Here is a 237,609-nt window from a genome sequence, read left to right on the forward strand (position 1 = left end):
ACAGCAGGCAGCAGGGTTTTCTGCAGTGGTCCAGGACTGGGCAATCAGGGTGGGTAGAAGGGAAATAGCAGGGAAGGGAAAGCAGGTCAGGGGCAACCATAATCCGGGAGGGGAAGCGAAAGCCTGAAGGGGAGAAAGGTGGGATGGAAGTGGGTGGGTGGGTGGAAGGAAGGAGCAGAGTGCCTGGAGGGGGCGGGTGGGGGGATGGCAGGCCAAGGGGAGGTGGGAGGGGGGCAGTCTTTGGGGCAGAGCCTGGTGGGCTCTGGGAGGGTCCAGTGGCGGCCTCAGGAGCAGGAATCTGAGGCTGGGAATATCTGCACAGCCCTCCCCGGGGAGGGGAGTGAGCAGCAGGGCTCCCCGGCGCCAGCAGCCGCACGCGTCAGGACCGGTCGTGTAAAACTGTTTGTAAACGAGGCGCGCTCAGCTGGCCATGTCTGCAGAGGGTCTCCAGTGGCACCGGACGGCCAAGCCCCGAGCAAAGAGCTCGGAAGGGCTGACAGGATGTTCTCCAGAAGGGGAAAACGGTTTCCTGCGGTACTGAACCTCCCGTGCTACTTTTATTTCTAACATTTATGCTGTTAGGAGAGAGGTCAAAGTTACTAAAAGTTTGAACCAATGGAAAAACGAATTGCTTATTCACTCCCTGACTTTTGGTAGGGGTGGGAAAAAGTCTGTGGGTAAACTAAAATATATTTAATCCTAGTCACACCTGCAGTAGTGTTATTGCTTTAACTAGAAACAAAGCCCGTTGTGGAAAAAATACAAAGGGCTCTAGAAAGCAGTTGTTGTGGTCCATGGACAATCCCAAACCCTGCCCTTCCCAGTGTCAGTTCTCAAAATCTCCAAGAATCTCACAACCTGGAGCTGGCAACTCCCCACAGAGGGTGTAGTGGTTAGGCTGCTGAAAGACTCTGCAGCCCTCTCCCACCAGGCTCCAGCCACCCGCAGGATTTCCCAACCTCTGGCACCTGATGGATGGTTCTCTGGAGCTCCTGGGGCCTGTCTGGATTTTTCCCAGAGCCCTTCCTGTGACACAGAAGACAGCAATGGAGTGTGGAGAACTGTAAGATAAGCCCCCTGGAGTTTCTGCCTTCCCCTCAGGGACCTTCAGGTTAGGCACAGGGATGGGGTTGCCAGACTCCAGGTGGTGGCTGGTGATCTTCTGAAATTAGAACTGAGCTCCAGCTGACAATTCCCCTGGAGAAAACGGCCCCTTTAAAAGGGTGCACTCTATGGAACCACATCCTACTGAGTTTCCTCCCCTCCTAACCCCCGCTCCCAGATTCAGCACTCAAAATCTCCAGGAATTTTACAACCTGGAGCTGGCAACCCCACACAGGGAGTACAGGTTAGGCTGTTGAAAGACTCTGAACCGCCCCCCAAGGTTCTAGTCACCCACAGGATATCCCAGCCTCTTGCCTAATGGATGGTTCTTTAGAGCTACTGGATTTCACCAGAGCTTGAAGGAGACAGCTTGAAGGAAAACAATTTTTGATCAGCAATAGGGAGAGGGAACAAAAGCCCCCAAGTGACAGTTATTTCCCCTCTTCCCAGCCCAAATGGTGGCATTTTTGTGCCAGGGAGGCTGTCTTCATTTGTACAGGGCTTGCAAACTGGTGGGGAAAAGGCCAGAGAGCCCCATTTTATAGAGGAGCAAATTATTTCCCAAGGGAAATTTGTGGTTCAGTATTGTCCAATAGTTCTGTTTTGGCCTTCTCAGCACATAATCAGCCCTGTGACCTTTTTCACATCTTCCTAGTGAGCAGCCTCTGCATCTTGCAGCACCAGTACAAAGAAGGAGCCTAATCGGCTGAGCCTGGCAACAAAGAAGGAACCATTCCTGCCCTGTGCTGCTCACCTCCCCAGTTATACCTTCCCCTTGCCTGAGCTGACTGCATGGCTGCTCCTTCCAGTTTTCTACATGAAGGAGACAGTGAGGAAATCATCCATGGTTTTCTTTGGCTGTCTGAGAGGGCGAGAAAAAAGATGGAGGGAATCACTTTTTGCTGCATGCAAATTTCTCTGCCAGCCCCTTGGAACACAATTCAGCATCCCGTGTTTGATCAAGGAAGGGTTCTGAGTCTTTGGCCCAACATCTCTCTGTTCACATAGCTATTCCCTACAGGGGAGGGCCCATCTTCCTTATCATCCATCTATCTCCCTCCCCTCCTGGCCATGTTTCCTCCCAGCCTTGTGGCCAAATCCATTCCTAAGCACTGAGAAGTCCCTGGCCCACCAAAGGCTCCCTTCTGAGGGGAGCTGAGACCCTCTGGCCTGCCCCACCGCTTGAGGAGAAGCCAGGAGGTGGGAAGGCCCTGAGGGGCTGCAATGAGACTGCCTGGCTCAAGACAGCAGGGGCGGGGGGGTGGGGAGAGACTTCAGCCTTGAACTGGGCAATTGCACCATGTTTGTTTGCCTCATGGGAAAACCCCTCCCCTCACACAGAAAACTAGCCCTGCAATGAGAGAGCTTCTAGCCTCTGTCTCTGCTTGTGTGAATCTGGCCAGAGGTTGACTCCAGGTGTGTTGGAGGAGGCTTTGTATCTTTCCTTCCCTGCAGCCCCTGGCCTTGCTGCTGACACTGAGGAGATCCTGCCACTCTGGCTCCTAATCTCTTGCGAGGCCTGCAAGTGACTTCCATCCCCTCCCCACACACCCAAGAGGGTCAGAAAAGCACCCCCAAACTGAGGGGACCAGGATCTTCACACGGAGGACGGGACTTTGAGGCTCCTGCTTCTTGATTGGCTGACTGCTCTCAGCATCCTCCCATTGGCTCTCGACAATGCCTGTCTGAGGCTTATATAGGGATTGTGCACCTCCTCTCAGGAGTTTCCCTCCAAAATCTTGGAAGGCTGGACTTACAGGATCATGCTTCTGATTGGCCTTTTCTGCTCTCACCATCTTTCCATTGGTTCTCTTCAATGCTTGTCTGATGCCCAGATGAGTGGACGAGGATCTCCACATGGAGGACAGGACTTGAAGGCTCCCGATTCTTGCTTCAACTGTCACCACCTTCCCATTGGCTCTCTTCAGTGCTTCTCTGAGGTAGATATTGGGGACTGCCCACCTCCTTTCAGGATTTTTCCTCCAAAATCTCAGAAGGTGGGACTTAAAGGTGCTTCCTGATTGGCTTTCTCTCTTCTCAGCATCCTCCTATTGGCTCTCCTCAGTGCCAGTCTTATGGGAGTGAAAGGGGACATTTTACACCATCTTACCTTCTAAATGTTGATTGGGGGAAGTTCAGCCCTTTGGAAGAGGCCATTTCCCTTTTTAAAGCTTTATTTCTTTGAAACATTCACTCCTACGGAAAGGTTAGTAGCCAGGTAGTCCTATGCCAAGTTACTCCAAGCAAAGCCCACAGAGATCAATCAGATTAGTATAAATATGGGTAACTGAAAATCTCCCCTCGTCCTCAAATTCTAGAGGGCCTGTCAGCCTTGGCTCACCATCTACAACGGGGAGATAACAATATTGGCCTGCCTGGAGGTTGTGGGCGTTGTTCTGACAACACATATGAAGTTCACTGAATGCCCCAAACATGTGGTGAGGGTATTTTTTGCTGGGATGCCAATAGGCCTGGAGAACCATGTCCTGTTCCTTGCATGGAATGTGTGGAAAGGATCTGTTGAACCTTTTCAGGGCACCTGCCCAATAACCTCCCATTCAGCCTCTATTAAAAGGAGAGGAGTTTTATTTCTCCAAGTAGCTGGCATCTTTTACGTGGAGAGAGCCAGTGGTCCGGCCATTCAGGGTACTAAGGGCAGAAGTGGGTGCCTGGCAGGAGCCCTGTCTGGGCCACTGGGTGGTCATAAGGTGGCCATCCTCTAGGTGGGGCCTGGAGTTCGCCCTAGGCAGCCCCCAAGCAGCCCCAACAGCATGGTTGGAAGGGTAGTCCAGTTTTCCAATCTGGGCAGGAGTCCACTCTGCCTTTCCCTGCTGGCTACCTTTCTTGAAACCTTCCCCCCCCCCCCGCCCCCCAAGAAGTTTTTCTCCAGGATGGGGCCAAGAAGTGCCTGGGATCTCCTGAGGGACAGGTGAAGCTTCAGGGATCACAAGGAGCAGGGAAATTTTTCAGCCCTCCTCCCCCACCCCATTCCCTCCCAGAGTTCCACTTTGCAGATATTTACGACCACATACCAATTTGGGGGTGGTGGCTGGGGAATCTCTTCTCTCATCAGCCAGAAACAAATTATGTAGCCCCCACCCCCATTTCCAATACAGGGAAGAGGAGGAGGATTCTGGTTTTCCTTCAGGGCCTTTGTACAGAGATTTATTTTATTGATTGATTTATAGTCTTCCTTTCTCACTGAGATCCAATGCTGGTTACACAGTGCAAGTGAATACAATATAATCAACAGCTAGGACATTCACTGAGCAAAATACAATATGATCAATAGTTAGGACAATGAACAGTTTCAATAGGGTATGGTAGCAGAAAATTTGAAAACAAGCCTAAAGCCGAACACAGAAATGAAACATTTCTGAAACGAAGCATAACTAATTAATATGACAGTTTTAGCAATGTGGAACTACCCAGTTAGGAGCATATCAGCTAAGCAGGTAGTAACCAATGTAATAGTCTGTAGTCCATGTTCCTTACTAAGATATCGCTTTGAGTAATTTCTTGTGACAGCCCTATAATCTGAGCAGAAAGCCCTCCTGAATAATTCAACTGCATAGCAGACACTCAAAATCTTTTGGTGGCAGTTGTGGCATTTGAACCTGGGTTTCCTAGATACTAGTCCGACATTCTAACCACTACATCACACTAACTCTGATAGCTCAGGAAGGCTCTCCCCCCACCATCCACACACACACACACACACCACTTTTGCTTTGTAAAGCCAGAGATATGTTCCACCCTCCCTCTCTCTGCTGCCTTTCTCCAAAATGGAGACAAGAGGTGCACATTGCTCGCCTATCCTCCATTTTATCCTTGCAACAACTACCTTGTGAGGTATGCTAGGCTGAGAGTTTGTGGATGGCTCAAAGTCAACCAGCAACCTTCAGTGGAAGATTGGAAATTTGAACTGGCTCTGTAAGATCCCACTCAGACCCTCTAACTATTATACCACTCAGAATATGAAGGTCAGGGAAGTCCTTAAACCTGTGTTTTTTAAAAGAGGGAATATCTTCCGCTCTTCCTGTTTATGCTGCCTCCACCTTTCTGGCTTATTCTAAGTAAAGCTTTGCTTCCACTGCAAATATCACAAGGCTGATGTTCTGAAACCAATCTGAGACACGATGTTCCAGTTCTCTTCATCTTTGGGACATATAGCTCCCATTATCACTCTGAAGCTGCAGGCCGGTTCTGAGGCTCCCAACTTTATTTTCTAATGATAGGCCTGCCATAGATAGACAAATAAATACATCCTTTCATTTTTATATTAGAAGATGATTAGCTTACATTTGACATTAATTACAACCTTGTTCCCTTCATATAAGTGCCCCCCCATAGCTCCATTTCATATATCATGGGAAACAACAGGTGTGTGTGTGTGGGGGGGGGGGGCTTCATGGCCTGAGAAGCCATTCCTCCTTGCAGGCAGAACTACAGAGAACACTCTGGTATGAGCAGCTGCTGAACTTGCGTGTTGGCAATTTCAGAAGGTTTTGTTCTGATGAGGGGAGCTCCCTGCAGATATGCAAGCACTAGGTCATGGAAGGGCTTTGTCTGTGATAACCAGCACCCTGTACTGTCCATGGAAAATAATCAATGGGATTTCAGAATAGGGGCCATATGGACAATCTGCCTCACAGTGAACCCGTGGCCTTCAGTACCAGCTAGAGTTTCAGAGCAGTCTTTGATTTCAACTTGTTTGCTTCCACCGCAGCAGTCAGACACTAGATCATGACTGCAACAGCAGCAACAGATGGTCTCCATAAAGAAATTAAATGGCCTGCTATAAGAAAGCTAAATAGATGCCTAGGGCTTCTAAAATGTATGCCTATATCTGAACCAGGCCTGACCAGAATCAGCCAGAACACTCTGACAATATAGGCTTTGTTTTCTACACTTCTGTATCTACTTTGAGGTCTCATAAACTTTGATGTCTAAGAAAAGATATTTCCAATTTTTTTCATCAAGCTGGAATCGCAATGGGGAGTAAAGTACATATACTAATTGAAGAATACTCCTCATGAGTTCTAAGATGGGAAATAAGGTTTTCACCCACAAAAAATGCTACTTACAGTCTAAGCAATTATATGGTTTCTCCCCCGTTTATGTGGATTCTTCTAGGGGAAACGAGGCTTAAGCTGCGATGGAAGCTCAAGCCTCCATCTAAACATCTATATGGTTTCTCTCTTGTGGGGATTCTTTGATAGGAAGTAAGGTGTGCACTATGAAACTCTGTCCACACTGTGAACATTGATATGGTTTGTCCCCTGTGTGAATTCTTTAATGGGAAGTCAGGTGTGCACTCTGACTGAAACACTTTCCACACACTGAGCACTGATATGGTTTTCCCCCGTGTGGCTTCTTTGATGCTGAATAAGCTTGTTCTTTCTTCTGAAGTTCATTCCACACTCTGAGCACTGATATGGTTCTTCCCCTGTGTGGCTTCTTTGATGCTGAATAAGCGTGTCCTTTCTTCTGAAGTTCTTTCCACACTCTGAGCAATGATATGGTTTGTCCCCTGTGTGGATTCTGTAATGGGAAGCAAGACTTGAAGTTCGTCTGAAGGTTTTTCCACACTCTGAGCACTGATATGGTTCTTCCCCCGTGTGGCTTCTTTGATGCCGAATAAGCATGTCCTTTCTTCTGAAGTTCTTTCCACACTCTGAGCAATGATATGGTTTTTCCCGTGTGGATTCTGCGATGTGAAGCAAGGCTTGAACAGTCACTAAAGTTCTTTTCACACTCTGAGCATTTGTATGGTTTGTTCCCTGTGTGGATTCTTTGATGGAAAGTAAGGCTTGAACGGTCACTAAAACTCTTCCCACACTCTGAGCATTTGTACGGTTTGTCACCTGTGTGGATTCTGTGATGAGAAACAAGATGTGAGCTCTGCCTGAAGCTTTTTCCACACTCTGCGCACTGATATGGTTTTTCCCCTGTGTGGATTCTTCTATGTCGTATAAGGTTGTCCTTCCTTTTGAAACCCTTTCCACACTGTGAACATAAATGTGGTTTCTCCTGTGTGTCTAATATTTCCTGTAAGAGAAGGTTTTTGCTCGCCTTAAACCTTGTGATCCACTCTAACTCTTCAGATGGTTTGTTTCCTTTATTAATTTGTTCTGGGATTGGAATTTCCTGAAAATCAGCACCTTCAGAAACAATGGATTTCTTGCTCCACTTTGATTTTCCTTCATTTCCCTTTCTCTGCTCTTCTCCCCTTCTCTGGTATTCCCACCCTGTACAAACGAACAAAGAAAACAAGGTGAGGGAGAAGTAGAGCCTCTTTGGTAAAAGGAAAACAGCAATCTAATGCCAGAATGTGGCCTCTCCCTGTGCAGCATCTGTCCAAATTGCTGATGAAATTCAGTAGCAGAATAAAGCCAGATTCCTTTTTGGCCACAGAATGGGAAACAAAAAGTTGCCGTCATGTATGCCTGGCTGTATATCGACCATTTGTGTGTGTTTGGGACTATGTGTTGTCCTATACTGTACATTACACTGATCTTCTGAGAGTGTGTATATGCTGAACTGAAATGTACTCAGCAAGGGAGGGTTATCTCTTATCTGTTGAAGGTATTTACTTTCACTTCTACAGCAAATGTCCTTGACTGCAAGCCAGTGCCAACTCACAATGGGTCTTTTCTCAGAGACTGAAAACGATTTCATTCTCTACTACGTCTAGTCTAAACTAATCAGTTCCCATGTAACTCTTTGGGGTTTTTGAGCCAGAATGTTAACTGTCCTGAGGGCGGGAAGTGTCCCTATAATTAGCACTGCTCTTTTTTGAATGGGCACTTCTGCCAATGCATTAGCATAGATCACTTGGGTTGTATAGATCTCTAATAAAAGTTACTTCAACCAATGCACCTTAGTGCTTGCGGTGAGGGACTTGGGGATCTACCTGCCAAGGGCAGTTGCCTTCAATCTGTCCAGGTCAGTCTTGTCTCCTCTGACTGGCTGTGGCTCTCCAAGGCCTCGGGCAGAGGTCTTTCACCTCCTACCTGATCCTATTAACTGGAGAAGCCGGGGACTGAACCAAGGACCTTTTGCATGCAAAGCAGAGGCTCCACCCCAGTTCAGCACCAGCCCAGAAGGAACATCTCTCTCAGACCATCTCAATTCCTCCAAAAGCAAGACAGGAGGCAGCCTGTGACAGCCAAATCTGAAAACTCCCAATGCCGCTTCAGTCAAGGGGTACTACAGGGGGCTCTGTGTCTCTGCGAAGAGACCCCCCCACCCCCGGCAAATGTCAGGCTGGAGCTGATGAGTGCGTAAGAGCTGAAGGTCATGTTATTATTCTAAATGCATTACCCTATTAACTCCTGTTGGAATATCAGAAATTCAGCTCAATTAAGAGAGAAAGTCAAAGGAAACGGATCTGCTACTTGTGACCTCCCTGTGCTACATTGAGAGTGACTGTCCAGTGCATCAGTTCCTGCTCTACAAATGCCCCTTTTATGATGATCTTAGACACAAATTTATCTAATCTCTAAAATAATCCCAAGATGCTTGGAAGAATGGTAGACATCCTTCCTGATCTTGAACCTGGAACCACGGACAGAGTAGCTAAATTCTGTGCAGCTGCCAGTGTCTACCAAGGTACAGCACTGATTTAGTGACCCATATTTGTTATTTTTAAAATATTCCCTAGGTCATGATTCTGCATAAATTTTAACAACAATTCTGTTTATGTATGTTTTATTCTGTTGGCCTTTGAGTATAAAATAAAATCTATCTGCCTGCTCCCCATAGCAAGGCACGGCAAAGAGGTAGCCGTACCGAGGGAGGCCAGATTCCTGCAATTCTCCACCAGGACTTCCCCGTGCAGAGCCCTTTGGCCCGGATCCAGCAGAGCCCACTCCTCCTGGGTGAATGAGACAGACACCTCCTCGAGAGTCACCAGCCCCTGAAAGAGAGAAATGTTTTCTCCTCACAGATCAAGTCACAAACCAAAAAGAGAATGAGGTGAACACATGAAGCTGCCTTACGCTGACTCAGACCGTTGGTCCTTCAAAGTCCAATGGAGGATCTACAGCTTCATCTGTGTCATCCCTAGTGAGCCATTTCAACAGAATGGGGAAAGACGGGGTCCTCCTGGATTCAGGAGACTGGCAGAAGATAAAGGCCCCTGGGATGCCCCCCCCCTGCAAATTCCCCAACCTACCTGACCTGGTGGTTCAGAAGATGCTTCCAGGCCCCCACAAAGGCTGGAAGGTCCAGAGCCACCTGTTTGTGTCCTTCCACCACCTATGAAAAAAGCAAGGAAGGTGAGAAGAGACTGATCCTGCTAACTTGCCTGGCTTTGATTCTTACATTTCAAAGGCTAGAGACCAGCATACTTCAGAGAGCCCATTCTTGTGTTAGAAGGTCTTTGTTGTTTAAGGTGATCTGGACAGGTATCTGACAAAGGGAGCTTTGACTCACGAAAGTTCATGCTCTGGAAATCTTGTGGGTTTTTAAGGTGCTACTCAACTTGAATCTTGCTCTTCTACCGGAGACCAACACGGCTAACCACCTGAAACCGGAAGGCCTTTCTGCACATCCATTTATTGGCTATATATAGATCTCAGATGGTGCACATAAAGTCCTTGTGTTACACCACACACGCACAGATATGCCAGGATTGATAAATAGGGTAAAACTAAGAGGCACAAGATGGCTTGCACTTTAAAACAAATAAGTTTGTTTCAGGAAGAGCACATGACTCAGCCAAAGGGTAACTAGGAGTTGGGGAATATCTGCACAGGACATTTATTCTATTTTATTTATTTATTTACATCATTTACATTTTGCCTTTCTTACTGAGACTCAAAGTGGATTGCATAGTGTGAGCCAGTACAGTCAATACCAAAGACACTTCAATAAACAATGTAGTAGGGTACAGTCATGCAAATTTGCAAAGATTTAAAAACCAGCAGAAATCCATTACAGAGTTGAAGAAAAGTTGAAGCAGAGCATAAGCAATGCCATGACTAGCATATTAAACAACATAGAAATACCTAGTAGGATAGCAATAATAGTGTAGCAATAATAGTGAAGTCTATGTTTTCTCAATATTTATAGCATTTCATGCCTCTGGAAAAACCTCTCTCAGGCAGTTCGGTCAAAGATCCATGCAGCTCTCTGCTGCAGCTTTGATACATCCAGGCTGATCTCCAGTCAAACTTGTGTTCCATAGCATGGGACCCTTCTTTTTAACTCGCCGTAACACTAAAAGATTCTGGGATTCCCCAAGGTTCCATTCTATCCCCCATGCAATTGAATCTCTATGTAAAGCCCCAGCTGGTTTTGTTTCCTAGATACTGGTGACACCCAGCTCTATATCCCTTTATCCAAATCTCTATGGAGATCTTGAACAGGTGCCGGACTGCCCTGGTTAAATGGCTCAGGGTGAACCATTTGAGATAAGATGGAGGTAATGCTAAAGGCTGAGGTCTTTATGTTTATGACTCACCCCACTTTTGCTGGGGTCCAGGTGACACTCTGATTCCGTTCAGAGCCAAGGATTTATACTGGACTCAGCATTTCTTCTGGAGAATCTAACGAACACAGTTGCAAATAAAGCTTTCAAGCAACTTCATTTAGCCTAGCAGTTGGCCTATCTTGGCTCGGCTGATCTGGCCCTGTAGATTCATGTCATGGATAGACTACTGTAAAGAACTCTACTTGGGTCTTCCCTTGAAGTCAGCTTGAAAACTCCAGTTCATACAGAAACACAGAATGCTTTCGTCCCTCTTTGCCTGAGATCAAGCAGAAAGGGGAAACAGAAATCTTTACCCGGCAAGTTGGCACCTCCATTCTCCCATGTGGTCATCCAAAAGAACAGCCTGTGTTCTGGATCAGATGGTGCCTTCTCTGCTCCAGGGAAATCATTAACTCCTTTGGACAGCCTCTGAAACTGCAGATAAGGGGAAAGGAATAAGAACAGGAAGTGGGCAGGCAAACACCTGGGAAGGGACAGAGGAGGGGATATTTCTAGACTGATTTCTTGAAAAGTTTGGGTGCTTGAAGAGGAAGGATTTTTCGAATAGTCTTTTGAGTATTCTGCTCTTTGGAAGTCTCAGGATCAAAGACCCTCACCTGTCCTCTTTGCTTCACATCCTCTGCCTGGCTCAGGAGGAAGCCTTCTGCCAGGGCCACCGCCTGGGAGCTGCTCTCCAGCTCGCATTCCCTGACCCAGCTCTCCATCTCTGGGGGCAGGACAGCCAGGAACTGCTCCAGGATCACCAGGTCCAGGATCTTATTCTTGGTGTGCCTTTCTGGCTTCAGCCACTGGCAGCAAAGCTGGTGGAGTTGGCTACAAACTTGTCGGGGGCCTTCAGCGTCCTGGTAGCGGAAGTGCCTGAGGCACTGGCACTCTAAATCCCAGCTGGTCATGTCTTTGGCCAGAATCTTTCCCAGGGATCTTTCCTAGAATTCCTCTCTGCTCCCAGCCTGGATGGTCACAGGGCCACTTTCTGCTTCTGGCCCAGCTGAGCTTTGCTTTCCCATCTGAGCCCTGAATCCAATAAGGTCAGAGGATTTCCTTGCTTTGCTGCTATGTCCTTTTCAGAAGGTCACAGCGGGAAAAACAGGTGGGGCTCCTAACCCTGCAAAGCCAAGAAAATGCTTTGTTAGCAAAGGCAGGAGAACAATGAGGTATCATGCTCTCTCCACTGTGACTTTTCTCTCTCTTCCTTTTAAGACACCTTACAGAAAAGGCTATCACCATGTCCTGAGACACTTGGGTGGATACGGCCATCTTCCAAGCAGACGTCCTCCAGTATGAGCAGCTCTTCCTCCAATGGAAGAGCTGCTTCAATCAGGGGAAGGTTCCTCAGAGGCCAAAAGTAAAGGTGGTGGGTATTTTCTTTAATAAACGAATGAATATACATACTTTGCTCAGTGGAGTGGAAGCATATGGGTAGAATCCACTCCACTGAATTCTGTAAATTTGTTTATTGAGTGAAGACGACAGAGGTCCTCGGATTTAATTCACCATGATTGAATGAGGCAAAAGTTCATAATCTGGGCACAGATTACAACAGAAATTTCAAATTTCTCAGATGAGTCATGAGCGTCGGAGATTAAGACTCCCGTAGGAACAAAGTACACAGTAAACCACAGATTACTGCGCATTTGGGAATAGCCCCAGCTGCTGTTGGTCGAAGGAATGATCAGGGGCTGTGATATTGGCTGCTCTTTCTGAAATGAAGGAGCAAAGAAGTGTCTTTTGTTTTCCCCTCTCAAATCAGTTGCATCGGGAGCCTTAGGAATATGGGAAAGGGAAAGAAAGGTGCTCCACTTCTAGGCCCAGTTCTCGCCTTCACAGCCCTTTATGGTCGGGCTGCTCCACGGATCGGCTCCCATACCTCCCCTGCGGATCAATTTGCCTGGTGACAAGCTTTTCATGTTTTTGGGCAACTGTCTCGAAACAAGGATCGAGATTCATTTAAAGCGGTCAGTGTTTTAATAGTGTAATATCTCACCTTCTTTGTACCACTCAAGTATACTTACAGCAGCTTTGTTTACTTTGTCATTGTTGTGGATGCTGGAATTATTGTTATTATTGGATGCTGGTTTCTCTGTTAGTATTTATGCTGCTGTTCATGATTTTTTTTATTTCAGTGTTACAAGATTTCCGCAATGCCCTTATATAAGTTCTATTAAGATTGCATGGCTGTTTCTGTCACAAATAATATTCTCTTTTCTTTTTTGTTTATTACAAAATCTTGTTCTCTTTTCCCAACTTTGCTCTCCCAGAACGCTAAAAGTAAGATACCAGCATTATGTGTGTCCCCAATACTCTTGGTAGAAAACTAAGGAACTCTTCTGACTTCCTGCGGCGGTGGAAAGTGCCATCAAGTCACAGCTGACTTACAGCAGCCCCTGCTGGGGTTTTCAAGGCACGAGAGGCGGTTGCCATTGCCTGCCTCTGCACAGCAACCCTAGACTTCTGAGGGTTCCCATCCAACTACTAAGCAAAGCTGCCCCTCCTTAGCTTCCAAGATCTGAGGAGATCAGGCTTGCCTGAGCGACCCAGGTCAGGGCTCTTAATTCCGAAAATATGCCAAATAATGCAGTTTAATATGCAAAATTAGAAACTGTACACTGCATGCTGTCCAAGCAATAACACAACTGGGGATGTGATTAGAACTGGTGAGGTGTGCGTTTCCCCACAAAAGCCGGGGGATTAAAAACAAGCAACTCATTCCCCCTCCCCTTGGTTCAGACTTCCAATAACTTTGACATCTCTCCTGCTATCATAACTGTGTTTGGGCCCTGGGCCATGACTTCCGACGAACCTCATATTGTTCTCTTGGGAGCTCTTTGCTGGGGGCTTTGCCCTCCTGAATGACTGGTGATCCTCTGCAGGCTCGGTCATCTGGATCGGCGTCATTTAGGAACAGAATCAAAAAGAGTCCAGTAGCACCTTTAAGACTAACCAGTTTTATTGTAGCATAAACTTTCGAGAATCAAGTTCTCTTCGTGGTACTGTACCATGCATCTGACGAAGAGAACTTGATTCTCGAAAGCTTATGCCACAATAAAATTGGTTAGTCTTAAAGGTGCTACTGGACTCTTTTTGATTTTGCTACCACAGACTAACACGGCTAACTCCTCTGCATCTATTTACGAACAGAGTAAAGGCTGCTGTTCCTAAGGCAGGACCTGGGCCTGGGGGGAACGCTAAAGAGGAGGCTACGCGTATCTTCCTGCCCTCAGATTCCTGCTCCCGAGCCAGCCACTCGCCCCTGCGGGAACCCACCAGGGTCTGGCCCTAAAAGCTCCCTCACTCCATCTAGCCCCCTTTCCCGCTTGCCTTGCCCCACAATCCTGCCTCTCCATCCCACCCCGGATCTGAGCTCCTTCCCTCTTCCCACCCCACATCTCCCAGCCTTGCACCCCCCTTAACTGCCCTGGGATCTACCCGTGACTCGCCTGGGATGGAGGAGGCGATGCTGCAGCAGGCAGGCAGGCAGGGGGTGGGAGGAGACCACTTTTCCGCAGGGGTGAAGGGAACGGAGTGGGGAGCGACAGGCAGGAAGTGACCTCGCCATTCCTGCTCTTTCCTCACTGCTGCTGTTCTAGGATTTCGGGCTCAGTCCCCTTAACCATTCCACGCCTGTTGATCAGCAAGAAGCTGTTCGCAGCCGTGCAAATCAACAACCCCCAACACAACCCACACGGCACCTTATTAACTAGGACCCACCTGAGGACAGCCAGCAGGGCACAGGCTGCTGGGAACCCGGCTGACTTCGCATCTGCGTGCCTGCCCAGCGTGTAACACGCAACGTTGTTTTTAACAGGGCTTAGCGTTATGTCCTGAGCAATCCCCCCTCCAGCCCCTAGTTTGCCTAGTCTCCTTCTAAAGCCTCACTAGCATTCTGTCGGACTCCTCCAATCATGTGGCAACGAGTTCCGTAAGCAATGCTGCCCATCAACTTGATCTCAACCCTGCAGTAAAGGGAGGAGATTTTCTTTCTGTCCACTTTCTCCTCTCTCTCTGGCCAGCTCCACATGATATATAAATGTTATAGAGATGTAACCCCACTCAACCCAGATTAGAAGTGACTTGTTTTTTATATGGCTATGAAAAAGGAGCTATGCAGTCTCAGCACCATCCTGAAAGGTGCTGAACTAGAAGGAAAAGGGAGTACATAAAACAAACACACCCATTTTACATCTACAATCGAAGGGGTTTGGAAATGTTCAGCTTCTTGTACTGTAAAGAGAACACCAAAATAAAGTTTTGGACCGTACTGTGTAGGTGTGTGTATGTGTATGCGCACACCTGGTGAGTGGGAGAGAAATCCTGGTTTTTAAGGAGCGCATTGTTGGGCCAACATACAGCGCATTACGTAGACATATCAGTGCATACATATGAAGTGTGGAATTATGTTTGGAGAGATGTCTAAATTTGAATGATGCATCACTAACCGAGTTCCTAAAAACTTTTAGCTGCAATGCCTGAGAGCAATTCCCACATATTTCTTTTTGCGCATTACAGTCTGAATGTAGATTCTCATTCTTCAGACTGCATCTGAAGAAGGGAGTTCTGAGTCATGAAAGCTTATAATAAATGTGACGTGTTTGCTGGCCATCAGATTGTGATTCTATTTCTGCCCTATGGATAGCAACAGAGAGTAAAGCCTATTTCTGAAAGGGAATGTGGTGACGGAGGTGAGAGAGGTCAACTCCTCCTTGTGGTCTAGAAGCCTGAGACATTTCCTCCTTTCCTCACTGCCAGACGATTTCAGGATCCATGTGGGCACCTCCCTTTCTTTCCACCCTTCTCATTCAATTCTGGCTGCTGAGAGAGAAGTACAGCCCTTTCCCCCTCCAGACAAAACTCTAGCTTGGATACTCTTGTACCATTGTGGTTAATTGGATCCTGCCCACTTTGATCCCTGTTCAAATTTGTTGTTTCCTCAATTTCCTTGCTCTAACTTGCCCTCTTGCTCTAGAGGGCTCTAACTGAATTTGGGGAGGGGGTTTACAATATCCCTCAGGTTGGACATCTCCTCGCCTGGTGATAGGGGCTCAATTGCTTCAGGTTCTTTCTGAATACTTCCCAGAGAAATAATGCCTAGGGGTTATAGTCGTGTCTAATATTGACAACTTTGCAGGGAAGCAAAACATACAGAGAGCCAGAGGGTCAGCCTGCTTTCCCCCCACTGCAGCCTCCTCTCCCTTCCTCTCACGGCCTGATCCAGCAGTAGTGAGTGACAAGGATGCCTGGCTGTTAGTGAAGTCAGCCACTGAAAAGAGGAATCTTCCAGTTATCTTCCTCCCATAGTTGGCCCTTGTGCTAAAATGTCTGGAAAGCATCAGGCTCTTTTCCTTGGATTCTTCTTCTATGCTTTTGCTGCCTCCTCTGAAAAGTTTTGAGGATTACCTGCTTTGGTTTGGCCTTCTTGACTAGGCTGAATGCAGATTTTGTGGCTCAGATCAGGCCACGGACAAGAGCGGCCATTTTGTTCTCAGGGGGCCTCTGACTTTAATCCAGGGTGGGAGCATCTCTGATCCCAAAGGGTCTTAGAGGAAATGTCAAAGAGGACCCGTTTTGTGCTGCAGCCTCCTCTGGGAGAACCTGAGCTACAGGGCAGGAAGAAGCCATTCCCTGGAGGTCCTTTCCAAGCCGTGGTTTCCTGCAGTGCCCCCTGACATGCACAGAGGAGCCAGGCAGAAAACTGAGGCAGGCATCTCTTGACATGGATCTAGGGATGCCCTCTTGTATTCTCTGTAGCATAGTGGTTAAGTGATTGGGCTGCGTGTCAGCACTCTGCTGGTTTGACTCCCACCTCTGCCATGAACTCTGCAGTGGCCTTGGGTAAGCCACTCTGCTCAGCCCCAGCGGCATTGCAGGGATAATGATAACAGACTTGGTTCACTGCTCACGGAAACTGGCATATAAGCAGACAGTTGCTATAATCAGCCAGGGTGAGATTTTGGGCGAGATATTTGGAGAGCTGGCATAGAAAGTTCTTAACCTGCTGCATCATATACTCATGCCTAATTCAAAACCTGAAAAAGACTTGTTCTGCCTTGTTTCTTGTGAAAGGCCAAGGATCTTCCTGTATCATGTAATCATGCCTGGGAAGATGTATGGAATCATCAGTCATGCAAATAACTCCTCCCCTCCCAGCCTTTCTTGGATTCTTAAAGTATATGGGGTGGTGAAAGGTGGGGTTGAAGGCTGGCCTGCCTTTGTGCATGCATGGAAGATAATTTGTCCCCCCTCCCCGCATTTTTAAATCTAAGCTTACGGTCACGCTCAAGGTTTGGCTGCCTGTCCTTGGCGCTGGGCTGCCAGCCCCACAGGGAGACAGTTAGGCAAGAGTCCAGGTGCCCAGTGAATCAGTCTCGGCCCAACACCTTACCTTCTGCCATGGGGTCCTCCTCGGAGGATGAGGAACTGGCAAAGCCGGCACCACATTATATAAGTATTTTAACACCAACACCTGGTTTTTAATTCATTTCCAATTTAATTTTAATTATTATTGGAATAATTAATTCCTGGATGTGTGTGGTTTTACATAGGATTTTAATGACCGCTGAGGAAGGCCGGTACAGGCTGAAACGCGTCTGGTCAGTTTATTTTTAGATAATTTTAGATGATATAGTATTTATTTTGATGTATGTACATGATCATTGGATTCTCCATCAATTTGTATGGCATTTTTAACCTTGCGTATATTTATTAGGAGTTCTGATGTTTAAACTTTTATCCTTTTAGATTTTTAATGGTGTTTGTGTGCACAACTTATAATAAATAATTGAAATTTTAAAACACTTTTATATGTTAGCTTAACCCTCTTAGTTTATTCACCAGGCTGGATTTCAGGAGGTGGCCATCAATGGCAAAGGGTGGCACTTTGCTTGACTCAGGTGGGGACTTGGTTCTGCTGGGCAAAATCCAAGTCCCTGCAGCACTGGGAGGCGCCTGAGTCAATCATGGCACAGGTTTCCAGGTGTCGTCTGTCAGGTAGCAGGAGGACTATGGGCAAGAGGAGGAGTCCATCGCGGGCATCCAAAGCCCTGTTGGTACAGCACCCTGTTACTATTGGCCCTGGATGCCGCTTCTTGGAGCAGGAACTTGCAAAGTGCCCAGAACCCTCACAATACAAGCAGAGGCCTTGGGTGAGCCTCCTGGCTTTCTCAGCCAGCGTCACGCGTGGTCCACCCCCCGCCCCAACTGCATAGGTTCCTCTTCACCGAGGGCTACCATCATGTGTCGTGCGGGGCTGGCTGAGGAGGGAATAATAATAATAATAAATAATAATAATAACAACATTTGATTTATATACTGCCCTTCAGGATGACTTAGCAACCACTCAGAGTTGCAGTGCTGGTAACATTCACCCCCATCTCTTTGCTGAACTTTTGACTGACAAGTCTCTCAAGTGGCCACTGAGAGCCGAAACAGACGTGATGAGTTACTGGAGTTCAACTTGTGTTTCCTTACCTCAAGGTTTGTTGGGAAGTGTAGGCGTCCTTGCAGCTTAAAGGTTAACATTTACAGAGTGGCAGGGAGGGAAGTGCAGGCATGGGGTGCCTTTCCTCCTGCTCACCAGGTGCATTGCTGCATTTCCCCTTCCCCCGCTCGTGCAGCCCGGAGCTACATAGCCTGCTCACACAGAGCATCGCTTCATCTCCCCCCCCTCGCTTGGCCTGGCCCCTGCAGAGTGATGCCAGGCTGTACTGGGAGAGCGGAAGGAAAGGTGCGCAGAACATTGCTGCATCTCCCCCCCTCGCTCGCCTGTCCCCTGCCCGAAGCTGCACAGCCCGGAGCTGCATAACCCGGCATCACTCTGTGGGGGTGGGAGAGGGGGGTGCAGCGACGCTCCATGCGAGCGGGTTATGTAGCTCTGGGCTGCGCGAGTGGGGGAAGGAAATGCAGTGATGCACCTGGAGAGCGGGAAGAAAGGTGCCCCACGCCTGCACTTCCCTCCCTGCCACTCTGTAAATGTTAAACTTTAAGCTGCAAGGACACCTACACTTCCCAACAAACCTTGAGGTAAGGAAACACGAGTTGAACTCTAGTAATTCGTCACGTCTGTTTCAGCTCTGAGGGACATTTCAACTTACGTTTTATCAGCTAAATGATCACAGCAAGCCAATAAGATCTGGCGCACCTCTTTGCACCAGAGCCTAGAAGCCCTTGGTAGTGTGAAAAGTGCCTTCAAGTCGCAGCCAATTGTGTGGCCAAGGACAATGGTTCTTTTGGATTTAAGGGCGGACAATAAAAACAAAAGCATTCAAGGAAAATGGATTTATTAAATCCCTCTGATAATTTACAGAAATGAACAAGTACCGAACAGAGAACATGCTTACACACCTATACTGCTGTCGGGAGCCCCAAAAAAGGGCTACAGGCAGACCCCAGTTTCTAGTCAGTTCCACGGCTCAGCTTCTGCAGTTCAGCCTGCTCTGAGGTTCTCTGAAGCTTATAGCATTAACTCACAGAGCTTTTAAAAGTTTCCAACCTGCTTGGGACAACGCTCTAGCAGGTTGTTAATCAGCCCTTCAACTGGCCGTGGAGGTGGCAACTCAGTTTTAAAAGCATAAATCAAATCTTTAAAACCACGACAAACTTTAAAAAAACTATAGTTTAAAAGCTTAAGAGGGAAAGGTTAAACTCTTAGCTTAGAGGGGAGAAATACAAGGAGTACCAGGAGAAGTTTTTCTCATGCAAAACCTCTTCAGGCTTGCAGCCAATTCTCAGGCAAGAGACGGGCATTTGGGTCAGCGTCTGCTCTACTCGAGCCCACCTGAAAAACGGAATTTAGGGAGCCAAAACATCAAATGCCATCAAATACCAGCAACCGGCTTCCTTCTCAACAATGTGGCCACAAGCCAGCAAGTCTGGCAATTTAAAAGCTAAAACTGAAAATAAGATAAATAAGAGACAACAGCAGCAGTGTAACTGTGTAACTACATAGCTACTTAAAAATAACAGAAATACTAAACAAAGACAGAAAGACTAAGCAGAGGATAAGGGAGAAAGAAGGGAGGGAAGAAGAAACTAAAAACAAATGTTTAAAAGCCTCTCAGCAGAGGACGAAATACAAGCGTCCCACGCTATCAGGCTGGAAACCGGAAGTGTTTGGCATCTCCACTGAGGCTTATATAGAAGCTATATGGCTGGACCTGTGCACTTGTTTCCCACTTCTTGGCCTTGGAGAGGACTGACATATTCAAGGCCAACTGTGGCAAGCATCCTAAAAGACCCTCATATTAGTTCATGGTTTAACTCGTAAACATCCTGCTTCCCAATACAATGGCGGGACATTGTGATCAGATAAGGCAGATAGTAAGATGAAAGCATATTTTAAGAGATAAAAGCTTTTTACATTGCCAAAACAGAATGTTCAGGCCTGAGCTGCAAAGCACTCTGGGCACAAGATGGAAGAACTGTTGCACATCAGACCGAACGACTTGAGTACACAACAGTCTTCTGCATTTGCCACTACAATCCCTCCCTTGGTGTGCACAATTTCTCCACTGTGCCCTATTACTTCTCCGCTTGCCAGACCAGAGTCTGAACTTTAATATATAAACACTTAACACTTACATACAAAATACATATTAATATAAGCATATTACAATTATCATAGGAAATATCAGTACAGAGAACCATGCTAAATGTAGAATATTTTTCATGGTGGAGCTCCACCTGAAGCAAATATCCCACCAATGACATGTAATAAGGTCTTCTATGCATTGTATAACTATCACCAACTCAGTGTTTTCATGTTGGATGTTTAACATCATTCCTTGGCCATTTCTCGATTTATGAACCTTACTACTATGCCCATTTTTAATATCTTTCTCTAGCAATTATTTATTTCATTAAAATTATTTATTGTAATATAACACACCGGGTCATTATTGTAAGATTTCTCATCCCTTGCATAGGAAAACTGTACAGGTATCTAGTCAAGTTACTATAATTGGTTCCTTGCATACAATCCCCCATCAATCTTCCCATACGAGGATGGGAGCTAACGTTGCGCTTAGTGCTTTCTATAACCCATTGGTCACCTGATAAATATTGGAATGTCCCACTGTCTAACCATGTGAGGATAAAATTCTCTGTTTCCAAGAAACAGGCAAATACAATCTTTGACTGAACGTTATCCAAGTACCTGCTTATGTAACATCTATACATTTCCCCGTTACCCCAGGAAACCATCATTCTTGTGATAGCACAAGTCTTTCACAGAGAGTGTTGTCATGTTGTTTGATCTGGATGCCAATCATGTGAGATCTTGGGGTGTAGCCACTTGCTAAGAGGGTATGCTTACCTTACAGTAGGCTTCCCTGGGCACAAGGAGCAATAGCCACCTGTAAAGTGTGTAAAGTGCCACCAAGCCACAACTGACTTACGGCTACCTCTGCTGGGGCTTTCAAGGCAAGTGAGAAGCAGAGGTGGTTTGCCATTGCCTTCCTCTGCAGAGTCTTCCCTAGTGGACTCCCATTCAAGAACTACTACACAGTTTAAAAGAAACAATAAGAAAACATTAGCAACATTTACAAAGTACTCAATTTGTAGGGGTACCCCATATCTCTGAACCAAATGGCAACCTTAGACTTCCTTGGAGGTTTCCCATCCAATTACTAACCAAGGCTAACCCCGCTTAGCTTCTGAGCTCTGACAAAATCAGGTTTCCTTGGGCAATCTAGGTCAGGGCTACTAAATATTTAAAAACAGTGATTAATTCTGGCTTGCGTGACAATAGATCTTCCAGGATTTCAAGTAAGATGATCTATACAGCCTTATTTCCATCTCAAGACGGGAAAAGAATGAAAGACAAGATCTATTCATTCCTGGATGCTACATAGGCATCAGGCAAAACTTCTCAGGAAAGTCAGTGATGCAACAGAACAAAGTTCCTTTTTAGACACTGCATAGGGAAAGAAATGCTCATCTGAAGTTGCCTTCCATTTATTTATTTATTTAAAAACATTTCTATGCCACTTTTCTACCCAAATAGGGTCCCCAAGACACCAAGCATCAAAACATTAAAACTTTCCAATATTAAAACAACACTTAATATAAAGTATACATACAATGACTCAACACACATAAAACAGCAACATTAAAACAACACAATATAAAGTATGCATAAAATGACTCAACACACACAAAACAGCAAAATCAATTAGGATGGACAATAACAGTTACTGGGGGTATGCCAAATAAAATAAAAACACCTTCACCGCTGGTGTTTATAGGGCTTTAAAGATAAATACCAGCACTTTGAATTGGGCCTGGAAGCAAATTGGGAGCCAGACTAGATGGAACAAGAATGGAATGACATGGTCCCTATGACCCACTCCGCTCAACATTCTGGCTGCAGTATTCTGTACCAACTGTAGCTTCGGGACAGTCTTCAAGGCCAGCCCCACAAATAGCCCATTGCAGTAATCCAATCCAGATGTTACCAGGGCATGCACCAGAGTGGTAAGATTTTTCCAGCCCAGGAAGGGCCATAACTAGCTTACCAGCCAAAGCTAATGAAAGGTACCCCTGGTTGCCACTGCAACCTGCTTATCCAATAGAAGGCCCATGCTCAGTAGGATCCCCAAGCTATGAACCTGCTCCTTTAGAGGGAGTGAAACCCCATCCACCCATTCTGCTGAGTCAGATGCTTGGTCTAGCAAGGTTAGCCTTGCCTCTTGTTTTCCCAAACTGTAGCCAAAATTTACTTTATAACAAATGTTATACCCTGCCTTTCTCCCCAATAGGGACTCCAAGCACCTTACATTGTTCTCCTGCCATCCTCACAACACCCATCCTGGGAGGAAGATAAAGGTGAGTCTGAGTTGCCCAGGTCATACAGATGGCAGAAGTGGGATTCAAACCTGGGGCTGCTAGATGATAGTCTGACATTCTAACTACTACATCCTACTAGCTTCAATAGCTCAGCGAGATTCTTAACTCCGCCGTTGTCCCTCCTTCTCTGTCTCTGCTGCCCTTTCTTTGCAATGGAGACCAAAAGTGGCTCACATTGTAGCTTGGAAGGAAAGAGTCAAGCAATCAGTGTCCATGTTTGAAAGGAGAGAGTTATTCTCTGAATGAATTGCTGAGGGAAGAAGTATGTGTGACTTTGTGGATAGAATCAGTCTAAGTCACAACTGGGAAAAAATAAGTCTCCTTTTATGAACATTTGAAGATCTGTACCTCTCTTGAAACTATCATGCATATGAACTATTCTGAAACCAATACACTTATAAATTACTCTGCAGCCATTACACGGGTACATATAATAAAACAACAACATTTGATTTATATACCACCCTTCAGGACAACTTAACACCCACTCACAATGGTTTACAAAGTATGTTATTATTATCTCCACAACAGTCACCTTGTGAGGTGGGTGGGGCTGAGAGCGCTCTGGAAGAGCTGTGACTGACCCAAGGTCACCCAGCTGGCTTCGAGTGGAGGAATGGGGAATCAAACCCAGTTCTCCAGATTAGAGTCCCGCCGCTGTGGAACCAGGTGGCCAGATCAGCCATGTCAAGGTAGGGGGCCATTTTCGGTGCTAGACTTTGTACAAGTCACTTTTTGCACCTGCTTTAACTTGCTTTTCTAGCAGCAGTGCTGGATGTAGTATAATTCTTACACTCTTAACTGAGTTTGCAAGGATCCGCTGAACTCCATCAAAAGTGGGGAGCACAAAGTCCTTCAATATCTTCGACATCCCAACATCTGTCTTGTCTGGGTTCAATTTCAATTTGTTCGCTTTCAGCTAATAATAGCTGAAAGCGAACAATAGCTGTCAGACAATGACTGAGGGCCTCTGCTGAATCACAAAAGGATTTGGATAGAGAGATATAGAGCTGGGTGTCATCAGTATATTGATAACATCCAGTTCCATAGCTATGAATAATTTCTTCTAGATGCCTTACATAGAGGTTGAATAACACGAGGGATAAGATTGTGTTGGTGGAACCCCACAAGGTAATTCCTACACTGAGGATGGTCTCCAACAGCAACTCTTTGAGTCCATTCCATGAGGAACTATTTAAACCAGTCCAAGGCACATCCCTTGATACCCACTTCTGCTTCCAAACACCTTAAACAGCATGGCATGATCTACTGTATCAAAAGCTGCAGACAGATCCAAGAAGAGCAACAAAGAATGTCGACCTTTGACTACATTCAGATAGAGATCATCCACTAAAACCATTAGAGCATCTCTGTCCCATAGCACAGCCTGAAATCAGACTGAAAAGGGTCCAGGGCACCAGGGTTATCCAGGAAGGCCTGGAGTTGATCTGATAGTGCTCTCTCAATCACTTTACCCAGAAAGGGTAGATTAGAAACTGGGCAATAATTGGCCACATCATTTTTGTCTAGGGTTGGGGATCTAAGTAGTAGGCAGATAATCATTTGAGTGGAAGACATTTTGGGTTATTGACTGATTTATGATAGACATCAAGGCTCATTTATGTGGTTTACATGGTTTTAGCAGCCAAGACGGGCAAGGACCCAGAGCATTAGCGGCCTTTGCAGATGCCAGGATCCTGTCAATATTCTTTCCTTTATCCCCTAGAAGCTCCCTGATAAATAGATCTTGTGCAGTGGAATTATTTAAACCTATCGCTTAAGGGACAGAAAGACTGTGATAAATTTCACACCTGTTAGTGTAGAATCCCTGTTATTTAGTAAGAAGGGTATTACCTCGGACACAGATAATCCAGAACAGTCTATTAAAAGAGGAGTAATATAATGCAATCTTAGATCTTCATAAAAGGGACATTCCAATAGCATATGCGCTAGAGAGTCAATTGAAACATAGGAGCACAAACAAATCTTTTCTGAACAAGGTAGCTTATTATCAGTGCAATCCTAAAAAGAGTTATTCCAGACTAAGCCCATTGAAATCAATGGGCACAGACTGGCGTAACTTTGTTTAAGATTACCCTGCATATCTGCCTTTCATAAACTAAAAGGGTTGGCATTTAATCTAGCAAGAAAGATAGCTCTTAAGAAACATGGGATTGTTAGGAAATGATGACAAATGTCTTGGAGAAAGAATACCAAATGCCTGACATCAGCAAGAACAAGCTTGAATCGCTGTGCTAGCATAATCAGTCTCTTTAATATATATTTTTATTATAGTAAAAACCTCCAATTTTCCAAGTTCAGTAATCATATCTAAAGATAAACAAATCAATGACAATTTCTCACCTAGAGCCTTTTGACAAGAGGACCTAAAAGAATCTTGCTTTAAAAGAACTAAATAACCCTATGCGCTAAAGAAAAAAATTGAGCCATAGCTTAAAGCAAACAACCGTGCCCTAGTTCTAAGAGACATTTGATCAAATTTAGCATGGAGAATAGCATTTGCAAAAACACTCTGGAACATTTAGCAACTTTCACAAAAATTGAAGAAGACAGTCTATAGTACTCATTGATTGAATTCTTCCAAATGGCAGAACCAAAAACAACAATTGGAATAACTTTTAGATTAAAAAGCTGAATAGCTTCCAGAATATATTTTCTGCCTTTAGTATTTAAAAAAAGTTTATAATAGATTCAATACTGAGTTTAAGTTTATTACATACTGGCTTTTGGTGTGAATTCCAGTTCAGGTTACATGAAAAAAGAATGCCAAGCTAAACTAGTCTATTCAACTTCAACACCATATAACAGCTAACGAAAAGAGGTCAGTTTGTCTTAGAGATCCAGAGGAGTTAGCCATGTTAGTCTGCAGTAGCAAAATAGCTAAGAGTCCAGTAGCACCTTTTAAGACTAACCAACTTTATTGTAGCATAAGCTTTCGAGAGCCACAGTGCGCTTTGTCAGCTCTCTTGTCTTAGCTGTCTTGTCTTAGAGAAGATCATAATCTTTGAATTACGATAATTTATCAGCAGACTTTCCCTAGAGCAGTACTCAGAGAAGATTTTTAATGGTCTGTGCAATGCCACCCTTGTGTGGGACAAAAGAACCACATCATCCGCATAAACAAGATGGAAATAGTATAGTTTGCTAACTTTGGGGAGTGACAAATCTCCTGAAAATTTTCTGATAAATCGTTTAAATATAAATTTAACAAAAACGGGGACAAAAGACATCCTTTCTTACCCCCTTATCCAAATAGAAAGGCTCAGTGAATTCCTCATCACTGCAACAGACTTGAGATGTAAGATTTTTATTTATTTATTTATTTATTCAATTTATATACCGCCCATCCCAGGGGCTCTGGGCGGTGATCAATATGAAATTGTGATCAATATGAAATTGTTGTATGAGCCAAAGCAATCTCTTTCCTATTGTGGAAGTAGATAATTTTATTGAGCATCTTGCTCTAGGAATAGCATCAAAAGCTCCTTTAAACCCATAAAGTCAACAAAGAGATTATCATCAGGGAGAGAAGAATATTTCTCATCTAACTGGAATAGAAACAAACTACGGTCCAAAACAGACCAACTCCTTCAAAAGCCAATCTGCTCCCAATCGAGAACACATTGCTCCATTCAGTCAAGTAATTTCCTTTACAAATAAGAAGAGCATAACTTCACCCTTTTTAAAGATCTGGACTGTTATAGTATAGTATGCCTCCATGGCTTTGAAATAAATCCTGAGAAGTTTATCTGGGTAAACAACGGAGTCAAGAACATCAGCCCACCTACTAGGATGTGCCCTAAACAACTCATTTTGGATTAAATCAGATTTACTTTCCCCAGGGCTCACAGCCAGCCTGTGGGGCAGAAGATCTCGAATGACTAAAGAACCCCAAATCCTGTGAGTTTAAAAGTGCATGGAAAAACGGCCCTTGAAATAAGTTTCCCAGACATAAGGAAAATACAAGCAGGGATTTTTACTGGACCATTTATGGCCGAGTTGACAATAGACCAAAATGCTGAGTTATCATCATTAGAGAGCTTCAGTTCTTATGTAATACCTTTCTTTTTCTCACTTTAATCAAGTGCTTATAACTTAAGAGCTAGCAACTTGTTCAACACATGACTTTGTTATTACTTGTAAACTATATTTCTGAAGAATCCTTCTTTTAAGGAGTCTGCGCTCCTTATTAAAGCATAAATTACGTTTGGAAGGAGCTAGTGATTTTTAGTAATTTAGTAATTTTAGCAAATTTAGTAATTTTAGGAAATAATGGTTCAAATAAGTTAATTAAATTTTAAAAGATAGATAAATCAGCAGGAGCCCCTTGAGGCCTAGGCAGTGCCCTCTTATGCGTAATCACTGCTGGAGACTCCATTCCGGCACACACTTAAAATAGCTGGTGTAGGGCTCCAAGAGACACGAGTCAGACCCTTATGATTTTGATATACCAATACCAACTGATGGTAAGCTGGCCTTAAGCAATGAATACACGATAGTTGAACTAAAAGGCAGATGGGTAGATGATCACTGCCCAATGCCCACATAACCACATTCATATGTATAATTAAAGGTAAAAATGCTATGAAATGAGGAGGTTATCAATTACACTACCACCCCTCAAAGCTAAAATCTCCATTTCGATCAATCTCTGAAGGACCATTTACTATGATTAAGTTTCTCTGAATACCTAATTGATCCAAAAGCAAATGGGCAGTGTTTATTGCAGAGTACATGGAAATTCTATCATATCACACAGAGATAAGAAAGACTTCATTCTAAGGTTCTATCAATTTTTTTTAAAAAAAGAGCATTATCACCATGCTTTATCCTTGCATTGAAATTATGTGCCATAAGGATTAAACTGGCTGGGTCATAATTTTATGTATCACTAAATATTTCCCCCAGAAGAATCCAATTTTATGCACTGCTGTTTGTCTTGGCTGGTGGAACATAGATGGAAAATAAAAAGAAGGAGAAGGAATTCAGTTGTAAGTTAAGTACAAGGGACAACTTTTCTGCAACAAGGTGCTCAAGAGATTCTGTATACAGGGAGGACCTGTCAATATCTGTCACTGGCAGTGGATCAAAATGGTCCATCAGCAGACCAGATGGTATATTAAAGATTTCTTCCGCCTCACCTAAATTACAGCCAGCATCCAGATTGCAGCATATTCCTGCTATTTTGTCACCAAAAAACATTGCAAAGGTGTTAAAGCTAATTGTCTTTTTTTGAGACAACACAGGTTCAGGAGTCAGAAGGGGTTAAGACACCTTAAAACAGCTGGGATAGTTGTTAAGCAGCCAGTGCAACGGGTACAAAGTCATAACCTTTCTCTGCTACTATGACCACTGCTTAATAGGTTTTCTTCTAATGGGATCTATAGCATGCTTTATCGGATTCAGTGTGAATTTTAGTGGCTGTGTCTTTCTAGAAATCTTTCAGCTCTCTTTAGGTCACTGAGCTCCATGGTAAACCCTGGGATCAGCTTCTGCCCCGAGAGGGAGAGGTTGATGAGAAGCATCTTGTCAATATATTTCATGAGCCTCATATTCCACACTCCCACCGCTGCCTCAACAGAGACTCTGTTACGAATTCTGAAATCCCCCAGAGCATTTTGGAATCCCAAAGGACCCATAAGCCTCCGTGAGTGAACCTTGTTAACAGCCTCTCCTTTTGCAGGCCATATTCATCTTTGTTTTCAGTATATAATGGTCAGACCGTGCTTCAGGCTGAATCTCCAATCCAGAAAGAAATACTTCCCTCAAAGTTTCAGTACAAAAGATTAATTTCAAGTTGTGACCTCTTTTATTTGTGGAACCAGTCACTATTTGAGAGAGGCCCAAGGCAGCCAAATAAAACTGTACAGTCCTGGGCCAGCCCCGACATACAGTTGTGTGACTGAATTGAAGTCTCTTAAGCTTTGATGTCTAAGAAAAGATATTTCTGTGATTATATAAGCAAGCAGGAATTTGAATGGAGTGCAGAGTGTGTACCCTGATGGAAGAAAATTCCTCATGAGTTCTCAGATGGGAAATAAGGTTTCCACACACAGATGGGAAGCAAGGTTTCCACACACAGAGGGGAAGTAAGGTTTGTTTCCTCTGTAAATTCTTCAATGGGCTGTAAGTGTTCCGCTTCACTGGAAAGGTTTTCCACGCTTTGAGCACTGATATGGTTTCTCTCCTGTGTGGACTCTGTGAAGGAAAACATGATTTGTACTGGGCCTGAAGCTTTTCCCATATTCTGAGTATTTACAGAGTTTCTCCCTTCTGTTGGTTCTTTGACGGGAATCAAGTTTTCCACTCTTGGTGAAGTTCCTTCCTTCTCTAAGCATATATATGGTTTCTCCCCAGTGTGCATTCTTTGATGTTGTATAAGGTTAGTTTTCCTTCTGAAGCTCTTTCCACACTCTGAACATAGATATGGTTTCTCCCCTGTGTGGATTCTTTGATGGGAACTAAGGTCTGCACTCTGCCTGAAGCTCTTTCCACAGTCTGTGCATGTATATGGTTTCTCCCCTGTGTGGATCCTTTGATGTCGTCTCAGATTGTCCTTCCTTCCAAAGCTCTTTCCGCACTCTGAGCATTGATATGGTTTCTCCCCAGTATGGATTCTTTGATGGGAAGTAAGTTCTGCACTCCACCTGAAGCTCTTCCCACACTGTGAGCAGGTATGTGGTTTCTCTTGTGTGTCCACAGTTTCCTGTAAAATATCGTTTTCACTCCCCTTGGAACTAGTTGAAGATTCTGATTTCTCCGCTGTGTGAGTTCTTTGATGAGAAATAAAGCTTGACCTCATACTGAAGTTCTTTCCACAATCTAAACATTTGTATGGTTTATCCCCTGTGTGGATTCTTTGGTGGGCTGCAAGTTTTCCACTCCACCTGAAGCTCTCTCCACACACTGAGCACGTATACGGTTTCTCCCCTGTGTGGATTCTGTAATGGGAAGCAAGGGTCTCCTTGCGACCAAAGCTCTTTCCACACATAGAGCATTTATATGGTTTCTCCCCTGTGTGGATTCTTTGATGGGAAATAAGTTCTGCACTCCACCTGAAGCACTTTCCACATTGTGAGCAGGTGTGTGGTTTCTCTTGGGTGTTCGCACTTTTCTTTGAAATATGTTTTTTGCTCCCTCTAGAAGTTGTACGTTCTGGTTTCTCCCCTGAGTGGATTCTTTGATGGGAAATAAAGCTTGACCTCATACTGAAGCTCATTCCACACTCTGAACATCTGTATGGTTTAACCCCTGTATGGATTCTTCGATGGGCTGCAAGTTTCCCACTCCACCTGAAGTTCTCTCCACACACTGAGCATTGATATGGTTTCTCCCCTGTGTGGATTCTGTCATGGTAAGCAAGGGTTTCCTTGCGCCTAAAGCTCTTTCCACACATAGAGCATTTATACGGTTTCTCCCCTGTGTGCATTCTTTGATGGGAAATAAGTTCTGCACGCCACCTGAAGCTCCTTCCACACTGTGAGCAGTTGTGTGGTTTCTCTTCCGTGCCCACATTTTCCTGTAAAATATGGGTTTTGGTGCTGCTGAAACTTGTCATGCGCTCTGGTTTTGACCCTGTGTGGATCCTCTGATGGGAAATAAAGCTCGACTTCTCACTGTAGCTTTCCCCACAGTGTGAACATATGTATAGTTTATCCCCTACGTGGATTCTTCGATGCGATGCGAGTTTTCCACGCCACCTGAAAGTTTCTCCACACACTGAGCATGTGTATGGTTTCTCTCCAGTATGGATTCTTTGATGTTGCATAAGATTGTCCTTCCTTCGGAATCTCTTTCCACAGTGTGAGCATGCGTGTGGTTTCTCATGTGTGTCCAGAATTTCCTGTAAAATATGTTTTTCGGTTCCCAGGGAAATCATTGTCCACTCCAGCTTTTCCCTTCTATGGATTCTTTGATGGGAATTAAAGCTTGATCTCACACTGAAGCTCTTTCCACAATCTGAACATTTGTATGGTTTATCTCCTGTGTGGAGTCTTTGATGGGCAGCAAATTTTCCACTCCACCTGAAACTCTCTCCGCACACTGAGCACGTATATGGCTTCTCTCCTGTGTGGATTCTTCGATGGGAAGTAAGTGTCTCCTTACGACCAAAGCTCTTTCCACAGTCTGTGCATTTATATGGTTTCTCCCCTGTGTGGATTCTTTGATGGGAAGTAAGCTCTGCGCCCCACCTGAAATACTTCCCACACTCTGAGCAATGATACGGTTTTCCTCTTCTGTGGTGAACCTTTTGATGTTGAATAAGGCTGCCCTTCCTTCTGAAGCTCTTTCCACAATGTGGATACGTGTGTGGTTTCTCCTCTGTATGCAGTGTTTCCTCTAAGAGAAGGGTTTTTATACTCATGGCATTTATCATACACTCTGATTCTTCTAATGGCTTTTCTTTATTTTGCATTCTCTGATGTGACGTATGGTTTGATTTCCCAGCTAAGAGTTTTGCACATTGAGTGAAGTTATTTCTTTTGTTTTCTTTATTAATTTCTTCTTGGACTGAATTTTCCTGGAAATCCACGCCTTCAGAAGCAATGGATTCCTTGCTCCAGTTTGATTTTGATTCAGTTCCTCCTCTCCACTCTTCTCCCCTTCTGTGGCATTCTTGCCCTGTAGAAACAAAGAAGGAAACCAGGTAGAGAAATAGAGACTCTTAAGTAAAACGAAAGCAGCAGCCTTAGCCAGATTGCAGCCTCTCCCTCAGCAGCATCTCTTAACATTTCCCCAGGAAAGTCAGGAATGGAACAGAAGCAGATAACTTTTTGGACACAGAACAGGGAAGGAAACTCATTGATGAAACTATCTTCTACTGAGACTAAGCAGCAGTCTATCAAGGTCACTCTTGTCTCCCCTGGCTGGCAGTGGCTCTCCAAGGCCTCAAGTGGAGGGCTTTCCCATCACCTCCTTCCTGACCCTATTAACTGGAGATGCCAGGAACCAAACCAGGGACCTTCTGCATGCAAAGCAGATGCTCCACACCTTGCCCACCACTAGGCCAGAGGAAGATCTCTTTAGACCTCCCCAGTTCCTCCAAGGGCAAGCCAAAAGGCAGCCTGCCACAGCCACATAGGAAGCCTCCCAATGTAGCTTCAATAAAGGGGTCCGAGAAGGGGCTCCATTTCTCTGTGAAGAGACCCTCCCAACTCCTTCGCAGTGAAGGATAGGAAGGGTTGGAACACAGCAAGGCTGTGGAGGAGCTGAAAGTCGTCTTCTAAGGAATCAAGTGTTCTTATTAGAACACTGAATGCATTGCCCAACGAGCTCCTGTTGGAATACTGGCAATTTGGCTCAATTAAGAGAGAAGATCAAAGGAAACGGAGCTGCTACTTGTGATTGGGGGTTGGACTAGATGACCGTGGAGGCCCCTTCCAACCCTATGATTCTATGATTCCCCTGTGGCGCACAGGGGAAGACCGACAAGATCATCAATTCTTGCTCTCACTATTGGACAACAAAGGGTAGCAACATACCGAGAGTGACCAGATTCCTGTAATTCTCCTCCATGACTTCCCAGTGCAGAGCCCTTTGGCCCGGATCCAGCAAAGCCCACTCCTCCTGGGTGAAACAGACAGACACCTCCTCGAGAGTCACCAGCCCCTGAAAGACAGAAAAACTTACAGATGATATCACCATCCAAAACCAGAATAAAGCAGAGGTGAGCAGGATTTCTCCTGAACATGTGCAGCGGACTTCTAGTGACTCAGACTGCTGGGCTGCCAAGGTCAGTATTGCCCACTCGTATGGGCAGCAGCTCTCCAGGGAGTCAAGTGGAAGATATAAAGCTTGAGCCAGGCCATTCCTAGTGAGCCATTTCGACAGAAAGGGAAAAGATGGGGTCTTCCTGGGCCCAGGGGACTAGCAGAAGATACAGGCCCCTGGGATGCCCCCAAGGAGTCCTTCCCTACCTGGTATGGTTGCTCAGGAGATGCTTCCAGTCCCCCACATCGGCTTGAAGGTCCACCCATCAGCATCCTCCCACTGCCTGTGAAAAGCAAAGGAGGTGAGAAGAGACTGATCCTGCTGCTTCTCCCAGTTCCATGTTTTGATTCTTTGATAGGGGAGATCAGAGGCCTGCATGCTTCAGAGAGCCCTTTCTTCAGTACGCTGCTCTTTGTTCCTTTAGGGCACCTGGAGAAATGTGTTTCACATCTCTCCATGGACTATTCTAACATCTCAGAAAGTGCATATGACGTCGTCGTCGTCGTCGTCCCCCCCCCCCCGCCAATCTCTTGCCCTCCTGAGTATTCGGCTGACTCTCTCACCATGTAGCTCCCACCCCAAGATGAATGTTTGACGTTTGGAATCTGAAGGTGTGTTTTTCAACTCTAAAAGACTTTTAAATGACCAAACATGTTATGAAGGTAGAAAGGGGAGTGGGAGGTATTCCGTGTTTGGCAGGGGGTGCCAGACATATGATTATCTGCCCACTGGGTACAAATTGTGGCTGTGTGCCCGATGCATGGACCTCTTGGCTCTCAAGGGTCAGGTTCGTTCCCTTGAGGCTAGGGTTGCCAGCCTGGAGAAGCTGAGGGAGGGAGAGAAGTTGGTGGAGAAGACCTTCAGGGACCTACCAGAACCTCCCATTCCTTCACTGACAGGTCTTCTGCTGTCAGGGAGAGTGAAAGTCTCGAGGTTGGAGGGCATCATGCTGAGGAGGACGGGCATGTTCTGTTCCTCAGATGACGGATTATTACACTCTCTTGTACAGACTATACCCCTCTGGGACTGGAGGGAGGTGGGCTTTTGGTAGTGGGAGACCCAATTATTAGGTATATAGAGAGCAGGAGATGTGAAGGGGATTTTGATTGCACAGTGACCTGCCTGCCTGGTGCAAAGCTTGTGGACATCATGCACTATCTAGACAGGTTGATAGTCATGGTGCAATGTATTGTCGAAGGCTTTCATGGCCGGAGAACGATGGTTGTTGTGGGTTTTCCGGGTTCTGTCACAAAGCGTAGCATCCAGACAAGAATAAAAGAACATGAAAGACACTGCAGACTTGGACAACCTGAAAAATCAGCAGTGGCTGAACATAGCCTAACTCAAACAGGACACAGTATCTTATTCCAGGACACCAAAATACTGGACAACACTTCCAACTACTTTGTCAGACTGCACAGGGAAGCCATTGAAATTCACAAGCATAAGCAAAACTTCAACAGGAAAGAAGAAACCTTAAGAATGAACACAGCATGGTTTCCAGTTCTGAAAAACACCAGGCTAACAAAACACTCTATACCCGACAATAGCCCTGCAGAGAAGATTAGCACATCAAGCACCAATCCATATGCAAAAGAACCTCCTCAGGATACAGTGAAGCCTCCCGCCATTAGCATTCCACACCCTGGGAAACTCTTACAGGATGACTCAGCTCAACCCCACCCCTTCTGAGTAGATATAAATGACCTGCCAACATCTTTTCCACACTGTGACAATGAGAGATCTCTGTCTTTTGGTGCTACACCGCTGAAGATGCCAGCCACAGCTGCTGGCGAAACGTCAGGAACTACAATGCCAAGACCACGGCAATACAGCCCGGAAAACCTACAACAACCATTAGTCATGGTTCACATTGGCACCAATGACACTTAGGAATGTAGAAAAGAGCAGTTGTCCAGTAGCACCTAGAAGACTAATGAAATTTGTAGTAGCTTTCGTGAGTCACAGCTCACTTTTTCAGATACCTGGTAAAGGTTTCTGAAGAAGTGAGCTCTGACTCACAAAATCACCTACCCTACCACAAATCCTGTTAGTCTTATAGCTACTACTGGACTCTTGCTCTTTTCTGCGGCTACAGACAGACTAACACGGCTACCCCTCTTGATCTATCTCTACTGTGTCATCCTGGAGGAAAAATGTAGATTACTAGGCAGGAAGTTAAAGGCTGCCCTGCCAGACGTGGTCTTGGTTCCCTGTGCAGGGCCAACTAGACAGGCACAGAATAGGGGTCCCTGTGTGTGGTTGAGAAAGTGGTGCCAGGAGGAAGTGTTTAGATTTCTTAGGCAGTGGGGAACTTCCTGGAGCATGCGGAAGCTGTGTGCAAAAAAGAGAAGCCTCACTTGAGCCGGCACTTCATATCCCAAAAGGTGGCAGGACAAGTTTTAAAAACTAATCTCAGGGGGAAAGCGGACAGGAGCTGGGGAGCCTTCTGTTTGGGACAAGGCAGTCCAAAAGGGATGATAGTGTAAACAGGGTACTAGGAGCACAATGAAACTTGGGAATGAGAATAACATGGCAAAGGAAGGCCATGGGTGGAGGCAAAGGGGCCAAGAGCTGTCGGGGAGGGACACACCGGGGAGGTGTCCGTAGGCCAATGCTAGAAAGCTCTGAGCCGAGATGGAGAGCTGGAATGCTTGGTGCTAAATAATGATGTAAATATAATGGGTGCCTTTAAAACATGGGAGGACTGGGGAAATCAATGGGATACGCTCATCCCTGGGAATACGCTCTTTAGACAGAACAGGGAGGGAGAGGCTGAGGGAGGGGTTGTACTGTATAGCAAAGAGGGCACAGAATCAAATAAGGTAGAAAATATTAGGAGAGTTTTCCCAGAGAAAGCGATATTGCTAGAAAGACTGGGCTAGAAAGACTGGAAACATTCAGTCTACATTTGAATTGTAAAAAAAGAGATGTCAAAGAGTGCAGCGACTATCAGACTATAATGTGGAGGGGGGGTGGTCATTGCCTCCTGCTCCGCGCCTAACTCTGGCCCGGTGAAGGTGGAGGGATGGGTATTGCCACCTGCTCCACATCTGATCTTGGCTAGGTGAAGGGGGAGTGGGCATTGCCACCTGCTCCACACCTGATCTTGGCTAGGTGAAGGGGGAGTGGGCATTGCCACCTGCTCCACATCTGATCTTGGCTGGGTGATGGGGGGAAAGCATGGCCTTCTGCTCTGCTCATAATCCTGGCTGGGTGAAGGGGTGGCAGGCATTGCCTCTGCTTTGTGCCTGATCTTGGCAGAGACATGAGTGGGGAAAGCATTGCCTCCTGCTCAGCACCTGATTCTGCCCGGATGATGGGGGGAGGGGGGAGAGCACAATGGTTGTTGTGGATTTTCCGGGCTGTATAGCCGTGCTCTTGGCACTGTAGTTCCTGACATTTCACCAGCTGACGAAACGTCAGAAACTACAATGCCAAGACCACGGCTATACAGCCTGGAAAATCCACAACAACCAAACACACGACTTGGTGAGAAACAATCCCCCCGCATTGGGTGGGGGTGGGTGGGAATCGAGAACAGAAACTAGCAAGCAGCAAGTCAGGTCTTTAAAACAGAAAAGGAAGGCAAACCAACAGCAAGAGGAAAAACTATTGTCCCCCCACACACACACACACAAAAATATCAATTCTCTCAAAAATGGCAAGCAGGAGGAGCTATTCTCTCTTGCTTTTAAACTACCATGCGAGGCGATGACAACAGGAGAAAAATGACCCTCCCACCCCCGAAATCAGTCAGTAAAAATGAACAGCAACTGTCTGGAACACTAACACTGAAATTCAAACAAACCATTTGGCAAAAGTCAAAGCACTCCCCCACAACAGTAAAAGCAATTTTTAAAAGGTTAACTGTAGGACAAACCTTGTCCCTTTCCCCCCTACCTCCCCTGCCCTCAAAGACAGGAAAAAACAGTGAGTCTACTACTCCAGCAAGCAGGCAGGCCTTTTCCTCTGGGTAGTATGCAACAGCAGTAGGCAGGCAGCAAAAGCACCGATGAATCCCAAAGGCAAAGAGAAGAGAGCAGGCCAGGCAAGAGAGCCAGCAGCACTCAGCAGAAGTTGCTGTCCAAGAAGTTGCTCTGACCCAAGCCTGCTTTTTAAATTCCTTGCAGGCAGTTTTAAAAAGTCTCTCTTCTTCTCCGAGAATCCCATTGGCCAGACAAGGAGAGCTCCTGCACGGATTGGCCACTTATTCCTCTCTCCCTGCCTCTCTCCTCCCCCTTCCCCCTTGGGGAAAAAACATGGAAGAAGTCCCGGAAGGAGGCAGCCAGAGGTTGATGCCGTGTTTCCCGGATAAACCTGAATTTATCCAGGCTTCTTGATCTGGGTTTCCAGATCAGAGCCAGTATTCTCTAACTGACCTGGGAAAGCCAGATTTAGCACGATTGGCAAAAATCCGTCTTTTGGGGCCAGTTCACAGACTTAAATTGCACACCTCTAAATCCAAGGATATGTAAACTTCCAAAGAGCAACTATGGACTAAAATAACCCCATAAAGGGCACAGAATGAACAAATGAATCAAATGCTCATTAAGGAAGGACCGAAACAAGACAGCGCAGAACGTTGCTACATGAGCATGAAAGGAGCCAAACCAGCAAATATTTATATGGGGGAAAGTACCTGAAACAACAAGGAAACCTCCGATGCACAACAAGCAATACAGAGAAACAACTGTGAAACTGTGGTATGTAAGCACAGTGACACAGCTTGACATCACAGCAGCTACGAGCATACTGTGCGGGAAAACTGAATCACCAAGCAAAAGTGACTGGATCTCAGACAAGAGGCTGGCAAAATACCTCAATGGCACTGAACGTCTGAAACTAAAGTTACTACAAAGTGACAATCCCAGACTAGTGGTATGTCTGGATGCAGACTGGGCAGGAGATGCTACAGACAGAAAGTCCACCCGTGGACACTTGTTCTTCTATGACAGTGGAAAACAAGGAACTATCACCGGGTCCTCTACTGAAGCTGAAAATGTATTGGCATTGGAAATGTGCAGACAATGCAACTGGATGCTGCAAGACTTTGGGACAGATGAACCCAAACTTATAAAATTCTTTGAAGACAATCAAGGCTACATGCATAAACTTTGCAAAGACAAAGAAGATCAACTCCAGAATTAAACACTAAGCACCATGTAGTAAGAAACATGCAAGAAGAGGGGCTTGTTGAGTTACAATGATTGCTAATGTGACACTGAGAGATCTCTGTCTTTTGGTGCTACACCTCTGAAGATGCCAGCCACAGCTGCTGGCGAAACGTCAGGAACTACAATGCCAAGACCACGGCAATACAGCCCGGAAAACCCCCAACAACCATTGCTAATGTACTCAACAAGCCACTTGCATGAGAAAAATGTGGAAGTCAATGTAGAAGATGGATCCTATGGACTTTGTACAGTAAACCTTGAGAATGGGTCTTGGAGAAGCAAAGTCTTGTGTACAAAAATGGGGGGGGGGAGCAAGGCCTAGTTAGATGGGACCGTGAGGGCAGTACCTTCTTCCTTTCCTTGTCTTCGGGCAATATCCTCCTCCTTCTCAGAACTCTCTAGAACACTCTCTTGCCTAGCAAGGCAGCTAGGTTTCTGTCTCTCCTTTTCCCCATCTAGGATGTTAGTTCCTAAATAAACCTTGTCCAGAAACTAGCTTAGTTGTAGCCCATTTCTTGGCTAAACTTTGGTTCAGGATTCTCGGCCTAGTCAGGCGTCAAAAGAGACCTCTGGGAAACGTCATGAAACTTGGAGCTAGAAACCAGGTGTGAGGGAACTCATCAAGGATAACATTAAGGAGAAGGAGTTTTATCCTCTGCGTTCCATCTCATTAGAGCTCTGCTCAAGTGGGGGCTCATCGGCATGGTCACCTGCCTTAGATGGTCTACCTCACAGAGCTGAATTCATGACTAACGTCTGGTACAGCTGGAGATTCTTTCCTCAGACTTATAGGAGAACTGGTGGCAGTGTTTTACTCGGAGGTGCAAGGATGCTTGCCCCCCAGAAGTCTGCCTTGACTTTGAACCTCTCCCCCACCAGCCCAGGGGTCAGTGTCTACACTCTAATCAGGTCAGCGTCCCAACAGCTGCATAGTCACTCTGCCAACACTTTTTTTTTTTTTGAAAAATTTTTATTGGGTTAGAGTCCATTATTTTTACATTTACATTCAATTTTCCCCAATTTTCAATTTCTAACCCCCTCCCTTTCCCCCCCTTTTTTGACTTCCAACAGTTTTCCAACCCTTTGTCCCTTTTCCCTTACTTCTATTAGATTCCTCTATCTAAAACAAATATATATTTTCCATTATTCTAAGCAGTACATCTTAACTATTTTTAATATTATATACCCAAACTGTAAGTCTTTGTTTCCATCTTAAATAAACAATTTGTCCCATTTTCCATTTTTTAAGTATTTCTATATATCATAAACCATATAAATCTTACATTCATTTAAATCAAACAATTTGACTTATTCTCTATATATTACTCATTCTGTCTTTTTATAATAATTCTCTGTAGCTCTCATCACATAGTCAATCAATTTGACTCGTCTATACCTTCAGACATTCAGTTTGGTGCATTGTACAAATCTTGTCAAAGAAAGAAAATATTATTGGTTACTCAATCCTTTACTTTAATCCTTATAGTTAATTATTTTCTATCAATATTCTGTTTATTAACCTATATATATCTATATATATGTCAATCTGTTAATCTAACTGCTTATAAATTCACATTTATCTCTTCTCCCCCCCGGTAAAGTCACCCCCCTCTACATTTTATTATACTTCAGTAGTTCTCAAACTGCCACAGTTTTCCTCCCACCTCCCATTTCTTCTCCAGATATTGTTTCAGCTTCTCCCAGTCTGTGTTAAACTGCCCTGAGTCCAGATTTCTCAGTTTTCTTGTCATCTTGTCCATTTCCGCCATATACAGCAATTTGTAGATCCAATCTTCGATAGTTGGCACTTCTTGTACTTTCCATTTTTGCGCATACAAAAGTCTAGCTGCTGCCGTCATGTAAAATATCAATGTCCTGTGATGAGCTGGAATTCCCTCCATTCCCAAGTTCAGTAGCAGGAGTTCTGGGTTCTTATTGATTTGAAATTGTAGAATTTCACTCATTTCTCTTATTATTACCCCCCAGTACTGCCTAGCTACCTCACACGACCACCACATATGATAGAGGGAGCCCTCATGCTTCCTACATTTCCAGCATTTATTAGAAGTGTTCAAATTCCCTAGCGCAATCTTCTTTGGTGTCATGTACCAACGATAGATCATTTTGTAGATGTTCTCTTTGATATTTGTACATGTCGTTGTCTTCATTGTAGTCTTCCACAAGTATTCCCATGCCTCCATTGTTATTTCTTTATTAAAATTTATAGCCCATTTCACCATTTGTGTTTTAACTGTCTCATCCTCGGTATACCATTTCAACAGTACCTGGTATACCTTGGATATTCTTTTCTTGTCCTCTTTAAGAAGGGTCTGCTCTAGTTCCGAATTCTCTGTTCGTATACCTCCCTTTACAGAGTCCGAGTTATACAAGTCTCTAACCTGTCTATACTGGAACCAATCATAGTTAGGTGATAGTTCCTCTTGCGTCTTTATTTTAAGTTTAGCTGCTTCAGTTTTAGTTATTTCTTTGTAAGTTAAACATTGTCGTTCGTTGTCAACAGCTCTCGGGTCTATCACCTCATATGGAACCACCCACCAAGGAGTTCCTTCTTGTAGATAATTTCTATACTTCTTCCAGATTGTGTATAGACTTCTCCGTAAAAAATGGTGCAGGAACATCGAGTTGACCTTTACTTTGTCGTACCATAGGTATGCATGCCATCCAAATATTTTCTTGTATCCCTCTAGGGCTAGTAATTTCTTGTTCCTTAGTGTCATCCACTCTTTCAACCAAACTAGGCAGATTGCATCGTGGTAAAGTCTCAGATTGGGCAGTTGCATTCCGCCTCTTTCCTTTGCATCTTGTAAAACTTTCATTTTCACTCGAGGCTTCTTGCCTGCCCATACAAAGTCTGAAATTTTCCTCTGCCATTTTTCAAATTGTTTAGAGTCTCTGATGATTGGTATTGTCTGTAGCAAAAACATCACTCTTGGTAACACATTCATTTTAACTGCTGCAATCCTACCCAACCATGACAGATTGAGCCTATTCCATTTAATCAAGTCTCTCTCTATCTGAGTCCATAGTTTTTCATAATTATTCTTGAATAAATCAATATTCTTAGCAGTCAGTTCAATTCCCAAGTATTTCACCTTACTTGTTACTTCACAGTCCGTTGTTTCCATTAACAATTGTTGTTTCTGCTTAGTCATATTTTTACATAATATCTTTGACTTCTTTTTGTTAATGTAGAAACCTGCCAAGTCTCCAAACTCCTTGATCTTGTCTATCACTTTTGGCATGTTCTCCAATGGGTCCTCTACAATTAACATTATATCGTCCGCAAATGCTCTGACCTTGTATGAATAGTCCTTTATTTTTATTCCTCGAATTTCCTCGTCCTGTCGTATTTGTATCATCAGGATCTCCAATACTAAAATGAACAACAGTGGAGACAACGGGCAACCTTGTCTTGTTCCTTTACTTATAATCAGTTTCTTAGTCAGTTCATCGTTCACCACAATTGCTGCAGTCTGGTCTCTGTAAATTTCCTTAATTGCTCTGATGAATCTTTCTCCTAATTGTAGCTTTTCCATAGTGGCAAACATAAAGTCCCAGTTTAAATTGTCAAATGCCTTTTCAGCGTCCACAAAGAAGAAACCAACCTCTTTATCACAACGCTTATCATAATATTCAATAGCATCAATCACTGTCCTTAAATTGTCTCTTATTTGTCTGTCTGGCAGAAAGCCTGCTTGTTCCTCCTCTATAACTTCCGAAAGCCACCCCTTCAGTCTCTCCGCCAGTATCTTCGCAAAAATTTTATAGTCATTGTTAAGTAACGATATAGGTCTGTAATTTTTCACATTTGTCAAATCTTGGCCCTCTTTTGGGATCAATGATATGTTCGCTTCAGACCAAGTGTCTGGGATCCTTTGGTCCCTTAGAACTCCATTGATCACCTCCTTTAGGAATGGTGCCAGCTCATTGGCCATAGTCTTATAAAATTTAGCTGTAAGTCCATCTGGCCCTGGCGCCTTTCCTAGATTTGCAGATTGTATTGCCTTACTTATTTCCTCATCCGTTACCTCACTGTTCAATTTACTTCTCCAAGCGTCCGAAATTTCTGGAAGTGTCATTTTCTCCAAATATGACGCTATTGAGTCTTTATTTACTTCTCTCTTGTTGTACAATTTAGCGTAGAATTTATAAAAGGCTCTACTGATGGTAGTCTGTTCCAGATACGTTTTGTCATCTTCACAAATTCTGTTTATTGTTTTCTTTTCCCTTCTCTTCTTCAGTTGCCATGCCAGGTACTTCCCAGGTTTATTTGCACCCTCAAACGCTTTCTGATTCAGCCTTTTAAGATTCCACTCCAATTCTTTGTTACTCATTGCTGTTAGCTGTTCTTGCAATATTTTAATTTCCTGATATAATTTCTTTTTCCCTGGTCTCTTTTTTAACTGTGTTTCCTTAGCTTTTATTTTCTCCTCAATCTCTTGTCTCTTCTCCTCTTTCTTCTTTCTTGCTCTACCATTTAAGTCCATTAGTATGCCCCTTATAACCGCCTTGTAAGCATCCCAAACTTTATCAGTTGGTACTTCTTTATTCACGTTGTATTGTATGAAAAACTTTGTCTCTCTTCTCAATATTTCCATATTCTCTTTTTCCTGTAGCAAGTCCTCATTTATTCTCCATGCTTTCCTTTTTCTCCTTTTCCCTAATTTCCACATAATTGGGTTGTGATCTGAGCCTACCATCGGCATTATTTCTACATCCTTAGTCCATAACGCCAAATCTTTTGAGGCCCAGATCATGTCAATTCTTGATAGTGTGGAGTGCCTTGCAGAATAAAAAGTAAACTGTCTACTTTTAGGATATTCTCTCCTCCATACATCTTCAAGAGTCTCTTGTTGAATCAACTCAAAAAAGAGCTTTGGTAATAGTCCTCTTTTCTTTTGTGCCATTGTAGTCTTTTTATCCAGTTCCAAGTCTGTCACTCCATTGAAGTCTCCAGCAAGAATTATCTGATCATATGAAAGATCGTCTAAATGCTTCCTCAAATCTTCAAAGAAGCTCTCTTTTGCACCGTTAGGTGCATAGATTCCGACTACCAACACTCTCTTTAAGTTCCAAGTACATTCCACTGCTACAAATCTGGCTTCCACATCTTTCATTATGAATTTTGGTTGTAGCTCCTCTTTTACATACAACACCACTCCTCTTTTTTTCTTACTTGAGGCCGCTACAAAGTCCTTGCCCAATTTTCCCAGTTTTAAATATTTTACATCCTGTTTTCGAATATGAGTCTCTTGCAAACAAACAATATCACATTTTTGTTTTAATAGCCAGTGAAAAATATTTTTTCTCTTATTCGGTGAGTTTAGTCCATTTACATTCCAAGATAATACTTTACACTCCATATTCATAATCTTGTTGGTAAGTCTTTTTCATTGTCCCTTATAAATCGCTCCATCTCCCGCTCAGATCTAATGCGCTTTTTAGCACCTCCAAATTCAAAGGACAAACCTTCTGGAAGCTCCCATCTGTACCTGATTTTCATGTCCTTCAACATCTGGATTAGCGCTTTATATTTTTTCCGATCTAGTAACACTGATCTGGGTAGTTCCTTCATTATAATGATTGTCTTGCCATCGATCTCCAATGGATCTTGAAATTGTTTAGTCACAATCTTCTCTTTCATGTTTCTTGTTGTAAATTGTACAATCACGTCCCTTGGTACTTTCCTCTGGGTTGCAATTCTCGAATTCACACGATATGCCACATCTAGGATAGCCACAACATCCTCCTCCTCCTTCCCCAGGTATTCAGCTAACACCTCCGTCATCTGTTCTTGCGCTGTCTTTCCTTCCAATTCCGGCAGACCGCGAAATCTCAGCTGCTTCTCCATATGTCTACTTTCCGCAACAGCCATCCTTCCCCTCATCAGCCTCATCTCTGTTTGTTGCGTATCTGCTAGGTTCTCCATCGCTCCTTCTACTGTTTTAACTCTCTGCTGCGTCCCTTGTAATTCACTTTGTATTGTTTCCATACCTTTCTTCACTTCTGACAGCTCCGATTTTACTTCAGACAGCTCCGATTTTACTGTCTGTTTAACCTCTTTGATCAGCTCCAATTTCATGTCTTTAAATTCTTTAATCACCTCCAAAAGTTTTTTATCCAAGTTTTCTATTGCCGATTGCCACTCTTTCTTTGACATCGTGGGGCTTGCTTTGGCTCGCTCCCACGAGTCCGCTCTCTTCCTTAACTCCGTGGCGTTAAATTTGGTACCTTTTTTATTTCAAATGTCCCGGTCTTCTTGCATAAATTAATTTTAAAGGGTCCAAAATGTCGGGCGTCTTTTCTCTATGGTCTCTCTATGATTTTATAATCCAATATGGCCTACTTCCTTTTCCGCTGAGGCCGCGACCCTTCCCCTCTCAAAGATGGCGGTTCCCTTCTTCCTGCCCTCCAGCAAGGGCCGCTTCTCTCCAGCCGCTCTATTGTTGTTACGCACTTCCTGTCTCCCGTCTTCCCACAGCAGATCTCGCGATGGTATCTTTTTCTCACAGCTCCAAAGCCACAGGTATTCAAAACAATAATCCGATTTCTTTAATAACTTCTTTAAACTTAGTCTCTTTTCAAGTAAAACTCCCGCCGGAGCTTCCCCTCCTTCTCGCTAGTCTGTTGCAGTTTAAAAGTCTACTTTTTTTCCTCTCTGTTTTTATCAATCTGTCCCGTATCGGAAGATAGTGATCTTTACCTTCCCTTCGCTTTCCACGGGTTGTAATCGCTGTTTCGATTTCAAATTCTCCTTTCCACTTCTTCCCCCAATCGAAGCTTGGGTATGTAGGTCTTATGCCAGCCGAATTGGCCCCAAAACTGCCGCAGAGATTGTAGCCGACCCGTTGCAAGGTGGGACCTCAAGGATCGGGAGGGGGCCCGTTGCATAGAGCCCCCCCACGTCCGAGATCTAACTCACCCTAGGGTCTTGAGCGTTCTTTGCCTGCTCTCCGCCTGAGAGCAGTCGGCCGCGGGCTATTTTCACCTCGCCGGCCGCTTAAAACGGCAGTCCGGTCAGCTCCGCAAATGGAGCTGCGTTAGACCTCCATGAATCCCAAACCGGAAGTCGTCACTCTGCCAACACTGATTACGCCCTCAGATTTTAAATTCACACTCCTCTTAGACTAACCCTTCTCACCCTAACCCAACTCCCGACTCTCAGTCTTCCAAACCTGACTTCTTTCAACCAGATCTTAACTCACTCCCCGAAAAGAGCTCCTATTGGCTGGTTCATTGCACTGCTCTGATTAGCTCCAATCTCTGGGGTTCATTTCTGTGCTCTGCCTCTCCCAGGTGGGTATACGAATATTTTAAGTCAAATGCTTTCTTTCCTCAGACTGGCTGTTTCCACATTCCTCCTTGCCAGAAGCTGAGACAACCACTTTTCCATGCAGAATTCCTGGGAAAATACAAAAGCATCCCAAAGGAATGCACAAATGGAATCCTTACCTGTCAAGTTGGCACATCTGTCAGTCTCCCACATGGTCCCACAGAAGAATGACTTCTGCCCTGGATTGGATGGTACCTTCTCTGCATCAGGGAAATCAGCAGTCCCTTTGGAGGTTCTCTGAAACTGGAGACAAGAAAAGGGGAGAGGGATTAGAACAGGAAGAGGGCAGAGAAACACCTGGGAAAGGGGCATTTCTAGACTGATTTCTCAAAAAGGTTGGGCACTTGGAGCAAAAGGAGTTCTAGAATAATCTTTTGAGTATTCTGCTTAATTGAGTTCTCAGGATCAAAGCTCCTCACCTGTCCTCCTTGCTTCTCCTCCTCTGCCTGGCTCAGGAGGAAGCCTTCTGCCAGGGCCACTGCCTGGGAACTGCTCTCCGGCCCGCATTCCCTGACCCAGCTCTCCATCTCTGGGGGCAGGACGGCCAGGAACTGCTCCAGGAGCACCAGGTCCAGGATCTGATTTTTCGAGTGCTGTTCTGGCTTCAGCCACTGACGGCAAAGATCATGGAGTTGGCTGCAAACCTCTCGGGGCCCCTTGGCCTCCTGGTAGCGGAACTGCCGGAAGTGCTGGCGCTGTACATCCCCGCTGGTGGTGCTCCCATCCAGGGCCTTCTGCACCATTGTTTCCCCAAAGTCCCCTCTGCCCCCAGCCTGGGTGGCCTCATGGCCTTTGTCTGCTTCAGACCCAGATGATTCTTGCTTTCCCATCTGTCCCCGATCCAAGAAGGGTGAAGGATCTTCTTCCTCCGCTGCCAAGTCCTTTCTGAAGGCTCCCAAGTCCTGGAAAGACAAGAAGATGCTTTGTTAGCAACAGCAAGAGAACACGGAAGTACCACACTCTCTTCTCTGTGAATTTGCCTGTGCCCTGTTGAAGGAAATCTGAAGTAACGTCCATCACCACATTACAGGGCACGGGGCTTAGAAGAGCTGCTTAAGGTCCCTTAGACTGGAAGAAGGTTTCACGCTTGGGCCGGAAGGAAAGATGGGTTATCATTATTTTAATAATCAAATAAACAAACGCGCTTTGTTCAGTGAAGGGATAGGATCAGGGTAAGATCCACTCCACTGAATAAGTTTGTTCTTTGTCAAGTAAAAATGACACAGCTTCTTGGACTAGATTTTTAAAGATTACAGGAGACAAAAGTTCAGTCTCTGCAAAAGAATATCAGAGACATTTGAAAATTTGCCTGACGTGTCAGAAGGGAGTGGGTCAAGACAGAAACTCCTGTGACGAGCATCAGCCCTACGGGCACAGCCTTGTATCCCCACCACAATGAGTGGGACATGAAGGTGCACATGAGAATCACACCAGAGCTCTCCCAGAAGATGCTGCTAGTCAGAGGGACGGAAGACAGGGGATACTCATATGATATGAATGGATCCAATCAGACATTTTATCAATATTAAAACAGGATAAGACATGGGAAAATAAGACATTAATGATAAGGAAGACATGGTGTAGATATATAAGATGGGTAAGGGGAGGAGAGACCAAGCAAATTTTATTAACGAAACTCCAAAGAGTGTGCTCGTGGTTAAAGATATAAAGCAGGTGATTTCCTATCGTCGTTCTTCTTGCGGGGGGGGGGGGGAGCTTGTATCGGATGTATGGATAGCTAAATTTATTCTATATGTACCCACTCCACTGAGTAAGTTTGTTGTTTGTTAAGTGAAAATGCCAAAAAACTACAGGAGGCAAAAGTTCACAGTCTCTGCAAAAGATTATCAGAGACATTTGAAAATTTCCCTGACCTGTCAGAGGGAAGGGGGTCAAGACAGAAACTCCTGTGACGAGCATCATTAACGTCTAAGACATTAATGACAAGGAAGACATGGTCTAGATATACAAGATGGGTAAGGGGAGGAGAGACCAACCAAATTATATTAACGAAACTCCAAAGAGTGTGCTCGTGGTTAAAGATACAAAGCAGATGATTCTTATGGTAATTCTTCCGGGGGGGGGGGAGAAAAGGGGGAAAACAAGCTTGTATCGGATGTATGGATACCTACATTTATTCTAAATGTATACGTACATGAAGTATAGATTGTATGTGGTGGCAATATTAATGCATACATCAGTATAATAAAAAAAGGTTTTTTAAAAAAGGAAGATGGTATATGAAATTGGGCACTAGTTAGTAAATGAAAGAGGGAAGATGGCTTTCGTTCTTACAATCTCCTGAATTTGTTTCCTAGAGATTACACTGAGGGACTAAGTTCAAGAAATATGGGAGAGGAAGAAAAGGGCAGCTCCACTTCCAGGCCCAATTCTTACCTTCACAGCCCTTTATGCTCTACCTTCTTCAAGGACCAGCTCTTCTCTTTGGGTAGAAATCCTCAGAAATCCTGTCCTTTGCAGACATGTTTTCCGTAAGAGGCAGGGCCTTTTCAGCTATGGCACCTTAGCACACAAACTCCATAGTAGTCTGCCTGGTGACAGGCCCTTTTTTGTTTTTGGGCAACCATGTTAAAACCGGATCATAGCTGAGATTCATTTTAACTGGCCAGCCTTTAATACTGTCAGATTTCACCATCTTCTAAGTATTTTAGAATCTTTGATGGCCGCTTTCAAACTTTGTCATTGCTGTGGATGCCTGAATTATCGTTATTACTGAATGCTCTTTGTACTGTGACTATGTTGTGTTCCTGTAGATGATTTTGTATTTCAGTGTTCCAAGATTTACTCAGAAGAGCGACGTTTGGATCTAGTACCGCCTTAAAGTGGGTCTTGAAGGTGCTACTGGACCTGAATCTTGCTCCTCTAGCGGAGACCAACAGGGTGACTCTCCTGAAACGAAGGTTTCTCAATATCCATATATGTTGCAACGATTGTTTCTTTTCCAAGTCATATTTTCTTTTGCTTCTTTGTTTCCTACAATCTCTCTTCCCTTTTCCCAGCTTTTCTCTCACCGATTGCTAAAAGTAAGATTCCAGTATTTGCTTATATTCACAATGCTCTAGGTAGGCAACTAAGGCATACTTCTTAATTCCTAAAATATGCCAAATGGTACAGATACCGATGCAAAACCATGTATTGTGCATTGCTTGATGTTAAGGCAATAATCTTAAATGTTGATGTGATTAGAATTTAACCACTGAATTCTGCCCTCCCTTACAAAAGCACTATTTTTTTAATTGATTCCGACTTTTAAAAACATTGACATCTTTCATGCAGGCGTAACTGCTTGAAATTGAAGGAAAGGAGTTTTGAGGCCCTTGGGGATCATTTCCCACTTCTGGAGAGCCTCATTTGCTCTCGGCTTTGCCGTCCAGAGTAATCAGACACCGCCGCTCCCCCCCCCCCCCCAGACTCGGCCAGCTCCGCGTCCATCATTTACAAACAAGCTACGGGTCCTTACGAAGATGCTGGTACTGGGGGGAGTCCGACTGTTCATTCCCCCTCTTTGATGAGTGTGGGGGGGAGGGGAATATGCGTTCCTGCCCCGAGCCAGCCACTGGACCCTAAGAGAGCCCACCCGAGGTCAGGCCCGAAAAGCTCCCGCAGCCGGCCAGCCCCCCTTCCCCGCCTTTCCTTGGCCCGCAATCCCCCTCCAGCCTCCCCGCTTCTTCTTCCCATCCACCCTGCAAATCTCCCTCCCTCCCTCCCTCCCTCTCGGGGTCTCTAGGGGGGCTCTGGCTCCCTCCCCTGGATCGGGACCTGCCCCTGCCCTTCCGCCCACCCCCGAATGCCCAGCCTTGCACCCCCCCCCCCCCTTTAACGCACCCGGGTTGGCAGAGACGACGCTGCTGCATCCGTGGGAAAAACCAAGGCCACTTTCTCACCGGGGAGAGGGGTGTGGGCCGGAAGTGACCTCACCGCCACCCTTTCCTCCCTTCTACTCTAGGATTTCGAGCTCGCTCCCCTTAACCATATCAGTACCGGTGAGCAGAAAGGAGGGGTTTGCTGCCGTGCAAATCGACAAGCCCGAAAAGAACCCAAATGACACTTTTTATTAATTAAGGCCCACCCGAGGACAGCCAGCAGGGCGCTGGTTGCTGAGGACCCCGGGTTCCCTTCGCATCTGCATACCCGCTCAGTATAGGCGGCCTTCAGCAGGGCTTGGCATCATGTCCTGACTGAGCAATCCCGCCTCTGACCCCTAGTTTGTCTAGGCTCCTTCTCAAGCCTCACCATCACCCTGTCGGCCTCCTCCAGTCTTGTGGCGGTGAGTTCCGTAAGTTAACAGTGCATCGTGCAAAACAGCATTTCCTCTTCTCTCATCAAACAATGCTGCTCATCAACTCGCATCATTCATTCTGAACCCTGCAGTAAAGGGAGGAGAGTCTCTCTGTGTCCACTTTCTCCTCTCTTCCTGACCAGCTGCTAACTCCACATGGCAGATAAATGTTACAGAGATGCAACCCATCCTAGAAGTGGCTTCTTTTATGCTGGGCTCTGGAAAAGTGTGGAGTCTCAGCAACATCCTAAAAGGTGCTGAACTGGAGGGGAAATGTCCCGTAGTTAAGGGAATGCTTGTGTAGGTAAAACCACCAATTATACATGTAAGGGGTTGTCTTAAGGGGTTTTGCGCACCTTGTAGGCTTCTTGTGTTGTAAACAGAATATCAAAATGAAATAAATTTTGGACTTGGTGTGTGTGCACACACGTGTGTGCACGCACACATGGTGCACATGAGATAAAAATGTTTTCAAGGAGTGCATAGTTGGGCCAACATACAGCACATTACAGAGACATATCAGTGCATAGATAAGAGGTGTGGAATTGCATTTGGAGAGGGGTCTACATTTAAATGTTGCATCAGTAACCAAATTCCTAAAAGCTTTTAGCTGCAATGCCACATTTTTTTACACATCACAGAGTCCGAATGCAGAGTCTCGTTCTTCGGACTGCATCTGAAGAAGGGAGCTCTGAGTCAGGAAAACTCCTGCTGGAATAAATGGAATAAACGTGATGTGTTTGCTGGCCATCAGATTGTGAAAGGGAATATGGTGAGGGAGGTGGGAGAGGTCAACTCCTCCCTGTGGTCTAGACACTTGAGACCTGGGCTGGCTGAGTTCATCTCTCCTTCTCCATAAAACACAGGCCTGAGAAATTGCTTCTCCCCCTGCACATACTCATCCCATTTAGGGTATTCCTTTTCCTTTGCAAGGGAGACAAACATTGTGTCTTAAGGCCTGTTGGCAACACTGTGCTCAGAGGCTGACCTGTCTCACACCCCTGTTGCGAGCTTTAGTGAGGACCCAGTTTTCCAAGGAAAAAATAATTCTATTTTGTTTTGGGAGGCACTGTTACTTCGGTACAGTCTTCAAGGCCAGCCCCACAAATATCTCATTGCAGTAATCCAATCCAGATGTTACCAGGGCATGCAGCAAAGTGGTAAGATTTTTCCATCCCAGGAAGGGCCATAGCTAGCTTACCAGCCAAAGCTAATGAAAGGTACCCCTGGTTGCTATTACAACCTGTTTATCCAATAGAAGGTCCATGCCCAGGAGCATCCCCAAGCTATGAACCTGCTCCTTTAGAGGGAGTGAAACCCCATCCACCCATTCTGCTGAGTCAGATGCTTGGTCTAGCAAGGTCAGCCTTGCCTCCTGTTTTCCCAAACTGTAGCCAAAATTTACTTTAAAACAAATGTTATACCCTGCCTTTCTCCCCAATAGGGACTCCAGGCACCTTACATTGTTCTCCTGCCATCCTCACAACACCCACCCTGGGAGGAAGATAAAGGTGAGTCTGAGTGGCCCAAGGTCATACAGATGGCAGAAGTGGGATTCAAACCTGGGGCTGCTAGATGATAGTCTGACATTCTAACTACTACATCCTACTAGCTTCAATAGCTCAGCGAGATTCTTAACTCCGCCGTTGTCCCACCTTCTCTGTCTCTGCTGCCCTTTCTTTGCAATGGAGACAAAAAGCGGCTCACATTGTAGCTTGGAGGGAAAGAGTCAATCAATCGGTGTCTCCTTTTATGAACATTTGAAGATCTGTACCTCTCTTGAAACTATCATGCATATGAACTATTCTGAAACCAATACACTTATAAATTACTCAGCAGCCATTACACATATGTACATATAATAAAACAACAACATTTGATTTATATACCACCCTTTAGGACAACACCCACTCACAATGGTTTACAAAGTATGTTATTATTATCTCCACAACAGTCACCTTGTGAGGTGGGTGGGGCTGAGAGCACTCTGGAAGAGCTGTGACTGACCCAAGGTCACCCAGCTGGCTTCGAGTGGAGGAATGGGGAATCAAACCTGGTTCTCCAGATTAGAGTCCCACCGCTGTGGAACCAGGTGGCCAGATCAGCCATGTCAAGGTAGGGGGCCATTTTCGGTGCTAGACTGAGTTTGTACAAGGCACTTTTTGCACCTGCTTTAACTTGCTTTTCTAGCAGCAGTGCTGGATGTAGTATAATTCTTACACTCTTAACTGAATCAAAAAGAGTCCAGTAGCACCTTTAAGACTAACCAATTTTATTGTAGCATAAGCTTTCGAGAATCAAGTTTTCTTCGTCCATCTGACGAAGAGAACTTGATTCTCGAAAGCTTATGCTACAATAAAATTGGTTAGTCTTAAAGGTGCTACTGGACTCTTTTTGATTTTGCTACTACAGACTAACACGGCTAACTCCTCTGACTCTTAACTGAGTTTGCAAGGATCTGCTGAACTTCATTAAAAGTGGGGAGCACAAAGTCCTTCAATATCTTCGACATCCCAACATCTGTCTTGTCTGGGTTCAGTTTCAATTTGTTCGCTTTCAGCTAATTGACAATAGCTGTCAGACAATGACTGAGGGCCTCTGCTGAATCACCAGAGGATTTGGATAGAGAGATATAGAGCTGGGTGTCATCCGTATATTGATAACATCCAGTTCCATAGCTATGAATAATTTCTTCTAAATGCCTTACATAGAGGTTGAATAACACGAGGGATAAGATTGTGTCGGTGGAACCCCACAAGGTAATTCCTACACTGAGGATGGTCTCCAACAGCAACTCTTTGAGTCCATTCCATGAGGAACTATTTAAACCAGTCCAAGGCACATCCCTTGATACCCACTTTTGCCTCCAAACACCTCGAACAGCATGGCATGATCTACTGTATCAAAAGCTGCAGACAGATCCAAGAAGAGCAACAAAGAATGTCGACCGTTGACTGCATTCAGATAGAGATCATCCACTAAAACCATTAGAGCCATCTCTGTCCCATAGCACAGCCTGAAATCAGATTGAAAAGGGTCCAGGGCAACAGAGTTATCAAGGAAGGCCTGGAGCTGATCTGCTAGTGCTCTCTCAACCACTTTACCCAGAAAGGGTAGAAACTGGGCAATAACTGGCCACATCATTTTTGTCTAGGGTTGGGGATCTAAGTAGTGGGTAGATGATCATTTCTTTGAGTGGAAGACATTTTGGGTTATTGTCTGATTTATGATAGACATCAAGGCTTATTTATGTGCTGTTTACATGGTTTTAGCAGCCAAGACAGGCAAGGACACAGAGCATTAGTGGACTTTGCAGATGCGAGGATCCTGTCAATATTCTTTCCTTTATCCCCTAGAAGCTCCCTGATAAGTAGATCTTGTGCAGTGGAATTATTTAAACCTTAAGGGACAGAAATCCAAATAGAAAGGCTCAGTTGATTCCTCCTCATCACTGCAACAGACCTGAGATGTAAGAGCAAAATGAAATGGTTGTATGAGCCAAAGCAATCTCTTTCCTATTGTGGAAGTAGATAATTTTCTCAAGAATCTTGCTCTAGGAATAGCATCAAAAGCGCCTTTAAAACCCATAAAGTCAACAAAGAGATTATCATCAGGGAGAGAAGAATATTTCTCATCTAACTGGAATAGAAACAAACAACCGTCCAAAACAGACCAACTCCTTCAAAAGTCAATCTGCTCCCAATCGAGAACACATTGCTCCATTCAGTCAAGTAATTTTCTTTACAAATAAGAAGAGCATAACTTCATCCTTTTTAAAGATCTGGACTGTTATAGTATAGTATGCCTCCATGGCTTTGAAATAAATCCTGAGAAGTTTATCTGGGTAAACAACGGAGTCAAGAATATCAGCCCACCAACTAGGATGTGCCCTAAACACCTCATTTCAGATTAAATCAGATTTACTTTCCCCAGGGCTCACAGCCAGCTTGTGGGGCAGAAGATCTCAAATGACTAAAGACCCCAAATCCTGTGGGTTTAAAAGTGCATGGAAAAACGGCCCTTGAAATAAGTTTCCCAGACATAAGGAAAAATACAAGCAGGGATTTTTACTGGACCATTTATGGCCGAGTTGACAATAGACCAAAATGCTAGCATCATTAGAGAGCTTCAGTTCTTATGTAATACCTCTCTTTTTCTCAATTTAATCAAGTGCTTATAACTTAAGAGCTAGCAACTTGTTCAACACATGACTTTGTTATTACTTGTAAACTATATTTCTGAAGAATCCTTCTTTTAAGGAGTCTGCGCTCCTTATTAAAGCATAAATTACGTTTGGAAGGAGCTAGTGATTTTTTAGTAATTAAGTAATTTTAGAAAAATTAGTAATTTTAACAAATAATGGTTCAAATAAGTTAATTAAATTTTAAAAGATAGCTAAATCAGCAGGAGCCCCTTGAGGCAGTGCCCTCTTATGCGTAATCACTGCTGGAGACTCCATTCCGGCACACACTTAAAATAGCTGGTGTAGGGCTCCAAGAGACACGAGTCAGACCCTTATGATTTTGATATACCAATACCAACTGATGGTAAGCTGGCCTTAAGCAATGAATACACGATAGTTGAACTAAAAGGCAGATGGGTAGATGATCACTGCCCAATGCCCACATAACCACATTCATATGTATAATTAAAGGTAAAAATGCTATGAAATGAGGAGGTTATCAATTACACTACCACCCCTCAGAGCTAAAATCTCCATTTGGATCAATCTCTGAAGGACCATTTACTATTATCAAGTTTCTCTGAATACCTAATTGATCCAAAAGTAAACGGGCAGTGTTTATTGCAGAGTACATGGAAATTCTATCAAATCACACAGAGATAAGAAAGACTTCATTCTAAGGTTCTATCCATTTTTTAAAAAAAGACCATTATCACCATGCTTTATCCTTGCATTGAAATTATGTGCCATAAGGATTAAACTGGCTGGGTCATAATTTTATGTATCATTAATATTTCCCCCAGAAGAATCCAATTTTATGCACTGCTGTTTGTCTTGGCTGGTGGAACATAGATGGAAAATAAAAACAAGGAGAAGGAATTCAGTTGTAAGTTAAGTACAAGGGACAACTTTTCTGCAACAAGGTGCTCAAGAGATTCTGTATACAGGGAGGACCTGTCAATATCTGTCACTGGCAGTGGATCAAAATGGTCCATCAGCAGACCAGATGGTGTATTAAGGATTTCTTCCACCTCACCTAAATTACAGCCAGCATCCAGACTGCGAAATAACAAAGGGCAAATACGGGTAAAGTTACCAATAAAGACAAATGCCCCCGTACGGGAAAGTAAACTAATTAAACCACTATTTATTTCAGGTGTGAAAACAAGAACGAAATCAATGTGTTGTAATACATAGACACAAATTAAGCCTGTATTTGGCATGCAATGGAACTGTAAGGATGGATACACTCTCCTCCAATTACAGATTAACCAGTCCATAAACACAAAACACCATAATTAGTCCTGGTGTGACTTCTTTTGTGGTGGAATTGGTCCTGGTGTAATTTCTTTTGTAGTGGAAATTATTGAATGGTGATCCCCACAGAAGCGGGATGAAAATAAACGATGATAAACTCCCAACAGGATACCGGATGTTTTCCTGTTTCACAGCATTCTTGTTCACGGGAATTGCTTCTCTGTAATAAACATCAAAAACATAATGACCCCTACCTGCCACCTTTTTACAACAGGATTCTAAGTATGTGTTTACTCACTTGGTTCCAGCTGACAAATTTCACGACCACATCTCATGCTTGGTCAAAAGCTGGTGCAGAAATGCTCTACAAGCCAAGTATTTAACATAAATCATAAGGTGAAATCTTAAAGCTACAGTTCCCTTTTTCCACGGCTCCAATGACTTACACAGTTACAATTCTCAAGTCATTAACAGCAATAGCTCAAAATGATTTTACTACACAAACCCTGAATAGTCAACGAGGGTATTCAGACCAAAAGGTCCTAAACAGTCTACTCAAAAGTCCAGTACGCCTCCCTTCTCATTAGTTCCTTATTGAACTCCCTGGATCTTTCCTTTTGAATGACCTGTAGAACTGAGAATCTGAACTGTCTTTCTGTGTTGTGATGGTCTACAAAATGATGTGCATCAAATGTTGTGCATCAAAACATTTATTCCTTATCCTGGAAATATGCTCTTGTATGTGCACTTTAATCTGCCTGCTTGTGCTGCCAACATAAATGTGTGGGCAGCTGCATTCAATAATGTACACTACCCCACTGGTACTACAGGTGGAGAAATGATTTAAAGGTATCTCTCGGCCCGATGTGGAGACCCTAAAGGTCGCCCCCACGGCCCCCAGATTACACACATTGCACCTCCCGCACTGGAAGTGCCCTTTAGGGCAGGATTCTGTGGTGCTGATATTTGTAAAGCGGGAACGGACCAACCAATCTTTCAAACTGGCTCTGCGACGAAAACCTACCGATGGTGGGTCCAGGCACCCAGGTAAATGACACACCAGGTGCCAATGTCTCTTGACGATCCTACTGATGTCCCTAGCCAAATGTGTGTAATCCACTGCCCATCTGATGGAAGATGCCGTTTGATTGTATTTCTCCCTAAATAATTCTGGTCGCTGCCTGTGGGCTGCCCTATGCATTGCCGTGTTGATCACTTGTTCCGGATAACCCCTCATTTGTAATTCTCTACGATCTGCGACCTTCTTAAAAGGACGGATACCTATGTGGTCAGAATCAGTCCTGTAAGTGACCACATCCAAAAAATTGATGGAGTTGATACTACTGCTGGATGTGAATTTGATATGAGGGTGAATATTATTCATCCATTCGGTAAATGTATCGATGGACGTGCAATCTAAATATATGCAGTACACATCATCCATGTACCTCTTAAAGAGATGAATCTGAGAGTAGAAGGGGTTGACACGCGGGTTCAAAATGCTGTCCGCTTCTAATTTGGCCATAAATATATTTGCAATGGATGGTGCTGCGACACACCCCATTGCCACCCCTTTGATTTGGTAAAAATATTCTTGCTGGAATTGAAAATAATTCTTTTCAATAAAAATGTCTACAAGAGACAAAAGAAACATTACCAAATCATTTTCAAGATCTCCTTGACGTAATGCTAACTCCACCACGTTTCTAATGTCACCATGTGGAATGGATGTGTATAGGGCTGTCACATCCATGGTTAACATCATGGCACCAGGAGGTAGCCATTTGCCCTCCACTAATTTAATAAACTCTTTTGTGTCCTTGATGTAGGTGTCCATACTAAGGACCGCAGGCTGTAAATAGTGGTCCACAAACTGTGCCAGTGGCTCCAAGACTGAATTGCTTCCAGATATAATAGGCCTGCCTGGGTGGGGGGGAAACCTCCTTTATGAATTTTTGGCAGGATGTAGAAGCAAGGGACACGTGGAGTTGTATTTATCAAAAATTTGCTGACATCTGCGGAAATGATCCCTAATGCAAAAGCCTCCTCTACCGTCATCTTGATAATTTTCATAATGTGACTGGTAGGATCCTGGTGAATGGGGAGATAGCTCGATTCATCACTGAGTTGGCGGGATACCTCCCAGAGGTAATCCTTGGTATCTAAAATAACAATTTATGTTAAATACTTGGCTTGTAGAGCGCTTCTGCACCAGCTTTTGACCAAGCATGAGATGAGGTCGTGAAATTTGTCAGCTGGAACCGAATGAGTAAACACAGAATCCTGTTGTAAAAAGGTGGCAGATAGGGGTCATTATGTTTTTGATGTTTATTACAGAGAAGCAATTCCTGTGAACAAGAATGCTGTGAAACAGGAAAACATCCGGTATCCTGTTGGGAGTTTATCATCGTTTATTTTCATCCCGCTTCTGTGGGGATCACCATTCAATAATTTCCACTACAAAAGAAATTACACCAGGACCAATTCCACCACAAAAGAAGTCACACCAGGACTAATTATGGTGTTTTGTGTTTATGGACTGGTTAATCTGTAATTGGAGGAGAGTGTATCCATCCTTACAGTTCCATTGCATGCCAAATACAGGCTTAATTTGTGTTTATGTATTACAACACTTTGATTTCGTTCGTGTTTTCACACCTGATATAAATAGTGGTTTAATTAGTTTACTTTCCCATATGGGGGCATTTGTCTTTATTAGCATCCAAATTGCAGCATATTCCTGCTATTTTGTCAGCAAAAAACATTGCAAAGGTGTTAAAGCTAATTGTCTTTTTTTGAGACAACACAGGTTCAGGAGTCAGAAGGGGTTAAGACACCTTAAAACAGCTGGGATAGTTGTTAAGCAGCCAGTGCAACGGGTACAAAGTCATAATCTTTCTCTGCTACTATGACCACTGCTTAATAGGTTTTCTTCTAATGGGATCTATAGCATGCTTTATCGGATTCAGTGTGAATTTTAGTGGCAGTGTCTTTCTAGAAATCTTTCAGCTCTCTTTAGGTCACCGAGCTCCATGGTAAACCCTGGGATCGGCTTCTGCCCCAAGAGAGGGAGAGGTTGATGAGGAGCATCTTGTCAATATATTTGAGGAGCCTCATATTCCACACTCCCACAAGGGCGTAGACTTTCCAATTTCCCAGGGGGGGCTGGGGCCGGGCCAGAGGTATTGCTATGCCAGTGACATCACAGGGAGGAGCCAATGACATCACAGGGAGGGGCTTCCTTTGCCACCATCTATGGAGGCGGGGCCATGGGAGATTTAGGGAGGAGCTCCGCACAAATTTAGGGGGACCCAAGCACCCATGGGGACCCCCTTAACAATGCCCCTGAGCTGGGCCAAACCTAGGAAAATGTGGGAGTTGGTCAGAGGTTATAGTGCTATTTCAGCGATCTCTTGCTGTGTCCTGTTTTTGAAATTCACTTTTAGGATAGTCACTTAATGATCTATAATCATACATACCACGTGTATAGGACAAACCAATGGTCACAAATTTGACACTAAGAAAGGCGACACAGAAAAGCCTGTGAGGGAACATTTTTAAAGTTTTCCTAGACATTCATTTACAGGAGTCTTGATTCTGCCTTATTCATAAGGGTGACTTAGTACTGAAATTTACTAAATTATGGCATTGCAGATCCCTTCGTTTGGTAAATGCATGGTTGAAGTCTAAACTAGGGCAGAATACAAAACAGTTGCCGTGCACTCGATTTCTGAGCAGTGTACAGAGTGCAAAGTAGTAGCAGACTCCCATCTTTTCACTTTAAACTCATATCCTATAAGTGAGTACAATGCACATTTTGAGGCAATTCAGAACAGTGCTAGTCATGACCCCAGGAAAACTCGCAGTTATACTACCTAGGATTTTATATACCATGCTTTCTTAGCACACTGCTTAAACTCCACCTTAAAAAACATTATTAACCAAATCACAGCCTGAACACAGGGCAAAAGGAAATTTTTAAAAGGCCTCTGATCTGCACACACCCCCCTTCCAATCTTGTTCATGCAGATAGGGCTGGCTTCTCATTGCGTCAGAGAGACAGCACTCGTTTTTAGGAATTGTCCTTTTCTGCAATAGATACCACCTCTCCATTTAAACATGGAATGGAAATTGAAAGAGTTTAGGAGTGGCTGAAGCAGCCCCCCCCCGCATACATTACCATGAAAAAAACTAACTGTTCTCCCACACCCAGCAAAAAAAAAAAGCCACAAACAGAACAAACAAACAAACAAAGAAGAAGCTATTTCAATAAGGAAACATAATGCCTACCCTTTCCCAGTGTTCCATTTCCAAAATACAATGTAATGATAAGGTTACTGGAAAGTAAAATAGATACTCACTTTTTTCCCTGTTAAAAGGAATAGAAACTGGTCCTTAACAGAGTAGAATTGACTGCAGAGAAAACGTGATGATGGGTGGCTGGAGCATGCTGGCAGGTGTGTGTGTATAAGTTTTAAAAGGGAAGCAGTTGTTGAAAAGTTTTAGTTTTAAAAAAGAAGTCAGAGTTCTTTACTATAGAAACTCCATACTTTGATAGGAAAGCGAAGAGAGCTTCCTACCTACAGATCTGTTCTGAGGAGGAAGTCTTCATGAGTAGACATGGAAATGGAACAAAAAACAACAATGAACAAGCAGGTTCGTGATTCGTGGGTTTCACGAACCACGGTACTGGATCAGTTACGAACCAGTTCGTGGTTCGTGGGGTTTAAATGCCCCTTTCTGGCCTTAACAGCGGCAGGGAAAGGGGCATTTAACAGTTTAAAGGGCCCTTTCCTGCCTTGCAAGCAGCAGGTCCCTTTAAACTATCATCTGGCAGGTGGCAGGGGGGATCCCCCCCCCCGCAGCCTGCCTGGCAGGGCCCTTTAAACTGCCCAAACCTCAGCCCCCCTACTGCTGGGATGCTGCAGTGCAGCATCCTTCCTTTCCTCCCAGGAGGGGCAGGAAAGCCATTTTCGGCCTCTTCCACCTCCCTGGGGGCCTGCAGCAGCCATTTGAAGGGCAGGAAGGCCGTTTTCAGCCTCTTGAAGGGCAGGAAGGCCGCTGGGGTTTGGACAGTTTAAAGGGCCCCGCCAGGCAGATCCCTTTAAACTATCAGCTGGCAGGCGGTGTGGGGGGGGGGGGACCTGCTGCAGCAGGGTCCTTAAAGGGGCAGTTTAAATGGCCATTTAACTGGGGAAATGGCCATTTAAACTGCCCCTGTAAATACGACCCAATAAACCAGCATACAGTTAGTGGAAGTTCCGTGGAAAGGAGCTTCCATGAACACTGGTTTGTGAACCCCGAACCAACCTGGTTCGTGGGTTTTTTGGGGTCGTATTTAGGTTCGTGCCCATCTCTACTCCTGAGTAGTAATCTATATATCAAAGGGCAGTAAAGGAATAAACAGTAAACAGATGCTTTGACCTGTCTATCTTTCTAACTCTCTGGTTTCTCCCGCTCTGAAACCTGAGGAATGGGACAGCATTAGAAGTGGAATCTTCTAACATTCCCTGAATGTAAATTGTAGCCATGCACTTACATTGCACTTATATCCAACAGAGGTCTTGCAATCTGACTGTTGCTACATTGAAAATGGGTGGAGCCAGCCAGGGTTAAGGACTAAGCTAATTAGTGTGCCGTAGTCAAAGGTATTTTAAGGCAGTGTATAAATTCTTTTTTATATAAAAATTATTTTTATAAATATAAGCAGAACAGAAAAAAGAAAATAAAAACAATAGCACAATTATAATTATATCAAAAGAAAAAGAGTAAACATAATATAACAAACTATAAATAACTCATGTTTTTTATATCCAGCACATATCAATCCTTGAATGTGTTTGGTGTCTGTCAGAAAAGAAAGTATAGTCTCCAATATTCAGATTTTTGATCCTACAAGCATCTTCCAATTGTAACATTTCCATACAATTAAACACATTTTGGAGAAGGTGGGGGGAAGTGAAGAGAGGGGAGAGACTTCTGAGGTAAATGCTGTCTGGATTTATGGCTGTCAAAATCTCACAGGCTCTCTGGTCCTTTCTTTTATTTATATAAACCGCTTCAGTCGCCCACAATGTAAAAGAGACAAGCTTGGATGATAGTTTGTAAGCTTTGTGTTCCCTTTGTAGGATCAAAAATCTTTTAGACATTTAACCCACTGAAGCCATCATATACTATTTAAGATATTACTTCAAAAATAGTTTCTTGATAGGAGGGGAGAGAGCACATTTTGGGGAAGGTTGCCTTCTTTGGTTTGTTTTTTCACCTATCTTTTTCTGAGATCCATTACCCCATTCATGTCTCCAAAGATCATTATCTTCTTGAAAACTGAAAATGGAGTGGAAAACATTTTCATGAAAACTTTCTCTTGCATTTTTTGATGCATATATTGTTGCTAGTGTGTAAATCTTGCCTTCCAGGAGCCTGATTTTCAAAATCAAATATCTTCTATCAGAGTCTCTTAATTCTTCTGTAACATTTATTTGTAAATTGTTTATACAAACTGCCAGGGCTTTTTTTCAGCAGGAACGCGGTGGAACGGAGTTCTGGCACCTCTTGAGTTCTTTCGACCCTCGGCGAAAATGGTCACATGGCCAGTGGCCCCGCCCCCTGATCTCCAGACAGAGGGGAGTCTGCATGGAGGGCAATCTAAATTCCCCTCTGTCTGGAAAGCAGGGGGTGGGGCCACCGGCCATGTGACCATTTTCGCCGAGGGCAATTTAAACTTTAAAAAACTCCCCCCTTGTTCCAGCTGACCCAAAGTGACGTCATTGTGTGGTCCTGAGTTCCACCACTGAGTTCCACCACCTCTTTTCCCAGAAAAAAAGCCCTGCGAACCGCAATACCTTTAAAAATGATAAATTCTTAATAAACACACTAATACATACAAGCAAAAAACAAGAACAAAGAGCCAAAGAATCATAGAAATTATAATATGATATAACAGGAAGGGGGGGACAATCCTGTGCTTCATTGGCTATTGTAACTGAGACCCTCATGTGAGATCTGAGGGGGCTTGAGCACCTTAGCCCCCATGTAGTTCACTGGCTGCCCGGGGGAGGCTCAGCCCCCCCTTGCCAAATCCGGGGGGGGCTCGAGCCCCTCAGCCCCCCCGTAGTTTACACCTATGCACTCCCACCACTGCCTTAACAGAGAATCTGTTACAAATTCTAAAAACCCCCAGAGCATTCTGGAATCCTAAAGGACCCATAAGCCTCCATGGGTGGACCTTGTTAACAGCCTCTCCTTTTGCAGGTAGGGAGGTCATATTCATCTTTGTTTTCAGTATATAATGGTCAGACCATGGTTCAGGCTGAATCTCCAGTCCAGAAAGAAATATTTCCCTCAAAGTTTCAGTACAAAAGATTAATTTCAAGTTGGCACCTTGTTTATTTGTTGAGCCAGTCACTATTTGAGAGAGGCCCAAGGCAGCCAAATAAAACTGTACAGTCCTGGGCCAGCCCCGACATACAGTTGTGTGACTGAACTGAAGTCTCTTAAGCTTTCTGTGATTATATCAGCAAGCAGGAATTTGAATGGAGTGCAGAGTGTGTACCCTGATGGAAGAAAATTCCTCATGAGTTCTCAGATGGGAAATAAGGTTTCCACACACAGAGGGGAAGTAAGGTTTGTTCCCTGTGTAAATTCTTCAATGGGCTGTAAGTGTTCCGCTTCACCAGAAAGGTTTTCCACACTCTGAGCACTGATATGGTTTCTCTCCTGTGTGGACTTTGTGAAGGAAAACATGATTTGTACTGGGTTTTTCCCTTCTGTTGGTTCTTTGACGGGAATCAAGTTTTCCACTCTTGGTGAAGTTCCTTCCTTCTCTAAGCATATATATGGTTTCTCCCTTGTGTGCATTCTTTGATGTTGTATAAGGATATTTTTCCTTCTGAAGCTCTTTCCACACTCTGAGCATAGATATGGTTTCTCCCCTGTGTGGATTCTTTGATGGGAACTAAGGGCTGCACTCTGCCTGAAGCTCTTTCCACAGTCTGTGCATGTATATGGTTTCTCCCCTGTGTGGATCATTTGATGTTGTCTCAGATTATCCGTCCTTCTAAAGCTCTTTCCGCACTCTGAGCATTGATACGGTTTCTCCCCGGTATGGATTCTTTGATGAGAAATAAAGTTTGACCTCATACTGAAGTTCTTTCCACAATCTAAACATTTGTATGGTTTATCCCCTGTGTGGATTCTTTGGTGGGCTGCAAATTTTCCACTCCACCTGAAGTTCTCTCCACACACTGAGCACGTATACGGTTTCTCTCCTGTGTGGATTCTGTAATGGGAAGCAAGGGTCCCCTTGCGACCAAAGCTCTTTCCACACATAGAGCATTTATATGGTTTTTCCCCTGTGTGGATTCTTCGGTGGACTGCAAGTTTTGCACGCCACCTGAAGTTCTCTCCACACACTGAGCACGTATATGGTTTCTCCCCTGTGTGGATTCTGTAATGGGAAGCAAGGGTCTGCTTGCCACCAAAGCTCTTTCCACACATAGAGCATATATATGGTTTTTCCCCTGTGTGGATTCTTTGATGGGAAATAAGTTCTGCATTCCACCTGAAGCACTTTCCACATTGTGAGCAGGTGTGCGGTTTCTCTTGGGTGTTCGCATTTTTCTTTGAAACATGTTTTTTGCTTCCCTTAGAAGTCGTATGTTCTGGTTTCTCCCCTGAGTGGATTCTTTGATGGGAACTAAGGGCTGTACTCTGCCTGAAGCTCTTTCCACAGTCTGTGCATGTATATGGTTTCTCCCCTGTGTGGATCATTTGATGTCGTCTCAGATGATCCTTCCTTCCAAAGCTCTTTCCGCACTCTGAGCACTGATATGGTTTCTCCCTGGTATGGATTCTTTGATGAGAAATAAAGTTTGACCTCATACTGAAGTTCTTTCCACAATCTAAACATTTGTATGGTTTATCCCCTGTGTGGATTCTTTGGTGGGCTGCAAGTTTTCCACCCCACCTGAAGTTCTCTCCACACACTGAGCACGTATATGGTTTCTCCCCTGTGTGGATTCTGTAATGGGAAGCAAGGTTCTGCTTGCGACCAAAGCTCTTTTCACACATAGAGCATTTATATGGTTTTTCCCCTGTGTGGATTCTTCGGTGGTTTGCAAATTTTGCATGCCACCTGAAGTTCTCTCCACACACTGAGCACGTATATGGTTTCTCCCCTGTGTGGATTCTGTAATGGGAAGCAAGGGTCTGCTTGCCACCAAAGCTCTTTCCACACACAGAGCATTTATATGGTTTCTCCCCTGTGTGGATTCTTTGATGGGAAGTAAGCTCTGCGCCCCACCTGAAATTCTTCCCACACTCTGAGCAATGATACGGTTTTCCTCTTCTGTGGTGGAGCTTTTGATGTTGAATAAGGCTGCCCTTCCTTCTGAAGCTCTTTCCACAATGTGGATACGTGTGTGGTTTCTCCTCTGTATGCAGTGTTTCCTCTAAGAGAAGGGTTTTTATACTCATGGCATTTATCATACACTCTGATTCTTCTAATGGCTTTTCTTTATTTTGCATTCTCTGATGTGACGTAAGGTTTGATTTCCCAGCTAAGAGTTTTGCACATTGAGTTAAGTTATTTCTTTTGTTTCCTGTATTAATTTCTTCTTGGACTGAATTTTCCTGGAAATCCACGCCTTCAGAAGCAATGGATTCCTTGCTCCAGTTTGATTTTGATTCAGTTCCTCCTCTCCACTCTTCTCCCCTTCTGTGGCATTCTTGCCCTGTAGAAACAAAGAAGGAAACCAGGTAGAGAAATAGAGACTCTTAAGTAAAAGGAAAGCAGCAGCCTTAGCCAGATTGCAGCCTCTCCCTCAGCAGCATCTCTTAACATTTCCCCAGGAAAGTCAGGAATGGAACAGAAGCAGATTACTTTTTGGACACAGAACAGGGAAGGAAACTCATCGATGAAACTACCTTCTACTGGGACCAAGCAGCAGTCTACCAAGGTCACTCTTGTCTCCCCTGGCTGGCAGTGGCTCTCCAAGGCCTCAAGTGGAGGGCTTTCCCATCACCTCCTTCCTGACCCTATTAACTGGAGATGCCAGGAACCAAACCAGGGACCTTCTGCATGCAAAGCAGATGCTCCACACCTTGCCCACCACTAGGCCAGAGGAAGATCTCTTTAGACCTCCCCAGTTCCTCCAAGAGCAAGCCAAAAGGCAGCCTGCCACAGCCACATAGGAAGCCTCCCAATGTAGCTTCAATAAAGGGGTCCGAGAGGGGGCTCCATGTCTCTGTGAAGAGACCAACTCCTTCGCAGTGAAGGATAGGAAGGATTGGAACACAGCAAGGCTGTGGAAGAGCTGAAAGTTATCTTCTAAGGAATCGAGTGTTCTTATCAGAACATTGAATGCATTGCCCAATGAGCTCCTGTTGGAATACTGGCAATTTGGCTCAATTAAGAGAGAAGATCAAAGGAAACGGAGCTGCTACTTGTGACTCGAGGTTGGACTAGATGACCCTGGAGGTCCCTTCCAACCCTATGATTCTATGATTCCCCTGTGGCGCACAGGGGAAGACCGACAATATCATCAATTCTTGCTCTCCCTATTGGACAACAAAGGGTAGCAACATACCGAGAGTGATCAGATTCCTGTAATTCTCCTCCTTGACTTCCCAGTGCAGAGCCCTTTGGCCAGGATCCAGCAAAGCCCACTCCTCCTGGGTGAAACAGACAGACACCTCCTCGAGAGTCACCAGCCCCTGAAAGACAGAAAAACTTACAGATGATATCACCATCCAAAACCAGAATGAAGCAGAGGTGAGCAGGATTTCTCCTGAACATGTGCAGCGGACTTCTAGTGACTCAGACTGCTGGGCTGCCAAGGTCAGTATTGCCCACTCATACGGGCAGCAGCTCTCCAGGGACTCAAGTGGAAGATATAAAGCTTGAGCCAGGCCATTCCTAGTGAGCCATTTCGACAGAAAGGGAAAAGACGGGGTCCACCTGGGCCCAGGGGACTGGCAGAAGATACAGGCCCCTGGGATGCCCCCAAGGAGTCCTTCCCTACCTGGTCTGGTTGCTCAGGAGATGCTTCCCGTCCCCCACATTGGCTTGAAGGTCCACCCATCAGCGTCCTCCCATTGCCTGTGTGAAAAGCAAAGGAGGTGAGAAGAGACTGATCCTGCTAACTGCTTCTCCCAGTTCCGTGTTTTGATTCTTAGATAGGGGAGATCAGAGACCTGCATGCTTCAGAGAGCCCTTTAGGGCACTTGGAGAACTGTGTTTCACATCTCTCTATGGACTATTCTAACATCTCAGAAAGTGCATATGACGCCCCCCCCCCCCCCGCCAATCTCTTGCCGTCATGAGTATTCGGCTGACACTCACCATGTAGCTCCCACCCCGAGACGAATGTTTGACGTTTGGAATCTGAAGGTGTGTTTTTCAACTCTAAAACACTTTTAAATGACCAAACATGTTATGAAGGTAGAAAGGGGAGTGGGAAGTATTCCGTGTTTGGCAGGGGGTGCTAGACATACGATTATCTGCCCACTAGGTAGAAATTCTGGATGTGTGCTCAATGCATGGACCTCTCGGCTCACAAGGGTCAGTTTCGTTCCCTTGAGGCTAGGGTTGCCAGCCTGGAGAAGCTGAGGGAGGGAGAGAAGTTGGTGGAGAAGACCTTCAGGGACCTATCAGAACTTCCCACTCCTTCACTGACAGGTCTTCTGCGGTCAGGGAGAGTGAAAGTCTCGAGGTTGGAGGGCATCACGCTGAGGAGGACGGACATGATCTGTTCCTCAGATGACGGACTTATTACACTCTCTTGTACAGACTATACCCCTCTGGGATTGGAGAGAGGTGGGCTTTTGATAGTGGGAGACCCAGTTATTAGGTATACAGAGAGCAGGAGATGTGAAGGGGATTTTGATTGCACAGGGACCTGCCTGCCTGGTGCAAAGCTTGTGGACATCATGCACTGTCTAGACAGGTTGATAGTCATGGTGCACATTGGCACCAATGACACTGAGGAATGTAGAAAAGAGCAGGCATCCAGTAGCACCTAGAAGACTAATGAAATTTGTAGTAGCTTTCGTGAGTCACAGCTCACTTCTTCAGATACCTGGTAAATGTTTCTGAAGAAGTGAGCTCTGACTCACAAAATCTCCTACTCTACCACAAATCCTGTTAGTCTTATAGCTACTACTGGACTCTTGTTCTTTTCTGCGGCTACAGACAGACTAACACGGCTACCCCTCTTGATCTATCCCTACTGTGTGATCCTGGAGGAAAAATGTAGGTTACTAGGCAGGAAGTTAAAGGCTGCCCTGCCAGACGTGCTCCTGGTTCCCTGTGCAGGGCCAACTAGACAGGCACAGAATAGGGGTCCCTGTGCGTGGTTGAGAAAGTGGTGCCAGGAGGAAGGGTTTAGATTTCTTAGGCAGTGGGGAACTTCCTGGAGCATGCGGAAGCTGTGTGCAAAAAAGAGAAGCCTCACTTGAGCCGGCACTTCATATCCCAAAAGGTGGCAGGACAAGTTTTAAAAACTAATCTCAGGGGGAAAGCGGACAGGAGCTGGGGAGCCTTCTGTTTGGGACAAGGCAGTCCAAAAGGCAGTCCAAACAGGGTACTGGGAGCACAATGAAACTTGGGAATGAGAATAACATGGCAAAGGAAGGCCATGGGTGGAGGCAAAGGGGCCAAGAGCTGGCAGGGAGGGACACACCGGGCAGGTGTCTGTAGGCCAATGCTAGAAAGCTCTGAGCCGAGATGGAGAGCTGGAATGCTTGGTGCTAAATAATGATGTAAATATAATGGGTGCCTTTAAAACATGGGAGGACTGGGGAAATCAATGGGATACGCTCATCCCTGGGAATACGCTCTTTAGACAGAACAGGGAGGGAGAGGCTGAGGGAGGGGTTGTACTGTATAGCAAAGAGGGCACAGAATCAAGTAAGGTAGAAAATATTAGGAGAGTTTTCCCAGAGAAAGCGATATGGCTAGAAAGACTGGGCTATAAAGACTGGAAACATTCAGTCTACATTTGAATTCTAAAAAAAGAGATGTCAAAGAGTGCAGCGACTATCAGACTATAATGTGGAGGGGGGGTGGTCATTGCCTCCTGCTCCGTGCCTAACTCTGGCCCGGTGAAGGTGGAGGGATGGGTATTGCCACCTGCTCCACATCTGATCTTGGCTGGGTGAAGGGGGAGTGGGCATTGCCACCTGCTCCACACCTGATCTTGGCTGGGTGATGGGGGGGAAAGCATGGCCTTCTGCTCTGCTCATAATCCTGGCTGGGTGAAGGGGTGGCAGGCATTGCCTCTGCTTTGTGCCTGATCTTGGCAGAGACATGAGTGGGGAAAGCATGGCCTCCTGCTCAGCGCCTGATTCCGCCCGGATGATGGGGGGAGGGAGAGCACGATGGTGGTTGTGGATTTTCCGGGCTGTATAGCCGTGGTCTTGGCATTGTAGTTCCTGGCATTTTGCCAGCTGACGAAACGTCAGAAACTACAATGCCAAGACCACGGCTATACAGCCTGGAAAATCCACAACAACCAAACACACGACTTGGTGAGAAACAATCCCCCCGCATTGGGTGGGGGTGGGTGGGAATCGAGAACAGAAACTAGCAAGCAGCAAGTCAGGTCTTTAAAACAGAAAAGGAAGGCAAACCAACAGCAAGAGGAAAAAATTTGTCCCCCCCCCCGACACACACAAAAATATCAATTCTCTCAAAAATGGCAAGCAGGAGGAGCTATTCTCTCTTGCTTTTAAACTACTGTGTGAGGCGATGACAACAGGAGAAAAATGACCCTCCCGCCCCCGAAATCAGTCAGTAAAAATGAACAGCAACTGTCTAGAACACTAACACTGAAATTCAAACAAACCATTTGGCAAAAGTCAAAGCACTCCCCCACAACAGTAAAAGCAATCTTTAAAAGGTTAACTGTAGGACAAACCTTGTCCCTTTCCCCCCTACCTCCCCTGCCCTCAAAGACAGGAAAAAACAGTGAGTCTACTACTCCAGCAAGCAGGCAGGCCTTTTCCTCTGGGTAGTATGCAACAGCAGTAGGCAGGCAGCAAAAGCACCGATGAATCCCAAAGGCAAAGAGAAGAGAGCAGGCCAGGCAAGAGAGCCAGCAGCACTCAGCAGAAGTTGCTGTCCAAGAAGTTGCTCTGACCCAAGCCTGCTTTTTAAATTCCTTGCAGGCAGTTTTAAAAAGTCTCTCTTCTTCTCCGAGAATCCCATTGGCCAGACAAGGAGAGATCCTGCATGGATTGGCCACTTATTCCTCTCTCCCTGCCTCTCTCCTCCCCCTTCCCACTTGGGGAAAAAACATGGAAGAAGTCCCGGAAGGAGGCAGCCAGAGGTTGATGCCGTGTTTCCCGGATAAACCTGAATTTATCCAGGCTTCTTGATCTGGGTTTCCAGATCAGAGCCAGTATTCTCTAACTGACCTGGGAAAGCCAGATTTAGCACGATTGGCAAAAATCCGTCTTTTGGGGCCAGTTCACAGACTTAAATTGCACATCTCTAAATCCAAGGATATGTAAACTTCCAAAGAGCAACTATGGACTAAAACAAGCCCATAAAGGGCACAGAGTGAACAAATGAATCAAATGCTCATTAAGGAAGGACTGAAACAAGACAGCGCAGAACGTCGCTACATGAGCATGAAAGGAGCCAAACCGGCAAATATTTATATGGGGGAAAGTACCTGAAACAACAAGGAAACCTCTGATGCACAACAAGCAATACGGAGAAACAACTGGAAAACTGTTGTATGTAAGCACAGTGACACAGCTTGACATCACAGCAGCTACGAGCATACTATGCGGGAAAACTGAATCACCAAGCAAAAGTGACTGGATCTCAGATAAGAGGCTGGCAAAATACCTCAATGGCACTGAACGTCTGAAACTAAAGTTACTACAAAGTGACAATCCCAGACTAGTGGTATGTCTGGATGCAGACTGGGCAGGAGATGCTACAGACAGAAAGTCCACCCGTGGACACTTGTTCTTCTATGACAGTGGAAAACAAGGAACTATCACCGGGTCCTCTACTGAAGCTGAAAATGTATTGGCATTGGAAATGTGCAGACAATGCAACTGGATGCTGCAAGACTTTGGGACAGATGAACCCAAACTTATAAAATTCTTTGAAGACAATCAAGGCTACATGCATAAACTTTGCAAAGACAAAGAAGATCAACTCCAGAATTAAACACTAAGCACCATGTAGTAAGAAACATGCAAGAAGAGGGGCTTGTTGAGTTACAATGATTGCTAATGTACTCAACAAGCCACTTGCCTGAGAAAAATTTGGAAGTCAATGTAGAAGATGGATCCTATGGACTTTGTACAGTAAACCTTGAGAATGGGTCTTGGAGAAGCAAAGTCTTGTGTACAAAAATGGGGGGGGGGAGCAAGGTCTAGTTAGATGGGACCGTGAGGGCAGTACCTTCTTCCTTTCCTTGTCTTCGGGCAATATCCTCCTCCTTCTCAGAACTCTCTAGAACACTCTCTTGCCCAGCAAGGCAGCTAGGTTTCTGTCTCTCCTTTTCCCCATCTAGGATGTTAGTTCCTAAATAAACCTTGTCCAGAAACTAGCTTAGTCGTAGCCCATTTCTTGGCTAAACTTTGGTTCAGGATTCTCGGCCAAGTCAGGCGTCAAAAGAGACCTCTCGGAAACGTCATGAAACTTGAAGCTAGAAACCAGGTGTGAGGGAACTCATCAAGGACAACATTAAGGAGAAGGAGTTTTATCCTCTGCGTTCCATCTCATTAGAGCTCTGCTCAAGTGGGGGCTCATCGGCATGGTCACCTGCCTTAGATGATCTACCTCACAGAGCTGAATTCATGACTAACGTCTGGTACAGCTGGAGATTCTTTCCTCAGACTTATAGGAGAACTGGTGGCAGTGTTTTACTTTGAGGTGCAAGGACGCTTGCCCCCCAGAAGTCTGCCTTGACCTTGAACCCCCCTCCACCAGCCCTGGGAACCTGAGGTCAGCGTCCCAACAGCTGCATAGTCACTCTGCCAACACTGATTACGCCCTCAGATTTTAAATTCACACTCCTCTTAGACTAACCCTTCTCACCCTAGCCCAACTCGCGACTCTCAGTCTTCCAAACCTGCCTTCTTTCAACCAGATCTTAACTCACTCCCAGAAAAGAGCTCCTATTGGCTGGTTCATTGCACTGCTCTGATTAGCTCCAATCTCTGGGGTTCATTTCTGTGCTCTGCCTCTCCCAGGTGGGTATACGAATATTTTAAATCAATGAGCTAGCAAATGCTTTCTTTCCTCAGACTGGCTGTTTCCACTTTCCTCCTTGCCAGAAGCTGAGACAACCACTTTTCCATGGAGAATTCCTGGGAAAATACAAAAGCATCCCAAAGAAATGCACAAATGGAATCCTTACCTGTCAAGTTGGCACATCTGTCAGTCTCCCACATTGTCCCACAGAAGAATGACTTCTGCCCTGGATTGGATGGTACCTTCTCTGCATCAGGGAAATCAGCAGTCCCTTTGGAGGTTCTCTGAAACTGGAGACAAGAAAGGGGAGAGGGATTAGAACAGGAAGAGGGCAGAGAAACACCTGGGAAAGGGACATTTCTAGACTGATTTCTCAAAAAGGTTGGGCACTTGGAGCAAATGGACTTCTAGAATAATCTTTTGAGTATTCTGCTTAACTGAGTTCTCAGGATCAAAGCTCCTCACCTGTCCTCCTTGCTTCTCCTCCTCTGCCTGGCTCAGGAGGAAGCCTTCTGCCAGGGCCACCGCCTGGGAACTGCTCTCCGGCCCGCATTCCCTGACCCAGCTCTCCATCTCTGGGGGCAGGACGGCAAGGAACTGCTCCAGGAGCACCAGGTCCAGGATCTGATTTTTCGAGTGCTGTTCTGGCTTCAGCCACTGACGGCAAAGATCATGGAGTCGGCTGCAAACCTCTCGGGGCCCCTTGGCCTCCTGGTAGCGGAACTGCCTGAAGTGCTGGCGCTGTACATCCCCGCTAGTGGTGCTCCCATCCAGGGCCTTCTGTGCCATTGTTTCCCTGAATTCCCCTCTGCCCCCAGCCTGGGTGGCCTCAGGGCCTTTGTCTGCTTCAGACCCAGATGATTCTTGCTTTCCCATCTGTCCCCGATCCAAGAAGGGTGAAGGATCTTCTTCCTCCACTGCCAAGTCCTTTCTGAAGGCTCCCAAGTCCTGGAAAGACAAGAAGATGCTTTGTTAGCAAAGGCAAGGGAACACGGAAGTACCACACTCTCTTCTCTGTGAATTTGCCTGTGCCCTGTTGAAGGAAATCTGAAGTAACGTCCATCACCACATTACGGGACACTGGGCTTAGAAAAGCTGCTTAAGGTCCCTTAGACTGGAAGAAGGTTTCACGCTTGGGCCGGAAGGAAAGATGGGTTATCATTATTTTAATAATCAAATAAACAAACGCGCTTTGTTCAGTGAAGGGATAGGATCAGGGTAAGATCCACTCCACTGAATAAGTTTGTTCTTTGTTAAGTAAAAATGACACAGCTTCTTGGACTAGATTTTTAAAGACTACAGGAGACAAAAGTTCAGTCTCTGCAAAAGAATATCAGAGACATTTGAAAATTTGCCTGACCTGTCAGAAGGGAGGGGGTCAAGACAGAAACTCCTGTGACGAGCCTCAGCCCCACGGGCACAGCCTTGTATCCCCACCACAATGAGTGGGACATGAAGGTGCACATGAGAATCACACCAGAGCTCTCCCAGAAGATGCTGCTAGTCAGAGGGACGGAAGACGGGGGATATCCATATGATATGAATGGATCCAATCAGACATTTTATCAATAGTAAAACAGGATAAGACATGGGAAAATAAGACATTAATGACAAGGAAGACATGGTGTAAATATATAAGATGGGTAAGGGGAGGAGAGACCAAGCAAATTTTATTAACGAAACTCCAAAGAGTGTGCTCGTGGTTAAAGATATAAGGCAGGTGATTCCTATCGTCGTTCTTCTTGGGGGGGGGAGCTTGTATCGGATGTATGGATAGCTAAATTTATTCTATATGTACCCACTCCACTGAATAAGTTTGTTGTTTGTTAAGAGAAAATGCCAAAAAACTACAGGAGGCAAAAGTTCACAGTCTCTGCAAAAGATTATCAGAGACATTTGAAAATTTCCCTGACCTGTCAGAGGGAAGGGGGTCAAGACAGAAACTCCTGTGACGAGCATCATTAACGTCTAAGACATTAATGACAAGGAAGACATGGTCTAGATATACAAGATGGGTAAGGGGAGGAGAGACCAACCAAATTATATTAAAGAAACTCCAAAGAGTGTGCTTGTGGTTAAAGATACAAAGCAGATGATTCTTATGGTAGTTCTTCGGGGGGGGGGGGGAGAAAAGGGGGAAAACAAGCTTGTATCGGATGTATGGATACCTATATTTATTCTAAATGTATACATACATGAAGTATAGATTGTATGTGGTGGCAATATTAATGCATACATCACTATAATAAAAAAAGGTTTTTAAAAAAAGGAAGATGGGATATGAAATTGGGCACTAGTTACTAAATGAAAGAGGGAAGATGGCTTTCGTTCTTACAATCTCCTGAATTTGTTTCCTAGAGATTACACTGAGGGACTAAGTTCAAGAAATATGGGAGAGGAAGAAAAGGGCAGCTCCACTTCCAGGCCCAATTCTTACCTTCACAGCCCTTTATGCTCTACCTTCTTCAAGGACCAGCTCTTCTCTTTGGGCAGAAATCCTCAGAAATCCTGTCCTTTACAGACATGTTTTCCGTAAGAGGCAGGGCCTTTTCAGCTATGGCACCTTAGCACACAAACTCCATAGTAGCCTGCCTGGTGACAGGCCCTTTTTTGTTTTTGGGCAACCATGTTAAAACCGGATCATAGCTGAGATTCATTTTAACTGGCCAACCTTTAATACTGTCAGATTTCACCATCTTCTAAGTATTTTAGAATCTTTGATGGCCGCTTTCAAACTTTGTCATTGCTGTGGATGCCTGAATTATCGTTATTACTGAATGCTCTTTGTACTGTGACTATGTTGTGTTCCTATTGATGATTTTGTATTTCAGTGTTCCAAGATTTACTCAGAAGAGCGACCTTTGGATCTAGTACCGCCTTAAAGTGGGTCTTGAAGGTGCTACTGGACCTGAATCTTGCTCCTCTAGCGGAGACCAACAGAGTGACTCTCCTGAAACGAAGGTTTCTCAATATCCATATATGTTGCAACGATTGTTTCTTTTCCAAGTCATATTTTCTTTTGCTTCTTTGTTTCCTACAATATCTCTTCCCTTTCCCCAGTTTTCTCTCAGATTGCTAAAAGTAAGATTCCAGTATTTGCTTATATTCACAATGCTCTAGGTAGGCAACTAAGGCATACTTCTTAATTCCTAAAATATGCCAAATGGTACAGATACCGATGCAAAACCATGTATTGTGCATTGCTTGATGTTAAGGCAATAATCTAAATGTTGATGTGATTAGAATTTAACCACTGAATTCTGCCCTCCCTTACAAAAGCAGTATTTTCTTATTGATTCCGCCTTTTAAAAACGTTGACATCTTTCATGCAGGCGTAACTGCTTGAAATTGAAGGAAAGGAGTTTTGAGGCCCTTGGGGATCATTTCCCACTTCTGGAGAACCTCATTTGCTCTCAGCTCGGGGCTTTGCCGTCCAGAGTAATCAGACACCGCCGCCCCCCCCCCCCCGACTCGGCCAGCTCCGCGTCCATCATTTACAAACAAGCTACGGGTCCTTACGAAGATGCTGGTACTGGGGGGAGTCCCACTGTTCATTCCCCCCCTTTGATGAGTGTGTGCGTGTGTGTGTGGAATATGCGTTCCTGCCCCGAGCCAGCCACTGGACCCTAAGAGAGCCCACCCGAGGTCAGGCCCGAAAAGCTCCCGCAGCCGGCCAGCCCCCCTTCCCCGCCTTTCCTTGGCCCGCAATCCCCCTCCAGCCTCCCCGCTTCTTCTTCCCATCCACCCTGCAAATCTCCCTCCCTCCCTCCCTCTCGGGGTCTCTAGGGGGGCTCTGGCTCCCTCCCCTGGATCGGGACCTGCCCCTGCCCTTCCGCCCACCCCCGAATGCCCAGCCTTGCACCCCCCCCCCCCCCTTTAACGCACCCGGGTTGGCAGAGACGACGCTGCTGCATCCGTGGGAAAAACCAAGGCCACTTTCTCACCGGGGAGAGGGGTGTGGGCCGGAAGTGACCTCAACGCCACCCTTTCCTCCCTTCTACTCTAGGATTTCGAGCTCGCTCCCCTTAATCATTTCAGTACCGGTGAGCAGAAAGGAGGGGTTTGCTGCCGTGCAAATCGACAAGCCCGAAAAGAACCCAAATGACACTTTTTATTAATTAAGGCCCACCCGAGGACAGCCAGCAGGGCGCTGGTTGCTGAGGACCCCGGGTTCCCTTCGCATCTGCATACCCGCTCAGCATAGGCGGCCTTCAGCAGGGCTTGGCATCATGTCCTGACTGAGCAATCCCGCCTCTGACCCCTAGTTCGTCTAGGCTCCTTCTCAAGCCTCACCATCACCCTGTCGGCCTCCTCCAGTCTTGTGGCGGTGAGTTCCGTAAGTTAACAGTGCATCGTGCAAAACAGCATTTCCTCTTCTCTCATCAAACAATGCTGCTCATCAACTCGCATCATTCATTCTGAACCCTGCAGTAAAGGGAGGAGAGTCTCTCTGTGTCCACTTTCTCCTCTCTTCCTGACCAGCTGCTAACTCCACATGGCAGATAAATGTTATAGAGATGCAACCCACCCTAGAAGTGGCTTCTTTTATGCCCGGCTCTGGAAAAGTGTGGAGTCTCAGCAACATCCTAAAAGGTGCTGAACTGGAGGGGAACTGTCCCGTAGTTAAGGGAATGCTTGTGTAGGTAAAACCACCAATTATACATGTAAGGGGTTGTCTTAAGGGGTTTTGCGCACCTTGTAGGCTTCTTGTGTTGTAAACAAAATATCAAAATAAAATAAATTTTGGACTTGGTGTGTGTGTGCACACACATGTGTGCGCACACACATGGTGCACATGAGATAAACATGTTTTCAAGGAATGCATAGTTGGGCCAACATACAGCACATTACAGAGACATATCAGTGCATAGATAAGAGGTGTGGAATTGCTTTTGGAGAGGGGTCTAAATTTAAATGTTGCATCAGTAACCAAACCAAGCTTTTAGCTGCAATGCCACATTTTTTTACACATCACAGAGTCCGAATGCAGAGTCTCGTTCTTCGGACTGCATCTGAAGAAGGGAGCTCTGAGTCAGGAAATCTCCCGCTGGAATAAATGGAATAAATGTGATGTGTTTGCTGGCCATCAGATTGTGAAAGGGAATGTGGTGAGGGAGGTGGGAGAGGTCAACTCCTCCCTGTGGTCTAGACGCTTGAGACCCGAGCCGGCTGAGTTCATCTCTCCTTCTCCGTAAAACACAGGCCTGAGAAATTGCTTCTCCCCCTGCACATACTCATCCCATTTAGGGTATTCCTTTTCCTTTGCAAGGGAGACAAACATTGTGTCTTAGGGCCTGTTGGCAACACTGTGCTCAGAGGCTGACCTGTCTCACACCCCTGTTGCGAGCTTTAGTGAGGACCCAGTTTTCCCAGGAAAAAATAATTCTATTTTGTTTTGGGAGGCACTGTAGCTTCGGTACAGTCTTCAAGGCCAGCCCCACAAATAGCTCATTGCAGTAATCCAATCCAGATGTTACCAGGGCATGCACCAGAGTGGTAAGATTTTTCCAGCCCAGGAAGGGCCATAGCTAGCTTACCAGCCAAAGCTAATGAAAGGTACCCCTGGTTGCTATTACAACCTGCTTATCCAATAGAAGGCCCATGCCCAGGAGCATCCCCAAGCTATGAACCTGCTCAGCAGCCATTACACATATGTACATATAATAAAACAACAACATTTGATTTATATACCACCCTTTAGGACAACACCCACTCACAATGGTTTACAAAGTATGTTATTATTATCTCCACAACAGTCACCTTGTGAGGTGGATGGGGCTGAGAGCGCTCTGGAAGAGCTGTGACTGACCCAAGGTCACCCAGCTGGCTTCGAGTGGAGGAATGGGGAATCAAACCTGGTTCTCCAGATTAGAGTCCCACCGCTGTGGAACCAGGTGGCCAGATCAGCCATGTCAAGGTAGGGGGCCATTTTCGGTGCTAGACTGAGTTTGTACAAGGCACTTTTTGCACCTGCTTTAACTTGCTTTTCTAGCAGCAGTGCTGGATGTAGTATAATTCTTACACTCTTAACTGAGTTTGCAAGGATCTGCTGAACTTCATTAAAAGTGGGGAGCACAAAGTCCTTCAATATCTTCAACATCCCAACATCTGTCTTGTCTGGGTTCAGTTTCAATTTGTTCGCTTTCAGCTAATTGACAATAGCTGTCAGACAATGACTGAGGGCCTCTGCTGAATCACCAAAGGATTTGGATAGAGAGATATAGAGCTGGGTGTCATCTGTATATTGATAACATTCAGTTCCATAGCTATAATTTCTTCTAAATGCCTTACATAGAGGTTGAATAACATGAGGGATAAGATTGTGTCTGTGGAACCCCACAAGATAATTCCTACACTTAGGATGATCTCCAAAAGCAACTCTTTGAGTCCATTCCATGAGGAACTATTTAAACCAGTCCAAGGCACATCCCTTGATACCCACTTTTGCCTCCAAACACCTCAAACAGCATGGCATGATCTACTGTATCAAAAGCTGCAGACAGATCCAAGAAGAGCAACAAAGAATGTCGACCTTTGACTACAATCAGATAGAGATCATCCACTAAAACCATTAGAGCCATCTCTGTCCCATAGCACAGCCTGAAATCAGACTGAAAAGGGTCCAGGGCACCAGAGTTATCCAGGAAGGCCTGGAGCTAATCTGCTAGTGTTCTCTCAACCACTTTACCCAGAAAGGGTAGATTAGAAACTGGGCAATAACTGGCCACATCATTTTTGTCTAGGGTTGGGGATCTAATCATTTCTTTGAGTGGAAGACATTTTGGGTTATTGTCTGATTAGATCCCTGATTGTCTGATTGTCTGATTAGAGCCTGATAGACATCAAGGCTCACTTATGTGCTGTTTACATGGTTTTAGCAGCCAAGACGGGCAAGGACCCAGAGCATTAGTGGACTTTGCAGATGCGAGGATCCTGTCAATATTCTTTCCTTTATCCCCTAGAAGCTCCCTGATAAATAGATCTTGTGCAGTGGAATTATTTAAACCTTAAGTGACAGAAAGACTGCAATAAATTTCACACCTGTTAGTGTAGAATCCCTGTTATTTAGTAAGAAGGGCATTACCTTGGACACAGATAATCCAGAACAGTCTATTAAAAGAGGAGTAACTCAATGCAATCTTAGATCTTCATAAAAGGGACATTCCAATAGCATATGTGCTATAGAATCAATCGAAACAGAGGAGCACAAACAAATCCTTTCTGAACAAGGTAGTTTATTATCAGTGCAATCCTAAACAGAGTTGTTCCAGACTAAGCCCATTGAAATCAATGGGCACAGACTGGCGTAACTTTGTTTAGGATTACACTGTGCCCTAGTTCTTAGAGACATTTGAGCATGGAGAACAGCACTTGCAAAAACATTGTGGAACATTTAGCAACTTTCACAAAAATTGAAGAGGACAGTCTATAGACTCATTGATTGAAGTCTTCCAAATGGCAGAACCAAAAATACAATCGGAATAACTTTTAGATTAAAAAGCTGAATAGCTTCCAGAATATATTTTCTGCCTTTATTATTTAAAAAAGTTTATAATAGATCCAAATACTGGGTTTAATTTTATTACATACTGGCTTTTGGTGTGAATTCCAGTTCAGGTTACATGAAAAAATAATGCCAAGCTAAACTAATCTATTCAACTTCAACACCAAATAACAGCTAATGAAAAGAGGTCAGTTTGTCTTAGAGATCCAGAGGAGTTAGCCATGTTAGTCTGCAGTAGCAAAATAGCTAAGAGTCCAGTAGCACCTTTTAAGACTAACCAACTTTATTGTAGCATAAGCTTTCGAGAGCCACAGTGCGCTTTGTCAGCTCTCTTGTCTTAGCTGTTTTGTCTTAGAGAAGATCATAATCTTTGACTTATGATAATTTATCAGCAGACTTTCCCTAGAGCAGTACTAAGAGAAATCTGTGCAATGCCACCCCTGTGTGGGACAAAAGAACCACATCATCCGCATAAACAAGATGGAAATAGTTTGCTAACTTTGGGGAGTGACAAATCTCCTGAAAATTTTCTGATAAATCGTTTAAATATAAATTTAACAAAAACGGGGACAAAAGACATCCTTTCTTACCCCCTTATCCAAATAGAAAGGCTCAGTGAATTGCTCATCACTGCAACAGACTTGAGATGTAAGATCAATATGAAATTGTTGTATGAGCCAAAGCAATCTCTTTCCTATTGTGGAAGTAGATAATTTTCTTGAGAATCTTGCTCTAGGAATAGCATCAAAAGCTCCTTTAAACCCATAAAGTCAACAAAGAGATTATCATCAGGGAGAGAAGAATTTTCTCATCTAACTGGAATAGAAACAAACAACGGTCCAAAACAGACCAACTCCTTCAAAAGCCAATCTGCTCCCAATCGAGAACACATTGCTCCATTCAGTCAAGTAATTTCCTTTACAAATAAGAAGAGCATAACTTCACCCTTTTTAAAGATCTGGACTGTTATAGTATAGTATGCCTCCATGGCTTTGAAATAAATCCCAAGAAGTTTATCTGGGTAAACAACGGAGTCAAGAATATCAGCCCACCAACTAGGATGTGCCCTAAACAACTCATTTGGGATTAAATCAGATCTACTTTCCCCAGGGCTCGCAGCTAGCCTGTGGGGCAGAAGATCTCAAATGACTAAAGACCCCAAATCCTGTGGGTTTAAAAGTGCATGGAAAAATGGCCCTTGAAATAAGTTTCCCAGACATAAGAAAAAATATAAGCAGGGATTTTTACTGGACCATTTATGGCCGAGTTGACAATAGACCAAAATGCTGAGTTATCATCATTAGAGAGCTTCAGTTCTTATGTAATACCTCTCTTTTTCTCAATTTAATCAAGTGCTTATAACTTAAGAGCTAGCAACTTGTTCAACACATGACTTTGTTATTACTTGTAAACTATGTTTCACCTTCGTTCTTCTGTGCCTCCACACATGGGACTGCGCAGGCGCAGGCCAGCCGCCGGTAGATTTTTCATCGCTTTTCTCGGCTCCAAAGGGGCCGTTGGGCGCGTGCCTCAGCGACCGTTTCCCGCCCAAACGGTCACGTGTCTAACGGCAACCAACGGCCCCTTCCCTCAGTTCTCTTCTTGCCGCCGCTAGAAGGGAACGTCTGCCTCGCAGCTCCGTGCTTAATAGTAATTGATTACTTCGTGATTGATTATTTCGGTATTGACTTGGATTTCGGACTTTGGCTTACTCTTCTTCTGACTGATTTGGACAGATTTTGGACTCGGTGTGTATTGACTCGGACTGTTATTTGACGACGCGTATTGCCTGAACCCCTGAAAAATGGCCTCTAAGGCCTTATTCAAGCACTGTGCTCAGTGCCAGATGAAGATGGCCCAAACGGATGGGCATGATCTGTGCCTTTTTTGCCTCGGGGAGGGTCATAATGTCCCAGCATGTAAAATCTGCCAGAAGTTTACCCATAAGGCCAGACAGGAGAGGTCTGCGCACTTGAAGGCATCGCTGTGGCAGAAAGTGTTGGATGGAGAGGAGACTCCCAGACCCCCTTTGGTGGCGGGGAAAACTCCATTGTCCTCCCCAAAGGCTGCCCTTAGCTCCTCGGCCGAACGGCATTCACGAGCGGGCTCTGTGGCATCTGCTAAGTCGGTGTCGACATCTTGACCGGCGAGTGTAGCAGTCTCAAAAGCGGGTTCACAGGTGGCGATGTCCCCAAAATCACCGGGAGAAAAGGCGTCGTCAAAGTCGGATCCGAAGAAGTCGGCTTTGGGATTGGATCCGAAGGGATCGGATCCTACCTCTCTGTCGACACCGACGCCGGATCTGAAGACTACCTCGGTTCTGAGACCACACACAGCCGGCAAGAAGTCTTCCACCAAGAGGGCGTCGGATCCGAGAGCCAGCTCGTAGCCGCCGTCGAAGAAGCCTAAGAAGTCCAAACATCGGCGCTCTCAGTCTCCACAGCGCAAGTCGGCTGATGAAGTGGTGCTAATATCTCCACGCACGCCTTCACCTCATCTGAACTCTCCAGATTGTTCTGCTCCGGAGGAGGAGGTGCCGGATCCGGGTGCGTATGTCGTGGTCTCGAGTGAGCATCGTTCCCCGTCACTGGAACCAAGCCCGGCTGCCCCTCGTCGGATCCGATGCACACCCAGAGAGCATACGTCTGTGTCCCCGGTTTCCTCCACTCGGAGTCGACACCCTTTCTCCGATGTGGAAAGTGTCGGTTCCGAGCATTCCTTGGCGTCACGACACCGGCAGGCCTCCTATATTCCACCTGCATACCATTGCCAATGGAAGGGGGCTCCTGCGGGGTATGGCTCCTCGGATCCGAGGCCATCAACATCCAGGCAGCATGAGTGGCTACCTCCACCGTTTCCAGCTGATGAGGTGTCGGCTCCTGCTTCTGATGAGGAGGAGGCTGTTGTTGACTACGAGTATCGCTCTGATTCCTTGTCGGAACCGTCTCCAGATGACAATGTGGCCCCCAATATGGGTTCCCCTTATGAGGATCTCCGTATCTACGCCAAACAGATGGCCCGTATGGCAAAGGCGTTGGAAATTGATATTTCTTCAGCCACGCCTAAGACGAAGGACAAGCTCCTGTGTCGCATCTATGGTGACAACCCAGCTACGGTGGGTTTCCCTATGTTGGAGGGCTTGGAGGAGATTATGGAGAAAGTGTGGAAGGTGCCTTTGGATCTGCCAGCTACATCAAAGCACATTGAGCAGATGTACAAGATAAAGCAAGGCACATGGCAATCCCTTATCAAACATCCTCCACCATCATCCTTGATAGCTGAGGAAATCCAACACCGACGGTCAGGCTCCTCTTCCATCCCCGCCAGATAAAGAGGGAAAGAAGATGGATGCCCTGGGCAGACGCCAATACTCCATCTCGGCACTCGCCCTCCGTATAGCCAACTACCAAACCATCATGGCTGGCTATCAGTTGTACCTGTGGGAGAAGCTGGCATCTTATGTCGCTGACTTGCCTGCAGATAAGAAGGCAGTGGTGTCCCTGCTGCAGAATGAAGCCATTCGCCTTTCGAAGCAGCAGATGAATGCAGGGAGCCATGCAGCTGATACTGCGGCCCATGTTATATCATCAGCGGTGATCTTGAGACGGCACTCTTGGCTCCGGTCAACAGCTCTCCCACAAGAGGTGAAAACCAAAATTGAGAATCTGCCATTTGAAGGGGATTCCCTCTTCTCAAGCACCACGGATGAGGCGCTGAAGAAGAAGGAGGAGGATAGGCAGACGGCTTGGTCGTTGGGAGTGACCTCGGCAGACAGGGCTGCTTTTAAGCCATGGTACCCTACGGGATACAACCCGTATCAGTACTATGGAAGATACCAGCAACGTCCTTACTTCCAGCTATATCCTGCTTCTCAGCGCCATTACACTCCTGCGCAGCAACCCAAGAGGTGTAGGCCTTTCAAGCCCCGTCCATCTCAGCCTCCTGCTCAGCAAAAAGATCCGCAAGGAGCAGGGAGGCAATTCTGACGGAATGACCCAGTCACAGCCCTGACTTTCTCGGACAGGCTGAAACCTTTCCTATTCGAATGGGAGTCGATAACATCTGACTCATGGGTCTTAACAATTGTGAATAAAGGATATGGGCTGGAATTCACTGAACTGCCTAGGTGTATCTCACCATCAAGGGCTGTGAATAATACCATGGCTGAGCTAGAGGATGAGATCATATCTCTCTTGGCCAAGGGTGCTGTGGAGGAGGTGGCGTACAAGGAGTCTGAGAAAGGCTTCTTTTCTCGTTTCTTTCTGGTCCCCAAAAAGGCTGGGGGTTTACGTCCCATTCTAGATTTGAGGGGTCTTAATGCTTTTCTAAAAGTGATGAAGTTTAAGATGGTCACACTGTCTGCTGTAATTTCCTTACAAAAGAAAGGGAATTGGTTTGCTGTCCTTGACTTGAAGGACGCTTATTTCCATGTTGGAATACTAGAGGAGCACAGAAAGTTTCTGGGCTTCGTTTACAAGCGAAGGGTGTTCCGTTACAGAGTGCTTCCCTTCGGCCTATCCACGGCGCCATGAGTATTTACCAAGTGTGTGGCGCCTGTGGTGTCCTTCCTTCGAGAGGAAGGCTGTACCATCTTTCCTTACCTCGATGATTGGCTCATTGTGGCAGATTCTGAAGCTAGGCTTTTGCAAGATGTGGAATTAGTACCAAGCACTTGCAAACGTTTGGGTCTGCTGGTAAATTTGGATAAGTCAAAACTGGTACCCAGCCATAAGCTCTTTTACATTGGTGCAGTATTAGACTCTGTTGAGGGTAAAGCGCTACTTCCACAGGAAAGGGCTACATCTCTAAAGGGATTGGTTTCCATGTTTAAGAGAAATCGTTTCCAATCTGTGCACATGACACAATGCTTACTGGGTCATATGGCAGCTGCTACGTCAGTAGTACCCTTTGCAAGACTGCGTATGCGTCCGCTTCAAAATTGGTTTGTGCAGAGGTACGATGCTATACGCCACCCTCCATCTCTCAAGTTATCCATACCTAGGGTCATTCTATCCTTCCTTGATTGGTGGTTGTCAGATGACAACTTGTTTAAGGGGACCCTGTTTGGCTATCTGCATCCTGAGGTTACAGTGACCAGTGATGCGTCCCTGCAGGGATGGGGTGCCTATTGTGGTGCTGTGTGCATACAGGATGTATGGTCAGAAAGGGAAAGGAACCTGCATATTAACGTTCTTGAACTAAGAGCTATTCGTTTTGCACTTCTGTCCCTTGCAGCGCTTCTGCAGAACCGTCAAGTGTTGGTGCAGACGGACAACACGACTGCCATGTATTATCTAAACCAGCAAGGGGGCACAGCATCTATGATTCTCTGCAGGGAGGCCACGCTCATTTGGCAATGGGCGATCCAGAATGGTGTGATGCTTTGGGCTATACACGTAGCGGGATCAGACAATGCTCGGGCGGATGCCCTGAGCAGAGTGCACATGTTGGACCACGAGTGGGAACTAAACGTAAAGTACATTGGGCCGATCTTCCAAATGTGGAGCCAACCGAGCATAGATGTGTTTGCGACGTCAGCAAACACCAAGGCCCAGATATTTTGTTCAAGGGCGGGGAGCGACCCCCTCTCTATTGGGGATGCCTCCCAATTTACATGGACCCACAAGTTGCACTATGTGTTTCCACCATTCCCGCTGATACCAAGGGTGTTACGCAGAATAGAGAACGACAATGCAGATTGCATTCTGGTAGCACCCTTCTGGCCAAGGCAGGTGTGGTTCCCCAAACTGTTACAGATGTCCGATTAGACATATGTGAGTCTACCTCCCAGGCAGGATCTTCTGTTGAACGGGAGCTTGTTCCACCACGAGCCCAAGAAGTTGCACCTGTCTGTCTGGCGGATTCTACCCCACCTGTAACTTATTCTGAGCAAGTGGAGAGAGTCATGCTAAATGCAAGGAAACTCTCCACTAGACAGGCTTACAAAGCTAAGTGGCTTAGGTTTGAGACTTGGGCAGTTTCAAGAAATGTAGTGCCTATTAGTAGCCCCTTAGGGTTCATCTTTGACTACTTATGTCATTTGAAAGACCAAGGGCTTAGGGTTACCTCCCTAAAAGTACACCTTGCGGCAATTTCCGTTTTTCACGATCAGGTTGACGGTTGTACGGTGTTCTCACACCATAAATCTCATCAGTTTCTGAAGGGGATGTTTAATCTCTATCCTCCTGTGTCACCACCAGTGCCTCAATGGTCTCTCTCCCTAGTACTATCTAGGTTGATGCTGCCTCCTTTCGAACTGTTAGCTACATGCCCTTTGGACTTCATGTCCTACAAGGTAGCGTTTCTGGTGGCTGTAACGTCTGCCAGAAGGGTTAGCGAGTTAGCAGCTCTCAGGGCTGACCCCCCATTTCTTCTTTTCCATAAAAATAGGGTGGTCCTGTGACCGTGCCTTAAGTTTCTGCCCAAGGTGGTGTCCACCTTCCACCTGTCGCAGGAGATCACGTTACCTGTGTTCTTTCCGAATGCATCCACAAGTGGGGAGAAGGCCCTGCACACTTTAGATCTGAGGAGGGCCTTAGCCTTTTATTTGGACAGGACAAAGGACTTCCGTAGCAGTCCCCATCTTTTTGTCTGCTTTGGAAGTAAGGACAAGGGTCACAAGGCATCATCCCAAACAGTGTCCTGATGGATAGTGTCGGCCATTACTAAGGCCTATGCTCTGGCCAGGGTGGATTGTCCACTGGGGATCAGTGCTCACTCCACACACTCTCAGGCAGCTTCGTCAGCGCTTATCAAGGGTGTGCTGCTGGTTAACATCTGCAAAGCGGCTACATGGTCATCTGCTGACATGTTTGTAAAGCATTATGCTATGGATGTTAATGCTGAGCAAGATGTTGCTGTGGCCAAGGCTGTCCTCCACTCCTTGTTTTCATAACGATACACTTGAATGCCTTGCTCCAATGATGGAGAATGAAACTTTGTATATGTATATACGTATATGGTTTACTGAACAACTCTAATGTTTGTTGAACAAGTTATTTATCTTGTGCTAATGTTTTTGGTACTTAATAAAATTGAGTTGGATTTCACCCCACCTTTCTTATTGTGTGAAGCTTGGTACTCTCCCATGTGTGGAGGCACAGAAGAACAAAAATGAAAACAGGGTTAACATACCTGTAACTTATGTTCATCGAGTTCTTCTGTGCTGACACACATCCCTCCCTCCTGCCCACTCTGTGAACTCCTATTACAAAAAAAAAATTAATTAAGAATTATTACAAGGAGAATTAAATTTGTGTATGGGATAGCGGCGGCAAGGATGAACTGAGGGAAGGGGCCGTTGGTCGCCGTTAGACACGTGACCGTTCGGGCGGGAAACGGTTGCTGAGGCGCGCGCCCAACGGCCCCTTCGGATCTGAGGAAAGCGATGAAAAATCTTCCGGTGGCTGGCCTGCGCAGTCCCATGTGTGTCAGCACAGAAGAACTCGATGAACATAAGTTACAGCTTTGTTAACCGTTTTCTGAAGAATCCTTCTTTTAAGGAGTCTGCGCTCCTTATTAAAGCATAAATTACGTTTGGAAGGAGCTAGTGATTTTTTAGTAATTAAGTAATTTTAGCAAATTTAGTAATTTTAGCAAATAATGGTTCAAATAAGTTAATTAAATTTTAAAAGATACCTAAATCAGCAGGAGCCCCTTGAGGCCTAGGCAGTGCCCTCTTATGCGTAATCACTGCTGGAGACTCCATTCTGGCACACACTAAAATAGCTGGTGTAGGGCTCCAAGAGACACGAGTCAGACCCTTATGATTTTGATATTCCAATACCAACTGATGGTAAGCTGGCCTTAAGCAATGAATACATGATAGTTGAACTAAAAGGGAGATGGGTAGATGATCAATGCCCAATGCCCACATAACCACATTCATATGTATAATTAAAGGTAAAAATGCTATGAAATGAGGAGGTTATCAATTACACTACCACCCCTCAGAGCTAAAATCTCCATTTCGATCAATCTCTGAAGGACCATTTACTATTATCAAGTTTCTATGAATACCTAATTGATCCAAAAGTAAACGGGCAGTGTTTATTGCAGAGTACATGGAAATTCTATCAAATCACACAGAGATAAGAAAGACTCCATTATAAGGTTCTATCCATTTTTTTAAAAAAGAGCATTATCACCATGCTTTATCCTTGCGTTGAAATTATGTGCCATAAGGATTAAACTGGCTGGGTCATAATTTTATGTATCATTAAATATTTCCCCCAGAAGAATCCAATTTTATGCACTGCTGTTTGGCTTGGCTGGTGGAACATAGATTGAAAATAAAAACAAGGAAAAGGAATTCAGTTGTAAGTTAAGTACAAGGGACAACTTTTCTGCAACAAGGTGCTCAAGAGATTCTGTATACAGGGAGGACCTGTCAATATCTGTCACTAGCAGTGGATCAAAATGGTCCATCAGCAGACCAGATGGTATATTAAAGATTTCTTCCACCTCACCTAAATTACAGCCAGCATCCAGATTGCAGCATATTCCTGCTATTTTGTCAGCAAAAAACATTGCAAAGATGTTAAAGCTAATTGTCTTTTTTTGAGACAACATAGGTTCAGGAGTCAGAAGGGGTTAAGACACCTTAAAACAGCTGGGATAGTTGTTAAGCAGCCAGTGCAACCGGTACAAAGTCATATCCTTTCTCTGCTACTATGACCACTGCTTAATAGGTTTTCTTCTAATGGGATCTATAGCATGCTTTATCGGATTCAGTGTGAATTTTAGTGGCAGTGTCTTTCTAGAAATCTTTCAGCTCTCTTTAGGTCACCGAGCTCCATGGTAAACCCTGGGATCAGCTTCTGCCCCAAGAGAGGGAGAGGTTGATGAGGAGCATCTTGTCAATATATTTCAGAAGCCTCATATTCCACACTCCCACCGCTGCCTCAACAGAGACTCTGTTACGAATTCTAAAATCCCCCGGAGTATTTTGGAATCCCAAAGGACCCATAAGCCTCCGTGAGTGAACCTTGTTAACAGCCTCTCCTTTTGCAGGCCATATTCATCTTTGTTTTCAGTATATAATGGTCAGACGGTGCTTCAGGCTGAATCTCCAATCCAGAAAGAAATACTTCCCTCAAAGTTTCAGGACAAAAGATTAATTTCAAGTTGTGACCTCTTTTATTTGTGGAGCCAGTCACTTACTGAGAGAGGCCCAAGGCAACCAAATAAAGCTGTACTATCCTGGGCCAACCCTGACATACAGTTGTGTGACTGAACTGAAGTCTCTTAAGCTTTGATGTCTAAGAAAAGATATTTCTTTGATTATATCAGCAAGCAGGAATTTGAATGGAGTGCAGAGTGTGTACCCTGATGGAAGAAAATTCCTCATGAGTTCTCAGATGGGAAATAAGGTTTCCACACACAGATGGGAAGCAAGGTTTCCACACACAGAGGGGAAGTAAGGTTTGTTCCCTGTGTAAATTCTTCAATGGGCTGTAAGTGTTCTGCTTCACCGGAAAGGTTTTCCACACTCTGAGCACTGCTATGGTTTCTCTCCTGTGTAGACTATGTGAAGGAAAACATGATTTGTACTGGGCCTGAAGCTTTTCCCATATTCTGAGTATTTATAGAGTTTCTCCCTTCTGTTGGTTCTTTGACGGGAATCAAGTTTTCCACTCTTGGTGCAGTTCCTTCCTTCTCTAAGCATATATATGGTTTCTCCCCAGTGTGCATTCTTTGATGTCGTATAAGGTTAGTTTTCCTTCTGAAGCTCTTTCCACACTCTGAACATAGATATGGTTTCTCCCCTGTGTGGATTCTTTGATGGGATCTAAGGTCTGGACTCCGCCTGAAGCTCTTTCCACAGTCTGTGCATGTATATGGTTTCTCCCCTGTGTGGATCCTTTGATGTTGTCTCAGATTGTCCTTCCTTCCAAAGCTCTTTCCGCACTCTGAGCATTGATATGGTTTCTCCCCAGTATGGATTTTTTGATGGGAAGTAAGTTCTGCACTCCACCTGAAGCTCTTCCCACACTGTGAGCAGGTATGTGGTTTCTCTTGTGTGTCCACAGTTTCCTGTAAAATATCGTTTTCACTCCCCTTGGAACTAGTTGAACATTCTGATTTCTCCGCTGTGTGAGTTCTTTGATGAGAAATAAAGCTTGACCTCATACTGAAGTTCTTTCCACAATCAAAACATTTGTATGGTTTCTCCCCTGTGTGGATTCTTTGATGGGAAAAAAGTTCTGTACTCCACCTGAAGCACTTTCCACATTGTGAGCAGGTGTGTGGTTCAACAATGAAATTCGCACTTTTCTTTGAAATATGTTTTTTGCTCCCTCTAGAAGTTGTACGTTCTGGTTTCTCCCCTGAGTGGATTCTGTCATGGTAAGCAAGGGTTTCCTTGCGCCTAAAGCTCTTTCCACACATAGAGCATTTATACGGTTTCTCCCCTGTGTGCATTCTTTGATGGGAAATAAGTTCTGCACGCCACCTGAAGCTCCTTCCACACTGTGAGCAGTTGTGTGGTTTCTCTTCTGTGCCCACATTTCCCTGTAAAATATGGGTTTTGGTGCTGCTGAAACTTGTCATGCGCTCTGGTTTTGACCCTGTGTGGATCCTCTGATGGGAAATAAAGCTTGACTTCTCACTGTAGCTTTCCCCACAGTGTGAACATATGTATAGTTTATCCCCTACGTGGATTCTTCGATGCGATGCGAGTTTTCCACGCCCCCTGAAAGTTTCTCCACACACTGAGCATGTGTATGGTTTCTCTCCAGTATGGATTCTTTGATGTTGCATAAGATTGTTCTTCCTTTGGAATCTCTTTCCACAGTGTGAGCATGCGTGTGGTTTCTCATGTGCGTCCAGAATTTCCTGTAAAATATGTTTTTCGGTTCCCAGGGAAATCATTGTCCACTCCAGCTTTTCCCTTCTATGGATTCTTTGATGGGAATGAAAGCTTGATCTCACACTGAAGCTCTTTCCACAATCTGAACATTTGTATGGTTTATCTCCTGTGTGGAGTCTTTGATGGGCAGCAAATTTTCCACTCCACCTGAAGCTCTCTCCGCACACTGAGCAGGTATATGGCTTTTCTCCTGTGTGGATTCTTTGATGGGCAGTAAGTGTCTCCTTACGACCAAAGCTCTTTCCACAGTCTGTGCATTTATATGGTTTCTCCCGTGTGGATTCTTTGATGGGAAGTAAGCTCTGCGCCCCACCTGAAATACTTCCCACACTCTGAGCAATGATACGGTTTTCCTCTTCTGTGGTGGAGCTTTTGATGTTGAATAAGGCTGCCCTTCCTTCTGAAGCTCTTTCCACAATGTGGATACGTGTGTGGTTTGTCCTCTGTATGCAGTGTTTCCTCTAAGAGAAGGGTTTTTATACTCATGGCATTTATCATACACTCTGATTCTTCTAATGGCTTTTCTTTATTTTGCATTCTCTGATGTGACGTAAGGTTTGATTTCCCAGCTAAGAGTTTTGCACATTGAGTGAAGTTATTTCTTTTGTTTCCTGTATTAATTTCTTCTTGGACTGAATTTTCCTGGAAATCCACGCCTTCAGAAGCAATGGATTCCTTGCTCCAGTTTGATTTTGATTCAGTTCCTCCTCTCCACTCTTCTCCCCTTCTGTGGCATTCTTGCCCTGTAGAAACAAAGAAGGAAACCAGGTAGAGAAATAGAGACTCTTAAGTAAAAGGAAAGCAGCAGCCTTAGCCAGATTGCAGCCTCTCCCTCAGCAGCATCTCTGAACATTTCCCCAGGAAAGTCAGGAATGGAACAGAAGCAGATTACTTTTTGGACACAGAACAGGGAAGGAAACTCATCGATGAAACTACCTTCTACTGGGACCAAGCAGCAGTCTACCAAGGTCACTCTTGTCTCCCCTGGCTGGCAGTGGCTCTCCAAGGCCTCAAGTGGAGGGCTTTCCCATCACCTCCTTCCTGACCCTATTAACTGGAGATGCCAGGAACCAACCAAACCAGGGACCTTCTGCGTGCAAAGCAGATGCTCCACACCTTGCCCACTACTAGGCCAGAGGAAGATCTCTTTAGACCTCCCCAGTTCCTCCAATGGCAAGCCAAAAGGCAGCCTGCCACAGCCACATAGGAAGCCTCCCAATGTAGCTTCAATAAAGGGGTCTGAGAGGGGGCTCCATGTCTCTGTGAAGAGACCCTCCCAACTCCTTCGCAGTGAAGGATAGGAAGGGTTGGAACACAGCAAGGCTGTGGAAGAGCTGAAAGTCATCTTCTAAGGAATCGAGTGTTCTTATCAGAACATTGAATGCATTGCCCAACGAGCTCCTGTTGAAATACTGGCAATTTGGCTCAATTAAGAGAGAAGATCAAAGGAAACGGAGCTGCTACTTGTGATTGGGGGTTGGACTGACCGTGGAGGTCCCTTCCAACCCTATGATTCTATGATTCCCCTGTGGCGCACAGGGGAAGACAGACAAGATCATCAATTCTTGCTCTCCCTATTGGACAACAAAGGGTAGCAACATACCAAGAGTGACCAGATTCCTGTAATTCTCCTCCATGACTTCCCAGTGCAGAGCCCTTTGGCCCGGATCCAGCAAAGCCCACTCCTCCTGGGTGAAACAGACAGACACCTCCTCGAGAGTCACCAGCCCCTGAAAGACAGAAAAACTTACAGATGCTATCACCATCCAAAACCAGAATGAAGCAGAGGTGAGCAGGATTTCTCCTGAACATGTGCAGCGGACTTCTAGTGACTCAGACTGCTGGGCTGCTAAGGTCAGTATTGCCCAATCGTATGGGCAGCAGCTCTCCAGGGAGTCAAGTGGAAGATATAAAGCTTGAGCCAGGCCATTCCTAGTGAGCCATTTCAACAGAAAGGGAAAAGACGGGGTCCACCTGGGCCCAGGGGACTGGCAGAAGATACAGGCCCCTGGTATGCCCCCAAGGAGTCCTTCCCTACCTGGTCTGGTTGCTCAGGAGATGCTTCCAGTCCCCCACATTGGCTTGAAGGTCCACCCATCAGCGTCCTCCCATTGCCTGTGTGAAAAGCAAAGGAGGTGAGAAGAGACTGATCCTGCTAACTGCTTCTCCCAGTTCCGTGTTTTGATTCTTAGATAGGGGAGATCAGAGACCTGCATGCTTCAGAGAGCCCTTTCTTCAGTACGCTGCTCTTTGTTCCTTGTTCCTGGATGTGTCCTTAGAGAGGGAAGATCAGAGACCTGCATGCTTAGGAGAGCCCTTTAGGGCACTTGGAGAACTGTGTTTCACATCTCTCTATGGACTATTCTAACATCTCAGAAAGTGCATATGACGCCCCCCACCCCCGCCAATCTCTTGCCCTCATGAGTATTCAGCTGACACTCTCACCATGTAGCTCCCACCCCGAGACGAATGTTTGACGTTTGGAATCTGAAGGTGTGTTTTTCAACTCTAAAACACTTTTAAATGACCAAATATGTAATGAAGGTAGAAAGGGGAGTGGGAGGTATTCCGTGTTTGGCAGGGGGTGCCAGACATATGATTATCTGCCCACTAGGTAGAAATTCTGGATGTGTGCTCAATGCATGGACCTCTCGGCTCTCAAGGGTCAGGTTCGTTCCCTTGAGGCTAGGGTTGCCAGCCTGGAGAAGCTGAGGGAGGAAGAAAAGTTGGTGGAGAAGACCTTCAGGGACCTACCAGAACTTCCCACTCCTTCACTGACAGGTCTTCTGCTGTCAGGGAGAGTGAAAGTCTCGAGGTTGGAGGGCATCACGCTGAGGAGGACGGACATGATCTGTTCCTCAGATGACGGACTTATTACACTCTCTTGTACAGACTATACCCCTCTGGGATTGGAGGGAGGTGGGCTTTTGGTAGTGGGAGACCCAATTATTAGGTATACAGAGAGCAGGAGATGTGAAGGGGATTTTGATTGCACAGGGACCTGCCTGCCTGGTGCAAAGCTTGTGGACATCATGAACTGTCTAGACAGGTTGATAGTCATGGTGCACATTGGCACCAATGACACTGAGGAATTTAGAAAAGAGCAGGCGTCCAGTAGCACCTAAAAGACTAATGAAATTTGTAGTAGCTTTCGTGAGTCACAGCTCACTTCTTCAGATACCTGGTAAAGGTTTCTGAAGAAGTGAGCTCTGACTCACAAAATCTCCTACCCTACCACAAATTCTGTTAGTCTTATAGCTACTACTGGACTCTTGCTCTTTTCTGCGGCTACAGACAGACTAACACGGCTACCCCTCTTGATCTATCTCTACTGTGTCATCCTGGAGGAAAAATGTAGATTACTAGGCAGGAAGTTAAAGGCTGCCCTGCCAGACGTGCTCTTGGTTCCCTGTGCAGGGCCAACTAGACAGGCACAGAATAGGGGTCCCTGTGTGTGGTTGAGAAAGTGGTGCCAGGAGGAAGGGTTTAGATTTCTTAGGCAGTGGGGAACTTCCTGGAGCATGCGGAAGCTGTGTGCAAAAAAGAGAAGCTTCACTTGAGCCCAAAGGGAACTATTCTGCCGGCACTTCATATCCCAAAAGGTGGCAGGACAAGTTTTAAAAACTAATCTCAGGGGGAAAGCGGACAGGAGCTGGGGAGCCTTCTGTTTGGGACAAGGCAGTCCAAAAGGCAGTCCAAACAGGGTACTAGGAGCACAATGAAACTTGGGAATGAGAATAACATGGCAAAGGAAGGCCGTGGGTGGAGGCAAAGGGGCCAAGAGCTGTCGGGGAGGGACACACCGGGCAGGTGTCCGTAGGCCAATGCTAGAAAGCTCTGAGCCGAGATGGGGAGCTGGAATGCTTGGTGCTAAATAATGATTTAAATATAATGGGTGCCTTTAAAACATGGGAGGACTGGGGAAATCAATGGGATACGCTCATCCCTGGGAATACGCTCTTTAGACAGAACAGGGAGGGAGAGGCTGAGGGAGGGGTTGCACTGTATAGCAAAGAGGGCACAGAATCAAATAAGGTAGAAAATATTAGGAGAGTTTTCCCAGAGAAAGCGATATGGCTATAAAGACTGGGCTATAAAGACTGGAAACATTCAGTCTACATCTGAATTCTAAAAAAAGAGATGTCAAAGAGTGCAGCGACTATCAGACTATAATGTGGAGGGGGGTGGTCATTGCCTCCTGCTCCGCGCCTAATTCTGGCCCGGTGAAGGTGGAGGGATGGGTATTGCCGCCTGCTCCACATCTGATCTTGGCTGGGTGAAGGGGGAGTGGTCATAGCCACCTCCTCCACACCTGATCTTGGCTAGGTGATGGGGGGAAAGCATGGCCTTCTGCTCTGCTCATAATCCTGGCTGGGTGAAGGGGTGGCAGGCATTGCCTCTGCTTTGTGCCTGATCTTGGCAGAGACATGAGTGGGGAAAGCATTGCCTCCTGCTCAGTGCCTGATTCCGCCCGGATGATGGGGGGAGGGAGAGCACGATGGTTGTTGTGGATTTTCCGGGCTGTATAGCCATGCTCTTGACACTGTAGTTCCTGACGTTTCGCCAGCTGACGAAACGTCAGAAACTACAATGCCAAAGACCAAGAGATTCCTGACACTTGGAAGGAGGCCAACATATCATTGATTCCAAAAGAAGGACAAGATTTGACTAATGTTAAAAATTATAGACCAATTTCATTGTTGAATAATGACTATAAAATATTTGCAAAGGTATTGGCGGAAAGAATTAAAGGATGGATGTCGGAATTCATTGCAGAGGAACAAGCGGGATTTCTACCTAATAGACAAATTAAGGACAATCTGAGAACAGTAATAAATGCTATTGAATATTATGATAAGCATTGCGATAGAGAGGTTGGTTTCTTTTTCGTAGACGCAGAAAAAGCATTTGACAGTTTGAACTGGGACTTTATGTTTGCCACTATGGAAAAGCTGCAAATGGGAGAAAAGTTCATACAAGCAGTTAAAGGAATTTATAAAGACCAAAGTGCAGCGATTGTAGTGAATGATGATCTGACAAAAAAACTAAAAATAAACAAAGGTACAAGGCAGGGCTGCCCATTGTCTCCATTGTTGTTTATATTGATCTTGGAAATACTGATGATCCAGATACGAGAGGACGATACAATCCGTGGTATAAAGATAAGAGAGTTTACCTACAAGGTCAGAGCATTTGCAGATGATATAATGTTGATTGTAGAGGATCCAATCGACAATATGCCAAAGGTAATAAAGAAGACAAAGGAATTTGGAGACTTGGCCAGTTTTTTCGTAAACAAAAAGAAGTCGAAGATACTATGTAAAAATATGACTAAACAGAAACAACAAGAATTGATGGAATTAACGGACTGCGAGGTAACAAACAAAGTAAAATATTTGGGAATTGAATTAACTGCAAAAAACATAGACTTATTTAAGAACAACTATGAGAAGTTGTGGATACAAATAGAGAGAGACTTGATAAAATGGAACAAGTTGAATCTATCATGGTTGGGCAGAATTGCGACAATAAAAATGAATGTGTTACCTCGTGTGATGTTTCTGTTAAAAACGATTCCGATTATCCGAGACTCTAAACAATTTGAAAAATGGCAAAGAAAAATTTCGAACTTTGTGTGGGCAGGAAAGAAACCACGTGTTAAAATGAAAATGTTACAGGATGCGAAAGAAAGAGGGGGCATGCAACTGCCCAACCTAAGACTGTATTATGAAGCAATTTGTTTGACATGGATAAAGGATTGGATAACGTTGAAAAATCACAAACTTCTGGCATTGGAAGGCTATAAGAAAATATTTGGATGGCATGCATACCTATGGTACGATAAAATAAAAGCGGACTCTCTGTTTCTGCATCATTATATCAGAAGAAGCCTCTTCACAATCTGGAAGAAATATAAGATGTATCTGGAAGATCAAATCCCCTCTTGGGTGGTCCCGTATGAAGTAATAGACCCGAGAACTGTCGATAACGAACAGCAATGTTTAACTTACAAGGAGATAACACAAATACAACAGTTAACGTTAAAAATAAAATCAGAAGAAGAATTGTCTCCTTGTTATAATTGGTTTCAATATAGACAGATCAGAGATCTTTACAAATCGGACGTTCAAGAGGAGGAATAAGAATGGAAAACTCAGAATTGGAAGAAGTAATGCTACAAGAAGGCAAGAAACATTTCAAAGATTTATAAGATACTTCTAAAATGGTACACTGAAGATGAAACAGTGAAAGTACAGATGGTGAAGTGGGCAATAAACTTTCATAAAGAAATAACGATGGAGTCCTGGGAGCACTTGTGGAAGAATACAATTAAGATTACAACGTGCATGAATATTAAAGAAAATGTGTATAAGATGATATACAGATGGTACCTAACACCAAAAAAAATTGCGCTGGGGAATGCTAATATGTCAGACAAGTGCTGGAAATGTAAAAAGCATGAAGGATCACTATATCATATGTGGTGGACATGTGAAGTAGCTAAACAGTATTGGGGTGAAATAACTGAAGTAATAAATGAGATTTTACAAATACAAATAAATAAGAACCCAGAATTGTTGCTACTGAACTTGGGAATGGAGAACGTTCCAGTGCAGCACAGAACACTGTTATTTTACATGACAGCTGCAGCAAGATTATTGTATGCGCAGAAATGGAAAGTGCAAGAAGTACCTACTGTAGAGGACTGGATTTACAAATTGCTGTACATGGCAGAAATGGACAAAATGACAAGAAAACTTAAAGACCAAGACCCAGAACAATTTATGGCAGACTGGGCGAAAATGAAACAATATTTGGAGAAAAAATGGGATGTGAAAGGAGAACTGTGGCAGTTCGAGAACTTTTAAACTATGATACTACAAACAAACAGAAGAGAGAAGTGACTTTACCAATAGAAGAAATGTGTGTTTATATTAATCTAAGCTAGGATTATAGTTAACTATAGGAGGGGTAGAATTTATAACTGATACTTAGAAGTGGGATTGATATACTAGAAAAAGTAATATAGCATACATATAGTAAGGGAAGAGGAAATTATTTAGAGTAATAAATGTTATTAAGTTAGAATAATAACTTAACTATCATTAAGTTTGAATTATGGTTAAGTATAAGATATGAGAAGTATGCTGTTAATTATGGGAAGAAGTATTAGTAAAATTAATTTGATAAGTATGTTATTAATTTTGGGAAGAAATATCAGTAAAACTAATATAGTATGTATAGATTATAGACTAATTAGGGCTTAGAGTAAGGATCGCTATGTAGGGATGCTTGATTGTCTAATATAGGATATGTTAAGTAATAAAGGGGGTAGAGGGTTGGAAAGCTGTTGGAAGTCAAGAAGGAGGGGGGGAAAGGGTGGGGGTTAGGTTAGATTTAATCAGATAGGGTTTAATTGAAATATTGTTGTTGTTTTTTTAAAGAAACTACAATGCCAAGACCACGGCTATACAGCCTTGAAAATCCACAACAACCAAACACACTACTTGGTGAAAAACAATCCCCCCGCATTGGGTGGGGGTGGGTGGGAATCGAGAACAGAAACTAGCAAGCAGCAAGTCAGGTCTTTAAAACAGAAAAGGAAGGCAAACCAACAGCAAGAGGAAAAACTATTGTCCCCCCCCCCAAACACAAAAATATCAGTTCTCTCAAAAATGGCAAGCAGGAGGAGCTATTCTCTCTTGCTTTTAAACTACTGTGTGAGGCGATGACAACAGGAGAAAAATGACCCTCCCGCCCCCGAAATCAGTCAGTAAAAATGAACAGCAACTGTCTAGAACTCTAACACTGAAATTCAAACAAACCATTTGGCAAAAGTCAAAGCACTCCCCCACAACAGTAAAAGCAATTTTTAAAAGGTTAACTGTAGGACAAACCTTGTCCCTTTCCCCCCTACCTCCCCTGCCCTCAAAGACAGGAAAAAACAGTGAGTCTACTACTCCAGCAAGCAGGCAGGCCTTTTCCTCTGGGTAGCATGCAACAGCAGTAGGCAGGCAGCAAAAGCACCGATGAATCCCAAAGGCAAAGAGAAGAGAGCAGGCCAGGCAAGAGAGCCAGCAGCACTCAGCAGAAGTTGCTGTCCAAGAAGTTGCTCTGACCCAAGCCTGCTTTTTAAATTCCTTGCAGGCAGTTTTAAAAAGTCTCTCTTCTTCTCCGAGAATCCCATTGGCCAGACAAGGAGAGCTCCTGCACGGATTGGCCACTTATTCCTCTCTCCCTGCCTCTCTCCTCCCCCTTCCCCCTTGGGGAAAAAACATGGAAGAAGTCCCGGAAGGAGGCAGCCAGAGGTTGATGCCGTGTTTCCCGGATAAACCTGAATTTATCCAGGCTTCTTGATCTGGGTTTCCAGATCAGAGCCAGTATTCTCTAACTGACCTGGGAAAGCCAGATTTAGCACGATTGGCAAAAATCCGTCTTTTGGGGCCAGTTCACAGAGTTAAATTGCACACCTCTAAATCCAAGGATATGTAAACTTCCAAAGAGCAACTATGGACTAAAACAAGCCCATAAAGGGCACAGAATGAACAAATGAATCAAATGCTCATTAAGGAAGGACTGAAACAAGACAGCGCAGAACGTCGCTACATGAGCATGAAAGGGGCCAAACCGGCAAATATTTATATGGGGGAAAGTACCTGAAACAACAAGGAAACCTCTGATGCACAACAAGCAATACAGAGAAACGACTGGGAAAGTGTGGTATGTAAGCACAGTGACACAGCTTGACATCACAGCAGCTACGAGCATATTATGCGGGAAAACTGAATCACCAAGCAAAAGTGACTGGATCTCAGACAAGAGGCTGGCAAAATACCTCAATGGCACTGAACGTCTGAAACTAAAGTTACTACAAAGTGACAATCCCAGACTAGTGGTATGTCTGGATGCAGACTGGGCAGGAGATGCTACAGACAGAAAGTCCACCCGTGGACACTTGTTCTTCTATGACAGTGGAAAACAAGGAACTATCACCGGGTCCTCTACTGAAGCTGAAAATGTATTGGCATTGGAAATGTTCAGACAATGCAACTGGATGCTGCAAGACTTTGGGACGGATGAACCCAAACTTATAAAATTCTTTGAAGACAATCAAGGCTACATGCATAAACTTTGCAAAGACAAAGAAGATCAACTCCAGAATTAAATACTAAGCACCATGTAGTAAGAAACATGCAAGAAGAGGGGCTTGTTGAGTTACAATGATTGCTAATGTACTCAACAAGCCACTTGCCTGAGAAAAATTTGGAAGTCAGTGTAAGAAGATGGAGCCTATGGACTTTGTACAGTAAACCTTGAGAATGGGTCTTGGAGAAGCAAAGTCTTGTGTACAAAAATGGGGGGGGGAGCAAGGTCTAGTTAGATGGGACCGTGAGGGCAGTACCTTCTTCCTTTTCTTGTCTTAGGGCAATATCCTCCTCCTTCTCAGAACTCTCTAGAACACTCTCTTGCCTAGCAAGGCAGCTAGGTTTCTGTCTCTCCTTTTCCCCATCTAGGATGTTAGTTCCTAAATAAACCTTGTCCAGAAACTAGCTTAGTTGTAGCCCATTTCTTGGCTAAACTTTGGTTCAGGATTCTCGGCCTAGTCAGGCGTCAAAAGAGACATCTGGGAAACGTCATGAAACTTGGAGCTAGAAATCAGGTGTGAGGGAACTCATCAAGGACAACATCAAGGAGAAGGAGTTTTATCCTCTGCGTTCCATCTCATTAGAGCTCTGCTCAAGTGGGGGCTCATCAGCATGGTCACCTGCCTTAGATGGTCTACCTCACAGAGCTGAATTCATGACTAACGTCTGGTACAGCTGGAGATTCTTTCCTCAGACTTATAGGAGAACTGGTGGCAGTGTTTTACTCGGAGTTGCAAGGATGCTTGCCCCCCAGAAGTCTGCCTTGACTTTGAACCTCTCCCCCACCAGCCCAGGGGTCAGTGTCTACACTCTAATCAGGTCAGCATCCCAACAGCTGCATAGTCACTCTGCCAACACTGATTACGCCCTCAGATTTTAAATTCACACTCCTCTTAGACTAACCCTTCTCACCCTAACCAAACTCCCGACTCTCAGTCTTCCAAACCTGACTTCTTTCAACCAGATCTTAACTCACTCCCCGAAAAGAGCTCCTATTGGCTGGTTCATTGCACTGCTCTGATTAGCTCCAATCTCTGGGGTTCATTTCTGTGCTCTGCCTCTCCCAGGTGGGTATACGAATATTTTAAATCAATGAGCAAGGAAATGCTTTCTTTCCTCAGACTGGCTCTTTCCACATTCCTCCTTGCCAGAAGCTGAGACAACCACTTTTCCATGCAGAATTCCTGGGAAAATACAAAAGCATCCCAAAGGAATGCACAAATGGAATCCTTACCTGTCAAGTTGGCACATCTGTCAGTCTCCCACATGGTCCCCCAGAAGAATGACTTCTGCCCTGGATTGGATGGTGCCTGCTCTGCATCAGGGAAATCAGCAGTCCCTTTGGAGGTTCTCTGAAACTGGAGACAAGAAAAGGGGAGAGGGATTAGAACAGGAAGAGGGCAGAGAAACACCTGGGAAAGGGACATTTCTAGACTGATTTCTCAAAATGGTTGGGCACTTGGAGCACCTGTCCTCCTTGCTTCTCCTCCTCTGCCTGGCTCAGGAGGAAGCCTTCTGCCAGGGCCACCGCCTGGGAACTGCTCTCCGGCCTGCATTCCCTGACCCAGCTCTCCATCTCTGGGGGCAGGACGGCCAGGAACTGCTCCTGGAGCACCAGGTCCAGGATCTGATTTTTCGAGTGCTGTTCTGGCTTCAGCCACTGACGGCAAAGATCATGTAGTCGGCTGCAAACCTCTCGGGGCTCCTTGGCCTCCTGGTAGCGGAACTGCCTGAAGTGCTGGCACTGTACATCCCCACTAGTGGTGCTCCCATCCAGGGCCTTCTGCACCATTGTTTCCCCAAAGTCCCCTCTGCCCCCAGCCTGGGTGGCCTCAGGGCCTTTGTCTGCTTCAGACCCAGATGATTCTTGCTTTCCCATCTGTCCCCGATCCAAGAAGGGTGAAGGATCTTCTTCCTCCGCTGCCAAGTCCTTTCTGAAGGCTCCCAAGTCCTGGAAAGACAAGAAGATGCTTTGTTAGCAAAGGCAAGGGAACATGGAAGTACCACAGTCTCTTCTCTGTGAATTTGCCTGTGCCCTGTTGAAGGAAATCTGAAGTAACATCCATCACCACATTACAGGACACTGGGCCTTGAAGAGCTGCTTAAGGTTCCTTAGACTGGAAGAAGGCTTCACGCTTGGACTGGAAGGAAAGATGGGTTATCATTATTTTAATAATCAAATAAACAAACGCGCTTTGTTCAGTGAAGGGATAGGATCAGGGTAAGATCCACTCCACTGAATAAGTTTGTTCTTTGTTAAGTAAAAATGACACAGCTTCTTGGACTAGATTTTTAAAGATTACAGGAGACAAAAGTTCAGTCTCTGCAAAAGAATATCTGAGACCTTTTAAAATTTGCCTGACCTGTCAGAAGGGAGGGGGTCAAGACAGAAACTCCTGTGACGAGCATCAGCCCTACGGGCACAGCCTTGTATCCCCACCACAATGAGTGGGACATGAAGGTGCACATGAGAATCACACCAGAGCTCTCCAAGAAGATGCTGCTAGTCAGAGGGACGGAAGACGGGGGATATTCATGATATGAATGGATCCAATCAGACATTTTATCAATATTAAAACAGGATTAAGACATGGGAAAATAAGACATTAATGATAAGGAAGAAATGGTCTAGATACATAAGATGGGTAAGGGGAGGAGAGACCAACCAAATTATATTAACAAAACTCCAAAGAGTGTGCTCATGGTTAAAGATACAAAGCAGATGATTCTTATGGTAGTTCTTCTGGGTGGGGAGAAAAGGGGGGAAACAAGCTTGTATCGGATGTATGGATACCTAAATTTATTCTATATGTATACGTACATGAAGTATAGATTCTATGTGGTGGCAATATTAATGCATACATCAGTATAATAAAAAAAAGGTTTTAAAAAAAAGGAAGATGGGATATGAAATTGGGCACTAGTTACTAAATGAAGGAGGGAAGATGGCTTTCGTTCTTACAATCTCCTGAATTTGTTTCCTAGAAGATTACACTGAGGGACTAAGTTCAAGAAATATGGGAGAGGAAGAAAAGGGCAGCTCCACTTCCAGGCCATTCTTACCTTCACAGCCCTTTATGCTCTACCTTCTTCAAGGACCAGCTCTTCTCTTTGGGCAGAGCCCTTCCTCAGAGATCCTGTCCTTTACAGACATGTTTTCCGTAAGAGGCAGGGCCTTTTCAGCTATGGCACCTTAGCACACAAACTCCATAGTAGTCTGCCTGGTGACAGGCCCTTTTTTGTTTTGGGGCAACCATGTTAAAACCGGATCATAGCTGAGATTCATTTTAACTGGCCAGCCTTTAATACTGTCAAATTTCACCATCTTCTTAGTATTTTAGAATCTTTGATGGCCGCTTTCAAACTTTGTCATTGCTGTGGATGCCTGAATTATCGTTATTACTGAATGCTCTTTGTACTGTGACTATGTTGTGTTCCTATAGATGATTTTGTATTTCAGTGTTCCAAGATTTACTCAGAAGAGCGTTTGGATCTAGTACCGCCTTAAAGTGGGTCTTGAAGGTGCTACTGGACCTGAATCTTGCTCCTCTAGCGGAGACTAACAGGGCGACTCTCCTGAAACGAAGGTTTCTCAATATCCGTATATGTTGCAACGACTGTTTCTTTTCCAAGTCATATTTTCTTTTGCTTCTTTGTTTCCTACAATCTCTCTTCCCTTTTCCCAGCTTTTCTCTCACCGATTGCTAAAAGTAAGATTCCAGTATTGCATATATTCACAATGCTCTACGTAGGCAACTAAGGCATACTTCTTAATGCCTAAAATATGCCAAATGGTACAGATACCGATGCAAAACTATGCGCTGTGCTTTGCTTGATGATAAAGCAATAATCTAAATGTTGATGTGATTAGAATTTAACCACTGAATTCTGCCCTCCCTTACAAAAGCACTATTTTTTTAATTGATTCTGACTTTTAAAAACGTTGACATCTTTCATGCAGGCGTAACTGCTTGAAATCAAAGCAGAAAGGGAGTTTTGAGGCCCTTGGGGATCATTTCCCACTTCTGGAGAACTTCATTTGCTCTCAGCTCGGGGCTTTGCCATCCAGAGTAATCAGACACCTCCCCACCCCTCAGACTCGGCCAGCTCCGCGTCCATCATTTACAAACAAGCTGCGGATCCTTATGTAGATGCTGGTACTGGGGGGAGTCCGACTGTTCATTCCCCCCCTTTGATGAGTGTGGGGGGGAGGGGAATATGCGTTCCTGCCCCGAGCCAGCCACTGGACCCTAAGAGAGCCCACCCGAGGTCAGGCCCGAAAAGCTCCCCCAGCCGGCCAGCCCCCCTTCCCCGCCTTTCCTTGGCCCGCAATCCCCCTCCAGCCTCCCCGCTTCTTCTTCCCATCCACCCTGCAAATCTCCCTCCCTCCCACTCGGGGTCTCTAGGGGGGCTCTGGCTCCCTCCCCTGGATCGGGACCTGCCCCTGCCCTTCCGCCCACCCCCGAATGCCCAGCCTTGCACCCCCCCCCCCCTTTAACGCACCCGGGTTGGCAGAGACGACGCTGCTGCATCCGTGGGAAAAACCAAGGCCACTTTCTCACCAGGGAGAGGGGTGTGGGCCGGAAGTGACCTCACCGCCACCCTTTCCTCCCTTCTACTCTAGGATTTCGAGCTCGCTCCCCTTAATCATTTCAGTACCGGTGAGCAGAAAGGAGGGGTTTGCTGCCGTGCAAATCGACAAGCCCGAAAAGAACCCAAATGACACTTTTTATTAATTAAGGCCCACCCGAGGACAGCCAGCAGGGCGCTGGTTGCTGAGGACCCCGGGTTCCCTTCGCATCTGCATACCCGCTCAGCATAGGCGGCCTTCAGCAGGGCTTGGCATCATGTCCTGACTGAGCAATCCCGCCTCTGACCCCTAGTTCGTCTAGGCTCCTTCTCAAGCCTCACCATCACCCTGTCGGCCTCCTCCAGTCTTGTGGCGGTGAGTTCCGTAAGTTAACAGTGCATCGTGCAAAACAGCATTTCCTCTTCTCTCATCAAACAATGCTGCTCATCAACTCGCATCATTCATTCTGAACCCTGCAGTAAAGGGAGGAGAGTCTCTCTGTGTCCACTTTCTCCTCTCTTCCTGACCAGCTGCTAACTCCACATGGCAGATAAATGTTATAGAGATGCAACCCACCCTAGAAGTGGCTTCTTTTATGCCCGGCTCTGGAAAAGTGTGGAGTCTCAGCAACATCCTAAAAGGTGCTGAACTGGAGGGGAACTGTCCCGTAGTTAAGGGAATGCTTGTGTAGGTAAAACCACCAATTATACATGTAAGGGGTTGTCTTAAGGGGTTTTGCGCACCTTGTAGGCTTCTTGTGTTGTAAACAAAATATCAAAATAAAATAAATTTTGGACTTGGTGTGTGTGTGCACACACATGTGTGCGCACACACATGGTGCACATGAGATAAACATGTTTTCAAGGAATGCATAGTTGGGCCAACATACAGCACATTACAGAGACATATCAGTGCATAGATAAGAGTTGTGGAATTGCATTTGGAGAGGGGTCTAAATTTAAATGTTGCATCAGTAACCAAATTCCTAAAAGCTTTTAGCTGCAATGCCACATTTTTTTACACATCACAGAGTCCGAATGCAGAGTCTCGTTCTTCGGACTGCATCTGAAGAAGGGAGCTCTGAGTCAGGAAATCTCCCGCTGGAATAAATGGAATAAATGTGACGTGTTTGCTGGCCATCAGATTGTGAAAGGGAATGTGGTGAGGGAGGTGGGAGAGGTCAACTCCTCCCTGTGGTCTAGACACTTGAGACCTGGGCTGGCTGAGTTCATCTCTCCTTCTCCATAAAACACAGGCCTGAGAAATTGCTTCTCCCCCTGCACATACTCATCCCATTTAGGGTATTCCTTTTCCTTTGCAAGGGAGACAAACATTGTGTCTTAGGGCCTGTTGGCAACACTGTGCTCAGAGGCTGACCGGTCTCACACCCTTGTTGTGAGCTTTGGTGAGGACCCAGTTTTCCCAGGAAAAAATAATTCTATTTTGTTTTGGGAGGCACTTCGCCCATGGTTAAAGACATTCTAACAGTAGATTTTATTTTCCAAAAGGAAAAGATAAGTTGTGTGCGTGCATGTGCGTGTGGGAGAGTGCACACAGGGAAACACTGCACATTCTTCAAGGTCACAGATGTCTCCTTCTAGTGGGCAGTTTTAGAGTTGCCAGCAAAGGGCTCCAGCATGTACAGAGGGACCAGGCTGAGCTGTGTCTCCTCTGGAGGAGGAAAGGGCTGCAAATCTTGCCTTGCAACTGGCTTTGCACCCAGGAGGGTGGGATGGAGGAAAGGAAAGGGAAAAGCCCACACTTGCATCCTTGTGATGTTCTTACAACATGCATTGCATTGAAATTGTCTCCCCCCCTTGATATTTCAAGAGGGATAACCGTGTTTGTCTGTAGCAGTGGAAAAGAGCAAGAGTCCGGTAGCACCTATAAGACTAACAAAATTAGTGGTTCTCCTGCAGAGGAATTTCAAAGGGAGATTAGAAAGAGAGACTTCTGAATTGCAACTGATAACAAAGCTCAAGACAATGCATCCGCCTGGACTGAATCGAGACAAAGGCTTCCTGTCTCATTACCAATGCTAATTTCTCTATACCCACTACCCCACCCTATCCAATCACACCTGCTATTATCATTCACCGGTTATTATCATTCAGCTTCTGCAATCACTCCACTCTCCAAGATATAAGGATAGAGGGACTCACATTCTAGCTGTATCTGAGTTGTTACTAATCTTGTTAGTCTTACAGGTGCTACTGAATTCTTGCTCTTTTCAATTCTTTGCATCTGCATTAAGAATTAGGTTACTCTTACCCACGATGCAGCCTAGTAAGCAAAGCAGATAATTATTCCCATGATGGGAACAAAGAGGGAGGGCAGGAGATCCCAACCCCCAGGTTGCATAGAAGTGAGTCTGGTTTTGTAGCGGGGCTTATGGAAATGCTATTCTGATCAACAGATTAATAAAGGGAATGCTAGTCTGATCAGTAAAATGCTGTATATGTGATTATATGCAGTTATGTTAAGAATAGGTGATAAATCCTGCTTTGAGTAAATTCTAGCCACGTCAAGTAGCTAGACAATGTCTGAGAAAGAGGAAGTCTGTTACTGGTATTTCTCAGGAAGCTTGTTACTTGCGTCTCTCAGAATAGTAATTGCTGAGGTTTGACAAATTGCTATTTTGCTGTCTTTTGCAAGAAGAATGCCCCGTCTGGGGCAACAGATAAGCCTGATGAGGAAGTTACAATGCTGTAGAGAAATGTAACCAATAGTAAGTGAATAATCATGCCATGTGACTAACTGAAGTACAACTGTATTTAGTAACTTGGAACAGACTGTTCGAGGCTCAGTCTGTTCAGTGATTTTTAAATCACACTAAGCCTGCTGGCAAATAAAATCTTTTCTTTCCTAAGAATCTGTTTGGTCTCAATCCTTGGACAACCCCTAATCCTGCTACAGTTTAGGGTAATGAATCCTGAGGATATGCACCTAGACACCCTCAAATGCAACAGCCCCATAGGTCCTTTCTGTTTACAACCCTCCACCCTGAATGAGTCCCAGCTATTGCTTGTTTTTTGGGGGTGCTTCAGTTTGTCCCAAGAATAAACCATTTTTCTGCTATTATTTGTGGGTGGGGGGGAATTTGGGCACCAATCCTGCAGAATCGATCCTGGTGTGCAGCATCCAGGAACTACCTGGGGAAAGAGATGCCTTTGAAGGGGTGAGAACAGAGGACCGAAGAAGGGAGCTTCTCAGATAGGAAACAGCTGGGGGCACAGGGGATGGCTGCTGCTTGGGCGGGCTCAGCTGGCCCTCTGCACATCTGGAATGAACCAGCAACCCCAGCCTGCTCCTGCTCAGCTTCCTTTCTTTTCCAGCCTCCAGACCCAGGATCCACAGGGGCTCCTGCCTTTCTTTCCACCATTCAGATGCGAATCTGGTTGCTGAGAGGGGAGTACAACCCTTTCCTTCTCTTGACAAAACCCTAGCTTCCATTCTCCTGTGTGCATCTGGACCCTCTACCAGCTGCTTCAAAGAGTCTCTCAGGTCCAAACACTTGGCACCTCCAAGCATGTGCAGAGTGTTTCTCCCCCAACCAACACACACAAACAAAGGGAAATCAAAAAGAGTCCAGTAGCACCTTTAAGACTAACCAATTTTATTGTAGCATAAGCTTTCGAGAATCAAGTTCTCTTCATCAGATGCATGATACAAACTGGTCAAATACAGAAGAGGAGGGGGGAGAGGGGAGAGCAGGGGACATATATCAGAAGGGGACAGGATGCAATTAGCGGGGAGGCAACCAAAACATTCCTTTGCTAGTAGGCACCTAAGACTGAAAGAATTCTTCAACTACTCTGCTGAACAAAACAACGAACAAAGCACTGAACAGACACCACCACAGCAGCCCCCACCCCAGCAATACACAACCATCGTTACAAAACTCCAGAAAAAAGAATTCCACATGGACACCCCCTGAGGGCCGCAACTCCTCATTGGACTTTTACATTGAATGCTTCCGTAGACGTGCTCAGGCTGAGATAATTGACAAACAACAACACCTAAAGCAGAACCTCAGCCGTGGAGAAAGAGAGGCCATAAACAGCCTCCAAAATAATTCTGGCATCGTAATCAAGGAAGCTGACAAAGGCGGAGCAGTTGTCATCATGGACAAACATAATTATATACAAGAAGCAGAAAGACAACTCTCCAACACAACATTCTATAAAATACTACCTTCTGACCCCATGGAACAATACAAAAGGGAACTCAATAAAATATTAAAAACACTCCCCATGGACATACAAGAATGCATCCATACGGACACACCCCAGGAACCACGACCAGGAAGATTCTACTTACTACCCAAAATCCACAAACCAGGTAACCCAGGACGCCCCATTGTTTCAGGAAAATGCATTATCACAGTAGGAGTCTCGGGATACATGGACTCTATCCTCAGGCCCTATGCCACCAGCACACCCAGCTACTTACGGGACACCACTGACTTCCTCAGGAAAATACAGTCCATAGACAACCTACCAGATGACACCATCCTAGCAACCATGGATGTGGAGGCTCTATACACCAATATTCCACATGCAGATGGACTGCAAGCCATACGGAATATTATCCCGGACAAAACCACAGCACACCTCGCCACTGAACTTTGTCACTTCGTACTCACTCACAATTACTTTGAATTTGGTGACAACTTATATCTACAGGTTAATGGCACAGCCATGGGCACACGCATGGCACCACAATATGCTAACATATTTATGGCGGACTTGGAGCAACGCTTCCTCAGCTCCCATACACTGGAACCACTACTATACTTAAGATTCCTGGATGACATCTTCATCATTTGGACCCATGGGAAGGAAGCCCTTGAGAGATTTCATCAGGACTTCAATAACTTTCACCCTACTATCAACCTAAGCCTGGACCACTCTACACAACAGGTACACTTCCTGGACACCACTGCACAACTACATAATGGACGAATAAATACCACCTTATACCGGAAACCAACAGACCGATACTCATATCTACATGCCTCCAGCTACCACCCTAAACATACCACTCGGTCTATTGTCTACAGCCAAGCCTTACGTTACAACCGTATCTGCTCCAATGCTCTCGACAGAGACTCACACTTAAGAGATTTACAACAAGCATTTTTGAGACTACAGTACCCACCAAATGAAGTGAAGAAACAAATCAACAGGGCCAGACTAGTACCCAGAAACAGTCTGCTCCAGGACAAACCTAAAGGAACTAACAACAGAACACCACTGGTTGTCACCTATAGCTCCCAGCTCAAACCCATCCAACGTATCATCAGTGTGCTACAACCCATCCTGGAAAATGATACCTCTCAGAAAATGATACCTCTCTCAGAAGCCCTGGGTGGAAGACCTTTCCTTGCCTACAGACAGCCCCCAAACCTTAAATGACTTCTCACTTACAATCATGAATCGGCCAGCAGAGTCACCAGCACAGGTACCAGGCCCTGCAACAGACCCAGATGCCAGCTCTGCCCCTATATCTACCCAGGGAATACAATTACAGGACCCAATGGCATCAACTACACTGTCTCTGGCTCTTACAGCTGCTCATCCTCCAATCTGATATATGCCCTCATGTGCCAACAATGTCCTTCTGCTCTGTACATTGGACAAACCAGCCAACCTCTACGCAAAAGAATAAATGGACACAAATCTGACATTAGAAATGGAAACATCCAAAAACCAGTGGGAGAACACTTCAATCTACCAGGACATTCCACCAAAGACTTAAAGGTCACTGTGGTTCAACAGAAACCTTTCAAAAACAAAATCCAACGGGAGGCTGCTGAATTGGAATTCATATGCAAATTTGACTCTGTCAAGTTGGGACTGAATAGAGACTATGAATGGTTATCACATTATCACAGGTAACAGATTTCCTTTACAGCGGCGTGGTCTGGGGAGCCCAGTGGCGCCTGGTGTGGGCTTTCGAGGACCACAGTTCTCTTTGTCAGATGCATCTGGCAGGGAGAGCTGTGGTTATCGAAGGCTTATACTACATAGGAATTGGATGCTTTTACTGCTGCAAACTAACACAGCAAACTGACTCCACACCAAAAGGAGATGTTTACATTTACTAGCAAAGGAATGTTTTGGTTGCCTCCCCGCTAATTGTATCCTGTCCCCTTCTGATATATGTCCCCTGCTCTCCCCTCTCCACCCTCCTCTTCTGTATTTGACCAGTTTGTATCATGCATCTGACGAAGAGAACTTGATTCTCGAAAGCTTATACTACAATAAAATTGGTTAGTCTTAAAGGTGCTACTGGACTCTTTTTGATTTTGCTACTACAGACTAACATGGCTAACTCCTCTGGATCTACAAAGGGAGTTTCATGACAAAAGAAACAATGTTCCCAAATGCCTTCATGCACTTGCCGTACTTTCTCCAATGTCTCACTCAATATGAACACTTTTCCCCCCATTCTGAGACAGAGGACTTGTGGTCACAGTGCCTCTGAACAAGTGCAGAGTGACTTTATACCAAAGGGCAGCAGGATTTGGATCCAGTGGCACCTTAGAGATCAACAAGAGTTTCAGAGTGTCTGAAGAAAGGAAAGCTTACACTCTGAAAATCTAGTTGGTCTTTGAGGTGCCACTGGACCCACAACCTAATGTTCTGCTGCAGAGCAACATGGCTACCTGCCTAATTTAACCCAAAGGGGACTTGCCCCTCCCTGGAAAAAAATGGGTTCTAATTTACACTCACAACAGCCCTGAAGATTTGACGACCAATATCCAGGCTATAAATATCAGTTCTCCTAGAGAAAATGGCTGCTTTGGAGGGTGGGTTATATGGCATTATAGATTGCTGAGGTCTTTCCCCTTCCCAGACCACCCCCTCCCTAAGCGCCATCCTTAAATCTCTTGGAATTTCACAACTTGCGGTTGGAATCCTCAGTAGAGGGAGAAAGGGGAGGGACTGGATAGATACTCCTACACCGATTCCCATCTCCAGTAGAGGAGCCCGAGAGACAGCAGAAGGGCAGCATAGGGCAAAATTCTACATCCGCAGAGGTGATGTGCTAGGGCATAGAGGAAACATCAAACTTGAACAGGGATTGAAGTGGGCAGGATCCAATTAACCACAATGGTGCCATGGGTAGGCAGCCCCCAGGTAAAGGCAGTCCCCTGTGCAAGCACAGAGTCGTTACTGACCCATAGGGGGACTTCGTTTTCTTGGCAGACTTTTGTTACGGGGTGGTTTGCCATTGCCTTCCCTAGTAATCTACACCCCCAGGAAACTGGATACTCATTTTACTTATCTTGAAAGGATGGAAGGCTGACTCAACCTTGAGCCGGCTACCTGAACCCACCTTCCCCCAAGATTGAACTCAGGCCTTGAGTAGAGCTTGAGCTGCAGTACTGCAGTTTACCACTCTGCACCACGAGGCTCTTCTAAGGTAAAGGTGCAAGCACCGAGTCATTATTACTGACCTACGGGGGGGGGGGGGGACGTCACATCACTTTTTCTTGGCAGACTTTTGTTATGAGGTGGTTTGCCGTTGCCTTCCCCATTCATCTACACTTTATCCCCAGGAAACTGGGTAAATAGACAAATGGCTTGAATCAAAATATCTACAGGAGCACTAGCTCCTCTGGAGATCTCATGATGGTTAAGGTCAGAGGCTAGCCAACCAAGATGAGGCAGCATTTTTCTGGCACTGTATTGATTAAGTTTCAGGTGCCAGGTAGAAATATTTTGATTCTATCATTTGTGATCTGATATTGAATGTGGTTGGGGTTTTTTTTGGATTGCTTTCCTTGATCTGAGCCTTTCTCTGTTTATAGCTTTACTCTCTTGGCACTTGAATTTGATGCTTTCTGTGGAATTTGATGCTTGCTAATTTTAACTGTTGAATCTATGTACCCCTTTTCACTGAAAACTTTTGTAGCCTCAGGACCTCTTTGCCTGTCATGTGGGTTAAAAGTGAGGTGCATAAATATTGCCAAGGATGCATGCTTAGGGCCAGCCTTTTAGCCCCTGGGGGCTGCCTACCCATGGCACCATTGTGGTTAATCGGATCCTGCCCACTTCAATCCCTGTTCAAGTTTGACGTTTCCTCTATGCCCTAGCACATCACCTCTGCGGATGTAGAATTTTGCCCTATGCTGCCCTTCTGCTGTCTCTCGGGCTCCTCTACTGGAGACGGGAATCGGTGTAGGAGTCTACGCATCAGTTTTCTCCAATGGTCTTCTTGTAGCCCTGGTGACGGGGTCTGCTGTGCCCCTCCAGACCTCTGGAATGCAAGACACTTAATTGGAACTGGCTGAGTAGCTGCAGAAATTTCATCCCGGAGTTGTGCTGACTCTGCTGTGCCTTAGTACAGAGCACTGTTGATGTAGTGCAGGAGGCCCTCAGAACTGCAGCTCTGCCACCATGAGGGAAGCAGGCACTCCCAAACTCCTATTCTGGGCATTGACCCACAGCCACACCAGACTTCTCAGGCAGCAGGAAGGTACCTGCTCCTTTTATTTGTGAGACTTTTCAGTCTCAGGTTTAGTTCTGAGGTTGTACTTGCATGCAACAAGTGACTCCAGATACAGGCTAAATAAAATATCTTCATTTATTGAATACAGGTTTTAGAGAGCGTTTGCAAAGCATGAAGCACTCTTTAGACAACAGGCAAGGTAAAACAAATAACACTTACTATTGCTAGCTAAAACTATCTGACTAAACACTTGAAAACTTGTTATCATCGCTTCTCTGACATAGCTTCTTGGCTGTGACGTCCTCACCATTAGTCTAGGCATTTTGATGGCAAGAGGCATGGATCTTCTCTCACACATGATAGTAAAAGAATAATACTTTGGAGAGGGGAACTGTGTACAGCAGGGAGCCAGCTTTTCTGCCCTGCTGACGCCATGCTGTCAAACAAACAGCCAATCAGGGCGTACTTTGCAATGTTAGCCATGTGAAATCAGGGAGCACATCTGGGGAGGGTGAGAGCCAGGCTCCTCAAGGTTGCTCCCCTGAGAACCGACAGAGGCCCACAGGTGCTGGAAATGAACAAACCAGCACATTTTTTTCCTCTGGAGCCAAGCCTGTGAGAACTTACAGAGTAACCAAAGTCCAGCGACAATACCCAGGATCTTAGGAGTTGAATAGGCCTGTTCCGTACACTCGGACACATAATCCAGACCGGTTGATTAAAAGAGGAGTAACTCAATGCAGTCTTAGATCCTCATAAAAGGGACATTCCAATAGCATATGTGCTAGAGAGTCAATTGACACAGAGGAGCACAAACAAATCCTTTCTGAACAAGGTAGCTTATTATATTTGCCTTTCATAAATGAAAAGGGATGGCATTTAATATAGCAAGAACGAAAGCCCTTAAAAAACACGGGATTGTCCACAAATAAGTATATGACAGCAAAAGTCTTGGGGAAGGAGTACAAAAAACTGAAATGAGAAAGCATGATGAGCTTGAATCGCCCTGCTAGCATAATCAATATTTTAAATATTTTTTTAATTATGGTAAAAACATCCATTTTTCCAAGTTCACTAATCGTATCTAAAGATAAACAAATCAATGACTATTTCTCACCTAGATCCTTTTGACAAGAGGACGTAAAAGAATCGTTCTTCAAAAGACCTAAATATCCATCTACTCTACAGAAAAAATTGAGCCCCAGTTTAAAAGTAAACAACCATGTTCAGGAGACCTTTGACCAAATTGAGCATGGAGAACAACACTTGCAATGCACTGTGGAACATTTAGCAACCTTCACAAAAATCGAAGAGGACAGTCTATAGACTCATTGATTGAATTCTTCACAAAAATTAAAGCTTTATTGACTGAATTCCCTCAAATGTTAGCACCAAAAAGAACAATCGGAATAAAGTTTAGATTAAAAACTTGACTACCTCCCAGAATATATTTGCCGCCTTTAGTATTAAAAAAAGTTTACAATAGCTCCAATACTGAATTTAATTTTATTACACACTGCCTTTTGGTGGGAATTCCAATTCAGGTTACATGAAAGAAGAATGCCAGGCTAAACAAAGTCTGGTTTAACTTCAACACCATCCAACAGCCAACAAAAAGAGTTTGATTTTCTTCTCTTCATCATGCTTTATCCTTGGATTGAAATCATGTGTCATAAAGATTAACAGGTTTTGTAATAATTTTATGTATCATCAAATATTTTCCCCAGAAGAATCCAATTTTGTGCACCACTATTTGGCTTGCCAGGTGGAACATAGACTGAAAAAAAACTCAAGAAGGAATTCAGTTGTAACTTAAGGGTCAACTTGTCTGGAACAAGGAGCTCAACAGATTTGGTATATAGGAAGGACCTGTCAATGTCTGTTACTGGAAGTGGATCAAAACGGTCCATCAGCAGACTGGACAGTGTATTAAGCATTTCTTCTGCCTCACCTAAATTACAGCTGACATCCAGATCACTGCATATTCCTGTTATTTCATCAGCAAAAAACACTGCAAAGGTATTACAGCTGTCTTTCCTTGAGACAATAAAGGTTCAAAAGTCAGAAGGGGTTGAGACACCTAAAACAGCTGTGGTAGTTGTGAAGCAGACGGTGCTACGGATATAAAGTCATAACCTTTCTCTGCTGCTATGACCACTGCTTCATAGGTCTTTTCATGGGATCTATAGTGAGCTGTATCTGATTCAGTGCAAGTTTTCTGTCAGTGTCCTTCTAGACGTCTTCCAGCTCTCTTTAGGCCAGCCAGCTTCATAGTAAACCCTGAGGTCAGCTTCTGCCCCAAGAGAAGAAGAGGTTGATGAAGAGTATCTTGTCAATAGATAATAGTCAGACCATGGTTCAGGCTGAATCTCCAGGCCAGAAGGAAATCCGCTCCTCAAAGGTTCAGTACAGAAGATGAAGTTCAAGGTGTGGCCTCTTTCATGTGTAGGGGCCAGTGACTATTTGAGAGAGGCCCAAGGCAGCCAAATAAAGCTATACAATCCTGGGCCAGCCCTGACATACTGAACTGAAGTCTCTTAAGCTTTGATGTCTAAGAAAAGATATTTCTGCGATTACATCAGCAAGCAGGAATTTTAATGGAGTGCAGTGTGTGTACCCTGATGGAAGAAAATTCCTCATGAGTTCTCAGATGGGAAATAAGGTTTCCACACACAGATGGGAAGCAAGGTTTCTACACACAGATGGGAGGTAAGGTTTGTTCCCTGTGTGAATTCTTCAATGGGCTGTAAGTGTTCTACTTGACCTGAAAGGTTTTCCACACCCTGAGCACTGATACGATTACTCCTCTGTGTGGATTCTGTGATGGGCTGTAAGTCTTCCACTTCACCTGAAAGGTTTTCCACACTCTGAGAACTGATACCGTTTCTTTCCTGCATGGCTTCTGCGATGGGAAGCAAGATTTGTACAGGGCCTGAAGCTTCTTCCACACTCTGAGCATTTATAGGGTTTCTCCCCCCCTCTGTGGGTTCTTTGATGGGAATCAAGTTTTCCACTCTTGGAGAAGCTCCTTCCACCTCTAAGGATCTATGTTGTTCCCCCACAGTGTGCACTCTTTGATGCTGTATAAGGTTATTCTTCCTTCTGAAGCTCTTTCCACACTCTGAGCATTGATACGGTTTCTCCCCTGTGTGGATTCTTTGATGGGCAATAAGGCCTGCATTCTGCCTGAAGTTCTTTCCACAATCTGTGCACGTATATCGTTTCTCCCCTGTGTGGATCCTTCTATGTCGTCTAAGATTTTCCTTCCTTCCAAAGTGCTTTCCACACTCTGAGCACTGATAGGGTTTCTCCCCTGTGTGGATTCTGTAATGGGCAACAAGATCTGTATTCAGCCTGAAGCTCTTTCCACACACTGAGCATTGATATGGTTTGTCCCCTGTGTGCATTCTTTGATGGGAAGTAAGTTTTCCACTCCACCTGAAGTTCTTTCCACACACAGAGCATGTATATGGTTTCTCCCCTGTGTGCATTCTTTGATGGGAAACAAGGGTCTCCTTGCGACCGAAGCTCTTTCCACACACGGAGCATGTATATGGTTTTTCCCCTGTGTGAATTCTGTAATGGGAAACAAGGGTCTCCTTGCGACCAAAGCTCTTTTCACACACGGAGCATTTATATGGTTTCTCCCCTGTGTGGACTATTTGATGGGAAGAAAGTTCTGCGTGCCACCTGAAGTTCTCTCCACACACTGAGCATGTATACGGTTTCTCTCCTGTATGAATTCTTTGATGTTGCATAAGGCTGTCCTTCCCTCGGAATCTCTTTTCACAGTGTGAGCATGTGAGTAGTTTCTTCTGTGTTTCCCGAATTTCATTCCTTTTGAGTGAAGCTACCCCTTTTGTTTCCTTTATTTGAGTGAAATTACTCCTTTTCTTTCCTTTTTTAATTTCTTCTTGGACTAAATTTTCCTGGAAATCCACGCCTTCAGAAGCAATGGATTCCTTCCTCCACTTTGATTTTGATTCAGTTCCTCCTCTCCACTCTTCTCCCCTTCTGTGGCATTCTTGCCCTGTAGAAACAAAGAAGGAAACCAGGTAGAGAAATAGAGACTCTTAAGTAAAAGGAAAGCAGCAGCCTTAGCCAGATTGCAGCCTCTCCCTCAGCAGCATCTCTGAACATTTCCCCAGGAAAGTCAGGAATGGAACAGAAGCAGATTACTTTTTGGACACAGAACAGGGAAGGAAACTCATCGATGAAACTACCTTCTACTGGGACCAAGCAGCAGTCTACCAAGGTCACTCTTGTCTCCCCTGGCTGGCAGTGGCTCTCCAAGGCCTCAAGTGGAGGGCTTTCCCATCACCTCCTTCCTGACCCTATTAACTGGAGATGCCAGGAACCAAACAAGGGACCTTCTGCGTGCAAAGCAGATGCTCCACACCTTGCGCACCACTAGGCCAGAGGAAGATCTCTTTAGGCCTCCCCAGTTCCTCCAATGGCAAGCCAAAAGGCAGCCTGCCAGAGCCACATAGGAAGCCTCCCAATGTACCTTCAGTAAAGGGGTCCGAGAGGGGGCTCCATGTCTCTCTGAAGAGAGCCTCTTTGAGGTGCAGAATAGGAAGGGCTGGAACACAGCAAGGCTGTGGAGGAGCTGAAAGTCGTCTTCTAAGGAACTGAGTGTTCTTATTAGAACATTGAATGCATTGCCCAACGAGCTCCTGTTGTAATACTGGCAATTTAGCTCAATTAAGAGAGAAGATCAAAGGAAACGGAGCTGCTACTTGTCACTGGGGGTTGGACTAGATGACCCTGGATGTGCTGAACAATGAAAGGTAGCAACATACCGAGAGTGACCAGATTCCTGTAATTCTCCTCCATGACTTCCCAGTGCAGGGCTCTTTGGCCTGGATCCAGCAAAGCCCACTCCTCCTGGGTGAAACAGACAGACACCTCCTCGAGAGTCACCAGCCCCTGAAAGACAGAAAAACTTACAGATAATATCACCATCCAAAACCAGAATGAAGCAGAGGTGAGCAGGATTTCTCCTGAACATGTGCAGCAGACTTCTAGTGACTCACTGCTGGGCTGCCAAGGTCAGTATTGCCCACTCATACGGGCAGCCGCTCTCCAGGGCGTCAAGTGGAAGATATAAAGCTTTAGGCCATTCCTAGTGAGCCATTTCGACAGAAAGGGAAAAGACGGGGTCCACCTGGGCCCAGGGAACTGGCAGAAAATACAGGCCCCTGGGATGCCCCCAAGGAGTCCTTCCCTACCTGGTCTGGTTGCTCAGGAGATGCTTCCAGTCCCCCACAACGGCTCGAAGGTCCACCCATCAGCGTCCTCCCGTTGCCTGTGTGAAAAGCAAAGGAGGTGAGAAGAGACTGATCCTGCTAACTGCTTCTCCCAGTTCCGTGTTTTGATTCTTAGATAGGGAAGATCAGAGACCTGCATGCTTCAGAGAGCCCTTTCTTCAGTACGCTGCTCTTTGTTCCTTTAGGGCACCTGGAGAAATGTGTTTCACATCTCTCCATGGACTATTCTAATGACAGCCTCCCCACACAGCTTCCATCTGAAGATGAGTGTTTGACCTTTGGAGGCAGAAGTAAAGGTGTTTTTTGACCCTAAAACGCCTTTTTAATAATCAAATGTGTTATGAAAGTAGAAAGCCAACATGGGAGTGGGAGCTATTCAGTGCTCTGCAAGGATGGTCTGTCTGGTGCCAGGGCCGGCCTTGGGAACTCCCCGGGAGTCCCACACCTCGGGCACCCCATGCACAGCACCCTTTCTGGGACCTGTCACAAGGAGGACTCACTCAGAATTGGCAACGGCCAAGGACACCAGGGAAACTGTGGTGGTAGGTGGAGAGGCAGGGAGGCTTGGAAGAGCGGAGGGGAGCAGGCACCCAAATCGTCTGACCCCGCCCCCCAGCACATCAGACACACAGTCAAGTGGAGGCATAGGGCTGACAGATAGGGTGGGAATCACCACACCAAGACACTGGCATGGACAAGCCCCAGCCAGGAGCCAAATGCCATCGGCCAGATGTAGAAGGTGGCCGGACACATGCCCCTGAGCGCCAGCATCTCGGTGGTCCAGCTGAAGGGGGAGAGAAACAGGCCAGATGCCTCCCATCAGTCAAGGAGGAAGAGCGGACCAGATGCCATCAGTAAAGTATGCAGGCACCCGCAAGTGTGGCTACCTAGGGCGGCCCAGGCGGCATCCCGCTCACTGCAGGATGGATGCTGGGATTGGTAAAAAGATAAACGGTAAGTCCATCCTCAAGCCGGGGTGGAGAGAAAGGAGTCAGAGGAGAGCGCACAGAGAGTGATGGGAACTTTTCCAAGAGAGCAGTGAGGGACACCTGGGTGTTGCTATCCCCCCCCCCACTCTCTTTCACTAAGGCTTAGGATGCCCATCTGGTGCCTGCCAGGTCAGCAATGGAACAGCGGAACAAGCAGAGGCAGTGACAGGGCAGAGGGCATCACAGTGCAGTGGGCAGAAATTGTGGGTGTGTGCTTGACACATGGAGCTCTTGGCTCTCAGGGGTTAGGGTCGTTCCCTTGAGGCTAGGGTTGTCAGGCTGGAGAAGCTGAGAGAGGAAAGTTGGTGGAGAAGATCTTCAGGGACCTATCAGAACACTTCCATTCCTTCACTGACAGATCACTAGGCAGAAAGGTACAGATCGGGACCTCAAAAGTAGCACTGCCAGATTTGCTCCTGGTTCCATGCTCAGGGCCAAGGGATGAGAAAGTGGGGCCCGAAGGGTTTGGAGTTGTTAGGCACTGGGGAACTTCCTGGAACATGCCAGAGCTGTGCAAAAGAGAGAAGCCTCTCTTGAGCCAAAAGGGAGCCATTCTGCGGGCACTTAATACCCAAAAGGTATAAATACAAGCGTCCCAAGGTCATCAGCAGCTTCCCTCCTCTTTAGGGGTACTGGTTGTAGGGGGGAAAGTGGCCCCGGCTCTGCCCCTCCCTTCCCCTACAGGTAGGAAAAAGAGCAACGAGTTGAGGGTGGTGTTGTATTATATATCAAAGAGGGCACAGAATCAAATAAGGGAGAAAACGTTAGGAGAATGAACTTCCCAGACACAGTGATGGGGCTGGAAATACTGGGCCTTAAGGGTTACTTGAAAGTGGGGTTGTACTATTGCCCACCTGATCAAACCCTTGAGGTTGATCTCGAGATGGCGAAGGAAATAAGGGACTATAAAGCTATTGAGAGGCTCCTCCCTCACTGGCACCCCTATCTGCCATCCTGCCGGCTTCCTAAGACAGATGTTCTCAGGCAGCCACGGAAAGGGGTTACACCACCTTATTCCTAATCCTGCCCAGGAAGGGACAGCATGCTCCAGTTGCTTCCCCCTGTGAAACCCCTTAGCCCTCCCAGGAACCTGCTTTGAAAGAATTCCCTTCTTCCCACCTCCCTGGGTTCCCTCCCAATCCTCATCTGTCCTCTTGTTGAAAGACATCGGCCTCTCCCCAAGAAACCCAGAACAGGAACTAATAACAAACAGCAATCAGTGAGTGTGGCCTTTATACCAAAGGAGGAAGGCAAACCAAAAACAAGAGAAAACACAAGCACAGCAAATCTTTCTAAGACGGCAAGCAAGAGGAGCCACTCTCTCTTGCCTTTAAGCCACCACGCAAGGCCACAGCTCCCCACACCCACCCTAAAGAACAGTCTGCAAAAATAAGCAGAAAGCTGTCTAGAACACTAACATCAAAGTTCAATGGGATGAGAATAGGATTTCAATTTAGCATTTTGCTCTTGGCCGTCGTGCCTTAGCCACCTTGCTCTTGGACTGCCATCAGGCTTGGGTGTTGGTCCTTGGCTGGTTTGGACTAGCAGTTGGCCCTGGAAGGCTGTTCAGACTTTGTGGTTTGACCTGACTAGGTAACATCCTGGATTATTGGGCTGAAGAAATTTTCTTCGGTTCTAGTCGATTTTATTATTTTCTTTGCTGTCTTCCACAATTTCTATATATGTCCTCTTTTGCACAATTATTAAATAAATATATGACTTATATCCCTGTATCGTATTATTGGGTTTCGGGGCTTCAATCTGAATCCAGGGTTTTGCCCTATTTGGTCCAGCTACCAGTGAACTGTTTTTGTAGAACTCAGACTGCAGATGGTCCACCTTGCAGGGCTGAATTCTTAATTAACATCCAGTACAGCTGGAGACTTTATTTCTTCAGGCTCTAAGCTTAGGGTTAGATAGGTGAAACTGGTGGCAGTGTTTTCCTCTGAGGTGCAAGGATACTTGCCCCCCAGAAGTCTGCCTTGACTTTGAACCTCTCCCCCACCGGCCCAGGGGTCGGTGTCTACACTCTAATCAGGTCAGCATCCCAACAGCTGCATAGTCACTCTGCCAACACTGATTACCTCCTTGGATTTTAAATCCACACTCCCCTTAGACTAACCCTTCTCTCCCTATCCCAGCTCCCCACTCTCAGTCTTCCAAATCTGGCTTCTCTGTACTAAAGACCTCCCATAAGGAGTTAAGAGTTAGCTCTTATCTCTCTCCCACTACTGAGCTCCTGTTGGCTGATACATTGCACTGCTCTGGTTGGCTCCTGTCTCTGGAGTACTTTTCTGTGCTCTGCCTGTCCCAGGTGGGTATACGAATATTTTAAATCAATGAGTGAGCAAACGCTTTCTTTCCTCTTTCCACAGCTCAGCATTTTCCACATTCCTCCTTGGCTAACGCTTCAAAGGCTGTAATGGAGATACGAAGTCTGTTACTTCTGGAATGAAAAGCATGCTTAAAGTGCAGCTGAGACTCTACCACTTTTCCATGCAGAATTCCCGGAAAAATATAAAAGCCGCCTAGAAATGACAGCCTTACTGTGGGGCAGGAGACTGAGCAGCAACACACAAGAGGAATCCTTACCTGTCAAGGTGGCACCTCTGTCAGTCTCCCACCTGGTCCCCCAGAAGAACGGCGTCTGCCCTGGATTGGATGGTGCCTTCTCTGCATCAGGGAAATCAGCAGCCCCTTTGGATGGTCTCTGAAACTCAAGACAAGGAAAGAGGAGAGGGGTTGGAACAGAAGAGGGCAGAGAAACACCTGAGAAAGGGATATTTCTTGACCAATTTCTGGAAAAGGTTGGAGCGAAAGGACTTCTAGAATAATCTTTTGAGTATTCTGCTTAATTGAGTTCTCAGGATCAAAGCTCCTCACCTGTCCTCCTTGCTTCTCCTCCTCTGCCTGGCTCAGGAGGAAGCCTTCTGCCAGGGCCACCGCCTGGGAACTGCTCTCCGGCCCGCATTCCCTGACCCAGCTCTCCATCTCTGGGGGCAGGACAGCCAGGAACTGCTCCAGGAGCACCAGGTCCAGGATCTGGTTTTTCGAGTGCTGTTCTGGCTTCAGCCACTGACGGCAAAGATCATGGAGTCGGCTGCAAACCTGTCGAGGCCCCTTGGCCTCCTGGTAGTGGAGCTGCCTGAAGCGCTGGCGCTGTACATCCCCGCTGGTGGTGCTCCCATCCAGGGCCTTCTGCACCATTATTTCCCCAAGTTCCACTCTGCCCCTAGCCTGGGTGGCCTCAGGGCCTTTTCTGTTTCAAAATGAGCTGATTCTGGCTTCCCCAATCTGCCCCAAGAAGGACAAAGGATCTTCTTGCTCCACTGCAAAGTCCTTTCTGAAGGCTCCCAAGTCCTGAAAAGCCAAGAAGATGCTTTGTTAGCAAAGGCAAGAGAACACAGAAGTACCACACTCTCTTCTCTGTGAATTTGACTATCCTCCGTTTAAAGAAATCTGAAGTAACCACATCACTACATCACGGGATACTGAGCTCAGAAGAGAAGTTGGTGGAAGTTTCCTTAGACTGGAAGAAGGCTTCACTCTCGGGCCAAAAAGAAGGAAGTGGGGCTATCACTGTTTTTGCTACCAAATGCCCAAATAGGCTTTGCTCCGTGAAGTGGTAAGGATAGGGGTAAGATCTTGTATACTTTAAGTTTGTTGTTTGTTAAGAGAAGAAGCCAAAGGGCCATGGATTGAATTTTTTAAGACTACCTGAGGCAAAAGTTCAGAGTCTGTGCAAAGATGATAACAGACATTTGAAATTGCCCCGATGAGTTGGGGAGCTTGAGACTGAAACTCCTGTGATGAGCATCAGCCCTACAGGCAAAGCTTGGCATCACCTACCCCACTGAGTGGCTCATGAGAACTGGACCAGAGCTCTCCCAGAAGATGCCGGTCAGAGGAATGGAAGATACGAAATTGGGCAATTTACAGTCTACCTTCTTGTAGGACTAGCTCTTCTCTGTGGGCAGAGCCCTTCCTCAGAGGTCCTGTTCTTTACAGACATGCTTTCCATAAGGGGCAGGGCCTTTTCAGCTATGGCACCTTAGCACACAAACTCCGTAACAGTCTGCCTGGTGACAGGCCTTTTTTGTTTTTGGGCAACCATGTTAAAACAGGATCACAGCTGAGATTGATTTTATCTGGCCAGCCTTTAATACTGTTAGATTACACCACCCTATAAGTATTTTAGAATCTTTTATGGCCACTTTCAAACTTTTTCATTGTTGTGGATGCCTGAATTATTGTTATTATTGAATGCTCTTTGTACTGTGACTATGTTGTGTATTTCAGTGTTCCAAGACATACTCAGAAGAGTGACGTTTGGATCTAGTACTGCCTTAAAGTGGGTCTTGAAGGTGCTACTGGACCTGAGTCTTGCTCCTCTAGCGGATACCAACAGGGTGACTCTCCTGAAACGAAGGTTTCTCAATATCCATATAAGTTGCAAGTCCTATTAAGATTGAATGACTGTCTTTCTCAAATAATATTTTCTTTTGCTTCTTTGTTTCCTATTAAATCCATTCCCTTTTCCCAGCTTTTATCTCTCCAATTGCTAAAAGTAAGATACCAGTATTGCATATATTCACAATATTCTAGGTAGGCAGCTATGGCATACCTCTTAATTTCTTAAAATATGCTAAATAGTACAGATATAGATGCAAAACTATATACTATGCTTTGCTTGATGTTAAAGCAATACTCTAATGGGCGATGTGATTACAATAAAATATATTTCAGTTTAACCACTGAATTCTGTTCAGCTCTTACAAAAGCTTGGGTGGGGGCTTATTATTTTTTCATTGGCAAAAACTGAGAGTAACTTTGGCATCTTTCATGCAGGCATAACTGCTTGAAATCAAAGCAGAATGGGAGTTTTGAGGCCCTTGGGGATCATTTTCCACTTCTGGAGAGCCTCATTTGCTCTCAGCTCGGGGCTTTGCCATCCTGAGTAATCAGACCCTCCCTCTGCAGACTCGGCCAGCTCCACGTCCATCATTCACAAACAAGCTGCTGATCCTTATGCAAATGCTGGGGGGGGGGTCCCCACTGCTTACTCACCGCCTTTGTGTGTGTGTGGGGGGGGGGGGTTGTACGTATATTATATTATCACACCCTCTGATTCCTGCTCCCGAGGCTGCCACTGGACCCGACCAGAGCCCACCAGCTTCTGTCCCTAAAAACTTCCCCCCAGCCAGCCCCCTCCTTGGCCCGCCCGCCCCCTCCAGGCGCTCCGCTCCTTCCACCCTGCCCCTCTCCCTCCCTCGCAGTGGTCTCCAGGGGGGCTCTCGCTTCCCCTCCCGCTTCAGGGGCGCCCCGGCCACTGCCTTTCCACCGTTGCCTTGACTCACCCCGGATGGAGAAGGCGACGCAGGCACAGCCACGGGAAAAAAACAATGGACCTTTTCCTCCCCCCGGGAGTGGGGCCACAGGCCGGAAGTGACCTCACACCCCCTTTCCCTCGCTTCCGCTCTGGGATTTCGGGCTCGTTCCCCTTAACCCTTCCGGGACTGGGGTGCAGGAACAATCGGGTTGCAGCCGTGCAAATCAACAGCCTTGAGTGCAACCCACATGACACCCTTTATTAATTGGGGTCCACCCGAGGACAGCCAGCAGGGCTCAGGCTGTTGAGGACCCCGGGCCCCTTTCGCCTCTGCATGACTGCCCGGCGTGCCTTCAGTAAGGCTGGGCTTCATGTCCTGAGCAACCCCCGCCCCCTCCAACGCCTAGTCTCCTTCTCACTATCATCCCTTCGGCCTCCTCCAATCTTGTAACGGTGAGTTCCGTAAGCTAATGTTGCATTGTGCAAAAGAGCATTTCATCTCTCGTCAAAAGATGCTGTCTCTTAGCTTGATCTGAACCCTGCAGTAAAGAGAGGAGAGTTTCTTTCTGTCTCCTTTCTAACATTTAACTGTAATGCGGAGCTCGCAGCTGGCCAGAGAGAAAGATGCAACCTGACTCAACCCAGCCTAGAAATGGCTGGTTTCAGGCATAGCTCTGGAAAAGGAGTGAAGCAGAGTCTCAGCACCATCCTGAAAGGTGCTGAACTAGATGGGAAAGGGTGTACAGTGCTTAAAGGTATGCCTTTGTAAGTAAAACCCACTCACACCCATTTTACATATACATTCTGAAGGGGTTTTGAAATAGTCACCTTCTATGCTTCTTGCATTGTAAAGAGAACATCAAAATAGAGCTTTGGGCCATGGTCTGCGTGCATGTGCGCGCGCGCATGTCCTCCTCAGAGAAGCCATTTTTCCCGGTGGCAAGCACTACAGAGAACATGGGCAGGAGGGTGTCAGTAGAGGCCGCCCTGCAGATATGCAAGTCCTAGATCGTGAAGGAAGGGCTTTGAAGGGGACAACAAGGACCTTGGATTGTCCCTGGAAACTGAGAGCCGCTATAGTGATCGCCAAATAGGTGTAACAAATGGACTTGTGGAGACACCTCATTTCCCCCTCTCCCGCTATTTCCTCTTTTTGTTCCTTGAAAGCCCTCATAGCCTCTCTCCTTTTCCTGCTCTCCTTCTCAACCACCAGCAAACCTACCTTTGTCTGCCCACACCTCCCACATTCCCTCCTTCTCTCACCTCGGCAGCCTCTCTCTGGGAAAACTTTAGCTGAGTTGCCCAATGCACCCAACTTCACTAGCTTGCCCCTGTCTGACATTCCTACTCACAGTGTACCTCCAAAGGGTGTGCACTACAAACTACCTTCCCTCCCCAATGTAATCTGCCAATATTTGCAGAACTCACCATCTGGAGCCTTCGATGTGAACTAACATCACCTCTCCTTTCTTACAGGCTGCAGCCCTCCGGCTAAAGACAACTCCACATCCAGGGTGCCTCTGGACCTTCAAACGCCAATGTTGCAAAACAGAATTGAAAACCAGACAGTAGAGCAGTGCCTGCCTATGTGCAACGTATCCACCATACAGCGAGTCTACTTTTAAAAACAGTGCTCACGTACAGATTGTCAGCTATTACCGTGCTAAATAAGAACATAAGAATATAAGCAAAGCCATGTTGGATCAGGCCAGTGGCCCATCCAGTCCAACATTCTGTCACACACAGTGGCTAGAAATCCAGTGCCATCTAAAGGACTGTCAGTGAGGCCAGGACACCAGAAGCCCTCCCACTGCCTTCCTTCCAGCACCAAGACAACAGAGCACCACCTCCCCACAAAGAGAATACCATCTATCTCCTGTGGCTAATAGCCACTGATGGACCTCTGCTCCATATATTTGTCCAGTCCCCTCTTGAAGCTGGCAATGCTTGTAGCTGCCACCACCTCCTGTGGCAACGAATTCCATGTGTTTATCACCCTTTGTGTAAAGTAGTATTTTCTTCTATCTGTTCTAACCCGACTGCTCAATAATTTCATAGAGTGCCCACGAGTTCTTGTATTGTGAGAAAGGGAGAAAAACACATCTTTCTCTACCTTCTCTAACCCGTGCATTATCTTGTAAACCTCTATCATGTCTCCCCTCAGTCGTCTTTTCTCCAGGCTAAAGAGCCCCAAGCGCCTCAATCTTTCCTCATAGAGAAAGTGTTCCAACCCTTTAATCATTTTAGTTGCCCTTCTCTGTACTTTTTCCAGTGCTATGATATCTTTTTTAAGGTGTGGCGACCAGAACTGTACACAGTACTCCAAATGAGGCCTCACCATCGATTTATACAGAGGCATTATGATACCGGCTGATTTGTTTTCAATCCCTTTCCTAATAACCCCTAGCATAGCATTAGCTTTTTTTATGGCAGTCGCACACTGTGCTGACGTTTTTAGTGAGTTATCTATCATGACTCCAAGATCTCTCTCTTGGTCAGTCTCCGCCAGTTCAGACCCCATCAACTTGTATTTATATTTTGGATTTTTGGTTCCAATGTGCATTACTTTGCACTTGGCTACATTGAACCTCATTTGCCACCTGGATGCCCACTCTTCTAGCCTCGACAGATCCCTTTGGAGTGCCTCACAATCCTCTCTGGCTTCCACCACCCTGAACAATTTCGTGTCATCTGCAAATTTAGCCACTTCACTGCTTAATCCCAATTCCAAATCATTAATAAACAAGTTAAAAAGCATTGGACCCAATACCGACCCCTGTGGCACCCCACTGCTCACCACCCTCCCCTGTGAGAAGTGCCCGTTTATACTCACTCTCTGTTTCCTATTAATTAGCCAGTTTTCGATCCACAAGAGGACTTGGCCCTTTATCCCATAGCTACTGAGCTTACTTAGGAGCCTTTGATGAGGAACTTTGTCAAAAGCTTTCTGGAAGTCAAGATAAACAATATCTATCGGGTCTCCCTTGTCCACTTGTTTGTTCACTCCCTCAAAGAACTCTAACAGATTGGTGAGACAAGATCTTCCCTTACAGAACCCATGCTGAGTTTTCCTCATCAGCTTTTGGTCATCAATGTGCCCACTAATTTTATTTTTGATAATAGTTTCCACCAACTTACCCAGTATTGACGTCAGGCTGACTGGCCTGTAATTTCCCGGATCTCCCCTGGAACCTTTTTTAAAGATGGGGACAACATTAGCTACCTTCCAGTCCTCAGGAACAGATGCAGAGTTTAATGACAGATTACATATTTTTGTGAGGAGATCTACAAGTTCACACTTGAGTTCTTTCAGAACTCTTGGATGTATGCCATCTGGGCCCGGTGATTTATCAGTTTTTAAATTATCTAGCAGTCGCATAACCTCCTCTCTCGTCACCTCAATGTGACTCAGGTCTTTCAAAACCCCTCCCAAAGTCAATGCTTCCAGAGTGGGCATGCACTTCTTATCTTCCACAGTGAAGACAGAAGCAAAGAACGCATTCAGCTTCTCTGCCATTTCCCTATCACCCTTTAGTAATCCTTTTACGCCTTGGTCATCCAAGGGCCCCACTGCCTCCCTAGCTGGTTTCCTACTTCTAATATATTTAAAGAATTGTTTATTGTTTCTCTTTATGTTCTTTGCAATATGCTCCTCATATTCCCTTTTTGCCTGTCTGATCACAGACTTGCACTTTTTTTGCCACAGCTTATGCTCCTTTTTATCAGCCTCACTCCGACTAGTTTTCCACTGCCTAAAAGAATCCTTTTTACCTTTTACAGCTTCTATTACATTGCTTGTTAACCATGCTGGCCTTTTCCTAAACCTATTTGTGCCTTTCCTAACCAGCGGTATATATTTAATTTGAGCTTCCAGGATTGTAGTTTTAAATAGTCTCCAAGATTCCCCAAGTGTTTTGACCTTTTTTACTTTCCCTTTCAGTTTCTTCTTCACGTACCCCCTCATCTCAGAAAAGTTACCCCTTTTGAAGTTAAACATGGCTGTGTTGGTCTTGTTTGGCAATTTCCTATTTATACATATGTTGTACTCAATAACATTATGGTCACTGTTCCCAAGTGGTGCAATCACATTTACATCTCTCACCAGGTCTTCAGCATTACTGAGGACCAAATCCAGGATCACCTCTCCCCTAGTAGGTTCTGTAACCATCTGTTCCATAGCACAGTCATTGAGACAGTCTAGAAACTCACTTTCTCTCCCCCGATTCGAACACCCATTGGCCCAGTCAATGTGTGGGTAGTTAAAATCACCCATTACAACACAGTTTTTTTGTTTAGCAGCCATCTTTAATCCTGTCATCATTTTATAATCCTCCTCTATTTTCTGATCTGGAGGGCGATAACAAACTCCCACAGTTAAGTTTCCATTTGGGCCCGTAATTTCAACCCATAGCATTTCCAGAAGCGAATCTAATTCAGTTACCTTCTCAATCTTACTGGAATGTATACCTTCTCTGACATATAGAGCCACCCCACCACCAACCCTTCCCTCCCTATCCTTCCGATATAATTTATATCCAGGAATCACCGTGTCCCACTGATTTTCCTCATCCCACCAAGTTTCTGATATGCCCACAATGTCTATGGATTCGCCCAACACTAAACATTCCAGCTCCCCAATTTTACCTCGGACACTTCTAGCATTTGTATATAAACACCTGTAACTTCCCCGGCACACTTTGCCTCGAGACGTAGTTAGGTCATCTGCACTGTTTGTCTCCATCTCAGTTGACAACTCTAATCTATCTCCCTGTAGAAGTGTTATACCTAGCCCTTCATCTCTCTGAGATGAACCATCCTGAACCAGAGACACTTTATCTCTTGTCGGCTTTCCCCTAGCATTTAGTTTAAAAACTGCTCTGCCACCTTTTTGATTTTAAGTGCCAGCAGCCGGGTTCCTTCTCGGGACAAGTGGAGACCGTCTCTCTTGTACAGCTCCCGCTTGTCCCAAAAAGAATCCCAGTGCCTAACAAACTTGAACCCTTCCTCCCCACACCATCGTCTCATCCACGCATTGAGACTCCTGATCTGCATTTGTCTCTCTGGCCCTGCGCGTGGAACAGGTAGCACTTCTGAGAAGGCTACCTTGGAGGTCCTGGCCTTGAGTCTCCTGCCTAACAGCCTAAATTTTTGTTCCAAGACCTCACGACTGCATTTCCCAACATCGTTGGTTCCAACATGGACCACGACCGCTGACTCTTCCCCAGCACTATCTACCAGCCTATCTATAACACGTGTAATGTCCGCTACCTTCGCACCAGGCAGGCAAGTCACCATACGGTCAGAACGCGGTTGTGCCACCCAGCTATCTACTTGTCTAAGGATCGAATCACCAACTACCAAGAGCCTCCCTCCCGCCCCACCCAGGGATGGTTCCTTGATGCGAAAGGAAACCTGCTCACCAACTGAAGAAGAGGTCCCTTCTGAGGGCATGTTCCCCTTATCCTCAGTACGGTGCCCTGATTCCACAAGATCCTCATTCTCCTTGACAACAAGAATGCTGCCATTTTTAGAGTGGGACACATCTATCCTGTCCCTGAGAATCTTGTCCTCGTGCCTATCTAACTGTGTCCGCTTCTCCAGGTCAGCCACCTTGGCCTCAAGGGTACGTACTCGTTCCCTGAGAACCAGGAGCTCCTTGCAGCAAGCACACATCCAGGACTTCTGACCAGAAGGCAGATAGTCATACATGTGACACTCAGTGCAATACACTGGAAAGCCCCCAACCCCCTGCTGGCATTCTGACTTCATTATTCTGTTTTAGGAATAACACACTAAGAGGAAAGAAAACGGCTATGATCCCCCGGCCAAGAGCCCTTTAGCTCTCGCCCTTCGGCTCGCGCCAAAGGCTCGCGCCCCTGCCCAGCAGTTGCCTTTTCAATGCAAAAGGTCACTTCCTGCTAAGCACAGGAGGTGAGCACAAAGGGGGTGTGTGGCTTGTACTCCAGCAACCCCCAGCAGCCTTACAAACACACTCACCCTCAAACACAATCAAGCCCAAACACACTCAGCCTCAAAACTACACTCAAATCAACACAAAACTACACACAAAAAGCCCCAAAGCTTGAGAGGACCACCCTTAGCTTCTCAGCTTAACCCACCACAGCCAAGAAAGGCAAAAAGCCCTTACCTCCTCTAGCAGCTGCAGACCATGTGCTCATGGTCATGGTAAAAACTGCTCAAGAAAGAGGACACCCATAAAAAATGAGGCAACTGGCACCACAGTCAATGCAAGAAAGCCACTTAACCAGTAATCACCAATACTATGCCAAACAGACATAAAACAAACCCTTGCAGGAAAGATGTGTTCATATAGAGCCAACCTACAGAAGGCAAATATCAACCCTAACAACACTTTGCCAATATTGAGGGAACTGTCTTATCACAATATCTCTAATTTTTACCCAGATCCCCAAACACTGCCAGAATATAGCCAGCTGTACATCACTGATACTGCAGAAGCTAATCAAATAAAAATACCAAGAAAGGAAAATTCAGGCTTTGACATACAACTACTGAACACTTTAACAAACTTAATGCAACCAATAAACCTGTATGTAAAAACATATATACTAATGGTCTGCTCGACAACAAACAGCAAAACAACAAAGCTGAAAGCCACAGGAACACTCCGTCTGTTTTGATCATGAACCAAATGAAGACTTCAGTTATAACCACCCGCAGATGGCAGAAATCACAGCCAGTACTGTGATCCACTATCGTACATGTTAGCCTTTCCTTATGGTGAACCAAGGTGGCACTGTAAACTAGTACACAATTCAAAACCAAAGACAGCAATTAGAAACAAGGTCACACAACTACAGTTTGTGGCTTACTTTGGGGAGTGACCATCAATGCTATACATAATTTGAGCAAACTAACACAACAACTGGCAGTAAACTGATGATGACATCAGACATCATCAGAATAAAGTACGGGTAGAAATCTATACTGGCCTCTCAGTTGCCTATCAAAGCTCAAGGTAACTCTTTAAGAATATGCAGAATTATTGTGCAGCCTTCTGCTTACTTAGAAAGCCCAAGAAACTTGTTATAGCTTTATCAAAATGCCATGGCAATGGCAAAACACTTTGGAAAATCAAATTTATTCATTATATTCATGTGTAATCTAAAATGGAGAGGAATCTAAGATGATATTGAGCAATACAAACAGCCACGGCACAAACCAGACATTGTAGTGCGTGTTTTCCATCAAAAGATGAAATAAATAAATGATAAAACTGTTAAAAGCCATGCAAATTTTGGGACAAATTTCCAACTACCTCTACATCATAAAATATCAAAAAACGTGCACATCCTTCTAACGTTGGATAATCAAGATAAATTACACAAGCAACATAAGACTGACCCAATTCTACACGAATATGTTACTGAATACATGATACACAATCCATGTGGCCACTTTAATCCAGAGACTCTGTGCATGAAGCATGGGTTTCTCAAAACTCTATAAAGATAGCATCAACACAGATGTTAATAGGTACCCTCTGTATAAAAGAAAGAAAGAAAGAAAAGAATGTACAAACTGTAACTAAAAAATTAAGGGAAAATGTGTACACATAGAGAATGCATACGTAGTTCCATATAACCTATACTTATTAAAATACTTTCAAGTTCACCCTAATGTGGAGGTGTGCCCTAGTATAGCTTCTATAAAATACCTACACAAATATATATACAAGGTCCATGATTGTACAAACCTGGCAATCACAGTCACAGCTGGAGTACATAATTACAATGAAATCACAAAAAAAGTCAATGCAGGGTGCATTGGTCCAACTGAAGCTACGTGGAGACTATTTGAATACTGCTTACATGACAATCACATACTGTATCAAACTGTGCTTTAAGAATTATGACTGGCACTGTAACAGGAGTCTACATAACAACTTCACAACAGAAACAATTCTGCAATGTTCCATGTCTGTAATCTTAGCTTCTAAAAAATGAGCACTGTGTTTATATTAATGCTATAATTTCTAAAATGGTAGGAGAAAACAAAACTTATTATAGTGTAGATGAAGTGAAATTGGATGAACCAAGTGAAATTATTTATTTATTTATTTAATCACATTTCTAGACCGCCCTCCCTGTCAGACGGGCTCAGGGCGGTTTAACAACAGATTAAAAACAGTAAAAACATTATAAAAACATTAAAACATCATATCAAAACAATTAAAATTGGCGGGTATAAAATATTAAAATACAGCATTGTCCTGCATGGGTGGTGGAAGGTCTTCAGTGGTATGGCCAGCGAGAGGACAGCCTAGCCCCCACCAAATGCCCGGTGGAACATCTCCGTCTTGCAGGCCTGGCGGAAAGATAACAAATCCTGCCGGGCCCTAGTTTCCTCAGACAGAGAGTTCCACCAGGTTGGAGCCAGAACTGAGAAGGCCCTGGCTCTGGTAGAGGCCAGGCGGACCTCCCTGGGGCCAGGGACCATCAGCAAGTTCTTAGTGGCTGATCAAAGCAACCTCCGGGGAACATATGGGGAGAGGCGGTCCCGAAGGTATGCTGGGCCCAGTCCACATACGGCTTTATAGGTCAACACCAAAACCTTGAACCGGACCCGGTACTCAACCGGTAACCAGTGCAGCTGATGGAGGATAGGTGTTATATGAGCCGTGATTGGTGCTCTGGCAACCACCCATGCAGCTGCGTTCTGAACCAGCTGCAGTTTCCAGATCAAGCCCAAGGGAAGCCCTGCGTAGAGTGAGTTGCAGTAGTCTAATCTGGAGGTGACCGTTGCCTGGATCACTGTTGTAAGGTCATGGGTCGATAAGTAGGGGACAAGTTGTCGAGCCTGTCTTAGATAGAAGAAAGAGGATCTGACAACCGCTGCGACCTGTGCCTCCGTAGACAAGGAAGCACCCAGGACCACCCCCAGGCTCCTCACTCTCGACACCAGCGTAAGTGGCGCTCCCCACCGAATTTTTGAACTCCCTACAAACTAGCAGATTACCGCCACATAAACTAACACCTGAAAAAAAGGAGCCATTGTCATTTTGCTGAGAAACTTCACCCCAAAACATGGATTGAGGAATGGATCCCATCTACAAATACTGAATATGTTTTCAAACAGTCCGCATCTCAAAATAATTGGAGAAGCAACTGAACAAACTGTTGTACTTCCAAGAATTGATTTAATGGCTACAGACACAACATTTCCTTTCATACTACAAAGATGACAATTTCCCGTTAAACTAGCCTTTGCCATTACATTTAATAAAAGCCAAGGGCAAACATTACAAAATATAGGCATCTACTTGCTGCAACCTGTCTCCATGCATGGAGAATAATATGTTGCTATGTCTAGAGTAAGATCCTTTTAAAATTTAAAAATCCAATTTTGCTCCATCCCAGTTCAAGGATATTTTAGAAATGGTACACATGCATCAAATGTGGTGTTCAAAGAAATACTTTAAAGAAATAAGCCGGACAACAATATGTTGGGCAAATTTCTTAAAATCCCTTTTTAGTGGGTGTTAACATCATGAAAGGAAAGTTCTCCCCAAATTTCATTATTCTAGGTCCAGGGGTTTGGGCTAGGCATTGACGAGTCAGTCAGGAGGCTTGTCTTTATACATATAGATGTTCTACTGTTTGACAAATATTTATGGTCCAAGCCCTTCAGAATCCCTTAAAACATTGCTGTATGAAGGGGTGGGGAGGTAAAGTGTGTTCATGTGTGCACTGGCTGGAGTTGCTTTGGGTCACATATCTGTGGTAAGGCACATGCTTTCCAAGCGGAAGTTCCCTTGTTCTGTCCCTGCCGTCTCCATCAAAGAGCTCTCAAAGGTTAACAGGGCTGGGAAACAGCCTTGTCAGAGAGCCACTGCCTGGATGAAACTTAGCTCAGCTTGGAAAAAGGGATCAGAGTAGGTAGAAGGAAATCACTTATTTTCATGATCTATAGGGACCATATCAGCCTCCACAATCCATCCAAGCTCTTCTGTGCAGAAGCAATTGTGAGGATAAACAAGACTACAGAAATCCACCAGACATTTGAAGTAACCATAAGCAACAAATTTGCAGTTCTCATTACAGACCTACCTGCCAGTCCTTCCTCTTCATCAGAGAACATGACAAGAAGTTCTTCCTCTTCCTCCGGCCAGGATATGAGGTCAGGCTTTGCAGTCAGAAGCCCTTTTTATAGAACCCCCCCCCACCAAATTATAGTTCTTTTCCGTGCACATAAATCCCCCAATTTCTATCCAGGCTAACTCCATCTATCAAGAAATACACAATAGGCAAGTCGTACAGGTGGGGGATGGAGTACATTATAGGCCAAGAATGATGTATTAGGCATTGCTAATTCTGCACCTGCTCCTTGCCAAGCTGCAATTAAAATGTCAGCTGAGAACTAAGCAAATAGCAGAGTTCTCTCCACAGGTACATCTCAGCACAGGTGAGGCAGATCTAGACTGGATAGAAGCCCCTGCTTAGACTGCCTCACCTACTCCAGACCAAGCACGGCACCTCTTCTGATGCTCTCTCAGACACAGGACTGCCAGATAAGGTCTCCCTCTCTGCAAGGAGAGCCCACTACCCATCCCACATCAGAGGAAGGATCATGGAGCAGACTGAGATCTGTCATTGGGTCTGGGGCACCATGGGACAAAAAACTCCTCTACTTTCAGCATAGGCTCATGGGGTCTGAACTGGCTACGGCTGAGAGGGAAAGAGGTTGCAGTGGAAATATTTTTGTTATCTCTAGGTGGGATCTGGAGCTCTCCTGGAATTGCAACTGATCTCCAGATGACAGAGATCTGCTCCTTTGGGGGACACGGCTGCTTTGGAGGGGGAATTCTTTGAATTATACCCTGCTGAGGTCTCTCCCCTCCCTATCTCCTGTCCTTCCCCATAATCCCTCAATCTGGAGCAGAATTCCCACAAGGAAAGTCTGAAGTGTCTGGGACTTTTTAGCTTAGAAACGAGACAAGTAAGGGGAGACATAATAAAGGTTTGTAAAATTACAAGCAGGGATCCACAAGGACTTGTGGGGAGGGATTTCAATTCCCGCCCCCCATTTCCTCTTTCCCTTCCTTGAAAATCCTCATTTTCTTACTTCCTTATGTCCTTTCCATAGGGTTGCTAGGTTCCTACCACCTCCCAATGGGAGGTGGGGGACTCAGCACTTACCTTGCACCTCTGGTGTGTGTTCATCCTTACATAGGTGCAGTCACATCTGGGAAATGACATCATCACGCCAGCTACAGGCGTGCTCCCAGCATGGGGCTAATTCTGGCCTGTTTTGGGTGTGTGTGTCAAATTTGGCTTCAACAAAGCATGGGAGCGTGCTTGTGGCTGGTGCGACCTCACTTCAGGACAAAAACAAAGACTTGACAGCTGGCAATACTGCTGTGGTTGCCTAGCAATGGCCCCTGAAAGCATTTGTTTTGTAAAGCTACAGGTACTGCTTTTATTTGTGAAGTTATCTCCCCCTGCCCCGGCAGTGATTTTTTCCTTAGATTTCAGATTTTTCTGCAAACATAGGCATTTCTTGAGTTTGTAGAAAGATCAGTCTTCTCAGCCTACAACTCCGTTCTCCAGATTTAAGTATCCACAGATGGGGCCATGTTGAGAATTATATATATTGATGCACAGGATAAGGTGCACAGAAAGAACTTTTTCTCTCCCCCCAAATACTAGAACTCAGCGTCACCCAATAAAGATGATGGCCAGAACAGATGAAAGAAAGCACTGCTTTACTCTATGAGTGATTAAAATGTGCCGTTCACAGGCACAGATACCTTTAAAAGGGGATTAGACAGAGCCATGGAAGATAGGTCTACGAGTGGCTACTGGTCATGGTGACTAAAGGGAACCTCCCCCATTTAGAGGCAGTAAAGCTCTGAATAGCAGTGCCAGGAGGCAGCATCAGGGGAAGGCCTCTGTGCCCTTCCACTGGCCCACCAGAATAACTGGCTGGCCACTGTGTAAGACAGGGTGCTGGACTGGATGGACCGCTGGCCTGATCCAGCAGGGCCCTGTTGACATTCTTATACCTTAATCAGACACTTTAACCACTTTGCCACCCTGTCCTGGAGTGCTTACGGAAGTTGTCTGTCCCCTTTGTTTTGTAAAGGTGGGGGTTGTTTCCACCCTACCTGTCGGAGCTTTCCTCCCAAACATGGACTCAAAGCAGCTTACATCATTACCCTGTCCTTTATTTTATCCTCACAACGTTGTCTTCTTTGTTGTGGTTTTTGGAGCTTCCTGTGCCCTCTGCAACCCACCTACCCATCCATACTGGACCATGTAGATGCCCTTGTGGTATCCACAGTTTTGTCTAGTTTGAATCAGGCGGACACTGGCAGCTCTTCCCCCCAGGTATATATTCTGGGTGATGCAAGGTACTGCATTTCCACTTTCACTGATGAAAGCAGAAAAGTCAGCTGTGCAGCAGGAGATCATAGAGCCAGTATGACAATGTTGCAGACTCTTGTCTGAAATAGAGTCATAGCATCATAGGGTTGGAAAGGATCTCCAGGGTCATCTAGTCCAACCCCCTGCACAATGCAGGAAATTTACAAGTACCCGCCCCCCCCGCCCCACACACACACACCCAGTGACCCTTACTCCGTGCCCTGAATATGGCAAAATACCGTCAGGATCCCTAGCCAAACTGGTCTGGGGAAAATTGCTACCCGATACCAAGGTGGTGACCAGCCTTATCCTGAGCATGTAAGAAGGGCCCACAAGAACTAAACATCCTGCCCTCCTTCTCATGATCTGCCAAGGTTCACAGAATACGCTCCTTCACCCTTTCCCCGTAGGACTGAGTCTCCAGATCCCTCACCTTCTTCATAGCGCTCCTCCGGACAGCCCCACCCCTGGCTGCTCAAGCCTTGAGGAAGAACAGCAACTCACCGAGGAGAACTTGCCACCCATGTCAAGCATTTCCACCTATAACGCTACCAGTAAAAAACGTTAGTTTTATTCATGGTTGGTTATTTGAGGTTTGTGTTGTATTATAATAGGATATTTGTTAGCTGCCTTGAATGTTCTTCGAACAGAAAAGTGGAGTATAAACAAACACACAACATAACTGTGAGGCAGGTCAGGTGAGAGCGTGTGGACCGGCCTATGGTTACGCAACAAGTTTCCATGGCAGAAGGGGGATAATAATAACAACAACAACAACAACAACAACATTTGATTTATATACCGCCCTTTAGGACAACTTAATGCCCACTCAGAGCGGTTTACAAAGTGTCATTATTACCCCACAACAATCACCCTGTGAGGTGGGTGTGGCTGAGAAAGCTCCAGTGAACCGTGACTAGCCCAAGGTCACCCAGCTGGCTTCGTGGAGGAGTGGGGAATCAAACCCAGCTCTCCAGATTAGAGTCCCGTGCTCTTAACCACTACACCAAACTGGCTCTCTCCAGGATTTGGACCTGGGCCTCTGATCCTATTCAGATACTCTAATCACTACTCAGGCTCTGATAGATCAGGGAAGTTGATAACCATGATCATTTCCAGCCTCTTTATCTGTGCTGTCTTTGTCCCCATGTGGATCCAAAGCAGCGGACATTGTTCTCCTGTCCTCTCTCCTGGGTTTCCCAGATCTTAGTCTGAAACTGTAACCCTACACTACACTAGCTTTTGTGGGGTGTACTGCTACTGAACACTAGTGAACAGTGAGGCCTGTGTGAGTCATGGAAGTCATATGTATCAAGGTGCCTGGTGGCCTCTGGGCCTGGTCCTAACAAGTCCTTCCTCAAAACCCAAAACAGCTCTGGAAAGAGCCCTGCCTTTGACTGACAAAACCCAAGTCTTGAAGGCTGGCAATATTGTTGTGGTTGCTTAGCAACGGCCACAGCGAGGGCATCTGTTTCTTAAAACTAGAGGCACTGCTTCTATTATTTTGGGAGGTTTAACCCACAATGTATTCTTTTTTTAGTTCAGCTTTTTCTGCAAACTTGAAGAGTTTTCTCAGGTTTGTAAGAAAGATGTCTGTTCATTGCTCATTTCCTGATTTAAATATGCACACAAATTAGACATACTGCTAAGCCTTGGCCTTCTCTAACAGCTGGAGTTTCCTAGAAGCCTTCAACTTGTTTACTTTTATCACAGCAGTCGGACACTGACTTATGACCACAACAGCAGCACCAGGCAATCTCAATAAAGAGTACCAGGAAGAGAGGTTTCCACCCACTAGTCAGTTTACTTTACGTCTTTACCCTCTTACATTCTTTGCATTTGTGGGACTAGTTTGTGGCCTCTTAACCTTTTGTTTCTTTTTACATTTTTTAATTAAGAACAAAGAATCGCGACAATAGAGAAAGAAGAAGAAAAGAGCATTACCAATAATCAAATGCATTGCTTATACATAAGGTATAACCCATATTATATATCTGAAGAAGGGAACTCTGACACTCAAAAGCTTATTCTCTGAAAATAACATTAAATAATAATTACATTAGATTTATATACCGCCCTTCAGGGCGGCTTCATGCCCACTCAGAGTGGTTTACAAAGTATGTCATTATTATCCCCACAACAATAATCACCCTGTGAGGTGGGTGGGGCTGAGAGAGCTCCTAGAAGCTGTGACTGACCCAGCTGGCTTCAAGTGGTGGAGTGCGGAATCAAACTCGGCTCTCCAGATTAGAGTCCTGCACTCTTAACCACTACACCAAACTGGCTCTTGTTGGTCTCTAAGGTGCCACTGCATTCAAATCCAGCTGTTCTACTACAGATCAACATGGTTACTGACCTAAAATACAAATCATATAGAAACCTTTATAAACTAGTCAAACCATCTGACTCCAGCAATCTACAATCTACTGCAATCATATACACCTCAAGACTTCCTTTTCCACACTTTAATTATATTCCACCCTGAGCTGGATGCTAGTCAAAACTAGGACTAGTCAAATCTTGGATGCTGAAAGAGAGTCAACCCTGGTAAATACTTGAATGGAAGGCCACCAAGAAAGTCCAGTAGCAAATCACCTCCAAATGTCTCTTGCCTTGAGGGGCAATCCATGAGAACTTGCCATACGTTGGCTGTGACTTCTTGCATGTTCTTTTTTCCATTTCCAATTCTCCTTAACTGCTATTATCTCATTCTTCAAGAATTCATTCTCTTGGAGGGGGGGGAACTTTGATTTCTATGAAAAGATATTTCCATGGTATGCCAGCAATCTGGAACTTTAATGGTGGTGACATGGTAGTGACTGAAGCCCATTCCACATGATAATTTATATGGATTTTTTCTGCATGAGTTCTCAGATCAGAAATGTGGTTTCCAGACACAGTGGAACTCTTTCCACACATTTAGCATTTATGTGGGTTTTCCCATGTCAATTCCTCAATGGGTAGGATTGAATCTCTTTCTAAATCTGTATATATAGTTTCTCCGCTGTGTGGATTTTTGAACGATAGCAAAGCTTGAGGTGTGATTGAAATTCTTTCAACAGTCAGAACATCAATACGGTTACTCCCCTGAGTGGATTCTTGTATGGGAAGTAAGCTGTGTACTCCACCTGAAATTCTTTCCACACACTGAGCATTTATATGGTTTTTCCCCTGTGTGGATTCTGAGATGAGAAGAAAGGTGTGAGCTCTGACTGAAGCTCTTTTCACACACTGAACATTTATATGGTTTCTCCCCTGTATGGATTCTTTGATGGTAAGTAAGATCTCCACTCTGCCTAAAGCTCTTCCCGCATTCTGAGCATTTATATGGTTTCTCCCCTGTATGGATTCTTTGATGGGAAGTAAGATCTCCACTCCACCTGAAGCTCTTTCCACACTCTAAACATCTATACGGTTTCTCTCCTGTGTGACTCCTTTGATGGGAAGCAAGTTTCCCACTTTGGCTGAAGGTCTTTCCACATTCTGAACATTTATATGGTTTCTCCCCTGTGTGGATTCTTTGATGGGAAATCAGGACTGCATTCAGCCTGAAGCTCTTTCCACAATCTGAACATTTATATGGTTTCTCTCCTGTGTGTATTCTTTGATGGGAAGTAAATTCTGCACTCCACCTAAAGCTCTTTCCACACTGTGAACATAAATATGGTTTCTTCTGTGTATGCAGTGTTTCTTGTACAATATGGTTTTTGTTCCCCCCAAAGTTTAAGAGTTTTACACATTTAGTGAATCTTCTCCTTTTGTTTCCTTTATTAATTTGTTCTTGGAGTGGAATTCCATGGAAATCAGCACCTTCAGAAGCAATGGATTTTTTGTTCCACTTTGATTTTCCTTCATTTTCTCTTTTCTGCTCTTCTCCTATTCTCGGGCTTTGCTGTTCTATAGGAAAAAAGAAGGAAACCAGGTGAGGGAAAAACAGAGATTCTTTGGTAAAAGGAAAGCAGCAATCTTTAGGGGACATGAAGATAGTGACTGACTAGGAGCACATATCTTTTTGTGCTCGCATGCTGGCTTTGTTTTCTGATCTTAACTGCCAGGCAGGATTGGGGAAATCAACCTGAGCCCGTCTATTTACTGATAAGGGATGCTTCTGCTCTTGTGTCCAAAGGAAGATTGGAAAAGTTGGGGGTTCTTTTTTTATTAGAGGGCTTAAGACTCTTCTGTGTCCTGTTGAAGTGAACAACATCAAAGCAAAATCAGAGTCAGGCCAGCCGGAAGACTGAGTAAGTCTGCCCATGGATTATTTGTATATATACATTTAGCTTATTTTTTCTCTTCTTTCCTTGGACCTCTGCTAAAAACTATCAACTACAGGCTGTGTGGAACCTTCGGAGATTTTTGGATGGAGAGAGCTAACAAAACCTATAGCTCTCTGTACATCACAACTATTTTTCATTCAGATACTAAAAGAAATAAAGCAGCACTTTTATGTCATAGTGCGGTCTCTCCCCCTGGGCAGCATCTGTCCAAATTTCCCAGGAAACTCAGTAGTGGAAGAGAAGCAGATTGTTTTTTGGCACCAGAACTGGGAAGAAAATACCCATGAATCTGCTTTTTACTGAGCCTGAACACGAGTCTATCAAGATCAGTCTTGCCTCCTCTGCCTGGCAGTGGCTCTTCAAGGTTTCAGGCAGAGGTCTTTACCAGATCCTATTAATTGGAGGTGCCTGAGACTGAAGCAGGGATCTTTTGCATGCAAAGCAGGTGCTCCACCCCTGGCCCAGCACCAGCTCAAAGGCAAGACCTCTCTCAAATCTCCCCAGTTCTTCCAAAGGAAAGCCAGAAGGAAGCCTCCATCAACCACCCCTGAGGCAAGGAACACTAGGGGAAACAGGATGTTCACTCACAATTTAGTGAGATGAGCAGAATGAAAGTAATACACTTCATTGCTTTCTTCAAATATTTCATGTAAACCAAATTTAGTTATCCATCTGATTCATCATTTGTCTCCACACATCAATATTTTTAAAGGCTTTCTTTTAAAATAAGCTGTCAATTTAATCAAGCAAAATGTATCTTTTAATTTCTTTCTTGAAAGGGAGTTTTTCTTCTAGTGTCTGGAACTGATCATATAAGCAGTTATTCCATACAGATCCAGTTCTTGAAGAGAAAATAGAATATATAGAAAAAATTTAACAACAATCATTCTGGTGTACAAGCAATTGCAGATCCTGTGCCAGCTGAAATACTTGCTACTATTCAGAGGAGTTAGCCGTGTTGTTTCCCCAATATTTTACAGCTTGAAATGAAGGAAATGACCCACAGAGACACTCTGGAAAATGGACAGGGAATGTAGACTATACTAACATGAATTGTTTGTTGGTGTAGATATGCTCCTTCGGGGATTTTCTGCATTGTTTTAATATGTCATGTCAAATTACTTATGTTTTGTTCCTGCAGTGTTTCATATCTGTATTTGGCAGGGCTTTTTTTCAGGGGGAATGCAGGGGAACGGAGTTCTGGAACCTCTTGAAAATGGTCACATGGTTGGTGGCCCCGCCCCCTGATCTCCAGACAGAGGGGAGTTTAGATTGCCTTCCGCGCCAGGGCAATCTAAACTCCTCTCTGTCTGGAGATCAGAGGGCGGGGCCACCAGCCATGTGACCATTTTCTCTAAGGGCAACCCACTGGGTTCTGCCACCTCTTTTCCCAGAAAAAAGCCCTGGTATTTGGATCTATGTTTGTTTTCAAATTTCTGCAGTCAATACCTAATTCTGTTGTTTCTTGAAAGTCCCACTGGGGATCGTATTGGCTTACATTGTGTAATACGCTTTGAGTCTCAGTGAGAAAGGCAGACTATAAATAACATAAAATAAAAATAGCTGATGATATTAGACTGTCCTACCCTACCCTTATGCCATTGATCCTGTGCAGTAGTCAAGTTTATTTGTGGTTTCTTAGTTTTCCAAATAAAGCTATTTATGTGTTTTTGCAGTTCATGTAATTTCTTATCTTGTATCAAAATTGGGACATTAGGAAACATCTTTGGGTGTATAGATATTTTTATAACATTAATTCTGCTCTGAAAAGATTAAATTTTAACAAGATATCTATTTTTATCTTGATTTTAGAAATTAGTGGAATAAAACTACATTTGAAGAGATCTTTATTACCTGTGGAGATATTAACTCCTAAATACTTAATTTCCTCCACTCCCACACACACACGATTTGGCTACAATAACATGGCTGCACTCAAGTCTTCTTTATTCACCATTTTAAAAAAGCTTCTGTCTTGCATACATTAAGTTTATAACCAGATACTGACCCATGGTCATCAATTATTTGTTTTAATCCTTTTTCAGATTCTAGTGTGCCAGTTAAGAATATGACAATGTCATTTGCATATACATTGATCTTAAAGTGATACTACTTCATTTTTATGCACTGAATCTCTTCTGATTGCTTCACCACCAAAGCAAAGGTTCGATTGCTAGCTAATGTGAATAACAAAGCAGATAGGGGGCAGCCTTGACTAACTCCCCTTTTAATCTCCATTGGGTCAGATAAAGCTTTATAAATTGTTATTTTAGAAGTGGATCTGGTGACTTCCAAACGGATTCTCTAAATGTTGAATTGTTTTTGGAAACTGACAACCCAAACCAATACAGAGACAAGGTCAAAGAAACATGGGTCTGCTACCCACGGTCTCAGTGATCTACCTGTGGCACACTGAAGAAGACCATTGAGAGCATCACTTCTTGCTCTCCCTTCCAATTGTCAGGTGTTGGGATCATCTGTCAGCCTGGATGCTGTGGCTGTGGAGGTTGGGAACCTGTCAGCCTTGATGAAGTGACTGAGGATGAGAAACTGGGGAACTGTTTGCTTAATCTCTCTTCCTGGGAAAGCTGCTCTCCCTGAGAATCTGTGGCCTTGAGAAGCACATGAATGCCACGAATAACATAGCTTATCTTTCTGCTTGTCTGGTTCTCTTGCTGGGATAGCTAGGAGAAAGCGGGGAGGGGGTGAAGTCTACCTGCTTGATACCAGTATGGAACCACCATTCCTGTCAAGAACTTCACAGAGGTATGAACTGGCAATTTATCAATGAAGACCTTATACTCATGCAGTGAAGTGGCTTATTGAGAATATGCCTGGCATCCCGACACCGATCAATTAAAGGCAAAGAAGGAGCCGTACCAAAAAAGGCCAGATTCCAGCGATTTTCCGCCATGACTTCCCAATATAGAGCCCTTTGGCCCGGATCCAGCAGAGCCCACTCCTCCGGGGTGAAAGAGACGGACACCTCCTCTAGAGTCACAAGAACCTGAAAGAGAGAAATGTTTTCTCCTCACAGATCAAGCCACAGTCCAAAAAGGGAGTGAAGCAGAGGTGGGTGGGAGTTCTTCTGGACATACCAAGCTGCCTTAAGCTGACTCAGACCGCTGGTCTGTCAAGGTCAGTATTGTCCACTCAGACTGGCAGTGGCTCTCCAGTGGGTCAAGTGAAGAATCCAACACTTCAGCCAGGCCATTCCTAGTGAGCCATTTCGACAGAAAGGGGAAAGACAGGGTCCTCCTGGGCCCAGGGGACTGGGAAGATACAGGTCCCTGGGATGCCCCCAAGGATTTTCTCCCTACCTGATCCGGTGGCTCAGAGGCAGAGTCCAGTCCTGCACAAAGGCTCAAAGGTCCAGAACTCCCCGCCAATGTCTTTCCATTGCCTGTAAGAAAAGCAAAGGAGGCAAGAAGCGACTGATCCTGCTAACTGCCTGGCCCGCTTCCAGATTTTGATTCTTAATAAATATTTTAATAGAATGTACAGCAATAAAACCATGTATTTAGAACAATATCCATATATATGGTTACACAGTTTAGCACCTTCCCCTTGTGAAATACAAATATAGAACAAAAGCTGCCATTCAAAACAGGGCTGTCATACAGAGAGCTTCCAAAGGTTTAACTACTGAGGCTCGGGTCACAGCCTGATGGCTGTGGTCAAATAGCTGAAAGCAAACAAATTGAAACTAAACCCAGACAAGATGGTTGGGAAGGCAGAGAGCTTGAAGGACATTGTACTCCCTACTTTTGATGGAGTTCGTCTGACCCTTGCAGACTCAGTCAAGAGCCTAGGGATTATACTGGATCCAGTGTTATTACTAGAAAAACAAGTTAAGGCAGCTGCAAAAAATACTTTCGACAAATTCAGTCTAGCCTGGAAGATGGCCCCATACTTCAACATGGGAAATCCAGCCACCTGGAGCCATGCCATGGTAACATCGAGACTTGACTACTATAATGCACCCTACATAGGTCCACCCTCTAAGTTAAGTCAGAGACTCCAGTTGGTGCAGAATGCTGCAGCTCAGCTATTATCAGGAGCTAGGAAGTGCATGAATATTACTTCTACTCTGCAGTCACTCCATTGGCTATCAGTTTCTGGGGCTCAATTCAAGGTTTTGGCTATCACGTACAAAGCTCAGCAGCTTCACTCATCAGAACAGGGCCTTCTGCAGGTGCCACCTTGCACACGGCCAGAATTGACAGCTGCCCGCACACGTGCATTCTCTGCGGTGGCTCTCACTTATCTGAAGAGTTTAGGAAAGCTCCCACTCAACTGACTTTCTGCAAGCTAGGCAAAAATGAATTACTGAATAAAGTTTCTTATTCATACAGGAGGGCTGTAATATAAGGAAGCAGTCTCAGAAGGATGCATCCGTTAAGGGGCTGGGAGTGACTATAGACTCTGCTACAATTGCTGGGAGTATGACCTACTGGGTAGCTCCTATGTTGTTTAATGTGTCAGGCTTAGAATTGCTTATGCTCTGTTCCAGCATTTCTTCAGTGCTGGATTTAAACCTTTATGAATTTGCATTTATATACCCTATTTACTGAAATGCATGTTTATTGCAATGCCTTTGAAATTGACTGTACTGACTCACGCAGTGTAATCCGCCTTGAGACTCACTGAGAAAGGCAGTTTGTAAAATAAATAAATGAATAAATAAAATGCTGTGTTTCAGATTTCTGCTTATTATCATATTTCTGCAGTCCAAACCCTATTGCGCTGTTCCTTGGTTGCCTCATCCCGTTGACTATATTTAATATACACTGGGTAACCCATCTTGAGTCTCGGTGAGGAAGGTGGACTATAATGTAAATACCTCCCTGAAATTTTAAATTCACATTCCTCTCAGATCCAGAGGAGTTAGCCGTGTTAGTTTGTAGTAGCAAAATCAGAAAGAGTCCAGTAGCACCTTTAAGACTAACCAACTTCATTGTAGCATAAGCTTTCGAGAATCACAGTTCTCTTCGTCAGATGCATGGAGGGCAAGAAGAAACTGGTCATATATATAGGTGGAGAGGAGGGAGGAGTAGATGCAAACAGTAGCTTCTGATATGGAGATCAGTTTGCTTCCGTCAAGGAAGTCAGTTACTTCTGATAATGAGATAACCATTCATAGTCCCTATTCAGTCCCAGCCTAACTGAGTCAAATTTACATATGAATTCCAATTCAGCAGTTTCTGTTGAACTACAGTGACCTTTAAGTCTTTGATGGAATGTTCTGGTAGATTGAAGTGTTCTCCCACTGGTTTCTGGACGAGACCTCTCTCTCAGAAGCCCTGGGTGGAAGACCTCTCCTTGCCTACAGACAGCCCCCCCAACCTTAAACAACTTCTCACAATCATGAATCGGCTAGCAGAGTCACCAGCACAGGTACCAGGCCCTGCAACAGACCCAGATGCCAGCTCTGCCCTTATATCTACCCAGGGAATACAATTACAGGACCCAATGGCGTCAACTACACTGTCTCTGGCTCTTACAGCTGCTCATCCTCCAATATGATATATGCCCTCATGTGCCAACAATGTCCATCTGCTCTGTACATTGGACAACCAGCCAACCTTTACGCAAAAGAATAAATGGACACAAATCTGACATTAGAAATGGCAACATCCAGAAACCAGTGGGAGAACACTTCAATCTATCAGGACATTCCATCAAAAACTTAAAGGTCACTGTAGTTCAACAGAAACCTTTCAAAAACAAAATCCAACGGGAAGCTGCTGAATTGGAATTCATATGTAAATTTGACTCAGGCTAGGACTGAATAGGGACTATGAATGGTTATCAACATTATCAGAAGTAACTGATTTCCTTAACAGAAGCAAACTGATCTCCATATCAGAAGCTACTGTTTGCATCTACTCCTTCCTCCCCTCTCCTCCTCTATATCTGACCAGTTTCTTCTTGCCCTCCATGCATCTGACAAAGAGAACTGTGATTCTTGAAAGCTTATGTTACAATAAAGTTGGTTAGTCTTAAAGGTCCTACTGACTCTTTCTGATTCCTCTCAGAGTAACCTTTCTCTCCGTAACCAAACTCCTAACTCAGTCTTCCAAATCCAGCTTCTTCAAATTAACAGCCTCCCCGTCTTGGATCTAAATACTGTCCCAGGACTCAGCTCCTATTGGTTGATTCAGAGTACAGCCCTGATTGGCTCCTGTCCTCTGAGTACGTTTCCACGCTCTGCCTGCCACAGGTGGGTATACAAATAGTTTAAATCAAGGACATAAGGGAATGCTTTCTTCCCTCTTTGCTTAACCTGGCTCTTTCCACATTCCTCAGCTGAAGCTCCAAAGGCTGTTCAGGAGGTACAAAGTCTGATACTTTTGAAATTAAACACTTGCAGAAGGTACAGATGAGACTGGAACAAAACAACGTTTCCAAGCAGAATTCCCAGGGAAATATAAAAGCAGCCTAGAAATGGCAGGCTTACTCTAGGGCAGGAAACCAAGCGGCAAGGCACAAGAAGAATCCTCACCTGGCAAGGCAGCACCTCCCTCACTCTCCCATCCAGTCCCCCAGAAGAATGGCCTCTGCCCTGGATCGGATGGCACTTTCTCTGCTTCGGAAAAATTAGCAGCCCCTTTGTATTGCCTCTGAAACTACAAAGAAGGAGAGGGGAGAGGATCAGAACAGGAAGAGGGCAGGCAAACACTTGGGGAAGGGACAGAGGACATTTCACAGGATCACAGTTCCTCACCTGTCCTCCTTGCTTCTCATCTTCTGCTAGGCTCAGGAGGAAGCCTTCTGCCAAGGCTACGGCCTGGGAGCTGCTCTCCGGCCCACATTCCCTGACCCAGCGCTCCATCTCCGGGGGCAGGACGGCCAGGAGCTGCTCCAGGAGCACCAGGTCCAGGATCTCCTTCTTGCTGTGCCTTTCCGGCTTCAGCCACTGGCAGCAAAGAGCATGCAGTTGCCTGCAAACCTCTCGGGGCCCCTCAGCCTCCTGGTAGCAGAATTGCCTGAAGCGCTGGCACTGGACATCCCACCTGGTAGTGTCTCCATCCAGGATCTTCAGCACTGTTCTTTTCCATAATTTCCTTCTGCTCCTCGCCTGGGTGGCCTTAGGGCCTCTTTCTTCTTCAAGCCCAGCTGAGTTCTGCTTTCCCATCTTAGCCCAAATCCAAGAATACCAAAGATCTCCTCACTCGGCTGTCAAGTCCTTTCTGAGGGCCACAACGGAAAAAATAGGTGCAGCTCCTAAGTCCTGCAAAGACAAGAAGGCACTTTATTAGCTCAGACAGGAGAGCAATGAAGTATCTCCCTCTCTTCTGTCTGATTTTGTCTAACCCCCTTTTAAAGACATTTCAAAACCAAAGGCCATCACCACAGCCTGAGATGATAAAGCATGATTTGTTGAGTGAAGATGGCAGCAGAACCTGGGTTTAATGGTTAATTATTGTGTGCAAAGATTTTAATGGACATTTGTAATTTCCTAGAAGAGTTGGGGGTGTTGGAGATGGACGTTCCTATGCCAAACATCATCCCAGCAGGGGGTGCCACAGAGCATGGCATCACTTACCACAGTGAGCCAGACGCGGACGTGCCCAGGAAAATAGCACCAGAGCCCTCCTAGAAGATGCTGCTGGTCAGAGCAAAGGACGGGGGCTATGAAACTGGGCACCAGTTTCTGAAATGAAGGAGGGAAGATGGGGCTTCTAATTTTCCTTCTCTCCTGAATCTCATTCCCATTGATTGCATCAGGGGACTAAGTTCTAAGAATATGGAAGAGAAAGAAAAAAGTCTCCACCATCAGTCCCACTTCTTACCTTCCCAGCCCTTCATGGTCTTCCTTCTTTAAAGACTGGCTCTTCCCTTCTCAGATGAACCCTTCTTCTGCTCTAGACAGGCTCAGATGCCAAAAGAAGCAGGGCCTTTGAGGCTGTGGCTCCCAAATCTCCCTCCCTCATATCAATTTGCCAGGTAAGAGGCCTTTTATGTTTTTGGAGGGCTATGTCAAAACATGGTTATAGTCGAGATTTATTTTAACTGGCCAGTCTTTAATACCATAATATTTCACCATCTTCTATCGACCAAGTATCTTAGCATCTTTTAGGGTGCCTTTAAAACCTTTGTCATTGTTGTGGCAGCTTGAATTATATTTATTACTGGATCCTCTTTGTACTGTAAACATGTGTGCCCCTATTGATGATTTTGTAGTTTAGTGTTATGAGATTTACACTCTATGCTATACAAATCCTATTAAGACAGTATAACTGTTTCTGTCCCAACTACTATTCTATTTTGCTTTTTTTACTACAAAAATCTGCTCTTTTCTCAATTCTGCTCTCTCAGACCACTTAAAGTAATATAACAGTACTGTGTATATTCACAATATTCTTGATCAGAAACTAAGCCATACTTCATAATTTCAAAAATACAACAAATAGTATAGATTAACATGAAAAATCATAAACTGCACACTGTTAAAGCAATATAGATGTGAATAAAATTAAACGTATTTCAATTAGCCCACACAGGCTTCTGCCCGTCCCTTTCTAAAGCCAAGGGAAAAAACTAATTATTTCCCCATCGGTTCAAACTTTTAGTAACTTTGACATCTCTCACGAAAGTATAAGAACAACGTAAGAAGAGCCCTGCTGGCTCAGACCAACGTTCCCTCCAGTCCAGCATCCTGTCCCACACAGGGGTCAGCCAGTTACCACACAGGAGAGCCAGTTTGGTGTAGTGGTTAAGAGCACGGGACTCTAATCTGGAGAGCCGGGTTTGATTCCCCCTCCTCCCCCTTAAGCCAGCTGGGTGACCTTGGGTCAGTCACAGCTCTCTGGAACTCTCTCAGCCCCACCCACCTCACAGGGTGATTGTTGTGGGGTAATAATAACACTTTGTAAACCGCTCTGAGTAGGCATTAAGTTGTCCCGAAGGGCGGTATATAAACCGAATGTTATTATTATTGTTGTTATTATTATTACTCTGAAGGGCCAACAAACAGGGAGTAGAGTCCAAGGCCTTCCCCTGATGTTGTCCCCTGGCACTGCCGTTCAGAGGTTGGCTGCTTCTGAAAGCGGAGGTTCTCTTTATTCACCATGCCTAGTAGCCACTGATAGATCTCTCCTCTGTGGGTATTTCTGGTTCCCTTTCAAAACGGTCCATGCCAGTGAAAATCACTATGTCCTCTGGCAGCGAATGCCACAGCTTAATCACTCATTGTGTAAAGATGTAGTTCCTTGGGTCGCTCCTGAATTTATTGCCCATCAGCTTCATTGGATGCCTGTGAGTTCTAGTATTTGAGAAGAAAAAGTTCTCTGCCCACCCTCTCTACTCCACGTATAATGTTACAAACCTCTATCTTGTTCCCCTTTAGTCATCTATTTTCTAAAGTGAAAAGTCCCAGCCTCTTCAACCATTCCTCATAGGAAGAGTCAGTTTGGTGTAGTGGTTAAGGGTAGCAGGACTCTAATCTGGAGAGCTGGGTTTGATTCTCCACTCCTCCACTCGAAGCCAGCTGGGGGATCTTGGGTCAGTCACAGCTCTCTCAGAGCTCTCTCAGCCCACCCACCTCACAGGGTGATTGTTATGGGGATAATAATGGCATACTTTGTAAACTGCTCTGAGTGGGCATTAAGTTGTCCTGAAGGGTGGTATATAAATTGAATGTTGTTGTTAATGGAAAAATGCTTTCCCCCTCCCAATCATCTTGGTTAGCCTCTTTGGTACATTTTCCAACTCTGCAGTTTCCTTTTTGAGACACGGTGCCCAGAACTGCACACAGTATTCCAAATGCGGCTGCGTCACAGATCCAGCCAGGGGCATTATAATATTGGCCGTTTTAGTTTCAATCTCTTTCCTAATAATCCCAAGCAAAGAGCTTGACCCTCTGGCACCCTTTCTCCCTTCCCCTGGGAGCTCTTTGCTGTCTGCTCAGGGGTTTGACGACCTGGATCGGATTTCCTCTGCAGCCTCGGCCATCTGAGGGTGCTTTATTTTGCAAACACATCAAACGCTCTTAGGGCAGATCCCAGGGCTTCCCCCGCACCCCGACCCCCGCTTACCCTCCGCCTTTGGGTTTGTCTGGGCCATCCAGATCAGGACCGGGCAAATATTACCCCCCTCCCCCTCCCTTTGCAAATTTCTCACTCGTTCCAAGGTAACCTGCTGGGGATCTGTCCCGAAAACTCTCCCCCGGCATCCAGCCTCCTTTCCCCTTGACCCACAATCCTTCACCCCGCTGCCTGCTTCGGGGCCGCCCAGGCTCTCCGCCCCTTCCTTCCGTCCACCCACCCTGCAAATCTCAGTCCTTCTCAAGGTCGCCGAGTGGGGCTCTCACTTCCCCTCCCGGATCGGGGCTGCCTCTGACCTCCTTTCCCTTCCCGGACATCTGCCCCCACCCCGCCCCGCGATTCCCCTTAACTCACCCCGGAAGGAGGAGCCGAGGCTGCTGCACGCGTGGGAAAAACAAAGGCCACTTTCCCACGGGCGGAGTCCGGGCAGGAAGTACCCTCGCCACCGTGCCCTTTCCTGGCGGCTTCTCTAGGATTTCGGGCTTGCTCCCCTTAACCATTCCGGTTCTGTTGACCAGAAAAAATGATTTGCGTCCCTCCAAGTAAAAAACCCAGAACTCAAGCCACAGAACACCTTTTATTGGGGGCCAGCCCAGTGACACAGAACAGCTGCAAGCTTCCATTCTCCAGAACGTTGCAATGTAATAATAAATTTTAAAAAGTATTAAAAGTACACCAGCCCCATTTCGAATCTGAATGCCTGCTCAGCATTTAACTCCGTGCTGCCTTGAACAGGGCTTAATAATAATTATACCTTGGCTTGAGGCGTTCTCCCCAACCTCTTTTGACACATAAATGTGTCTAGTTTCCTTCTAAAGTCTTGTTATCGTACTTTTGGGCTCCTCCCGAATTCTGGCAGTGAGTTCCATAAGATATTCATTCATTCATTCATTCATTTTTTTATAGTTCACCTTTCTCACTGAAACTCAAGGCAGATTACAGTGTGAGTCAGTACAGTCAATTTCAAAGACATTTCAGTAAACAATGTAATACAATGTAAGGGTATCTAAATGCAAATGTCCATAAATATGTGTGTAGATAGTGCTGTCAAGTCTTGACTGATAGATGGCGACCCCTGGTGGGGTTTTCATGGCAAGAGACTAACAGAGGTGATTTGCCATTGTCTGCCTCTGCAACTCTGAGTCCAGTAACACCTATAAGATTAGCAAAATTTGTGGCAGGGTATGAGTTTTTCGTGAGCCACAGCGACCTTCTGACTTCTGCATAATTCTTCGTCTGGCTGAATGTTACTATTAAAAAAAACCCACACTATTAAAAGGACACCAGCACCACTTCGAATGTGCATGCCTCGTGTCCTGATGTCCATCCCCCTCCCCCCAACAACACACTTCCCTTTACACACCATTTATTTATTTTTGGTAACATCCGCTCTAGCGAAGAGTTCTGGAGAACTCGAAAGCTTGCTCGCTGCCGTGTGTCATTTGTTGGCCGTCATAAAAGGCATTGCGCCGATTTGTGTTCTGTTTGGCTGTTGAGCAGAGGCAGGAATGAAAAGAAACTCTTCAGCAGGGGTATCGCCCCTCTCCATCACCCCCTTGATTGATCCACAGAGAGGACAACCCCCCCCCCTTCTGTTACCCTCCCTTCACTTTGCAAAATGGGCTTCACATTTGCTTTGGGAGAAAAAGCAGGATTCCAGGTGAAGGATCTGGGAAGGCGCAGCCCCACCATGGGGCTGGGGGGGGGGGGGCAGGCTGAGCAAGGAGAGGTGGAATTGCTGGAGAAGATCAGAAATGTTTGGACAAAGGAGGAGACCCTCCCAGTGTTGACGATCCTTAGCAGAATTTCTCTAGGCTTCTGCCTCTTTTCCTATCCTCCCCCAGGCTGGACTAGATGGAGCTGGCAGGAGAGCCTCTCTTCTGCTTCTGGAAAGTTTGTTTTTCCAAAGAAGCAGGGAATTAAAAACTCAGCACTCATGTTCAGTAATGGGGCTTTGCTACTATTAAAAAGACTGACAATGGGATATCTATCCAGAGGAGTTAGCCGTGTTAGTCTGTAGTAGCAAAATCAAAAAGAGTCCAGTAGCACCTTTAAGACTGACCAACTTTATTGTAGCATAAGCTTTCGAGAATCACAGTTCTCTTCGTCAGATGCATGGAGGGCAAGAAGAAACTGGTCATATATATAGGTGGAGAGGGGAGGGAGGAGTAGATGCAAACAGTAGCTTCTGATATGGAGATCAGTTTGCTTCTGTTAAGGAAGTCAGTTATTTCTGATAATGAGATAACCATTCATAGTCTCTATTCAATCCCAGCCTGACTGAGTCAAATTTACATATGAATTCCAATTCAGCAGCTTCCCGTTGGATTTTGTTTTTGAAAGGTTTCTGTTGAACTACAGTGACCTTTAAGTTTTTGATGGAATGTCCTGGTAGATTGAAGTGTTCTCCCACTGGTTTCTGGATGTTGCCATTTTTAATGTCAGATTTGTGTCCATTTATTCTTTTGTGTAGAGGTTGGCTGGTTTGTCCAATGTACAGAGCAGATGGACATTGTTGGCACACGAGGGCATATATCAGATTGGAGGATGAGCAGTTGTAAGAGCCAGAGACAGTGTAGTTGACGTCATTGGGTCCTGTAATTGTACTCTTTGGGTAGATATAAGGGCAGAGCTGGCATCTGGGTCTGTTGCAGGGCCTGGTACCTGTGCTGGTGACTCTGCTAGCTGATTCATGATTGTAAGTGAGAAGTCGTTTAAGGTTGGGGGGGCTGTCTGTAGGCAAGGAGAGGTCATCCACCCAGGGCTTCTGATAGAGAGGCATCATTTTCCAGGATGGGTTGTAGATCACTGATGATACGTTTAATGGGTTTGAGCTGGGAACTATAGGTGACAACCAGTGGTGTTCTGTTGTTAGTACCTTTAGGTTTGTCCTGGAGCAGGCTGTTTCTGGGTACTAGTCTGGCCCTGTCGACAGGGCTATGATACATGCTGTAATTAACTGTACTTCTGCGAAGTGCAGAAAATTAGCATCTGTCCTGCGAGAAAAAGCCTATGTCCTGATTCAACCCCGAGGGATCCATTGTTCCAAATTTGCAAATAAACTCATCTCGCGTTGTAGTTTTCTCTTGAAGATTTTCTGTTTGAGAACTGTTACTCTTAAGTCAGCAGTGGGCTGTCCTAGCAGATTACAATGCTCTCCCGCTGGCTTTTGAATGTTGTAATTTTTGATATCAGATTTTATGTCCATTCATTCTTTTGTGAAGGGACTGACCCGTTTGTCCAATATAGAGAGTTGAAGGGCATTGCTGACACTTGATGGCTTATATAATGCTGGAAGATGATCAAGTGAATGATCCTGACATGGTATAGCTGGTGCTGTTGGGTCCAGTGATGGTGTGGCTGGAGTGCACATGGGGGCAGAGTTGGCCTCTTGGTTTATTGCAGGCCCTCGTCCCGGAGTCTGTGTCCCTATTGTTATAATTTAGGTGAAAAGGCTGCATAGACCTTTCTGAAAATTAACTCTGTGGCAGGTATCAGAATAAGGGGCAGAGGGAGAAGGTTGCCTAGAGCAACAAAAACATTTGCAGTAGAGGGTCAGTTGATCAGTGGTCAAGTGTCTGTTTCGCATGCAGAAGTTCCCAGATTCATTCTCAGGCATCTTCAAGGATCCCAGAGCAGGAGAGGCCAGGAAAGGATCTCAGTAGGGTTGCCAGCTCCGAGTCGGGAAATTCCTGGAGATCTGGGAGGTGAAACCTGGAGAAAGTGGGGTTTGGGGAGGGAAAGGACCCTGGCATGGCATAACTCCATAGAGTCCACCCCCCCCCCCCCAAGTAGCCATTTTCTCCAAGTGAACTGATCTCTATGACCTGGAGACTAGTTGTACTTCCGGGAGATCTCCAGCCACTACCTGGAGGCTGGCAACCTTAGTTGAAGGGCATTGGGAGGTCTTCCCCTGAAGAGCCACAGCCAGTCAATGCAGGGTTTGACTCTACCCTGAAACTTGTAAATCCAAACAGGATTTTGCCCTAGAGGCCCACGCTGAACCAGTAACAGACTCGGACTCGGTAATTTAACTGAGACTAATTAACAGTTTATTGAAGCATAACACACAGTTCTCTTCAGAATTCAGCGGTGGGGAAAGTGAATAAAATGGAGCCCCCCGTGAACAGAGCAAATGCAGTTGTGAGAAAGACACTGTCAATTGATTCATAAGGCCTCTGAGCAAGACTTGAAAACAGTTCTTCTAAGAGTCCACCCCACTGATCCATGCCCCCTCTGACCCATTGAGTTAAAAGCTGGGCCCTCTCAGTTATGCTAAGGGTTTCTATATATCTGAGGAAAGATCCATCAGAACGAAGGACAACAGAGAGCAAGAGAGAGCCCCTAACTCACCCTAGGTGATATCCCTTGGTCCCAGGGGTGGAGACGACGGAGTGGAAGCCATTTTTCCACCATTCCGTTTCCCCTTTTTGCCCATTTTATACCAGGGACAAGATGACCACGGTTCTCATAATATCTCCCATGTGATAGCCCAGGTGAGCCTGATCTCATCAGATCGCAGAAGCTAAGCAGGGTTGGCCTTCATTAGTAATTGGATGGGAGACCTCCAATGAAGACCAGGGTTGCAGAAGCAGGCAATGGCCAACCATTTCTTAGTCTCTTCCCATGAGAACCTGACCAGGGGTCACCCTAAGTCAGCGATGACTTGAGGGCACTCTCCATTACCACCCCATTAACAAGGACCACTCAGAATAGGGACTCAGCTTTGCTCTGAACTCTGCCATCTTTCTCCAAGACGTAAGCCAAGACCCCAGACACAGTTCTCAGCTCCTTTGGGACATTGAGACTTTGCCTCAAAAAGTTTTATGGTATTACCTACTGCATGTATTGTACTTCTTTATTGCATTGCCATCTCATTTTATAATCCAGTTTGCTCCAATGCAAACTCTTTCCATGCTTGAAACGTTTCTGTGGTTTCTCCCCTCAGTGAATTCCCTAATGGGAAGCCAAATGTGTACTGTGACTGAATCCTTCCCTGCACTCCAGGTATTTAAACAGTTTTTCCCTGTGTGAATTCATTGATGGGAATGAAGGCTTCTACTCTTCACTGAAGCTTTTTCCACACTGCAGACATTTATATGGTTTATTGTCGAAGGCTTTCACGGCCGGAAAATGATGGTTGTTGATGATGGTTGATGACTCAGCTCAACCCCACCCCTCCTGAGTACATATAAATGACCTGCCAACATCTTTTCCACACTGTGACACTGAGAGATCTCTGTCTTTTGGTGCTACACCTCTGAAGATGCCAGCCACAGCTGCTGGCGAAACGTCAGGAACTACAATGCCAAGACCACGGCAATACAGCCCGGAAAACCCACAACAACCATTTATATGGTTTCTTCCGTATTGTTTGATGGGTAAGTTGTGTCTTATGACTGAATCATTCCATACTCCAAGCATTAACATTTTTTCCTCCCATGTGAACTACTTGATGGGAAGTAAGGTGTAATATTTTGCCAGATAAATATTGTTGTTGTGTTTTATGTCAGTTAAGGAATGCAGGATTTTGAAAGTGTGTTTACTATGGTTCAAAATATAGGCCTCTAATATAAGGAAAGAGTTAATCTGCAATTTTTTGATGGCAGCCAAGTCATTATTAGCATTCTACTGGAAATCACCTAAAATCTCCACTGTTGACAATTGGTTAGTTAAATTATGGGATTACTATACCCAGGACAAGATCTCAGAACTTATTAGCCAAATACAACTCTGCCCAAAAGAAACTAACTTTGTATCTAAATGGTTTCAATTTTTTGAATTCTTAATTGTTAACGATATACATCCTCCTAAAGATTTATCATCTTTTTTTACTGATTACCCTAAATAATGCAAGTTTACTTAGCATTGTAAGTTATGTAACTATTCAATAATATCAATAATGTTAATGTTTTAATTTCTACGAGATGGATGTTTTATGCTTGTATGTTGATCTGTTACGTGTTGTTACATTGAACTGTTAATTAAAATAAAATACTATTTTAAAAAAATACAGGCCTCTACAGCGAGGAGGAGGAGGGCTGGATGGGTGATTGGGGAGTGCTGTGATTGAATGGGCGGAGTGAACAGCAGTTTAGTCAGACGGGACCTGAGGGAAAAGTTCAGTCAGTTGATGGGTGAATGTTATTCTGTGAAAGAAGTGCTGAGGGAAGAGGCCTGTGTGTTTGACTTCATAGACTAAACCAGCCTAAGAGACATTTAAAGGAAATAATTCTCTGTGACTGAGGCTATTTACTGTTTTGACCTAAGCAGCAACTGAGGAAAATTACTCTTTGTGATGGATAGATCAAGATAGGTAGTTGTGTTAGTCTTTCTGTACCAGTAGAAAAGAGCAAGAGTCCAGTAGCACCTATAAGACTAACAAAATTTGTGGTAGGGTAGACGCTTTTGTGAGCCACAGCGGAAGTATCTGAAGAAGTGAACTGTGGCTCACAAAAGCTCCTACCCTACCACAAATGTTGTTAGTCTTACAGGTGCTAGTGCTACTGGACTCTTGCTCTTTGTGACTGTGAGGAAACATTTGAAGAGTTTTACCTATTTTGAAACCCCTATTTGCTTATTAATTCCATTCAAAGCACAACACATATGTACTTAGAAATAAACTCTACTTTTGTTCAAGTAAAATACCTGTTTCATCTAGTATAAAGAATCGCCTTTTTAATTCAAAGCTGCCAACACACGCTGACTGTTCTGTCATTCTACCATCTATAACTAAGCCTTCCTATATTATAAGTCAAACAGAGAACTAAGGGGAGAGCCCTTGGTGAAAGCAAAAATCTAAGGGAACACCAAGAAGGCAGGGATCTGGTATAATATAGGTACCGTAACAGGGGAAAAACGCAACATAAGGCATCCACTTTGACTGAAGCTTTTTCCATACTCCAGGCATTTATATGATTTCTCTCCTGTGTGAATTTTTTGATGAGAATTTAGGCTTTCTTTCCACCCAAAGCTCTTTCCACACTCCAGGCATTTATATGATTTCTCTCCTGTGTGAATTCTTTGATGAGAATTTAGGCTTTTCTTCCACCCAAAGCTTTTCCCACACTCCAAGCATTTGTATTTTTTCTCCCCTGTGTGAACTCCTTGATGGGAAGTAAGGCTTCCACTCTCACTGAAGCTTTTGCCACACTCCAGACATTTATATTTTTTCTCCCCTGTGTGAATTCTTTGATGGCGAGTAAGGTGGCCACTCTGCCTGAAGCTTTTCCCACAATCCAGGCATTTATAATTTTTCTCCCCTGTATGAATTCTTTGGTGGGAAGAAAGATTTACCCTGTGACTGAAGCTTTTCCCACACTCCAGACATTTGTATTTTTTCTCCTTTGTGTGAATTCTTTGATGGGAACTTAGATTATCCTTCCTCCCAAAGCTTTTTCCACATTCCAAGCATTTATATTTTTTCTCCCCTGTGTGAACTCTTTCATGAGAATTGAGGTTTTCCTTCCTCCCAAAACTTTTCCCACACTCCAGGCATTTATATGGTTTCTCCCCTGTATGAATTCTTTGATGGGAAATAAGGTTTCCACGGTGATTGAAACTTTTGCCACACTCCAGACATTTATATTTTTTCTCCCCTGTGTGAATTCTTTGATGGTGAGAAAGGTGTCCACTCTGACTGAAGGTTTTTCCACACTCCAGGCATTTATATGGTTTTTCCCCTGTATGAATTCTTTGATGGGAAGAAAGGTGTCCACTGTGACTGAATCTTTTTCCACACTCCAGACATTTATATTTTTTCTCCCCTGTGTGAATTCTTTGATGGGCACAAAGGTGTCCACTCTGACTGAAGGTTTTTCCACATTCCAAGCATTTATACTTTTTCTCCCCTGTATGAATTCTCTGGTGGTAAGTAAGGCTTCCACTCTGACTGAAACCTTTTCCACATTCCTGACATTTATAAGGTTTCTCACCTGTGTGAATTGTTCGATGGGAAGTAAGGTGTCCACTCTGACTGAAGCCTTTTCCACACTCCAGGCATTTATATTTTTTCTCTCCCATGTGAACTCTTTCATGAGAATTTAGGATTTTCTTCCCCCCAAAGCTTTCCCCACACTCTGGACATTTATATGGTTTCTCTACTGCGTGAGTTCCTTTATGGGAAGTGAAAATAACTTTCTTTTCAAAGGTTTTTCCACACGCTGGGCATTTAAATGTTTTCTCTCTGTTACAGGTGTTCCTATGCACACCAATGATTGATTTTTCAGAAAATCTTTCTCCACTTATTGAGAATTCATACCTACTGTTTTCTTTATATATTTTTTGAAGGGGTGGAATTTCTATAGAATCTTCATCTTGTAAAAGCCCAGGATGTTTCCTCCTATTAAGTGAGTATTTTCCTTCCTTCATCCTCAGTTCATCACAATATTCAACGTTCTCTTTCAGATCTGAATATATATGCTCTCTCTCCACCACTGGATGCTCATTTGCCAACTCCCACACACCACCTGCTGAAAGAAAGAGAAAAAAATAGAACATGAAATTAGGGAATGAACTGAAATAACTGCTTTGGAGAATGCAAGAGTTTGATGACTTGATGTCCCAACATTTTCAAAACAAAATCTTCATCTTCTTTTTTCCCTTCCAGGATGATAAAGGAGAAGGGCCCCCCACAAAGCCTGTAGTTTCAGCACTTTTTTTTTTTAGTAATGAAATATGGGAAGAAATACGGAGCGTGGAAAAAAAAAAGGGTCAAAAATAAAGGGACATTTAAAATAGGACCCCAACCTGGGGAATGACTTTGCTCTCCATTCACCATGAGTTTGTCCAGCAGCAATATGGCATCTAGTTGCTTAGAATCGGTGTTACATCTGACTCAGCTCTGGGTCACTCCCCCACTCCAGCTGGACTAGTGAATACTCTGTGCCTCCCCATCAAGGTATCTGTAGAGCAGAGCTCTCCTGCTAACACTGTGATGCTTCCACCTAGCACCCCAGCAGGCTATTTCACTCCCACTAAGGCAAACAGCCCTCAAGAGAGAGAGAGACGCAGCCCTGTTCAGAAGCTAGGATGGAGGTCTTCCTTTTGGGGAGGGAGGTCTGCTCAGCTGAGCTGAAATCCCTCATGACTCTCCAACTCCCTGTTAAATGGGACTGAGAGCCTTCCCCGTCAGTAAATGCTGGCACCTCTTGTTCCCTGCCCCCTCCCTATTTCAGCAGCCAGGAACAGCTGCCAAATGGGGCAATGTCCACAGACTGAACCAGAAGCAGGGCACATGGCTAGGAATCCAGGGCTCCACTGCCCCCGGCACCATTTCAGCCCCTGCCTGGATAAAACTCAGCTCAACTTGGAAAAAAGGATCAGATTGGGTAGAAGAAAGAAGCTGACTGTTTTCATGATCTTCAGGCACCAGAACGCTGAAATGGTGCCTGAACCCATCCAAGACCTTCTGAGGAGGAGAAACAAGATCTCAGAAACCTACTGGCCCTTGGAAGGAACCACAAGCAACACACAGTCCCACAACAGACTTAGGAACCTACCTGCCAACCCCTCCTCTTCATCAGAGAACAGGACAAACCGCTCTTCTTCTTCTTCTAGCCAGGATATGAGGTCAGGCTTGGCAATCAGAGGTCCTTTTACAGGGAAGAAAACCAACATAATCATCATTCTTCGCTGTGCACCTTTATCCAGTGATTCTGATGCAAGTTCATCCTGCCCTGACCCAACTGGCAGTAATAGGAACAGGGAAGGGGGCAGAGTACATTATGGGCATGTATCATCCATTTGGCACTGGCAGTTCTGTGCCTGCTTCTGGCTCAGCTGAGAACTCAGTCAGTGGCAGAGAAGCCAGCAGAGTTCCCTCCACAGCCGTATCTCAGCAGAGGTAAGGCAAGGCTCAGACTGGAGGGAAGCCCCTATATAGACCCTCCTACCTTCTCCAGACCAAGCATAACTCTGCAACTCTTCTGATGCCTGCCATGTGGTCCAGGCACAGGGAGGCCAGGCAGGGGCTCCCTCTCCGCAAGGAGAACCCACAACCCCTCCCACATCCAAGGAAGGATCATAGAGGTTAGCAGAGATAGGCCACTGTGCCCATGAACAACAGCCTGGCCATATCCTTCTGAATCAGTGGCTTCCTTGCAGAGCACTGAGATGTAGGGGTGTATGCTTCGGGTTTCCGATTCGGGGAAAATGCCCGAATCGGAACCAATTCATAAAGATTTGGGGTTCCTGAACTGGGGCTAGCATGCTGGCCCTGTTTTGGAAACCCTGAGTCAAAGCTTCCCAAAGCGATTAAGGTCGCTTCGGGAAGCTTTGGGGCCTTTCAAAAGGGCTCCCTCCCATCACTCCACTTAACTCTGGCCTTCCTCACCGCCCAGCTGGCCACCACGGAAACCCGTATTTTTCCCTTGTGCACACCCCTAGCCTTAATCACTCCTTTCAGCATGTAGGAGACAGCAAGGAGAACATGACCTTTACCTAGAGAGGCCACGTTCCCAAAATTCTCCAGCATGACCTCCTTGTAGAGAGCCCTCTGGGCGGGGCTCAGCAGGGCCCACTCCCCCTGGGAGAAATATACAGCCACCTCTTCAAAGGACACCCCACCCTGGAGGAAGAAGGGAAGAAAGAATGTGTTTCTTTAAATATCCAAACAGGGACAATAAAACTATTATTGACCAGCAAGAAAAAGCAGGAGGGAAGAGGAACTTCGTGGTGATATTTGGTTTCCCTCTCCAAACCTTTCTTGGTGGCATTATTTTCCCATAAAAGAACGAGACCCTTGTTTTTTAAAAGATTAATTTGTAGGAACTACAATTGGAACAACTGAAGGCAAGACAACAGGAAAATTTAAAAGGCAGTTGGCAGTCAAGATATTTGGTAACTGAAAGGAAAAAATATTTCATATATCTACCTTGGCAAGTCCTAATCCAATCATTATTAAAGTATTTGGCAATTAAAACACCCCATTCTGCGTCACTCTTGGCCAGTCCATGACAGTTCTGTGAATGTGAGCTCGTCTCTGAGGAACAGGACAGACGGAAAGAGAATAAAAGACAGTGCCACGGGAAACGGGGGGATGTTAAGAGGAAGAGTTCTCTGGAAGCATGGGAAAATGGGGGGGGGGCGCGAACAGCAGGACACCGAGAACTAGGAGATCGAGAGAGGAGTCTTGGAATGGACGGAGCCCCCAAGGCAGGAACCAGGAGCAATGGGGAGGAAAAGCCCGGGGACTGTAGTGAGGGGAAGAGGGGAGATTAAATCATAGCTACCCATCTTGAAAAGTGCATCTTTTCTCCTTAGGGGTGGAGGTGGGCTTAGATGGGAAAACCTGGCCTGAAACGTACAGCTCAAACCCAGGCTTTCTCTACCTTATTCCTTCTATTCCTAATTCCCTGCCTTAGGGCAGTATGCACGTCCTGTAATTGTTCCTGGAGTCGAATCAAATTATCAGCAAGCGCGGTATAGTGGTTAAGGGTGTTGGACTAGGATCTGGGAGACCCAGGTTTGAATCCCCACTTTGCCATGGAAGCTCACTGGGTGATCTTGGGATGGTCACACACTCTCCGACTAACCTACCCCACAGGGTTGTTGTGGGGATAATACAGAATAGAAGAAAATTATGTAAGCCTTTTGGGTCCCCGCTGGGGAGAAAAGGTTTGAGTATAAATGAAGTAAATAAAAAATAAATGAATAAATAGTTATAGGCTTCAAGAAACTATTTTCTTTTGTTAATACTGGGGCAAAATCTAATTGTGACAGGAGATGGGTGTGTTATCACGATGAACTCAAAACAGTTTGGGTAGAAACTGGCGTACAGATGTGTTGCGCTCGAGTGAAGGAGAAGAGTTTTTCCATTCACACTGGAAGGAGTCTAGTTTGCTGTCTTTGACCTGTTAAGACGTTGTCTTAAAAATCCTGTTAAGTCAGGATTAAGTCAGGGAACCAGTTTGGGGAAGCCAGTTTGGTGTAATGGTTAAGAGCGGTAGGACTCTAATCTGGAGAGCCAGGTCTGATTCCCCGCTCCTCCACTGGAAGGGCTTGGGCTAGTCATGGCTCTCTGGAGCTCTCTCAGCCCCACCCACCTCACAGGGTGATTGTTGTTGTGGGGATAATAATGACATACTTTGTAAACTGCTCTAAGTGGGTATTAAGTTGTCCTGAAGGGCGGTATATAAATCGCATGTTATTATTATTATTTTCTTCTATATGTCCTTTGTTTTTACAAACAATGATAATATAAATGCCTCCCCATTAGAAGCACACAGCTGTGCAGTCATGCTCCAGGGGTGACCAACCTGAGAGGTGAGATATTCTAAGACCAGCAGCTTCTCCTCTGCTTCCATTTTTACATGGCTCAAGTGCTCCAAGACATCCTGGACATGGGAGGAAAAAACCAGAAAGTCTGAAATGTTACAGTCTTCATTCATTCTGACACAAATCTAAAACTCATTTTTTTCAAGATCTCATCAGATCTTGGAAGCTAAGAAGGATCAGTAGTTAATTGGACGGGAGATCACCAAAGACGACTCTTCAGAGGAAGGCAACAGCAAACCACCTCTGCTTTTCATTTGCCTTGGAAGCCCCTTGCTGGAGTCGCCAAAAATAGTTTGCAACTTGAGGGCACGTACGTATGTAAAGGAAGGAAGATTAACAGTCTGAGATATTCCGATGACACCATATTACCAGCAGAAAATAGCAAAGACTTGAAACAACAACTGATGAAGGTTAAAGAACAAAGTGCCATGGCAGGATCTCAGTTGAACATCAAGAAGACAAAAGTAATGACTACGAGGAATTGCACCGTTTTAAGGTTGACAACAAAGAATTTTAAGTTTGACATAGAAGAAACTGAAATTATTAAAGATATTCTATTCCTTGGCTCAGTCATCAGCCGAAAGAGAGACTGCAACCAAAAAATCAGAAGACTGACACTTAGAAGAGCAGCCATGAAGGAGATAGAAAAGATCCTTGAGGATAAGGATTATGGATGTGAAAGTTGGACAGCGAAGAAAGATGACAGGAAGAAAGTTGATTCATTTGAAATGCAGTGCCGGAGGATAGTTTCACGGATACTCTATATGATATCTAAAAAGACAATAAGTGCGTTCTAGATCTAATCAAGCCTGAATTCTCCCTAGAAGCTAAAATGACAAAACTGAGGTTATCGTACTTTGGTCACATCATAAGAAGACAAGACTCACTGGAAAAGACAATAATGCTAGGAAAGGCAGAAGGCTGTAGGAAAAGAGGAAGACCCAAAAGGAGATGGCTGGACTCAGTAAAGGAAGCCACGGCCTCTGATTTACAAGATCGGAGCTGTGCTTATTCACAGAGTCACCACAAGTCTGAAGCCATTGGATGGCACATAATGCGCATACATAAAATAACGATCCCTAATTTAATGTGTACCAAACACAACTTTCCTAGATTCCTGGACTCCAGCTCCAAGGGAGATGAGAACTTCCCCAAAGTGGATCAATCCAGACTCATAGACTGCAGCCCCCACCCTCCCGCAATAAGATGGCCTGAGAATAAGACAGCCAGTGTGTGTGTATGTGTGATATTGTTAGAATTTCCCACAACCGCTTAGATTGCAGCCAGCCCCAGCTGCTTAGATTGCTACCAAGCTCCAGCTGCTTTGCACATGCTATGTGAGATCAGGGCCCCAATCTCTACACTATGCCACCCCTTCAAAAACACAAAGTCAGACAGACTTGCTCCCAGCATGACCTGTGATGGACAGGGGGGAGCTGTTTGCTTTGGGACAATGCACACATCTTATGTGAAGAGGAAAATCTCATCATTAAGAGGACCTGTCCCCAGGGGGCATGGATGGATTTGTCTTAATATTCCAGTCTAAAACCCTTAAAATATCTTGAGCTGCGGTGGGGTAGTATGTGTTGGCAACACAGGTCTCGTGGGTAGTGGGTAGCCAGACCCTACCTGAAATATGATTGCTACCAAAGAGTCCCTACCAGCTGTGAGATGGGGGTGGTGGTTTTAAAACTGCCCACTTGTTTGTGAAAAGCATGCCAAGGTGGGAGGGTGCCTGATGCTCGGCCAAGGTTGGAGAGCAGCTTTTGTTAAGCTCCTACTTCCCTTGGGCCCATCCCCTGGAAGAGGAATGTCGAGAAGTAAAGTAATCAGGTTATATTAGCTGGTTCTCCTCTTTTGGATTATTTCCAGTACTCCAAAACATCTTAGGCTGTGTTCTGATTAACTCCCATTAATCAGTGTTGGCTTTTTGGTAGAATATATCCTGCTGTAAATTCTTTGTAAAAAATAATAAAAACCCTTTTTCTTGCCATGCGGTCAGACTGCATTGAAATTCCTACCCATGTGCCTGGTAGCTGATACACAAGCACAGCCCACCATCTAGTGGTTTGGGGATGTGAGATTGGGAGGCAGAATATTTGAAGGTCCACGAGCTACTGAAGAAGAGGGATCCCAAAAATTTAGGAGCAGTTTTGGGGTGGAAGGGGTGTCACAAAAGGGATTTGAAACACCCTAAACATACATGCACATACGTCTATGCAGGGAGCGAAGCCTCTTGACAGCTCGCAGGCTTGGAGAAAAAGATTGGGGGGGGGGAAGGGTATCCTGACCAACCTTGCATGAAGGATCATCCGAGACCTTTGGCTTCTCCTCCACTTCCATTTTCATGCAATTCAGGTGCTTCACAATCTCCTGTGTATGGGGGGGGGGGGAACGCCATTCTGAAATTTACATCATTTTTAATTCATGTTGACATACAAGTTAAATGCTCATTTAATCAAATGTTTCCAGGTTCAGTCTTTCCACCCGGAAGCCGAGGGCTCAGAGCCACAATTGACAGGCTCAGACTGATTTTAAATGTTTAAACCCAGCAGAATCTGTACAATAAAATACAAAACCTGACAATTCAGCAGAAAACACCCCACAGCTTTCTGAAACCAAACAGTCTGCACAGACTGCTAAGCAGTGAAGAATTCATTCACTATGGCCCGCTACATTTAATAATGTTATAGAAGCTAAAAGGCAGAACTACAAATCAGGAAGCCCTTGGTGCGAATCTTGCTTCTGCCAAAAAGTCGCTGGTGGCTTTAGGAAACTAATTCTCGCTCAGCCTTTGTTTCTCCTTTCCAATAAGGGAAGAATATTAGCCTGCCTCTTAGGGACATTACAAGGTCTGAGATGATGTACATGAAGCATTTCGAAAATGCTAAAGCAAGTACTTTCTCTGCATGCGTTATCATTCATGCCCCCAAAATGTGCAAGCTTAAATGGCTATAAAAGGGGTTTAAACAAATTTGTGGATGCTTATCTGTGATGGCTAAACAGAACCTCCATGTTCAGAGGTAGTATATCTCTGAATAATAGTTCCTGAGAGGAGACAGCAGGGAGGCTGCCTTCCAGCAGCCTACTAAACGAAGCAAATATTATCCTGTGATGGGAACGGACGGGGAAGAGGGGAGGAGGCGATCCCCCAGGCTGCTTGGAAATGGGTCTGGCTTGGGGTGATGCATTTTTGGAGTCCGTAACTCCCAAACTCATGGGCAGGGAAGTCCTCCCACGAATGCCAGCATCTGCTCACTATACAGAGAAGCTTTGGTTCGTCTTAAGAAAGGACCCGGGGCCTCTCTCGCTGCGTGGCAAGTGCGGATTTGGACAGGGCTCGACTGCGCATTTTCCAGCCGGCGTCCCCCAATCCTTACCTGGCCCAGTGGTGCCGCCTCCATCCCTCTGGAGCCACCTGGGCAAAAGGGCGCCTTTGATTCCGGGAGGACAAGTCGGAGGGAGAGGCAAGAAGGGAAATCCTCGGGGAGGAATCAGCTGGGGTGTTCGGCCGGTGGCTGCCGGTGGCTGCCGCTCGGGGGTGCCCCGGCCGGCTCTCTGCACTTCTGGGGTGACCCGGAGCCCCCCGGGCCGATCCGGCTCCGCCTCCCCCCTCTGCCCGCTGCCAGACGACGCCAGGATCCTGGCGGGCTCCCTCCTTTCTTTCCCTCCCTCCTCCTCCTCCTCTCCCGGATGCAAACCCGGCCGCCGAGAGAGAAGCGCGGCCCTTTCCTGCTCCGTTTGAGCGCACCGGGGCCCTCTGCTGGCCGCTTTACAAGAAAGGGAGGTGGGCAAGCCTCTAAGGTCCAAAAGCCAGGCGCCTCCGAGCATGTGCAGAGCGCTCTTCTGCCCCAGCATACAAAGGGAGGGAGGGGAGGAAGTTTCGTGGAAAAAGAACGGATGGTCCAAATGCTTTTACGCATGTGCAGAGATGATGGTGGGTAACCTTTCCTCTCTGCCCTTTCCTCAGAAGCTCCGTTTGCATTTTCTCTCCTGGGTCCCTTGAAATGTGAAATGCTTTCTCGGGATTCCCGGAGAGACACATTGGAGCCATTTCCAGCTTCTGAGGGCCAAGCTACAAGTGACGAATGACACTTGCCTGGCAAGTGAACAGACTCACTGTATTCCTCCCTGTTCAAGTGGAGGGCAAGTGAATGGCAAGTGAACAGGGAGGAATACAGGTGAGTCTGTTCACTTGCCAGGCAAGTGTCATTCGTCACTTGTAGCTTGGCCCTGAGTCTCCCCACAGGCTACTGCTTGAACGGCTAGTGGGGATATGGTAAGCCTGGATGTTTGCTCTGCGGCTGGGAAAGTGAAAAACTCCCCGCCCGCCCCTCCCCCTCCTGCCATATCCATTGCAAGGGCAGCAAACCATGGATTTGGTGTGTGGAGCGAGCAGGTACCCCTTTAGTAAATAAATAAAAATGCCAAAGAAAAAAAATCCTTATGAAATACTTAAGACCAAGGGGACGTGAGAGTCTTCTCTTTCTCTAAGTGAAATTAGAGAACTAATTGTGAATGAGTTCAGAAACTTTGAGGACAGAATAATTATAACTATTGGGGAAAATACTAAATCCCTCGATAAAAAATTGATTATAAATGGGAAAAAAGACAGAAGGGATTTTAAAAGAGGTGAAAGGCCAGGAAAGAGTAAAGATCAAAGTTGAATCTCTGGATTCCAACTATGCTGTAAATGAGGAAATAACTAATAAATAGCAAAGATAACATGTCTGAATTAGAAGAAAAAAATTGGAAACGTTGACAACAAGCTTCATAGAAGTTCTCTTAAAATTAAGGGTGTCAAGAAAAGGAGGAAGGGGAAAGCTTGACAGACTTTTTAGAAAATTTATTTGTAGGCATCCTTGGTTTGGATTTCAATGAAGACGTCAACATTGTGTATGCTTTCAGTGTAAATTCCCAGACTGTTAGGAAAATACAAGTCTGCTGTAATAGTACTGTAACTTGTGAAAAAGTTGGTACACACAGGATCAACGTTTTCTTCAAACTTTCCACTTAGGGTTGGGAAATTCCTGGAGATTGGGGGTGGGTGGAGGTGGAATCTAGGGGTGGGTGGGATTTGTATCTTACTGCAGAATCCCGCCTCCAAAGCAGCCCTTTTCTCCAGGGGAAGTGAACTCTGTCATCTGGAGATCAACTGCAATTCCAGGACATCTCCATGTGATGCCACAACTTCCATATTGCTACGTTCCAGCATCAGTTTGAACACACCTCCATGAAATATGCCTAGACCATAGAGAAGCTGTGATCACACAGCTCCATTCTGCTTTGACACACAACGATAAAATGTTTCATTTCTGGGCCAGGCCTAGCTTCATGGGCAGATATTAAAACTTCAAAGGGCTATAGGTAAAGGCAGCAATCTATGAGCACAACCTTGTTTTCACTTGCATGGGAAACGAATCAGTGTGAAACAAGAGGACCTTTCTCCTGCCTCATGTTCTCCTCCCCCCACCCAATTATTATTAGTACCTTCCTCAGTTCTCTGCTGTCTGGCTGCATTTGTGCCACTTTAATGAAGAGCAGAGCTTTTTTTCAGCTGGAACGCAGTGGAACGGATTTCTGGAACCTCTTGAAAATGGTCACATGGCTGGTGGCCCCGCCCCCGATCTCCAGACAGAGGGGAGTTTAGATTGCCCTCTGCGCCCCTGGAGCAGCAGGGAGGGCAATCTAAACTCCCCTCTGTCTGGAGATCAGGGGGTGGGGCCACCAGCCATGTGACCATTTTCTCTGAGGGAAACCCACTGAGTTCCACCACCTCTTTTCCCAGAAAAAAAGCCCTGATGAAGAGGATTTCCATTCTGTACTCAAACAACAACAACATTCAATTTATATACCGCCCTTCAGGACGACTTAATGCCCACTCAGAGCAGTTTAAAAAGTATGTTATTATTATCCCCACCTGTGAGGAGGGTGGGGCTGAGAGAGCTCTGAGAGAGCTGTGATGGACCCAAGGTCACCCAGCTGGCTTCAAGCAGAGGAGTGGAGAATCAAACCCGGTTCTCCAGATTAGAATGTTTTTTTTTTTTGAAAATTTTTTTATTGGGTTAGGATCATATATTTACACATCACAGTCAATTTTCCCATTTCCCAATTTCTAACCCCCTCCCTTTCCCCCCCTTTTTTGTTGACTTCCAACAGTTTTCCAACCCTTTGTCCCTTTTCCCTTACTCTTTATATATTCCTCTATCTAATCAAATGTATATTCTCCTTTTATTCTAAGCAATACTTCTTTAACTATTTTTAATGCTCTGTACCCATAATGGATAAACAATTTATCCCATAATTCCGTTTTCAAATATTTCTGTATAACGTAAACTATGTAAACTATATAAGCCATACAATCATATAAATCAACCAACTGAACTTATACTCTATATATTATTCATTCTATCTTCTTCTTTCTGTTTTAGTTATATTTGTTTACATTGATATTTCTATTCCCTTCAATCATAGATCTATATATGATATCAATCAATTTGACTCATATATACCTTCATATAAACATATTCAGTTTGGTACATTGTACAAAATCAGAAAGAAAATATTATTAGTTAGTCAATCCTTATAGTTAACCCTTATGATTAGTTATTTTCTATCAATATTCTATTTATTATTCTATATATATCAATCTAATAACATAACTGCTTAGAGATTCATTTTTACCTCTTCTCCCCCCCGGTAAAGTCACCCCCCTCTGCATTTTATTATACTTCAATAGTTCTCAAACTGCCACAGTTCTCCTCCCACCTCCCATTTCTTCTCCAAATATTGTTTCAGCTTCTCCCAGTCTGTGTTAAGCTGTCCTGGGTCCAGATTTCTCAGTTTTCTTGTCATTTTATCCATTTCTGCCATATACAGCAATTTGTAAATCCAATCTTCAATAGTTGGCACTTCTTGTACTTTCCATTTTTGCGCGTACAAAAGTCTAGCTGCAGCCGTCATGTAAAATATCAACGTCCTATGATGGGCTGGAATTCCCTCCATTCCCAGGTTTAGTAGCAGGAGTTCTGGGTTCTTATTTACTTGAAATTGTAAAATCTCACTCATTTCTCTTATTATTTCCCCCCAGTACTGCCTAGCTACCTCACACGTCCACCACATATGATAGAGGGAGCCCTCGTGCTTCCTGCATTTCCAGCATTTATTAGAAGTATTCAAATTCCCTAGCGCAATCTTCTTTGGTGTCATGTACCAACGATAAATCATTTTGTAAATGTTCTCTTTAATGCTGGTGCATGTCGTTATCTTCATTGTAGTCTTCCACAAGTATTCCCATGCCTCCATTATTATTTCTTTGTTGAAGTTTATGGCCCATTTCACCATTTGTACTTTAACTATTTCATCCTCAGTATACCATTTCAACAGTACTTGGTATACCTTGGATATTCTTTTCTTATCCTCTTTAAGAAGGGTCTGCTCTAGTTCCGAATTCTCTGTTCGTATACCTCCCTTTACAGAGTCCGAGTTATATAAATCTCTAATCTGTCTGTACTGGAACCAATCGTAATAAGGTGATAGTTCCTCCTGAGTCTTTATTCTGAGTTTAGATGCTTCAATTCTAGTTATTTCTTTGTAAGTTAAACATTGTTGCTCATTATCAACAGCTCTCGGGTCTATCACCTCATATGGAACTACCCACAAAGGGGTTCCTTCTTGTAAATAGATTCTGTACTTCTTCCAGATTATATATAAACTTCTCCGTATATAATGATGCAGGAACATTGAGTTCGCCTTTACTTTATCATGCCATAGGTATGCGTGCCATCCAAATATTTTTTTATATCCCTCTAGAGCTAGTAGTTTCTTATTCTTTAATGTCATCCACTCTTTCAACCACACTAGGCAAATTGCGTCATGGTAAAGTCTTAGATTGGGCAGTTGCATTCCGCCTCTTTCTTTTGCATCTTGTAAAACTTTCATTTTCACTCGAGGCTTCTTGCCTGCCCATACAAAGTCTGATATTTTCCTCTGCCATTTTTCGAATTGCTTAGAGTCTCTGATGATTGGTATTGTCTGTAGCAAAAACATTACTCTTGGTAACACATTCATCTTCACTGCTGCAATCCTTCCCAACCATGACAAATTCAGTCTGTTCCATTTGATCAGATCTCTCTCTATCTGAGTCCATAGTTTTTCATAGTTGTTTTTAAATAAGTCTATGTTCTTTGCAGTCAGTTCAATTCCCAAATATTTCACCTTATTTGTTACTTCACATTCCGTTATTTCCATTAGCGATTGTTGTTTTTGCTTAGTCATGTTTTTGCATAATACCTTTGATTTCTTTTTATTGATATAAAAACCTGCCAGATCCCCAAACTCCTTAATCTTATCTATCACTTTTGGCATGTTCTCCATTGGGTCTTCTACAATTAGCATTATGTCATCCGCAAATGCTCTGACCTTATAAGAATAATCCTTTATTTTTATTCCACTGATTTCTTCATCTTGTCGTATTTGTATCATCAGGATCTCCAATACCAAAATGAACAACAGCGGAGACAGCGGGCAACCTTGTCTTGTTCCTTTACTTATAGCTAATTTCTTAGTCACTTCATCATTCACCACAATTGCTGCATTCTGGTCTCTGTAAATTTCCTTAATTGCTCTAATGAATCTTTCTCCCATTTGTAGCTTTTCCATAGTGGCAAACATAAAGTCCCAGTTTAAATTATCAAACGCCTTTTCAGCATCAACAAAGAAGAAACCAACCTCCTTATCACAACGCTTATCATAGTATTCAATAGCATTTATCACTGCCCTCAAGTTGTCTCTGATTTGTCTGTCTGGCAAAAAGCCTGCTTGTTCCTCCTCAATAACTTCCGAAAGCCACCCCTTCAGTCTCTCCGCCAGTATCTTCGCAAAGATTTTATAGTCATTATTAAGTAGCGATATAGGTCTATAATTTTTCACGTTTGTCAAGTCTTGGCCTTCTTTAGGGATCAGTGATATATTCGCTTCATTCCAGGTACCTGGAATCCGTTGATCCTTTAAAACTCCGTTGATCACCTCTTTTAGGAATGGTGCCAGTTCATTGGCCATTGTCTTGTAAAATTTAGCCGTAAGTCCATCTGGCCCTGGCGCCTTTCCCAGATTTGCAGATTGTATTGCCTTACTTATTTCCTCATCCGTTACTTCATTATTCAGTCTATTTCTCCAAGCTTCCGAAATTACTGGGAGTTTCATTTTCTCCAAATATGTCGCTATTGATTCTTTATTCACCTCTTTCTTATTGTATAACTTAGCGTAAAATTTGTAAAAGGCTCTACTAATGGTAGTCTGTTCCAGATACGTTTTATTGTCCTCACATATTTTGTTTATTATTTTCTTTTCCCTTCTCTTTTTTAGTTGCCATGCCAAATACTTTCCAGGTTTATTTGCTCCTTCAAACACTTTCTGATTCAGTCTTTTAAGGTTCCACTCCAATTCTTTATTATTCATTGCTGTCAGCTGTTCTTGAAGTATTTTAATTTCCTGGTATAATTTCTTTTTCCCTGGTCTCTTTTTTAACTGTATTTCTTTGGCTTTTATTTTCTCCTCAATCTCTTGTCTCTTCTCCTCTTTCTTTTTTCTCACTCTGCCATTTAAGTCCATTAGTATGCCCCTTATTACCGCCTTGTAGGCATCCCAAACTTTGTCAGTTGGTACTTCTTTATTCACGTTATATTGTATGAAGAACTTTGTCTCTCTTCTCAACATCTCCACGTTCTCTCCTTCCTGTAACAAGTCCTCATTTATTCTCCATGCTTTCCTTTTTCTCCTCCTCCCTAATTTCCACATGATTGGATTATGATCTGAGCCTACCATCGGCATTATTTCTACCTCCTTAGTCCATAACGCTAAGTCTTTTGAGGCCCAGATCATATCAATTCTCGATAGCGTACAGTGTCTTGAAGAGTAAAAAGTAAATTGTCTACTTTTAGGATTTTCTCTTCTCCATACATCTTCTAAAGTCTCCTGTTGTATCAGCTCAAAAAAAAGCTTTGGTAACAATCCTCTTTTCTTTTGTACAGTTGATGTCTTTTTATCTAGTTCCAAGTTCGTCACTCCATTGAAGTCTCCAGCAAGAATTATCTGGTCGTATGAAAGATCATCTAATTGCTTCCTCAAATCCTCAAAGAAGTTCTCTTTTGCACCGTTAGGTGCATAAATTCCGACTACCAATACTTTTTTTAAGTTCCATGTACATTCCACTGCTATAAATCTGGCTTCCACGTCTTGTATTACAAATTTTGGCTGTAGCTCCTCTTTTATATACAACACCACTCCTCTTTTTTTCTTATTAGAGGCCGCTACAAATTCATTGCCCAGTTTCCCCATTTTTAAATATTTTGCATCCTGCTTTCGAATATGGGTTTCTTGCAAGCAAACAATATCACATTTTTGTTTTAATAGCCAGTGGAAAATACTTTTTCTCTTGTTTGGTGAATTTAGTCCATTTACATTCCAAGATAAAACTTTACACTCCATACTCATGATCTTGTTGGTAAGTCCTTTTCATTGTCCCTTATAAATCGCTCCATCTCTCGCTCAGATCTGATACGCTTTTTGGCCCCTCCAAACTCAAAGGACACACCTTCTGGTAACTCCCATCTGTACCTGATTTTCATGTCCTTCAAGATCTGAATTAGCACTTTATATTTTTTCCGATCTAATAACACTGACCTGGGTAATTCCTTCATTATGATAATCGTCTTGCCATCAATCTCCAATGGATCTTGAAACTGTTTTGTCACAATCTTCTCTTTCATATTTCGTGTCGTAAACTGCACAATCACGTCTCTTGGTAGTTTCCTCTGGGTTGCAATTCTCGAATTTACACGGTATGCCACATCTAGGATAGCCACAACTTCCTCCTCCTCCTTCCCCAGGTATTCAGCTAACACCTCAGTCATCTGTTCTTGCGCTGACTTTCCTTCCACTTCTGGCAAGCCACGAAACCGTAGCTGCTTCTCCATGTGTTTAGTTTCTGCAACCGACATTCTTCCCCTCATCAGTCTCATCTCTGTTTGTTGCGTGTCTGCTAAGTTCTCCATCGCGTCTTCTACTGTTTTAACTCTCTGCTGCGTTCCTTGTAGTTCACTTTGTATTGTTTCCATACCTTTTTTCACTTCTGACAGCTCCGATTTTACTGTCTGTTTGACCTCTTTAACCTCTTTAATCAGCTCCAATTTCGTGTCCTTAAGTTCTTTAATCACATCTAAAAGTTTTTTGTCCAGGTTTTCTATTGCCGATTGCCACTCTTTTTTTGACATCGTGGGGCTTGCTTTGGCTCGCTCCCACGAGTCCGCTCTCTTCCTTAACTCCGTGGCGTAAAATTTAAATGTCTTTTTATTTCAAATGTCCCGGTCTTCTTGCAAAAATTAATTTTTAAAGAGTCCAAAATGTCGGGCGTCTTTTCTCTATGGTTCCTCTATGATTTTGTAATCCAAGATGGCTTACTTCCTTTTCCGCTGAAGCCGCGACCCTTCCCCTTTCAAAGATGGCGATTCCCTTCTTCCTGCCCTCCGGCAAGGGCCGCTTCTCTCCAGCAACTCTATTGTTATTACGTACTTCCTGTCTCCCGACTTCCCACAGTAGGTCTCGTGATGGTATCTTTTTCTCACAGCTCCATAACCGCAAGTATTCAAAACAATAGTCCAATTTCTTTAATAACTTCTTTAAACTTAGTCTCTTTTCAAATACAACTCTTGCCGAGTCTTCCCCTCCTTATTATTAGCCTGTTGCAGTTTGAAAATCTACTTTTCTTCCTCTCTGCTTTTATCAATCTGTCCCGTATCAGAAGATAGTGATCTTTACCTTCTCTTTCACTTTTCTCGGGCTGTAATCGCTGTTTCGATTATAACTTCTCTCCACTTCTTTCCCCAATCGAAGCTTGGGTATGTAGGTCTTATGCCAGCCGAATTGGCCCCAGAACTGCCGCAGAGATCGTAGCCGACCTGTCGCAGGGTGGGACCTCAAGGATCGGGAGGGGACCCGTTGCGCAGAGCCCCCCCTCGTCCGAGATCTAGCACACCCTAGGGTCTTGAGCGTTCTTTGCCTGCTCTCCGCCTGAGAGCAGTCGGCCGTGGGCTAGATTTCCCCCGCCGGCTGCTTAAAACGGCAGTCCGGTCAGCTCCGCGAATGGAGCTGCTTCAGACCTCCATGAATCCCAAACCGGAAGTCCCTCCAGATTAGAATGTTTGATCATTTAGTTTAATGAATTTTGAAGTTTCCCCCCACTTGTTTTAAGGTACGTTATATTGCTACAGCTTAATTTGTACATCGAAACCATAAAGGGTAGTGAATTGTCCCTTGATTACCGTTCTCATCATCCCAGGTTCCATTTATGTTGCCACATCAAACACACGGTCATAGCAGAGGCAGACCACTTGCAGGTAAGTACCTGGCTCATGGAAATCTGCCGGCTCCAGTTCCCAGGTATCCAGATTTCTGTCTCCTCTCAGCCCCTTTCCCGCTACACTCCCTTGCACCCCTTATTTTCCTGCTGCGTCCTTAACAATCCAGATTTCCAATCAGATTTCCAGATTTCAGATTTCTCTGCCACAACCCAATCCTGATTGAGACACTTACCAAGTGTCCATATGAATTATCCTAGTTTATGTATTAGGCCTATACCTTTAGTATGAATATAGCAGCCCATTGGGAGCAAAGGACTAACTTTGCCAGCTTTTTTTCTGCTCCAGCTCTCCTTTGGAGTTCAGTTGTTTTGTATGTGGTACATTATCACTCTGGACCAGCGCTCTTCAGGACAGGTCACAGGATTTATTATTGCACTCACAATTACACATATACCAGGACTCTTAGGAACATCAGGCCCACTCAGGGCATTCAGTATCAATATTAACTGCTAGATTGGTGTGCAAACTTGGATATGTTAGGATATGGAGTTGGTCAAGTGAATAGTCCCCCATTTGTAGTCTACAGCTTAGTTTTTGCCTTTGTAGCAATTCCCTTTTTAGTCTACCTGCTAGTAGTAAAATCCCATAATTGTGCTTGTGTGTTCTCCAAACATTCACCTAACTCAGGGCCAGATCTACATATTTTGGGGGGGAGGGGGGAGTTAAAAATGGCATCCCTTATATTTTTTCTTTATATATATGTGTGTGTATATGATTAGTGTTTTTAATATAGATAATATATAACAACTTTTAAACAACCCTTTTAAACAACAGAATAAATGGTATTGACATCTATGAATCGTTAATAACAACACTTTTACATTATATTATCCATCATTAGCTAAGCATTCCTCCTAGAATTCCTTTTGTTGTAGGGAGCTAAGGGAGTTCATAGGCAGACATGCATGTTAGATATTAGGAAAGACAGACTTTAAGGAACTCAGAGGTATGATGAGAGTCATTCCATGGAAAAAAATCCTGGAAGGGAGAGGAGCAAGTGAAGGGTGGTAAGTTATTGCAAGTGCAAGCTGTCAATATTCCGGTAAAACAAATGTGGTAGGGAACTCACTATGATGGGGGAAATTTAAACTCCAACAAAGGAAGCCCACTACCCAAATAAAGAAAATAGATTCAAATTCTTTATTCTAGGAAAAATAACATTTATTGGTTAGCCAAGGCAAGTTCTGACACCCAAAAGAATCCTCAGCAGGTGCAAAGCGGAGATACAAGAAAAGTAAACTCTCTTGCTGGGGCATCATGTCCTTAGCCGAAAATACAGATCAAATAGCACAGCATGTAAGGACATTTCTTTCTTGAATAAAATCAAGCATTAGTAATAATGTATATATTGAATATAAACCATAATCTCCCCTTCAACTAAAAGTGAACTTTTCTGGATTTTTTGCTACAAAGCTTCTCACAGCATCATGATAATTTATGGTATTTGCCACATCACTTTCAATAGACAATGTAGCCAGGCTTGATGAATGTTCCTCGTACATCGCGGACCTAAGATAGGTTTTTATCAGCTTCATTTTGCTAAAACTTCTCTCACAGGATGCTGATGTTGTTGGTAGAGTGGCATACATTCTTAACGCTATACACAAATTAGGAAATACATCCTGTAAATCATTTGTGTAAATCACAGATAATAGATCGAGGCAGCTCATTTGTTCAGTATTTTTAGAAAAATTAGGCGTTTGATCTCTGAATGTTTCCAGTTCACATCTGAATTCGTCAATATTTAAGTCCTCTGAATAATTTTTTGCCAAATGTTCTGCAGCCACCATTAAGTCTGCGCTGCTCACTTTCATTAATTTTTCACCACCAAGAAAAGAAAAATCTGTGTTTAGTTTTTTGATGTTTTCAAGTCTTGTATGCAATTCTGTTAGTATTCTGTCAAAAACCATGTTCGTCTCATGCCTGAATCGTTCTTCCGTTGAAAATGTACAGGCCTCATTGCTTGCAAGTTCACCTGCCAGCTTCTTTTTCTTGGATCTTCTTCTCTCTGGTAATGCTGCCTCCACAGACATTGTAGTGGCGATATTTGTTGCATCTTTAAGCCAAACTTCAAAGCCAGATTTTTGCAGTCGCTATAAAGAGGTGATCAAACCTTCCATCAAGGAAACTGATCTGTTCAGTATGATGTCACTCTTCTGAATTTCTGTATTTACACGATTAATCTCTCTCAAAATACTGTTCCATATTACCAGATTCAGAATAAACCTAAAATTCATTATCAAACGTAAAAGGCTTCCTGCATCAGATCTAGTTTCGGGAGGAAAATCTCCACCCTTAATTTCTTCCAATGCTTGAGCTACTTTGCCCAAGTTTTTTTTAAGGGCACTCACAGCTTCCAACTTTGCAGACCACCTTGTCTGGCTGGTTCCTTTTAAAGTACTGTCTGTATACTTTTTCATAATTTCCCAGCGTATTGTAGACGATACAAAAAAACAAAACACTCTCTGCACAATGCCAAATAAATGCGATGCTTCTGGACGCACTGAAGAAGCATGAACGGCTATTAGGTTGAGTGAGTGAGCTAGGCATGGCACAAACACAGCCAACGTATTTTTTTCTTGAATTCTTGCCTGAACCTCTTTGTAAATTCCAGCCATATTAGATCCATTGTCATATGACTGTCCTCGACAATTATTTATATTCAGGCCATCACTCTCTAATTTCCTTAGAATTTGACTAGCAATGTAGTCTCCAGTCTTTGCATGTACTTCTATAAAGTCAATAAAGCTTTCCTTTATTTCACATTTCCCACCTTCATCAATTTTCACAAAATGAATGATTTGACTCATCTGCTCACAGTGAGAGATATCAGGTGTACAATCAAACATGATCGTGAAGTATTTTGCAGACATAATATCCCTCAATATTTTTTCACGGACCTTCTGAGCCATAGATCCAGAGGAGTTAGAAAATCAAAATCAAAAATCAAAAAGAGTTAGTCTTAAAGGTGCTACTGGACTCCTTCTGAGCCATGAGTTCTACTATCTCGTTTTGAGTGGTACTTGATAAGTAAGACACTTGCCCTTTTTTTAGTTATCCAACATGTTCTTTAATGTAGAATTGTGCTTTGCTAAAAGAGCTATTAAGTTTAGGAAATTTCCTTGTTTTTTTGAAGTACAAGTCATGGCAAGCGTGTGTGGATTTTCAAGAGAACCTCGAAAGGGAAGACAATTTGTTGCCAGAAAGAGGACTGCATCGATTACAATGTGAATAATTTGGGTCCACTTTTGCTTTTCTGCCTCTATTGCTATTTCTAATGCTTTGCTAACACCACTGCAACTTTTGATAGTTTTCAAAAGAGTTTTCCACTTAACTATACACACTTTGTGCACTGATGATGATTCGTGCTGGGGTAGTTTTTCTGGGATCTTCTTCCAATTTGTAAACCCCGTGGTTTGTAAGGCGGACAATGTTCCTGAAGTGCTTACTACATCAAGAAACAGCTTGCATGGAGCACAAAAAAGAGCATTCTCTGTTTTTGAATATATTAACCAGCTTCTTTTGGCTTTCTCACCATTTGGTAGCTGTTTATACCACATTGAAGATGTTAAACACCTGTTTTGCCTTTCTGTTGACATGAAGTGAACACAATTTGGATATTTTTCAGCTTGTGTGGCAACCATTTCAGTTAGAAAGTACAGAGTTTTGTCATCTATTTTATTAGCAGCTGGCCAAGTGCTAGGATCTGAGTAGTCTTTTGACAACTTTGACGCCTGCAGAATTCTTTCACATTCAGTTGAGGTTTCTTTTTCTGTGTAGGTACTGGAAACAGCAGATGAACATGAAGGTCCAGAAGAATCTTCAGTAACTTTCTGGCTTTCAGATTCTGTCTCTTGTTGTGGAACAACCGTATCACTTGAGTTTTTCAACCATTTTTTCATTGAGGCAGCAGTTTGAGCAGCCGAATGTTCCTTCTCTTTCGCTCGCTTTCTGAACTGCGCACCCGAGGGCTTCTGCCTTGAAGTACTCGTGACTGTCACAAGCTTGGGAGATGCCACCAGTATGCAGACAAATTTCACCTTGTAAATGAGCTAAAAATAAATCAAACATGATCAGAGACCTGAATATAGTCCAGGAGGCACAGAATACTGAGATCAGCTGAGAATCAAAAGGGGGAAAAGGGGAGAGGGAATCGGGGAGCAATCCTAAACAGGTACCACTTTCTTCAGTGGGGCTTATTCACAGGTAAGTATTTTTAGGCTTGCACTGTCATGCCTGGGAGAGATAAGAGAATCCTGAAGGGGGAGATACCAAGGGGATGGTACACTTTTGCTCTGAATTCTGGCAATTTCCTCAATGTGACAAATGTGCGTTTTTTGTGGGGCCAAGGCCCAGGGCCTCCCCTGCCCCTTATCTTCCAGCCTTGGTAATGATCATCTCCATGCCGATCTCATGGAAGCATTGAAACCCTGAATCATGGGTCCATGCAAGACTGATGCTTATTGGCCAAAGTCCCTTCAAAAGTCAAGGGTATGGAAGAGCAAATGGTTGGCTTCCAAATAGCAACTCTAGCTGCAGCCAAGGACTTAGAATAATAAAACTGAAAGGGACTGTAAGAATCATCTAACCCAACCGCCTGCATAAGGCAGGAAGTTCAGAGCTACCTGCCGCTTCCTCCACTGATCTCCGCTCAGTGCCAGAGGAAGGCAAAAAACCTCCAGAATCTCTGGCCAATCCAGCCTGGAGGAAAAGTTGGGATTCTGTCTGCCATCTTCAGAAATTGACCATTTAAACATCAAGTTTCCCCAATGTAAGATTTTGTGTTTTACACAAAGCAAAGCTAATCTAAGTGTAGAGGAGTTAGCCGTGTTAGTCTGTAGTAGCAAAATAGTAGAGTCCAGTAGCACCTTTAATCGATATGCTGATGACACCCAACTATATCTGATGATGGACGGCTGACCCGACTCTGCCCCAGATGTCTTGGAGCGTGCCTTCGAAGCTGTGACTGGATGGTTAAAGCAGAGTCGGTTGAAATTAAATCCCACCAAGACGGAGGTCCTGCATGTGGGTCTGGGGGCCATGGGCACGGGACTCCGGCTCCCCGCCCTTGATGGAGTGCTACTTGCACCGGTTTCAAGAGTTAGGAGCCTGGGGGTGATCTTGGATGTCTCCCTGACTATCCAGGCACAGGTCACAGTGGTTGCCCGGTCTTCATTTTTCTATCTAAGACAGGCCCGGCAGCTTGTCCCCTACCTATCAACCCATGACTTAACTGCAGTGATCTGAGCAATGGTCACCTCTAGATTAGACTACTGCAACTTGCTCTGTGCAGGGCTTCCCCTGGGCCTGATCCGGAGGCTACAGCTGGTCCAAAATGCAGCTGCACTAGTAACTGCAAGGGTCCCAATTAGGGAACATATAACACCTATACTACGCCAGCTGCATTGGTTACCAGTTGAGTACCGGGTCCGATTCAAGGTTTTCGTGTTGACTAATAAAGCCCTATGCGGACTGGGCCTAGCATATCTGCAGGACCGCCTCTCCCCATATATACCCCAGAGGATGCTTCGTTCAACAAATAAACAACTGTTGGTGGTCCCTGGCCCAAGGGAGGCCTGCCTGGCCTCGACCAGAGCCAGGGCCTTTTCGGTCCTGGCACTGACCTGGTGGAACTCTCTGTCTGAGGAAACATGGGCCCGGCGGGATTTATTACCTTTCCGCTGAGCCTGTAAGACAGAGATGTTCCACCAGGCATATGGTGGAGGCTAGGTTGGGCCCCCACTGGCCACACTAAAGATCTGTCCACCACCCCACATATAAGCCAGGGCTTGAAAAGCAGTATTTTATCATCGCCATCTGAAGAGAAGCTGTATTGTATAAAGTTGTTTTAATGTTATTTGTATACTGTTTTATCTGTTTTTAACTGTATTTATGTAATTTGAAATGTACTCCGCCCTGAGCCCGCCTGGCGGGGAAGGCGGACTAAAAATCTAATATAATAAATAAGTAAATTTAAGACTAACCAACTTTATTGTAGCATAAGCTTTCAAGAGCCACAGCTCTCTGCGTCAGATGCATCGTCAGATGCATCTGACAAAGAGAGCTGTGGTTCTCCAAAGCTTATGCTACAATAAAGGTTAGTCTTAAGGTGCTACTGGAATCTTTACTTTTTTCCAGTCTAAGTGGCATCTAGAGCTAAGGAAGCTGCTACCAAAGGACATCAATAGTTTTTTCCTAATGTTTTGAATTTGGTTAACTGTTCCGCAATAACCCTTCTAAATCATTCATTGATATGCAATATGATAGGAATTGTACATTTAAAAATGTACAGATTTACACTCCAGGATCAGCATTAATGAGAATGGCTTGGAGTTACACTGATCTCACCACAAAGCCATTACCCTGAAACAAAACGTAAATCAGTTGAGTGGCTTTCCAAGTTCTGGCAGCATGTAAACACCCTTTTACTACCGCTAATGCACGTGTTATGCATTTTAAACTGATTTGCAAAATCAAGCGGGCCGATTTGATTGGATTTGTTTGCACCCAGGTCACAACTCCGTTTGATTTCTATTCAAGCAAACAAATCTATGTAACTTGGGCTGCAATCCTAGGAGCATCTTCCTAGGAGTAGGCCCCATTGAAGAACATGAGTAGACGTGCTTCGGATTGCTCTCACAGACTTCCAAGTTTATGCTATTAAGAGTGGGGTATCAACTGGAAGTCGTCAGCTTTGCTGTACTGGCACTATCCCCTTACTTCTGGGAAGGCGCTGAGCTCTACCTTTTGCTTTGAATTCTGGTGGTCATTTATTCAATACATGAAATGTGCCGCTGGCCTCCCCACCTCTTACCTCGCCTTGGTAATCATAATCTCAGTGCCGATCTTATGGAAGCACTTTCAGAGCTCTGCTCTCTGCAGCTCCACCCGAAGTACTTGCTGGGCAAGCAGAGGAGAAGCCGGCACCCCAAACGCTATTTGCAGCCATCGCCCTCCCCTTCCACACGCACTTTCCACTTTTTGGCGCGCCTGGAGCTCTTCTCACCTCAGAGTCACCAGAGACAGCAAAACACAAGCGCATGAGCCAGGCTGCACTCATGTGTGGGCCGCCCCCTTTGCTGCCGGCCAGGTCAGTTGACCACCCTGACCCATCCCACGATCCGCTAACTAAGCACTTCCTGTCACAGCGCTGGTGGCTCAACCAGGAAAAGATCCCAATAAAAGTTAACCCTAGTGATGCCGTTCTGCACTCTCGCTTTTGGGGACAGCGAATAGACGTGTGTAGCCGTTCAGATAACATCCAGGCCCCACTTGGAGGTTGGAAACAATTTCCGCACGACAATGCCAAGGTCTCTTGCCCTCTCGGTCTCAGCCAGTTCAGACTCCATTGCCATATATTTAAAGTCAGGAATTTGTTGTTCCATTGGGCATCCTCCTACACAGAGGTACTGCCACTCCCTGCATTTCATGACGTTGCATCTGTTTATTTCAGCTTTTTTTCTTCTCTGCATTTTCAGGCTGTTTTAGTGTTCCATCTTATTTCTTCATGTTAGTTAAGTGCCTTTGTCCTTGTCATGATATTAGAGAAGAAGAAAGATGTGGCCAATTATCACCCAGTGTCTAATGATTGTCACAAGCTGGGGCCAGAGGCTGAGGAGCTGAGCGGCCTGTAGCAGGTAAGGCTGCCAGCACCAAATTGTGAAATTCCTGGAGATTTTGAGGGGAGGGACCTCAGCAGGGTATAATGCCATAGAGTTAGGGCTGCTGCCTCCAGGCTGTAGCTGGAGATTTCCTAGAATTCCAGCTGTTCTCCAGGGAGATCAGTTCCCCTAAAGAAAATGGCTGCTTTGGAGGGTGAACTCTATGGCATTATACCCCACTGAGGTCCCTCCCCTATCCAAACCCTTCTTCCTCAAGCTCCACCTCAAAATCTCCAGGAATTTCCCAACCCAGAGCTGGCAACCCAACATCGGATAGGAAACAGCACATGGGGATGGGGTGGGAACCAGCACTTCCGGCCCAAATCCTGCTCAGCCCTCTGCTGTCTGCTCTGAAGATGCCAGGGGAGAAGGGGCTGAGATTCAAACGCTGGGGGCTTCTGAGCATGTGCAGTGTGTTTCCCTTACATGCACAGACATAAAGGAGCTGCCCCCCCCCATGACCAAAATGCTTTTAGGCATGTGCAAAGCCACCCCAAACTCCCACTCAGGGTGAACCATTTTTCTTTCTGGGGAAAAAAGTACCTCTGGATCACAGTACCCCTAAGCATACACAGAGTAATTTTCTCCAAAAAGAAAAGGTTTCCCCCCCTTTTTAGAAACACAAGCTTTAAAAAAAACAATGCTTTTGAACATGGAGAGTGCTTTTCTTTCATTTTATTCTTACCCTTCTTGCAAGGAGACCAAAGTGGCATACCTAATTACCTCTTCTTCATTAGGGAAATAAGCTTAGGGGAGGAAGTTTATTTTGGGGTGATCAGTACACCCCCTGGTAAAAGCCAAAAGCACCACATCTACCTAGGCAGTTTCTGATGACCAGAAACTGTGAAGTGAAATGGGAAGACTACAACTTTGAGGGAACCTGTGTTTTGGTAACCAGATCCTGTAACAGAGTCCACCCTCCAAAGAAGCCGGTTTCTACTGGAGTACTAATCTATTTTTTGGAGATCAGCTGTAATCCTAGGAGGTCTCTAGGCCTTAGCTGGGGGTTGGCAACTCCCAATATGGCAGCAGACATCTTATGACATACCACTATGACATCTTAAAGTGATTTTAAAATCCACCCCACCTTTCCCATTTTTAGATTTTTCTGTGTTCCTAAGGATTCCCCTGGGGTTGCACAAATAATCTTCCTGTCTGAACATGGCCTTTTGTGTGTGTGTGTGTGGGGGGGGGGTTGTTATAGTGATGGACAGGGCAGAAGGCACGGGGAGGGGGGAACTGTAACTGGCAAGGAAATTGTAATAAGTGTCAAATGAAAATTTTGTCAAATGGGCAACCTTCTGTTTTCCACTTTTTAAAATTAAAAATGTAACTTAAAAACAAACAAAAATATGGTTTGCCAGCACTCCAGCATCAAGGCTGAAAGCCGCACAGTGAGACATGCATATTTTTTGTTTAAAAAAATTATTATTGTAAAAGAGGGGGGAAAACACCTTGAATCTCAAAGTATTTTTTTTCAGAATGTAACAAAGACCCCTCTCCTCTACAGGACTGGAAACTCATCTCCCCTCTTGTGTATTTATTCTTCCTGGTCCTCGCCAACAGCTCAGGTCCCAGGAGTGAGGGAGAACCATCCAAGGGGAAGGGAGAAATCTAGTCCTTCCTTGCCTTTACATGTAGAAAAGCCCTTCCCTCAAGGTCACATTTAGCTGAGCAGCTCTACTCATGGGAAAACTTAGCAAAGGATGTATCCAAGAGCCTCTGAACACCTTGGAGACATTTATTCTAAAGCGCAGGCAGAGATACAAGGAAGACATATAAAAGGAGGAGATGGTACAGTTCAAAAACAGAAATCAAAACTACATTTCTAATGAAAACCACTCAAGCGGCATCTCTAGTTAACTACTTACATCTCTGCCAAGACAGGATAAGTCTTCCAGACAGTTTCTAGTTGGTGAAGGCTGAGAAAATCCTCCCTTCTGAGCCTTGACAAATGCAGAAGAAAGAGGGGTCCTTATATACAAATTCTTCCACCCAGAAGCCACGGCCATCAAAAATGTTTTTTCCAAAGTTATATGATTTTGGCCAGATAGGTCAAGGCTATTTGCCAAAAGTTTGCTTTCCTGTGGGGTGCAGTTTCTACCAGGATGGCAATTCAGGCAGAAATGAGCGAAGGTTTTACCTCTTGTCTTTTAGCAGAAATAACCATCAAGGGAGGAGGGAAGGCAGCATGGCGTAGCTCGATCTTGTTGGATGTCAGAAGCTAAGTGAGAGCCAAGGATGACTTCGCAGAGGAAGGCAATAGAGAACCACCTCTGATGCTTACTTGTTTTGAAAGCCCCGTGCTGGGGTTGCCATAAGTCAGCTGTGACTTGACAGCACATACGCTTGCATTTAACCATCAAGGGAACATGACACAGATTATGTCTCAGGTCAGTTATCTGGCAGGACCTAGAGACTGAAATGGATCTTTACTAGAAAAATAGATCCAGAAGAGTTAACTGTGTTAGTCTGTAGTAGCAGACAGCATGCATGTGATGAAGAGAGCTGTGGTTCTCAAGAGCTTATGCTACAATAAAGTTGGGCAGTCTTAAAGGCGCTACTGGACTCTTTACTATTTTGCAGAAAAATAAGAGTTTCTTTCCGCTAAAGCAGCCAGAGTGGGGAGCTCCTCTATTACAAAGGTCGCTGTTGTAACCTATTAGTATTATTTTATTTTATAATCCATCTTTTTTTTTTACTGGGATTCAAGGTAGATTACAGGTATGATTTAAAAAAAAACTCCTTCAGTCAATTAGGAAACAGGTTACAAGATACAATAACACATTTGAATCTAGCAGCAAACAAAATAGTGCAGTTGAGTCTGGGATTGTATAAATGGAAAAGGCCAACACAAGGAAACCTTTCTCTTTAAGGAAACAAGACCATCAGCCTAGGAAAAATATCCCTCATAAAAAATCACCTCCAGAGCAGATCTGTTACACCACAGCTCTGCTCCCTCCACAAGTAAGCCCCCCCTGAACCATTCTGCTTTGTGCAGTTTGCAAAATGATAGAAGTGTGGGGGCCCTCGGGTGCAGGAGCCACAACAGAGAATGCTTGTTAATGGGCAGTTGGTGCCCGTTTGCAGGTTGGCACCTCCAGAAGGCTTTGCTCCAGAGGAGAAGTGCTCCTTGCAGGTACACGGATTCAATGCCTTTAAGAACTTTGTAGGTGATAGCTACCACGTTGAACTGAACCCAGTAATTAATGGAGCATATGCAGAGCGGGAGTGATATACAGATTCTGCTCAATATTTTAGTAATCTTGGCTTCATCCAAATTCTCTTAGTGAAAGAGCCCCATCCCACATAGAAGTATTCCTCTAAAAGCAAGGAAATCTCCTTTTATCAGCAAAAAAAGTTATTCTAACAGCAGTGAATAAATTTGTCACTAAGCTTTCTTGCACAATAATAATTTTCAAACAGACTAACGAGACACAGAATGGTTCCACCAGCACTCGGCATCAATACATTAGGACTGCTAATCTCCAAAGAACTTTTACCCTAATTGCTTCCAAAAAATTATGTATCGAAGTCTGTTATTAGATGATCCACATCTCACACATACACTTTCAGATTTAGCAAGTAGAACCACAATGTTATGGACTGGCTTTCTTCTTTCTGCCCATTTAGAGGCGCAATCAAATCAGAGAAGTGCTATACCTGTGTGATCATAGCGACCACAAGACTAGAAGGCGGGCAGCCCCGCTCCTATATTTTCTTCAGAACTGAAAAGGAAGCTTGCACTAAAAATATTTTGAAGAATTGTCCTCTCCCATTTTTCCAGGGCTATCCCATAAAATGTGGCACGTGCTTTCTTGCTGGTCAGAGCCTCTTTCCTCAATGCTCAAGCCACAATAAATACATTTCCCAGAATTCAGTCACATGTTCCAGCTCCTTCTCAGCTGGGGCAAACACATCAGCCATTTTCTAAGAGGGCCATCTTGCTGTGGCACGTGCTGTGTAGCAGCAGCCCTCCAGATGGAAACTGAAGTCAGCAGACATGGCGGAGAAATTCCACCTTCAGAAGATAAAAAAAACAAAAGCTCCCATGCAAGGAAGAAGTAATTCCAGAGGTCTTGGTGCCTGTAGTCAGTTTACTGACTTATTACCCAAATGCTGGGCAAAAGCAATACTCCACATATGTTATGAAAGAACAAGTGCCAGGCAGGAAAGAGGATCAAGCCAAAGATGTCGGTCATCCTCAAGACTTGGGGTGGAGGGCAATAAGCAAGACCAAAACCTTAATTTGTAGGCAAAGATTATTCACTGGTTATGGATGCAGCTACCAGCGTTTATCAATCCCACAAGACTCTGGAAGAATGCAAATTAGAGCAACTCTTATGCAAGCATTAAATGCTTAATATGTGGTTTGATTCCTAAAAAGAAAGTAGTAACCAAGAAGTCACTTTCAAACTGACAAACACGCTATGAATTTGGGGTATCAGCAACACTGGTGAAGTTTTGTAGTTATGAACACAACACTGGCCATTTGGCAGAATTCACAAAATAGAACTGTATATTAATTTTAAGAGCTAGAAACTTGGTTAGTCTGATCAGATTTAATTCATCTACCATTTAAGGGTTAAATAGACATTTTAATTTATTCATATTTTCTTAATCACAATTTTAAGGTCCACTTTATTCATAAGGTCATCTTGCCTATTTTAGGCATCTTGGTTTTTATCATCAACTGTTCCTTTCATGTTTGAACTATTATAATCTGCTCATTTAGATAAATAGTAAAGAACTGGAAATTTTCTTCTTGGTTTGATTCGTAAGTCAGGGGATTCTGGGAACAGCTGACATTCTGGGATACGGGGAGAACTTCTGAACCTACAGTGGGAGGAACCAGGTGGTTACTCGCAGAATTCTTCTTCCAACCCCCTGAGTGTACCCTTTGATGTGAAATGAGATTTGTTTTCTTATTAAAGCTCTTTCCACACTCTAAGCACTGAAACGATTTCTCCCCTGTGTGGATTCTTTGATGGGATGTAAGGTTATGGCTCCAACTGAAGCTTTTCCCACATTGTAAACATTTGAATGGCTTCTCCCCAGTGTGCGTCCTTTGATGTGAAGTGAGGCTTGAGCTCCGACTGAAGCTCTTTCCACACTCCAGGCATTTGTATGGTTTCTCCCCTGTGTGGATCCTTTGGTGGGAAGTCAAGTGGGCATTCTGATGGAAGCTCTTTCCGCATTCCGAGCAGGTATAGGGTTTCTCCCCTGTGTGGATTCTTTCATGGGAGTTAAGGTCTCTCCTCTGAGAAAAACTCTTTCCACACACAGAGCAACTATATGGTTTTTCCCCTGTGTGGATTCTTTGATGAGAGGTAAGGTTATGGCTCCAACTGAAGCTTTTCCCACATTGTAAGCATTTGAACGGCTTCTCCCCAGAGTGTGTTTTTAAATGGGAAGTCAGGCATTCATTCTGGATGAAGCTTTTTCCGCACTGCAAGCATTTAAACGGCTTCTCCCCTGTGTGGACTCTTTGGTGTGTAATTAGCTTTGCCCTTTGTCGGAAGCTCTTTCCACATTCCAGACATTTAAATGGTTTCTCTCCAGTGTGAATTTTCCAGTGGGCCTTGAGGCTAGACTTCCAACTCAAACTTTTCCCACACACAAGACATTTTCTCTTCTTTTTTCCTTTCTCCATTTTTTCTTCAATTGGAATTTCATAGACATCAACACCATGAGACGTTACGGATTTATTCCTCTTCCTCCTCCCTGACACTTCAGTTTTCCTTTTCTGGTGTTCCACTTCTTTGAATGGGTCTTTTCCCCAGGGCAGCCCTTCTGGTTCAACCTCCTTTTCATTCTCCCATTCATTGCCTGCTAGAAGAGAGAGAATAAAAGGTAACAGCTTGAGGCAGGAATGTAGCCTCAAAATAGGGAACAAACCCCATCAAAGAGACTTGGAAGAGAGGCAGATCTTGCCAGCTATTACTGTGTGAGTCTGTAGTAGTAGGAAAAAAATTGAGCCCACCACACATTAAAGACCAACAAGCTTTACTACAGTAAAACCTGGACAATTTTGTTCATCGTTAAAATGCTGCTGGACTTGAATTTTTAACTTTTACTTAGAGTCTGAAAATGGCCTTTTACTTGATGCCCAGCATGGAGGGGAAAAATAAACTTTGCTCGCTATTCCCTGATATGTCTCAAAGTGGCTTTGGGCAAATTACTCAGACTAGCCTAATTCAGAGGGGCTTCTGGTAAATCCCATGTTCACTGCTCTTAAATTATGAAAGCATGACAAGTAAACAGTGTGAGTACACATGGAAGGGAGCGAGTGGCATAGACCAGCGTCAGAGCACACGGTTTGTGTTCAGAAGTCTCCTGGTTCAATCTCTTGTCACATTCATCTAAAGGTTCTGGTTTGGAACTCTCATGCATGACTACTGGAAAGGAAGCCAAGAGTTGGACCAATAAGATGTTCATATGTTGCATGATTTCTGGTCCTGTATAAACCAGATCATGTATAGATCAGGATACAACAGTTTGGATACAAGAGATCGGTCAGTTCACATTATCACCAATTCACCCATTTGCCTAGCAGGATTTATACCCTGTTTTTTCACAATCGAGTCCTCCAAGCAGTTGACATTTTTTGGAAAAAATACCATTTTAACTTTCCCACACACCACACTAATTTCTGTTATCACAGATCTTGTTACTAGTTATATCATCCGTCTTTACCAATATCTTGTAACCGCTTACTGAAAAAGAACATTACCCTATCAGCCCCCAAAGTCCTGCCACCAAATATTATGCAGGCCCCCAAAAGATAAGCACATGTTTGGGTTTTAAGGCATTTAATTAAGGGGTTTTATCTTTTTTAAACCCTACATCAAAGGGCCAGTTTGGTTTAGTGATTAGAGTGTCAGGTTAGGACCTGGGAGATCTAGGTTCCAATCCCAGCTCTGCCATGGAAGCTTGCTGAGTGACCTTGGGCCAGTTACAGGAACTCAGCCTAACCTACCTCACAGGGTTGCTGTGAGGATAAAATGGAGGAGAATTATGTAAAAATCCCCATTGGGGAGAAAAGCAGGGTATAACTGTAATAAAATAAATAAACAAATAAAATAAAGGCTGGTTAACAGCCATTTTTAAAGGCTGATCAGGGGCTGTTTTGATGCCCCTCTTTTTAAAATGTTTTAAATGACTTGTTTGGTTTGTATATTGATAATCTGTGATTTTTTGGGTTAATTTTATGGATTTCTGCCCTCCCTTACAAGATACCTTCTTAAGCAGGTCTCTGTAGAGGGCAGTATATCATAAAACATAAGAAGAGCCCTGCTAGAGCAGAATAGTTGTTCGGCATCCTGTCCATCTAGCCTCATCCTGTATCAATACCCTAAATAAATAAATAAATAAATAAAATGTTAAGCAAAGCGCTAAGATGAGACAGGAGGGACTCCATTAGAGATTCATGTCGGAAGAGACTAGGATTGTAAAACTGGCTCAGCAGGCCTTGATCAGATGGCCAGAGACTTTTGAATAAAATAATATATGATGTGAATTGGTGAGTTGCCCTATAAAGTTGTAGCCTGTTTCGTTTCAGAGAAGCGTGTCCGAGTCTGTGTGTGTGGAAGGGGGGGGGGACTTACTAAAATTCAGGCGCAGCTTGGCTTAATCACCCCCCACACCCATGGGACTAAAAGCAGACATGACCATGAAGGTCTTCCCTCCCTGCTATTGAGAGTATCTAAATAGCTATATACATCAAATGTTGTTGTTATCTTCTCCTGTCTCTTCCTTCTCTGCTCCAGGTGGGGAAAGGACCAGCCAAGCTCTGCCACATTCTGTGATTGGTGAGCTGTGAGCTGTGTTGTGTGCACATTATTATGTGCACTCTTATTGATCGGTAGTTGTTGGGAGCTGGAGCAGCTGTGTTGGAATAAACCCATTTAACTCACAAATCTTAAAAACGAGTCTGTGCATTTTATTCTCCATCTCTACTTCTACTGGACTTAGAAAGATATGCAGCTGTTACAATTCCATTTAAAGGACGGGTACTCCCTGACTGCAACAAGCATGTGAACACATGGAAACACACAGAAACACATGAATACATGAAGCAGCTATATGGAATCAGGCCCTTCCTTGGTCCATGAAAGTCAATATTGTCTTCTCCAGGGTCTCAGGTTGGGTCTTTCATATCATCTGCTACCTAAGCCTTTCAATTGGAGATGCCGGGGATTGAACTTGGGACTGTCCGCATGCCAAGCAAATGCTCTACCACTGAGCCACAGCTCCTTTCCCTATTGCAAGAAATTCCCACCTCCTGAAAGGGTCCCAGAAGCAGGCAGGAAGAGGTATATACAGGGTGTTGAGACATCACAAGAGTCAAAACTGTGCTTTTTTAAAAAGAAGCATTTGGAAACACCTTAGATCAACTCAGAGAAAGGGAGAACCTTACTTACCCAGAGAGGCCACCATCCCATAATTCTCCTCCATGACTTCCCTGTGTAGGGTTCTTTGGACCGGATCCAGCAGAGCCCATTCCTCCTCGGAGAAACCCACGGCCACCTCCTCAAAGGTCACGGGACTCTGAAAGAAGGAATATTTGGCCTTGACATATAAGGTACCAATCCTTTTCTCTTGAAAGCTCAGTCCGAAAGCCAAGCCAAGGAAAGGCAACTGGCTGCAGGACTCAGCCCTCCACAAGGCAGCCAGTTTGGTGTAGTGGTTAAGAGTGGCAGGACTCTAATCTGGAGAACCGGGTTTGATTCCCCACTCCTCCACTTGAAGCCAGCTGGGTGACCTTGGGTCAGTCACAGCTTCTAGGAGCTCTCTCAGCCCCACCCACCTCACAGGGTGATTGTTGTTGTGGGGATAATAATGACATACTTTGTAAACTGCTCTGAGTGGGCATTAAGTAGTCCTAAAGGGCGGTATATAAATCTAATGTTATTATTGTTGTTGTTGTTGTTATTATTAAGAAGGACTCAAAGTCTTCCAAGCAGGCACCTCTGGTAAACCAAGGAGAAGGTTCTTTTGGGTCCAGGAAGGTGTGTTTGTGTGTGTGCGCGTGAGTGCGTGCATGCATGCATGGGGGGGGGGAGTTGCAGCCAGGACATCCTTTGCTGGGTCTCTTTCCTTACCTGACTTGGAGGTGTAGAAATGTTTTCCACTCCATCACAAAGAAAAGAGGATCTAACAGATACTGCCGGATACATTCCATCACCTGCAAAGTACATGAATGTGGTGGGAAGACCTTTTCACACACAGGTGAGATTTCAGTACATTGTGTGTGGGGGGAGGGTGGTATTGATCATGACTAACAGCCATTAGTAGCCATAGATAGCCCCCTCCTTCATGCATTTGTCCCCTCCCCTTTTGAAGCCTTCCAAGTTGATGGCCATCTTCACATCCTGGGGAAGTGAGTTTCACAAGTTAACTATGCACTGTGGGAAGAAGTACTTCCTTTTTTCTATCCTGAATCTCCTACCCTTCAGCTTCAGTGGATGACTCTAAGTTTTAGTATGCAAGAGAGGGAGAAAAGCCGTTACCTCCACCCACCACAGCATCTTGAGAGCTTTCCCCCTTATGCTCTCTGCACAGAGGCTGCTTCCCTAGTTTGGGCTTTTTTAAACACCCCCCCCTTTCCATTTTTCCTGCTTTTAGATTTTTTTGCAAAGTGGGGGAGGGGGTACCCCCAAGTTTGTAGGAAAATCCTTCTTCTTTCTACATCGTCCCAATCCACAAATATAATTATGGGCAGATAGAGTCATTTTAAAAAAGAAAAGTGACAATTTAATAGTTTTGGTGGGAGGGCTAGCAATTGAAATCCATTTCCTGGTTTGACATTTGCAACTTAATTTCAAGAGTGTCAGCTTAAAAAAGGGGGGGAGGAGACAAGGACTAAACAGAAATGAGGGCAAGAAAGAAAATAGGACCGTGTTGAGAATCAGAAATATTGATGGTGATTTGTGGATCCCAGATTTCTCACTATTTTTTTTGCCAGTCAATCAACTTAAAAGTTATCTTTTTGGAAGTCAGACTTATTTCCAAGTATTCTGTTCAGGTTATGCCAGACATGGGCTTGGTAACTGAGGACATCACAGGAGCAGCTACTCAGTTACTCCCAGCAAGGGTAAAAGCAGTTTAGGTAAAGGGGTAGCTTTTATAGAGCAAGAAACTGGGGAGGGGGGAGTTAAAAGACCTGATCGCTCCCCCCATAGCCTGCTCCTCCTTGAAAAAGTAAACCACAACAGGTGCATTTGCAAAGGAAGTTTAAACTAAACAGGTGTTTAGCTGTAAACTAGCATAATATGCAAGATCCTAGAATATTTTTATTCAATGTGGAATTTACGACGGGAGGTTTAGTTTCCAGTTCCTTTGACTTTGGGGGCATCAGCGAAATGGGTAAACTCTGCTTAAAATAAAGATCTTGGAGTTAAAATCAGTTGATTGTAGAAAAAATCAGACATCATAGGAGAGGCTGGAAACCACAGCCACAGCAACGGGGAAAAGCACAGGGACACATAAAAGGGTAACACATGGATTTCAGGCATCCACAAAAGGCAGGGTCCAAGCAGAGATTTCCCCCAAGAGTCCTTACTCAAAGATGCTTCTTGAGAATTCCCCTCCTGTTTGACCCCCTTCTGCAGCAGCTTCGGCCTGGTACCTAATGGGTCGTTCTCTGCCTCTGGGAAGCCACTGGCCTTTTCCGAAGGCCCCAGGACCTGCAACGGGAATCCCCGGAAGGGAATGCATCAGAAAAGGAACAAGGCAAGCAAAGGGTAGGAGGTTGAAGACATCTCATACTCGACTGCAAGAACAATCTACGCCACTGACTAAGATTGTTGGCATATTTTTCTCTCCCTTCCTCCACTTCTTGAAATTACTAGGATGAAACCCTCTCACCTGTTGATCCTGCTCCTTGGCCTCTGCCTGGCTCAGGAGGAAGCCCTCGGCCAGGGCCACCGCCTGGGAGCTGCTCTCCGGCTCGCATTCCCTGACCCAGCGCTCCATCTCCGGGGGCAGGACGGCCAGGAGCTGCTCCAGGAGCACCAGGTCCAGGATCTCCTTCTTGGTGTGCCTTTCCGGCTTCAGCCACTGGCAGCAAAGACCATGGAGGCGGCTGCAAACCTCTCGGGGCCCCTCGGCCTCCTGGTAGTGGAACTGCCTGAAGTGCCGGCGCTGGACATCTGAGCTGCTGGTTTCTTCACCCAGAGAGTTCTTCTGCATGGAACTTTCCCACAATTCCCCTCTACTCCCAGCATGAAAGGCAAGCTGACCTTGCCATGATATGGAGCCAGATGAGTCTCCCTCTTCCATTTTCGGTCCCTGCTCCGAGGGACCCCCAGCCAGGCCAAAAAATTGACAACTTCTTCTTCTGCCAAGCCCTTTCTCAAGTCGAAAATTGCCCCTCAACTCTGATTTCCTGCAAAGACAACACAAGAGTTGTTTCACATGCAACTTACAGCATTCTAGAGGCTTTTTGACAAGCCCAATGAGAGCCTATTAGCGACCGATGCGTCTCCTGGTAGGAAAGGCAGATGAACTCTGCAACCCAAAGAGAAGCCACAGACCGTTCCTACAGTCCAAATACTTCCTCTGTATTGGGGCGAGGCCTCATCCTTGCCACTGATCTGCCCCCTATATCCCCCCTTTTCTCTCACCCTCCTTTCCCACATAACAATTGCATTCAGATCTTACCCCATGCATATGACTCCTGTTCTGTCACCCAATTGGCTGCCCATCATTTACCAGGCTCAATTTAAGGTTTTTGCTATCACATAGCAAGCCCTTCATGGCCTTGGTCCCGCCTATCTGTGGGATCGCCTCTCCCCCTATGTTCTGCTACTACAGCTTCACTTATCTGTGGGTGCCATCTTGCAAAAGGGCAAAATCAACAACAAACCATACGTGTGTAGTTGCCAGGAGCAAGAGTCCAGTAGCACCTATAAGACTAACAAAATTTGTGACAGGGTATGAGCTTTTGTGAGTCACAGCTCACGTCTTCAGATCACAAATTTTATTAGTCTCATAGGTACTACTGGACTCTTGCTCTTTTCTACTGCCACAGACAGACAAACACGGCTACCCATCTTGATCTACCTTACATTTATTTTTATTATTTATTTATGTCATTTATAGTCCACCTTTCTCACTGAGACTCAAGGTGGATTACGTAGTGTGAGATGAGTACAAACATTATCAAGGACATTTCTATACAGTTACAAGTTTACAGAGACATAGCATTAGCAAGGATCCAATACAATATTGAAGAATTGCTGAAACAGAACGTACTCAATTCCAGGACTGACATTAGGCAGCATGAAGCACAGGAGCACATATTTAAAGCAACAGATAAAATGTAAGGCAACATAGTGGCAAAGTCGATGGTCCCTAACTCATTAGCAAAGCATCTGACACCCCCTCCCTACAATACAGCCCTCCTCCGTTGTTAGACTGGCCACAGGCTCTCCGAGGGCCAAGCGACACATGACGAATGACACTTGAACGGCGTGGATTGAGTGGAGGGCAAGTGAACAGGGAGAAATACACTTGCCGTTCAAGTGTCATTCGTCATGTGTCGCTTGGCCCAGAAACACAATTATTCAAGAGGGCCTTTTTGCATGGGTATAGGAGGGTACTGTACAGAATGGCTTACCTAAATACATACATACATAAAACAAGCAGCGGCAGCAAAATCGAGCAGGAGTCCAGGGATCTTCAAAGACTGAGAAGCTGTCTTTTGGCTTGCTCGCATGCCCTGGGCACCTGCTCGTCCCCCTCTCCAAAGCCCCCAAACTTCTCCACTCTCCCTGCGGCAAAGCAATTCTCCAATAGTCCGAAATGGCTTCTAACAGGCATAGATCTCGCCCGGCGGACGAGATCTTTGCAGGGGGAGAAGAGAGGGTCCCTTGGCACGGCAGGGGGCCTGGGGCTGGGGGGGGCACGCTCGATTGGCCCCCTCAGCCCCTTCTCAAGCGTTGCGTCCTTCGGCAAAGCATCCTTTGTTTGGCCTCTCTTGCACCTTCCCTTCGCGTGAATGCAGCCGGGACTCACCGCGGGCCAGGAGGGGGCCGGATCCTGCGCACGCAAAGCATCAACAAAGGCCGCTTTCCCGCAGGAGCAGGCGGGGCAGGAAGCGGCTCGCCCCCCCCCCCCCCATTCACAGACCCGCTTGCCTTTCGGTCCGTCTAGGAAAGCAGCCGCGCTTCGTTTTAACCCTTAGCTGGGAACCACAGCGAGAAAGAAGCCCCTCTTTCCCTGCTCGGCAAGAAGCTGCGCGGGCATGCGCTCGCTCTGGTCATCGGAAGAGCGGGTACACTGCGCCTGGACATGGAGGTTCCATTCAGGAAGAGAGACAGGGAAACAAAGAGCGATCCAGAGCTGTGGCCAAGGGGGCAGAGCTGCAGCGTGGCGAAGGGCGATAGTGACAGAGGAGTCCTCTTGAGTTAAAACTATGAAATGTCAGACAGGAGTAGGGTTGAAAACAGGCCTGGAGAGAGAGAAAATCCCATCCTTTTAATAGAGACTTAATGTGTGGAAATGGAAAATGTGGGAAATTAGAATCCTAACAAAAACAACAGCATGGGAAAACACGTCATTTTTTAAAAAAAAATTATTTATACCCCACCTTGACCCAAAGCAGCTCCACATCCTTCTCATTTCTTCCGATTTATCCCCACAACAACACTGTGAGGTAGGATAGACCAAGTGTGTGTGGGCAGCCCAAGGCCACCCAGTGAGCTTCCGAGGACGAGCAAGTATTATTATTATTCATTTATAGTCCGGCTTTCTCACTGCGATCCAAGGTGGATTACACAGTGCAAGTGAAAATACAATATAATCAACAGCTTGGAAATTCACTGAGCGAAGAACAATAAGGAACAACTGTTGGAACATTCAGTGAAAGAGATACAGTAGGGTATGGTGGCAGAAAATCTGAAAAATGAGCATAAAGATGAAATCTTTCTGAAACTCATTTACACAGCATATTTAGCAGTGTGGAAACTCCCTATAAAATACATGTCTACATCAGCAGACAGTACCCAACAGAGCAGCATACAGTCCCTGCCCCTAACAATGCATCTCTCTGAGCTACTTCTTAGGAGACAGCCCTATAATACTGCAGTTCGACTGTTATCAGGAGCTAGCATCACTCCCATCCTACAGTCACTCCATTGGCTACCCATCGTTTACCATGCTCAGTTCAAGGTATTGGTTATCACATACAAAGCTCTTCATAGCTTTGGCCCGGCATACCTACAGGACTGCCTCCCTTCCTATGTTCCTCCATGGCAGCTTCGCTCATCTGAACAGGGTCTCCTGCAGGTGCCAGGCTGCACATGGGCAAAATCAACAGCAGCCTGTACACAGGCTTTCTCTGTGGTGGCCCCCTACCCTGTGGAACCACCTGCCTGAGGAGGTCAGGAAAGCCCCCACTCTCCTGGCTTTTTGCAAATGACACAAAACAGAATGATTCAAAAAGGCTTTTTACTCAAATGGGAGGGTTGTATTGTAGGGAGGGGGTCTCAGATGTTTTGCCAATGAGATAGGGATCATAGACTTCACCGCTAGGTTGCCTTACATATTATCTGCTGCTTTAAATATGTACTCCTATGTACTACCTGTGCTTTATATTATCTAATGTTAGTCCTGGAATTGATTATGTTCTGTTTCAGTATTTCTTCTGCTTTGTATTGGATCCTTGCTAATGCTATGTCTTCTTAAACTTATATCTATTTACCCAATGGCATTGTTTATGGAAATGTCCTTGATGCTGATTGTACTAACCTCATACTGTGTAATCCACCTTGAGTCTCAGTGAGAAAGACAGACTATAAATATAATATAATATAATATAATATAATATAATATAATATAATATAATATAATATAATATAATATAATATAATATAATATAATATAATATAATATAATATAATATAATATAATATAATATAATATAATATAATATGGGTAGAAAGCCCTCCTGAATAATTCAGTCTTGCATAGTGTGTAGAAAACCAGGAGAATGGGACCTTTCCTGACCACCTCATGCAGGCCGTGCCATAAGGTGGGGGCTACGGCTACCACAGAGAAAACACGTGTGAGGGCAGCTGTTGATTTTGCCCAACAGCTGGGTGGTATCTGCAGAAGGCCCTGTCCAGATGAGTGAAGCTGCCATGGCAGAACTTGAAGGGGGGGAGATCTGAACCTGGTTCTCCCAGACCCTATTTTGAAACCCTAATGACTACACCACACTGGCTTTCGTACTTAAAACCAGTCATTATTAAAGGAGTATTATCTGACAGCCGCCATCTCTGGCAAATCAAGCCTGTTAAAATGGTGACCTTAAAAAAATAAAATTGATATCAAACATTTTCCTAAATAAATATGTTTTTAATGCCAAACTCCAGGATACCAATGGTACCACTGTTTTGTATTTATTTAGTGCATTTTTACCCAAACTTTTCACCAAGGTCAGGGATGTGCCAATGTACCTCAATCTCCCATTTTACTTTCACAACTGCCCTGTGAGGCAGGCTAGGCTGAGGGACAATCATTGGCCCAAGGTTGCCAGGCAAGCTTCTGTGTTTGAAGCAGGGATTTGAACCTGCTCCCCTCCCCAAATCTTAGTTCAATACTTTAACCACTCTACAACACTGCCTCCACTACAACTGGCAAGTTCTACACAGCCAGTTGGGGAGATTCCCTCAACAAAGCACTGCTGGTTGACCCCCACATCCTGGGTGAGTTCATATGAATGGTGACTATCCTTTTGGTATTTGGGGCCCATATTGGATGAGGGATTTAAAGGTTAAAACCAGAAATTGTGTTTAGGCCTGGAAACCAAAGGAACAAGTAAAGTATTGGTGTTAGACATTTAGATGGGAGTGGGATATTGGTTACATTCTGACTACGACATTCCCCATTACCTGCCATTTGTGGCAGTCTTCAAAGGCCGCCCCTGGAACGAGTGCTGCAGTAATCAAACCCAGCTGTAAAACCAAAACATGTGTGACGGGTCATGTCTGCTTTTTCTAGGAATGGCAACCACTGGTGAACCTTCAACACGTAGAAAACACTCCTGTTGATCTCTGCCATCCATCTCTCCAGGGACAAAGAATAACCCAACTTGCAAGTCTCATTTCCAAGAGGAGAGCTCCCCCATGGGCAACGTGGCTGCAAACCTACTCCCAAGTCAGCTCTGCCTCTATCCTCAGCCATTCAGTTTTGTTTTGAAAGCGTGCAGTACTACTTTTAAGACTGGGGCCCTGAGGGACAACAGGAGAAGAAGCTGTTTTGTTGCCCCTCCCTCTGGAATAATTAAAACGAGGGATCAGCAGGTAGGAAAAGCCTCAGGAAACAGGACAGAGGTGATAAACAGAGTTATACCCTTCTAAGCCCAGTGCCTACCCTGGGCTTACTTAGAAGAATGTAACTCGGTTTAGGCTTGTATGTGTGCGATGTGCCACCAAGTCTCTTTTGACATGGCAATCCTATGAATTAATGACCTTCAAAACAATGTGTTATTATTGACAACCTTGCTCACAAGGGCAGAAAACACATGCGGGGGGAGTGAGAGAGAGCACATTTGGGGCTCAGATCCAGAGGAGTTAGCCGTGTTAGTCTGTAGTTGCAAAATAGTAGAGTCCAGTAGCACCTTTAAGACTAACCAACTTTATTGTAGCATAAGCTTTCGAGAACCACAGCTCTCTTCGTCAGATGCATGGAAGGCATGAAGAAACTGGCCAGAGATATATAGGTGGTGAGGGGAGGGGGGAGAGGGTGCAGGGAGTGAGGGCCATGGAAATGCAGATCAGTTGCAAAAGTCATGAAAGGGGTGGAGTGCATAATCCAGGCTGGGTGGGACCCCTTCCCACCATGGCTGAATCTGAATGGAAGGCCTGAAGGCATTTGGGACTTGGCAGTGGCTGGCATGCCACTCAGTTTGGGGAGGGCCAGGTGATAGTTGGAGAGGAATACTTGCAGCGAGGGACAGGTGGTTGAGAATGAGTGAAACCATAGTATATTTGAATGGAAGGAGGCCAAGAAGATGGGCAGATTGTTTATGGGACAGAGAGGAAGGAGGATTAGGAAGGAATGGCAACTGCAAGGGACGGGACAGAATCTAAGGGGTACATGCAGGGGATAAACAAGGTCAACAGGGAGCAATGGGGAGCGGATATTGGAGGTGCTGTAGGAAGGAGAGCAGAAAAAGAAAGGAAATGGAGGGAGAGAGAGTAAATATAAAGGAGGTAGAGGCTTGAATGGAAAGAGAGGAAGGGGCAGTTCTCAGTGTGGCATCAAAAATGGGGAAGTCGCCCTGGGGATCCTCAGAGCTGGTGTGGATCCAGGAGAGGTAATCGTGTCACTGAAGGTGGGTAGAAGGTGGGTGAGAGGAGGCCTTTACCATGGATGAAGGCAGCCAGCTCTCCTAGTCTCCTCTAAAGGTGTTCAGCACTCAGGTACACAAATGGTAAGCCTGAAAGGCAGGAAGTGAATTCAGGAGGGGGGGGGAGAAAATGGTTTTGTAAGAGGCTGGTGGCAAAGACTCAAGAATTACAGGACGAGTCTTCCGAGAAAGCCACGGAACCAGCAAAGGATAACAAAGACAGCAAAAGGCATACTGATATTTTTGCACCACTTTTATTCCAAGCATATGCATCTCGAATCATCATCCGGGGCTCAGATCACAGGGCTGTGAAACGCCCGGACAGATACACAAGGCTGACAAGAACTCCGGCAACGAAGAGGGTCAGACTAGTGACTGCCCCCCCACCAATGAACTATTAAGACTGACACAGCATAACACATCCAGGGTTTTTTTTAATGTTAGAGAGTGGCAGGCCTTCTGGAATCCCCCTTTTTCCTGGGTCAAGAACAACAGCAACAAAGCTCCCTCCCCAGTTCCTAAGAAAGGTACTGGAGACTGACTGTACTCCTTGGCATCTTCCCCCCCACCAGACCACTTTTGAGAAAGGCAAAGTCCTAGAAATGCAGAACATGACCAATTATTCTGGTATTTGGTCATTAGAAAACCATTTTCCTCTTGGGGATCCAGCCGGGAGATCCTTTTCCAGTTCTACAGATTGAATTAGGAGAATTGCCTTCTGGATGGCTTTGTCTTTATTTTTAAGAAGAACCAAAAGGAAATGTCTACTTTTCGTTTTCCAAGCATTTGTAGAAAAACATTTGAGGTCACAAATCGAGGGGGGAAAGCCGCTTGGGAACACGGCTTCTTTTTCTTACTCTCCTCTTTAATTTTAAAAAGAACAATGAGTCTGGATCAGTACCCCAGCCTTGTGGTTGAAAACTGCACAGAGTGGCATGCAATTTTGGTTTTTAAATCACTGCAGAGAAATCTTTGCATATGAACGTACACCATAAAATTGGAAAACAATACAGTCCACTATTGCACAAAGCACGGTTCAGGAATCCAGCCTTCAGCCAAATATTAGTTTCAGTCAAACAGACAAAATGCACAGAAACATACGAATAGCTTACTTTTTCCAGTAAAAAAAGATTGCAATATTAACAGAATAATTAAATTTATTATAAGTTCTAACTCCAAACCTTGTTTTCCATTTTTTTCCATTTTTTCTTCCTAACAGCCTAACAAAACGTAGAATAGTCATTGTCATTTATATTTCAGGAATACCAACCTCCAAAGTTTTTACCCTAATCTTTTTTTCTTTTTTTTTAAATTATGCCTAAAGTCTACATTCTTGGTGATAGTTCCACCATCAGTTTCCAGAGATTATTTCTCAACATATAGCTTCCAGGCCAGAGTCTGTTCCTCAAAGACTTCCCATGAATTGTATCAAAATAAATGTTTGTGTTTTTTTTAAGGTGCTTAAAGCTCGTCTGCTATTATCATAGATTGCTTCCCTGGACATCATGTACACAAACACACTCTGCCTTGAATGATGCACACATTTTCAAGATAAACTATCTTGCACTCCTTACTGGGGCTTTGCTATAGATCTCTGGAATTTATGTCAATGGCAAAACTCACTTTACTGATTAGGGGAAAGACATTAGTTACATTTTTGACTGAATGGAAACCATTTATAGACTTTTAACACGAAATGGATAATAAGGACTTGATGACATCTGGATTTATGGATTAAGAATAATAAACAATAGAAAAAAGGGCTCTTATGTTTAACTTAGAATCAATGAGACTCTGAAAATGAACTATATTTGTGGCGGAGAAAATTGGAACTCAATCTGTAGTTTAGTTTAAGAGTTTTTTTTTAATGTATTGTTAGTGTGTCTTTTTTTTTTAGAATGTTGGTTTTTTATCTTCTTTGTTTGTTTTCTATAGCTTTTATGTTATTGTTTATAGTCCAAATAAAGAAAATTCCATGCTATAGATCTCTGGATGAGAGCCAAAGTGGACGCAGCAGTGAAGCACTGAGAAGATGATTTCTAGTTTAACTTCAAGACTATAAACAGCTCCCATGCAGAGCCAGAAGGAGATTTGGAAGTTCATTATGACCCAATATCCACTGCAAATGGAATGGCATGTTACTTGAAGTTTGGGATAGAACAGTATTCCATTTCTGTCATGAAATATCAGCCGACAGACAGAAAACGTGACTGTGTCAAAGACGGTGTCAATGCCAGAAATAAGGCTTGCATCAACAGACTAGGGGAAAAAAATCTGATCTAAATAGTCAGTTTTCAGCGAAAGGTGTCAAACTTGGATGCATGCTCCCCATAAGGCTATTTGGAAATAGTGTGAAAGTAGGTTCATTGAAGTTGGATTGTTCCATATTCAAAATAATAAATCCTGTCAGATTTCTCTTGTGTCTGATCAGAGTCTGGGGCCGTGGGACCCTTCAGCATCCCCTTTTCTTGGTTCAGGTGTGCATGAACCTCAGAATTCGAAAAGCAGAGGAGGGAGGTGGCTGCTGGTGGTGATTGTTGCCCTCTCCCTCAGCTCCTTGGAAGTCGTCAGTCCCACCATCCTTGCCCTTCCCTGGGCTGGTCTGATAAAGAATGGTCCAAGAGTGGAGAGAGACTGCACTCCCCCAATGCCCTGTCTTCAAGTGTGGGCCCAAGGTGAGTGACAGGAATCTTGGCCAATGGCCTCCCTTGCTAGCCCTCCCTTCTCTTCCCTTGCCCTCCTCAGAGGATATAAGAGCCTGCTCTGCCTGCCTGCCCAGCCCCTGGCTGCTGCCGGGCTACACTTCTGGTCTGTTCCCAAGTGCAGCCTGCTGCCTGAGCCCTGCCTTTCTCCTGAATCCTGGGTGGGCCTGCAAGAAACAGTCAAGAAATCACTTTTGACACCAGCAATGATACCAGTTTAGGTACCATCAATACACACGCCATAGGAAAAATCTAGGCCAATCTGATAAGAACTGACAAGGTACAGAGGAACAATAAAGTAACAGGAATTGATATTAATGTCAAAGGAAGCAAGAAACAGTGCTGATCGTATTAGGTTAAAGTATTCTATCAATGACTTCTTTAGTTAAATTGAAACTTCTTCCTTTGTTAATCAGATTAACATTTTTTTAAAAAATGGCGCTTTAAAGTCTCGTTCATAAAGTCGCTGTGTTATTACTTTTTCAACAGTTTATTTATTTCCAATCAAGCATTTCATGTTTGAACTACTATAAATTCCTCATTTAGAAACATAGGAAAGAACTGATAACTTCCTACTTGACTAGATTCTTGGTTCACAGGGTTCTGGGAACAGACTGCATTCTGGGAAATGGGAAGAATATCAGAACTGAGAGGGGGAGGAACCAACTGATGTCTAACTGGCTCCTTCTTCCAACACCCAGAGTTTATTCTTTGATGTGAAATGAGATTCTCTTTAGCACTAAAGCTTTTTCCACACCCTAAGCATGGAAATGATTTTTCTCTAGTGTGAATATTTTGATGTACCTTTAGGCCTGAGCTCTGGCAGAAGCTCTTCCCACATTCCAGGCACTTATATGGTTTCTCCCCTGTGTGGATTTTTTCATGTGATGTAAGGTTTATCCTGTGACTGAAACTTTTCCCGCATTCTGAGCATTTAAATGGTTTCTCCCCTGTGTGGATTCTTTGATGTGACCTCAGACCTGAGCTGTGACAAAAGCTTTTCCCACACTCCAAGCATTTATATGGTTTCTCCCCTGTGTGGATTCTTTCATGAGAAATAAGGTTTATCTTCTGATTGAAATTCTTCCCACATTCCAAGCATTTATACGGTTTTTCCCCTGTGTGGATTCTTTGGTGATTAATTAGCTTTGCCTGTGCAAAAAAGCTTTTCCCACACTCCAAGCATTTAAATGGCTTCTCTCCAGTATGAATTCTTTGATGTGAACTAAGAACTCTACTCTGTGAGAAGCTTTTCCCACACTCCAGACATTTATATGGTTTTTCTCCTGTGTGGATTCTGTGATGCGAAGTAAGATCTCTGCTCTGATAGAAGCTCTTCCCACACTCCAGGCATTTATATGGTTTCTCTCCTATGTGGATTCTTTGATGTGAAGTAAGGTATCTACTCTGTGAGAAGCTCTTCCCACACTCTGAGCATTTAAATGGTTTTTCCCCTGTGTGAATTTTTTTATGTCTAATAAGATCTGCGCTCTGAGTGAAGCCTTTTCCACATTCCAAACATTTAAATGGTTTTTCTCCAGTGTGGATTCCTTGATGTCTAATGAGACCTGTGCTCTGCGTGAAGCATTTCCCACATTCCAGGCATTTAAATGGCTTCTCCTTTGTGTGGGCACTTTGATGCAAAGTAAGCTTTACACTCTGGCTGAAGCTCTTCTTATGTTCCAAGCGTCTGTATGGTTTCTCTCCTGTGTGGATTCCTTGGTGTCTAATGAGATACGCACTCTGACTGAAACTTTTCCCACACTCCAAGCATTTAAATGGTTTCTCGCCTGTGTGAACATTTTGGTGTGTGATTAGTTTTGTCCTCTGGTGAAAGCTTTTTCCACACTCTGAGCACTTATATGGTTTTTCCCCTGTGTGAATACTTTGATGCAAGCTAAGAGTTGTGCTCTGACTAAAACTCTTTCCACATTCTAAGCACTGATACGGTTTCTCACCAGTGTGAATCCTTGCATGTGATATAAGGTGTGTTGTTTGTCTGAAGCGCTTTCCACACTCCAGGCATTCATAGGGTTTCTCTCCTGTGTGAATTCTTTCATGGGAAATAAGGTTTATCTTCTGTTTGAAACTCTTTCCACACTCCAAGCATTTGTGTGGTTTCTCCTCCATCTCAACTCTCTGGTGTTTTTGAAGGCTTAATGAACAAAGTTGATCCATCTTGCCATCTGTGCTTTTAAGCGATTTATCCCTCTTGTGGACTGTTAGATGTCTTGCTAGATTGAGCCTCTCGCTAAAGCTCTTCCCACACTCTAAGCAATTGTATGGTTTGTCCCCTTTGTGGATTCTTTGGTGTCTAAATAGGCTTGGGCGGTGACTGAAGCTTTTCCCACACTCTGAGCAAATATATGGTTTCTCACCTCTATGGATTCTTTGACGGGAACTAAGTGTTGTGCTTTGACTGAAGGTCCTTCCAGACTCCAAATATTCATATGGTTCATCTCCTGTGTGGCTTCTCCAATGAGCCTTCAGGCTTAGCTTATGGCTGAAGCTTTCCAAATCAACAGTTCCTTTCTTCTTTTCCTGATCCTCATCTGTTCTCTCCTGGACTGGAAAGTCATGAAAGTCACCACCCCAAGAAGGAAAGGATTCGTTCTCTCCTGTTCCAGTTTCTCCTCTGTCCTCTTTCCTTTTTTGACATCCAGCTCTTTCAAATAACAGTCCATGAGGATCACTCTTATTTTCTCCTCCCCAGTCTGTTGAAATAAAGGGGGGGGGGGCAAGGGGAGGTTGATAAGGAAAAAAGAAGCTTCACATCAGAGAACTAAGTCCAACTATTCTTTCTTTATTCCCATTAAAATCATCTGTAAAGAACAGTAGCTTTTCAAATCTGCTCTTCCTGTACAAAGACTGAATAAAGCACATTACAAACACAAGTCAAGATGCAGCCAATAAAAGAGCAATATAGTTTTTTAAAAATTCCCTCCTATAATAAATCCATCATCGATACACCTAATATTAAAGCCAAAATCAAACTCCAGTCCCTCAGAATGGCTTCAAGACTTTATTACAGAGTTCTGCTTATTTCTCTAAGTAAATTTATACCCTACTTTTCTACCCTCATCATCTATGAAAACATACATACTAAAAACACATCTTAAAAGAAGAAGTAGGCACAGAGGGGTGACACACAGCAATAGTCCAAAAATGGTTCTTATGTAGCATTTGGAATCCATCTGGAATTGCCAGCTATCCTCTGCATCTAGAAGAGTGAGGGGGCCTGGGGCAGGCCGAAAATGGCTGGTGTATTTTGAGCTTGCTAAGGCTGTGCTGAGTTTAGGGCTGGGGAAGGAGCCAAAAACAGTGACTTGCCAGGCTGCGTTAACAGGAGCTTTCTCCTCTTACAATTGTTCTGGCAGTAGGGTTGCTAGCTCTGGGTTGGGCAATTGGGGGTGGAGCCTAGAGTGGGTGGAGTTTGGGAAGGGGACGGACCTCCATGGGGTATCGTAGACTTCACCCTTCACAGGAACCATTTTCTCCAGGGGAACTAATCTCTGTTGCCTGGACATTAGGTGTAATTCCAGGAGATAGCCAGGCTCTGCCTGGAGGTTGGCAGCCTTAGTGGAGAGGTGGCACTTCAGTCTTCTAAACGAATCAATACAAAGCAGACATGTTTTTAAAAATCTGGAAGGAGCCAATGGAAGGGCTGCTGAGAGGAGTGAAAGCCAATCAGGAAACAGGAGGCTTTAAATCCTGTCCTCCATGTTCTGAGGTGATTTTCAAAGGGAAAAACCCTCAGGAGAGGGAAAGAGTAGGATTGCCAACTCCAGGGTGGGAAATTCCTGGAGATTTAGGAGTGGATCCTAGAAAGGGACATCACTGGAGTATAATGCCATACAGTCCACTCATTTCCAAAGCTGCCATTTTCTCCTGGGGAACTGATAGCCATAATTTGGAGATCAGTTGCAATTCCAGGAGATCTCCAGGCCCCACATGGAGGTTGGGAACCCTTTCTGCCAGGCTTGTGGAATGGGCTTTTAGAGGGCCTGAGCTTCCTGCCTGCTGTATTGGAGGGGGGGGAGTTCATCATGTGGGAAGAAGATGAGCAAGTTCCAGTTTGCAACACACACACACAGACGTAGGCGCAAACATATCCTTCTACCCTGGGATGGGGCTTGGCATCTTGCCCCCAGATACCAAGCACTTGCAGCAGTGCATGTACGGGGGTAACAGCACACACTGCTGTCCTGAATGGCCTGAGGTGGTCTACTCAGAAGCAGGTCAAGGAACAAAGCAGTGGTTCATACCCTCCTACAACAGCTGGTGGGGAGGGTAAAGCAGAGAAGCTGGCAGTGGAAAAGTTCAGGGAACACACTGAGGTATCAGATCTATATCTCAGAGCTGCCTGCGGCAGCACTCCCCTTGAGGGCGACCATGAATGCCTGCCCCAGTGTTTCATGGCTTGGGGGAAAGGGCCCTTATCCCTCTCCCAAACATTTGGGCTGGGGGGAAGTCAGACAAGATCCATGAATCCTCAAAGCAGAGATGGCCAGGAAGTTCTCCCCTGGAGGAGGCCTGGCTGCACCAAGTACACCCTGGAGGCAGAACAAAGAACTTCCGCCGTTATATTACTTGTTGCCTTATCATCACCATCAACATCGACATCATCAAAGATTCTCAATGAAACAAAATTTGTTCTGCATCAATAAAGTTTTAAAAAGGGTAAAGGTAGTCCCCTGTGCAAGCGCCAAGTCATAACTGACCCATAGGGGGACGTCGCATCACGACATTTTCTTGGCAGACTTTTTACGGGGTAGTTTGCCATTGCCTTCCCCAGTCGTCTACACTTCACCCCCAGGAAACCGGGCACTCATTTTACCGACCTCAGAAGGATGGAAGGCTGAGTCAGCCTTGAGCTGGCTACCTGAACCCGGCTTCTGCCAGGATTGAGTCAGCCTTGAGCCGGCTACCTGAACCCAGCTTCCGCCAGGATCGAACTCAGGTCGTGAGCAGAGCTTGGGCTGCAGTACTGCCGCTTCCCACTCTGCGCCACGGGGCCCTTGCCGTAAATAAAGATACAGCCCTTTATTTACCATACAACGTTACATGGTTCTTTTGCTTCTTGGCCGTGCAGAAACTGGTTTACATCAACCAGGGGAAGAGGACCTCTTACCCAGGGAGGCCAGACTCCTGCGGTTCTCCTCCATGACCTCCCCGTGCAGTGCTTTCTGGCCTGGGTCCAGCAGAGCCCACTCCCCCTCTGAGAAATACACAGCCACCTCTTCCAAGGTCACGGGATCCTGAAAGGAGGAGGAAACATTCTGCCATCTCAGATGACATAACCTTCTCTTCCGAGCTCAGAGCTGAGAATTTCTATAGTTACGGATGGGGTAGAGAAAGTAGAGAAAAGAGGGAGCTTTTTCTCACTCCCCCATAAGAGAAGAACTCAGGGGTACCTCCATGCCCTTTTTGCCCTCCGGGACAACAGGCTGGCTGCTGTGTGAGGCAGGGCGCTGGACAAGATGGGCCACTGGTCTGATCCAACAGGGCTCTTCTTAGGAACATTCTTGCAGATTCAAACTTTCACGAGCCTTGCTCTGGTTTTGTTTTTATTTTACTTACAAAATTTACACCCCACCTTTCTGCCTAATCAGGGCCACCAAGACCCAAGGGAGAAGAGATGGACTCTCCCAGGGAGATGCAGAGGCCTGGGAACAGCTGCTCCCTTGCCTGCTTCCTTCTCGCTCCTTCCGTACCTGGTCCGGTCGCGCAGAAAATGTTTCCATTCCCTCACAAGGAAGAGAGATCCCACTACGCCTCACCGATCTGACGCCATCACCTGCGAGGAGGTGGAAAGATCTGTTACCCTTTTCTATTTTTAATACACGGTATAGATTTCAGTTCCTTATGTAAGGGGAAAAGATCTCCCCGTATGGATTCTTGGATAGAAACCAAAATGCCGACTTGGATTTATTTCTCCAATATGTTTCACTCTCAGCTTCCCATAAAGCTCAAGGTGGCTAACAACCTAAAAATGGCCTCACTTGGCTCTGCTTTTTCACATGAGATGAGTTTCTTCTTCCCAGATGCAAGTGCTGGAACATAACACTCTCAAGAATCAAACCGCACACCTGCCTGCATCCAACATCAAAGGACAGCATGATGGGCTACAGCATTGTTTATGGAAATGTTCTTGATATTGACTATACTAATCTCACATTGTGTAATCCACCTTGAGTCTCAGTGAGAAGGGTGGACTATAAATGACATGAATGAACGAACGAACGAATGAACGAACGAATGAATGAACGAACGAACGAATGAACGAACGAATGAATAAGATCTGAACCTGGAAAACCTGCTTCCCTTCCACTTCATTTTATAACTTTTGGTAACATCTGCCTGACGAAGGGTTCTGAAGGACTCAAAAACTTGCACAATGTTTTGTGTCATTTGTGTTGGCCTCAATAAAAGCATTATGTGGATTTTCTTACTTTTTCTAATTTCAATCATCGAGCAACATACATGAATGCCTGGAGTCTGCTGCTGAAGTTAAGCTTTGCAATATGGCAGGTGTCACAGTAGGGTGGATTCAATAAAAACAACAACAACAACACTGTGCTTATATACCACCCTTCTGGACAGTTTAGTGCCACACTCAGAGCAGTGAACAAAATCAGTGCTATTATTACCCTCAAAATTCAGCTGGCGAGCTGGGGCTGGGAGGAGTGGCTGACCCAAGGCCACCTGCTGAGCTCATGGCAGTAGTGGCAGTCGAACCAGCAGAGTGTTGGCTCAGAGCGCAGCCACTTAACCACTATGCTACAGCAGCTCACCAACCACCTCCCAAGGAGACTTCTTTTTACTTAAGCATCTCTTCTGTCAACAAAAGAGCCACGTAACTTGGCAGAAGGCTTCTTATACCGGAGGCAGGTTTCCAACTTTGCTCATGACAGCAGAACGATAGAGGTAATATCTAGCCCAGTAGAATTTTAAAAGCATATATCTTATTAGGCATGGGCTATTTCGTCGACCCCAGGATCAGTTTGGCCTCCCAATGTCCGAGCAAGAGAAGTGGGGCTGAAGGACCAAGAGGAACGATCTTGGGAAGCTGGGAGAATAAATGGCCAGTAAACTTGATAGGCAGGACTGAGAGGGATCTTTACAGCTTCTGTGATGCAGAATTGGGGAGGATTTCCTTACTTTCAGTGCATCAATTAATATGTAAGTTTAAATGGAAGAGGACGTGGTCCGAGACTTCTGCCTTCCACTATGGAATCTTGGGATATCTCTGAACCAGTGCAGAGGCTGCAGGAGAAAGTCCCCCCAACTCCGAAAAACCACGAGCAACCACCAACATACAAAGAACACAAGAGGGGAAGAAATGAATTTCAGGCATGCATGCAAGAGGGAAACCCAGGTGCGATACTCCCCCACCCCCCACCCCCCATTCATCCTCACCCATCGCTGCAGCTCCCAGGTCACTCTTTGGCATGATTCCCTGGCACAGCAGCTTCTCTCTGGGGTGCAACGGTGCCTCCTCCATCTTTCCTGATGGCTCTGGTACCTGAAAGTGAAGCGTGTAAGGAAACATAATAAAGGGACCAGAAACTAAATGACATGTCAAGGACCCTAGGGCACAACTAGTGCTTTTTTAAAAAATGCTTTTTCTCCCTTCCTCCACCTCCTGGAGTCACCAGGGTGAAACCTTCTCACCTGCTGCTGCTGCTCCTCGCCCTCTGCCTGGCTCAGGAGGAAGCCTTCTGCCAGGGCCACCGCCTGGGAGCTGCTCTCCGGCCCGCATTCCCTCACCCAGCTCTCCATCTCCGGGGGCAGGACGGCCAGGAACTGCTCCAGGAGCACCAGGTCCAGGATCTCCTTCTTGCTGTGCCTTTCAGGCTTCAGCCACTGGCAGCAAAGATGGTGGAGTTGGCTGCACGTCTCTCGGGGCCCCTCGGCTTCCTGGTAGCAGAAGTGCCTGAAGCGCTGGCACTCTCCGTCTGAATTGGTGGTTTCCTCAGTCAGATATTTCCGCATGGTTCTTACCCAGAATTCCCCACTCCTCCCAGCCTTGATGGCATGGGGGCTTTTTCCTGACTGAATGTCAACTGAGTCTTGTTTTTCCATTTGGGATCAGAGGCAGTGCAAACGGTAACAACGAGCTGATTCCGTGTTCTGTTGATTTCGTTCCCAATGTCAGAATTGCCCCAGATGGGAAGGCTCGAATTTCCTGCCAAAGTTTAAGCAAGAAGTTGTTCTGTGTCTGCATGATTGAGGCAGGAAAATATTTTACTAGCAAAAGAGGTCAAATCCTATTAATGCCGGAGCTCCCCTCTCTTGGAAAGGTGAATGGCTGCCAAGGTCCAGGGAAAATTGTTCAGGAGGGCATTTTTTACAAAGGTAATAGGGCTGAGTTCGATCCTGGCAGAAGCCGGGTTCAGGTAGCCGGCTCAAGGTTGACTCAGCCTTCCATCCTTCTGAGGTTGGTAAAATGAGTACCAGGTTTCCTGGGGGGAAAGTGTAGACGACGGGAGAAGGCAATGGCAAACCACCCCATAACAAAAAGTCTGCCAAGAAAACGTAGTAATGCGACGTCCCCCCATGGGCCAGTAATGACTCAGTACTTGCACAGGGGACTACCTTTACCGTTAACAGGGCTATACTATAACGGAATGCTTCGGGAAGGTGCTTAAATAAAGGGAAATGGACTATATCACTATGTATAATATGTATTATCTATTTGTTGTATGTCTTACCCCTGCTCCTGTTCATGGAACAGCCTTTTCTGCATTATCTAACATTTCATGTCTAATACTTACGCTCTGTTTCTGATTTTGGTAATCCAAGTCCTTTACGTTGCTTGTTAGACACCTCATCCCATCGATTGCATTGACTTACGCAGTAATGTTAGTGAGAAAGATGGACTATAAATAAAGGAAATAGAACAAAATAATATTTTGATCTTTGTACAGATATTTGTACCCTGCTTTCCCCCCAATGGTATCCAAAGCAGCTTACAACATTGTTCTCCTCTCCTTCATTTTTCCTCACAACTGCCTTGTGATGCAGGCTAGGCTGAAAGGGAGTAACTGGCCCAGGGTCACTCAGTGAGCCTGCAAGGCAGAGTGGGAATTCGAACACAGGTCTCCCTGATCCTGATCTAACGGTCTGGAAGGGAGGTTGCAAAACCCTCCTCAGATGGGGCTCCCAGATCCTTTATCCTTTTCATTGGTTGGATCCTCCCAAGCTTCTCTCTCTCATGCAGTCCCCCTCCCTCAAAAGCCACCTCTGCTTCCCTGTTTTCTTCAGCTCCCAAACCTCTCCTCCCCGCACCTACTTTGTCAGGGAAACAATGTCCACCTGCTGAAATCTTCCAGAACTGGAGACATTTTTGCAGAGGGGAGAGGAGATTGTCTCTGATGGGGGTAAGGTTGGGAAATTCCTGAAGATGTGGAGGCGGAGTCTGGGGAAGGTTTGGGAGGGCAGGGACCTCAGTGGGGTATAATGCTATAGAGTCCACCCTCCAGAGCTGCCCTGTCCTCCAGGGGACTGACCTCTGTAGCCTGGAGGTGCGTCATAATACTGGGAGATCTCCAGGACTCACCTGAAGGGTGGCACCCTGAATGGGGGGACAGGGTCTCATGAAGGAACCCCAGATGCATCAGTTGCATTACGACCCCCCCCCTCTACAGGCTCTGGTGCATTTAATGGGGGGGGGGGTTGCTATCTTCTCAACCTGTCCCCAAACAAGATCAGCCTGCCTTTGTCTGAGCTCCCTCCAGTCACCGGCTGGGTTTCTTCTGCTCCTTTTCCCCATGAAGGCTTCCCATCCCCTCCTCAATTTCCTGCTTGCCCCCCCCCATACGCTCTGCCCCAAACTGTACCTGAGACTCACCTGCCCCAGGCTCCCCCAAAGGACCACCGGCCCCCCACTCGCCTGGGAGAATCAAAGACTACTTTCCATAGTGGGGGGAGGGGGAGGCAGGACAGGAAGTGACCCTCGTCCCCCATTCGTTCACAAAAGTCCTCTTCCACGCGGCCTCTCTAGGAATATAGACTCGCTTCTCTTTAAGCCTTATATCTGAGTCTCGCCGGACACAACAACAGGGGGCGTCCCTCGTAGCCCGACCCAAAGCGTTTACACTGCAGCTCTGACTCCATACTCAATCACTGGGAATACTTTCCAAAAATTACTGCATCTGATCTCCAGACTGGTCTACAGAGATCAGTTCCCCCCGGAGAAAACCACATCTCTGGAGGGTGGAGCTCTATGGCATTCTCTCCCACTTAGGACACGCCCCCCTCCCCAGGAATGTCCCTATTCAGGGTTGGCATCCACGTTTCTCCCCCTCCCAAGAAGCAGAAATCAGGCAGTTGCATCTTTCCCTGGGTTGAAGAGGTCGTGCTTTGACTGCCCTGTTGAACTTCTGCCTGCTGTGTAAATCTCAGAACCATGGATCTCCTGCTGGAAAAAAATAAATAGCATCCCTTCCTACCAACTCTGCTTGGTCCTGCAATCAAAATGTAACATGTTGATCATCACCAGGTTCCCTAGAGAGGCGGCAGAGACCTTTTTCAAATAAATAAAATGATTAGTCTGTCAGAGTCCTTATCCCACCCTTGTGATCTCACAAGTAACTCTCAACAGTTAGTTGTTGTGGGTTTTCCGGGCTGTATTGCCGTGGTCTTGGCATTGTAGTTCCTGACGTTTCGCCAGCAGCTGTGGCTGGCATCTTCAGAGGTGTAGCACCAAAAGACAGAGATCTCACAGTGTCACAGTGTGGAAAAGATGTTGGCAGGTCATTTATATCTACTCAGGAGGGGTGGGGTTGAGCTGAGTCATCCTGTAAGTTTCCCAGGGTGTGGAATGCTAATGGCAGGATGCTTCACTGTATCCTGAGGAGGTTCTTTTGCATATGGATTGGTGCTTGATGTGCTAATCTTCTCCGCAGGGCTATTGTCGGGTGTAGAGTATTTTGTTAGCCTGGTGTTTTTCAGAACTGGAAACCATGCTCTGTTCATTCTTAAGGTTTCTTCTTTCCTGTTGAAGTTTTGCTTATGCTTGTGAATTTCAATGGCTTCCCTGTGCAGTCTGACAAAGTAGTTGGAAGTGTTGTCCAGTATTTTGGTGTCCTGGAATAAGATACTGTGCCCTATTTGTGTTAGGCTATGTTCAGCCACTGCTGATTTTTCGGGTTGTCCAAGTCTGCAGTGTCTTTCATGTTCTTTTATTCTTGTCTGGATGCTACGCTTTGTGGTCCCGATGTAAACTTGTCCACAGCTGCAGGGTATACGGTATACTCCTGCAGAGGTGAGGGGGTCTCTACTGTCTTTTGCTGATCGTAGCATCTGTTGTATTTTTCGGGTGGGTCTGAATACTGCTTGAAGGTTATGCTTTTTCATAAGCTTTCCCATCTGATCAGTAATTCCTTTGATATATGGCAAAAACACTTTTCCTGTAGGAGACTGTTTTTCCTTGGTTGTTTGATTCATCCTGGGTTTGATTGCTCTTCGGATTTCATTTCTGGAGTAGCCATTTGCCTGAAGTGCGTGGTTTAGATGATTAATTTCCTCATTGAGAAAGTGCGGCTCACATATCCGTCTTGCGCGATCCACTAATGTTTTCATTATGCCTCTTTTCTGTCGGGGGTGGTGATTGGAGTTTTTGTGTAAGTACCGATCAGTGTGAGTTGGTTTCCTGTAGACCTTGTGACCTAACTAAAAGTTTGCTTTGCGGATGACCAAGGTATCCAGAAATGGGAGTTTTCCCTCCATTTCTTTCTCCATTGTGAATTGTATGTTCCGGTGGATGTTGTTGAGATGATTCAAAACCCCCATCAATTCTTCCTCCCCATGGCTCCAAATGATAAATGTATCATCCACAAACCGGAACCATACACTAGGTTTGTGGGGTGCTGATTCTAGAGCTGTTTTTTCAAAATGTTCCATGTAGAAGTTTGCTATAACTGGGCTGAGAGGGCACTGCAGACTTGGACAACCTGAAAAATCAGCAGTGGCTGAACATAGCCTAACTCAAACAGGGCACAGTATCTTATTCCAGGACACCAAAATACTGGACAACACTTCCAGCTACTTTGTCAGACTGCACAGGGAAGCCATTGAAATTCACAAGCATAAGCAAAACTTCAACAGGAAAGAAGAAACCTTAAGAATGAACAGAGCATGGTTTCCAGTTCTGAAAAACACCAGGCTAACAAAACACTCTACACCCGACAATAGCCCTGCGGAGAAGATTAGCACATCAAGCACCAATCCATATGCAAAAGAACCTCCTCAGGATACAGTGAAGCCTCCTGCCATTAGCATTCCACACCCTGGGAAACTCTTACAGGATGACTCAGCTCAACCCCACCCCTCCTGAGTAGATATAAATGACCTGCCAACACCTTTTCCACACTGTGACACTGAGAGATCTCTGTCTTTTGGTGCTACACCTCTGAAGATGCCAGCCACAGCTGCTGGCGAAACGTCAGGAACTACAATGCCAAGACCACGGCAATACAGTCCGGAAAACCCACAACAACCATCGTTCTCCGGCCGTGAAAGCCTTCGACAATACATCTCAACAGTTACTTCCATTATTTGATACTCAGCACAGCAGCACACTGCCTCTGAATATGGAAGTTTTATTTTTTTTCTCATGGTTCGAACCATTTATCAACATATCTTGTTGCAGTAAATCCCATATATTAACAACAACAACTGCACTTATATACCTCTCTTCTAGACATATTAGTGACCCACTGACAGTAGTGAACAAGATCTTGTTGTTATCCCCACAATACGGCTGGGGAACTGGGGCTGAGAAGAGTGACTTACCCATGCAGAGCTCATGGCAGTAGAAGGATTTGAACCAGCAGAATGCCGATTCACATCCCAACCATTTAATCGCTCTTCTGTAAATTGCCTTTCCTTTTGTTCTGAACCTGCTGCTGATTAATTTCAGTGAGCAATCCTGAGTGAGAATCTTATGAAAGGGGGAGGGGGAAATCCCTCTATTAACTTTTTCCATCATTTAAATTAATTTCATAAACCTCTAATGGGCTCCTCTTTTATCATTTTTTTTTGCTAAGCTAAAAAGCCCCTAAATACTTCAGCTTTTCCTTATAATAAACTCCAGAATAATTTTGGCTGCCCTTTCCAGCACTAATTCCAGCTCTCTGAAATCCTTTTTGAGACCAGTTTCAGGTGGGTAGCCATGTTGGACTGTAGTAGAAGAGCAAGATTCATGTCCAGTAGCACTTTAAAGATGAACTAGATTTCCAGTGCATCAGCTTTCGAGAGTTAAAGCTCCTTTCATCAGATACAAGAACTGGAAGAATCCAGGCAGAGGGTAGGAGGGGTATTGCAGATGAGAGTGTCAGGAAGCTAGCTATAATACATGTTGTAATTAGCTTGATCGAGAAAGGGTGCAAAGTGAGAAAATAAGCATCTGTAGTGTGAGAAAAATCCAATGTCTCATTGTGTAAGTTGACGAGATTGATAGGAAGCAACATCTTATAAGCAATGTGATAGGACTAAGATTGCAGAAATCCAAAACAACCATAAAATATTAGACATGATTCTGAATGAGATACCATGCAGAAGAATGATATTTTATGGGAACAGAATTGGAACTGCGATTTGTTGCAGGATTATGTCTAGTCCCTCTGTTTAGTGTAGTGATACATTCTTGTAGTACAGCAGAGCAGGAGGTAGTTTGGGAAGGGGGTAGAAAAGAGGTATTGAGGCTGTAATCCTAAAAACATTGTCCTGGGAGTAAGCCCCATTCACTGAAATGGGATTTATTTCTGAGTAGACCTGCTTAAGATTGCTTCCTATGTCATGCAATTTCTTCTTAAAACTTGTTACTGAAATCACAAAAGAGAACACAACGCACAAAATTTGTCATTCCAATAGATTACAGATAAAGGCTACTGTAATAGCAAGTAGTAATTCAAATATGCAGAAAGTCAATGTAGTATGTTGGTTTTATTGAAGTAGCCAAATACCAAACAACAAGTAGGCCTTTAAAGGAGAGATTTCTGGGTTTTTTTTTTATTTTAAAAATGATCGTAAAATTTAGCTACCAAAAAGAAATTAGTTACAACCTCAAAGTTGTTCTCCCCAACAATATTTTTCAAATAGTATAAGGTACAGAAAGGTCTCACTAACTCTTGTAATTAATATACTAGAATGGATCATTACCAAAACATTTTTTCACCCTCTTCATTTCAGTCTTTCAAAACTTGTAACAAATTATTTGTGTTGAGGTTTAGACTCTGGTGAAATGCTATGGAACACCTGATACGACATCTTTTCCTCCAAACAGTTTCAGGTCTGTAGCAGAAGAGCAAGATCCAGGTCCAGTAGAACCTTAAAGACCAACTTGATTTCCAGAGGATGAACTTTTGAGAGTGAAAACTCCCTTCATCAGATAGAATGCATCTGATGAAGGGAGCTTTGATTCTCGAAAGCTCATTCCATGGAAATCTAGTTGGTCTTTAAGGTCCTACTGGACCAAGATCTTGTTTTCTAAAGACAACAGAGAAATCCTAGGCAGAGTTACTCCACTTTAAACCCATTAAGTTCAATGTGCTTAGAATGGAGTAACTCTGCTTGGGATTTCATTGTGATTGTTCACAGCGTCTTCTTCCAACACCCTATCAATCTTTCATGGTAAAAGAAATCTTATTTCCCATCAAAGTTCTCTCCACACTCTAAGTATTAAAATTCTTTCTCTCCTGAAAATATTCTTTAATGGAATTCAAGGCTGTGGCTTCACTTGCAGTTCTTTCCACATTGCAAGCATTTAAATGGTTCCTCCTTTGATGTGTAGTTAGGGTGAATCTTCGAGTGAAGTTTTTTCCACACTCCAGACATTTGTGTGGCTTCTCCCCTGTGTGGATTCTTTGATGTGACCTGAGGCTTGAGTGCTGACTGAAGCTCTTCCCACACTCCAGGCATTTATATGGTTTCTCCTCTCTGTGAATTCTTTGATGATTATTAAGGGATCCTTTCTGACAGAAGTGTTTTCCGCACTCCAGGCATTTTTTATGGTTTCTCCCCTGTGTGAATTCTTTGGTGGGAATTACAACTTCCACTCTCAGCAAAGCTTTTCCCACACTCCAGGCATTTATATGGTTTCTCCCCTGTGTGAACTCTTTGGTGGGAAGCTAGATTACCTTTCCTCCCGAAGGCTTTCCCACACTCCAGGCATTTATATGGTTTCTCCCCTGTGTGGATTATTTGATGTAAGGCTTGATTTCATCATGAAGCCCTTTCCACACTCAGTGCAAACATGGGGCTTCTCACCTCTATGTGTTCTTTGATGGGTAATAAGAGCATCTGGGTTTAGATCACATCTGAGGCTTTCCCCACCCACAGTGTTCTTCCTCTTTTGCCATCCTTTGTTTATTCTCTTTGGGTTTTGGATTTCATGAAAGTCACAGTCCTGGTTAGCAGTGGATTTATTCTCTTTCTTCTCTTTTCCTTCAGTTTCCCCGCACTGCTCTTTCTCTTTTTGATATTTAGTTCTGTCCAATGACAGCCCTTGTCGCTCTTTCTGATTGTGACTCTCCCAGCTGACATCTATTAGAATAAAGACAGGAAAGGGAGAAAGAGAGTCTGAAATCTGGGAGGAGCACTGATCAACTGCTGTTTTGAATAACGGAACAGACTTAAAGGGTAGAAAGCTTCTGCCACTGTTAAATTGGCTTTACTGACTGTCCTTAACTGACAGCTAGTGTAGAAAAATAGGGCTTGGCTCAGCCACTGGTGGAAGCATCAAGCCAGCCAGTCAGATAAATATACCCACACAGCCCCACACATAAAAGTGGAGAACCCACAAAGAAATGTGGCAGTCATTTCATCTCCCCCACACTATTTCTTCTTTCTGTCCTCCTGGCAGCTCCTGTATCCTCTCCTCTTTTACTGCTTCCTTCTCTCCTTCCCACTCACTAATAAACCTTTCTTTTATCTGCCCTTTCCCAGTCTTTAGCTTTATTTATTTGTTTATTTCGTTTATATCTCACATTTCCCCCAATGAAGAGCTAAAGCAGTTTACATTATTCGCATTGTCGTTATGTAATCATCACAACAATATTGTGATGCAGACTAGGCTGAGGAAAAGTGCTTGGCCCAAGGTCACCCAGAAAGTTTGACCTGCGTCTTCCAGATCCTAGACAGACACTCTTAACCACTACTCCACCTGACTGTCAGCTTCCCCTCCCTCCCTGTCTCCAGGAAAAGTCTGGACAAGTTGTAGAATTATGCCATAGCAAGTTGCTCAGGTGCGTTGTGTGGTAGATATTGGGCCCAAGTAAGTCACACAAGTTGTGCAGAGGCTGCTGCTAGGTTCAGGCAAGTTGTGAATCATCAAGTTGTAGCCACTGAGACTGCTGGGTGAGTTGTGAAAATTATATGGTGGCAAGTTGCCCAGTGGTTGCTGCTGGGCCTGCCCCCAATGAGTCCTTCCTCCAGGGCATAAGGGACAGAAGGAGGGGTGTACCAGGAGGTCAAAATGCTGACACTATTGTTGCGGTTGCCTAGCAATCCCCAGAATGGCCACCAAGATATCAGAGGGCATTCATTTCTTAAAGTTACACTGCTACTACCACAGGAGTATTTAATCTCCTTTTTTAGACTTCAGGTTTTTCTGCACATCTGGGGATTTTCTCACCTTTGTAGAGAGACCTGTCTTGTCATGGCTCTGATCTCTGGATATATGTATTCACAGATGGGGCCATGAGAAGGGACAGGGACTGTAGACTATTTTACTCGGAACAGTTTGTTGATGTAGGTATCCTCCTACTGGGTAGTTTGTGTGTCATTAAAGATATGTTTAATTACTTGTGCTTTGTAAAAGAATCTGACTACAGAGCTAAATTTCCCCTCAGGTGATCAGGAGAGGGCTACCATCTGATCTCTCATATTCTACAAATTGGCTGCAAGTCACTTGATCCTGAAATGCACCCAAAGAGGGTGTGAACAACCAAACAGCCCTTCAATTAACCAGCTGACTGGTCGCCGCTGGCTAACAGGAAGTTTAGGCCATACCATCAGAGCCAGCCCTAGCCTAGGAAATCAGCGTAGCTTTCCAGTGGAATTAGGAGTTTGAGTCTGGGCCTGCTGGATTATTTTGTTCAAACGTGCAGTGACTGTGTGTTTTTTCTCTCCAGAGTGGGAGAAAAGCAAGATATAAAATATTTCCATAAAGAAAACGGGTCCTGGTACGAGATAATCATTTGTTCCACGACTGAGATACAGCAAAGCTGTTCTCACACTTTTACAATCTTCCTTTCATCGTTTATCTGATTTGTATCTTGTGTTTGTTGGAGGTGGATCCCCAAAGTAGCTTATTTGTATTTATTTTATTAATTTACTACATTTATAGTCCTTCTAGCTCACAGAGACTCCAATGGCACAATCCTATGAAGAGTTACTTCAGTCTAAGCCCATTGATTTCAATGGGCTCAGATTGGAGTAACTCTTCATAGGATTGCACTGAAAGTGGATTACATGGTGTAAGCTGATATCCTCTTTGTGTAGAATGCTTATGGTGTATCATGTTTAGCTTCATACTGTGTAATCAGCCTTGAATATCATAGTGAGAAAGACAGGCTGTAAGTAAAGCAGATAAATAAACACATACATCTGACTAACATTTTGTAACTTAAATCCGGTGGCATACTTTGCATATAGAATGCCCCACTTCAATCCTCGAAAATGCCGAAAACCTGGATTGGCCCTCTTCATGGCAATAAGTCATACTGAGTTTCCAGAGGCAGGTCTTGGACTCTGCATAAGTCAGCTTCACGCACTGACAGTATGTTTCGGAATGGCCCTGGCCTACAATCCGATTGAAGAATGCAGCACTGCAGGAATTGTGCGGAAAGAAACTTCCACTTTGTCCACAGGGTTTGAGAGCCCTGCTTGCCACGCCAGATGCCCTCAAACTCAGTTCTGGTGAATAATCAAAAGTGAAAAGTGTGCGGGGGCGGGGGGGGGGAGGCACAGAATCATGGGAAGACTGCAGATCCTTTTGGTCATGTGACTCTTTTGAGAAAGAAAGCGCCTTACCTAGAAAAGCCACATTTCGATAGTTCTCCTCCATGACTTCCCTGTGCAGGGCCCTTTGGTCCGGATCCAGCAGTGCCCAGTCCTCCTCGGAGAAATACACAGCCACCTCCTCGAAGGAAATCAGCCCCTGAAAGGAAGAGGACACATTTTGTCCCCACAGATAACCTACTGGTTGTTCCCTTTCCAAGCGTAATGATAAATTAAGGTGAGGAAATGCTCTTTCATGCCCCAGTAGATGCACAAGGGTGAGGGGAGAAACTCTGTCCTTCTTGCTGTGGGTCCCTCCTTTACCTGTTCTAGATGCCCAGAAGTGGTTTTCTCTTTATGGTGAAGAAAAGGCGACCTTGGACAGATCGCTGATGTGGTTCCGTCGCCTGGGTTGAACACAAAAGCAGATCTTTCAACCTGTTATGTTTAAATATTTTAGATTTTATTTCCTTATGTGCAAAAAGAAATCTCCCCATGTCATCTCTCATACATAACTCATCCACATGGTGTCTACATATCAGAAGAGGCAGAGGAAAAGGGGAGATTGTTGTAAGCCTCTTTGGGACTTAATGGGGAGAAAAATGGAGCATAAGTGAAATAAATAGCAAAATAATGTCCTTTCAAACACTCACAGACACACATTTGTTTCTATGTGCTTCAGTTGGTTTGGGGAAAATAACACCTCAGAGTAATAGGCTATAAATGGAGTGAGCAGGTTTGAAGTCTGTCCACAAATATGGAAAACCAAACAATGACCCAGAGACTGGAAACACTTAGTCAACATTCCAATTCCCAAAAAAGGGGATGCCAAAGAGTGCAGCAACTACTGGACTATTGCACTAATTTCCCATGCAAGCAAAGTGATGCTCAAAATTCTACGGCAAATGCTCGTACCATAGATGGAATGATAAACGCCACATATTCAAGCTGGATTCAGAAAAGGCACTAGAGATCACATTGCATATTTACAATGGCTAATGGAACATACCAGGGGATTTCAGAAGAAAATCAGCCTGTGTTTTATAGACGACAGCAAAGCTTTTAGCGTGGAGGCAGTCAAAACATTCCTTTGCTTGGAAATTTCGTTTATATCTCACATTATCACAGGTAACAGATTCCCTTTACAGAGGCGTGGTCTGGGGGAGCCCAGTGACGCCTGGTGTGGGCTTTCGGGGACCACAGTTCTCTTTGTCAGATGCAGCTGGCAGGGAGAGCTGTGGTCATCGAAGGCTTATACTACATAGGAATTGGATACTTTCACTGCTACAAACTAATACGGCAAACTGACTGCACACCAAAAGGAGATGTTTACATTTCCAAGCAAAGGAATGTTTTGACTGCCTCCACGCTAATTGCATTCTGTCTCCTTGTGATATATGTCCCCTTCTTTTTCCCCTCTCTCCCCTCCTCTTCTGTATTTGACCAGTCCGGATCATGCATCTGACGAAGAGAATTTGATTCTCGAAAGCTTATGCTACAATAAAATTGGTTAGTCTTAAAGGTGCTACTGGACTCTTTTTGATTTTGCTACTACAGACTAACACGGCTAACTCCTCTGGAGCAAAGCTTTTGACTGTGTAGATCATGAAAAGCTATGGAGAGTGTTAAAAGAAATGGGAGTTCCACAATATCTGATTGTTTTGATATTCAATCTGTACGCTGGACAATGCCTTGACCTGGATAGCCCAGGTGAGCCTGATCTTGTCAGATCTCAGAAGCTAAGCAGGGTCGGCCTTGGTTAGTAATTGGATGGGAGACCTCCAAGGACGACCAGGGTTGCAGAGGCAGGCAACGGCAAGCCACCTCTGTTAATCTCTTGCCATGAAAACCCCACCAGGGGTTGCCGTAAGTCAACTCTGACCTGAGGGGTCTCTCCACCACCACCACCACCACCACCACCACCACTCTGGACAAAAGACCACTGTCAGGACAGAATATAGGGAAACAGAATGGTTTCCAATTGGCAAGGGTGTCAGACAAGGATGCATATCCTTGTCTGTTCAAACTCTATGCAGAGCATATCATAAGGAAAGCTGGATTAGATCGAGAAGAAGGTGGAGTGAAAATTGGTGGAAGGAAGATTAACCATTTGAGATATGCAGATGACACCACATTACTGGCAGAAAATAGTGAAGACTTGAAACAACTACTGATGAAGGTTAAAGGAGAAAGCGTTAAAGCAGGATTACAACTGAACATCAAGAAGACAAAAGTAATGACTACTGAGGAATGATGCAATTTTAAAGTTGCCAGTGAGGAAATTGAAGCTGACAGGAAGAAAATTGATTCATTTGAAATGTGATGCTAGAGGAGAGTTTTGCAGATACCACGGACAGCCAAAAAGACAAATAAGTGGGTACTAGATCAAATCAAGTCTGAATTCTCCCTAGAAGCTAAAATGACAAGATTGAGGCTATTGTAGTTTGGTCACATCATGAGAAGACAAGTTTCTCTGGAAAAGTCAATAATGCTAGGAAAAGTGGAAGACTGTAGAAAAAGAGGAAGACACAAAATGAGATGACTTGATTCACTAAAAGAAGCCACTTCTTCCAGTTAGCAAGATCTGAGCAAGTATGCTAATGATAGGATGTTTTGGAGGTCTTTCATTCATAATCACCATACGTTGGAGGCGACTTGACGGCACATAACACAGACACAGAGGTTTGAGGGAAAGAGGACGGAGAGGGGTAAAAGATTGGGGTGATGTGGGCATGGGGGACAGTCCTGAGAAGAACGTTCTCTCCAACATACTTGTGCATATATCAATATAACAGAGGAACAGAAGAGCAACCAATAAACTTTAGGCCCTCTAGAAGGGGGGAAACCAAGTGAAATGTTCCACATTCCTCTATACCCATTGCTTTGGCTCCACAGTCATCCTCGTGCCCGATCTGCTTTGACAGCCATCTAGTGCCCTTCTCTGCCTCAGGGAAATCACTGGCCTCGTCCAACGTCCCTGGCACCTGAAACAGAAGTGGGGATCCGTGGCATGGATTAGAAAAAGGATGTGTTGCAAGAGGAGGACACAGCGCTGTCTCTTTCCTCAGGTTTCAGAGGGGGATAAACCAAAGAGTTAGAAAGATAGAGAGGTCAGGGCACTCTGTTCACTGTTTGCTGCTTACTGCTCGGACTGTCCTTTGATATGTAGATTGCTATTCTCAGGATTTCTTCCTCCTGACTTCCTCCCTCTCACTTCTTCTCTTCCTGGCTTTGTTCCAGGCACAATCTCTCTCCTTCTCCTCCCTCCATCTTGGTAGCATGGATGCAGGCCTTGTCCTGGCATCCATGTCCGTCCTTAGACTAGATAGGTAGTTAGGATCTGTCTCTCCGCCTTTCCTATCAGAGTATGGAGTTCCTACAATAAAGAACTCTTATTTCTTTTCTAAATATAAAGCAAGTGTATGATTTATTGTTTTCTCTCCTGCACACACACCAGCCATCAGAACGAGCTCACAACCGCCTATAATCACACTCCCTATGCCAAACAATTGACTCTTTTAACGGACTAAACATGGAAACTTTTAATTAGGTTCCTTGGGCCTACATAACAATTTATTTATCAGAATGGGCCACCAAAGGCCTTTGGAAACATCTAGCCAGTGTCCCTCAGGGGTTGCAGTGCTGGACTAGGATTGAGTGGTTCCAGAGGGACAACCTTGTTGGCCTATCATAACAAAGTCCAGTGGCACCTTAATGAATGTTTATTCCAATATGAGCTTTCAGGAGACAGAGACCTCCATTCAAACACCCCCTCTTCCACAGACGCTTGCTGGTCTAATCTACCTCACAGGGCTGTTATGAGAATGAAATGAGGTTGCAAGACAATTTAGGTCCCCATTAGCAGAGAAAGGTGATGTATAAATACCTAAAAGGGACAAGGCATGGCACGTTTTAGGATGAAACCCTCTCACCTGCTGGTCCTGCCTTTTCTTTGCTGCCTGGCTCAGGAGGAAGCCTTCGGCCAGGGCCACCGCCTGGGAGCTGCTCTCTGGCTCGCATTCCCTGACCCAGCTCTCCACCTCCGGGGGCAGGACAGCCAGGAACTGCTCCAGGAGCACCAGGTCCAGCATCTGCTTCTTGCTGTGCCTTTCTGGCTTCAGCCACTGGTGGCAAAGGTGGTGGAGGCGGCTGCACGTCTCTCGGGGCCCCTCAGTCTCCTGGTAGTGGAACTGCCTAAAATGCTGCCCTGGTCCAGCTGAATTGGTGGTTTCCTCACTCAGATATTTCTGCACGGTTCTTCTTCTCCAGCGTTCCAAACTCCTCCCAGCCTTGATGGCACGAGGGCTTTTTCCTGACTGAGCATCAACTGAGTCTTGCTGTTCCATCTTGGATCAGAGGCAGTGCAAACGGTAACAATGAGCTAATTGCATGTTCGGTTGATCTCTTTCGCAAGGCCGACATTGCCCCATATGGCAAGGTTCCAATTTCCTGCCAAAGTTTAAGCAAGAGGTTGTTCTGTGTCTACATGATTGAGGCAGGAAAATATTTTACTAGCAAAAGAGGTCAAATCCTATTAATGCTGGAGCTTCCCTCTCTTGGAAAGGTGGATGACTGCCAAGGTCCAGGGAGAATTGTTTAGGAGGGCATTTTTTACAAAAGTAATAGGGCTATACTATAATGGAATGCTTCAGGCAGGTGCTTAAATAATGGGAAATGGACTATACCACTATGTGTAATATGTGTTATCTGTTTGCTGAATGTCTTATCCCTGCTCCTAATCTTTTGTCTTTCTATTTATCGGACACCCTTTTCTGCATTGTCTAACATTTCATGTCTAATACTTACACTTTGTTTCTGGTTTTGGTAATCTGAGTCCTTTTACATTGCTTGTTAGACAGCTCATCCCTTCAATTGCATTGACTTACATTGTAATCTTAGTGAGAAAGATCGACTATAAATAAAGAAAACAGAACAAAAGAATTGCCCCATATGGCAATTCGAACCCAGGTCTCCCTGATCCAACGGACTGGAAGGAAGGTTGCAAAACCCTCCTTGCAGGGGGCTCCCAGACACTTCATCCTTTGTGTTGGTCAGAACCTCCCAAGCTTCTCTCTGTCATGCAGTCCCCCTCCCTCAAAAGCTGCCTCTGCTTCCCTTTTTTATTCAGCTCCTAAATCTCTCCTCCCCGCACCCGCTGCTACTTTCTCAGGGAAACAATGACCACACGCTTGAAACATGGTGAAATCTTGTAGAATTGAAGCTGTCTTTGCAGAGGGGAGAAGAAATGGTCTCTGATGGGGATAGGGTTGGGAAATTCCTGGAGATGTGGGGGCGGAGTCTAGGGAAGGTTTGGGAGGGCAGGGACCTCAGTGGGGTATAATGCTATAGAGCCCACCCTCCAGAGCTGCCCTGTCCTCCGGGAGAACTGACCTCTGTAGCCTGGAGATGCATTGTAATATTGTGAGATCTCCAGGGCTCACCTGAAGGGTGGCACCCTAAATGGGGGGGGGGGTCTCATGAAGGAACCCCAGATGGAGCAGATGTATTATGACCCTCCCTCCACTGGCTGTGGTGCATTTAATGGGGGGTGCTCTCTTCTCACACTCATCCCCAGCAAGATCTGCCTGCTTTTGTCTGAGCTCTCTCAAACAGGAGGAGTCCCTACTCTTTCCCTGCTTTGAGGCCTGACCCAAAGCATCTTTACACTGCAGCCCTGACTCCATACTCAATCATTGGGAATAATTTTCAAAAATTACTGCATCTGATCTTCAGACTTGTCTACAGGGATCAGTTCCCCTGGAGAAAACCACATCTCTGGAGGGTGGAGCTCTATGGCATTCTCTCCCACTTAGGACACGCCCCCCTCTCCAGGAATTTCCCTATTCTGGATTGGCAAACATATTTCTCCTCCTCCCGAGAGGCAGAAATCTGGCAGTTGCATCTTTCTCTGGTTTGAAGAGGTCGTGCTTTGACTGCCCTGTTGAACTTCTGCCTGCTGTGCAAAACTGAGAACCATGGGTCTCCTGCTGGAATAAATCAATAGCATCCCCTCCTATCAACTCTGCTTGGTCATGCAAGCAAAAAGTAACATGTTGATCATCACCACCAAAGTGGATTGCAAGTTCCCTGGAGAGGTGGCAGAGACATTTTCCAAACAGATAAAACAATTAATCCTTCAGAGTCCTTTTCTCACCCTTGCGATCTCACAAGTAACTCTCAACAGTTACTTGCTTCCATTATTTGATACTCAGCACAGCAGCACACTGCCTCTGAATATGGAAGTTCTATTTTTTTTCTCATGGTTCGAAACATTTATCAACGTATTTTGTTGCAGTGAAGCCCATATAATAATAACAACAACCAATTTATATTTATATATTAACAACAACAAGTGCACTTACATACCTCTCTTCTAGGTAGATTACTGACCCACTCAGAGTGGTGAACAAGCTCTGCGTTATTATCCCCACAATACAGCTGGGGAACTGGGGCTGAGAAGAGTGACTTACCCATGCAGAGCTCATGGCAGTAGAGGGATCTGAACCAGCAGAATGCCGATTCACAGCCCAACCATTTAACCACTCTTCTGTAAATTGCCTTTCCCTTTGTTCTGAACCTGCACTGATTAATTTCAGTGGGCAATCCTGAGTGAGAATCTTATGAAAAGGGGAGAAGGAGCCTCTCTATTTGCTTTTCCCATCCCTTAAATTAATTTTATAAACCTCTAATGGGTTCCCCTTTTATCATTTTTCCCCCTAAGCTAAAAAGCTCCTAAATACTTCCTTACCCCAGGATAATTTTGGCTGGCACTTCCAACACTGATTCAAGCTCTCTGAAATCCTTTTTGAGATCCATTTCCTGTGGGTAGCCATGTTGATCTATAGTAGATGAGCAAAATTCTTGCCCAGTAACACCTTAAAGACCTACAAGATTTCCAGCACATGAGCTTTTGAGAATCAAGGCTCCTTTCGTCAGACACAAGAAGCGGAAAAGGGTAGGATTTATTATAATCCAGGCAGAGGGTGAGAGGGGAGTTGCAGATTAGATTGTCAAGAAGCTAGCGATAACACATGCTGTAATTATCTTGATAGAGAAAGGGTGCAAAGTGAGAAAATAAGCACCTGTAGTCTGAGAAAAATCTAATGTCCCAATATGTAAGTCGATGAGATTGATAGGAAGCAACATCTTATAAGCAATGTGATATGACTAAGATTGCAGAAATCCAAAACAACCATAAAATATTAGACATGCTTCTGAATGAGATACCATGCAGAAGAATGATATTTTATGGGAACAGAATTGGCACTGCGATTTGTTGCAGGTTTATGTCTAGTCCCTCTGTTTAGTGCGGTGGTACATTCTTGTAGTACAGCAGAGCAGGAGGTAGTTTGGGAAGGGGGTAGAAAAGAGGTATTGAGGCTGCAATCTTAAAAACACTGTCCTGGGAGTAAGCCCCATTCACTGAAATGGGATTTATTTCTGAGTAGACCTGTTTTCAGGGGTGTGCAAGGAAAAAACTTTCGGCTTTCTTGTTTCGGGATTACCCGAAACAAGATTCTCTACCGTTAAAGCCGAAAGCCGAAACAAGAATCTCTTTCGGGATTCGGGATTCGGGATTCTTTCGGCATTCTTTCGGCATTCTTTCGGGTTTTTTTTTTGGGAAAATGCCTCCGTCTTTCAGGACGCCTGGAGGAGGCATTTTCCCACCTAATAAGTCCAAAATTGGTGGGGACCTTCCTCTAACCCTTCTCTAACAACCACCCAAGTTTCAGACAGATTGGACTTTGGGGGGCCATGTTATGGCCCCCCAAAGCAGGTCCCCCCATCCTCCCATAAGAAAGCAAAGGAGCAGCATATTGTTAGCATGCTGCTGCTGATCTTTCTTCATTATTTCCTATGGGGAAAAAATGAAGAGGCAGGCTTCCTTTGCCAGGGGTGGCATTTTGCATGCAAAATGCCCCCCAGCCCTCAGGGGCCCTTCTCCCACCCCTCCTCCCACCCCCCACCAAGGCTCAGCCTGCTCCCACTTGGGGGGGCCATTTCATGGCCTCCCCAAGTAGGTGCTCTAATCTCTACCACTGACAGCTGGGGGAGGCTTGTGTTGCCAGGGGTGGCATTTTGCATGCAAAATGCCCCCCAGCCCTCTGGGGCCCTTCTCCCACCCTTCCTCCCACCCCCCACCAAGGCTCAGACTGCTCCCACTTGGGGGGGCCATTTCATGGCCTCCCCAAGTAGGTCCTCTCAGCCCCTAAAGTCCACCCCTTACAGCCCCACACAAACCCAATTCCCCCCCAGCTGCCACACACAGACCCAAATCCCCACATTAGCCCCTCACAGACCCAAATCCACCCCCACCTGCCCTACACCCATAACCCCAGGAACAGGCTGGCAAAGGCCAGCCTTCTCCCTTTGTTCCCTATGCTGGGAACTTCTAAACTCTCTTTCCCTGGGCAATTCTGCACAGCCCAGGGGTGCCACAATGGTGGGCACACTTCTGAGTGCCAGCTGGTCCCTGTGAAAGAGCACCTGAACCACTGACACCCTCCCTCAAATCCCCCCACCACCTACAGAGATGGCTGGCCAGCCAGCCCCATTGTTCCCTATGATGGGAACCAACTGCACAACAAAGAATAAAACAAGAACAACACAAAATAAAGTTTTAAAAAAATTATATTCTCCCTTCCAAAGTACAAGTAGGCAAAGCATTATGACACATTACACCAGCAGTCCCCCACACAGAAAAATTAAAACAAAACTCACTTAACATCAGAGAATCACAAAGCATGATTCCTGTCAAAAACACTTTATTTCTTGAACAGCTTTAGGTTACACAGCAGGGGGGAACACCAAAGGGCATGGCAGCACTATCTTACACAAAAATAACACAACTCACTTAACATCAGAGAATCACAAAAACACAATTCCTGGCAAAACACTTTATTTCTTGAACAGCTTTAGGTTACACAGCAGGGGGGAACACCAAAGGGCATGGCAGCACTATCTTACACAAAAATAACACAACTCACTTAACATCAGAGAATCAAAAAAACACAATTCCTGGCAAAAACACTTTATTTCTTGAACAGCTTTAGGTTACACAGTAGGAGGGCACAACAGGGCATGATAGCAATGTACTGCAAAAAATAATACAACCCACTTCACCGTTTTTGACAGCAATTGTGTTTGTGTGATTCTCTGATGTGAAGTGAGTTGTGTTATTTTTGTGTAGTACACTGCTTTCCTGCTCTGTGGTGCCTTCCTAAAGCAGTTACAGAAATAAAGTGCTTTTGACAGCAATTTTTTGGGGTGATTCTTTAATGTGAAGCGAGTTGTGTTATTTTTGTGTAAGATAGTGCTGCCATGCCCTTTGGTGTTCCCCCCTGCTGTGTAACCTAAAGCTGTTCAAGAAATAAAGTGTTTTTGACAGGAATCATGCTTTGTGATTCTCTGATGTTAAGTGAGTTTTGTTTTAATTTTTCTGTGTGGGGGACTGCTGGTGTAATGTGTCATAATGCTTTGCCTACTTGTACTTTGGAAGGGAGAATATAATTTTTTTAAAACTTTATTTTGTGTTGTTCTTGTTTTATTCTTTGTTGTGCAGTTGGTTCCCATCATAGGGAACAATGGGGCTGGCTGGCCAGCCATCTCTGTAGGTGGTGGGGGGATTTGAGGGAGGGTGTCAGTGGTTCAGGTGCTCTTTCACAGGGACCAGCTGGCACTCAGAAGTGTGCCCACCATTGTGGCACCCCTGGGCTGTGCAGAATTGCCCAGGGAAAGAGAGTTTAGAAGTTCCCAGCATAGGGAACAAAGGGAGAAGGCTGGCCTTTGCCAGCCTGTTCCTGGGGTTATGGGTGTAGGGCAGGTGGGGGTGGATTTGGGTCTGTGAGGGGCTAATGTGGGGATTTGGGTCTGTGTGTGGCAGCTGGGGGGGAATTGGGTTTGTGTGGGGCTGTAAGGGGTGGACTTTAGGGGCTGAGAGGACCTACTTGGGGAGGCCATGAAATGGCCCCCCCAAGTGGGAGCAGTCTGAGCCTTGGTGGGGGGTGGGAGGAAGGGTGGGAGAAGGGCCCCAGAGGGCTGGGGGGCATTTTGCATGCAAAATGCCACCCCTGGCAACACAAGCCTCCCCCAGCTGTCAGTGGTAGAGATGAGAGCAGAGCACCTACTTGGGGAGGCCATGAAATGGCCCCCCCAAGTGGGAGCAGGCTGAGCCTTGGTGGGGGGTGGGAGGAGGGGTGGGAGAAGGGCCCCAGAGGGTTGGGGGGCATTTTGCATGCAAAATGCCACCCCTGGCAACACAAGCCTCCCCCAGCTGTCAGTGGTAGAGATTAGAGCACCTACTTGGGGAGGCCATGAAATGGCCCCCCCAAGTGGGAGCAGGCTGAGCCTTGGTGGGGGGTGGGAGGAGGGGTGGGAGAAGGGCCCCTGAGGGCTGGGGGGCATTTTGCATGCAAAATGCCACCCCTGGCAAAGGAAGCCTGCCTCTTCATTTTTTCCCCATAGGAAATAATGAAGAAAGATCAGCAGCAGCATGCTAACAATATGCTGCTCCTTTGCTTTCTTATGGGAGGATGGGGGGACCTGCTTTGGGGGGCCATAACATGGCCCCCCAAAGTCCAATCTGTCTGAAACTTGGGTGGTTGTTAGAGAAGGGTTAGAGGAAGGTCCCCACCAATTTTGGGCTTATTCGGTGGGAAAATGCCTCCTCCAGACGTCCGGGAAGACGGAGGCATTTTCCCATAGAAAAGCCGAAAGAAAGCCGAAAGAATCCCGAAACGTTTCGGCTTTTTTCTTTCGGCTACCCGAAACGTTTCGGCATTCCCCGAAACGTTTCGGCATTCCCCGAAAGAAGCCGAAACACTTTTGTTTCGGCATTCTTTCGGCATTCTGAATGCCGAAACGCACTATGTCATGCAATTTCTTCTTAAAACTTGTTACTGAAATCACAAAAGAGAACACAACACACAGTTTGTTATTCCAATAGGTTACAGATAAAGGCCACTCTGATAAGAAATAGTAGTCCAAATTTGCAGAAAGTCCATGTAGTATGTTGCTTTTATTGAAGTAGCCAAATGCCCAACAACGTAGAAGCATGCCTTTTCTACTTAAATGATCATAAACTTTAGCTACAGAAAAGAGATTCCTTGCAACCTCAAAGTTATTTTCCCCAACAATATTTTCCAAATAGTCTTAAGATATAGAAAGGTCTTACTAACACTTGTAATTAATATACTAGAATGGACCATTGCCAAAACATTTTTTCACCCTCTTCATTTCAGTCCTTCAAAATTTGTAACAAGCTATTCCTGTTGAGTTATTACTTCACTATAGACACTGGTGAAATGATATGGAGCATCTGATAAGTCATCTTTTCCTCCAAACAGTTTCAGGTCTGTAGCAGAAAAGCAAGATTCAGGTCCAGTGGGACCTTAAAGACCAATTAGATTTCCAGGGGATGAGCTTTTGAGTGTCAAAACTCCCTTCATCAGATCTGATGAATCACAGCAGAGAACACAATGCACAAAATTTGTCATTCCCACAGATCTGAAGAAGGGAGTTTTGACTCTCAAAAGTTGGTCTTTTGAATATCTAGTTGGTCTTTAAGTTCCTACTGGACCTGACTCTTGCTTTCCAAAGGCAACAGAGAAATCCTAGGCAGAGTTACCCCGCTTTAAGCCCATTAAGTTCAATGAGCTTTGAATGGAATAACTCTGCATAAGATTTCTCAGTGACTGTTCACAGCTTCTTCTTCCAATAACCTGGGATCAATCTTTCATGATAAAAGATATCTTATTTCCCATCAAAGTTCTCTCCACACTCTGAGTATTAAAATTCTCTCTCTCCTGAAAATATTCTTTAATGGTATTCAAGGCTGTGGCTTCACTTACATTACAGGTATTTAAGTGGTTTCTTCTTTGATGGGAAGTTAGGCTTGTTCTCCTAGTGAAGGTCTTTCCACACTTCAGGCATTTATGCGGCTTCTCCCCTGTGTGTATTCTTTGATGTGACCTGAGGCCTGAGCTCTGATTGAAGCTCTTCCCACACTCCAGGCATTTGTACGGTTTCTCCCCTGTGTGGATTCTTTGGTGTGCAGTTAGATTTGTTTTCTTGTGGAAGCTTTTCCCACACTCAGAGCAGTGAAATGGCTTCTCCCCTGTGTGTATTTTTTGATGGGAAGCAAGGCAGTCGTTACGAATAAAGCTTTTCCCACAGTCTAAACATTTAAATGGTTTTTCCCCTTTGTGGATTCTTTGATGGCATGTCAGGTGAGAGTTCTGGTTGAAACTTTTTCCGCACTCCAGGCAAATATAGGGTTTCTCCCCTGTGTGGATTCTCTGATGGTTAATAAGGCTTGACTTTACCGTGAAGCCCTTCCCACACTCAGAGCAAACATGGGGCTTCTCACCTCTGTGTCTTCTTTGATGGGAAATAAGACATTCATTCCAACTGAAACACTTTCCACAGTCAGAGCAAACATAAGGTTTCTCTCCTGTGTGGATTCTTTGATGGCTTATTAGACTTGACTTCATCATGAAGCACTTCCCACACTCTGAGCAAGAATGGGGTTTCTCTCCTGTGTGGATTTTTTATGGTTAATGAGGCTGGACTTGAGCATAAAGCTCTTTCCACATTCAGAGCAAACATAGGGTTTCTCCCCCGTGTGCATTCTTTGATGGTTCATTAAATTCAACTTTGCCATGAAGCCCTTCCCGCACTCTGGACAACTATAGGGTTTCTCTCCTGTATGCACCCTTTGATTAATAATTAAACTGATCTTCTGACAGAAACTTCTCACAGCTGGAGCATTTAAATGGCTTCTCACTCATGTGTGTATGTTGGTGTGAAATAAGGTGATGGATCCAGCTGAAGCTCTTTTCACACTGCAAGCATTTGTGTAGTTTCTTACCAGTGTGTGTTTTTTGATGGGAAGTAAGGTTAGAACTCTGACTGAAGCTTTTCCCACATTCCAAGCATGCATACGGCTTCTCCCCTGTGTGGATTCTTTGATGGGAAGTGAGGTCAGTGCTCTGATTGAAACTCTTTCCACGCTCCAGGCATCTGTATGGTTTCTCCCCAGTATGAGTTCTTCTATGAGAAATAAGTTTGTGATGCCATGTGAAGCTTTTTTCACAAACCATGCATTTAAATGGCTTCTCCCCTGTGTGGATTCTTTGATGAGACATGAGGTTTTGGCTCCATGCAAATCTCTTTCCACATTGCAAACATTTAAATGGCCTCTCCCCTGTGTGGATTCTTTGATGGGAAATAAGGCTAGAGCTCTGGCCAAATCTCTTTCTACACTGCAAGCATTTGTATGGTTTCTCCCCTGTGTGGCTTCTTTGGTGCCTCATTAGATTTGACCTCTGGTGGTAGCTTTTCCCACACAGTGAGCATTTATGTTTCTTTTCCTGGATGTAGATCCTTTGATGGGAAGTAAGCACTGTGCTCCTACTGAATCCCTTTCCAGGCACCAAGCATTCATTTGGTTTTTCTTCTGCCCCTCTTATTCTATGGACATCTGGGTTTAGATCACATCTGAGGCTTTCCCCACCCATAGTGTTCTTCCTCTTTTGCCATCCTTTGTTTATTCTCTTTGGGTTTTGGATTTCAGGAAAGTAACCAGCCTGGTTAGCAGTGGGTTTATTCTCTCTCTTCTCTTTTCCTTCAGTTTCCCCCCACTGCTCTTTCTCTTTTTGATATTTAGTTCTGTCCAATGACAGCCCTTGTCGCTCTTTCTGATTGTGGCTCTCCCAGTTGACATCTATTAGAATAAAGACAGGAAAGGGAGAGAGTCTGAAATCTGGGGGGAGCCCAAAATTGTACACAGGACTCCAAGTGAGGTCTAACCAGTGTAGTGTAAAGCAATACCATCACTTCACGTTATTCGGACACTTTACTTCTGTGGATACAGCATAAAATCGCATATGCCTTTTTAGCAACATCCTCACACTGCTGACTCATGTTCAATGTATGATTTAACAAGACCCCTAGATCCTTTTCACCTGTACTACTGTCAAGACAGGTCTCTTTCATCCTATTATTATGCATTTCAGCTTTTCTACATAAGTGCAGACCTTCACATTTGACGTTCATTTTGTTAGTTTTAGCCCAGTTTTCCAGCCTGTTAGGATCACCTTGAATCTTGAGTCTGTCTTCTACTTTGTTTTCACCCCCTCCCAATTTAGTATGATCTACAGTAGCACAGTGGTTAAGTGGTTCGGCTGCGAATCAGCACTCTACTGGTTCGAATCCCACTACTGCCATGAGCTCAGTAGGTGGCCTTGGGTAAGCCGCTCCTCTCTGCCCCAGCTCCCCAGCTGTATTGTGGGAATAATAGCACTAACTTGTTCACTACTCTGGGTGAGGCACTAATCTGTCTAGAAGAGCGGCATATAAGTGCAGTTGTTGTTGTTGTTGTTGTTGTTGTTAAAACTACATACAACACAATCGATAAATAAAGATTGCATGTTATCATTGATTGGCCTTGCTGAGCTGGTACAAGTTTCCACCAGAGACCTAAGTTTCAGCCAGGTATTGATGTATTATGTACGCTTTTCCAAGTAATGCCTTCTTTTGCAGTTCTGTAGGCGTTATGTCAGAAAGCTGCAGTTTTTCCATGTAAGTTGCAAAATTTTTCAAAATAGTTCCCAGTGCCCCGATGACAATGGGGACTACTGCTGTATTCTTCATCCACAGTCGGGCGTTATTGTTATTGTTGTTGTTAAGTTTAATGAACATCCCCTCGATTCCTTCACCCAAGTAATTTATAAAGCTGTCGAGCCACAAGGGCCCAGGACAGATGCCTGAGGCATGCCATCTGTCATTCCTCTCCAAGAGGATAAAAAACTATTTACAAACTCTCTTGGGGTGGTGTGATCTTTTAACCAGTTACAAATCCTCCTAACGATAATAGGATCCAAAATTCATTTTACCAACTTGGGAGCCAGAATATCATGTGGAACCTTCTCAAAAGCCCTACTAAAACCAAGATAAACTATTTCCGCAGCATTCTCCTGATCTACCCAAGTGGTAACTTTCTCAAAATGGAGATAAGCTTAGTCTGACATGACTTGTTCTTAGGGAACCCATCCTGGCTCTCAGTAACCACAGCTGTCTTTTCTAAATGTTTAAGGACTGACTGTTTGACGATATGATCCAAGACCTTTTCAGGAATGGATGTCAAACTGACAGGTTACTTTGCTCCTCCTTTTTCCACAAAGTGTCTGACTCCTGGGAAAATCCAAGGCTTTTACCTACAAGGAAAAATCTTGGTCGTTAACAGGAGTCATGAACTTTTGATTATGAAAATACCTTCCTGCCTCTGCAACTGATGAGCTCCACAACCCTCAGAGAATCCATAGCATGAATCAAGGTTGCCAACCCCCAGGTGCAGCCTGGAGTTCTCCTGGAATTACAACTGATCTCCAGACATCAGTTTGTCTGGAGGAAATGGCAGTTTTGGAGAGCAAGCTATGGCATCATGCATCCCCACTGAACTCCCTTCCCTCTTCAGATTTTGCTCTCCCCCGGCACTGCCTCCAAATCTTCAAGAATTTCTCAAGCTATTTGATAAGCCTAGTCACTGAATGGAGATTCTGTCATGGGAGGGCAATAGAACAAATCCTTTCTCTGCTTAGCACAGCTCAGTGTCTAATTTTTGCCTTTGGCCTGACACTTCCCTCTCCACTACCTCATATGCCCTCAAATCCCGCCCCCCCCTTGCCACACTCTCCTTGTGCCAAAGCAATTCCACTAAAATCACTTTTATCTGAAAAAGATGATCTCTGAAGAAGAGAGTTGTTGGCTCTCAAAAGCTTATGCCCTGAAAATCTTGTTGGTCTCCAAAGTCCCAAAATCGCTTGAACGCTGTAAGTCCTCTGCAATTGGACGATGGCATTTTGCGGAAAGGAGGAAAAGTGATCTCTGACCAGAAAGCTGCCTAGGGCACCTTTTGGGGGAGAGATGAGGGACAACTCTTTTGTCTTTCTCAGCCCTTCCCAAGCAACAACTGCTTTCCTGGCTGGGCTGGGCTCTCCTTTCACTGTCTGGGGCAGGGGGTCCCCCTCCCCCACTTTCCTGCCTTGCCATTACCCACCAGGCCTCACCCAAATGCACCTGACACTCACCAGATCCCAACTGGGTAGAATCCTGTAGATTTGTAGAAAAATCAAAAAACCCTTTCCATCAAAAAGGGGAATGGGGGGTGCATGACAGGAAGGACGTTCCTCATTCATTCAGAGTTCTTTCTTCCTCGGGGGTCTCTCTAGGAATCCAACCTCTCTTGCCTTTACCACTTTGGCTGAATCTCATCAGACAGTGAAAGGGCAGCATCTCTTTCTCTGCTCTGCAGCTCTGGGCATCGTAAAGCGTTTAGCCACTGATTCTCACTCCAGATTCTCTAATCGGGACTAACTGCCAGGTTGGGCTGGCCCTGTCCTTTTTCTTCCTGCACGAAGTGGCTTCTGTGCTTTTAGCTGGCTGCAGCAGAGTTAGAGATTCATGCTTTGCAAGTTGATACGGTTGACCTGTTGGGTTTCTGCCTGTTGCTTGGATCTGAAAAGTCTGGGACTAGTTCAGATTTTCCAACCTTGAAGAGATCTCCTAGCTTTCTAGAGAAGAGGGGAGGCGATCTCTGGTACTGGTATTATGCAGGAGCTATGGAGAGCTCAGCTGCACAAGAAGGGGTTGCCAACACCAGCTTGGGAAATTCCTGGAGATTTGGGGGTTATTCCTGGGAAAAGCAGAGTCTGGGGATGTGATGCCTTGGGATGGTCCTCTGAGGTGGCCACTGCTAACAGATTTTTTTTAAAAACTTTTCTAGTTGTTTCTCATTTGCAAAGCAGGACTGAGCATTTAAAAAAATAGTTTTTCCTATTCTCTGGTTTTCAACGTACTTCTCATTTGTTGCACGGTACTTCTGAAATCTCTGTAATGCTTCCAACAGGGCTGCCTTCTATTTTCCCTCAGTTTTGTTGTTCTTGTTGAACATATAAAGATTAGTGGTACAGCAGATTCTCTTAGTCTTTTTTTTTTGAAGTAAGCCCCTCCCATTGTGGAGATATGCCTTTTCTCTTATATCTCCGCAAGGGAATGGGTTAGAGACTTACTTTTTTCTAAAATGAAAGCTGGGGATTCAGAAAATCCACTACAACTGTTGTTATAGTGCTATTGGCTATAGCAATATTTTGGTGCTGATTTTTTAAATTGCAAAAGCCGTGTTGGCCCAGGGGAGGGGTGTAGACCCTATTGGTGCCAGAAAAAGCAGCACTGTTTGATATGGCCTCAGTGATTCACAGACAGTTCATAAATGGATGTAAACGCTGACACCCCCTCCCATATTGCTTTACATGAAGTCAGGGCAGTATTGGATAACAACCAGGTTACAATGGAAATATGAAAGGTGGCTCTTTCACTCAAATCTACTACAGTGGGTTTAGTTTTATTTTATTTACATTATTTATAGTCTGCTTTTCTCACTGAGATGAAAGGTGGATTACATAGTGTAATTCAATACATTAAATAAATAATACAATTGGGTACAGATCGCAGAAATCTGAAACCATGAAGAAGTCTGATACAGAGCTGAAACAATGTTGAAATAAAACATAAGCAATGTAACATGACTCAGTAAATGACAGTAACAGCCAGTACCCAGCAGTACAGTCTACAGTCCCTTTCCCTTTATCGAAG

At 44.8% G+C, this 237,609-nt stretch overlaps 10 protein-coding genes across 10 annotated transcripts; all 10 read right to left on the reverse strand.

The window, feature by feature from the left end:
* Nucleotides 1-5,304: 5,304 nt before the first annotated feature.
* Nucleotides 5,305-11,699, reverse strand: LOC129327085 (zinc finger protein with KRAB and SCAN domains 7-like). The gene is made up of 5 exons (XM_054975521.1): nucleotides 11,200-11,699; nucleotides 10,897-11,017; nucleotides 9,284-9,366; nucleotides 8,899-9,025; nucleotides 5,305-7,355 (listed from the first exon to the last, which is right to left on the reverse strand). Exons 1-5 carry the CDS (start codon nucleotides 11,494-11,496, stop codon nucleotides 6,400-6,402), a joined length of 1,584 nt encoding a protein of 527 aa, XP_054831496.1. The 5' UTR covers nucleotides 11,497-11,699; the 3' UTR covers nucleotides 5,305-6,399.
* Nucleotides 11,700-27,301: 15,602 nt separating this feature from the next.
* Nucleotides 27,302-48,854, reverse strand: LOC129327866 (zinc finger protein 585A-like). The gene is made up of 7 exons (XM_054976618.1): nucleotides 48,795-48,854; nucleotides 48,551-48,604; nucleotides 45,124-45,606; nucleotides 44,824-44,947; nucleotides 32,380-32,456; nucleotides 31,945-32,071; nucleotides 27,302-31,084 (listed from the first exon to the last, which is right to left on the reverse strand). Exons 1-7 carry the CDS (start codon nucleotides 48,852-48,854, stop codon nucleotides 28,479-28,481), a joined length of 3,531 nt encoding a protein of 1,176 aa, XP_054832593.1. The 3' UTR covers nucleotides 27,302-28,478.
* An 11,334-nt stretch (nucleotides 48,855-60,188) lies between these two features.
* On the reverse strand, nucleotides 60,189-74,611 carry LOC129327050 (zinc finger protein 271-like). The gene is made up of 6 exons (XM_054975472.1): nucleotides 74,549-74,611; nucleotides 71,129-71,611; nucleotides 70,830-70,953; nucleotides 65,469-65,545; nucleotides 65,034-65,160; nucleotides 60,189-64,178 (listed from the first exon to the last, which is right to left on the reverse strand). Exons 2-6 carry the CDS (start codon nucleotides 71,537-71,539, stop codon nucleotides 62,029-62,031), a joined length of 2,889 nt encoding a protein of 962 aa, XP_054831447.1. The 5' UTR covers nucleotides 71,540-71,611; nucleotides 74,549-74,611; the 3' UTR covers nucleotides 60,189-62,028.
* Nucleotides 74,612-86,201: 11,590 nt separating this feature from the next.
* LOC129327091 (zinc finger protein 189-like) lies at nucleotides 86,202-89,237 on the reverse strand. Its single transcript, XM_054975527.1, has one exon. The coding sequence runs from the start codon at nucleotides 89,037-89,039 to the stop codon at nucleotides 87,693-87,695; it is 1,347 nt and encodes a 448-aa protein (XP_054831502.1). The 5' UTR covers nucleotides 89,040-89,237; the 3' UTR covers nucleotides 86,202-87,692.
* On the reverse strand, nucleotides 89,237-102,737 carry LOC129327093 (zinc finger protein with KRAB and SCAN domains 4-like). The gene is made up of 6 exons (XM_054975529.1): nucleotides 102,687-102,737; nucleotides 99,652-100,134; nucleotides 99,418-99,541; nucleotides 91,076-91,152; nucleotides 90,641-90,767; nucleotides 89,237-89,780 (listed from the first exon to the last, which is right to left on the reverse strand). The coding sequence occupies exons 2-6, from the start codon at nucleotides 100,060-100,062 to the stop codon at nucleotides 89,296-89,298; spliced, it is 1,224 nt and encodes a 407-aa protein (XP_054831504.1). The 5' UTR covers nucleotides 100,063-100,134; nucleotides 102,687-102,737; the 3' UTR covers nucleotides 89,237-89,295.
* Nucleotides 102,738-111,355: 8,618 nt separating this feature from the next.
* LOC129327867 (zinc finger protein with KRAB and SCAN domains 7-like) lies at nucleotides 111,356-149,954 on the reverse strand. The gene is given in 12 exon segments (XM_054976619.1): nucleotides 111,356-115,243; nucleotides 116,016-116,142; nucleotides 116,445-116,521; nucleotides 120,065-120,188; nucleotides 120,356-120,731; nucleotides 135,093-135,237; nucleotides 138,269-139,105; nucleotides 142,366-142,492; nucleotides 142,806-142,888; nucleotides 145,991-146,114; nucleotides 146,213-146,719; nucleotides 149,889-149,954. Coding segments are annotated over 11 exon segments (3,825 nt in total). The 5' UTR covers nucleotides 146,624-146,719; nucleotides 149,889-149,954; the 3' UTR covers nucleotides 111,356-113,849.
* A 6,092-nt stretch (nucleotides 149,955-156,046) lies between these two features.
* On the reverse strand, nucleotides 156,047-194,953 carry LOC129327106 (zinc finger protein 420-like). The gene is made up of 7 exons (XM_054975542.1): nucleotides 194,911-194,953; nucleotides 192,760-193,279; nucleotides 192,455-192,578; nucleotides 190,995-191,077; nucleotides 190,314-190,440; nucleotides 186,775-187,722; nucleotides 156,047-157,549 (listed from the first exon to the last, which is right to left on the reverse strand). The coding sequence occupies exons 1-7, from the start codon at nucleotides 194,949-194,951 to the stop codon at nucleotides 156,333-156,335; spliced, it is 3,060 nt and encodes a 1,019-aa protein (XP_054831517.1). The 5' UTR covers nucleotides 194,952-194,953; the 3' UTR covers nucleotides 156,047-156,332.
* On the reverse strand, nucleotides 175,408-181,273 carry LOC129327098 (zinc finger MYM-type protein 5-like). Its single transcript, XM_054975534.1, has 2 exons — nucleotides 181,236-181,273; nucleotides 175,408-178,281 (listed from the first exon to the last, which is right to left on the reverse strand). The coding sequence occupies exons 1-2, from the start codon at nucleotides 181,269-181,271 to the stop codon at nucleotides 177,280-177,282; spliced, it is 1,038 nt and encodes a 345-aa protein (XP_054831509.1). The 5' UTR covers nucleotides 181,272-181,273; the 3' UTR covers nucleotides 175,408-177,279.
* Nucleotides 194,954-201,460: 6,507 nt separating the features above from the next.
* Nucleotides 201,461-211,878, reverse strand: LOC129327049 (zinc finger protein 420-like). Its single transcript, XM_054975470.1, has 7 exons — nucleotides 211,805-211,878; nucleotides 210,729-210,833; nucleotides 209,626-210,139; nucleotides 209,371-209,476; nucleotides 207,666-207,748; nucleotides 207,083-207,209; nucleotides 201,461-204,665 (listed from the first exon to the last, which is right to left on the reverse strand). The coding sequence occupies exons 3-7, from the start codon at nucleotides 210,034-210,036 to the stop codon at nucleotides 202,465-202,467; spliced, it is 2,928 nt and encodes a 975-aa protein (XP_054831445.1). The 5' UTR covers nucleotides 210,037-210,139; nucleotides 210,729-210,833; nucleotides 211,805-211,878; the 3' UTR covers nucleotides 201,461-202,464.
* A 5,085-nt stretch (nucleotides 211,879-216,963) lies between these two features.
* On the reverse strand, nucleotides 216,964-233,474 carry LOC129327868 (zinc finger protein 501-like). Its single transcript, XM_054976620.1, is given in 4 exon segments — nucleotides 216,964-217,153; nucleotides 231,829-232,501; nucleotides 232,504-232,693; nucleotides 233,055-233,474. Coding segments are annotated over 4 exon segments (1,473 nt in total).
* Nucleotides 233,475-237,609: the final 4,135 nt, after the last annotated feature.

This window comes from Eublepharis macularius, chromosome 4, assembly GCF_028583425.1.
Source record: "Eublepharis macularius isolate TG4126 chromosome 4, MPM_Emac_v1.0, whole genome shotgun sequence".
In the NCBI taxonomy this organism is placed as follows: domain Eukaryota; kingdom Metazoa; phylum Chordata; class Lepidosauria; order Squamata; family Eublepharidae; genus Eublepharis; species Eublepharis macularius.

Bases quoted from the DNA above. Each gene is read 5' to 3' on its own strand.
- LOC129327866 (XM_054976618.1), bottom strand. From the start codon at position 48,854: ATGCAGATGCGAAGGGAACCCGGGGTCCTCAGCAACCAGCGCCCTGCT. The intron at 32,457-44,823 runs GTAAGGATTCCA...TGCTTTTCACAG, and splicing joins CAGATGTGCCAACTTGACAG to GCAGTGGGAGGATGCTGATG. The intron at 31,085-31,944 runs GTATGTTGCTAC...TTGTTTCTACAG, and splicing joins CAGGAATCTGGTCACTCTCG to GGCAAGAATGCCACAGAAGG.
- LOC129327049 (XM_054975470.1), bottom strand. From the start codon at position 210,036: ATGGAAAAACAAGACTCAGTTGACATTCAGTCAGGAAAAAGCCCCCAT. The intron at 207,210-207,665 runs GTACGGAAGGAG...TCCTCCTTTCAG, and splicing joins TTTCTGCGCGACCGGACCAG to GATCCCGTGACCTTGGAAGA. The intron at 204,666-207,082 runs GTAAGAGGTCCT...TTATTTCAACAG, and splicing joins CAGGAGTCTGGCCTCCCTGG to ACTGGGGAGGAGAAAATAAG.
- LOC129327091 (XM_054975527.1), bottom strand. From the start codon at position 89,039: ATGATTTCCCTGGGAACCGAAAAACATATTTTACAGGAAATTCTGGAC.
- LOC129327093 (XM_054975529.1), bottom strand. From the start codon at position 100,062: ATGGGAAAGCAAGAATCATCTGGGTCTGAAGCAGACAAAGGCCCTGAG. The intron at 91,153-99,417 runs GTAAGGATTCCA...CTTTTCACACAG, and splicing joins CAGATGTGCCAACTTGACAG to GCAATGGGAGGACGCTGATG. The intron at 90,768-91,075 runs GTAGGGAAGGAC...TCTGTCTTTCAG, and splicing joins CTCCTGAGCAACCAGACCAG to GGGCTGGTGACTCTCGAGGA.
- LOC129327106 (XM_054975542.1), bottom strand. From the start codon at position 194,951: ATGCTTTGCGTGCGCAGGATCCGGCCCCCTCCTGGCCCGCG. The intron at 193,280-194,910 runs GTGAGTCCCGGC...TTGTCTTTGCAG, and splicing joins CGGCCCCCTCCTGGCCCGCG to GAAATCAGAGTTGAGGGGCA. The intron at 190,441-190,994 runs GTAAGGAAAGAG...TCCTTCTTTCAG, and splicing joins TTTCTACACCTCCAAGTCAG to AGTCCCGTGACCTTTGAGGA.
- LOC129327050 (XM_054975472.1), bottom strand. From the start codon at position 71,539: ATGGGAAAGCAAGAATCATCTGGGTCTGAAGCAGACAAAGGCCCTGAG. The intron at 70,954-71,128 runs GTGAGGAGCTTT...TCTTGTCTCCAG, and splicing joins AGGAGAAGCAAGGAGGACAG to TTTCAGAGAACCTCCAAAGG. The intron at 64,179-65,033 runs GTATGTTGCTAC...TTGTTTCTACAG, and splicing joins CAGGAATCTGATCACTCTCG to GGCAAGAATGCCACAGAAGG.
- LOC129327098 (XM_054975534.1), bottom strand. From the start codon at position 181,271: ATGCGCTTGTGTTTTGCTGTCTCTGGTGACTCTGAG. The intron at 178,282-181,235 runs GTGAGAAGAGCT...ATTTATTTTTAG, and splicing joins CTGTCTCTGGTGACTCTGAG to CTCATTTACAAGGTGAAATT.
- LOC129327085 (XM_054975521.1), bottom strand. From the start codon at position 11,496: ATGACCAGCTGGGATTTAGAGTGCCAGTGCCTCAGGCACTTCCGCTAC. The intron at 11,018-11,199 runs GTGAGGGTCTTT...CCTTATCTGCAG, and splicing joins ATGTGAAGCAAAGAGGACAG to TTTCAGAGGCTGTCCAAAGG. The intron at 9,026-9,283 runs GTAGGTTGGGGA...TCTCTCTTTCAG, and splicing joins CTTCTGAACCACCAGGTCAG to GGGCTGGTGACTCTCGAGGA.